The 288358-nt window shown below is 46.3% G+C and overlaps 5 protein-coding genes and 1 non-coding gene across 11 annotated transcripts; 2 read left to right on the top strand and 4 right to left on the bottom strand.

Moving 5' to 3' along the window:
* Positions 1 to 74028: 74028 nt before the first annotated feature.
* Positions 74029 to 96420, bottom strand: LOC144138437 (small ribosomal subunit protein uS2-like). 2 transcript variants are annotated; one of them, XM_077670716.1, is made up of 7 exons: positions 96304 to 96420; positions 95138 to 95304; positions 91418 to 91617; positions 84649 to 84942; positions 81735 to 81860; positions 80194 to 80432; positions 74029 to 74489 (listed from the first exon to the last, which is right to left on the bottom strand). In XM_077670716.1, the coding sequence occupies exons 2-6, from the start codon at positions 95268 to 95270 to the stop codon at positions 80223 to 80225; spliced, it is 963 nt and encodes a 320-aa protein (XP_077526842.1). In that variant the 5' UTR covers positions 95271 to 95304; positions 96304 to 96420; the 3' UTR covers positions 74029 to 74489; positions 80194 to 80222. The 2 variants fall into 2 exon arrangements, with proteins under 2 accessions (XP_077526842.1, XP_077526841.1); XM_077670715.1 differs by having other exon boundaries at positions 96298 to 96415.
* Positions 96421 to 96615: 195 nt separating this feature from the next.
* Positions 96616 to 105346, top strand: LOC144138436 (uncharacterized). 2 transcript variants are annotated; one of them, XM_077670712.1, is made up of 3 exons: positions 96616 to 96945; positions 98277 to 98422; positions 101909 to 105346. In XM_077670712.1, the coding sequence occupies exons 1-3, from the start codon at positions 96705 to 96707 to the stop codon at positions 102905 to 102907; spliced, it is 1386 nt and encodes a 461-aa protein (XP_077526838.1). In that variant the 5' UTR covers positions 96616 to 96704; the 3' UTR covers positions 102908 to 105346. The 2 variants fall into 2 exon arrangements, with proteins under 2 accessions (XP_077526838.1, XP_077526840.1); XM_077670714.1 differs by having other exon boundaries at positions 96635 to 96744.
* Positions 105347 to 111638: 6292 nt separating this feature from the next.
* Positions 111639 to 120973, bottom strand: LOC144138438 (small ribosomal subunit protein uS2-like). Its single transcript, XM_077670717.1, has 6 exons — positions 120836 to 120973; positions 120252 to 120416; positions 118198 to 118397; positions 116525 to 116818; positions 113517 to 113642; positions 111639 to 111895 (listed from the first exon to the last, which is right to left on the bottom strand). Exons 2-6 carry the CDS (start codon positions 120382 to 120384, stop codon positions 111698 to 111700), a joined length of 951 nt encoding a protein of 316 aa, XP_077526843.1. The 5' UTR covers positions 120385 to 120416; positions 120836 to 120973; the 3' UTR covers positions 111639 to 111697.
* A 91-nt stretch (positions 120974 to 121064) lies between these two features.
* Positions 121065 to 156963, top strand: Ntan1 (N-terminal amidohydrolase 1). The gene is made up of 11 exons (XM_077670718.1): positions 121065 to 121220; positions 125901 to 125985; positions 127708 to 127810; positions 128871 to 128936; positions 131835 to 131943; positions 134191 to 134264; positions 143747 to 143800; positions 145254 to 145307; positions 146369 to 146469; positions 149785 to 149898; positions 152299 to 156963. The coding sequence occupies exons 2-11, from the start codon at positions 125902 to 125904 to the stop codon at positions 152467 to 152469; spliced, it is 930 nt and encodes a 309-aa protein (XP_077526844.1). The 5' UTR covers positions 121065 to 121220; position 125901; the 3' UTR covers positions 152470 to 156963.
* Positions 156964 to 163986: 7023 nt separating this feature from the next.
* LOC144138432 (voltage-dependent T-type calcium channel subunit alpha-1G-like) lies at positions 163987 to 246416 on the bottom strand. 4 transcript variants are annotated; one of them, XM_077670707.1, is made up of 35 exons: positions 246153 to 246416; positions 244073 to 244345; positions 234528 to 234569; positions 232602 to 232887; positions 231852 to 231944; positions 228292 to 228500; positions 227166 to 227374; positions 225071 to 225307; positions 222874 to 223158; positions 221298 to 221710; positions 218359 to 218510; positions 215842 to 216027; positions 211272 to 211389; positions 204084 to 204239; positions 203273 to 203390; positions 202098 to 202213; positions 200275 to 200400; positions 198218 to 198409; positions 193738 to 193943; positions 191433 to 191797; positions 190555 to 190760; positions 187744 to 187832; positions 186103 to 186295; positions 183430 to 183614; positions 182508 to 182634; positions 181503 to 181628; positions 180756 to 180845; positions 179564 to 179908; positions 178131 to 178240; positions 175849 to 175979; positions 174694 to 174843; positions 174479 to 174600; positions 173046 to 173294; positions 172204 to 172306; positions 163987 to 170686 (listed from the first exon to the last, which is right to left on the bottom strand). In XM_077670707.1, exons 1-35 carry the CDS (start codon positions 246377 to 246379, stop codon positions 169938 to 169940), a joined length of 6984 nt encoding a protein of 2327 aa, XP_077526833.1. In that variant the 5' UTR covers positions 246380 to 246416; the 3' UTR covers positions 163987 to 169937. The 4 variants fall into 4 exon arrangements, with proteins under 4 accessions (XP_077526833.1, XP_077526832.1, XP_077526835.1 ...); XM_077670706.1 differs by lacking the exon at positions 211272 to 211389 and adding an exon at positions 206628 to 206784; XM_077670709.1 differs by lacking the exon at positions 234528 to 234569.
* Positions 246417 to 263491: 17075 nt separating this feature from the next.
* On the bottom strand, positions 263492 to 263564 carry Trnat-cgu (transfer RNA threonine (anticodon CGU)). Its single transcript has one exon. It is a non-coding gene; the product is annotated as a tRNA-Thr (tRNA).
* Between the last annotated feature and the right edge of the window lie 24794 nt (positions 263565 to 288358).

Genomic DNA, 288358 nt, shown 5'->3' with positions numbered 1-288358 from the left:
GAAACGGTGGGGAATGGGTGTCTGGTATTTAATAAAATTACATAACATAATAACCCCCTCACGATTAGATAGCTTTTGCAAACCCGCATGTTGACCTGTGTAAGCTCATATTAAAATACATAAATAAAAAATAGCGCTAAAATATCTGATTTTTGCGACATGCCCACCGACTCAATCAGAGCACTTTCCGCTGCTGGCTGTAAAAGCGAGAAGAGTAGTGTATTTCTAACGTAAGTATATACTCACTCTCCCCATGCATCCCGTTCGTTTTCTTGATCAATTCAACTGTGGCTTAATTGTGACTTGTGCGTGTTGAAAATGCGTCTGTATGTCATGCTGCGCGCACAGCCGATCCATATTAGCACGCGTAATTGTGGCGACCACACCCTTATGTTAGGGTGTTCGCAAGCACAACCTTTTTGTCATCCTTACAAACTTCTTTTTTCCAAAACACCTTTTAAACGTGTGTGTCATATGACAAAAATTTTACATCCCTTTCGGCCAATAAGAGCGTAAAAAATTTTAGTGTACACCGGGTCGGTGTTTTACTGTAAACATTGAAACATCATCCCGGAGTATATGCAATGCAGGAGGGGCATAAATCGTCGGGGCCGTCCACGCTTACGTATCAGGCAGGCTCACCCCTGTCGTTGATTCTACCGGACGATCGTGAGGTAGCAGCGTTGTCGCCAGGCAGTATTGGGATGCGAAAAGGGGTCTCTCGACCTCGAGTTCCCACTGGTCTTTCGTGAGCGCCGATTCCGTTACAGCAGCCAAGCATTCCGAGTAAGCTCCCAGGAAGGTCAGCCCGCCCGTAAGGACACCGCTCTCGGGTTTTCCTGTACTGTCAAACACTGCACGGCCAACGTCACACCACTGTATCAAACAAATCTTTGAAGAGGCGCTAACACGCTAACAGCAGTAGTAAACAGTGCCTAATTGCTTCACGAATCAAATTCGGTTAAACATTTGCAACGACGAAAACTTTGCTCTTGTGGTCGCACCCCCCCCCTCCTCCCTCTGTTAATGCTTACATATTTTGGATTGCCCTATTTTATTACTGGGCCCATTTTCGCCCACTATTTGGGAGCGAAATTCAATTTAGGGAGGCCAGTTTTGTCACGCCATCCTGCTCGCCGATTTCTTGCATCCAAAACTGGCCCAAACTGGCCAGTCCACAACGCGGCATTTAAAGAAACAATGCGAAGAAGAATTTCGTTTGTTCAAAAAATTATTTGGTACCACTAACAATTACGCTAATTTGAACGCAAACTTTCAACAACGATTTAGATTACGAGCGGAACAGGTGAAGTATTGCTTTATTGAAGCAGCTGTTCCTTGCAATGCGGAATTATTCCCCCCTCTCACGTGTAAGCTGATGCCGGTGTCTGACAACTATCCCTGTGGCACTGGAGCACGGAACGCGTCTGTATCGCGAGCGTGGTCGAACGAGACATGAAGCAGGGGTGCAATGGGAAGAAGCCCGCATGTGAAAGGGTGTGTACGCTCGCCACACTATCGTATCATAAAGGGGAGGGTGTGACACAACGAGGATGCTGCGCAAGATACGAAACAGCAACCACACGATTCACCGTGCGTGGACAAATGCTCATGTTTGTCAATTCAGCGGCTATTTTTTATGTTCTCACGGGCTTGTAATAATTAAGGCAGCCGCTGCTGTCTGGCCCACATACACAGACCTACAAGGTAAAGGTATGCAATAAACAACCCCCAGCCTGCACACAGCAAAAGGACCCTGGTACTTAATGGCAACCACTGGGCTGAATCTTTGTCTGCATTTTTGCATTCCTACCAATGGCGGGACACAGACGTACAAGTTGGTTCCAGGCCGATAAAACCACGCGTGCGCCATAACCCGACTACACTCATCTGGCCACAAGACAATTGTTGTACGCAGGGTATTACGGCAAACTCCTTCTTACTTTTTTTCTGGCTCTCTGTTTTCTGATTTTAATTTTTTTAATTTCTGATTTTAAGGACCTGGCTAACGGCTGCCAATAAAGAACCTGGTTGGTTTGCGTCATCAAGCTTTTGTGTTTGTTCCAAAAACTCTCACCAACTGTGTAGAACCAAGATTGTTTAATTTGAACCAAGACATGATTTTTTACTCCTTCGTTCAGAAAATTAGAATTTCAGGAACAGTATTGCAGCAGCCGTTTGCGAATGCCTGGTGAGTCGGTCTAGCAAACACGCCCGGATAAAAAACTCAGTTTTAAATACAAAACCTGTATTTGACCGTTGTTCGCTAAGTCAGATATGAAGGACAGACTGCACCCGATCTTTTCATAAACCTTCAGAAGTTATAGCCCGTACTGCTTCCTCCTTTTTCTTTTTTTCTTTCTTGGCACTGCTACGACACAATGAACCCGTACCGGCTTCCTGAGCTCCAGTTTTTCAGTGATACTGGAGCATGCGAAAGGGAGCCCAACTGCCATCCAGAATGAATTGCGCCAGCGCTTCAACCATCTCTTGGGTGATTACAGCAGCTATCATGAAAACTCCGCATCAACAACCATTGGCTGGTCGCGCCAAAAATTAGCACCGCTGTGACAGAAGGCTCCAAGCAATGTGGGTGAAACAATATTTTCATGAAACCCCGCAAATGAAACGGAGCTGGGAGAGCGCGATACGAACAGTGGGTCGACTCGCGTTGCCGCGAGCCCGTAAGCAGAAACATAACCATCCGAAAGGTAGCGCAGGGCCACTAAACTGCGCAACGTATCGCCGCAACAAAAAACTAGACCTATTTATTTGTGGGCCAGGCTGGCCAACACCCAAAGCTCTCACCCATACATGTAATCAGAATTACCCAGCTTCTAAATGTTTTTTTTTTTTTCAGTCAAATAGCATTAGTGGAATTACCGCGGTAGTGGTGGTGTCCTAGAAAAGGCTATCCTGCAGCTACACTACGTTATATAAAAAGGTGTGCGCCAAACTTCTGCTGCAATTGAGGTCCCTCATCCCCAAAGTTATGATACCCAAGTCGTATAATGCTGGTTAGTTCATAATGGCTGAAAATTTCAGCTTGTTTTTAAAAACGACGCAGGGAGACTTCATTGGGTCAGTGTATCCTTCGCTATCGGACTTGGTTCTTACATTGAAGCTGAAATTTCTAGTGAACGCCGAAGCCATGTGGTTGCCTCTAACTTTATGCTACAAAAAGCTACACGTCAAACTCAATTTCACAACAGGCTAACAACCATTATTGCAAATCGCATTTATGCTACTTTATTAACATTATTTGGGAGCTACTAGACCAGTGAGAGCAAACAGACTAAACATCAAATGGGGCTGGAATTTTTTTATTCATGCGAATTTCTTCGTGTTAAATTTTTAAATTAACGGCGCACCATGCGTAAGTCTCAATTAAAATTCTCTGTGGTCGACGCTGAAGCTTGTAAAGCTGTGCGCAAGTGGAATTGCCTGCCCAAGAACAGACTATAAAAAAAACTCCCTGCCTGCCATGCTGTTTCAGCGCCACGAACTTCTGACAGGCCACTTTAACGCCATTTGTTCTGTTGCGTGTCAATTTTGTCCCACTGCTGGTTCGTCCCCATTGTTTGTCGCCTGCTGTTTTGTCAGCGTGCCCTAATACTGCGGTCAGGAACGAGTACTCCGTATTTAACGGCTGCATGAAATGGGTTGCACAAAAATTAAAACAGTTCAACTCAACGTGAAAGCTGTCAAGTGCGGAGAAGTGATTCACTAAAGGGACTGTGTCGCACTCTCTTGACTATATTCAGTATCAGCCTAGCGTTCATACCCATATAAGGTAAGCGAGGGCGCCACAGCCTCTGATAATGCCTATAAAAGAACACTGGATTGAGTTTTCAAAAATGTATGGTAATTAATGCGTTAATTCATGATTTTTTCTTATTTTACATTATTGTGTACTTATTTGTGGCCTACCCATAGCAGCCTCCGTAAATACTGCGCAGCGCAAAGATCACCCCCCCCCCCCAACACTTTGCATATGAGGAACGTTAGGGTCACTAGATAAGGTTACAGAGTATCGGCACTCTTTTCTCCTATTGTTCTGTGCAGCAGCGGTGATCATTGGTCGGTTCCCATCACGTGACATTCGTTTACACTGCGACGGTTCATGGGCACCGCCGTGGTGTTGTTTATGCGTTTTCGGTCGGTCAACTGTGGTAGTCTCAGCTTCTCCTCCCTGCTCTGCGGCTGCGCGCGACTGACGTTCCGAATGCGAATCAAAGATAACGCGCTTCGCATCATTTCAGCTTCAGAAGTGTCCGAAGACACCGTGTTTCTGCGTCTTCGGCAGTGTTGTTTACAAATGACCTCGTCAAAGTTAGCGGTGAGGCCGCAGAAGCGGCAATCGGGCAACACTGATAAACACCAAAATGGCCGCTGTTCCTAACTTGCGAGCCTCAGTGATGGTACTCTGTATCTTATCTAGTGACACTAAGGAACGCTTGCCTGTTTGGTGTAATGGGATTGACATCGGCTTCACACTAAGAGGGACACAGATTCGGTACCGATTCGGGGAAGCGGGGGTCTATTCAAAGCCCCTGTTCAAGTGCCTGACGCCACGTGAGAACGGTGGCTAGATGCCGTGAACCCGGACGAGCTGCGACGATAAGCCGGCCCCCTAGAGTGCTCCGCACTTTAGTGGTCGGTTTATCAATTCACATGGCAGACGTACCCGTGTCTGCCATTGCGGGATTCAATACTATCATGTTTTTTAAGGTCGTACTCACCCGAACAGTGACGCAGGGGGAGCTTCAGGTAATAAATTTGTTGTGGTACAAATCTGTTTAGTTCAAACACACAGAAACGTGCGATCATTCCCAACGACACCTCTTTAAGCGCAGAGAACTTTAGGGGCTCGCTTTGTCGTCGTAGCTTGCTGGAACGGTCGATGTCAAACGGCTGCCGGAATCAGGCGGTGCCGCGAGATAACGAACCCAGGTACAGACCGGCGTTCCATCGTAGAGCGTCCCGCACAGGCTTCGAAAACCAAGCATTTTAAATAGTCATAACCGTTCGAAACTCGTGAAACACTGGCGCTTGTCGTACATCTCCCCGTTGTTTAGCGCAAAAAAAAAACTGCAGGTACATTTACGCAAAATATGTGTAATTAACCGGCAGCACCCGTCTTCATTTATTTCGGAACGCTCGTTGGGTTGGTTTTTGCGATAGTAAACGAAAAAAAAAAGTGGCAGTGCAACGCCGGCACGTGCGGAGGAAAAGCAAGCACAAAAAGAACAGAACTCCCGTTGGCGCTGTTCCAGGCAGGGGGCGCGCGAACACCGCGGAGGCGAGAAATTTGAATTTAACTGGGTGGCAGCAATGAGCGGACAACGGCGCTGCAGCCCATTATGGCGAATCGCGGCTCTGCACTTCCGTCAGCTTTCACGTTGAGTGGAACGGCTTTACTTTTTCATAACTGTGGCGTTCACTCAGATGTCGTTCGTTCTATTACCCAGGAGTTGCACGTAACTGCACAACAAAGTTTGCTTTTAGGTAGACCCGCCGCGGTGGCTCAGTGGCTAAGGCGTTGCGCTGCTGAGCACGAGGTCGCGGGTTCGATTCCCGGCCGCGGCGGCGGCTTTTCTGATGGAGGCGAAAAGCAAAAACGCCCGTGTGTACGAGATTTCGGCGCACGTTAAAGATCCCCAGGTGGTCAAAATTAATCCGGAGCCCTCCACTACGGCGCGCCTCATCGCCTGCGTTGCGTCGGCGCGTTAAACCCTACAATCAATCAATTGCTTTTAGGTAGTGATGGCATCTACGCTCGGTTAGCTTCTAATAAAAAAATTTCCCATATTCGCCACGCACATCCTGAGTTTATCTAGTCTCACTGATATTCTCGGTAAAGTTGGGCGTTAGCTCTTGATGAGGGGGCGCTATAACCATACGTGTGGCAAGAAAATACCGCATTAAATGGCTAGCAATAAGGGGTGAGTCATTGATTGGAAATTCAGAATTCCCATGGTTGCTCCTGCTATCTGCTGCCGTAATCAATAAAATTGTTACCTGACCGCTGGGCAAGTGAGTCAACGCATGCAAGATGCGATCGATTTATTTACATGGTTCTCCCGCAAAGCGATACGATTTATTGATCAACCCAGTCACGAGACCCTGCCATCCACTGTTTCGTCGGCGTCGGTGATGGGTCCCCTAGAGCTATTCGCCAGCGTCCACTTACGCATCCCGGTAACAATATTATAATAACAGCAATAATAGTCAAGAAAACCTTCGGCGGGTCATTTTCCTATTTGGGAATGTTTCCCATGGTCGCGCTTCTTCAAAATAAACGGGCGCAAAATGATTCCATTCCACTCACTTTTCAACGCCCATGGTACTCCTTGGCTGAAATCCTGGACGTAGCGCAGCGTGTCATGGCGACACTCGGCAGTTATCGACAACTCGCTCGATTCCACGGCTTCTTTAATTCGGCTAAGTATAGGAGGTAGCTTGGTGGTTGACGCTCCGAGTACGACGAACGCCGTAATAGAGGCAACCCCACACAATGTTCTCAGCAAACAGGGCATGGTTGTGCTGAAGAGCCCTCCTCTGCAAGTTAGCAAGAGGTAAAGAACATTTATGTGCTGTTCACGAAGGGTAGTGTCCAATGGCCTGGCCAGAGCCTGCGTGAAGTGTTATAAGTTCAAGCAGAACATCACGACTCGTTGGAGGTCTACATGTATCACGTGCTCTTTATCGCCACTTCAGCGCTAACCACGTCGACACAGCATCAAATACTGTATATAATATATTGTGTATAAGTCTTGAAACGAAAGTATAAACAAAAAATTGGCCGCGTAACTGCTCCTTTCTTTGCAAATGTCGACTAAAGACGAGAGTCTTTTTCGACATTTGCCAAGTAAATGCCTCCCTTCGCTTTCCCGCTCACCTCTTACGTTGTTCCTCTTGCGTCGCGTTCCTCGCAAGGTAAACACGCTAAAGGTTTGCTCAAGTCAATTTAAATTTACCGCGTGCCACTGCTTCAGGTCGGGTGCCTCAATGCCAGCGCTGCTGTACGGCGGAGACGCGCGTGAATCTAGGCGCCTTACTTCAACGTTTATAGAACCGCGTTGCCCCAGTCAACGTGCATTCCAAGCAGAACGTGGAACCTATCTAGTGGAACATTTCGTAACTGTTGCCGCTTGAATTCTTCAAATGCCGCCAGAAGCTGTAGTGCGCGGGCGACAGCAGGTGACAGTGTGAATTTTTTTGCGGTAGATGTAGCATTTCATTTTGAAAAAGACAAGCATCTATGAATTTTTTTATAAAGGAACACTGTATATATCCTTTGTGTATTAATTTTGTGTCTTATATTTGCGTAATGTCGTGTTCTTGTTCAACAGTGTTGACAAGTATGAACATATAAACTTGACTTTGACGTTTAGATTTCGCTGTGAGTATATAAGACTATTGCGCAGACCTCGTTTCACTTTGACCGGGTGGCTCAATCGAGTCACAGACAGAGAGACAGACAGACCAAAATTTCTGCGTTTAAGTAGCCCAAGCAAGACTATCGTCTTTAAAACGCTTGAAATCTTTCTCTACAGCAACGTTCCTCTGCGGCATGCATGCGATTCTTTATTTGACACCTTTTTTAACGTTTCTATTTGTTTGAGTTTTTTTACTCTGCTTGATTTCAGTTTTCATCGAGTGCAGCTTCAGAGTGGTTCCGAGAGAAGTTGAGAATGAGGTTCCATTAGTCACGTATCATCACTCCTTTCTTGTGAAACGAGCACGTATCTGTGTTCCCATCGGGAAAGTTTCGCAGTCCAACTCAGTAAAATCAGGACTTTTGTACCATAATCTTTTGTTGTTAGGCCAATTTAATAATTATTCTATATTTTACCGCTACACAAGCAGAAAAAAGCGAGCAGAAGGGAATAATTTCTTCATTATGGAATGTTGATCAGCGTAAAACTTTTCAAACAAAAACAAAACGAAGTAGGTTAAGAAAGCGTACACCTGGACCGATGGGTAAACTGCCTTCGGCTTCTTATGCAGCTGCCTCTATGTGCTGAAGGGAGCAGATGCATGACATTCAGGATTGAAGTCACGGGGATGAGTCACCCATCTATGCCTTTCTTATTCCACTCCCCTTGGGCTGCAAACATCCTTGCCGAATAAACTCAATTAACCAATCACTGATGCTTGGTATTTGCAGTGGCATTTCCAAGAGGAAGCTGTAGAACATACTACCGGCCTATTCCTGGCCACCCCCATCTGACCACATTAAGTGGCATGTTAATGCCTCGTAAATGAAGATTACCGCGTCTGTCACGTCTGTGGCATGTAGTACAGCTGCAGGGCATGGGGACTCTGTGTAAAACTGAGTGGAAGAAGTATATCCGTAGAAACACCATAAAACCACACGCTAGGTAAAACACCTTACAGGCTGGAATTCTTTTGAGGTATTGCATGCGTTTGCAGGTAAAACAATTTAGAAAATTGACAGCCATAGGTTACCCTATTCATTGGTTACTGGTCGAGAATTTCGGGATGTAGACAATACCTTCGCATCTGCTGGGCTGGGCACTAGTCACATTTCGGAAAAATTACTACATTTCTCAGTAACCTCTAGACGGTATCACTGCAATAATAAGTCATGGCGTAAAGCTAAACCACAAACATTTCGCTTCAGCACAAGCACGCACTGAATGCCCCTTAAGAGAATGCAATGATACTGATTTTTATATATTTGCTAAATTTTCTCGAAATATTTTGTCCCATTAAGCGCCTTTTTAAAAATTATTTGGAATATATGCTTTACAATTTTGCGTTGCTGTCCTCCTCACAAAATATGGGTCGGATCATGTAAATATAGCCGACTCAAGTATGAATGAGGTTGCTAGGACTAAAAAGACAGGAAAAAAATTACGCCCACCTCCCCTCGCGGGAACCCTGGTGTGATGCGACGCTGAGGGGGGTTCAAGCGCAACGGAGAGCAACCGTCTACAGAAAGGCCGCCGGAGAGCGGCACACCGGTTATATGCGCAGCGCGCCCGAAGGAGAGGAGACCGCGGGGGGAGAGAGTACTGCACATGCGCAGCACCGCGCGCAGCGCCGCCCACCGGTGGAGTGAGAGCGCGCTGGGCCGCACACGCTCTCACCTGGGCACGCGCCGGCGCCAGTGCGTCTGCCGCGGCTATGACGCAACACAATCCAACACAATCCACTTTAATCCAATCCAATCCAAGTCAAGCAAAGCCAAGCCAATCCAATCCAATCCAATCCAATGCCCCTCGCGAGAGAGTGTTCGCTATCGGAGAGGAGAGCGGGAGAGTGGCTGCGGACAACAACGGACGCACGCAGGAAGGACAGGGCCGCCGACAAGAGATGCTCTGAGCGTCTCCGGCAGCAAGTGATGCGTTATTCACTGAGAAATTAAGCAATTTAAGGTAAAATTTTGTTTCTCCCAAGAAATCTTGTGTTTCGTGACGTCTGCCATGACGTCACAAGGAAAGGTCTTCAAGACAAATTCAAGTGCGCCATTCGGTCTGCAGCAGAATGCGGACTCTTCTTTACTGTCAGTTCTCCTAGAAAGCGGCACACTACTGCTCCTCACCACTTTCCGCCTTTGCTATGTTTTTGAACGTATTTGCACATGGCTTGTTTTTGTTGCGGTAGATAGTTATCATTTCGTTAAACATGGGGTATGTCCGGCAAACAGGGTCACGTAAGACAATGTCGCTTACGCCAATTGGTCAGTGTCATGTGAGAAAACCTTAAAGCGCCGCACTGCTGTGCAGCTATCCTAAGCATAGTGCGCGCAGTACCAACAGCAGTACGCACTGGTACTTCTATGTTTACATGTAATTTCGTAGCTTCCATTGTTTACCCCACCATTCTTACTGCTATAAAATGAATATGCATATTACTTAGCGGAAATAGCTCGTTCTGCGAGCATATAAGCCCTGCCTAACAACTTTCGTTTGCTTTTGCCGGCCTCAGTCAATCGCACGGCTGTGCATATGACGTGATGTGTTCTAGCGTTGGAAATGGGCTTGTGCGTTGCATGGCCATTCTCCTGTTTTCCTAATAATATAGCTTGTTTCAGCAAAGTTTGCGTTCAAAGTTGTGTCAGTATGATTATAACGAGGCACTCTTTCGAATGAACCAACTTGTGTTTTGTCTGCATGACCCCTTTAAAGGGACCCTGCAACACTCTTTGAGCAGTGCAAGTAAACCTGCGCAACGTTTAGATTACACTGCCAGGAATACCTGAGCCAAATATTACACGTGCACGTGAAGCGGTGAGCGCGCAAATCGATGCGAAAGACGCGGAAAAACAAACCGCTCTCTCTTCAGTTGTCCTCATTATGCATGGCCTGAGGGACGTCACATAGGCCATGGCTGCCCGATCGGCTGTCACTGGTCAACTTCGAGGGTAGATTCTCCCATTTCCGTCGTCGTCATCCCTGTGTACGAACCTCTTCTATGCCTGAACCTGTAGGCACAGTTTTGCCGTTTCTTTTGTGTTTTGAGTGCGCGCGCAGTTTGAGTGATGAGCTCAATACTTCCCTTTCAACGGGACCACTCGACTACAAACGTTTATTGCTTCAAAAACGACCTACGAGCCCGAGCCCGCACTTGCGAGCAGGCACCCATGCCTGCTTTTTTGTGGCACCAGACCGGAAATAGGCCCCTCCGCGTTGCGGAGAAAAGGAGAAAACTACCCGGCATTTGATATATCGAAGGCCGCCGAAGAGAACGCCGCGAGCCGCCCCCCTCTCCGGGAGAGAGCGCGCAGCTTTCGTCGCGTTGCCCGCGGTCGAGTTGAGAGGGAACGATTATGCGCGATTTCTCATCGCGCGTAGTTTCGTTAATTGTGAACGGATTTTCATAATTCTTGCGGGAGGATATTTCTGGGACAATAGACTTTATCCCAAAATACATTACTCGTAGTCGATGGCAAGTGTTGCAGGGTCCCTTTAAAGGAATACTGACCCGAAGTTTCGAAGCTGGAATAACTATGTTCAAATGCTTCCTTCGTGAATGGAGATTTCTCCCAGCAAATTTCAACAGTAACTGTTCAATACAAGATATTTTAATTCAATTTTACTCTTTGCACACACGAGAAAGCTCGCAACGGATACCCTTTTGCAATCGGCATCAGCATGACACCATCTGCTCCTCCTGGCGCCAGACTGCTTACGTGAGGACTCCCGTGACGTGGCCAACGCGCTGGCTGCTGCTTGCGAGCGCTGTTCCACCGTGTGTATCACGTCACGGTTTTGGGGCTGACATCCTGCTGCCCGGCGCGGGGAGATGTTGGAAACCACGGAAGGTCTCCGCGGCCGCGAGCGCTCCCTCGAGCGCGTCGACACCCGCAGTGGTGCGACGAGCACGGCAATGTCACGACCGCCCTCCTGTCATGGCGGCCGCCGCGGTGTTCGTTTAGTCTAAACCGAAACTGGCACGAATAAACCAGGCTGTAAATAATAATTTACGCTGCTATCGACCGTCTAATGTGCCATTCTATGATTAACGGGCAGGTAGGCACCCACAGCAGCGAAAAACATTTCACACAAAAATTTCGTGTCAGTACTCCTTTAACACGAGTCTGAGAGGTAAACTCATCAGAAACATCAACAATGAACAACGTTCTACAAAAGGAAAGGCGGAACAATGCGGACAAAAGAAATTACACCATCTTCCCGTACGGGAACCCTGAGTAGTATGCGAAGCAGCCATGGGGTCGACTGAAGTTCCCATTAGTTTTCAGTTCGTCGTTTCCGTTGACGTTCAGCTGCGCGTGCCTTCGTTGTATCAGTAGCTTCTAGGCGTAGTTTGAATGATTGAAGGACATAAGACGCGTTCGTAGCACATGTTCCTGTCTCGGTTTGTAGCGCAGTGGGAAGAGCGCCACGTACCTCCCGTTGCGGCCAGGGAGTCGTGGGATCGAAACCGGGCGCCGCCTATAGTGGACTGCGCTGACGTCAGCCCAAACGCTGACGGGGCTGAAGAGACGCGCATGCGCAGTAGAGTGTGGACGGCAGACAACGACAACGAGGGAGGGAGGGACACAGCCCCTATCATGAGGTGCTTCGCATCTAAGAATAGCACCCATCACAACTACTTTATTCATTGCATGAAGCCCCACAGTTTCTAGAACTGGCACCGTGACCCTAGCGCTGAAAGTATATCATGAGGTGCTTCGCATCTAAGAATAGCACCCATCACAACTACTTTATTCATTGCATGAAGCCCCACAGTTTCTAGAACTGGCACCGTGACCCTAGCGCTGAAAGTATGCGATGAAAGAGAACAAGATAACTGTAAGTGACAGGGGCTGGGAAGAAATAAGCACACCGAAGCGTTCAGGTAGCAGAGTTCACCCCAATTCCGCAACTTTGTGCATTCTTACACCTCCCGCAGGAGTTGTCTAATGTGCGTCTTCGTGGTGGATAAGTACTCTTCTAAAAAGTCAACAAACGCGAAGAGGTGGTCCGCCTAGTCCCACGATGGGGTCAACATGTGCTGAAACAACTGCTTAATGGTCTAGCCTAGCCTAGTCAAGGGCCTAGCGAATCGGGGGATGAACAACCACGTGCTTTGAATTCGAAGACGAGTATATAGTATCATAGATACTCCTAAATCGCAGTGGAAAGCGCAGAAAAAGTAGTTGCAGTCAACTGACGTCCACGGATGAGTTATTACCAGGTATTACTTACAAATTCTTAAACGTCAATTTCTCTTCATGCATTTGTGGTGATATTTGCGATACTCGTTAAAATAATATTCTAACCTCATTTTCTAATCAAACATCACGCGCAGTCACTGTAGGCAAACACAAGTCATTAAAGAAATTTTCATGTGGAAATATATACGTGATTTACCTGTAGAATCAGCGAAGCTCAATTTGTGTGTCCAGTAAAACTTCTGCGTGTTGCAGTGCAACGTTCCAGCTTGCAGTTCAATTTTACAGCTAACTGTTCTTGGTTACAGTGACGCTCTCTTCGTGACCTCTTTTGTGGCAGACCGGAAAGTCGACAAATGACGCTGTTTTAACGCAGGACGCAACAGCCCCTGTGCTGAGGGTGAATACCTCCACACTGAAATATCTCCCATAGTGCCATCCACAGACGGTTGGCAGATGGCGGCATGAGGCACAGGGCTTTTGGGGGCAGCGTTCACGGTATAAAAAGTGCCACAGCAGGTGTTTAACTGTCTTAAAAAAAGAGCAGAAGCAGCCCGAATGTTCACTAAATGCAGGCCAGGTATGCTATGCTGCGTGCGTGAGTAGCTCTCATGTGAAAATCCCCGCTCTGGATTGGCCTACTTTCGCACAGCCGCGGTTCGCTACCCACCTGCCGTCTGTTTACACAGCGTAATGTTAGAGCAATTTCTACCGCCTACACGTGACCCCAGTACATTCTTCCCGTAGCTTATTTGCGCTGTCGTGCCGTAGTCGCAAGTTCACAGAATGTATGAAGTGTTGCCAAAGTGGTTTGGCCCACTTTTGCAGAGATGCCGCTCGTGACCTGTTCGTGCAGGTGGCCGGATTTCCTTTGTCACGGCCTAAAGTCCAATTGGAACGAAATTTCACACATGACCCGCTTACATCATTTTCATTGATTACTTCTGCTGAAATGCTGGAATCGAGTGTTGACTGAAGATACGCTCTGTTGCCAGATGAACTCTGCTGCGCTCAATTTTTAGAGTACAGTAGAACCTCGTTAGCTCGAAGTACTATCGGGGCAGTAAATTAGTTTATTACAAGGCATTCAAAGCCGAATCCCCCTTTCTGTTTTAAGATGGAATCACGTCGTATATCTTTCTTAGAATTTCAACCACACACGAGGCATATTGCCTGGATTTTTCTAATTTCCGATAAAATAAATGTAAAATAAAAAGGGCCCATCTCCCCGCGAGGGGGACTCGAGTAAATGCGTCGCATAGGGGGTGGGTGTATTGCGTTAACGTTTAGTGTTTGGGGAGTTGGTGGTAGTGAATGCGTTGTATCAGCAGCTTCTTGACGTAGTTTGAATGATTCAAGGATTTAAGGCGCGTTCGTAGCCTTCCATTCTGTGTCGGCTTTGTGGCGCAGTGGGTAGAACACCATGTACCTTGCGTTCCGCCCGCAGGGTCGTGGGATCGAAACCAGGCGCCGGTAAGTATTAGTTTTTTATATAGTGTAGGGGGAGGGGTGCGGACCTGTTGTTGAGAGCGAGGAGGGTAGCGTGATGCGGGAGAGGGGGAGTGGGGGAGAGGGCGCACCTGGAACGGCTGTTGCGGACGCCGAGGCACGCCGACAACGCCGGGTGACATCGTGAGTTAAAGAAATGCTCTGCATTTAAAAGACAGAATTCTCTTATGGAAAAATATTGTGAACACCCTTACGGTCGGCTGGCAGACCCGAAAAGCACAATAGCGGCAACAATATGCAATTGTGTTAATTTAAATTGAGTGAGTATTATTTTCTTTTTCTATTTTTCAAGGTGCCGAAAAAGGTCGCTTCAATAAAAACGCTTTGTTTAGGGCTAGACAAGCGCTGTCCGACGTAGTCATAAGTCCTAACAGTACAACGGTTCCTTAAATTGATTAAGCGTGCCGATATAAGTACGATTAATCAAAACACAGCCTTCTTGAGTCAAGGGCCTAATACTTCAGGGTTTTTTTCTTGTGGTGTCAACTGCTTCTACTCTTCCCACTTTCCACTGTCAGCCTCTGTTACCGAAAGAAGATATTACGGAAGTCGGCGATGCATTTGGTTAAAGCTCTGACACCTCGGAAGATGGCAACTTAAAGCACAAAGGTAAATGTTCGTTCTTTACTTTCCCTGAAGTGCCAGGAAGGCTCCTATAGCACATCTGTGCTTTCTGAGGTAGAATTGAGAAAATTGAAAAAATGAAAAGAAGAAATATAGACATCATGATACGTTTCACCGCATGAATTACCTGCCAACCAGGTTCGGATTACGCCAAGCACACTGAATACTTCAATACTCAGTCGCCCGTGTCTATTCTTATTCCATCTTTTTCCGAGTGTTTACATTCCTATAGGATGCAACAAAGAGAGCTCGACCGGCGTTTTCTAGTTTTTGTAAGCCATTTTTTTTAAAACGAAACTGTTTTATTCCGGGATTCACGAAGATTTCGCTTACGTCATATCCGTCACGGAAATGACGCCAGTACAACGAACAAGCAGCCTGTAAAGGGTGCACCCCTGCACACAGGATCTTCTTGCGGGGAAGCGACCTTTAGTACTAAAGAGTACGTTATACTTCGGGTTGTTCGTTTTCAGGCTTTATATTTTAACACGACAGTGTTTTATGCCGGGATACACCAAGATTTTACTGGCGTCATATCCGTTACTGAAATCTCGCCAGTACACCTTTGCTGAAGAGACCCGCCAGCAGGACATTGCTCGCCAAGCACACCCACAAGACAGCCGTCGACCCGCAAATCATGCTCAGTTGCAGATTTGGCTGCACATTTCCATTTCGTGTTGTGCGGATTCCTATGATAGAGGAATCAACCACAGTTTTTGTCTACGCCTCACTAACTGCACGGGAACGAATGGGAAGTTTCGGAATTCATGCACGCTGCGTCATCGTTTTCTATCCGAGGCCGGCGCACGTTCCGTCATCGATTCAAGACGGTGAACAACGGCTCATATATATACGGCGACCTTGTCAAGCTCATTCAATGCACAACTGAAGCGCCGACATAGAAAAGTGCTGGAAGCATCTGTCGCAAGGACATCTTCCGCTTGTACTCTCCTGTACCCATGCGGCATTCTTTTCTGGGAACAATTTTTTGTAAATTTGTATGTAAACTATCGGTATAAGTAGGTGCGCTGCAGCGTTATGATAATGATGGTTCCACCTCGTAACAAAAAATATGTACACACAAACACAAAAACTCCCAAGCATTTCCCCGAGGGTGAACATGGTTAAGTGCGAATGCACGGGGTGATGCCATGAGGGGGAGTAAAGTTAAAATCCGTTGGCATTCGCCCGTGAGCGCGCGCGAGCCGACCCACGGAGGTCTGGCAGTTTATCGCTGCATATATAGGGGGGTACGCCGCGCCGAGCGCGCCGAGCCAGGTGGCTGAGAGAGGAGGCGAGCGCAAGGGGAGTGGGACAGCGGCGCACGGCAGCTGCAGCCGAGCGAGGGGGAGAGGAGAGAGTGTGACGTCACGGTGGAGAGAGAGGCGCGCGGCAGCTGCTGGGGAGAGGAGGCGCGCTGTGACGTCATACCATGACGTCACGGTGCGAGGAGCGGTGCGGGGAGCGGCGCGCACCCGCGCAGCCACGGCGAGGAGGCGGAGCGAGCGCGGTCACGTGGTGAAGTGACGTCACCGCGCCGTTGCTACCGACGCTCCTCTCCGCTCCACGCCGTTGCTAGGGAGAGGAGGACTGCGGACGCCGCCGCCGCCGCCGGCGATGGAAGGTTTGGGGTCGCACTTAAAAAAATGGCAGCATCTCCACCCCGTGGATGATGGCGAGGGTGCTGAGAACGGGGACTCGAAATGACTAACAAGTTGCGCCCCGAGTGACATCCGATTTGCGCCCCGACCGTCATTCGATTTGACCCGTGAGCTGCACTTTGATTAATATTCCCTGAATGAAACTGCAACTCATGACTCAAATCGAATTTCACTTCATTTTCGTGATGGTGGTGTGCGCTCCGATGGACGTGGACGGACATTGGGAGGTCATAAGGTATTCCGCACCGTTACAGGCGAGGGAGTAATCCGTTTGACTCTCGGGTACTAACTCACGGTCGTAACCCAATGGGTACGACGACTGACACTAACTCTGTCTGGTCTACCAGACACAGGTTCGAGTCCTGCCGGTACCTGTGGGATTTTTTGCGATTGTAAATGCTATGCGCACGGACGCGGACGGACACTGTGCGGTCCTAAGGTGCTCCGAACTAAAAAAACTCCCAAGCATTTCCCTGAGGGTGAACATGGTTAAGTGCGAATGCACGGGGTGATGCTATGAGGGGGAGTAAAGCTAAAATCCGTTGGCATTCGCCCGTGAGCGCGCGCGAGCCGACCCACGGAGGTCTGGCAGTTTATCGCTGCATATATAGGGGGATACGCCGCGCCGAGCGCGCCGAGCCAGGTGGCTGAGAGAGGAGGCGAGCGCAAGGGGAGAGGGACAGCGGCGCACGGCAGCTGCAGCCGAGCGAGGGGGAGAGGAGAGAGTCTGACGTCACGGTGGAGAGAGAGGCGCGCGGCAGCTGCTGGGGAGAGAAGGCGCGCTGTGACGTCATACCATGACGTCACGGCGCGAGGAGCGGTGCGGGGAGCGGCGCGCACCCGCGCAGCCATGGCGAGGAGGCGGAGTGAGCGCGGTCACGTGGTGAAGTGACGTCACCGCGCCGTTGCTACCGACGCTCCTCTCCGCTCCACGCCGTTGCTTGGGAGAGGAGGACTGCGGACGCCGCCGCCGCCGCCGGCGGTGGAAAGTTTGGGGTCGCTTATAAAGTGCATTCGCACTTAAAAGAAAAGCTGCAAGTACAAAGAGGGGAACAGCGCAACACAGACGAAACGCATGCTTCACGCTCCGAACTAAAAAGAAAAGCTGCAAGTGCAGAGAGGGGAACAGCGCAACACAGACGAAACGCATGCTTCAAGCAACACAGATCATTGCAAAACACAAAGATAAAATAACCAGAGAACGTATTGAAGCTGCAGACATAGAGCGCCGAAAAGAAAACTGTGTGAGTGTGCCGTGGTTGTCCCTCTCCCAAAAAGAGATTAATTTTCTGGCCCACAGATAGTTCAGCACGTGTTTGTGGCATATGGCGTTGGTGCAGTGTGACTATTGCCTGGGTTATCACCAGCATTCATGTTATTTCTGCTTTCTCGTATTTCTTGACTGTCAGCGTATATATGTGCCATGCCGAAAAATAAATTTCAGTTGTAAGTCAGCGCTCGTGGTGTTCACTTTCTTCATGTGTTTCGTCTGTGTTGCGCTGTTCCCCTCCTTGCAATCATGCACCAACTCGTCCAAACCTTCACAATTGCTGCAAGTACAATAACACCCGCCGCGGTAGCTCAGTGGCTGAGGCGTTGCGCTGCTGAGCACGAGGTCGCGGGTTCGATTCCCGGCCGCGGCGGCCGCTTTTCTGATGGAGGCGAAAAGCAAAAACGCCCGTGTGTGCGAGATTTCGACGCACGTTAAAGACCCCTAGGCAGTCCAAATGAATCCGGAGCCCTCCACTACGGCGCGCCTCATCGCCTGCGTTGTGTCGGCGCGTTAAACCCTACAATCAATCAAATCAAATCAAGTACAATAACCCTGGTCTAAGGTTTCCGCATATATGAAGAGCAGCACCGACGTCAGCGTTCCACCGAAGTTTCTTGAGCGGTAAAGGGAAAATAAAAGCAGGAGTGTTTTAAGCTGAGTTAGTTGGTACTGTTCCATGGCGGATAACAGCGCGAAAACCGGACGAAAACACGCAAGGGGAGAGATACAAACAAGCGCTAACTTTCAACTGACTTTATTCGGGAAAAAAACACACAATTATATACATATATCGCATCCTCACGGTCGACGGCCGCATCGCTGGTCGACGGATTGTGTCAGCCAGCCTTCTGCTTCTTTGCATAAAAAAGAGTTTTCTTTTCTGGGCATAGGTTGAAATGTAGTTTTTATATTCCGCACCGCCAGTGTCAGCAGCTATGGTGTTTCTTTCTCCCTCTTTTCTTTTCGCGCATTGTCCATGAGGATGCGACATATGTATATAATTATGGAGGGGGTGAGGAGGAGGGTTTGAATAAAGTCAGTTGAAAGTCAGCGCTTGTTTGTGTCTCTCCCTTTTCGTGTTTTCGTTCTGGTTTTCGTGCTGTTATCCGTCATGGAAAATAAAAGATACATTGCTCACCCGCTGCAACTATGTGTCTTCAAGCAGTTGTTTTTCTACACACGTACAGTGCCCAACGCCCTTTTCTATAACACTGAGTTCAATTTGAACTGATTACCTCTCAAAACTGCGGTCTCAAACTTGTCACAAAAAACGGTGAGGTTAAAATATATGGTCAAGACTTCAGAACGACACAATAGTTTTCTTCAAAAGTTTTTCGGCCGAAGGAAGATAAGCCTTTGAGTACGAAACCTGTGTTATTGGCGGTGAGATGTTTGAGTGGCGCCCCCTGGCTCTGACGTCGGCTTAGGGACTCGCGCCGCTGTCGTCTGCTACACTCCGCTTGTGAGAGCAGCAGTGTCTGTGCCAGAAAACGCCCGCTTTGTTGATGTAGTGCGTTAAAAAGCGTATTTCTATTGATTCAGTTATTTTGCCAGCTTCTGACGCATCTGAATAATTTGAAGCTGTATCTTCCACAAGTTTGCGACACACGAGGAGATGGAGAACAACTTTCTTCAGGGCATCCATCGGTCAGAAGATCGTGTGTAACTCGTCTTTTCTAGCTTATTCGCGAGGATCAGTGATCAGAGCTTTTCGATAAGTATTCAAAATGCGTAGGCTTCCCTGACGTATTTTTGAGATGCTCTTATGAAGACTCAACAGTCTAATGCTACGTACCAAGCACACGCGCATCTCACAGCAGGAAAAAAAACGGCTGTCTTCTATTTATTTCGTTGTTGTTGTCTCGTATCAGATGAATGTTTCTTGCTTTTTTTTCTGCCCGACGCAGTAATTTTTCTGCACCGTCACAAACGTCTTATTAGGAGGTTTGGAGATGTTTGGGAGGCTCACAAAGGTCGTGTGAATATTTCCTTCATGCTGTATGGCATACATTCCCTTCTTCACAAATTGGCTTTCATTACGGCTGCGTGCAAGAAGGTGCATATCCGCAGCGTGCTTTGTTTATTCACATGCAAATACAATGAGAAGGTTTGTGCTACGACACCGCGATCCCGCCCTAAACAACGTTGTCCACAGTACTCGAAGGCGGCTTTTGTGCTCCGAATTTCTATTGTAACCATCGTTATCATAACGAACTGACTCTCAACCCGAACAATGATGACATGATTACGGTGTTGAAGGCAAGATATACTCGCTAACTAACGCAATAAATAGTATACCTGCATATATTACAAGAATCTAAACCGATGAATATATCCAAGCCGCTATTTATTGCTTTCCAACCCTTACAGGCGCAACGAACAAATCCTATTCTACTCGGGATGGCGTTCTGTGAACTGAAGAAAATTACTTTTACTCTCTTGTCCTGGGCTGAGGTCCCGGTCCACTTACCAGCTTGATTTGTGTTTTAAATAAAGTTTTCTCCTCCTCTCCCGCTCAGCGGACTACTAGAAGCACAGTGGACGTCCCATCTCCATCGCATCGCCCTCACTCCCTCAGGAAGACGCGTTCTCCAAAACATTGGCCGGCCCTCCCCTTCCCCTCAACCCGAACACCAACGCATCCCCCTGTCCATTCGTCAACGCCTGAAGGTTAGCCCGGTACCCAAACACATGCACTCATCTTTCAATCGAGGACGTCGCGAAGCCAGGGTGAAGATGCTTGATAAACGGTACGGCGCCGACTCTCAAACCCGATATACGGATATTGCTACAACTCCCGACCACACGCGCACCACCCTAGTTACTGTGGACTCGAACGGACATCTGGCCACAGCCGTCACCTATCGAAATCTGCCGGTCACCTCAGCCGAAGCGCTTGCCATCGCCCATGCAACTACCACACACCAGCATCAACAATACTTGACCATCATTACGGACTGCCAACAAGCCTGTCGGCTGAATCAAGCTGGCCTTGCACCACCCCAGGCCCTCCCTGTGCTCCAACACCTTCCCGAAGACATTGAAATTTCTATCGTCTGGACCCCAGGCCATGCTGGCCTTGCCGGGAATGAGGCGGCTCATGCCGCAGCCCGCGATCTCCTTACCCGGGCACTCCCAACCGCAAGGACCGACACCGCCGGGCGCCTCATCTCCGACCATGAAATCCTAACTCCGCTGGACTCTACCTACAGCTCCCTCCTCGCGCACTACACACACATCAGAAGAACATACCCTCCTCCACACCACAGTCTCTCCAACCACCAAGCTCACATATATCGGCGTCTACAAACAGAAACCTTCTACAACCACACTATCCTCTCCCACATATCTCCGTCCATTTTCCCCCACAACTGCCCACAATGTGACATCCCTCTCACAACCTACCACCTTGTGTATTCATGTCCCCACCACCCCCACCCCATTCACTCCCCCTCCCTTGAGCAGTGGGAGTCTGCGCTGACCAGCTCAGCGCCGGAGCATCAAATCGCCCTGGTGCAACGAACCCTGGATTCGGCGCAGGCTCGCGGCCTCCTGGACGTAGGAGGCTGACCACGTCCCTTTCCAGCTCCCTTGGCTGCTCAATTAAATGTTTTTTACCACCACCACCTAACTCCTCCCCCTACTCCTCCTCCTCATCTAGAGTGCAGTTTTCCAATAACGCATATCCGAATATCGGGAAGATATGGCTGTGTAAAACGTACCGAAATATCCCTCCAGGTCTGAACAAACAGTGTTACTGTATCTTTAACGTAGACGAGACTCGTTTTGCTCAATAAACTTCCATACTGGTTAGATGCCTAGAATTTGTTTTGGTCTTCCATTTTCGCTGTTGTCGGTAATCAGCAGCGGACTCCCAGGCGGCACAGAAAGTGTGTCCCAAGACCGGCCCGTCTATGGCCGCTTTCTGGCATGTCCGGCCAGCATTCAGGTTCTGGCAGCCACTGATCATACGATGACCGGCCAACATTCGGCAACCAGCGCTTCGGTATTTCTCCGGCCGCCCGTGTTCAGACTCACAACGGCAGCTTCACGGCTGCCAGATATTCAGTTGCCTTTCGGCTGCCGATGTTGAGAAAGAAATCGGCCGGAATATGGCTTTAGGGCATCCGTTTTTCCGAAGCACGGCAAGCGACTGTCCACAGGATATCTTTATTTTTGTGGCAGTTGGTGTTCGAAAGGAGACCGGCCGTAGCGCGGCTGCCGCGCATCCGCTCTTTCAACGGTGCACCGCGCGTCCGGCGGCAGAATATTCGTTTTCTTCGGGCAGCCGGTGTTATAAAGGAGACCGGCCGACTTACGGCCTCAGAATGTACGTTTTTCATTTGGTTAGCGGTGCTCGGCCGAATTACGGCAAGCGAACGGCCGCAGAATTTTCGGCAACCGGTGTTCAAGAGGAGACCGGCCTACGTAAGGTATCAGGTTATACGTCATTAAGCGAACAACGGCGCGTCTGGGCGCAGAGAATTCATGCAGAGACGCGCGCAAAAGCGCTAGTTTCCGGCTATTCTTATCACAATAATACTGTGAAAAACAATGTGCACTATATTGTTTGTGGTAAACGTAGAAGAGGCTAAGCTCGTGCACTGGTAGGCTCAACTTCGTGCCCTGCACTATGTTACTTCATGGGATTTTATTACTGCCTATTTAGAAACAAGTGTTATTTTGAATTTGACATAACAACAGAGCCTTGTGAATGACGAAGCCTGGATGTTAATTTAGTTGCGGTGTTTGAAATTTATATTAGCTACACTTGGGATATGACTCATGTGGTTAAACATAATCGCCAGCATCCTAGCAAACACGGATTTCGTCGGGTTTTTCTTGCTCAACGCAGCTTGTTGAGTTCACGCACGATTTGGCTATAGCAATAGATAAGCTTAAAGTAGCTGACTATTTTCTTGTGCGGCAAAAAAGCATTTGACGGTGTTTCATATTCCCTTCTTGTTAGTACATCGCGGGCAATATACTGAATGAATCGGTTATTGCATGGATAGCCGAGTATATCTCTCTAAGACAGCAGTTCGTCGCTCTCAATGGTTGTTCGTCCGCATATGTTCCCGCAACCTCAGGAATTCCGCAAGGCTCAGTTGCGGGCCATCTTTTGTTTGCGTGGCCTCAAATCTTTGTTAAAATGTTCGCGAATGACTGTGTAATTTACAGGACTATAGCGAATGAACGTGATTCCGAATACTTGCAGCCTAATTCAAATTAATAACATCCTGGTGTGCTGATTCAGAAAAGTCGTTGAATCATAAAAGGTGTGGTAACGTCCACTTTACAAGAAAACCTTCATTCCAATTGAATGCGTATACAGTAAATTACACTGCTTCAAGAACGTCCTGGGAATATAAATAACCAGGAGTTTATTTAACGAGTTGTTAGAGAAATAGGCGCGTTCACAACATAAAAGTTACGGCTGCACGTGTTTTTGGCTTTCCGAGATAAAATTTCAGCGAACCTCCACCTAACTTAAAAGAACAACCGTATTTCACTCATGTGCGCTAAATGTAGGAGAACGCATGTGTTTTCTGTGATCCCTACAGCAAAGAGCTGGTTGATACTCTCGAAAACATACAAAATGGGGCATTGCGATTCGTATTAGGTATTGGCACTGTCAACTTAGGATGAGGGAAAGTAAAAGTAAACTTACATGGTAAGACGGGAAAGACCATGGACGAAACCTGAGGGTGAAATCTTTTCGTAATATCTATCATTCGAAAACTGGAATAGAAGGGAGAAGTATATCCAAGCGCCATTCTACATATCCCAAAGAGGAATCGCTAGCTTGAAGCAAATTATTAACTTTCCTTTAAGGTGACGCCTTGCGCAATTCATTTTATTTTATATCAAGATGAGAGTGTAATTATCTTCCACGTATGATTTTATCCCCTGTATATAATGACGATTTTCACCGCGCTTTGTGGAATTATTTTGTTATTTGGTCTCATATTTGATGCTTAGTGTTATGTACCTCCCTGCTGTAATGCATGCAAGGGCAAGCAGGTATCAAATAAAAATAAATGAATAAATAAATAAATAAATAACTGAACAAATAAATAAATAAGTAAATAAAAATATGCAAAATAAATAAGTAAACTTGCGGAGCCGCAAGTTCGCTTCCGACGGGTTGAAAACCCTACGCATTCAAACTTGACCAATGAAATATTTATGGTTTTATTCGCTGCAGTATGCAAGGTTTGCTGTATGAAACTACAATTGCTAAGTTATTTGTTTGAAAGAAAATATGATACTCTTGTCTTACGCCTTTCCTTGCGTGAACACAGAGGGATACAACTGCAGCCATCTGAAAAAGGGTGTCATTCGCAACAGGTATAGAATGACCTCTCGACCTATGTGTGCAATGACGCAGGTATTTCCACCGTATCGAAGTGTTCGACTCTTGGTTTATGAAATCTTCTGCCTGGCATTCCGAGCAACGTTATTGAATTCACTTTTCCTTAGAGGAGCCCTATATTGTAACACGGGCGCTGCAGTGTTTCACGGACTGATGCTGCCCTGGCCCGTATACTCTTGTTGGGCTGGAATGGAGTTTATTTCATGATTAAACATTCTGCCTCACTCATCGTTAGTTTACAGAAATTACTCTTCTCTGAAGGTCTATTTTAGGTGTGTACGGCAGGTGTTTTAAAGAAGCACCAAGACAAAATACAGGTTTAGTTCATCGGAAAGACAGCTTTGTCCCTGACACAACGATACCAATTTTGTCACAAACTTCAAACAAATATTGATCATAATAAAGGGACCCTGCAAAACTCTTTTCAACTATTTTTGAAGTCTTAAATGCTTGCAGAACGTAGTCACCCAACACACCCAGTACTTAGATTAGGGGGTCGCAAAGTGCCTCAGCCAAGAATTACTGCTATATGCCCCTCAGATAACTTCGAAGCTCGCTCAAAAGATTATTCTCTCTTTCTCGGTCTTGATGCTCTTCGACGGCCAGGATTACGTCACTGAGGTCATGTAGCGGTTGTCCACCGGTTTTCCTTCAGTTGCAGCAAAGAACGCTTTTCGATAGCAACCTTTAAAAAAATCCACAAAAACAAAAGCAAAAATGGAAGGTGTATCTGGTGCGACAAGCAAATCGCGCAGTGCCGCTCCGTGCTGGCGATAACTATAGCTTTCGCAGTGGCTCCAGAGGAAAGAGTGAAACCGTTTATCTAAAGTGCTGCAAGGTTATTTAAAGCCATCGCGCTTTTGTATGAGAATAAGCTCTGCTTGGTCTTTTTTTTTTTTGTGCTGCCTTGGGTGCTCGTTCCAAGTTGTATGTAGAAGTTATTTACTCCATTTATTCCCTTTTAGGGCGTCATCTGACGGTTACAACGCAGCGTAGCACACGCGTAATATGGGCAGTAACTAAAGCTTAATGTGGGTGCGTTGATGCGTGACCCTTGATAGTACCTAAAGCAGGAACAAAAGATGGAAGAAAAACACGTACAACACAATGCCGGCACTGTGTTGCGGTATGTGTTCCTTCTATCGTCCTCGTTCTCTCCCGCCGTAGTTACCATCATACTAGACGCGACAGCGTGGCCGTTTAGAATTAAACAATGCACCCGTTCAGAATTGCAATTCTTTGTCCTGCAAATTTAATAGTAACTTCCTTGTCTTTGTTTCCGTAAAAGTATCGATTCTGAGGGGGTGTCTTGAAGGTGCGACAAAGAAGTTACTTCAACAGTTAAAGCCGTTAAGCCTGCATCAGGCAAGCAACGGACGTACTCAAGGAACTGAGGACTTGCGAAATCCACGGAACGAACACCTGAACACCAAGACGCACCGTCGTCCAGTACTCAAAAGAGTCCGTTCGAAAGGAGGACTCAAGATGAGCACATGCGAATGCATTAACTTTTCGTTACCTCTGCAATAGCTTGTTCAATTAATATTGAACGGATCGCTCTAATATCCTGCCTTTATCCGGGCGATGGCGTCACATTTCTTCTGAGTAGCGATGGCCAGCACAGCGCAGAAGGGCACAAACGTTCCGGCGGAAGTGCCGGTGCACTCAGTGGATGCCAGTCTCTTAGGAAAAGCGGGAGGGCTGACTAAGCGGGAAAAAGATCTCCTCGAAGGAAGCAGCTTGCTTGCTAAAGCAGAATGTAGAGTGTGGGAAGCAGAAAAATCGAAGGACAGAGCCAAGCTGTTGAAGCAAGAACCGGCTCTTCAGTAGCTTTAGTTTCGTGCCACCGTTGCGGGCTGAAGCAAGCCGCTCAAAGAGCAGAGGATAAAGCCTGCCTGAGAAGGATGTGTGCTTTGATTTTAAGCTGGATTGTGTCAGATTAACTCGGTTGGCGTAGAAAATCTGGGTTTTGATTTTTAGCGATCTCCTCTTTCTTGATCTGTCTCAGTTCAGGAGTTTCCGCTCTGTACGTGCCTATTGAGTGTGTTGTAACCTGGAGTATTAACGTTGTTTTGATTGTGTTTGTATTTGATCGATGTGGGTGTACTGGCGGAATGACTGTGACCTTCACTGAGTTCGGGTGGATTGATGTGTAGAATTTCTCGGGTTTTGCAGAAGTGTACATTTCACAGCATGCTTCTCTCGGTGCTGTGAGTTGAAGGTTTCATAAGAAATAAAATTCTATTCAACGAATCAGTTTCGGTGCATTTTGCCACGAAATGTACCCTTTTGTTTAAAAACCAACCCAGAAAGTGTTGAGGACACCTTTTTTGTCCTTGCACAACCTATCGAGTTCGTATAGAAACGGCACAACCTTATCTGTGCGGCATCTTTGTCATCCCAGACGCATGGCCTGGTAACAAAGCATTAGGAGAGGTTGCTGGGGGTTCAACACTGAGCTAGTAAAGGCCGATGAGTTCCAGAGAAATGGTTCATCGATATTTCAATGCTTTTTGGATAGGATAGACAAGAGAAATACTTGGGAATGCTAAATACGGGATGCTGCAAGTTCTCGTACACAACAAGCCCTAATTCCCCAGTCACAAGAAGATTACTCGCAAGAAGGATAAGGAGTTCAAAAGTATAGTCTGAAGCCACCGATATGGCAACGAACAGGCAAAAAGGCACAGAACGAACGCACTTTTACTCGCTATGCCCAGGTTGCATAGGACGAACGGGGAAATAAAGAAAAATTCGGTGACCTTTGCAATTGAGATGCGAGGACTGAGAAAACAGCGGAGCTGGTGACCTTCACTATCTTTAACTTGGTTTTTCCTAGGTCTGCCACATTCTTAACAGAAAGATGGTTAGAAAAGCTTTCTCCCCGTAAACTTAGTTAAATCAAAGTCCCCAATTTAAGCTCCTAAACTCAAAAATCCAAACTGCCAAACTTCCAAGAAAAATTCTAAAGCCAACGGCCGTGCTAGGAACCCAAAGGAAGTGCTGTGCGCCCCGAATGCGATGATAGAGCAATCGAATAGACGCCGGTTCCATAACGCAAGGGATCAAGGTTCAATTGTGATAACGGGAGGAGGAGGAGAATAAGGGGGAGGAATAACATTTATTTTTCTAAAAGAAAGGGGAGGGGTAAAGTAGAGTGGGTGGTGGCCTCAGTCCAGGCCGCCTTCAGGCTCCCCAGCAGCCCTCGCCCGGGAGATCAGGCACTCCTGATCCTCGAGCTGGGAGCTGGTCAGCCTGTGCTCCCACTGCTCCAATGTAGGTGATGGAATTGGGTTGGGATGTTTGACGCACTCCCATACAAGGTGATAGGTGGTGTTTGGTGTATTGCATGTTGTGCAGTTGTAGGGAAAATCAGTTGGCAGCATTTTTTTTTTAGGCGCGCTCTCTCGACACTTGCTCGTGGGCTGTTCGTCTACTCGCCCCTTTCCCTCACACTTCTTCGCTTAGGATTTTTTCCCTCTCTACTTCGCCGAGCGCGATTGCCTGTTAACGATCAAACGCGGATAGAAGAGAACTTATACAGCTTTGCAGTTAAAAGGGAGAAGTGTCCCAAGAGACGGCTTGGGGCCTTGCGGTGTTTGACACTAGATTGTCTGACAGGGTTTGGAGGCCTAAATAGGAGGGCAAGTAGCTCTGAAGTACTCGTCCCCATGCACTGCTTTTTGTTTCTTTTTGCAGCGGAGCTTTTAAGGGAGAACTGGCTGTTTTTCTGCCTCCGTAGGACGAAAAAAGCCCCTACCTTTTCACTTAGGCATACCCCTTGACCCGCACCTGCAACGTCCCCTTCCACTAAGCCTACCACGGTCTCACGCAACTCTTTTTCGCTGTCTCTGGCTGGGGGTGGCATTAACAAATGCTGACTGATACTTGATAGGAGTAGCAGCAAGTGAGAAGTACGAAACGTGCGGCACGCCGGAGACGATACGCCACGCTTTATGCGAGTGCCCACGCTACTCGCCTGAAAGAAAGAAGCTGTCGTCAGCACTGAGGAACCTGGACTCTCGGCGACCATTTTCGGAGGGAAAGATTCTGTGCCACTGGACTTCTCTGTCATCCGCTCAGAAGGCGACTAAGGAGCTCTTACGCCTTCTACGGGCGACGAACTTAAACACCAGACTATGGACTGAAAGACTCCAGTGACAATCACTAAACTTGAATGTTTAGTGTTTCAGCACTCAGTATGCCTGTCTGCTTCTACCTTTTCTTCGTTCTTTGCTTTCTCTTTTTTGCTGATTTTCTCTTTCCCACGTGCTGGACTGCAAACTAGGCTCTAGCCAGGTTAACTTTCCTGCCTTCCTTCTACATCCTTCCTTCCTTCCTTCCTTCCTTCCTTCCTTCCTTCCTTCCTTCCTTCCTTCCTTCCTGCCTTCCTTCCTTCCTTCCTTCCTTCGTTTCTCTTCATTCGGCCACCTGTTCTCGTATGGCGCTTAATATTGTAATACAAGGGCGTATATTTCCCTCAGAAAAACGTTTCTTTTTTTTCAGAAGAGCATTTATGTATAGTAGGGAAGCCGAATTTATACATATCGGCGTAAGCTCAGTCTTTGTAAGCTGGCTTTGCCACATTACGTGTTGCACAGTGAAGACTACACACAATGGAGCTGAACGCTTCTCCGGAGCGACGGCGCGGTTTGAGCGACAGTTTATGGACAACCAATAACCCACAAGCAGTTTCGCTGGACATACACCTTCACATACAGTGAAAGCCCCCCGGCCCCCCGTTAATTCGACCCCCGTTAATATGGAAAATCGTTAATTCGACCTGCGCTCGTGGTCTCTACAATTGTATACACGAGTATAGGCTAGGTGGCGTAAGCTGCCACCCGGTACAAAGGGTTATACCACTACCATCTATCCCTCCATCCATCCAAGATGAAAATCAGGTTGGTGGCGGCTGCAGAGGTCGAAGGCTGTGTACTTTGTTGCCTTTGTCGCCTTTGTGCAGTGATGTCGCCGATATTATCCCTATTTTCAGCAAGTTTTGTTTGGCGCGTATCGTCGTTTTTCGAGGAAGAAATAATTCAGGACGCGATAGGCACCGACAACGACGATTCGTCGGAAGGTGACGATTGTGACCAGCTGCCCCAACCACGGAAACGCGCGGTAAAAGAAGCCGCAGAAGACTTGTCCGTGCTGGAGGACTTTTGTGAGCAAACTCCTCATGGTGCTTGTGCCACAGAGCATCTGGCAACTATTAGGGCTATTGTCGCCGCTCAAATTCACCCCCCCCCCCAAAAAAAAAAAACACGAAGATTGCAAATTTATTTGGCAAAGGAAGGTACGTCATGCTGGGGAAAATTTCGCGTTTTTGTTGTTCATTTGATATTTCGACAACCGAATAATTCGACAATTTCTCGTGGTCCCACCAGTGTCGAATTAACGAACTTAATCGAATTATTCACAAAAGCTGTAGTGAAATAACAGCGAATTATTGTTCACCCTATTCTTTTCCCCAGTTCCCATTGCCAATCAGTACAAGATGGCCGGTAACGCCGCCCGGGTGCATAGCCAGATTGTCAGGGAAATACAATGCCATCTAGTTAAAGTATTCATTATTTAAACCAAGTGTGCGTCAAGCTTCATATATGTTCGCTATACCGACATGGCCGTATCTCGTCTACAAGGTCCAAGTTACCCGCCTTTTTAAAGCGCTTGAAATGAAAGAACACTCCGCTCCCGTTGTCACTGAAGCTGCGTACTACCTCGAGGTTGAAGTTATTGATGCGCGGTCTCCAAAATTTCGGCTAAAACTTTTCGAAACTGGCCTTCCAACACGAGCTTCATGCAGGCATTGACGACGACATCTGTCGGTTCTTCGATCGATAGCGGAAAACGGCGTTCCGTTCCAGCTGCCGAAGTTGGCGCTCTTCAAACATGGAAGTTGACAACTGCACATATTTAAGAAGGCAGAGAGGGAGAGAAGTCGAAGAGTTAAGGAAAGAAAAAAGGCGACGTTGCGGGGAAGCCATCCCCAATAAAAACACTTTTTTTCTTCCCCATACAGACATGTCTCGCCCATTATTTACATCAATCAATAATTTCTTGAGTCGCCCAAGCATTAATTTTATTCCCTTCGCTGGAAATAGTGACGGCCGCATCAGTTTTTGCAGGAGGGAAGCCGATATCGGGAGTTTTGGGTGCGTTCCAACATGTTTCCCCCTGACGAGATATTGACCTAATAAACAAATGAAGACAGAGTTTTAAAGACGATAGTCTTTCTTGGGCTACTTGAACGGGAAAATTTTGACCTATATATGTCTGTCTGTCTGTCTGTCTGTCTGTCTGTCTGTCTGTCTGTCTGTCTGTCTGTCTGTCTGTCTGTCTGTCTGTCTGTCTGTCTGTCTGTCTGTCTGTCTGTCTGTATGTCTGTCTGTCTGTCACTCGATTCATCCAGCCAGCCAAAGCAACACGGATGCCGCGCAATAGTCTTATTACTCACAGCCAAATCTCAACGTCTAAGTCCGGTGTAAATGCTCATACTTGTCAACATTGTTGAACAAGAACAAGACATTACGCAAATATAAGGCAGAAAATCAGTACATGAGTGTTGTTGTTTTTTTAATAGCCTCAAGGCTTAGTAGGTATGAGCGATATTTATTCTTTCATGGGTGTTTCATGAAAATCAGTGCATGAGTGTTTATTCTTTATTTGAATGACATTGTGGATATTAGTGACACTGCTACATTTGTTATTTATGCCGACGACAGCAGTATGTTTTTTTTTTCTGGCGATAATATTGATGAACTTACATGTACATGCAGTCTCGCGATGGAGGCGCTGCACAAATGGTCTGATGCCAACTACATGCGAATAAACGAAACAAAAACAACAGCAGTTATATTTCGGCCTGAAAACAAACCCGATCCCTCTCATTCTACTATTTAATTAAATTTGCGAAATTTACAGTTTGTGGATAGTTTTAAATGCCTAGGTGTCGTGGTATTTGCAAACATGTCGTGGGATAATCATGTAGACCATGTTATGAATAAGTTGGCTAGAATCACTGGTGTTATCGGTCGATTAAGGTATATTCTCCCGAAATCTGTGAAACTGCTTCGGTACAATTATCTTTTTTATTCTAACTTAAACTATTGTCAACTTGTTTGGGGTACCGCGAAGTATTCCTCTTTACATAGAGTTTATTTACTTCAAAAAAACATTTCCTCGTCACGTCTATAACAAAGGTTGCAGGGAGCCAACAGGGGACCTCTTTCTTAAAGGTGGTGTTATCAAAATCTACAACCTGTACAATTATCGTTTGAGTAGCCGATTCAAAATAGAAACCCAAAGAAGCATAAACCATATGCGTAATTTGGCCCGGTTGCGACAGAAAGAAATGAATTACCCTTTCAGGAATAAGGAGCCTTGGGCGGTCCATACAGCCCGTTTGAACACTGGGAATGAGCGCATACAGTATACCCTGCCTTCTCTTTTAAATGTATTTGAGTGCACCGATTTTTATATTCATAAATGTTCTAAGCGTCAATTACGTGACATGTGACCCAAAATGGGTTAACCTTTTTGTCTCTCATTTGCTTTCTTGTTTTCTTTTTATACCCGTTGAAGATAACGCGTATTGCGTGCAACGAAAAGAAGTGACTTATTGATAGCTTTTTATTGTTACTTTTCCGGTTGCCTTTACAACTGTGTTTTTTTTTATCGCGATGCTGCTATTGAGCAAAAAGGGGGCTGCGGCCTATGTCTTTATGGAACAGGAATAAAGTTTCATTAAAAAAAAAAAAATATATATATATATATATATATATATATATATATATATATATATATATATATATATATATAGAGAGAGAGAGAGAGAGAGAGAGAGAGAGAGATATTTCCAGTGTTCTTTTATTAAAAAATTTACGGACGCCTGATTTTCGCTATAGCAAATAACATACTACATCAACTGCAGAAACCCTCTCCTGCTGTTGCCCGCGCTACCTGGCGGAATTTTAAAAAAATCAAATTTCAACAGCAACGAAAGGTTCCTCCAAATAAGTTTCGCGTTCCGCTTGGAACGCTCGTGGAGTATGGCAACGTGGTTCTATAAACGTTGTAGTAGGGTGCCTCGATTCACGCGTGTCTCCGCCGTACGGCAGCGCTGGCATCGAGGCACCCCCCGACTTGGAGCAGTGGAACGCCGTAAATTCATATTGACTTGAGCAAACCTGCAGCGTGTTATCTTGGAAGTAACGAGACGGGAGAGGAACAGCGTCAGAGGTGAGAGGGAAAGAGAAGGGAGGCATTTACTTGCAAGAGGCGCCTGTCGACTATCGTCTTGCATCGACATTTGCAATGAAAGCAGCAGATACGTGGCCATTTTTTTACAACGCAGCTAACAATGCCTAGGGTGCGATATACTATGTCGTCCATACGCAAAACGCAATGTGGGAAAGCCAGATTACAAAGACCAGGCTACCGCCCATAATGTCCTTGGTCCACCATATTTCATATGAGGAGACCTATTTTGCTACTAAAAAACCGACTTCAGCCCACTGCACTTGCGTTTAAAAGTAAAGCCGACTTAAAGGTGATAGGTGTAGGCTTGGTCTCTGTAAGCTAGCTTTCTCACGTTGAGTGTTGCAAAGTGAAGCCTTTTCACAAAACTTTACCGTCCCTTCCGAAAGAAAGTTCAGAGAAGTTCGAAAGCTTTCTCCCGTCGAAACTGCGACAAAATTGCGTCATTATCTTCGCTAAAAGTGCGTCCAATCGATCGTCAAACCTTCAAAGAACGAACCCATGTGACGGTATCTCGGGCACCACGTAAACGCATCTACGAACGATATAAATGTATACCGATACGTGGTTTATGGGATAAAGGTATACTATTGCACTCCATCTTGATGATCGATGAGCTGATTTTCTTCTCTAGAACCGTTCCTTTTCGCGATTTTCGAGTGACCGTTGGGACACAATGGAAGCCCATTTTGACGCACGCATCGTGTGTCCAGAGATTTATCAGAGCTTGCGGTCGACCAACCGGTCTATGCAGAAATGCGCTAGTTTTTGACACGAAAGTGTTTTATTCCCGGGAACACCAAGATTTCGCTGACGTCATATCCGTCACGGAAGTGACGCCAATACAACTAAGCAAGTGGCCTGCAAAGTGTGCGCCCTCGCACACAGAGTCTTCTTGCGGGGAAGAAACCTTTAATCGACCAGATTTAGGGGAAACCCCCCGGGGGGGAGTGAGTTTCTGCGAAGGAAAGTTTGACATCCACCTGAATGCAGCCATACGGTGTGGGGATCCTGGCGCCCGAGCCATTGCGCGATCGCTGGGTCTGTGCCATTGCGCGGCGCTTTCCCCCTCTCTCCACGAAATGCCGGCTCGTCTCGGCGCCATCGTGTATAGCCGAGCCGTCTTCTCAAACGCCTGCCTGAGGTGAAGGCTGCAGCGACCGTTGCGGCGATAAAACACTGTCACACAGCGGGCGCTCCGCCCTGGTAGTTGAGTTAATTTCACCTCATTGGTCCGTTTGAACGATGCCCGAACCCCACTCTCGCCGGGACGCGAACGCGCGCCCTGCGCGGGGGTCCGTTCGGGGAGGCGCTTCCAGGACGCCGATGGCGTTGGCCGAAGGTATGTGACGCTTTCTTTACCAGCCGGCTGCAACTCTGTTGCGCCGGCGAAAGCCCACCAGCCCTTCCGGCTGTGGCCCGTGCCTAAGGCTGCTCCTGTTGCCCCTACGCTTGTATATAGTAAGGCCGTACCTACCACTGGACGATCACGCCGTGCGGTACGCGCCTGTGAGCGAATGGGTCCCGTCTCCCTCGCTGCTGCGAGCCGATCTGGCCAGCACGGCGATGCGCGCGCACAACCTGCGCGCACCCCGGAGATTGCCCTGACCGAAGAGCCTACTGGCTTTGCGCCGACGACGCGCACACTTGCGCGTGGCGCCCCATCGCCTCTTTCACCTCAAGGGAAGTGTGTACTTGTACTTTAAATTGTGTAACGGGGACGTTAATATAAAAATAAACGTCTTCCCGCCGTACCCTGGGCATATTCCTTTGTCGCCCCTTTCTCCACCTGCCCAACAGAGGCGGTGTTAAGTTGGCGCGACGGCGTTTCAGTATCGTGAGCGTGCTCAACTAGCTCGAACCCGCGGTGGTTCCTCGCAGTGGGCATGAGTGCCTGCCTTGTGCAATGCTAGGGTTATTCATATTGTGAGGAAGTTTCTGAGGAAGCTGTATAGCTTTCCTATGTAGCCGTATGGCTGCCTTTGGGTGGATGTCAAACTTTCCTTCGCAGAAGCAACCTTTAGTACTAAAGAGTACGTCATACTTGTTCGTTTTCAGGTTTTATATTTTAAAAACCTGAGGTTTTTAAAATATAACTTGTTCGTTAAAATAAAACTTGTTCGTTTTCAGGTTTTATATTTTAAAAACCTATTTTCAGGTTGGTTTTCAGGTTAGTTGTTCGTTTTCAGGTTTTATATTTTAAAACGAAAGTGTTTTATGCCGCGATACCCCAAGATTTCACCGACGGTCATATCGGTCAGGAATATGACGCCAGTACACCTTAGCCGAAGCGACCCGCCAGCAGGACGTCACTCGCCTAGCACACCCATAAGGCAGCCGCTGACCCGCAAATCATGCTCAGCTGCAGATTTCGCTGCACATTCCACTTTCATCTTTTACCGATTCCTATGCCAGAAGATTCAGCCCCAGTTTTTTGACAACGCAAATCGCCCCACTAAGAAAGCAGTTGCTTTAAAAGAATGCAATACTAACAGGGCCCGACAACAACGACGCGAAAGTCGACGGCGTGACGATAACGATGTAGCGCCCGGAGAGCGTGCTCGTGAGACGGCACGTAAGCGACAAGAAAGAACCGACGATGCATATCGTAAGTCGGAGAATGCCGTAAACCGTCCGCGGCTCCAATGTGCCAACTTGGAAGAGTTCAAGACCGCGTACGTCAGGTTCTAAAGAGCCCTTCTCAATCAGCATTTTGGCTTGAACGGCAACATGCGCGACACACTGTGGTTCGATAACGACCTGACCGCAGGCAGGAAAGTCCAGGGAGTGTGCTTCCGAACGTTTCGCGCCCAGCGCTCCCACGTGAGACGTGTAATGTCACTTCGCACTATATTCTATTGAGCGACTGCTAAGCAGAGCCTGTGGATCTTCGCCGGTAGAATTGACGTAAAATCCTTGGCACTGGCGCTGACGGCCTGTGATCGAGCTCTAGCCGGTCTTTCCATGTTTGGCGTTTTAAATTGTAAAAACGTTTTGTGAGACTGATTCTTCGCATTGTTTTTGTTAATAATGGTGGTTTGGAATCCTTTAGGTGAGTTTAGTTTCGAGGCGTCGCCAATGAACACCCTGAAGTAATGGGCTGCAATCCACGAAGGGACATTACTAATGTCACGTGGGGAGCGCTGGTCGGCGACGCGTTTGGAAATGCGCTGCCGGGGAAGCACCGCGTTTAGACGACTCCGGCCTCTTCCTAATGTACACAGCTCTATTGGACAATCCTCTTCACAGACTAGAATGACCGCCGATTTTTTTTAACACGAAAGTGTTTTATTCCTGGATACACAAAGATAACACTGACATCATATCCGTCACGGAAATGACGCCAGTACAACGAAGCACGCGGCCTGTAAAGGGTGCACCCCTGCACACAGGTGGTTCTTGCAGGGAAGCGACCCTTAGTACTAAAGAGTACGTTAAACTTAGGGTTGTTCGTTTGCGTGTTTTGTATTTTAAGACGAAAGTGTTTTATGCCGGGATACACGAAGATTTCACTGGCGTCATATCCGTCACAGAAATGACGCCAGTACGCCTTTGCCGAAGCGACCCGCCAGCAGGATGTCGCTCGCCAAGCACACCCACAAGACAGCGGACTACCCGCAAATCATGCTCAGCTTCATAGCCCGCTGCACATTTCACCTTCTGGTTTTACTGATTCCTACGACAGAGGAATCAACCACAGTTTTTTTAACTTCAATGCTTCTTTTGCGCGATGTGGAATTGTGCTGGATAAGTTCAGTATACTGTGGATAATTTTAATAACTTTCCTTGCGAGCTTCCGGTATATCCTTTATTGTTAACTATCTTGCCACTACGAGAAGAAAGTGACTCTAAGAATATTTCCGCTAGTAGCGTTGCAGAGCAAAATTCCGCAGCAACATTAAGCAGCGCCAGCAGCAACGTTAAACATATGGCATACAAAAATCTTAAGGCGGAAGAATATATAAACGGTGATCGGACAAACGATTATTCAATGAAGCGCGTTAAGAGTGACTAAGGAGGTTGTATGCGTGTTATCAGATTCATGCTTTTGTGAAACATCTCTAGTAGTACCTTCAATAACTTTTTCGACACGTGTTTAAGAAGCCGCACAAAGGTTTTATAGATATAAATATCACTAGAGCTTCATATATTCTTTTGAAGGCAAGCCGGGTGAACACATACCATAATCTCAAAAGAAAACAAAGCTTCGTGAAACTGACATTGTAAAAGACACAGTTGAACATAAGGCAGCCTTAACTTTTAGCGCACAAAAAAATGGAGCTGGAAACATTTGGTAGGCCTGCAACCATTACGATGTTTTCCGGCCGTGTGAATGGCGAAAAGGAACAAAGAACAACAAAGCTTACTCCTGCCGGTGATGCCAACACTAAACGTTACGTCCCTATTAGGTTACAGAGAAATTTCTGTCGACGTCGTTAGCGCTATCTCTCAGCTTCGTTATTTCGCGGGAACGTGCGTGACCGTCAAAAATGTTTACAATGTCGAGGATGCTCAGTGTGTGATTTCAAAACACCAGCCGCTCCTCAAACCTGCTGGTTTACGACAGGGCACCACAACACCACCTCCAGATCACGCCAAGCGTTCCAGTTTGTGCTTTTATGCATTCGCCTTGGTGTACTCGCCTCTCAACGAGGCCTCAAGCACTAAAGAGTTTGCCATCGTTGAAGGAGCGTTCAAGGGGGTGCAAAAGCCGCTTTTACGGTCCCGTTCTCTTGCGGCGCGTTTTCCCATTTTACTCGACAGCCGCTTTGCTTTATACGTGGAGGACCTGGGTAAAAGCAGATGCCCTCGCTTTTATTTTATATGCGTTGGTCTCCTACGGGCCGCTTAGGCTAAACAACCACAGATGCGCCTGAAGTAAAAATATAGCGGGACATAACCATTCACAGCGTCTGAGCTTTGACGTTGCGTTTCCTTGCTCGTTTCGCTCTCATCGAGGTGTGTACAGATGAAGGGACATAAAAATTTCCTACGGGACAATGAGCCGTACGATGTGTACGCAGGTTCCCACAAGCACAAACACGAGTGCTGGAGGAGTCAGTCCTGCTTGTCCACGCACTTGTACTGATGACTTCAAAAAAAAAAAAAAAAAAGCCAAGGACGTGAGGGTAGCAAAATGCAGTGGACAAAGTGTCAAAAACACCCACTCTTCAGCGATGCCGCCTAGTATAAAATAAATACGGAAATGTGATTTGCGCGCCGTAAACCGGCCCAGAAATTGTCACGACGACGTCATCGCGTTAACAGTGTATTGAAAACACGGGATTAATTATTTTAACAAAAATTAATAAACGTGGAAAGAGGCCACAGCGCAAATTGGGGTACACCCGGACACACCATATAGACTGTCCCTCAATGTTCTCCTCAACGGGAATAAGGAGTGGTTCAGACGGCATTGATTCTATTCCGAATCCATGCGTCTAATCCCATTTCCTTCTAAGCTACTTGAGAACGAGATTATCGGCTCGTTGCAATGTAAGTGGCAAGCAGGCCATGCCCCGGTTAATCAAGGGAACGTCATGTCGATGACGATGACTATGCGTCATGACGGACGCGATTGCGCGTAATGTTTTTACAGATAAGTTGTGCACGGCTATAATGGCAGTATTTTTTGTGTCTGTGAACAAAAGCCCGCTCCTTGCTCATTCGTACACACACTTAGGCAAGAAATCATTTTGGGGAGTTGGCCTAGAAATAATAAAGGCTACACGCATAATGGTAGGAATGCCGTCGTCCTTTAGAGTAACCCCCTAACAGCAGCGTGCGCGGAGCATTCCATTTGTCTTGTGGCGAACCTATGGCAGGCCAGGTACATTTAGGACTACCGAAGAGCAGCGCGACTACGAAGAGTGACGAAGGAACTCAGTGTAGTCGGCCGGATACTGTGTGAAAAGCGACCCGAGAATCAAGCAAAATATGTGTCACACTACGAATATGGTAGTTGGTGAATGAAATGCAGACGTCTGAAAGCCAGATAAGAAGGGGTTTATCCACTTGTAACTGCAGTATAATGATTCGCGTAAATAAACCACTGAACATAGGTCATATATAGACCGTACTTTCTTGAGACACTTCTCTGAAATTGTAATACCGCTGTCTCCAAATCAAACTACAACAGGTTCATCCAGCTTACGTAGGAAGAGTTTGGACTTCAGTACTATAAAGATTCACATCAACTGACCACTGTAAATACATGACCCATAGGCTTAATTTTTGTCCCCGAAAATGAGGAGTGTTTCTACGGTGTGGAAATGGATGTCCAGCGAAGCTGTAGCACATCACGCCAAGTTATTTGAGTATTTGATTTTTATTTCTTGGCAAAACCAAGGGGAGGCTGAGACTAAAGGCGGACGTGGCCTGACAGGGGCCTCAGCCAGCCGATTTACAGCGTACATAATAACACCTCTGTTCACAAATTTAAGCATAATAGCACAATCGTTATAGAGAAATGCAAGAATACATCGTATAATTTTTCAAGGAAAGCTTGAAATAACTGACTTGGACTGCGATGTGTGCATGTTAAATGCCAATGTAAAGCCCACCTGAGGTGGTCGTGACATTGCAAATGTCACGACCACCTCATGTAAAAATATCGGGTTTTTAAACTCTTTACAACGCAATTATTGATACTTGCACGACTTCACCCCGCCACACAAAAATTTGGTCTTCGACTGGGTGAGAATGAGGAGTCCGTCTTGCCGCTTCTCCGTGCGTAAATGACAAGAGTATAGACACTTATTTTATTACGAAGCCAGAAGGCGTATCCGCGTGGAGGTAGATAAAAATTCTCCGCTTTATTGGGGAGAGAGTCTTTTTATTACAGAGGAAGCACAGAGGTTTACCAGCATGAATTCGCCGACATGCTACTCTGCGGGGAAGGGGGGAGAAGGAAACAAAGGGAGTAGATGGAAGAACAAGAGTAAGAGACAAGAAGAAAAGAATAAAAATAAAAAATAAAAAAATAAAAATTAAAAATGAACAGAGTCCTGTTTAAGGGTGCTGAGTAAAAACTTGACTGTACACGCTATGGAGATGGCTACAATGTTGTAGCGACGCCAATGTCCTCGAGGTACTCAAATAATGCAGACCGGGTTTTGCGCTGGGAGGATGGTGAGTGGAATGGTCCAAGCATCAATAAAACCGTTTTACCAGCTCGCCAAGAGCTTTGGCCTCTATTGTCACATAGAGCGAACTTTCTATTGACATTGTATTAAACAAAAGAGTTGCTAGAAAAAAAACATCAACTGTTTTTCCCGTTATGCAGATTCAGTGACCCGTGCAGCTTAGCCGTGCCCGTCTGTATTTCTGAACGCGTTCCTTGGCGCCAGAACCAGTGCCTGCCGCAATGTGTCCGCGTTGTGTGATGCATCGAGGATTTAATTATGAATCGCTCGCTCAGCGGGAGACGAAAGCCGATGCGTCACTTCGGTAATCCCTCCCTGCGCGATTTCGTCCTCGCAGCCGTAATGCGGGTTCACAGCCGCGGAGGCACGGAAGACACCTCTATGAGGTGGGATCAGCGCGGCAGACAGCTACATAGCTTACCACAGTTCAGGGGTGTACTTGCGACATAACGGAGGCAGCGTGATGCCTGAAGCGACGTTGTCCAGCGCGTTCCTGTCTGTGGTGTCTGACGATAATAATCCACCATTGTTTTGAATCTGCCGCTTTTCCCTCCACGCCAGCTTAAAAGTTCTTTTCTGCGTGCTGTTGAAGGCCTTCGATATTCCAGCGAAGCGGCATCGAAAAGGGTGCATTCGAAAGCATATGTTAGTGTGTCTGTAGTAAGAGAACCTTGGGCCGCCGGAGTTTCATGTATTTTTAATGTCTGAGAAATAAAGTCACGGGGATTTTGAGCACGAGGCGATCTATACCACGAGGCGTTGGAAAACCAACGGCCCGGTGTGCCTGCTATCAATTAGCAGGCGGTCAACATCAAAGTTGCACGCAGTTCGGAACACTGACTCTGACCTCGAGGCTATACGTCTCATCACTTGGATATGTATTTTGGTGTTCAAGTTATCCGTAGACACCACTTTTTTAATACTGTAGTAGTAGTGTGCATTGTTGGATGAGGCGGACTTAGCCTTGCATAACTGCCGGCAATTGCTCGCCTAATCATCCCCAATATTATATCAGATACACGCAATGTCACCACACTTCACTTAGTCCTATTATAACAAAGACACACAATGTCACCACCCCTCACTTAGTCCTGTGCGGACTAAGTGAGGTGTGGTGACGCAGAAGAGATTATCTTTCCCTGGGAAAAATAATGATTTCCCTAGGAAAGTAATGTCCTCCGTTGTTTAATAGATTCTCAGGTGTATAATGAAGTGTCCCTGTATGTTCGCTGCTGTGCGACACGGGTCGGCCGCGTCTGCATTCACCCCACCCTTTCTTCGTCGGATTTTCCTCGTAACCACCAATCCCTTATCACTGGTTCCCCAATTAAAATTGAGTGCACCCTTGAACAGCATGTGAGCAGTTTGACCAGTGATATTCCCGCTTAATACCATGAAAGATGGATGGAACGACAGACAGACCGAACAACAGACAGAAATAATAAGACATAAATCATTTGTTACCTGCTTGTCACCTAATCGCTGCAACTATAGCGGTGGATAAGTGTAGACACTGCCAAGTCTGTTGCGTACAGCATCCCGCACAACTGTCCTATAAACCCCTCTATAACACCCTGAACCTTTGCAGCACACATTCACACATAATTATGCCCAAAGGGCAGTTCACGCATCCTGTGCGGGCCAGCGGGCAGAAACATCGTCGCCGCCCACGGACATCTGCAATCAGAAGTTGAAGACGACTTCCTGTGATCGCACAGATGGCGATGTCATTCCATCAATAATAAATCTGGCATACAGCCGGAATATCATTGTGTCTCCCCGTTTATTATATGCCTATTTATTCATTGTGAGTGTTCAACAAGCTCTGGGCCTTCTCGGGTGATGCTCTGGGCAGATGAGGTATAAAGGCATACAAACGGAGAACATACAAGGGAGGGTTATATAAATCAGAAATGGGTAAAAATAAAGGTAGAGTGTGAACAAAGAAGGAAAAAAAGTTTAGGCAGCTTCGCTCGAGCGGCGCGAAGACTGGAAAAATAGAGAAGCTAGCGGTCCCACCTTGCTTATTCGTGTTTCGGCAACGTTTATGCGTGGTTATACTTGGGGACTCGGCAAAGTTTAATGAGTGGTTATGCCTCTAGACTCGGTCAAGTTTTCTGCGTGGTGTCATCGTTACCGCCAAAAAGCAATGAACACTCAGATATTACAGTATGTGCGATGTACACGAGCTCGCAACTCGCTCACGCTCACGGGATTGGACCGAAGTCGTAGCATCCGTTATCGAGTAGTGGTTCTACGGCTATCACGCCGCGCTTCGTATTATTTGGGAGTGACGCTGTTCTGTCGTGCCAACCGTCCTTCGTAGGATAACCGGCTGTTGCACCTTTACACCTCCCACAGATTTCGAAATTTGCCTCTGAACCTTCTCGATGACTGGCAGGCCCGGACAGTGTTGCCCGCAGGCGTTCATATCTCTCCAAAAGTGGACCAAGTTGGCACACACTAGAACCTGCGGCCGCCGGCTTCGCGAACTCAGCGTACCTCAGACGCGAACGAGAAAAGCACGCGAGAGAACATGTCATGAGCGCTGGGCAGAGGGTTCTCGAAGGTCCAGCCACGGCCGGACTTGACGTCATATGCTACATCCACTGCAGAACACTGTCACCTGCTGTTGCCCGTGCTATCTGGCGGCACTAAAAAAACAGCAGCAGCAACGAAAGGTTGCACCAGATAGGTTCCATGTTCCGCTTGAAACGCTCGTGGAGTAGGGCAACGTGGTTCTATAAACGTTGTAGTAGGCTGCCTCGATTCACGTGCGTCTCCGCCGTACGGCAGCGCTGGCATCGAGGCACCCGTCCTGGAGCAGTAGAACACGGTAAATTTAAATGGACTTTAGCAAACATCTAGCGCGTTATCTTGGGAGGAACGAGATGGCAGAGGAAAAGCATGAGAAGTGAGTGGGAAACAGGAGGGAAGCATATACTTGCCAGGGGCTCCAGTCGACTATCATCTTTCGTCGACATTCGCAACGAAAGGAGTAGCAGAGTAGTGAGCTGGGAAAGTTTGTACGGCGACATTCTGGGCAACAGCGCGAAAATGACGTGGACGAAGGGAACGGACAGAACGAGCGCTGATCAACGAAGAGAACGGACAGGACGAGCGCTGATCAGTGCTCGTCCTGTCCGTTCTCTTCGTCCACGTCTTCTTTCGCGCTGTTGCCCAGAATGACGAAAGAAGTAGATACGCGGCCAATTTTCGTTTGTTTTTGGACAACTTTACGCTTGGATGCTACGACGACCCTAATCATTTCACACCGTGGTGGAGGTCGTGTTCCGTTTTGGTCTGGGCTACAGAGCGCGCATACCCAGATTTATTGGCTTTCAAACATCTTCCGCGTACATTTCCCTCTCACTAGCGGAATGAAGCAATTATGTTTTTACAATCTTTCTGTGCATAGATACTGAGAGTACCGAAGTTTTTAAGAATAGCACCAATGAACTTCCTATGCCGTCATGCGTGGTGAGAGGCTTGGTAGGCATCTCGCGCTGCTATCTGAAAAAGCCAAGCCGTGCGATACGGCAGGGTAGCAGTGTATTGCGTGAAATAAACGTGGTGTATTGTTAAAACATCGGCACAGGCTGTTTTAACTGAACGGTCGGTGCTGCCCTCTATTAGGACGCATGAAACAGGCATTCATTATAGAAAATGCAGACTTTACTATTCGGAAGCGCAGAAAACCCTCAACAAGCAGCAGGCCACAGCTTGGAGACGGATTCAAACCGGGACGTACGCAAACCCAGTCTTACACAGCTATTACTGCCCAGCCATACAAGACGACAAGTGCAAACACTGAAAGCAGGGAGCGGATTTAGAACACATCATCTGGTCCTGCCCCAAAATACATAAAAATGATCACAGAACACTCATCATAAGCATTCCTCAGCAATGAGAGGCAGCCTTGCTCAGCTCGGAAGCTGACATCCAGCTACAAGTAGTCCGGGTGGCCGAAGCCGCCGCCAGGGACCAAGGACTCCTGGCTGATGGCTGAAGGGGAATGGGCAGGGACTCCCACCTCTCCTACTCCCAACCCCTTACCGGGCAACAATAAAAGTTCTCTCTCTCTCTCTCTCTCTCTCTCTCTCTCTCTCTCTCTCTCTCTCTCTCTCTCTCTCTCTCTCTCTCTATCTATCTATCTATCTATCTATCTATCTATCTATCTATCTATCTATCTATCTATCGCTCTATCTATCTATCTATCTATCTATCTATCTATCTATCTATCTATCTATCTAGCGCTCTATCTCTATCTCCATCCATATGTAGTCACCTCACATTTATTTCCTAACTTTCTGCTGAATGGTCTCAATGACTGGCAGGCCCGGGTCGTTTCGTCCGCAGGCTTTCACATCTCTCCCAAAGAGGACTTGTCCTCTCTTCTTGGTCGACGAAGTGCCACCGAACGCATACCGTAATGAAAAGCGCAAAGGAGCGTCCCAGGCCAAGCCACCATATAGGCATCTTCAACGTCTCACTTTTAACGCGAAAGTGTTATAATCCCGGATACGCCAAGATTTCGATGACGTCATATCCGTCACGGAAATGACGTCAGGACAACGATGCTGCCGTCTAGGAGGGGTGAAGCTAAAGGTGCGTTCCAATTTACCGTTTAGACAGCTTCGTTGCCGTCTTCGCGGACAGTACGCCATGTTAAGCACCGTTCCAATTCGAACGAAGCAGTCAACGAAGACTGCTTCGAGGAGACAGCATCGAAGTCAGCAACGATGCAGGCTACCTTCCTGTCTAAACCGAAAAGCGACGCCAGCGCCACCTTTTTAGCGTTTTTATGTTGAACCAAAAGCACTTGTTCCTTTATATAAATATTTATTACAATTTACTAGTCATTAAGGTGACTTTGCCTAGTTTTTAAATTACGTAACGTTTGTAATAACAACGGTAATATTAGTTACGAAACTTTCGGCTTGCTCATCTCAACATGTCTGCAACGACGCTGTCGTCTGCTGGTCGTTTGCGCTGGTGTTGCGTTTGCGACCGAGGCGCCGTTCCAATTTCATTCCTTTAGACGTCTAGTTAGACTGCTTCGTAGACTGTCTACCAAGCTGTCTGCGAATTGGAACGCAGCATAAGAGTGCATCATGACGCTAACCAGCAACGACAGTTCGGTGTCGTAGCGTCGTAGCGCTAATCGGCGTCATAGCGACGCCGACGGGCGAATGGCGCGAATGCCGAGTGATTTGGTGCGAAGAGAAACGTCAGCGGGAAGCGGGACGCGTCCGCGCGTTCACGGTTCACGCTACGAATTCCACCTCTCGCGTTCCACAAGCTGAGCTCGTCGCAACGCAACCGTCTGCCGTACCAACACGCCACGTAGCAGGACCAAAGTGGTCGCACGTTTCCTGAAGTGACTCGCTAGCAGGACGTCGCTCGCCAAGCACACCGACAAGACAGCCGCCACCCCGCAAATCATGCTCCTTTCGCTGCCGATTTCGCTGCACATTTCACTTTCGTGCTTTACCGATTCCTATGACATCCACAGTTTTTCCTCCCTCATTAGTGCCGCGACACGGCATCACCGAAACAAGTTAGAAAGCAAGCAGCGGTTCTCCGGTTTTCGAGAAGAGGGCGTCTGGGATGAGGAGGTGTTGTGTCTGGGATAGCGGTGTTGTGTGCGTCAGAAGGAGTCGGCGACAGAGAAGTTTCTTGAGAAAATCAGATAGCAGAACGAAGACTGCTCTGGGTATGTGCCGGCTAGAGGGAACTGGCCAAATAGCCTAAGCATTAAAGTGACGTCGGACGAAGAGGATGACAAGATCGTGGGAGTGAGGAAGCTGAAGAAGGAAAAGAAGACAAGGATCACGGAAGCTGACGTGTCTGTCAGCGTGGTCGCTTGCTTCTAAGCTGCTTGGTTTTTCGCTTTCCTGGTTCAGGTGATCGGCCAACCTTCAGGCGGATTAGCGGTTGTTTCCCGCCATTCTTTTGGTCTTTTCTTTTCTTCCAGGTTGCTGGTTTCCGCGCCTGGATGTCTTTTGAGTCTCCTAGCCGGGGGAGTTCCCTCTGGGCGGCCTCGATTCGTCCGCAGGACATGCAATTGGAAGCCCTAAAGCGCAGTGGGGTGGGCAGCATCCCCGTGGCCTTGGTGCCAGTAAGTGGCGGATTCATCCGGCTGAAAAACCCGCGGGCTGTACAGGCGGCACTTCGAGCGGCTACTGAGAAGTTCGAGCACATTACGGAGGTTCGTCCGTTTGGCAAAGGTGGCGTCTTGTGCCCATCGTCAGACGAGGCCTGTGTCACTGACCTCTTGAAATGTACAATGTTTACCTCTGTTCAGGTGAGTGCATTTATCCCCCCTCACCTTGCTTGCGTGAAGGGCATCGTTCGAGGTGTTGATGTTCAGATGACACCTCAGGAGGTACTAGAGCAGTTTTCGGTAGCGGGAGTCACCTCAGTTTACCGTTGCAGCCGTGTTGTAGAGAAAAACAGGGTGCCAACAGAATCTGTCATTGCTACATTTGTTGGGACGCAATGTCCATCGGAGATTAAAGTATGGCCACTCATTTACCGTGTGGAACCTCTCTCTCCCCGGCCTCTTCAGTGTCACAACTGTTGGCGTTTTGGCCACACATCCAAGGCATGCAAATCGTCTCCCCGGTGTCGCGCATGCGGTGAGAGCCATTCTGTCGAGCTATGTGCTGCCCAAGATGCCAAATGTTGTTTGTGTGGAGCGGCACACCCAGCTGATTATTCTAATTGCCCTGCGAGAGCTCAAGAAGTCCAAGTTGTCGAGGTCATGGGTAAGCGTCGCTGCTCGCGCGGGGATGCTGTTACAATTGTCAAAGAAAGGACACATGGTTATGCTGGAGTTACAGCCAAACACTCTCCATCACTCGCTGATGCAGCCGTAGTGAATACCATTGTTGCAGCGGTTGAACAAACCGTTACCAAGCTCCAACAGTCTTCCTTCGCTGACCCAGCTTTTGCTTCCGTTGTAGCAGCGGCTGTTGAGAAGGGTGTCTCTTCAGTAATCACCCAGTTAACTTCCACCATAATCGAGTGCGTGTCTCGCACAGTGGTGACTCAGCTGGCGCCACATTTGCAGCCCGCTCCCCTTTTGTGTACCTCCTCTCCCCAAGTGATCCAGCAAGTTTCCACCGCCCCTGAAGGTCCGCTGCTCTCAGCAGCTAATCTTGCCTCGGATTCTGTTAAAAAATCGTCTACTCTCGCTACTTCAATGCGTGGATCGGAACATCCTACTTACGCTGAGGCTGGTACTTCGTCTGTTCGTGGTCCTACGGCCGACAACGAGTATTTGCCTTCCCTTTCGCCCTCTTCAGACTCGGACATGGAGCTTCAGGCTTGGCCTATGGAGACTGTTCTTCTGTCTAGTAAACGTTCCGGATCACCTAGTACCGAAACCCTGGAAGTGCAGCCAAAAGCAAAATCCAAGAAAGGTAAATCTGTTTCAAAGCCCAAGAATCAGATATTACAAGCTGCAGTTGCTGCAGCCGGTTTCTCTGAATCATAGGGGTTCTAAAAGTCATTCAGTGGAATTGTCGCTCCGTTCCGGCAGGCTTTGCGGATTTACTTTGTTTGTGCTCCCAATTTTCCCCAGACGTAATTTTGCTACAGGAAACCTGGCTTAGTAGCAACCAAAAATTTGGTCTTTGTAATTACCGCACCTTTCGACTAGACAGGCCAACCCGAGGTGGCGGTCTGTTAAGTTTGATATCTACAAAGTTTGCCCACACCGCGAAGGTGTCCTTCCAACTTCAACGCCCAGACTGTGAAATTTTAGTGCTGGAATTAAAGCTACCTGGTTGCCTCCCCTTCTCATTGGCCAACGTGTACTTTCCTAGTGGCGTCGTTGATTCCGAACCACTTGATTTGGCTATTGCTTCGGCTGTACCTCCCATTATCTTTGCAGGAGACTTTAATTCCCACCACGTTACTTGGGGCTTCCGGACGGATTCTTGCGGTAATCGCTTGTTGGATTGTATTACAGATAACAACTTAACATGCATAAATTCGGATTCTCCAACCTACCATAAGGAACAAACGCAATCTGTTTTGGATTTAACTATATCATCTCGATGTGTTTCAGTGCCTTCTTGGTCAACCGTTGATGGCGGGTCGAGTAGTGACCACATCCCAATAGTTTTTGACATTGGGTGTCCCATCCGCTTCGTTTACCGCCAGAGCCGTTCTTTTGTTAACTATAAAAGGTTTCAAACTTCTCTGAAGGAGTCCCTGTCCTCTCTGGACACACAAAATGAAGCTGAATGTGCGACAGGCCTTTGTTCCGCCCTTTCCTCTTCAGCTCAGTCGTCATTATTTGAAGTGATGTCGAAGAAGTCAGTATTGCCGAGTCCCTGGTGGGACGAAGAATGTTCGCGCAGCTTTAGACGTAGAAAGGCGGCCTGGAAGAAACTTTGCCATAACCTATCCCCGCTTAACTGGTGCAACTACAAATATTTTTCAGCGGTATTCAAACGCGCTGTTTCTAATGCTAAACAGACTTATGACACAGATCGATCTCTGTGTCTCTCCAAGCCTAACAATAAGCGTGCGCTTTTTCGCTTTCTTCGATCGCGGAAAGCAGTACCCTCTCCAGATAATACAGACTCTGTGGTCCTATCTTCAGGTGAACTCTCAGAGTCCCTAGAGTCCATAGCTGATGGGCTTCAAGCTCGCTTTTCGTCTTCCTTAGCGATGTAATTTACTCCGCCAGACGTGGTAGACGACTTCATAGAGGTAACGCTATCAGAGCTCGCTGGCGTAATGACTAAATTGACTGCAGCAGCTCCTGGCCCAGATGGCATTACAACTGAAATGCTGAAGTTATTATTTGACGAGGCTCCCAATCATTTACTTAACATGATCAATTATTCTATTCGACATGCATGAATCCCCCATGTCTGGCGTCTCGCCAAAATACTTCCGGTACTTAAGAATGCTTGTCAGGGCCTCTTGATTGAAAACGTCAGGCCTATTGCGTTGACATCTAATGTGGTTAAATTAATTGAGCGGATTTTGCAGCAGCGCATAATGCAATTGGTGTCCAGTTCTAGAATCTTTAGCCCAAGACAAATTGGTTTCCGCCCTGGGTGTTCGATTTGGAGTGCGCATATGGACCTTGAAAGCCGGATTAAACTAGCCCGTCGCACTAACCAGTTTTCGGCCCTAGTAACCCTAGATGTAGCAAAAGCTTTTGATAGCGTCGAATACCCTGTGTTGTTGTCCCGGTTACAAGTCTTAAACTTCCCAAGGTATATCATAGCTTGGATTTGTGAATTTCTGAGAGGCAGGCAATTCAGTTGTGTAAAATTTAATGTCACCTCCTCACAGCGGCCACAGTCCAGGGGCGTACCGCAAGGGGCGGTCCTTTCCCCTGTTCTTTTTAACATCCTTGTAAGCGCTATTCCGGTGGTTTCTGGTGTTTCTACATATGTATATGCCGACGATATTGCGTTTTTTGCATCAGTACCTGACATTCAATCTCTTTACAAATTATTGCAGTCTTATCTGAACATTATTGCGTCCTGGTTGGACAGTATTTGTCTCTCTATGAATGTGAACAAATGTTCCTTATTAGTTATTGCAATCTCAGGTCCTGTTAACATTACTCTCAGTTACCGACAGTGCATAATTCCTCAGGTTCCTTCTTTAAAGTACCTCGGGATTATTTACACCAGTGAACTTGACTGGACCGCACATATAGCCGGCATTGAGGCCAAAGGTGCACGTGCTGTTGGGATGTTGAGAAGTCTCAGTCATAGAAAGAAGGGCATGCGCAGAGAGACCCTTCTTATGATATACAGAATGTACGTTCGCCCCATTTTAGAGTTTGGGTGCGTGTTATTCTCTGGGTGCGCCGCGTATAAGCTTCATCGTCTGGTTATTCTGGAGCGCCAGGCTCTTCGCTGCTGTTTAGGGTTGCCTAAGAATGCAGCAAATGCAGTAGTTTACTTGGAAGCGCGCGTTCCTCCTCTGCTTAGTAGGTTCCGGGTTCTGACTGTTGAAACTTTTCTGAGAGCTTATAGCTCTGAGGTGAACAGGGAGCAGTATATCTTTATTGCAGAACCAAGTGAATTTATGGTGCGCCAATGGCCCAGGTCCTTATGTCCACAAAGCACTTTGATACAGAGCTTCCTTTCTCCATTGGGTGTAGCAATAAATCAGATTATTCCATATACTGACAGGAGTTCACCTCTTTCTATCAATTTCCGGAACATTTTCCCCAAAAATGCTAAACTTACCAGCCCGGCTGCTCAATCGTCTTCTCGAAGATTATTTGGCCTCTATGCAGCCAGGTGCTATAATTTATACAGATGCCTCTCAACGAGAAGAAAAATCCGGTATCGGAATATTTTCCCTTTCCCTTAACTGGACCTTTTCGGTTCGTCTGCGTGATTTTATCCCCATATTCTTTGCGGAATTCCTGGCAATTGTCCTGGCGCTACGAAAGCTGGATGTGTCAATTACATCTCCAATGATAATTTCCGATTCTTTTTCTGTATGCCTAGCACTTTCTTCCCCTAAAGAAAGCTGGATGTGTCAATTACATCTCCAATGATAATTTCCGATTCTTTTTCTGTATGCCTAGCACTTTCTTCCTGCCACCTCACTTCACTGAAATTCACCTTCTTTGGGTTCCTGGTCATGCAGGGATCACATTCAACGAGACTGCCGACTCTCTAGCAAGGGTAGCACTTTCTGGCCCTGTAGTAGACGTCGTAGAGCCGACACCTTTAATAACAGCAGCTAGGTACCGTAGGATGCTGAAACTCCAAGTACAGCAAGAATCGGTTTTATTATCATTAAGGGATTTTAATCATCTTAAATTCTCATGGAGACCTTAATGGTGCCCTTCACGCAACTTAGAGGTGGTTATTACAGCCTTACGTTGTCGAGTACCCAAGTTAAATAGGTATTTGCACAGGTCTCGTCTGGCGCCAACAGCTCTGTGCAGCTATTGCAACGAAGACGAGTCTGTCGATCACTACCTTTTGACATGCCGACGTTTTTCCCGACTGAGACGTCAGTCCCTGGAGGTGCCGCTTTACAGTTTGGGGATATCCCTAACAGCGCCGGCTATTCTATCGTTCGGGGCATCCGAAACGGGGTTCTGCCGCCGGGATGTATGCTCTGCCCTCCTGCGCTACATTGAAAATTCAAAACGATTCTCTTTATGATTGCGATTGGTCACCCTCGCTTTGATTTTTCAATATTTTTTTTTCCTTTTTTCTCAAAAATTTTTCCAACCGGTCTAAATTATCTTTCCTAAACGTCTCGTGATTAGATAAGAATTCCATTCATTTTATCCATCCTCTGTTGATTGGCCGATCCCCTGATTGGGTATGTGCCATAACTAAAGGCGCAACAACAACAACAACAACAGTGAGGAAGCAGGCGTGGATTCCGGGCAGCAAGGCTTTCCAGGGCTAACTGCAAGACGCGGTAGCCGCGGTCTCCCGAGGCCGTCGTCAGGACGCCCGGAAACCCAGCAAGGCTGCAGTGCCAGCCGTGCCTTGCCTTCGTCGGTCGACCGCGCATTGAATCGCCGGCATCGCCCGTGTGACCTGATGTTCTCCGCGCCGATCTACCGACAGCCGCCGAGAACCGAGACTGGCCAACGCCTCAGCACTGAGTGCGCCTTATCACGTGAGACTTTTTATCTATCACGGGTGGGTCTTCAAACGGAACCGAGAACGGTTGTTATTTCGTTTACGAACTTACGAACTTACGAATTTCGTTTATGAACTTGGTGTCTTTAGGGTTGATTTTAGTGCCGCAGTCTATTTGTAAGTGTGGCGTACGTCTCATTAACTTGTCTCGTCTCAACAAATGTCCGACTTCATCTTATACGCCCGTCCTAAGTGCCTGTCTGGTTTTTGTGACGTGAATCACGAGGTCTTGCCACCAATTCCATGACAGCATCGCTTCATTTGCTTGTATTTTTAAACTCAAAAGTTGAATACTGTTATTCGTGCTTTGGCCTCGACTATTGGCCCAAAAATTAGAAAGAAAAACTCCCACCTCCCCTCGCGGGAACCCCTTTGTAGATGCGACGCATAGGCGGAGCGGCGAAGGGACCGCGTTTTATAGCGCACATAACGTTGAGGGGACTGCGTAAGCCGGTCCCAGTCGATGACGACGTTGGCGTACTTGTAAAGCGGCGTGGACTCTAGGTGTTTGAGCCAAGCGTGGATGTTGCTTCGCCGGAGAACGGCACACCGGTTATATGCGCAGCGCGCCCGAAGGAGAGGAAACCGTTGAAGAGAGTACTGCACATGCGCCGGCCCCAGCGCGTCTGCCGCGGCTATGACGCAACGTGCCGCGGCTATGACGCAGCACAATCCAACACACTCCACTTTAATCCAATCCAATCCAAATCCCCTTGGCATGTCAAGTCCCCTTGACATGTCCCGAGGCCCCGGCCAAGAGTCGGAAATGGGATAAGCAGTAAGGAGTGGGGAGAACATGGAAAGAAAGGCAGCTAAAGTCACTCCTCAGTGCCAGCTTCTCTGACGAAGCCCAGCAGTATCAAGCAGGTGCTTCCTATGAGGTCGGACCCAAAGTGGGTGGACCCCAAATTCGTAGTCTGCCGGTCGTAGCGAGCCAAGTGTCTTCAGGCAGCGTTCTCTAGGAACACCCAGTGCCGAACACTCCCACAGCAGGTATCGCGCACTGCAAAGGGCCCCGGTACCACATTTCTGGCAGTTGGGAGTGTTGTACGGCTTGCCCCTCCTGAAGAAGTAATGAGCCGTACTAGGCGTAAGGGCCGTGCCCGTTCTTATACGTCGGTCGCAACAGCGTCGGCGACGGCAGACTCGTGGGCGAACATAGCCGAAAGAAACGTTCTCGGATATTCTTACGCACCCCCTTCAAAACTGTTTTCTTAACTTCTTTTGACCTCGCAGGCGCTGAAGGTAGGCTCAGCGTGATTTATCTTCTTGTGAAATTTGATTTTCTTCTGACAATTTATGCCTTTTGCAGTTCGTTTTACATTTTCAGGATGCCTAAAACATTAAAGACATGTTAAAACAACTTATTTTCCCGTCTGTCGTTTCAGCCCTTGCACCCTGAATCAGTTCCGGAAGTCACTGGCATTTATTTTATTAATTATATTTCTCGGCCGCGTTATTGCCAATAAAGGTCCATGTGTAACCAGTATAACGCTAATGGATTTCAGACCTTTATGAGTTGCTTTTCTAACATCCACATCATGTTGACACCTCGTCATACAACGAGGCGGCCCAGGCTTCTGTCCGAGCCCTCTCTCCTAAGCAATTCTCAGAAGCTAACAACCTGAGTGCTTCTCCGCCCGTACCCCCACTCTATGCTGATATATTCTATAGTTCATCTCACAAGCTAGCTGCAGCACTGTGGAGGCTACATTGTTGTGCCCCTCAGGGCGCCTAACTCACCGCGAAGGAAGCGACAAAAGGCGCCTGGGCCGTGCGGTGCCACTTGCCGAGAGGGGAGAAGGGAGTGTCCTTTCAGGACCCCCTTCACGGCGGATTAGGCGCCCTCAGTGGGCGCACTATTGATAACAATGTAGCCTCCACAGTGCTGCAGCTAGCTTGTGAGATGAACTATAGCTCATTTCCGCTGACAAAGCCAGCACTTCTCGCCACCCCATCCAAAGCTTCACCAGACAGAAGAATTCAACTTGCGGCGGCTCCAGACCAACGCCCCCACCCAGCTCCCGTCTCCCCGACCAGCTCCTTGTGGTTAAGAGAGCGATTGCAGTCAAGACAGCGAATGGATACCCGTGACGAGGCACCACTCCCGCAAGAACATCATTGATCTCAATAAAGTATCTCTCTCTCTCTCTCTCTCTCTCTCTCTCTCTCTCTCTCTCTCTCTCTCTCTCTCTCTCTCTCTCTCCGGAAACCCGTCTTCACGCTATCTACCCCTGTACTCTCCCAACCGCAAACACTGTCCATCTTTGTGTGCCCCACACCACATGGTATGGGAGTGCCACCTCTCATACCATGGGGGCGTCCCATACCATAAGGGTGTTGGGGGGAGAAGAGGGGTGCGTCGACTATCTCCACAACTGCGTGGGATCCGCCATTTTGCTTACGTCATTTAGTTTGTCAAACACGATTTCGTTACTATTCATCAGATTAGATTAACCTATTTCACTGCCCAGGCGCCCATTTAGCTATACTCGGTTACAACTCAAGAACGGCACCACCTCATGTAGTGTATCACTCCGCCAAAGCGCCGCACCCGTGATGTCAGTGCGCGCGCGTTTTGAAAGGGGTTTGCTATGAATGCGTGATATCGTCTGCCTTGTCTCACGCAGTTGTTTGTCGTCAGTGGAGTCGTTTATGAGCATATGAAGTCCAAAAAATCACGCGAACGGCTCACGCCATGTTCAAAATATTCCCAGTAACGCCCTACTTGCGCTGCGCGGAGAAACATCCGGCTACGGTGATAAGGCACAGCGGCAACTTCCGGTGCCGTTCTTAAGTTGTCACCGAGTATAGTTGTTGCGCTACTCAGCATTTAACATCACTGCTGGCGTGACTAGCAAATTTTGAATGCATTTTTAGGCAGAGAATAAAAAGCCCTTCACGTAATTTCGTTGGATAAGGTCAATTCGATTAGGCAGGCTGAGCAAAAATTGGCCGCGTATCTTCTTGCTTCACTGCAGTCTTACGCCACCCCTGCCACGTACCTCCTCCTCTGCTACCACTCCTCTCACTCACGCTCTCCGAGTCCCATCTCGGTCCTCTCGCGGTGGTTTGTCCAATGCAATTCAATTTTCCCGCCTTGCACGGATGTTGCGCCAGCTGTTGGAGACAGCGCACATTTTTTCTTTATCTTGTCTTCTTGCTCGGCCTGCACCAGCACGAGCGAGAGCTCTATTTTTATGCTTGCTTTTATCTGGCACTTGCTGGAGGCTTTCCGGGCCATTTTTAACGCGTTGTTTTCTTTTTTGACTTGCTGCCTCAAAAACCACGCGAACTAAAAGAATGCGGGAACCGTTAATTACGTACTGCCAGCAGGTTTAGTTGAAAACTAGGGGTGGACGATTGATCGATTAACCTTCCGATTAGCCTATCAATTCTCTTGGTAATTTTTCTAAGCGGTTTATCGCTTTAAGTCATGTAAGCAAACTAAAACCACTGAAGCTATGCGCTCGAACTAGCGCAAAGCTCGCAAGCGCGTCCAGGCCGGCCGTGCTGAAACAAGTCAGACACGTTGAATATGTGCGCAAGCTTGTGTCGAGGATCATATTCACGTTCGAAACACCAGCCTCACGTCATAGCAGAAAACCATGGACGCATTCTCAGATATAGTGATTAAAACCAAACGCTTATAGCCAAGACATACGGGAAAATGGCTACTCGAATATGCACGGCACAGAAAATGGCAAGCATGCACTCACAACGTTTGGCCGTTGTATAAAATACATGTAGTACCTGTAGTAAGTAACCACCTTTAATGGGAGCCCCCTGAAACTATGCCGGCTGTCGATGTTCCTGATTCTAGAAAAGAATGATGCTTATCACGCGGTGATAAGCATCTCGCCCGCTTCAGCGCCATAATGACCTGACGAGAGCATACTGATGTTATTTATGTTGTTACTGCTCTATTATGAGTATTATTCAAATAACGTTTTTAAAATTTTCTTCCTAAACATTTGCCTACGATTAATCGGTCAATTCACCTATCTAAACTATCCGGTGAAAAGTTTCAACTCACGCCCACCCTATTTAATTGAAACAGTTCGGCCCATTTCTATTCCTTTTAGGGGCGAAGCTCCTAAAGCCATGGGTCTGTCCATCCCTTGTGTCTCGTGGTACGTGACCGCCGCATGCTTTCGGAGATGTCGCAAAGTGGGCCGCGTTGCACGCGCAAGAACCGGCTGCAACCGGCAGCGCAAACTCGGCACCGGGAGCGCGAGCTTGTCTGTGTTCGCCAACGGAGGCGCGAGCGCACGTGCACTGCGAGGGGGAGATCACGCAAGAGATCACGCCACGGACGCAGGCAGTCGTTCTCGGAGATCGAACGAGACGCAAGGACCTTTGCTCGTTTCCTCTCGTCTTGATCGGGCACAAGTTCGCCCTAAATATCTCGTCTAGAAAGTCGCGCTTAAACCGCGCGTCGGCAGCTTCGGGCTGAGCTCGCTTGATGCGTTTTGCAGCCGCCTCGCGAGCTCTCACTGCATCGGGGTTTGCCTGCCGATACGAGCGCTTGCTTGCAGCCTCACACCCTACAACAACAACAACAACAAACGAACAAGAACAAAATAAAAGTTGATTTGTACAATGTACGCACACATTCTTACGTCTTTCTTAATGATGTAATGGGCGAACTTTCACGGGAGAGTTACGGTTACCGATGATCTCCCCCTCTCGAGCTTCGCCCCACTTATCATCATTCATTCCGTGGATATGGCGTGATTTTTTTAAATGCAGAGCATTTCAGTAACTCACGATGTCACCCGCGTTGGCGTCCGTAGTCCGCGTCCGCATCGCTCCCCCTACACTATATAAAAAAATAGTACTTGCCGGCGCCAGGTTTCGATCCTACGACTCTGCGGGCGGAACGCAAGGTGCACGGTACTCTACCAACTGAGCCACAAAGCCGACACAGAACGGAAGGTTACGAACGTGCCTTATATCCTTGACTCATTCAACCGTCGGCCAGAGGTGCGCCCTCTCCCCCGCGTCCTCCTCGCCTTCTCTCCGCTCGCAACGCCCTCTCCCGCCGCGTTGGGGACGTGCGCAACACCCTCTCTCGCCGCGTTAGGTTCGCGCGCAAGAACAGGTGGGGCGCTCGCATCGCGCTTTCTCGCCGCGGTCGGTTCGCGCTTAAACCACATATGTCGTTCGCGCGCGCTGCGGTCGCTAACATCTGTGGCGTGATCGTGACGTCAGCATCACGCGTTCGCGTGGTGGCGATTTCGGCGCTATAACACTCTCTCGTAGACCTGTGCGCCGGTCAGAAATCGCCGGCGGCGGCGCGCCGGTGTTCCCACCTCCGGCGGCGGCGTGAAACGGCGCGGGGGTCCCCGGATCGGCGGCGGCGCGGCGCGGAATAGCGGGTGGTAGTGGTGGTGGTGGTGGTGGTGGTGGTGGTGGTGGAGAGAGAGAGAGAGAGAGAGAGAGAGCGAGAGAGAGAGAGAGAGGGGGGGGGGGGATTTTGGGGAAAAGAAAATATGCAAAAACCGTGGGGGATCCGGACATGTGTAGGACAATTCGGTGCAGCACGTCTCGGTGCGGACATTTCGGTGCCCGGCATGTCCCAGGCATTTCTTTAAACATTTTAGCTTTAATACTTTCGTTTCGTCAGACGATAGAGAGCATTAGCGCCTAATACCCAATGTCGAAATTAAATGTTAAAAATTAACGTTGTTAATTTACTTCCCTTCTACCATTTTTATTTCAGCATTCATGTGAACAACTCTAATATTTTAATTCAAGTGTTACCGAAAGGCTTTGATTTCACTTCACCCACCACTGTAAGACGCTGCTGCTTTTAGTCGCTTCCTATCTCTCCCCCCCCCCCCCTTCCCCGTCCGCCAAACCACCGCGAAAAGAAAGAAAGAAAGGAAACGAGCTAGCTTAAGCGCGCGTGCATTTTCTCTATCGATTTATTCTTGCAGTCGGTGTTGGTTCTACTCGAAAACTAGCCATTGACCGCATGGTGGAGTGGCTAAACGGGTGGGGGTAGGGTGCCTGGATGTTCCTCCTCGCCCGCCCCTCCGTGAAGGGTGGAGACATTCTTTGCAGGGTCCCTCGCCGCCTCGACCGGTTTTCGGAGCCGCCGACCGCCATGACGATCCCCGCTACTGCGGCGGAACCGCCGAATTGTGCAGCGGCCGACGTGCTGTAACTGTCTGGCCGCGATTAGCGGCTCAAAATGCCTGGTTGCTGCGTGCCTCTGTGCACAAACCACTGCAGGAATGGTTGGCGAATGTTTCTGTGGTGGTATCTTGTGCAATATTTTTAATTGATCAAGTGAAGGAGCTGAACCAGACACGTACTTTAGGGATTTCATTGCATCATTTTGAGTATTATAACGAGATGTGGCTGTGTGTAGCAAACTGGGAGACTTTCTGTTGTAATCAGTTCCCCTTTAATTATATTTCATGACTTCTCGCTTTGTTTGGTTGTGTTTGTTTGTTTTAACTTTTTACCAAATGATCCCCAATCCTTTTACTTTTAATTGTGAATCGATTTTTCTTTTTTCTGATAGTTTTCTTGCAAGTTCCCAGGTCCACTAGAGCTGTGCACGGGCCCGGGCCGGCCCGAAAGCCCGAGCTCGGCCCGACCCGCGGGCCGGGCTCGGGCCGGGTAGCATGCAATATTCCGGGCCCGGGCCGGACTCGGGCTTGAACCAAAAATTTTGTCGCGCCGGGCCGGTCCGATCCGGCCCGGGCAGTTCCTGAGGCACGGCTATCCTGTGCAGCAAATTCTAAATTGTTGGCAAGAGAAAGTTTTTTGATATTTCCGGTAAAGTGAAAACAAAAAAAAAGGAAGTGCTGATTCACTACCGCGCCGTTAAAAGATATGATAAAAAAACGATTGCACTTAGAAAGCCTTCACATCAATAAAAGAAACGTCTGGGTCCCACCAGCTTAGTTCCTGCTGCTGAGCACGAGGTCGCGGGTTCCATTCCCGGCCGCGGCGGCCGCTTTTCTGATGGAAGCAAAAAGCAGAAACGCCCGTGTGTACGAGATTTCGGCGCGCGTTAGATCCCCAGGTGGTCAAAATTAATCCGGAGCCCTCCACTACGGCGCACCTCATCGCCTGCGTTGCGTCGGCGCGTTAAACCCTACAATCAATCAAACCATCAGATTAGTGGGAGAGAGCGGGCCAGGAAACGAGGACACTCCAGCCACCGACTACAACATGATTGTATTTGCTCTCCTTTTCAAACTAAAACAAACCCTTTTCGAACTAAAACAAACAGAACAAACGTGGCCTGGATTATGCAGTGTGTGCAGAGTTTGAAGAACCAATTTTCTAAGCAGAGCCCATAATTATTTCGCGCAAGAATTTCTTTAGAGCCATGACTAAAGGCAAGAAAGAACTGAAGCGCAGATAAAATCATGCTGCCAACGTAACTAGAGGGAAAGACAAAAATTTCAGCAAGGAATGGAAGAACGCAAGGTGCAATATCTGTTGAAGAATTACAATAATAAAAAAAAATCACCTTACTCGGAACCATTTAAGGTATCCTCGGGTGTGCCTTGATTTCGAAGGCTGGCAAATGAAGTTACACGGCTACCGAAAAAAAAAAGCTTCTAAGTGAGGATAAGTTGTACAAAGTTCGGTCCAAGTTTAAAGGAAATTTAAATCTTAGACAGTCGTATTCGCTTTGTGCTTACGCTTTTTAGGTTAACAACAAACATCTTCAAGTTCATGTTAATATCCTGTCGGACTAGGGATGATATTTAACAACACTCTGGCGGGCTCGGGCCGGGCTCGCGCTCAGATTTTAAATATTCGTCGGGCTCAGGCCGGGCTCAATTTTTATGAATTTCTCGGGCCCGGGCCGGGCCCGGGCCATGTCTCTATCGGGGCGCGTCCGGCCGGGCCTAGAAATTTCGGCCTGTTCACAGCTCTAAGGTCCACCGCCTCACCCAAAATTAACATCTGCATGCTGCGCCACTATTTCCTGTACCTATTAAATGGCTTCGCCGATTAGGCATTTTTCTTCAGTTACAAAGCGCTATACATTTGGGGCTTCTTGGCAGATTTTTTCTTTATGTGTTAACTGCGGTGCTTTAGATAAGCCTCTGCTATTTCGTTCATTCACTTTTAGCTTTTGTTTTCCCCTTGGAGAAACAACTACATACACTACTACAACAACTGAGTGCCCTCGCTTCGCTTTGCGCATTATCTTGCATATACAAGGTATGCTTTTTGCGGCTATGATTTTCGGCAAAGAAGGCTCATGATTAATATCAGTTAACTGCGAAATCAGACAGACTTAGTGGAAGAACAGGGCAATTCATGTAACATATACCTCTCCCGCGAAGTCTTTTCACAATACATTGCCGGTCGAACGCACTTATATAAGACGCAACTTTTTCGCAAATTAGATTTAACACCAAAACTAACGATCAAGAAGCGAGCCTCAGTGATGCATTATTATGCGTGTTACATTTAAAAGTGTAGAGACATTACGCTGACTTAAGTTTACAAAACAAAAAAGTAGGAGACGCACGTATAGGCGGTAGGCGCGGATGCGCCTCTGTGTGCCGTGTTTCTCCCGCTATTTCATCTTGTCGACTTAGCTAGCGCAGTGTTTTCACTGTTAAGACGTACAAACAAGCCCACAAATAAGTTCTCCTTCCCTCTGGAAGCGGTTTGTGGCCACGGAATGCGTGTGCATATAAGAATCCGATAGGACATCCCCGTGCTTGCAGCGCGCTGCCCCAGCGGCGGGGTTCAACATGGCGGCTTCCGTAGCAGACGACGCAGTTGTCTCCACCCGTCACGGAGGGGCGGCGAGGAGGAACATCCAGGCACCCTAGGTGGGGGTGGGGAGGGCTAAGTGCTTAGACCAGCCCCCTTGGTAGATAGAAGGGGGTGTCACTTGTGTTCCTTCAAAGTGTAAACTGGGCATCGAAAACGTGAATACGACTGTCGCGGCTCTCGCAAAACCAGCCTATTCAAAATTTTCCCCTCTTACAATGGAAGAAAAGTAGGAATGTCTGCGGTGTCCATGATATGCGCGACTTGAAGAGTTAATTGTAGGTGGGGCGACTGAAAGGAAAGAGCGATTCCTGGAGAGGGGCGCCTTCCGTGTGGCCGCGACGCGCGGAAGAATGCAGCCAACGAGCTTGTTCCTCGACGGGGGCGACAGGCGCCAACGATCCTGGTCATTGTGTCCTCAGCGGCTTTTCGGGTGGCTTTTTGTTGTGCACTACTACAGAGGTCGTGTGAGCTCACGCCGAATGTATCGCTTTTTCTTGCATCAATGCGGTGACTCTTTGGAGAAGGTGATGGCCGCTTTGCCTGTAAGATTTCCACGGGAAATTGAACATAATAACCATAATACTACTGAAAAAAAAATCTGGGAAGGTTAAAACTTACAGACAGACGGAGGGGGAGGGGGGGGGGGCTGGGAGAATTAAAAGGAAATGAAAGTAAGCATGTAAAGCTAAAACGGAGGTTGGTTTGACCGAACAGAATTGGTGGTATTTGTACGCACAACCTGTACACGCTTGATCAGCATTGATGAGATATAGAACCTGCAGCTGTTTTCAAAAGGCCTGTTCTTCCTCCGCGACAATATCCTAAACTTGTCCGTAAAAAAAAAAAAGCTGGCGAGAACAGTGTCTCGGATCCAAATTCATTTAAACATGACAGCGCAGCCTAAATAAACTTTTCATAAGATTGTCTGCATTTTTAGGGGCAACCGAATGTTTGTAAAGTTGTGGATTGTGAGAGTGTGCATTTTATTTAGAAAAAAATACATACAGAATGCGTTAGCCATCGAAAACATCGGCTAAATTGTCTTTGCTGATTAGCATGCCCCAAAAAAGAGCGAATATAAATAACGTCTTGTCGTAATTAAATTAAAAAAAAACATGTGCGCAGAAGAATTTAATTAGCTGGCTGCAAAACAGGTGTTCCCTGAACTAGGTATTAAAGAAAAATACAAAAATGTTCAGTTTCTAAAAACACCTGGCAAAAAATCGCGAACACAACATCGATATTAAAAGGCAATCGCTGCCCTAGATTGTTGTCCAAAACCCATGTTAAGCGAAAATAAAAATATAACGGCTGTTTCAAGCAAACAAGCACCCGATAATACGGTCGCCGAAATGTTCGCGAAAGGAAATGCCGTGCACCGAAATGTCCGTACACCGATATGTCCGTACACCGAAATGGCCTAGACCTGGGACGACGCTGTGCGCTTCTTTGGTGGAGCTCCCACGGCTTCTAGTTCAATTTTCACCGATACTGATGAAACCTCGCAGCGTAGAGCTTCTATGACACTCCAGACACTGAGAGGCGAGCTGTGTCCGACTAAGCTACTAAACCGACGGTTCCAGGCTTCCTGGCTTCGCAATTGTTGTTTGTGTGGTTTTAATCCAATTACTTGCATTAAATTTTTTATCGATGCTCAGCCCTACCATCCATCTATCCATCCGTCCATCCATCCACCCATCCATTCATCCATCCATCAAACCGTCCGTCTGTGGCGAATTTGGTTTGTTAGGTTTTAGCCTCCAGTGGCGTTAATTTCTGCCCCTATAGGAATATTAAAGCATTCCATCTTTTCCACAACCCTTTGGCTAAAACACGTCGACTGGAGTACGGGACCATTTTTTCCGTTTCCGGGGTTCACCCATCACAGCCACGGTGGCTGCTTTTCAGATTGAGTGGAAAAGCGAAAATGCCATTGTGTTGAGATGTTGACGCACGGTAAAAATCCACAGGGGATCAAAATTAATCCGGAGTCCCCCACTACAGCGCGCCTCTATAGCCCATGGGGGTTTTTTTTTTATCACAGGTGTCAAAAAACACATGGGCTATGAGGCGCTTCGGATTAATTTTGATCCAGTGCGGACGACCAGCTTCGGTTGGTGGAAATGGCCGTTGCAGCTGGCACCACGAATGGGGTCCTGAAATGAGGACACTACTCCGCAATTTTTGTGCTGACGAAATTTATTCTTTCTCTGTCTCGCTCTCTCTCTCTCTCATAGCTCATGTGTAGCTTCGGTGCGCTAAATCCCACAATCAATCACGTTCACGTCACGCAGCACGCGCTATTAATATACAACTTTTACGTTTCAAAATCATAGCTTTCTTGCGGAGCGTGGACATTGCTCGTCGAAGCTCTGTTTGGGATGGCCTAATTCGGCTGTAAAGAACTCGCAATGAAGGCAAGAGGAGCAAGAATACATTCGTAGACAACCCTCTGAATTTCTATAGATTTTCTTATGGTACCTTTCACCATTATTTCTGAATTCTTTTACTCCAAATCTTCTAGTTAACTGGCCTCCAGCGCAGAAAGAGCAGCATGACGTACGCTCCTCTGCCCTCAGGGACGCTATTTTATCGCAGCTGCTCAAATACGACATTGGTTATCTCAAGTTGTGCGGGTATTGGAATTTCCTTCTAATTTTGTGTTTCACATTCGTTTAAGTAATGCATTGCTGACGTTAATGAGTTGTGAATGCTTGTGCCAGGCTCACAGTTCCGGATATCCTAGCTGCGCTTTCATTGACCCTTCCTACGTACCTGGACAGTTCATTTATTGACCCACTTCCCGTGCACTCTTCCCGTAATGACGCTGCCCATTCAAGCTTGCGCGCTACTGCGGCGGTTTCTTGCGCACTGTTCCCGTGCTGATTATGGGGTTTCATATATTCTTCGATGTTAGCGGCTTGTATATGTCCCCTTGAGAGAATCGACGAGTGGTGGGAGGAGCTGGCGCAGTGATTTTGGAGACTTGTGTACTTCGGTCGTTCTCTTTCATCCGCATTTATTCTTGTCAGTCGCTCTGAGACCACATCTTTTGTGTTAGTGTTTTATTTTCCTTGCAGTGTATACTTTTATCCCCGTTGGATGACGATGTTATTAATACGCCAAGGGACCGGCCTTTATTAAGAAGGAATGTGGTCAAACACTTTTGGTCATGTTTGTACAGTAGAAATAATATGGCTTGAGGGGCTGAAGTTTGCGTTCGCCCCTGTCCTCCATCCTTGGAGAAGAAAGAAAGAGGGCTATTGACACAGAGAGAGTCGGGTGGGCCTATTTAACCATGGGTGCCTGGAGTAACATGGGTGCCATGGTCATTTTAGAGTTTCTGAGAAAGCGGATAAAACAAGAAAGATGTCGTGCTTGCGTGGCAGAGGGAAAAGCTGGGGTGCTTCAAAGGATTCCGAGTCAAGCGCGTCGAGACGGTAGGCAATCACGCATTTATCCTTTGTTAACAAGGTCGCGGGACGCATGCAAGAGGGCGGACGGGCCGGGAAGAAAAGGTATTCGGAGAAGGAGGAGAAGGAAGGGGACTAGAAGTCTCCCCACAAGAGCAGCAGAATGACTGATTCCAGGCTGAAAGTACAAATCATCCGTTTATGCATGGTGGATCGCGATTATTTCCCGACGAACAGCACCGCTGAGAGAGGCATTTCTTGCAGAGGGAGAAACGACAACTTCCAGCGAAGCGACGTATTTTCCTTTCATACTCCTTCGTTCTTCAGAAGAGTCGCATAATAGGCGGGGCGCGGGGCCGGCGGCGCGCCGAAAATTTTGCCCGGCGGCGGCGGCGGCGGGCTCATTCCGGTGACTTCGGCGGCGGCGCAGACGGCGCGACCAAAACAGGCGGCGGCGGCGGCGTGGCGCGGCGGCGCACAGGTCTACTCTCTCGCGAGGGGCATTGGATTGGATTCGATTGGATTGGCTTGGATTTGGATTGGATTAAAGTGGATTGTGTTGCGTCATAGCCGCTCCACGTTGCGTCATAGCCGCGGCAGGGGGTTCACGGCACGTTTCACCATCGACTTCATCGACAATAGAGAGTTATAGCAGATCGGAAAAACGGTTCCGGTACGGTAACGTCTACCGTCTGGACGCCACCGCGCATGCGCAGAACCCTACCGTATACCGGAGCGACTCGGCCGCGCGGTACCGAGACATACCGTGTCCGTCGTTTGGAAGCGGGCGGCCGCTTTGGAAGAGTTTAGGATACGTACGATTGGCTCACGCCTAGTCGAACGGATTGTAAATATGAGATCGTTTAAGAAAAATGAGGTTGCAACAAGTGAAATCCACGCGATTCTGACAGCTCAAGCAGCAAGCGAAACGTACGGTCCCGGCCCAACTGCCGTGGCTTGTGTCGTCGAACGACGCATGTCCGATAGCTTCTTTTAGGTTAAATAAAGGCGATACGGCTACTTAACTAGTATTAACAGCAACATGGGGCCCGTCTACAAATCGGCGAGTGAGGAACAGGCGGTATCAGTGCGGGGGACTCTCAAATACAACGAAAAACTAGAAACAGCCAGCCGTATGTACTGAGCTTGACCTACTGGCGCCATCTATTGAAATGGCGTAGAGTTAAAATGCCGCTCCATGTTCACGCAGTCGCAGTTCGAATCTCCGTAGGGGCGTTGGATGTTTTTTTTTTTTTTTTTTTCGAATACTGTCTTTAGCGCTTTTGAGAACTGAAAACTAATATTTCAGCACAGGAAGCGCCACAGACTCACGAAAAATTGCCAAACGAGGTACAAGACAAGTCGCTCAGAGTCACGGTAGCATGGCCGGTAGTTACGGTCTGCTATAACTCTAAAAACGAGCCTTCCCGGTACGGTCCCGTAGCGGCTACCGTGTACCGTACCGGAACCGTTTTTCCGATCTGCTATAACTGCTATAACTATAGCAGATCGGAAAAACCGTGGCTGGGAGCGACTTGTGTTGTACGTCGTTTGGCAATTTTTCGTGAGTCTGTGGCGCTTCCTGTGCTGAAATATTGCTTTTCAGTTCTCAAAAGCGCTAAAGACAGTATTAGAAAAAAAAAAAAAAAAACATCCAACGCCCCCACGGAGATTCGAACTGCGACTGCGTGAACATGGAGCGGCATTTTAGCTCTACGCCATTTCAATAAATGGCGCCAGTAGGTCAAGCTCAGTACACACGGCTGGCTGTTCATAGTTTTTCGTTGTATTTGAGAGTCCCTCGCACTGATACCGCCTGTTCCTCACTCGCCGATTTGTAGACGGGCCCCATGTTGCTGTTAATACTAGTTAAGTAGCCGTATCGCCTTTATTTAACCTAAAAGAAGCTATCGGACATGCGTCGTTCGACGACACAAGGCAGGGCAGTTGGGCCGGGACCGTGTTTCGCTTGCTGCTTGAGCTGTCAGAATCGCGTGGATTTCACTTGTTGCAACCTCATTTTCCTTAAACGATCTCATATTTACAATCCGTTCGACTAGGCGTGAGCCAATCGTGCGTATCCTAAACTCTTCCAAAGCGGCTGCCCGTTTCCGAACGACGGACACGGTATGTCTCGGTACCGCGCGGCCAAGTCGCCACAGAACAGGGAGGATTTTAGAGAAGCAAAGGTCTAGCTTTGCCTGTAGTGCCAGAAAAAGCGTAGTGGCGGCGTCGTGAACTACCCAGTACGCCCGCTTGATGGCGCTGTAAACACGGCTTTGTAAACATGGCGGATGCTTTTTGCACAGGCCGCTTGAGCTCCTTAATAACATGGCTGCCCTCGCACGGCGGCCGCCGGCTCGCTGCTCCACGGCCGGACTCGACTATCCTCCTCCCGCGCGCGAAAGGGGCGTCGAGTCCGGCCGTGGCTGCTCCTGCTGGCTCCTGGCTGGCACGCTGGTCGCGTGTTTACTTGCGCCGCGCTAGTGAAGTGATGTTACGCCAGGTGACCAGATGGCCTCGACTGGCACAGACCACAGTGAGCAGCAAGTGAGAACAAATCGTTTATTGACATCCGCAAGTTTACAGAGGCCAGGACATCATTTCATTTCGATCGCTGCAATTGTACGTCGCTTTCGTGACAACATTTTTTTTTTTTGCCATAACAACTCGTTCACTTGCGCTAAGATTTCGAACGAAGGGCACAAATGAAGTATTGACGGCGACAACGGTTTCCTTTGCACCGTCTTTCTAGCGGAGTGCATAACACTCACCTTCTGTTGGAAGAATCGAATATTCTGGCCTCGACAGCTGCCTTCCGATGCGGAATTTCCCACATTTGTCATTCCACAAGCACTCAATTCCCGTGTTTTGCCAGTCCTCTCAACAACTGATGGACGCAAAAGCACATAACAGCAATAACAGTCACGAAACCGGTGCTCCGCGCACATTGAGACGGTCGGCCGTTGCAGCGGTTTCAATTTGAATTGGCGGCTTTGTGGTTGCGAATTCAGAAACGAGGTGGTGCACCAGTCGGCTGTTCGTAAAAAGTTGCGTACATTTTTGCTCAACGGATGTTCGATGCGGAACTTGTTAATAGTATTTTTAAATAACACATTGTAAGCGAACTGTCTGGGCTCTTTGAGTCACGGAATGAATGTTTTGTATTCTATACCAAAAGTAACATTTTGCCTGCGCCGTCTGGTGGGCTTGATGGTCGAAAACAGCGCTTTAGGTTGGTCACGTAGGGCGTCGATTTTTACGCCGCCTATAGGGAAGACAGGGAACGTCCAAGCTTGAGAGGCCTGAAGTCGCTACGGTATACGGTAGGGTTCTGCGCATGCGCGGTGGCGTCCAGACGGTAGACGTTACCGTACCGGAACCGTTTTTCCGATCTGCTAAACTCTCTATTGTCTACGCTGGAAGACAACAATTACAACAACCAATACGTAATCCATACGACTTGCAGGCGCGCCCCCCCGCAGAAATGCTCTGCATTTGATCGTGCCCCTCGCGAGGGGATGTTTTTTTGACGAATTGCGGTGACTGTTGGCCGGGGAATCCGACTAATAGTATTTATGAATCATTTATATACCATAACGTATTTTACCCTATTGAATCCTTGCGGGAGCAAGTAGAACAATTGCAGTGCAAGTGATGGTCTAAAGTAGTGCGCTTTAACCGAACAAATGATTTTGGACCATCGTGAAACCTTATCAATGCAGCAATGTCGACAGCAGGTATTAATTGACCATTCAGACAACACGAAAAGCACCCAAGATGCAATTCGTACGGATTGTAATTCACAAAGAATCATCATCCACAGTCATCACAGCAGTACGGTCAATTTATAACCTTACTGAAGACACATGAAACTAGAGCAAATGCAATGTGGATCAAATGAGGACAGTGATCGGTACCGATGGGGTGCTGCAACAAAAACCTTAATTTTACAAATTTTAAAATACAACAGAGCTTTTATATTGACAGTAATGACAAAAAAGAAAAGATTCACGTATATTTTAGTTTATAATGAAACGTTTACTAAATTTTTGGTACAGATGTATAGTTTTACACCTATTTATTTTACGGCTGCTAAAAAGTGCCTGACGGCTGAGCGAAGAGATGGCGCTAGCTGTATTGAAAACAAGTCGCAGTGCTGGAGATCATCCGTTACAGAACGGTGTAATCGCTTCTCTCAGGGCATCGCTTCCTGTATTTTTTTTTCACAAATTTCCGCTGGGTTGGAAACAGTTGTAGCGCATCGGCACTTGCATAGCGGTCAGAGACAGGTGGCTCGATTGCAACCATGTGGTAACAGTTCGCACCGTGGTTTGGGTACCGCGGTACAAAAGGAGGTCATGGTGGTTCGTGCGCGACTTCCCGGCTGTTTCAAGTTCGTCGAAATTTTTGCCTTCATTCACCTTTGAGCGCTACGCTTAGTTGACGTTTTTCAGCGTGGATCATGTTGAGGCAACGAGAGACCGTGGTGCAACAAAATTGGTTCATCAACCCCACGACCGGCTTTATAAATACAGGGTGTTGCAACGATAACTGGAACACTTTAAAATTTTTTCCTGAGCGATCCGCCGCTCTGTTCACGCTCAAACTTCACACAAAGGTCGCATTTTGTGGTCTATTTTGTTTGACACCGGGAACAACAACGGTACTTACCTGTTTATTCTGAAAATAAATGAAAACGATTTTCGCCTATGGGAAAATGGCGGCGATTTGGACGTGCGAGCCCGAAAACCGGGTTTTCTGATCGTCTGTTAGCTCATTTCTAGGTGCATTTTCTGATCGTCTGCTGCACCATTTGGCTCCGTACGTGAATCCCAAACGTGCGTTTCACTCTGCAGGTGGTTCCGTCGTTCCAACATCAACTTGCGCTGGCTCGCACGTTCGAATCAGCGGCCATTTTCCCATAGGCGAAAATCGTTTTCATTTATTTTCAGAATAAACAGGTAAGTACCGTTGTTGTTCCCGGTGTCAAACAAAATAGACCACAAAATGCGACCTTTGTGTGAAGTTTGAGCGCGAACAGAGCGGCGGATCGCTCAGGAAAAATTTTTAAAGTGTTCCAGTTATCGTTGCAACACCCTGTATAAAGCCGGTCGTGATCAAACCCAAGGATGAAAAATTAACCGGTCGATTGCATCACCGTTTTCATCTAGCGGTAGGTGCACTTCTGTACAGCGCCATTTATCAGTCAACCTCAGGAAAGGATGGTGTCCTATTTCAGTCAAACAGCGCTAAAAATTTCACTTCTAGTGCAGGTGAACTTGCGGCTGTTACAACTGCTCTTCGCGTAGGGGCTGGCGCTAAATTTTTAGGAAGTTGTAATCCTTATTTGTGTATGTTGCGAAATGCGCCGTTTGCTTACTGATTCGCCCCCCACCCCCACCTCCTATTTGTAGCGCCAAAGTTGCTCGGAAGTGCCACCGAAGGGGCATATTTGGAAGCTTGAATTTTACTTGCTAGTGAAGGCCTCTAGCCCGCAACTGGTTGTTACGCTACGGCGTCTGTTTTAGCGTTGGATTCGTTCGTCACACGCAGATTATAGACGCGAGACTTCACTGCGTGTATTATTAACTCGTGAAACGCTCGAATGCCAATGCACACTACACCAGCACCCTGCCGCATCCCTTACTTTACAACCAATAAAAATGCCCAATTAACCACGTTGTTTTTCTTATTTGATTCCATCTATTACTAAAATTGGCAAATTAAAACGAGCTTTAAATGAATCTTGCACTACATGCTGGATAATACATGCACCAACTCTTTGTATTTGCCGCACCTACACTATGTATTGTTGAAGGATCTGCGATTTCCAGTGCCCCTAGAGCACTGACAATTACTCCGTAAGGTGTAGCTAGTACGTCTTGCTATACTGTGATTAGAAAGTGCACTACAAGCACAACATTTACGTCTCCACACATCGTGCTTGCACATAGCACATCTAGAAGCTTTGGCATGTCACTTAATTGAGAAATGGGATGGTACCGCCGAATAAAGTCTCATGGAAACTCCACCTCAGCCAGAAAATTTCAGTGACGAGCACCTTCGTTATCTCACAAGAACACAGTCTGGAAAATACAGAGCTACTCGCGGCGATATGCAACTAATTGCGGCTGTACCAAAACAAAGCACCATGAAAGGCAAACATTTCGCACAGGTAAATAAATGCATGTTAAACTAACGAACAGTCTTGTGTCATGTGATCATCTACGTTTGTGCCGACAGAAGACCGTGTGCCAACTAACTCAGCTTGTCACGTTGTTTTACACAGCTATGCATAGCATTTACTCAAGTGCATTGTAGGCCATTTTTGATTCTCCATCTGGTGAGCCTTCCATGCATGACTTGATAATTTCCTCTGCGCATTGGTCCAAGTTCCTCATTGAATAACCCTGTGCCATGATTGTTGTGCAAGTATATTTCCGTGTCTGTCTTTGAGCATGCCTACCCACCAAGTGCAGGTATGCAATAAAACGGAGACACCGACCAAAAGAAACTGCTAAAAACTAAAAACAACAAACAAGACCCATTTCGACTTCTTTACGGGAGCCTTGTTTACAGTGGCTACCCATTGTAAACAACATTTTTGTAGAAAAGCCAAAACGGGTCTTGTTCGTTGTTTTTGAAGTTTCTGGCAGTTTCTTTCAGTCGGTGTCTCCGTTTTATTGCAACATGTCCCCCGACCAGATGGGCTTCTGTCAAACCCTCGACTTCAAGGGCAAATATGAGCACACGAGAGCTGTATCGTGTCTGTGATGCAATAAGCTAACCTTATATTCACAGCTTGTTTAGGAATTTTTTTAAACGCACCGGACAGCGTTAGTGCCCAGTGGCGAAACAGAAAATTCCAGGCAGTCGCATGCAGTTTGCCGCTATTTCTAGCACAGCATAGGAGGCTGCTTTTGCTGATGTCAGTGTTGTCGGTGCTGATGACAAGTGTGGGAACAAACCTGTGATGGTTGGCCAATTTTGTTGCGATGTGCTTGGAGGCAGCTTTTTAGCCATGGTGAAAACAGTTGGACTATATTTGACTCTGGTTCACTGAAATGCTAAGTACACAAACTTCGTTGCAGTGGAGGGCTAATGACTCTGTGTGCAGACGGTTATAGGCATTTTGCAGCCTGAGTGGGCTTTAATGACTAGCAGAGACCGTGCGCAGTCAAGACTAGTTTGTCACAACTGCGGTTGCATTGACTTGGGCAAGGCAAATCACAGTTTTCAAGCACGAACCCCATTTGCTCTCATAAATATCTCTGCAGGCGTGTGTGTATTAAAAATGCTCGATGCCTTGGTACGTTGCACAATAAAGGCACGTTGCACTAATTGCATGCGAGTTGGCGACACACTGGGCGATGCATGCATCCCCAATGGTGCTGGTGCTGAAAACTCTCTGGCTTAACACCATACTTAGTGTAGACTGGCTGCCTTACGAGTGGTACACTCAGAAGCGCGGCAGAATTCGAACTCTCCAATTCGCAGAGACGCGTTTGGGTCCATCCACATTTCCAGTGATGTGGCATTTTACTCTACAACCTTTGCTTACAGAAGCCAGATATTATTTCGTCCAGAAGGGATGACTCACTCAAAGAAACTTGCGTTCAGAAAAAAGCTGTTTAAAATGTTCCTTTTCCAAGAATCGAACTGGAATAACCAAAGTCAGCAGATGACTTCTACCTACGTCGAGTGAAGCATTTGCCTGTTTAATTAAGCACATGGTGGGGCATACTTGTTCTAAAAATTTGAGTGCGATTAACACAACAGCACAGAAGAAGCAAGATGGGACAAGCACTCCTGTTGTGCTTTTTCTGCGTTGCATTTATTGTGCTCTAATTTTCAGAACATTTACCTGATGTCTGCAGATGAGGTAGTCTTTTCAACTTTGTTTGCTGTCATTGTTTGCCTTTGTACAGAGCTTTTGTGTCACTATTTCGTTGTTTTTGTACTGTATTACGTGCACTTGGTGTTTGCTTGTGCGATTTCTCCTTTACAATTTAGTGGCTGCAATGGCGCTGTGGGTATGATGATGAATAAATAAAAATGAACGCCTCCTTTCCACCCGTTCCTCAAAATGGTTTAGAACTGTTTGCTTCTTCTGTATTATGGAATTGTGCCTTTCATTTTAGCACTGATGAAATAAACTTGACCAAGGTGGCATTGCAATTACGCTACATTTGTGGCCTTGAGTTGGTGTCGACAGCGATGGGTGTGCAATAGGGATTGGTGGCATTAACCTGTCTCAATTTCGATTCAATGTGGCTAGCGTGGCCATCTTGGTGGTGAACTATGGATATCATGGTTTGCTCACCACTTATGGCTAGTAATTCTATTTTTATGACCGAAAATTTTTAACAGTGTTGGCTTGTGCTTGCCGAAGTCAAGCAAAACTTAAGTAACGCATCTCACCACTGTACAGGAATGCATCAAGGCACGTAAAAAACTGATTAGCAGAGGTGCTGTTTGCGACCACACAACTTGGCTAAACAAAGCTTGGCTAAACAAAGTTAATTACTGGCTGTTACTGTTTGGATTTGTTGCAAGTGTATAAATTTTACATCGCAACGAGCAATTTCATTGAATTCCTTATCATGTCATTTTTGTCGAGAGAACAATGAGTAACCAGCCGATATATATCCATGTTTACCTGGCCCTTTCTTAGCAGTGCACTTGAAAGTCACGTCGATAGTTATGGGGGGTACGTTCGCTCAGGGGATTTTAAGATTCCGTAACAAAAGTGAATCAAATGAAGTGCAATCTCTGCACACATTTTTTACTCAATCCAGACTGCACGGTTGTATATAAACAGTTACCACTTGTGCTTGCCTGGGCTAAATTCCCTGCCGCAATGAAGGTGCATACAATTATACCAAAATTTTCATTTGAAACACCCAGGGAAATTCTGGCAATTGACCTGCAGCTACCAGCGGAACATGCATGTACCATCAAGAGCAAAAGATTACAGACCACGAAAGCAGCAATTTGGGGTTATTTCTCTGCTGCACGGCAGCCCGGGATATTAGTATGTGCAGCATTTATGCAATATTTTAGTAATTATACGACATCTCACATGAGTACCATTTGTCGGCTGCTACCGAAAGAGGAATAATCCAAAATTACCATTTTCAAGGTCGGTAAACTTTTGCTCATGACTGTACCACACCTCCGCAACGGGTCTCGCATTTCATTAAGGGCATATACTGGTTGATGCACCAACTGCAAGGCTGTCCTTGCAATTGTAAAAAGTTCACAACGGCGGTATCAGTTTTAGTAATCATAGTAAAACTGTGGTCAGACGGAGGAAATTCGAACTTTTCTAGCTTTCTTGCTTCCTGAATAGAATTCAAACATGTCCACCCAAACGATATCAAACTTGTGGTGACAACTGCAGGACTTACCCTGTGAAATACCCACTCAGAGAATTGCTACCATTGATTACACGACAGCTGCTGTCACTGAAAGAGGCAGCACCCCAAATAAGTTTAATTTCGAAGAGGACGGAGTGAGGCAGAGGAGTATGTAAACGAATGTTTTCTACAAAGCAGTCACTCCTGTGTGAAAACCTAACCTGATTAACAATACCTCAAGGACACCTAAGCTCTTGCGAGTTGTGATGCAAAAGCAATAATGTCCAATTCACTGTCATCCCCTTGAGGGTGTATGTTGACATCGCAGGGGAAGGGAGTTGGCCGTTACCACCGACAGCTGCTGTCATCACTATCCAATCCACCAGAGTAACCATGTTGTTATGTCTACATTCAGCTTTAACATTTTGTTACCTTAATCTGTAGCCAACTGACGTGCCATGAAAAGTCAAATTCGTGGTACGTCGAACTCCGTGCACCAGTTGACATTTTTCAACTCGAAATTGACTATGTATGCACTAGGTTCACATTTAGCAAACCACAGGCATGAAGCCAAACTGGTGTGGTGGTATGTATACTTGACTCGCACATTTACTTCATTTTCTTTGACCCAATTTCTTTCTCTGAGCCGTCAGCCATTTCAGGAGCCGTTCCACTGCTACAGACGCCAACTGTGTTGCTAAATAGGCCATTCAATGCAGTCACATGAAAAAATTAAAGCCGTTCCACTCAATGTGAAAGCTGTTGGAAGTGCAGAGCAGTGATTCGCCATAATGGGCTGTAGCGCCGTTATCGGCTCATTGCTACCACCCAATGCAATTCAAATTTCCCGCCTTCGCAGTGCTCGCGTGCCCCCTGCCTGAAACTGCGCCAGCGGGAGTTCTGTTCTTTATGTGCTTGCTTTCCCTCTCGCACGTGCCGGTGTTGCACTGCCACTTTTTCTCACTATCGTAAAAACTGACCCAACGAGTGTTGCTAACTAAATGAACGCGGGCGCTGACTGTTAATCACGTATATTTTGCCTCAAATGTACCTGCACTTTTCTTTGCGCTAAACAACGGGTAGTTGTATGACAAGCGCCAGCAGTTCACGAGTTTTGAACGCTTATTGACTATATAAACCGCTTGGCTTTCGAAGCCTCTGGCACTTAAAAGGCACTATATACTTTACATCACTGCCGGACTTCACAGCACATGAATCAGTGCCCAATAATAGCCACACTTTCTGTACCGCACCTAGAGTGCTGGAATGGTACGCTTCTAAGACCGTATGATCACAACGAGACAAATGACAGAAACAAAACAACTCTGTAATGAAAACAATTTATTTGTACGTGAAATGGAAAGTTCGTGCCCCGCACGATACATGTACAAAGACCAGCTTCATTCTTATATCAAAAACTATACCACAGGCACAGCACTTTGGGACTAGATCACAACAGGGCAGCGGGGCCTTTATTGAAACTCTTTGAAACGATTTCAACCAAAAAAAAAATAATGTGGAGATTTCATTCAATGGTATAGAATCTGATAAACTTAAAATACAAAATGACTCGAACCGTGAGGTAGTAAGCAATGCATCGGATGGTAAATATTAATGATTTCGGTGACCTTTCACGCGTGAGGCATGCGGGACTAGAACACAGGAACTTAAACTTCCGTACAATGCAAAACCAGCGCTTTGCAGTGCGGGGGAAAAAAAAAGAAAAGAGGAGGTTGTGCAGCAATCCATTCTTTTGGCATCCACCCTGTATGCGTGATCTTGGTACAACCTGTGGAAAGGAAAAGAAACAGAAAAAGGCCATGCATCGAATCTTCTAACGGAGAAACAACACCATTATGCACAAGTTAACTCATCGTAACTATGTTAATTGTCTGCTTTGGAGCGTGGCCTATACTATCAAACACTTACGCGTAGAGCAAAAACTTCTATTTATCGCTCCACGATTACAACAGACAAACAAATGCCCAACCCCAGCCAAAGATATGTTGACGTGAAATCAGCTGCCAACTTGTGGTCAAGTAAAAAAAATTTTCCCACAACTAACGTTATTTTATTTAGATGGCTTGCAGCTTAATGCACTGGGTTGTGCAACAACAGTACAATTTGCATAGCTCCATCAAAGCTTTCTGAAGAACATACAGTCTACGCTCGTTACAGCGGATCCGCCAACAACGGACCATTTCTGTTGGTTTGTTTGATCTCCATGCATTTCAAGTGTAATGCATTCCGCTCACAACAGACCCAGCTATAGCAGACTATCTGCTACAACAGATTAAATTTTGGGCGAAAAATGTTTTTACTGAATGTTAATAGCGGGCTTCCGCGTTTTTGGCACCTGATATGTTTTTCTTTATTTTGGCAAAGAAACTACTGTCTGGCAACATTGCTAGTGTAGAAGGGGTTCGTTGACGCAGCCAAGTCAAGCCAGTCCTGGTGGGCCCTTTTTTTGTGTGTGTGCACGACCAACAGCACGGTAGCTGATTTCACTGTAAGATAAACTAAGCATAAGTAACGCTGTCGAACATAGCGAAACACAGGCCAACATAGCCAGAAGTAAGGGCCTGCCTAAGCAGAGGGGCCGCTTGACTATCAAGAACAAGGATGCTGCGAAAAATGTGAGTCTGGTGAGGTTAAAGAACAGCGCTGTCAAATACACTAAGTGGTGCACCCAGAGGTCGAGTCTGCCCTCCTCACTGTTTTTTATGCAATAAAGAACTCAGGTTCAGTGAAGTTCGTCATTTATCATTCCCATGCACGCATTGTTCCCATTATGTTGATGAAGAAGGTAAGCAAGCCTCAAAAAGGAGGATGGTTCCAATCTATTGCGTGCATTCTGCCGCTTGCAGAATGCACACGATAATATAACTTTTCAAAATAACCTAACTAATCTAACTTTTGATTTCACAGCTTTCATCAGATTATTTCGTAACAGCTATTTTAGTGAGCAGACTAAGATCGTTAAAAATGTGGAAGCTGTTTCGGGGAATGTCCGGCAGCGATCCAAATTGTTTGGTGAACGGTTTCAAGTAAACTTGCCTCGTAACGAAGGGTTTATAAAGAGCCTGTCAAATTTCACTGGCCAAGATTGTTTTTTACAGCTCGTTAGTAATTGCTTCTAGTTACACCGTCGCTTTATTTGCTCAACTTAGCGTGCGTCTCTAGGCACTTGACTGCATGTGCTAGGCCTTTTCCAAGTGCCGATGCTACGCTTCGAAAACAGCATTAGGCGATGCTTTTCCCCCCACGTGAACGCTGTGCAGAGATGCTGCAGGTGTATAATTGTCTGTAGTATTTACATGCGACACTGGTCAAAGCTCCCACTACGCTCGTATACCCGCCCCCCTTCCCCATTCGGACACTGCATACTTCAGATACAGCGAACATTTTTTTCCAGATTACGAGGGTATGTTCAAACGGGCATAGACTGTACTAAACATGATAGAGCTGCATCAATGCAACCACAACCCACGCCCAAAGATAGTTGCTGTAATAGCTACAAATAAACACGAGGAGTAGAAATGCGCAACTGTGTTCGCTGTATTAAACGTGTTTTCCATACAACCATCACCTGAAACATCCGGCCAACTTGACCAGGCACTGCAGCTAAAGACAATGTCCCTTTTGAGGCTTTTTCCTTTTTTTTTTTTGTGCACGCTGGGCGACATAAATTGTATCTATGGCTGCTTGATAGTTTATCCGTCTATGGTTTTTGACACTGTACACAGTCATGCAATACTGCCTGGGCTGGCTGTAGAGAAAACTCTGGGGAACCATTGCGCCACATTGCAGAAAGATATTTTAACTGGCTAAAAACTTCATTACTCTAAATGAAAGGTGCGCGACACACTAAACACATATTCAGATTTTGGAGTTCAAAGGTCCGAAGCTCCACCCGGGCTTACAAGGCACACAAAGTGAAGAACTCCAAATTAACTTTGGCTACTTGCACCGAAATCTCAACACACAGGTGTTTTCCGCTTTTGCCTCCACCACAAAAAGCAGCTACCGCTGCCGCGACCGAACTCGTGTTCTTGGGCTTAGCAAGCAGCACACCACTAAGCAGCACACCACTGGTCACTAAGCACAGATTGAAGTTAACGCCACACTAACATGAAACATGCCCGGACCAATAAAACTACCATTTCTTAAATACAGCTGAACAAGGATTGCACTCCAAAAACTAACATTCATCTGCCACTTTCACATACCAAAGCTGATGCCTCACATCCACATGATGTCACATAGTTCAAACTACCACAAGGCAACAAACTACCACAAGGCAACAACATTATGCTGCAGCAAATTCCTTGTACAGTAAAACCTCATTACAAGAGACACTCAAGGGAACCAAAAAACGTCTCTTGGAACCAAGGTCTCTTGTAAGCAATGTTGCTAACATGGCAAACATAGGAAAACCGACCAAACCGCTTTCATTTAAATGTCTCTTATAACCAAGTGTCTCTCGTAACAGTGTCTCTTGTAACGAGGTTTCGAGGTTTTACTGTAGGTGGTTATTTGAAGGAATCAACCTTAAAAACATGAACATGACAAGAGGGGGGAGAGAGAGAGAGAGAGAGAGAGAGAGAGAGAGAGAGAGAGAGAGAGAGAGAGAGAGAGAGAGAGAGAGAGAGAGAGAGAGGAGAGAGAGAGAGAGAGAGAGAGAGAAACACAAAGCTGCTGCTTTCCCCCTCTTGTCACCCCAGTTCTTGTGCGCTGGTTTCTTCAAATAGACATATGCCCTGACTCACCCAACCTGTCATTATGGTACCTTATACAGCAAAAGCTCGTTAGTTCGAACTCGGCTAATTCGAAATGACGCCCTGGTCCCGGCACAGCCCTTTATATTTCAGTGGGAGAAAACTCCCGACAATTCCAACTGGGATCCCCTGCTGCCCATCGCTCCTCGCAGAAGAGGTCGGCCCAGAGTGATTACACACTGTGTTGCAAATCCAAACCAAACCTAATTTACTGGAGATGCATGCAAAGCAGCGTTGAGGCTGGATGTTGCAGCATGTTATTTCTCAGCAGATGAGAATCCTGACTCTTCGGCAAGTTCCGAGCGATGCTCATGGAGTCAAGACAGAAGAAACGCAAGCAAATGCATATTGCCAATTACTTTTAATTTTGATTGCCTCGACCCTGCCTAGTAAATAAATTTGTTTCCGTGCATAGACAGCGTGATTATTTGACATTACGGCTCACTGCTCACATGAATGATTTGATTGATTGTGGGGTTTAACGCGCCGACGCAACGCAGGCGATGAGGCGCGCCGTAGTGGAGGGCTCCGGATTAATTTTGACCACCTGGGGATCTTTAACGTGCGCCGAAATCTCGTACACACGGGCGTTTTTGCTTTTCGCCTCCATCAGAAAAGCGGCCGCCGCAGCCGGGAATCGAACCCGCGACCTCGTGCTCAGCAGCGCAACGCCTTAGCCACTGAGCCACTGCGGCGGGTTCACATGAATGCAATGTCAGTGCCTGTTTCAGGTGTGTAACTGACTGATCCATTAATTTTATTAGCCGTTCGGCCTCCACGAACATTATTTAAAAACTTTCTGCCACAAACGTGTAGAAGCGCCTAATTCGTGATAACAAGACCACAGGTGGCTTTTTTGCGTTCTGTCCGTGCAGTGTGGCGCAATGTCCATTCATTCAAACGCCCTCCCGCTAATTTGAACTCGCTTAATTCGAACAATTTTATGGTCCCCTTCGAGTTCGAATTAACAAGCACTTGTGAGACGTTACCAAACCTGGCATCAACCATTTTCCAACCACAGACATTCATACTAATACTGTAAAAGCTCATATCGAACTCAAAGGGGACCATAAAATTGTTGGAATTAAGTGCAGTTCGAATTACAGGGAGCACACAAGAATGAATGGACATCGCGCCACGCAACGAAGCCACCTATGGACTCGTTATCACCAATTAGGTGCTACTACACGCTTGTTGCGCATGCCACGTAATCGCAGGCCGAGACCAGTGACCTTGGCACAAGGAAACCCTGCAATGCCATGCGCCGTTGCAGCGAAATTACGCTATTGCAGCAGCATAGCAAGCGCAGTTGAACCCCTTTATAAGAGACACGTACCGGGGAGCAGTTTCTGTCTCTTATACGAGATGTCTCTTATAAGCAGGGAACGATGTTTTCACTTACTAATCAAACCCTAGTTCAATGTGGGCACCGTAAGATTAAATGAGATCAAAGAATGCTACAGCATGTTGCACAAGGCTCATTCTAATTTATGTTTGGCCCCAAAATTTCTGAAACAGTTCTGAATCTTTGTTTGCTTCATGACTGTATTTACACTGTTTTTTACAACCGATTCTGCAAGCTTTTTTTTCTTTCACTGTTTGCGGAAGATGAATCGTAGATGTTGAGTTCACAAGCCTGATGAATAGCCAGAGCGCACAGCTTCTTCCGCTGTGTGCTCAGGCTATTCATTACGCCTGCAGGACTCAACATCTGCGATGCTTTTTGATTGGGAGCTACGCGAGTGGGAGAGCCCGCACGTGCGGTCGCGCTCCAATGGATGGCAGTAAGCTTCAACCACTTCTGTAAGTTGCATTTCCATTGGCAGGGCTTCTCATCGTCATTTCATAGCTGACTGAGCCACTGTGTATTTGCTGAAGTTATAATAGCGACTGCAGGCGTCTGTCGTCCACCTGTGTTTCCACAATGGAAGCAACTGCAATTAGTGACTGGTGGCACTGCATCTGAAGTTAAAATGTCTGCTACAAGCGAGATTAGCGATTAAAGTTCAAGAATGACTTGTCCCTTATAACCAATCTTCTACATCCGATGTCTGTTATAAAAGAGGTCAATTTAATGGGAAAGATAGGGCAGCCAACCATGTGGGTAAATAGTGTCTCTTATACCCATTTGTCTCTTACATCCATGTCTCTTATAACAAGGTTCAACTGCACTCTGTTGGTTTTGTGTTTCGCTGTTATGTACCTCTAGTAAGTTTGGTTCGTTTTGGATTTGCAACCCATTGTAACAACTCTGGGCCGACGCCTTCTGCGAGCAGCGATGGAAACCAAGGTATCCTACTTCGAATTAACTGTGCTGGATATCGCTGAGCTCGAATTATCAGGATTTTTCTCCCATTGAAATATACAGGGCTGTGGCGGGACCACGACATCAGTTCAAATTAATGAGCTTTTACTGTATATATTGGGGGAAATCTGGCGACTGTGTCTAGGCGAGATGTGTTCAGTCAGCATGCCGTCGTGTATTGCAGAAAAGCATTCCGTTCTTACTTGGCATGGCTCGTGAATAAATTGGAAACTACCGCATTTACTCGCGTAATGAACCCACTCATGAACCCCCCCCCCCCCCCCACACACACACACACACTTCATGTAGTAATGGCCACAACCTCCCATGAATACGCCAACTAAACTAAAACAAAGTCAGCACAAATAAAAACTAAAACAAAGTCAGCACAAATAAAAAAGACACAGCACCTCCCCGTCTTCAGCGTCCGCCGCCTTCTTCAGCCCCAATTGTTGTCGTTCCCGGCGCCCCACTCAGTCGCCCCTCCCTCGGTGGTGGAAGGAGCCGGTGCGGCCGACCAGTCCTCGACGGCCGTCGACCAGTCTGCCGTGGGAGCCACGGGCTCCGGAACCACCACGTCCACCGGGGCCACCGGCACTGCCACCGGAGCGGCGGGGAACGTCGAGCTCACGTCGGCCGCCGCAGACCACTGCTCCATGCGAGAGAGGATCACAAGGGGAGGGAAATACGAATTAGGCTTCATTGATTGAAGATGGCAAGTTGGGCTAGTTGGTGCACATTGAGATTCATGGTGAAAAGCAGCGCACGAAACACAGGGACAAAAAGAAGAGCGGACAACGCACAGCGCTGATGCGTCTTGCTTCAGGTGCCCCCCCCCCTTTTTTTTTGTTCTTTAGTGAGGCTATTTTAGTCGTGGTTTTTGTGCAGGAAGTTTGAGATGTTACAGGGGTGGGACACTGCACAGTGCGTTCTCTTTCAGTACTGTGCGTCGTCCCCTCTTTTTTTTGTCCCTGTGTTTCTTGCGTTGATTGATTGATTGACTGATTGATTGTAGGGTGCGCTGTAGTGGAGGGCTCGGGATTAATTTTGACCACCTGGGGATCTTTAACGTGCGCCGAAATCTCGTACACACAGGCGTCTTTGCTTTTCACCTCCATCAGAAAAGCGGCCGCGGCAGCAGGGAATCGAACCCGCATTCCCGTGCTCAGCAGCAGAACACCTTAGCCACTGAGCCACCATGGCGGGTGAATTAGGCTTGAATGTGATGGGCCAGACCGTAGAATGTGGCAAAGGCAACAAAATGAAAAGATTTGGGGCTGATTCCTCTTTAAAAAAGTGCTAAGAAACATTCGATGTGATGGCACGTGTGTGTAGTGAATCAGAATTGAGAATGAGGGGCTCATTAAATGAACTCAGCAAGGAAAGCCAGTTTGCTGGCTTTCAGGACACGCACACACCCACACACCCACCCATGCACGCATACAGACACACCCACGAGGAAAAGTACTGCTCTGGCCTCCCCCAAAAATCCCAACCACACTCATGACTTGGGGACACCATGCTAAAACATGCACGGCGCCACAGCGGGGAGCATCAGGGGAATATCCCTCCCCACAAGTTCACGTTAAAAACCTCTTTAGTGTCACTGGCACAATGGCACGTTCCCATCCAGCTGTGTTGCCGATGTACCCATACAGCGCGCATTCTCCGCTAAAAGAAGTGCACGCACAAATTCAAAGCTGCCACGCTTGAGCTTCCACCCTCTGTAGTAGCTTTTGAAAGGCGTTTCTGCTTTTCTGCCTTTTCACCTCCTTTTTTTTTCTTTCACGCAAGTCCAATAACCACCTAATCTTCGTGGGGACAAAATCAGTTCCTCTGTGGGCACAATCACTTTCTTGACATTGCCGACTCCGCCGAAGGAAGAATTGCCCTCGCTTTTTGTTCGTTTTTACCCTTGTGAAAGCGCGATGGGAGGCAGGAAGACACTCACGTCGGGGACGTCCGGCTGCACCGTGGTGATGTCCCCGCCGCCCCACTGCTCATTGCCGTAGTCGGCCGTCGTGTCCTTCAGTCCACGCTCGGGCAGAAGCTGCTGGGCCTGCTCTTCCTTCTCAGCCTGCAAAGCCCAGCAACATCCGTTTTTAAGGCAAAGAGAGCCTTCGATGTCTCACCGAGCACAGCTGCATTAACATGAACGGCAGCAAAATGGCCGCCACTGTAAAGAACACAATTTAAAGGCGATCCACTCAGTGCAGAGCACCGATTCGCCATAATGGGCTGTGGCGTCATAACCCACTCACTACTACCACACAATGCAATTCAAATTTCTCGCCTCCGCAGAGCTGGCACGACCCCTGCCTGAAACTGCGCCAGCGGGAGTTGTGTTCGTTTTGTGCTTGCTTTCTCTCCCGCACGTGCCGGCGTTGCACTGCCACTTTTCTTTGCTTACTATCGTAAAAACCAACCCAACGAGCGTTCCGAATTAAATGAATGTGGGCGCTGGCGGTTAGTTACGTATACAGTTAAACCTCGATGTAACGAACTTCAATGTAACTAAACCCTTGATGTAACGAACCACGGAATTTTTCGTAACTTCAAGTGTATGCACACCATGTATTTTCACCCTCTGTGTAACGAAGTCCCGTTTGCCGCAATTTCAACGTAACAAAGTTTCATGGAGAACTAGGCACGAAATGGGTGCTTTCGTCAGCGGCACATATGACATTTTACAGTGAAAATTTCGCCTATGTTATCCGCTTTTTTTTCTCGCGTGCCCCTCTCAATTGCCCCTTGAGTTGCGTTTCAGCGAGCAGTTAGAAGTGGTCGCTGGAGTTACCCACATCGTGCGGGTGGTCTCCGCGGCTGCGTCAGCGCGCCTGTGGCTTGCGGGGCGCGTTTTGCGTTTTTTCAGGGAGAAAACGCTCCATGCTGTTCACGCTGATGCCCGTGCAGACGATTAAGCTCCCATTTAAACAGAAACAGTGCGCCAGCCGTGCATGCGCGCCACGTTTTCTTTTGCAGGAAACGCTTCATGGGATGAACACTTCATTATAACTGTGAATTTCAATGCAGCGAAATTTCAATGTAACGAAGTAAATTTTGAATTTTACTGTCTTCGTTACATCGTTACATCGAGGTTTAACTGTATTTTGCCTGAAATGTACCTGCAGTTTTCTTTGCGCTAAACAACGGGGAGATGTATGACAAGCAGCAGCGGTTCACAAGTTTTAAATGCTTATGACTAGATAAACCGCTTGGCTTTTGACACCTCTGGGGTTACGCCGCGACGACGAAACGGCGAGCGGCTCTACTTGGGTCCAGCAAGCGAGCTACAACGACAAGGCGAGCCCCTAAAGTGCTCAGCACTTAAAATGACATACCTGGCAGTCTAGATGCACCCCACTAGCACCATCTACTGGTTCGCTTCGAACACTCTATTCTTTTGAGCAACCACTAAGCAGGCATCGCCGTTTGGCCTGGTGGCCTAGGAGTATCGTCACAGGTTTTCACCTGAAAACTTGGACTTGCCTTCAAAGGCAGAGAAATGTTTTACATGAGCTCTCTCGCCGGTCTTTAGACTTGTAAGACTATCCGTGCCACTTCTCGGCAATGTCACGCGAGACTGCCACAAAAGATTCTCTCCCTTGCAACGAAAATGCAGCAGACTGAACATGGCATTAAAATGAACGTAGGCTAGCACTTGTAGTCGTAGATCCTCGCAAAAGAAGATGGCCGACTTTCTGTTCCACAGTGCCCTTGCTTTAACTTCGTAAAATGACACCCAGAGGATACTTCCCTAAAGGTAACACAAACACAACGTACAAGTTTGCCATATTCAAATGACTGGGAAGTAACTACCTCATAACTCGTTACATATTACAAGCCCTGTACAAAGCTGTGGCTCAGGCTTGTTGACAAGCATGTTTCGGTGTTCTTCAGTGATGGCTGCCATGCCTCCCATTGCTTTGCTGCCCTTTTTGGCATTTGAATAGAGTGCTTCTTAAAACTTTCCTGCACAAGCCTATCGAAAGTATACTATCGACGCTTTCAATTTCAAATTTTGGTGTTTTCCCGTTTGAATTTGGTACTTTCAGAGTGCGCTCTTAGAGCTGGCGCCATCTGCTGTGTAGTAGAGACACTTGCATTCTCTTTCGTTTGTTTTTCTGTGCGCCGCGATTTTGTAAAGCACCGCCAGAGTCGACATCGCGCTGTACGGCACCGCAGAAATGCCACATTTTCAGTGATTTGGACGATCCTACATGCGAATTTTTGGATGACATCAGAAGCACTGACTCCGCGAACAACTTTTTGTCATCACACAATGGTGGAGGATGATTTGTGCAGAGACTAGCGCTCCCTGCGCCATGCAGTGATGTTTCAAGGAAGTGTTTAGCTCCGGCTGCAGCTTTCTCGATAAGCCGTCAGCACACTAGTCACAGAAGATTATGAGGTTTAATGCGCCAATGCTTCACGGGCGATAAGGCGCGCCATAGTGGAAGGCTCCGAATTAATTTTGACCACCTGCGGATCCCTAACGTGTGCTGAAATCTCAAACACATGAGCGTTTCCACTTTTCGCCTCCATCAGAAAAGTGGCTGCCATGGCCGGGAGTCGAACTCGCAGAGGCCACGTAGGAGACAACGAATGCTCGTGGCCGCTCGCCACGGGACAGGCTGACCCAGCATTAAACTCTTTGTCGCGTGTTGATCCCCGAGCATCATTTCGCCTCATCTACTGTACTTCTTCCGTTGAATGTTCGTGAAATCTATGCCGGATTGGCTGGTCCAGGGTAGGGATCAATATCCGAGGCGTGATGTGAGCAAGCATAGATCGAGGAACAGCAGCAGCAACAGCGTCCCCTCAAAAAGCCACTGGAGAGGCAAACAAAGCCTTAAGGCACTCGCCTCCTCGGGGTCGCGGTAGAAGAAGAGGTCGACCATGATCTCCCAGGGCAGGTCGCGCAGGATGGAGCCGCGCATGCGCAGCACCTCGCGCGTCAGCATCCACCAGAGCAGGCCGATGGAGTGCTGCGACTTGTTGTTGCACGGGATGGCGATGTCAACGTAGCGCAGGCTGGCGTCCGTGTTGCAGAAGGCGATCACGGGCAGGTTCACATACGACGCCTCCGTCACGGGCTGGTGGTCCGCCCGCGGGTCGCACACCACCAGCAGCCGGGGCTCGCGGAACGCCGCCTGGATCTGCGTGACGAGGGCAGAGGACCAGAGTCACCTTCTATTCAGCCGTGAGGGAAGAGAAAAATGAAAAAGAAAGCCGGCAATGAGTAATTCAACTGCAACTACAGTAGAGATCTGAGCTGTTGTAAAAAAAAAAAAAAAACACCCTTGGGCACTTTGTTTCCCTTGTGTGGTTCAAAAGTGAAAGCCTAGCAATTATACAAGACCTTTTCACCGCTACAGTCAAATTCAGGTATAAGTGCCACAATTAGTTCGATATATCCAATAGTTCTACATTGCCGAACACGTCTATAACGATTTTTTTTACGAGTTCACAATGGGCGGGACCCCCTCGCCCCCGCCATAAAGTATGCCATTACCTTACCCGAAACAATCCCTTTATTGTAATACAGCTACTTTCTGCCTTAACTGCCTACATTGCAAAAAAGCGGTGATTTTTGTTTTCACTTTCGTTTTGGTGGCATCAACTAGCACAGCATTCTCTACACGAGACATCGTCTGCACCAGTTCGAGCCCGTGTCCTTATACATCGAAGCAATAATGGCAAAGCACATCGACTGGCGAAAGTGCTTTATTAAGTGTTGGTTTGCTTTCCCTCACTACATCCTCAGTTTCTTCGGCGCTTTCAGCAGCACCAGGTGCCATGACATCAGCGACGGTGTCTACACCCGAGGGGTTCGCAGTGATGGCAAAGTCGTCGTAGACATTCTGGAAATCCACGAAGGACACTCCTTTCGGCAAAGCATCAGGAACGTTGGCGAGCTCTTTGCACAGTTCGCCGATGCTGACCTCTTGCCGATGCTGACTGACCACACTCCACGCCGTATCTTAGTCACAGTCAGAGCTTTCGTGCTGAACACCCATTTTAAGCACATGCCACTACATGCGCCTGTCACGGTGCACGCATCAGGCTAGTACTTGTTCCATTCTGGCAGGGTGCTGGGTCAGTGCTCTGGTTAGAGCCCATGGCTGTCACTGCTGCGACCCTGGTCCATATCCCGCACAAAGCCAATTATTTTCTCTTTGCAGAAGCGGCCATTTTTATACCATTCGTGTTGATGCAAACAATGATGATGGTCGCTTTTCACGTTTGACAAGACACGTAATGCTTTCACCTTAATAATTAAAGATCAATTAGTGGGTCCTTCAGAATGCATCAGCATCTTGTCCCTCTTTCTAACAAACTTGGCTCGATACGCACGCCTTGCCATGACTTTAGAAGTTTGAAATGCAGTGTTTCTCACACACCCCTTCCACACCAAGCCAACAGTGCTTTGCGCTCAAATCGTCTCAGTGGTGAAAAGATTGCCTCGTTAGAACCATGCTGACACCCCCTTTAACGTTAACTTTGTTCAAATAAGGTACATAATTAGGAAAAAAGGGAATGGCCGTGCAACCCACTAGCTCATTTCCCACAACAGAACCTATGATGTCATATGCACCCAGCTGTGCGATTGGTTGAGGCCGGCAAAAGCAAATGCAAATTGGGCAGGGCTTATAAGATTGCCGAACGAGCTATTTGTGCTTAAATGTAAGGCACATTGTTTTTATAGCAGTAAAATTGTAGGGTGAACAATTAAAGTTACAAGCAAACACATAAACACCTTAGCAGTTAGTGCGGCACTTTGCCTGCTGACACCGCTAACACAGCCGTCAGACGCGCTGAACTGTCTGAAACAACACTGGCCAACTGAGACAAGGGGCACGGTCGCTTACGTGACCATGTTCGTCGAGTCATAGCTTAACTTTTAGGAAGTGATTAGTATGAACCATAACAAAAATACGGCAGGTGTAGAAATCCAGCCAGAAGCAACTTCAGCAGTATTGCAATGCCATCTATAAAAGTGAGCGATAAAAAAGATAATCAAACGTGCGCCTGTGAGATGGGAGCCACCGTGGTCAGCAGGCTATATTTAGTTTTAAGGCCCTGCTCTTATTACGTCATTGTCGACGTTATGAACACACACGAATTAACAGGAGAATTTTTAATTTCTCAGTGAATAAAGCATCGTTTGCTGCCGACCAAGCGCTGGGGGCACTGTAAAGCACTAACACAGGTGAGACAGCTGAATCAGACTTGGGAGCAGTTTTTGGAGCAGAAGAACCTTGATTTAGAGCAGTTAAGGACATTTATGTCACCTTATCAGGCTAAAAAATCAAATTTTTGGCAACTCGGGGGGGGGGGGGGGGTGAACATGATATTGAAACAGCCATTCAATAAAGTTTTTTCTACCAGAGGATCACAAGGTACGAACTGCACTACCTTTTTACAAACCATTTTTAAATTTTTAGGCATTATGCATAGATAGCGTGGAGCGCTGTTGCAAATATCGAATTGAAAAACTAAGCAATCGTAAGGAATTTTTAGTATCATGTGAATGCCGAAATCATTATTTTTGTAATCCCAGACTCTACTTTACGCACAAGTGTAGAGCCGCGACAAAGGTGACAGTCATCGCACCCCACCTGCCCTCCAATTTCAATCATCAAGGTACAAGTTCACTACGATCATAATTTGAGTAACGTTGGTATGTTCAGCAACCACCCTTTTGGCATTACATTTCACTTCAGATAGATGAACCATTATTACTAGCGTGCAATAATAGCCCGTCCCGGTATAGGACACCGCTTGAACATTTTGTGGCGATGTAACCTGAGCCGCCACTTCTGCAGTGTCGGTCGTCCCATTCCCACCGCTCGCAAGCTCGCTGTCAAAGGCAGCAATAATTTGTAACACTGCAATGGGTCCGAAATTTCATTTCAAGCACGCACCGCGCCTCACAGTCAAGGCCGAAACACGGCGAATTTGTGGGCATCAGGTCGTTTTTGATGAACTCCCGTCTTTCGAGTCGCGCAACTCCCCGCAACAGATCAAACGACTCAATGTGAACCCAGCCACCCCAATAACCAAAACCACGGTAGAAGTCGGCGAAGAGCACTCTGCCTGAACCACGAGCAACTGCTTCGCGCGGCGGTCATGTTTTCCAATCTTCACCCCACCAAGATGGCGGCGCCCAGTAATGTCGTTCCGGAGATAAGGTGCTCCTAAAATTGCCGTTTTTTCATCACTTTGCACAAGTAGTTTGCCGCTTCAGTACACAAGTATTTTTTCTACAGGACTTTGCATGCAACTGTTTTCGATGGGAAAACTTTAAATACTCACACAATATAACATGTGCAACCCGACACAAGGGTAAGGTGTAGTGACCACCGTATGGTAAGATCTCGAATTAGGCTAGATTTGAGGAGGGACCGCAACAAGCTAGTACGAAAGAAGCCGATAAATGAGCTAACAGTAAGAAGTAAAGCAGAAGAGTTCAGGATCGCGCTGCAGAACCGATATTCCGCCCTTAACGAGGAAGCCGAGCTTACGACACAGGAAGCCAGCGATAACCTTACACGCATTATCACGGAGTGTGCAGTGGAAGTCCGGGGCACTATGGCTAGACAGGATACTGGTAAACTTTCACAGGAGACGAAAGATCTAATCAGGAAACGGCAAACCATGAGAATCTCCACCGCAGCTGACAGAATAGCACTAGCGGAGCTTTCGAAGTTAATCAATAAGCGTAAGACAGCTGACATACGGAAGTATAATATGGAGAGGATCGAATACGCTGTAAAGAATGGAGGTAGCCTGAAAGCAGTGAAGAGGCGTCTTGGCGTGGGGAAAAATCAGATGTATGCACTTAAGGATAAGCAAGGCAATGTCATCACAAATAGGGATAAAATAGTCACAGTGGCCGAGGAGTTCTATAGGGATCTGTACAGTAGCCGGGACATACAGGATAATGCCGAGCGAGACAGTAGTTCAGAGGAGATAGACATCCCACCAGTAACGACCGAAGAAGTAAGGAAGGCTTTGAAAGAAATGAAAGGGGGCAAAGCACCTGGTGAGGATCAGATAACAGCAGACCTCTTGAAGGATGGCGGAGAAATTGTACTTGAAAAAATGGCAAACCTGTATACGCAATGCCTAATGATCGCAATGGTACCGGAATCTTGGAAGAACGCGAACATCATCCTAATCCATAAGAAAGGCGACATGAAGGACTTGAAAAATTACAGGCCGATCAGCTTACTGTCAGTCGTCTACAAGGTATTTACCAAGGTAATCGCTAACCGAATCTCTGCAACCTTAGATTTCAGTCAACCTAAAGAACAAGCAGGGTTCCGTAAAGGTTATTCAACAATGGACCATATTCACACGATCAATCAGGTGATAGAGAAGTGCGCTGAGTATACTGAACCCCTATACATAGCCTTCATAGACTATGAGAAAGCATTTGACTCGGTCGAAACCCTAGCAGTCATTCAGGCATTACGGAACCAGGGGATAGATGAGCATTATGTAAGAATACTAGAGGATATCTACAATGGGTCCACAGCTACCATCATCCTCCATAGGGAGAGCAGTAAAATACCTATCAGGAAGGGTGTCAGACAAGGAGACACAATCTCTCCAATGTTATTCACAGCATGCTTACAAGAAGTATTCAGAACGTTGGGTTGGGAACAGGTGGGAGTAAGGGTTAATGGAGAATACCTCAGTAACCTCAGATTTGCGGATGACGTTGCCTTGCTAAGTAACTCGGGGGACGAATTGCAAAGCATGCTTTCCGCACTGGGCGAACAGAGTAGAACCGTGGGCCTGAAAATTAATATGCAGAAAACTAAAGTAATGATCAATAACCTCGGGACAGCACAGCAGTTTGAGATAGGTGGCGAGGCAGTGGAAGTGGTAAGCGAATATATCTACTTAGGCCAAGTTGTGACCCCAGATCCCAACCATGAGGCAGAGATAATTAGAAGGATCAGAATGGGGTGGGGTGCATATGGCAGACATTCTCAGATAATGAATAGCAGCCTACCATTGTCGCTGAAGAAGAAAGTGTATGACAGCTGCATCTTACCGGTACTCACCTACGGGGCAGAAACTTGGAGGCTCACTAAGAGGGTTCAACTTAAATTGAGAACGACTCAGTGGGCAATGGAGCGGAAAATGATAGGTGTAACATTAAGGGACAAGAAGAGAGCGGAGTGGGTCAGGGAGCAAACTGGTGTTAAAGACATATTAGTAGAAATTAAGAAGAAGAAATGGACGTGGACAGGGCATGTAATGCGAAGGCAGGATAACCGCTGGTCAGTAAGGGTAACAGACTGGATCCCCAGAGAAGGCAAGCGTTGCAGGGGGCGGCAGAAAGTTAGATGGGCAGATGAGATCAAGAAGTTTGCGGGGATAAATTGGTCACAGTTGGCACAGGACCGAGGTAATTGGAGAATAATGGGAGAGGCCTTTGCCCTGCAGTGGGCGTAGATAGGCTGGTGATGATGATGATGATGAACCTGACATTGCAACTTTCGAAAAAACTATCCCGTGAACAATTTTATGTGGGTTTTTTATTGACTGATCAATCAATTAAACCTTTACAAACAGCATCACCTTAAAGATGCGGGAAAAGTATGCCGCCAGTAAGCATTTTCTCCACTGAAACTGATTGGAACGTTAAAATCCTTGGCTCTCAGACCGTTTTGGAGCAGTTTGGCGCAATTTTAGAAAATTTCAAGCTTTTGGAGCAGCCTGGCACAGGAAAACACGTTTGTATCAAAACTGCGCAATTTGCGCAGCTGTCTCACCCCTGAGAGAATAACAAGCCGGCACCTTTTTAGTGAATAGAAATCATAAACATCAGTTTTGCACGCGCAAAAAGCGGGAAGCGCCCGGGGGACGATACCGAAACCAGCCGCTGCGCCTGCGGCGGCCGGATGCGCGAGCGATAGACAGCGCACCACTCCTAAAAAATACAAAAAAAAGGGGAGAAAAGAACCTCATCAGTTTCGCAGGCACCCTTGGTCTGTGGTAGGCGCAAGAAGCGAGGGGCGCCCGGTAGGCGTAAGGGGCCTCGGGTGGGCGATACCCAGCGTGCCTCCTCGTTACTGGATGTGCAAGTGATAGCCGGCGCGCCACTGAAGTAAATCATAAAAAAAATAAAAAGAAGAGCCATCAGCACAAGAAAATAATTTGACGTATTTCCGCAGTGTGGCAGCACATGCCAAGCAAGAGAAGTTGGCGAAAAAGGCGCGCTTTTTAAAGGTACAAGCGATGACGTGCACGACATTATTCACCATTTTGAAGTTGTTTGCAGAGGACGCACATATACGTCCGTGACCCTGAAAGGGTTAACCAAGTCTTCCATGCTCCAGAAAACTTCCCACTCCTCCTTCACTGCTTTCTTCAATGGGAACCCGAACGTCACAGTGCGTATGCGTCGCAAAAGCGGCTGCATCACCCCTACAGGCCGGCCTCCCCTCAGTTGAAACAACAGTTAGCGCTAGCCCCATTAAACTGCAGCCCAGCAAAAGTAAAGCACAGAGCTCTACGCTTTGCTGGCGGTAGATATAGTGTTCACAGAGTGCCTCCTGGCAGAAACGATGCACTAAAAGAAGCCCCCCCCCCCCCGAGCTTTTATCAGCTTGCCTGGTTGGTGAAAGTTCCAGGTGTGAAGCGGCCGGCAATAGGGGTGGCGCCGGTGAAGCTGGCAAACTTGAGCACCGCGCGCTGTCCGTACGGGCGCGAGGAGATGGCGCACACCTCGGCCGGGTTCTCAATGGCCACGATGGCGCGTGCGGCCAGCAGCAGCTTCTCCCACGTCTTCTTCAGGTTGATCAGGTGGATGCCTGCAGGAGACAGAAGACCGAATGACACCTCTGAAACTATTATACTCGGGGACAACTTTCTGTGGCAATGGGGTGAAAGCTAGGGGGGGAGTAGGAGGGGGAGCTAACTGCTCTGTGTTGCTGCACCGAGGTAGTTCCCAATAAACTGGTTTCAGTTTCAGTTTTGGCATGACAGATGCGCATTTGATGCAGTTCGTTTCTTGGCATGAGTTGCGTGCAGACCGTGAATGCTTTTGCATTCAAAGCCCGCAAGGAGATTTCACTGCCCGAATGAATTTTCTTTTAACTTGTTACAGCATGATAGCAGAGTGTGTTTTGCCACCTTTCTCAACCTTGCCGGCAGGAAACTTGTTCGAGAAACGCCTGGAATTCATGAAAGTTCATGAGAGTTCATGAAAATTCTATGTCCCTACAATCACACTGGAGTCTAGTTTAAAACAGACTCTTTCGATAGGAGCCACGAAGACAAAAAACAACTTTGTTTTACTTCAAAGAACCAGCATACGGCGATTCCCTCAACTCTACTAAAACCACAACGGACATTGTGTTCATCAAAAAAAAAGATGAGAAATATTAAAAGCATGCAAATTTTGCGCTACAAAATGTCAGCAAAGACATATCAGGGCAAGTACTAGAGTTACCAGTGCGTTAACTTCATCTGAGCACGGCAGTGGTCAAACAAAACCACTGCAACAACTGCCCAATTACTTGGTGCTGGCTTTAATCGATGACTGCCAATCACCAAAACAAGCCCCTGCGACTTCACAAGGACTGGGCACGAAAACGGGCGGTTGAGTCACCACTACTTCACCTTTACCCCTTATTATCTAGATGAACTGTTAGTAGTCTGCATTAAAATGAGCATTATGACACTTTTCAATAACCGAAGCTTGCATCTTGTCTGCACGGTCCGCTTAAATGGCCTTGACTTGATTCTTGTATGCAAGAATCATCTCAACATCGTTTGTTGTTACTTTTGTCTCTTAAAATAATGATCGATTTGATTTCAAGTAGGGCGCATTAGGCAAAACACACTGCTTATAAAAGGAAGTTACGGTGAACATTAGCCTCCCTGAACATAGTCAAACACAATGCAGCACACCTGCAATCTTGAGGAAATTTTTATATGTTCATGCCTCGATGAACTGCCAACAGAAGACAAAGGCAAAGAGAAAATTTGACATCCACCCAAAATGACACCGATTCCCCTGGAGAATTCCCTATACTAGCTGTCTAGCAAGAAAAAGGCACAACGGGCAACATCTGCAGCTTTCCCAGTACCTTAGCATCATGTCTGTATTGACATCTATCTACTCGTTCATAGACAGTCCAACCATAACGTTTTAACGTTCATTTCCCATGCATTTTTTGTTTCATAGAGGTTGCAGCTATTCTGAGACTCAACTGATACTGTCACACTGAAAAGTGCGCTTGTTCTTGTTCTGTACGTGAAATTTTCGGGGTCATACCTCAACCGGTTATCTCTGACGCCACTTGAATTTGCACGCCCATTTTATTCCCACATCACACACACAATGGGAAAGCATCAAAGCACACCACCCCTGTGATTTAAAAAACAAGACAGAAAAACAGGCACAGCTCGAGTTGCTAGCCACCAGTTCAAACCGGCGACGCTTGGCTTGGCGAGGAGCCATCTAAATCAATGAACTGACAAAATGGTCTGTGCCCCCTCAGAATAAATATAGCCCCCACTCCAGTCCTTCTCACTACATTCCTAAACGCTCACCCAACTCTATGACAAACGCCCGGTGCCAAACCTACAAAAGTTCATTATCCCCTTTCACCATTGCGGCAGGTGGTCCACCTCTAAAAAGTTCAAGCACTACTACTTCAAGCACTACTACTCAGGCACAACTGAAGAATGACAACGGAAGTTGCCCTTGCACTTCATCACCGCAGCCGGTTGTTCCTCCGTGTCGTACAAAAAATTACACCATCTTCCCGAGGGGAACCGTGAGGTGATGCGAAGCATTGCAGAGTTCCAATCCAATCCAATCCCCCTCGCGAGAGAGTGTTCGCCATCGGAGAGGAGAGGGGGTGAGCGGCGGAGAGCGCAGCTGGCGCGGCGAGGAGAATGGGGGAGGGGTGGACGCCGACGACGCCGGATGCAGGGACAAGGCGAGTGAATGAGATGCGTCGCATCTAAAAAGCGCATTAGTGCGAGTCATTTCTGCGATTTTTCAGACTCATACCCCTGTCACACGGCAAATCTAATGTCATCAACTGTCAAAGACATTCGGTTTGGCCGTGCGGGTCTCTACAGCGAAACAAGTATAATTTGACAGTGACAGCGGTGAAGATTTGCAAGCTCGTAAAATTATCATCGTTCAAGTGCATGGTCTAGAATGTTTTCATACGAAATAAATTTTAAAACAAAACAGATAATTCTTTTTTTTTAATCAAAAAGAAGAACAACATCACCATTTTAGGTGACATAAGCAGACATCAGAAACTGAGACAAGACTGCAAGAAATATGTACCAGGTAGCAGTGAAAATGGTGGAGCTTCGGTGTGTGAAAAATAATACGAAGGAGAGAATACAAGTTTACTGACAGTTTTTAGGCAGCAGTCTTCTTTGGTTTATTACTGAACTTTCTTGTCTAGTGACGCGTCACTGCTGTCGAGGCTACTCACTCAGCCGCTGAATGAGCTGCCCAACCTCATTTAGCCGCTGAATGCCATTTGCCTCAAATGTCATTTGGTACTCTCGTGTAGTGCCCAATTATAGACATTTCAGAATGAAGTTTTGCTCTAAATGTGTACTGATCTGCTTAGTGACAGGGGCATTAATCTGCTTATAGATTACTGCAGTGGCGACACAAACTACGAGATAAAGCAGACAATGTCACGCAATAAGTGCAATTTCATTTCAAAACGCGCATGTTCACATCTGGGTCCGTCATTTCGGTGGCATTTGCGACACGCCGCGGTGGCTCAGTGGCTAAGGCGTTGTGCTGCTGAGCATAAGGACGCGGGTTCGATTCCCGGCCGCAGCGGCCGTTTTTCTGATGGAGGCAAAAAGCGAAAACGCCCGTGAGTACAAGATTTCGGTGCTCGTTAAAGATCCCCAAGTGGTCAAAATTAATCCGGAGCCTTCCACTACGGCGCGCCTCATCACCTGCGTTGCATCGGCACGTTAAACCCCACAATCAATCAATCATTTCGGCGGAGCTATTGCCATTCTTAATGTGTATCCAAGTCTAGCCCAGTTTGATCGTATCACTCGAATGCTAACCTGCACTTAACACACTTAAAAATACATTTTTCATGCTGGCCCCTATTACGTCACTCCTGCACATAACACGTCCCTGTAGTGCAGAATCTGACATTTCTTTAACATTTATTCCATTTTTTCAAACGCCCTTCGTGGCTGGAATGATGTTCAGTACCAAAGGCTAGCCCTTTAAGATTAAACAAACCTGTACTTTGTCTTAATGATCAAGATCACTTCGAAGTAGCAGGGCATGCAGGTGGTAGTTACGACACAAGCGCCCCTCACCATCAGAGCGCCGCTTGAAGCAATATTCTTTCATCTGGAAGTCCAAGTTGGCCGCGCCGAGGTGCGTTTTGGCCGCGAGGAATCGCCGCACATCGTCCTCCTTCAGAGACAAAACGCTGGTACCTCCAGACATCGTGCTAAATAGTATCAAAAGTAGCGGTGATAAGCTGAAAAGAAAAAAAAAAAAGAACGGTATTTCAAGCGCGGCAAAATTCAAACGATGCCGTTTTTTTCATAGATAATTATATCACTCCTGATAGGCACTGCCCTAAAACATCCCTAAGATGGGATTACCCTTCGCTTTTGAAGGGAATCAAGTGTATCGCGTTTGAACTTTGAGCTCAAACTTTCGGAGATAGTGCCGTAGCTTTCTATCATAAAAACGCATCAGATGCACGGAAGTGATTAGTTAAGGCACCATCACCACAAGCACCAATACAATGGCAAGCACAGACGCGCACTGTCAAAGGAACGCTAGGCTACAAGACGCAACACGTGGTGTCAACGATCGCGCATAAAACAGACAAAACTGTTGCTCGGTGAGGCATTTATTAGCCACACAAAAAAACGTGGGGAGTAAATTTTGTGGGAAAAAATAAACAGTGAGCCTCGGCGGTACAAAATGTTGAGCGTCATTGAAGACGCAAGGAACGCAAACACCGCGTTCTATCACGCACGCCGGCGCTTACATGCCAAACAATGCTTTCTGCACGTGTTCACCAAGACATGCAATGGTAGTATAAAATCAGTTCTATCCGTGCACCACCACAATCCTCTAACCACTACGAGACAAATTTTGCAACAAAATAAAGAACACCCAATGCATGCTTCGGACTCGCGCGTTGCACGCGTTCACACAAAACAGCTCTGAAGTCGTAGGAAAAATTGAATCCCCCCGTCAAATTGCTTTTGCGCACAACATGTCGTTATAGTGAAGGAACTGATTATAAAAAACAGCGCCATTTAAGTAACAATAAGACTATATTAGCATGTGCGTCGCAGCCGCCGGGTCGGCCGGCCGCGTTCCATTTGTAGTTCCATCGCGCAGATACCGTTATCCAAGTGCACCAAGAACACGTAATATTCTGGGACTATTTTGTACCATTATGAATAACAGTCAACATCAAACGAACAGCAGTATTAATGGAAAAATATCATACACTCACGACGGAGACTCGCCGACGGCGGAACGCGAAAAGTCACGTTGCGAAAGACACCACAGAACAGGGAGGATTAAGACACGGGTGAAAGCGGCGATTGAAACGAAAGATGCCAAACGGTGTCTCTCTCTCTCTTCAGTTTCGCATTCGGAAAATATCACTGGCGATTGTAATAACCTTGTCTTAGCTCTAAAAAAACAGTGTTAAAAACTAATACAAAAAGCATCATTGTTGTAGTGCTTTTGTTTTGCTTTTGTTTTTTGAGCGTTGTTCAGTGTAACTACGCGAACCCGTGTTTGTGCTGGCCACCTAGCGGCAGTCGCGAGAATCGTCCTAATCAGGTCCGGTTGCATGCTTCTCCGTTGCTCAGAGCTCTGTGTTACCGTCGCATCTCCGTAGTAGTGGTGATGCCGCCGAAAGAAGAGCCAAAGACGAAAAAACGGACGTGTAAGGAGTTCTGCTGCGTCCCCTTTTGCGTGTCGGCGCGCTGGAAGGACAGAAGTTTGTCCTTTCACCGCTTCCCGCGAGAAGCAGATGACGCACCGCGCAGGGCGTTGTGGATCCGTAACTTACGGATTGGAAAAGAGGTTACGCCAACTATGCAAGTTTGCTCAAAGCACTTCGCTAAAGAGGACTACTTCCTTTCAGGTCAGCAGCCACTAGCTTTTTTTTATTATTATAATGAATTGGAACATGGCATACCCGCGGCGTACCCCTTTCGGCGCTAAATATGTCAATTGGCGCACGCCGTATCGCCTTCCATGTTTACGTTTAAGCGCAGGTGCGCTTCTTGTTAAGTCATTTCCCGAAAGTATACTGTATGTAAGTACAAACACCTGCAGTGATCCGTGCGCCTTTTAGGTTGTTGGTGGTGAAACAATTTCTTTTTATTTCTAAAAATGCTAGCTGTGTAACAGTTAGATCAGTCTTGCTGCTTTTTCCACTGATTTCAAACACGTCATTTTTTTAATCCAGTCAATTAGTTCCCAAGATAATTAGAGATAATTAGCTATTTTTTTAGGAACCAGTTTTAGTTCCAGTCAATGCGCAGGAGTAAACGCTTCCTATAATGCATTCACCACTGTTCATAAGTACTAGCAAATATGAAGATCACAGTTTCATGACTACCACCGTTTGGTTTATTTCTCCTAAAAAAATGGCTAATCTCTATCTTGGAAAACAAATTGAATGACTAAAAAATAATGACGTATTTGAAATCAGTGGACAAAAGCAGCAAGACTGATAATTGCTTCACAGAGTTTATAAATGAAAAAAAAAATATTTAAAGACTCACATCCTCAAGTGCAACATTGCGTTTGTTTTAATCAGAGATCTTCGTGAACACGTACGTGCGAACCAAATAAACTTGGATCTCAAAGTGGAGAATTATGAATTCGCGAAAAAAAAACAACTTACTGGTAATTTCAGGGGTGCTCTGAGTGTCAAGCCATTAAAAATATAGCCCGGTTGCACGCAGCTTTACTTTGCCCGCAGCTTCCCAAAGCCCTAGGCATTGCGCCATGGCATAAGATGTTTGCTTTACTCTCAGTGACTAAGGCATTGTGCTGCTGAGCACGAGGACGCTGGTTCTATTCCCGGCTGCGGCGGCCACTTTTCTGATGGAGGCGAAAAGCAAAAACGCCTGTGTGTTCGAGATTTCGGCGCACAATAAAGGTCCCCAGGTGGTGAAAATTAATCGCCTTCATTACATCGGCACATTAAACCCTACAATCAGTCAAGATGTTCGCTTTATAAGTTCATTCAGCACCTGCAAACTACATGCTCTCATCATTCTGACAGGAAAAGCCAAACATTTTCTGCGAAAAGTCCAGAGCAATTCCATGTAAACTAATTTGTTTCAAACAGACCTTGTTTTTTCAGTAGTGAGCCGATATGTGCTATGGTTTGGGCTTAAATTTTCTTGTCGCAGCATGATTAAATAGTGGCCTGACTAATGATAGCCTGGACTGATTTTTCAGGTTTCGTGGCGAAGAGGAAGGTGCTAAAGAAGACAGCAGTTCCAAGCCAGAACCTGCCAAAATCTTCGACCCATGACGTGAAAGCTGCTCGTCTTCAACAGCTGAGTGCAGAAGGGCAGCAAAGAAGAATGCAGCGGTCGACCTCCGTAAGCATTAGCTGAAAATATTTCTGAATCAGCTGGCAGCTGTAATACCCATGCCACACATACATGAAAAATAACATGAAGTGCTTAATGTCTTAAGTTTAAAGGGCCCCTGAAGACGGAATACAAGTTCGTTTTATTCGAAAGATTTCGTGTTCTATAGTGCCCCCCGCAAGTAAGCGAAGCTCTATTCACTGCAACGTTAATAAATTTAAGCTAAAATTTTTATTCTCCCGCCAAAACGTGTGTTTGAATAACATTTGCAATGACATCATAAGAACAGGTCTCTCAGCTAAACTTGGTGTGGAGCGGAGACTTGCTTACTGTTAGTCAACCTAGATGCCGCCACCACATCGCGGCAAGCCGTTTTCTACCTTTGGTTTGTTTGTGACCATATTTAAACCTGGCTTGTTTTTTTTTTTTTGTCGTGGAGAAAATCGTTCCATGAAACATGGTGCTCACTCAACAAATGTGGTCACTTAAGACATTGTCGCTTGTGTCTATCGGCCAGTGTTGTCTGAGACAACCCCAAAGCCCCGCAGTACTGTGCATCAAAACCAAGCATAGTGCGCGCAGTACCGACAGCAGTGCGCATCAGCACTTCTATGTTTACGTGTGCTTTCGTAACTTTCAACGTTTGTCCCACCATTCTTATTGATGTAAAAAGAATGTGCCCTAAATTTAAGCGCATACAGCTTGTTCGGCAAGCTTATAAGCTCTGCCTACGTAATTTGCGTTTGCTTTTGCCGGCCTCTGCCAATCGCAGAGCTGGCTGGTGTGACATCATAGGTTCTGTTGCGGGAAATGAGCAAGTGGATCGCTCGGCCATTCCGTTTTTTCCGAATTATGTAACTTATTTGAGCGAAGTTTACGTTAAAAGTGGTGTCAGTATAATTCTAACGAGGCAATCTTTTGAATGAACCAAACTTGCATTTTGTCTTGAACTGCATTGAACTGCAGATTGGTCAGTTAGTGAAAACGTGGTTCCCTGCTTATAAGAGACATCTCGTATAAGAGACAGAAACTGCTCCCCTGTACGTGTCTCTTATAGAGGGGTTCAAATGTATTTGCCTTTAGCCATTAGCCATCAGAAAAACAGGTGCAGCTCGCATACATTAAAGCTGCAACTTTTGCTGTGAAATTCCTTAGCCGCGTGTCGGCATTATGGGCATGGATTGACTGTTAAACATGTTTTACATTTACACGGACTGTGTAGGCAACCTACAATTTTGCTCCATGGGAGGTTATTAGAGTAACACTCATGCCAATTTTCAGTGTAAACGTCATTTAAATAAGCTGAGAAAGTGTGAACATAGAATTATGCTCAGAAGTTACTTCCTTGTACTTGTAGTGCTGTAACTAGAATGACTGGCACTAATTCTCTGGGCTCGCAGCTTGAACTTGCTGCTTCAGATTAAAAGCTGTTATTTCGAAGCATGCAGCGAAAGCTTATAGTTAAAAGACATTGATGGAATCAACATCTCAGGTGACCATGCGGTTAAAGGAGCCATGCAGACAAAACACAAGTTTGGTTCATTCGAAAGATTGCCTCTTGAGAATCATACTGACACCACTTTTAACGCATACTTCGCTCAAATAAGCTATTTAATTATGAGGAAAAAAAATGGCCATGTGATCCACTAGCTCATTTCCCACAACAGTGATGTCATATGCCCAGCTGTGCGGCTGGCTGAGGCCGGCAAAAGCAAACGCAAATTAGGCATGGCTTATAAGCTTGCCGAACGAGCTATTTGCGCTTAAATGTAATACATATTCATTTTGCAGAATTAAAAATAGTGGGGCAGACAATGAAAGTTACGAAAGTGCACGTAAACATAGAAGTGCCGATGCGCACTGCTGTTGGTACTGGGTGCACTATGCTTGTTTTAGCTGAACATCAGTCCGTTGCTTTGGAGTTGTCTTGCACGACACTGGCCGGTCGTTATAAGCGACGTTGTCTTACGGGAGCATGTTTGTCGGGCATACCCAGTGTTTCACGAAATGATTATTTTCTACCGTAACAAAAACAAACCAGGTGCAAGTACGGTCAAAAAGAAAGTAACGGCGGTCAACGGTGCACGGCTCAGTATGGTAGCGCCATCAGGGAGGACTGACGGTAAGCAAGGGGGCAGAGCCTAATGACGCACTGGAAGTTTGTTTAAATACCTGCCCTCATGACATCAGAGCACACATGTCACGAAAACACACGATTTGGCGGGAGAATGAAAGTTTCAACTGAAATTGATTCATTTCTCAGTGAACACGGCATCGTTTGCTGCCGGACAAGTGCTGTTGGCAGTATATAAAACACGAAATGTTTCGAATAAAACAAACTTGTATTAGATACGACTGCATCTCATTCACTCGCCTTGTCCCTCCATACGGCGTTGTTGTCCACTGCATTCCTATTCCTAACTGCACTGCATTCCTATTGACCTGCCCTCCGACTAGAACACTCTACATGCTTTCGATCCTTTCTGTCCATGATCTGCATAACCCCCTCTTTTTTTTCTTCCCTTTCATTTTCTTTGTACATTCCCTTTTGTATGCTGCGCAGAAAAATCCTGAAGAAAAAAAAAATCAAGCCAGAGGCAAATGTCGCGAGCGGTGAGGATGCTGCGTAATTTCAGACTTGCACATTATTCATTAGGTGGCGCTACAACTTTTTTTAAGTGCAGAGCACTTCAGGGGCTCGCCTTGTTGTCGCAGCTTGCTCGCTGGACCCAAGTACAGCCACACGGTGTTCTGTCGTCGCGGTGTAACCCAGAGGCTTCACCCGCCGCGGTGGCTCAGTGGCTAAGGCGTTGCGCTGCTGAGCACGAGGTCGCGGGTTCGATTCCCGGCAGCGGCGGTCACTTTTCTGATGGAGGCGAAAAGCAAAAACGCCCGTGTGTACGAGATTTCGGCGCACGATAAAGATCCCCAGGTGGTCAAAATTAATCCGGAGCCCTCCACTACGGCGCGCCTCATCGCCTGCGCTGCATCAGCGCGTTAAACCCTACAATCAATCAATCAATCAACCCAGAGGCTTCGAAAGCCAAGTGGTTTATATAGTCATAAGCGTTCGAAACTCATGAACCGCTGGCACTTGCAATACGTCTCCTTGTTGTTTAGCACAAAGAAAACTGCAGGTAGATTATAGGCAAAATATACGTAATTAACCGGCAGCGTCCGCGTTCACTTAGTAGTTAAGGAACGCTCGTTGGGTTGGTTTTTACATAAGCGAAAAAAAAAAAGTGGCATTGCAACGCCGGCACATGCGGGAGGAAAAGCGAGCACAAAAAGAACACAGCTCCCGCTGGCGCAGTTTCAGGCAGGGGGCGCGCGAGTACTGCGGAGGCGGGAAATTTGAATTGCATTGGGTGGTAGCAGTGAGCGGATAACGGCGCTACAGCCCATTATGGCGAATCACTGGTCTTCAGTTCCGACAGCTTTCACATTGAGTGGGTTGGCTTTAACTTTTTCGTGTTTTTTTTTTCTTTTTCGCAGGAAGTGCATGAGGGCCCCAGTTTCACCCCTGAAGAAGAAGATGCTGCGAGGGCCCTTGCAGAACTGTTGTCAGAAGCCCACGCAAAAGTTGATAAGGCTGTTCAAGCAAAATCAGGAGCACTTGTGCACAGATTTGTCGACACCCTGGACGATTCAAATGTGAATTCCTTTACCGGATTACCTTCAATGGAGTTCCTGAAACGTTTGGTTACTGCCTACAAAAAAGTACAGCTGGTGCGCGCACACAGCCGTATTACTGCCGAGGACCGGGTTGTGCTAACATTGATAAAGTTAAAGCACAATGTATGCAACACATTTTTGAAGGACCTGTTCTGTTGTTCACTGACGAGCTGCTCAGAAACCATAGAACAGACAACACTAGTCCTTTCAGCTATTCTGTCGTCAGTGATTTCACTGCCCTTGAAGGAGGAGGTTCTTGAGAACACGCCACAACACTTTCGTCACTTCCCAAACGTGGTGGTCGGCTGCATCGAGATACCGGTGTCACAACCTAACCGCCTAACCTGTGCATTGCGCTGTTACTCCACGTATAAGAAAGAATTCACCTGCAAATACATGGTCAGTGTGACACCCGAAGGGGTAATTGCACAAGTCAGTCAAGGTTACGGTGGTCGGTCATCCGACATAGCCATGTTCGAACAGAGTGGGCTTCTTGAACTGCTAGATCCGGTGTCAGATGCTGTGATGGCTGATCGTGGATTCCTCATTGACGACTGCTGCGCAGAGCGCCTTGTCGGGTTGGTGCGGCCACCTTTTGAGAAAAGCCGGCAACTTTCCGGATGTGACGCTGTCCGAACTCAAGAGATTGCGTCGGCAAGTGTGCACTTTGGCCGCGTAATACAGCGAATGAAAGCTTTCAAAATTTTGACAACGAGGGTTCCCTGGAAGCTGGCCAGCCGACTTGACCAAATAGTGACCATAATTGCTGGGATCACTAACCTGTCGGCACCGGTACTTGCATCCCACGAGTTCACGTAAAGAAGCACCATAGCGATGACGTTTACATTTTTTTTTACATGACTGGACAAGACTTGAATGCAAGGAATACTCCACTTGAGGCCTAAGATCAGATTCTTGGGTTTAATGCGCCGGATCAGTGCCTGGGATATCAGTTGAACTGTACTGGAGGGCTGCAGATTAAATTTGACCGCCTGGGGATCTTTAACAAGTGCTTAAATCTTGACACACCTTTTCGCTTCTTGCCTTCATCTGAAAAGCAGTCGCCAATGACTGTGAAATTGAAGCCCGCGTCCTTGGGCTTAGCAGCACAACAACACAGCCACCGGGGTGGGTTACTTAATCTTTAAGGCTTAAAGTACCTAAGTAACTAAAATTTGTGTACCTGAGTTTCAGTTGAAGGGACAGTTTCTCTGAAGTGCTCTAAAATTGAAATCGTGCGAAGTGAAGTGCCGTCACATAGTGAAAGCTGTTTTAGAGGAATTGCCGTGTCTCTCCTTACAACCTGCAAAATCATGTCTAAGGAATGTAGCCTCTGTTCAAGCTGCAAGGTAAATAAAAAATATATCCACGTTGAACGCATCTGCGGAAGGGCTGGGCAGTATGGCCGTTGTAATAGTATCTTCGAGATACTTTGCAACATTTGTATTTATGTATTAAGATACATTTCATAAATGTATTCGCATCTCAGTCATGAAATAATTTTGTGGTGTTTTCAATGTATCACGATACTCGAGCAAGTATAGAGGCATTTTATCGCATTTATTTGTCATGAAACAAAAGACCCACTTTGTCTTTATTTTTTTATTTTTTTTAAGTAGGAGCCATACCTTCTGCTTTATTAAGCGCTTTCCTTTTGACAGCGCGTGGCTTTCTTTTTTGTGGTCAACAGGGTTAGATTAAGCAGGCACCGAGAAGACTTCCTAGGTTGTGTGCTGGGTTTGTCTTGTCACACGACAGTAAGGCAATGCAGACAGGATGCACATGCCTGAAGACTAAGCCGTAATGAATGTTATGTGTGAGCATTCTTGGGCTGAATTGGGTTTCCTTGAACTGCATGGCTTACAGGAATCAGTGAGTTTTATGTACATACAAAGTGCTTCGTAGCCACTTATTGTGGATTGCCGAGTCTGGTGGCTTGGGAAACGGCTCCATTTAAGGGTCAAATCAAGTCGGATAAAATAAGGCTCTCCCAAGTGTGCTTGTCAGTCCCAAAAATGAACGATGATGCACAAACAGCGATGTTTTAACAAAAGCTTGATGTGGACAAGTTGGTACATTATACGCTTAAAAATTACTCGGCGCTAAAACAGGGATGAAGAAGAAACACGTACACACAACTCAGTGTCGTAACTTCCAACTAGATTTTATTGAAAAAAGATGCGCATATGCACAAAACCTAAAATGCTAAGAACATTTTGATGTCAAAGTGCATCACGTTTCTAAAAAGGCTACTCCTTTATCTGGCAGCGATATGGACGGACACAGGCAGGGGATAACTGTGTTAGTACTCCGTCCATATCACTGTCAGATAAAGGAGTAGCCTTTTTAGAAACGCGGTGCACTTTGACATCAAAATGTTGTTAGTATTTTAGTTTTTGCGTATTTATCCCCTCCCTGTCTCCATCCATATCTGTATCACATAAAGCAGTAGCCTTTTTAGAAACGTGATGCACTTTGACGTCACAATAGTCTTAGTATTTTAGTTTTGTGTATATAAGCAGCGTCTTTTTTCAATAAAAGATCTTGTTGGATGTTCGGCCCTGTGTTGTGTGTACATGTTTCTTCTTGGTCCCTGTTTTAGCACCGAGTAATGTTTAAGCGATGTTTTGTTGCCAGGCATCTCTCCCGTCCTCCCAACTTAGTGTTTCATTCTGGTCAATGCTGCGGTGGATCCTCCAATCTGGTGCCTTAGTATCTGGAAACCGATTTCCTGTGTCTCTGGCCAGCCTGCGTGATGACATTTTGTGTGAGCAATGTGCTGAGCCCAAGGATTTCGCTTGCCCCATCGTCTGACCGGGCCATCGAAGTAGATTGGTGTCACGTTGATGGGAAAAAAAGTGGGCGTTCAGCCCAAGGGTAGGAGCTAAATATTCCAAAGTGTACTTAAAAGTACATTTACTTCAATACTAGTCACTAAGTAACACAAGATGTGTGGAGTTTCTTTACGTCAAGGACATTGTTGGAGTAAATTAGTGCTGCAAAATAAATTGTCAGAAGAGCAGATGTCAAGGAAGCAGTACACTGACGTGCACAGTCTTTGATACTTTTGAAAATGTGTTTTTGTTCAAGTGCAATAATATTGCTTCCTTGTTTGTGAAATGCAGTTGTGTGTTTTGTGTTGATGGTTCACTGTATCAGTGATTCAGTTTCGTGTCGTGTGTATGGTTTGGTATGCACAACTCTGTTTAAACGAATTTTTACAACATGAAGTGTCTCAAATAAAAATGTTTTTTTGTGTGTCTGTTTTTCAAACTGTGTTCCGAAATCCGAAATAGTACTCTTCTTGTGTTACCAGAAGTGTCTCTGAAATATCACATACATCTTACGTCAACATTAAATGTACCTCAGTATTTGCTTTAGCTACCCAACAGATCTATCGTGATATTTGCATCCCAAAATACTTTTTGAGGCATCTACACCAAGATCTGCTTTGTGGTCACCACAATTTTTCTGCAAGTGACGTGTGTTGGGTCTCGCCGCTGACTCTGGGTGCAGCATGTGGTATGTGGTTTATATGACTGAATTTTTTTACAAAAGTGAAATGCAACTTCAACCATTATTCTACTGGGACTAAAACTGAAAGCACTGTATACCAAACAATACACTTACGATTATAATGAAGTCCATGCTAAGTAAGAAGCACAATGTTTACTTTGCGTGGTGGGTTCCTCACCCGCTTGCAAGAAAGTGACGCACCGCACGCACAAATTTATATTCAAGGGAACCTAATAGTTCAGTCGGAACAACATAACACACAATTGCTTGCTTACCACGTCACAATTCCCAGTTTTCCTAGGTCACTTCAAAACTGTGCACTAACATTTGTGTGCTGAATTTTTTCCCCCTTTTTCTAAACAACAGAACGAATACAAAATAAGCATTTTTGTTTTACCTTTTCATTGGAATGTTCAATAAAGGAGATGTTATTACATCATGAACAAAATTGATGAAACAAAAAAATACAATGCAAATGTCACGATAAAAGACTGTTTTTATCGAAGCGAGATAGATAAGGAGAAAACAATGAAAACAATCCTTATTTAATCATTCGTAAATGTTTGCAGTCTCAGCAGAGAGCTGCCCTCAGTCTAGGGATCTCTGTAGCCTTTGGTATGTTTTGGGCCTACAGTACGAGCTGTCAGTCACTGGTCTTGTAGGCTTGAGCTGGCCTATGGCCCCCCACAGCTCAGATTTACAATTGGGGACTTTGGGGTTGCTTGTACATTAGGGCAAGCCCATGCGATGCTGTACAGATAGGCAAAGTTCTAGCTCAGCGGCAATGTTGGAGTAGAAGGGGTCAATGGCATGTAGTATGTCTGTGTAAGAGTCGTATTTGACCGCAATCGTCTCCCTGCCGCTGCTGCCCTTTCACACAAGAGTCCGAAACGAACAAAAATTTTCTAATCAATCGAAGGATGTGGCCACACTAGATAAAATTGATGGTATCACTATGCTGTATAACCCTGTTATGTCACTCGCAGTTACCTTGAAATTTTGCTAAACTTGGAGGTCTTTGAAATCCCATACTGGTCCCCTATGCTGTTAATGTACATAATTTTGTCTGAGACACCCTCATTTATAATAATATTGCAACTCGATAATAATCCGAGACCTTCATTAGTAGTCAAACTGTCTTCTTTTGAGGTTACATTAGCAAATCAACTCTTGTCTAAGATAACAAAAAATTTATTGCAGCCAAAAAAGCGTGCCGGCCCTCACCTCTTCCAGTGTCTTAATTAGCACATTTTATTTCATATTTCATAGTTTGCCTTAGTAGTGCTAAACTCTGCAATGCAAGCTCAGTAGTGCAAGGTGCTTTGCTAAACAAAACTTGACCACAAAACGAAGCAGCTGTCTGGACCTTTTAGGGCCAACTTATTTACATATATAGGTACAATAAAGTACTCACAAAAAAGTATTTTCCCAGTGACGCCACTGCTGACATTAATTCAGAAAGTCTGAAACGTTGTCAGTATTAATAATTTTATGGGTGAAAATAACGATATTTTGGGTGAGAATAGAGTTTAGTGAGTTACAAAAGCAAGTTATTTAATATGAAATAAGGATGTGTGTTGCCTTCATGGTGCCTACCTTTATTTGTGTCAAAAAGCAGGTAGACCAAAATATACTGGAAACCGATGGATATCGCCTTTTATTGCACTCTCAATGTATTAACCATATAATATTGATGTACGTGTACTTGCATACCCTGCACAGGTATCTAATCCTAAAAAAAGCGGAACTAAGCACACTGTAGCACTCATTTTTTCGCACAGTTGCCATATAAATATATAGAGTAGATGTAAACGCGTGAGCTTTTAACACATCAACTTGAAATAGCATCCACAAAGCGCAAAGACATCTGCAGTCATAACATCGCTACTTTTTTTGTTACATTGCTGCACACACTAACACAGCTTTCCTTTATTCTGGCAACAAATTAAGGTGACCTACTCGTATAATCGCAATGCTAAACACTGAAAGCAAATGCATAAAACAAGAACAGCTTATGTTGACTTTCAAGAAGATAGCTTTTAATGATATAACCAAACTACAAAAGCTATCGCCAAACCGATAAGGTCTTGCTGATGAAGTTTAATAACCTATACTTATGTGTGATAGCACTGAACTACAGTGTAGACCATTTATAACGTAACCGCTTATAGTGCGGGACCGGATATAACGCGGGTTTTTGTGACCACCGGTTTGCCTCCCATAGAACTCAATGCATAAGCATACCGCTTAAGATGCGGTCGGCCGAAGCACAATACCGTTTATAGTGCGGTTTTTCGGCGGGTCTGCTCATCCACCGGCGCAGCTGGGGCATCGTTTTAGGGTAGCAAGAGAAAAAAAATAAATGATGAAATCGGCCATCTGACGCAGCGCGCACCCCATGCTCTCCTCTAACTTCGACACAGAAGCAAAAAATAGGCACCCTTTAGTTCGCGCGTACGTGATAACCACAGCTGACCTTGCTTGATGCACCTCGGAAGATAGCGACCGGTTCCCCGTCCGCGCGTTGTTTCTATTAATCGTGAACCGCATGGGCCGTTTTCGCACACGAATTGTGCACATCGGCGTTGCGCGTGCGTTTTTTTCATGCTCGCGTCTACGATTCCGCGCTCGCGGTAGCTTCTTCGCGTGGCAGTGGGAGGAGCCTGACGACTTGCACCAATGGAAACGCACCTAGTGGCGGGAGATTCAAAGCGCTCCGAGCCGGCTAGCCGCGCCAGAGGTGTTTAGGCTTAAGTCCCTCGATCAGACGAAGGGACTTTAGTTTAGGCTTACCGCCGCGGTATTTTTTGATGGGCGCTTTCACAAGCAGCGTGGATGGCAGTTTATATTCCACTTTGCGGTCACATTATCAGCTCTTTTCTTGCATGAGCATCTTCGCTTGCGCCTCGTGCGGCATTTCAGCGAGCGGTTAGAAGTGGTCGCTGGAGCTGCCTGCACCGCTTCACGGCCAGTGCCGACGCCATGTTGCCGCCTCTTATCGCGCCGCACACATTACGTAAGTTGTATCCGCGCCGGCGTCGCCGCGCCTGCAGCGTGCGCTGCACGTTTTCGCGAGAAATCGCTCCATGCGGTTCACGCTTTAGAACGTTGTGCAGATAAGCCACCGCTTTTCCCGATCAAGCGAGCCGCGCGAAGATTTCCACCACCAGTACGTTGCGCTGATAAGCAGCCGCCGTCGGCATCGTGAACGCAAGGTGGGGTAAAAAAAAAATCCCGCTGGCCTTTCTTATCATGTCCTGCGACGCAAAATACGCAGCCATGGTCTTTCAAAACACAAATACAACGGAAGTTAAAGCCGCACTCGCCGTTTGTAAGACCGCGCTTTTGTAATGTGTGAGACCCGGCAGCAGCGGCTGATGTTAAAAATAATACGAAATGAAGACCCTTCCTTCGTTTTCAGGCGCTGTGCGTTTGGGTGATAAAAAATTTAGGATGACTTGAGAGGTAGGTGGTGATATGGTTGAATTCGTGCACGTTTTGGTTATAGTGCGGTACCGCTTATAGTGCGGATTTTTGCGGCTCCCGCGACATACGTTATAAGCGGTCTACACTGTACTGAGATCAAACTGTTCCTTTGACGAGAAAAGTGTAAATGAGTGCTGAACTATTGAGTCTACAGGTGTAGTGGACAGTAGCAAGACATGGGAAAACAGTGATTTTAAGGTGGGACACTGGTCCTAAAACAGCTTCTTTTAATTTTCAAGTAAACTTTGTGAAACTGGTCAGTATTGCCGCTTTTTCTCTACTAATTTCACATATGCCATTATATTTTCAGATGTTCAATTAGTTCCCAAGATAATTAGCCATTTTTGGTCAAACAATTGACAAAACAGTGTTGGTCATAAAACTGTAATCTTCATATTTTCCAATGCTATGAACCCTGGTGAATGCAATAATCGAAGCAGTTTTTTGATGCATCGCTTGGAACTAATTTTACAGCTTATTAAACTTTGGTGTTTGAAGTGGGCACTCAAAATGGTTCCCATTGCCACTGGTTCCACCAAGCTTCTTTTTGCGAAACGTTGCTGGCAATTAAAAAAAGTAGGTTTGCTGCGTGACTTGTACATTCCATTTCTCTGCTTTACACAACTCTTAAAGTTGGCTTTTTGCACAACATGTGTGCTCTGCAAAAAAAGCCAAACACACAAAAGGCAGTATGCAGATGTTTGGGTAAGTTTAAGCTTGCAAGAGCAAACTGTTTCATAATATGACACACCTCAGCATACAAGTTAGACACGAAAGGCGGGCACTGAATAGGTAGGTATATGGGCGACTTCAGCTGCAAGGCACATTGTTTGACATTATGACACTGATCAACCTCAATGTTTTTGTTCTTTTGCCCAACCTGTGCACTTGCTCAAATTTTGTACTTTGGTGAAAAATTAAAAAGGACACAGTACTATGTTCCTGCTAAAAGGCAATAATGCTATGCAGTAGTTCCACTTGATAGCCTTGCGAAATCATATTGAATTGCTAGTTGTGGAACTTGCATTTTTTTCACGATTTATTTGGAATTAAAAATTCCATTTCCACTGCATATACATACTCTACCTCAGCAATCAACTACTCAAAGACCAGTTTCAGCCTTCTGGCTTTGGGACCCTCAACTGTAGCAATTTCTTTGAACTCAATAAACCTTTTAAATCGTGGGGTTTTTCCCTTACTTACGCAAACCCAAAAGGGGGTCGCTGGCACGCTCACATTTGAGAACCACTGCCTTAGATGACAGCAACCTCACATAAAAGGATGGTACTGTGAATGTTAAAAACGCTAAAAGCTAAATAAACGTTATAAGATAGAAGAATGGAAATCAGTGATGAGGCTTTGTATTTTACTTGTTGCCCTCGAAATAAGCTCACTCAGTACATGCCAACAACAGTATCCTTGAAACTTTCAAAGATACGATGTTGAAATCCACTGCTGCACAAAAGGAAGACGTGTCACCGTGAACAAAAAATTGGCTCCAATCCATGCCGTGAAGGTGACTGGAACAAAGCTTTAAACGACACCTATGCGACATCACTTGAATTCACACAGTTGGCTCTACAAACAGTGAAACCAGAGGTTCTGCCAGTAGTTGCCTTGGATTGGGGCGGCGTTCATAACACAGCAGCGTCAGCCACGGCCGGGCTAGGCCGCCACTGTAGCCCGGCCGTGTATCAGCCGAAAGAAAACGGAGGAGCGTCTTTCAAAGGGCGAGGCAGCGGAACCTAGCCATCCTGATGTGCTAGATTGGGGCTACACTACCGTGCGACACAAGTGCAGAAACCGAAACAATTTGGCATGCTAGTTTGGAGATTCCCATTTGTGGTGATTAAAACTAGTTTATTTAGTTTGAGAATTGCAAGCTGAGGGAACTTTTATAATTCCTATTTATCAGAACCAGTTGCTTCTTTCACCTTTTGCAATACCTCTTAAAACACAACTGAATTGGTATTCACCAATTTATAAAACGGAGTCCCATTCGTGGCAAGCAGTGCACAAAAAGGTAGCGTTTCTCTAGCAGCCAGATGTCTATGTGGTCTCTACATTGCTTTCCCGCCCTGCAACCCAATCCGTAACATATCATTGCCGTACAACCACTTAGTTCCATTGGGTCCGGGTTACCCAGGGGGTGCTGTTAAACAAGTTAATCAAGCTGTGCGAAGGAAGCGCGCAATGGAAGTGAAGCTGCGCCGAAAAAGGCCCAAAACAACCGTCAGCAGATGACAAAGCCATACCGCTGTTGCACCCACCGGCGAGCAGGCACCTCCATGCGGGGAACGCTGGGTAAATTCGCCGCGCCATCTACAGTGTGCTCCATGAGTGACCCCTCCCCGCCACGTTGGGAGTTTGTTGTCCCGCACGCCGCGAAAGAGCCGTTGGCTGGTAGCGGTAGAAAGCTTCTGCATGCGATTGTTGCAACAGATGATAAAACTACACTCAACACGCCCTTCAAAACAACAGCTACACAAAGCTGACCGGTCCCCCATAAGTGCTCATCGCATCCAATAAACACACTCATACGCAAAGGTTGATCCACATGGGGACACTTTATTGGCATGGCGGCAACAGGCCTAGTTGGTGCACTGCTCAGCCCCAGTTGGTGTCGTTGCCGGCTCCCCACTCGGTGGTTGTAGCAGCGGGCGCTGCCGGAGTGGCGGACCAGTCCTCGACCACAGGAGTGGCGGACCAGTCTTCCGTAGCCGCCACCGGAGCAGCCACTGCGGCCGCCGGAGCGCCCGCAGCTGGAGCAGCAGGGAAGGCGCTCACTTCGGCAGCCGCGGCCCACTGCGGGAACAAGGGACAGATCCGTTTTCGTTCAGACGGCTCGGTGACCCATTCATTCAGGATTCTCTTTAACTGTGCAACCAATTAAAGTAATCATGGGGCCCACACTGCCAGTTACAGTACACCCTCGTGTGAGACAGCTGAATCACATTTGGGAGAAGTTTTTGGAGCAGAGGAAGCTTGATTTGGAGCAGAAGAACGACATTTATTATGTCACCTTAAAGCCTAAAAAAATCAATTAAAAAATTTTTAAAATGTGCTCCTAAATCTCCATATGGGTGGTTTTGCCTTTTTAGCGGCCGCCGCAGCAGGAAATTGAAGCCACATGCTTGTGCTCAGCAGCAGAATGTTGTAGCCACTGGGCCAATGACCATAAAAATACTCCTTGGTCCATGGCCAACTCCACCAGCTCAACGCAAAGCACTGGAGGCGTTGTTTGACTATCTGGACGAGATTGGCGTGATTTCAGTGCTTCAGAGTTTAGAAGACAGACTTTTCATTCCCACTACTCCCAAACTCAGGGTTCGTACAGGCTTCAAAAGCAAAAATTCAAGGGTTTTCAAGGACTTTCAAGGACCAGAAAACACATTTTCAAGGTTCCCATCTAACGTTTTATCTGGGATATTATTTATAACCTTTCCAACACAATGCAAAAGTTTTTTATTGCACAATACCTAAGCACATTAGTGCACATTTAGATAGGTGCTAATGGGTTCGTAAATGCTTCCCCAGCTTTATTTTTTTTTATTTCACAATTTGTATTTAGAGGTTTTTTTTTTCGTGGTGTTTTGCTGAGGCTGTTTGATTTCAAAACTTAGTTCATGTTGCCTGCATCTCCTGTTTTGTCAGCAAGAGCATCAGCTGGAGCAAGTGTTGCTTCAAGGCAGGATGAACTATGTGCACGTCCACCATTTGCACGTAAAAGCAAACGTAGATGGAGCGGATGAGGCACAGACTAGATGGAAGATGCAAGATAGAGAGAACAGAAGCTGGCTTTCACTGGATTGTATCATGATATGGACTGGATGACAAGTGCCTGCTCCCAATGTTGCCTTGTAATAATGAAAATCCACCAAACTTGTAATTTCACGCAATACACTGAAACTTTGATTGTTACAATGTTTCTTTACATTTGCTAACACCTAAAATCCACGACAAACACTTTAAATTCTTGTGAAAAGGCAGGGCCATTGATTCTCTCCGGAAAAATCAAGGGTATTCAGGGACCATTTCAAAATTCCAGGACTTTCCAGGCCTTGAAATTGACACTACTAAATTCAAGGGTTTTCAAGAACCTGTGCGAACCCTGCAAACTGAATGTCATTTTTTATTTTTCTGTCTTATCACATTTCTTGTCTTCTTCTTTCATCTGCCCTGTAATCTATGGGCCCTTTTCTTTCCCCCTCTCCTTCACCTGCCAAGCAGCATGTCGGTGTCGCAATTCCGGCAAACACCTCGGCTTTCTCTTCTAATAAAGAGCCTTCTCTCTCTCTCTCTGGGTCACCGTGGCGAGACCAACGCAGAAAGCAATCTCGCAACTTCATGAGCCCAAAAGATATTCCGGGATTGCAAAACACACATTTAGATCTCACGTTTACAAGAGAAAATTGATGTCACTCACGTCGGTGACTTCAGCCGTGGCGGGTGCCACGTCGCCTCCGCCCCACTGCTCCGACGAGTACTCGGGTGCGTCCTTGACGGCGGCGCGCTCGGGCGCGACCTGTTGGGCCTGCTCCTCCTTCTCCGTCTGCGTGAAAAGGGCCCCAAGTCAAGCCCAGACAAGACAATCTGTACCACGCTTTTCACCGAAGGTTGCCCCTAACGTGCATCATCTCATTCTGAACACCTACAGTCTATCCCTAAAAGCAGGGAGATTACGCGGGCAACAAAATAGACATGGAGTATCCAAAACAAGCAGAGCTGCGTAAAAACAGCTTTGCCACACAAAAGCAGTCAAAAGTCGTGAGCACAGCTCTTCAATACACACCGGTTGGAAACTGCTTCAGAATCTGGGCTCGCTGCTTTATTGAAGCTGAGGGACACGTGTATTAGCAAGGCACGTAGGGGACTCAAGCTGGATTTTTTCTAGTCACTAAAACAAAGCTTGCTGTTACAACTAAGAAACGTAAAATTACATTCTGCTTACTAATTCTTCCATGATTTTTTAAAAATAACTTGCGGCAGTAGCCGCAAGTGCTTGAGTAGTACTTCAAGTTTCTGCTGACAGATGGCAAGGCTAGTCAACGTGCCCCACGCCTGCCCCCATTTTGCAGGGGGACCCACTGTGGACCAGTTTTCGATACACGGGGCCCACGGAGTTTTTGCAACTGGTGTATACGGCACACCTCTGGTCATGGGGGAGGAGATGGTGAAAACAGAAACCTGGCAACGTGAAAAGCCCAGCCCCCCTCAACTCCTCGGCGTGAAGAAGAGGTCGACCATGACCTCCCAGTGGATGTCACGCAGGATGGAGCTATATCAGGGTTCACACGGGCTTCAAAAGCACAAATTCAAGGGTTTTCAAGGACCAGAAAACACATTTTCAAGGCCCCCATCTAATGTTGCCTGCATCTTCTGTTTTGTCAGCAAAAGTATCAGCTGAAATTAACTGAGCAAGTTTCGCTGCAAGGCAGGATGAACTACGTACACGAAAAAGCAAATGCAGATAGACTTCATACGTATGAGGCACAGCAAACATGCAATGAGTGGCCATCCACAGACTAAATGGAACATGCAAGATAGAGAAGAGAAGCCGGCTTTCACTGGATTGTATTGTGACATAGATTCTATTGAGGAGTACTGCTCCCAATGTTATCTCGTAATAATGGCAATCCACCAAACTCGTAATTTCACGCAATACACTGAAACTTGATTGTTACAATGTTTCTTTACATTGTTAACACCCAAAATCCACGACAAACACTTTAAATTCTTGTGAAAAGACAGGGCCATTGGTTCTCTCAGAAAAATCAAGGGTATTCAAGAACCATTTAAAAATTCCAGGACTTTCCAGGCCTTGAAATTGACACTTCTAAATTCAAGGGTTTTCAAGGGCCTGTGCGAACCCTGTATATACAGTTGAGCCCACTCATAACGACCGCATTACAATGAACACTCGGTTGTAACGAACAAACATGGCATGGCCGTTACAGCTTGCAATGAGACAATAGCATTTGTGTCGAATATAACGTATAACGAACTGGCACGAGGATGCAACTTGGGTACAGCAAATGATTGAGCATCGCCCGACCACGCCTGGTGTTCGCAGCCGCCACTTCGATTGGTTTGCCACCCCACCCTCAGCTTCGTCTGCAGGCAGACTACGGGAGCGCAGGACCCAAGAGGGGCGAAGCAAGATAGGGGAGGACATAAAAAAAAGACGTGCGGCGAACTTGCAGAAAGTTGGCGTTGGCACTGTGCCAACACCAGTGAGGCACATGCATTTCTCCCATCCAGCTTGCCTGCGGACGGACAAATCGGCGGAACGGATTTGCAGGAGCACAAAATTAGCTATGCATGAATTTCGGCAGTCCCCGTTCCCGCTCACTCGAGCTTTCCTCTCGAGTTCTGCCGAGAGAGAGATAGAGAAAAAACAAGAAGGAACCCGAAAAGCCAGGGGCGTAGCAAACGGTGCCCCAGTTAGGAGCGTCGCCCAAGTGGGGTGGCCCAACAGGGTGGCTAAGTGTCCAGACTATAATGGTGGTTAGTTTGGATAACGTTTTACCACCCCGGCTGAATGTTGACGGCCTCTTTCAGTAATGACCGCAATGACAATTCATAGGACACATATGCATACGTTACAAGCTATTTGTCAGCTTGTCTAACTTCGCTTCACGGCTGCTGCCGGCGCTGTTATCGCTGTGCGCCATTCAGGCGATGTCAGCAGCTGCGTCGGTGCTCCCACTGTACGCTTGCTGTGTTCTGAAGCAGTGAAAACTCTTATTACAACTATATCGAATGTTGGATACAACGAACAATTTTAGCGGGACGGTCTAGCTTGTTATAAGTGGGATTGACTGCAAACCGATTCCTCAACGGCCCACCGTACTGCATAGATTGTGGAATCTACCTCCGACTGCAGCAATGTTTGAACGTCCAATACCCCTGTCACACGGGCACTTTCAATCTGGATTGAAGCAAAGCGCAATCGACTTTTCGAGCACACTCGACGCACCGCAGCTGCTACACAGCATGTTTAAATCCCGATCGAGAAGTTGCAGCGGTCGCACACTCACGTACGCCAGACGGTGCCAAAAATGTACTTCGCGGCCGGCGCCTGCAACTTTACGCGGTCGTAGGTATACGAGTGTTACCACACGCTTATTTGGGTCAAGTTATTTGATACAATTTCTGGCGTTAATTGAAGTTGTCAACTTCTGTGCCATCAGTCAGCGGGGACGAGTATCATCACTTTTGTCTGATTGCGCTTGGAAAACCAGGATTGAGTTCGAGCAGCATCGGGCTCGATCGATTGAAACTGCCGTGTAGCAGCGCCCGATCTGGACCGACTCAATCCCTGTTGAAAGTAGCCGTGTAACAGAGGTGTAACCATGCTGCTACCCAAGTTGTCTGCCACTCTGGCCATGTGATAAACGCAGACACGAGAAACCAGTCCCCCCCGGCACTCGCCTCCTCGGGGTCGCGGTAGAAGAAGAGGTCGACCATGATCTCCCAGGGCAAGTCGCGCAGGATGGAGCCGCGCATGCGCAGCACCTCACGCGTCAGCATCCACCAGAGCAGGCCAATGGAGTGTTGCGACTTGTTGTTGCACGGGATGGCGATGTCCACGTAGCGCAGGCTGGCGTCCGTGTTGCAGAAGGCGATTACGGGCAGGTTCACGTATGACGCCTCCGTCACGGGCTGGTGGTCCGCCCGCGGGTCGCACACCACCAGCAGCCGGGGCTCCCGGAACGCCGCCTGGATCTGCTCGGAAGAGGGTCCGGCGACCTCGGTCAAACCTGTGCCCCATGCTGTTCTACATCCATTCACTCCCACACAATGCTAGTCGACAGCTTAGCGACTCTATATTTCCCAGTCCACAACTATTTTTAGCCCTTGGCTAGTGACTGTCCAAGTGATGATGCACGAAGGCAATTCTCTACACTTCATTTCTTCAGTTTTCCCGAGGTGAGAAAACGCATGCCGTATTTGTACGATTCTAACACGCACCGTTTTTTTGCTAACACTAGCCTTTAAGTTCGCGTGCACAAAGCCAATGTGGCCAGCAGCACTGCCATTGACATGGACTCCCCCCAGAATCCAATGGTAAAATTGCTGGAAAGAATGAGCGTGAAGTAATTTGTTTCAAAATTGCCCTAGCAAACTTACCTGCGCGTTAGAATCATGCAAATATGGTACTTATGTACAGTCTGTGTCAAAACTTGTTAAGGAAAACAATGTTTTTGGGTCACAAAGGATTCAAAGAAAAAGCTTACAGAAAAGTGTAGCCGAACAACGTTTTGACAGCGAGAAAAGAAAAACGCTTTCCCCAGCTTTCTAGACTAAAACAGTTCCGCCTCGCTCAAGAGATAAGCTTGTACTTTAAATTCTTTGCGATCCGTTAACGTCTGGCAAGGCGCAGACACTTCAGTGCATACATAAGTACAAACCGCAAGTGTACAAGTTCTGATTACATGCCAGTCAGCTGATGCTCACTCATCGTTACACTCACGAGTACAAACGAGTGAACACATGTACTAATGAGAGTATGCATGCCATTGTATGGTCAAAACAGTCTACCAAATAGCGCGTTTCAAACCTGCGTGGAACATATAGTGGGGCTCCTCAATTTAGACTCGGACTCGCCATGGTAGTCTGAAGATACTCCACAGCACAAAAATATAAAAAAAGGATGTCGGACTGCTTCCCGGTGGGTTCACAGAGAGTACTGGACCGATAATCATAGAGCCCCATAGACCTTTTTCCAGTGGCGTGGCCCTCTTGCGGCGGCCGCCCGAGCCGCACTTCGGGAACTATAGTAGAACACGCCACCCTTTTTTCCACCTGAATGCGCAGTTGAGAAAGCCTTCCCAGGCGCCACGCATTATTTTGGTGGCAGAGAAATTTTGCGATGGCACTCGTAGAGCCTGCCGGTCAGCCGCTTTCAGAGCTCAGAAAACGGAGCAGCACCTAGCTGTCTCGGCATTCGCAACTGGCTAATCCAATATGGCGGATCGGTCGCTGGGAGCGAGAGTAGGGCATGTGCAGAGCGCTACTGGAAGAAGGTCCATTGTGTTCACATGGTCACACCTGAGCAGTATTGTTTGTCTGCAGCGTGCGCCAACCCCGCCCGCCCAACTTGCCTGGTTGGTGAAGGTTCCAGGCGTGAAGCGGCCGGCAATGGGGGTGGCGCCGGTGAAGCTGGCGAACTTGAGCACCGCACGCTGTCCGTACGGGCGCGAGGAGATGGCACACACCTCGGCCGGGTTCTCAATGGCCACGATGGCGCGCGCAGCCAGCAGGAGCTTCTCCCACGTCTTCTTCAGGTTGATCAGGTGGATGCCTGAGGGAGAGGTCGGGGAGCAATAAAAAATTAAAGCCCTTCCACTCAATGTGAAGGCTGTTGGAAGAGCAGTGATTTGCCACAATGGGCTGTAGCGCCGTTATCCGCTCACTGCTACCACCAAATGCATTTCAAATTTCCCACCTTCGCAGCGCTCGCCCCCTGCCAGAAACTGTGCCAGCGGGAGTTGTCCTTTTTGTGCTTGCTTTTCCTCCCGAACGTGCCGGCGTTGCACTGCCAACTTTTTTCGCTTACTACCGTGAAACCCAACCAAACGAGCATTCCTAACTAAATGAACGCCGGCGCTGCCGGTAAATTATGTATATTTTGCCTCAAATGTACCTGCAGTTTTCTTTGCGCTAAAGAACGGGGAGATGTATGACAAGCGCCAGCGTTTCACGAGTATCGAACGGTTATGACTATGTAAACCACTTTGTTTTCAAAGCCTCTGCGGGACACCCTATGACGGTACGCCGAGCTCTACTTGGGTCCGTTATCTTGATGCACCACCTGATTCTTGCAGTCACTTGACATCAAGCATTACAGCGACATTGAGCTATGACGACACGGCGAGCCCTTAAAGTGCCCTGCACTTAAAAATGTCTGACATGTTGTTACGTGAGGAACGAATAACAGATGGCGCCACACAGTCAAGCCAGGAGCGTAGACTGCGGGACCCAACCCACGGTGTATGAAAGCCGCCGGCGGGAACAGCCAACACGAGGCCCTGCGAGTTTGATTCCTCTCTACCTCACAGCGGCGGTGTGCGGTGAACCTTGAGCAGACGACGGCAACAAGTTACGCCCGCGCCCTGTCCGCCACTTCACTTTCTCTTCTGTGCTGCAACCATGCAGTCGCTTGTATACACTTCTTCTCCTACTTTATAATACACCCAGTTAACCCCATATAACCGAAGTCCAGCGTTCTGTACCGGAACCCACAACGAAACACATGTCAAAGCAGATGCGTCGCCAGTAAAAAAGCAGCCACCTCGGCCGGTAGAGAACCCACGTCCCTGAGCTCAGCAGCGCAACGCCTTAGCCACGGAGCAACAGCGGCAGGTTTACCTTCAACCTATGCAGCGCGATAGGACCCTCGAACATTTGGCAGCTCACATTGCATCCTCTTGCAGTCTTCTTCATAACTCGCAAAAACTTCCTATATTCCCCTATATCAATTTTTGTTTTGAATGGGTTCATAACTAGTCAACAGCGAAGGACCCAGACGATGTTTGTATGCTGTTCATGTGAAAATTGCACAATAAAAATGTCAATTTCAATCATGTAAGCTATGGCCCGCTTTGTTTTTTAGAAATAATAATAAAAAGAGGTAATATAAAGCTGTGTTGCAATTCTCACCGATGCCCGGGCAAATTTTTCCGACACTGGCAAAACACCCGACACCGCCGCTTTATGTAGCTACACTCCCCCTGTGATTGTCCATGAATTTGTGATAATTTTACACAGTTACGTTCAACATCCACATACTACCAATACCATGGCAACGGTCTAATTAGTGTCGCATGATGGCGGCGATGGCAGCAGTAACAGTTAATTTTAACCAACCGGACGATACCATTTACTGTGGCTACACACGAAGTTTAAGCTTCCTCAATAAACCGAATAAATGAGCCCATTCCCCCGAAGCCATTTCAAAATACGCGCCTCCACCACCACCCCTCCCCGCCATCACACAACGCAGCAACACGCGCCAAGTCCGTAGCTCGGGGCACGTGCCATGCGGCAAGATCCTCTGCGCGCGACACGCGACGCACGTGAGGCGAGGGAGATTTTACGGCCACCCGTTCACTTATTCGAATACAGCGCCGCGTGCGCTGCACAAATCCTTGCTTACCATCAGGGCGCCGCTTGAAGCAGTACTCCTTCATCTGGAAGTCCAAGTTGTTGGTCCCCAGGTGGGTTTTTGCGGTCAGGAATCGCCTGACATCGTCCTCCTTGAGTGCCAAAACGCTGCTACCTCCCGACATCGTGATAGGAACCGATAAGCAACGGCGGTCTCCTACGATGAAAAGAGCACATAGTCACACAGGAGACGTTAGGCTTAGGAAGACTCCGCAACACGTGGACGCGGAGTACAGGCTGAGTACGGAATTTCTCAGACATGTAAACACCGAGACCTTGGTAAGAAATTGCGGCAGTAGCGGGCACCTTGTCTAGGCATGATTACAAAGTTGAGAAAGTTTTGATCGCAATTTAGATGGCGAAATACGACTCCCGGAACATGTTGATGCGGAATGTTTGACCGGTATCCGGAGGTGCCGCATGAGAAAATGTAGATACATTAATTTCAGCAGAAATTAGCTTCACAAACGTGTTTATCCTAAGCATAAAAACGCTTTTTACGTTTGCAGCAAGCATTTAAAAGGAAATATTAGCCGAAATTTTAAGAAAAATCGGTAAAACAGGAGGACTTCTTACTGAACAGATGCCACTTGGGACGCGGTCACGTTGGAAAGGACTCAGCGGAAGCTGAAAAGAGGGCTTCTCCTTTTTCCGGTTGTCCGCAAACTTCCATTTTTTCTAGTTTATATTCTAGATTAAAATTATTTTTATGGTTAACGATTTATTATGGAGACATTTTTTCTTTAATGCAAGCGCTAATATTTTGTAATTACAGACGCACGCACAAGACACACAGCACACACATAACAGGTTGAGCGTGGGGAGGAAACCGGAAGCCGAGGCCAGACAGCTTGTGTCAATCTGGCTGGAAGTGAACATTCGTGGGAATTTGTTTACATCGAGTAGCTTCGTCCGAGTCCAAACGTTCCACGTGATGACGACCGTGTAAAACAAACGTCAGGTGAGTACTTCGCCTGCAATAGACCTGTTTTTTTACGAGTGATAATCAGTGGAGAGCGCGGGCAAGCTAACTGCATCTTTCGGCAGCGACGCGTTCAACGTCTGTGGAGGCGTGACCGTGTTAGCTACGGCTTCATAGTAACTTCTCATCTCTGGCTTGTCACTCGCAGCTTGCCGCGTCATTCGATCAGCTGTTCAACGACGGCTAGTCCCCGTCGTTCGTTGAATGAACAGGGACTCGTTATAGCCCTACACGTCACGTTAAACAAGATCTGGTTGAGGGGCCGCCGTCATAATTAGCGTATTTCGGCGTATTTTAATCTTCGGCTTCGACGTCGTAGCGCAGAATCCGTTGTTTTAACGGTATTTGAACGAAACGTTCCGGCTGCAAAGCCTGTCGTGAAGCGATGTTTCAAGTTCTGTCTGCGTCGTGTTTGAGACGGACGCTCCCTAGTTAACCCCCTTTCCCAGCGGTCGGTCAAAACAAAGGCCGCGCTCCTAAGCCTAATTAAGGCGTTTAATTGGGAAGATACGCTTTTTTAAGAACGATTACAACTTTCCACGCAACTAACGCTAACTGCAACGACAAAGACTGGCCGTAAAGCAGTTCGCGTTAGCGTTTTTGTGTTTATTCGCCGTGCCACCGATCGCAGCAAACGGCGTCCCTTGCGTCCTGTGGTTTGAATGAAGCGCTTAGCTGCTGTTACCTGGCGTAACGTTGAATAAAGTTTTCGCAATTAAATGCGAACATTATGGTGACAAATGCCGCAAATTTTGCGGGCCACCACGGCGAGTTTATTTTTGCAGCATGTAACCGGAGGTTAAAAATCCAGCCGCTGGTTCGCTGAACTCGAAATTGTTCGTTCCGTTTTAAATCGTTGTCAAGGCGGCGTGTATGTATTGGCTGTGAGAAAAACAGATCAGCTATCTAGCTTTTTTAATTCCAATATTTAAACGCGTGCGGTTCGGCGAAGAGCGTTCGCTGTTGATTGGTTTCTTCCTGGTGCGACTACAGCTGATCGTCGCGACCTGATTCCATCGGAGCACCTGTTGACCCCCGAATAATGAGACCCGCCGCGTCGTGCGCGTAGGGCCGCATCATATTTTCCGCGTCATCTTTGTTTTGCAGCGTTGTCCGACTTGTTCCTGCCGCTCTTTTATTTTGATCGTCGTCTCTAGTAGCGGAGGGTGTATTCATCGTGGCCCGAATCCGGGTCGCGGCTTGGAAGAGGGTGATGCGCTCGCGTTATACGGACATCGCCGTATTGTCTTGAGCCCATTTGGCTAGACTGGTTTTCTGGTAGAGCGCACTGCGGACACTCTGTGTCTCCTCTGGTAGTGTTCGGAGCGCGCCCTGGGATCATTTTTTTTTTTTTTTGTTCTCTGCACGGCCGGCGGCAAGGGAAACGCGAAAATATGCGAACGCACAGAACTTTGTTGTTTTGTTCGGTGAGGGCCGCGGTACTGGTAGAACTGAGTGAATAATTTATTGTAGGGTGTAATGCACCGATGCAATGCAGGTGATGATGCGCGCCGTAGTGGAGGGCTCCGGATTAATTTTGGCCACCTGGGGATTTTTAATGTGCGTTGAAATCTTGTACGGTACAAATCACTGTCATCACTCTACTGGGCTCATACATTTACGTCCAGAAACCGAAATCTTTTCTTTTGTGCAATCAGGCTCGTACATACCTGTTCGCATTCCATTTGTCACTGAAAGTCGGCAGTTAAGACATTTAGACACAAAAAATGCCTTTTTATTGGTTAAGTGCAAATAACTCTAATCGCAGCTGCGGAAGGAATGCAAACTGCCACTGATTGCTTTGTAGCAGCGGAAAAGTTATTCAAACTCCTTTCTGTAGCTGCATTGTGTAGTCGATAATGTGCAACCCACTATGGCTGTACTTCTCTGTGGAAAGTCTTGTATTTCAATTCCTGTGTGAAAGCTGAGAAGCGAAAACATGTCTATCATGGCCATTTAATAAACATTCACACTGATGTCACACTGGTTTTCAAAGTGGTTCTGGGTGCTGTCTACTGGCATTCACCTGTTCCATAGTTTGTGTCGACCATTTGTTGGTTCCTGGACAGTTCATTCTGGTGAAACATGCTTCTTGTAATCCGTTAAGCGCAGTCATGTGGACCTGATGCCGTACTCTCGCATCTGACGTTTCGAAGTGGTTTGGGTGCTGTCTACTGGCGCTCACCAGTTTTATAGTTCCTATCAACTGTTTATTGGTTCTTTAGTTCCTGGACAGTTCGTTCAGGTGAAACGTGCTTCTTGTAATTCGTTAAGTGCAGTCATATGGGCTTGACGCCGCACTCTCGCATCCAGTGTTGCCATATCAGCAACGAGGGTGGGGCAAAGAGAAACGCCACTCCTAAATGTAATTTTTTTTATGAGGGAGTACATGTAAGTCATCTGAACAAGCTAGAAACACAAACCACATATTCTTAAAAAAAGGCATCAGCTTAGTACTGTAATTCATCTGCAGTTGCGAATCTATTCCGCCTCTCTTAGAGGAAGGAAGATGTTGATACTTGGGTACAAGTTAAGAAAGTTGATAGCTCATGTGGTGTATCATTCCACCGAAGCAATGGACTCTGACGTCAATGCGCACGGCCTTTTTGAAAAGAGATTGTGCCTATTTAAGACACCCCTAGAAAGATGATGTCCCTAATGTGGGACATCCTCCTCTCTTTGTCATGTAGTTTGTTTGTTTGGCTAACAGCTGGCATCACCGGTACCCCTCCATTCTCCCACTAAGATAGGAAATGCTACAGCCATATTGGTACCATGTAAAATAATATGAAATATGTGTACATATAAATATTGCAACTTACCGTATAATCCCTTAAAGATCATTCTACCGCCTCATGTTTTTTAACGAGAATATGTCGTCAGCTTTCGTTGAGGAAAACTTTCACCATTTCGCTACTTTGACAAAGGGTGCCGACATTTCAAACGCGAAAATTCTTGTTGACACAGTAGTAGTGCACACAAAACCATCTATCTTGAAGGGACGCTAGAGAGATTTGTAATCTGTAGTCATTTATAGGTAGATTACCCCCCCCCCAAAAAAAAAAATCATAAAAACGGCTTGTGTCATGTTTAAAGTATTTGCAGTTATGCACTCTTTGTGCCATGCGGAGGAACAGCCAGCTGAAAGGATGAGGCAGCTTTCGTTGTTGTTCTTCAGTTGTACCTGGCTATGGTGTGATGTGCTCATGGTTGTTCATGATGTAGCCGTTCCTTTCGTGATAGCCGTTGTGCCCGTGCTTTTGACAAAGTGAAAGTACTACAATCAAGCCTTGTTATACCGAAGTAGTATCGCGACAGCAAATTAGTTCGTTATATCCGATATTCGTTGTGACAGTAGAGGTAAAAATCGGCTCTAGCAAATCAGAAATCTGGCTCGCACAAAAATACTTCGTACAAAAGAGCATTTTTAGGCTTTGAATCCACTATGAACAAGGTAACCCTTACCTCTGTAAGGGGACAGAACGTGAGCACGTGAAATTACAACAGAACAAAGTCGCTTGACAAAACAGGCCTGCGTCCTTATTTATTTGTTAACCCGTTGAGGGTCGAATTTTTTCGCCAAATACGACCCCCCAGGGTCGATTTTTTTTTATTGCTGATTTAAATTCTTCGGATGAATCAATTTCGAGAAAAAAATTGTAATTTTTTTAGGGTGACCATAAAGTGACAAAAAAATCATTTATGTTGTTACATATATGTGGTTTATTCATGAGTAACACAAGAAAAATTCTAAATAAAAACGAGAGTAACAAGCCGCACCTTTTGAGTGAGTCGAAATCAGATAGACATCAGTTTCGCGGGCGCAAAAAGCGGGAAGCGACCGGAGGACTATACCAAAACCAGCCGCTGCGGGCGTGCGCGGTGGGATGCGGGAGTGATAGACGGCGCACCGCTCATGAAATACAAAAAAAAAAAAGGAGAAAAGACCCTCATCAGTTTCGCAGGCGACTTTGGTCTGTGGCAGGCGCAAGAAGCGAGAGGCGCCCGGGCGCTAGGGGGCGACACCCAGTGTGCCCCCTCGTTAGCGGGTGCGCAAATGATAGCCGGCACGCTGCTGACGTAAATCATAAAAAATAAAAAGAAGAGGCATCAGCGCAAGAAAAAAATTTGTTGTATTTCCGAAGTGTGGCTGCACAGGCCAAGCAAGAGAAGTTGGTGAAAAAGGCGCGCTTTTTAAAGATACAAGCGATGCCGTACATGTACGTCATTGACCATTTTGAAAGTGTTTGCCGATGCCTTATATCTACGGCCGTGACCCTCAAAGGGTTAAAGGATGGGACCTTCGTCTGGTGGCTACTCACAGCACTAAGCAGGGTGAAGTTTTCAACCGTGTCTACGAACGAAAGGGCCTTTGTACTTCTACAGTTTCAGACTATAGGGGGATTTTCCACGCAACATCTCGGCCTCCTGGTCAAATACTTCATTATATCCGACATCGTGCGCGGCTCTTATGGTTTGAGTTTCGTTATAAAAGAATAAGTGTCATTTAAATGAGGCGTGACCAACCAAAGTTTGTATTTAGTTCGCTATAGCTGATCATTTGCTATATCAGTGTTCGTTATAACGAGGTTCAACTGTACCGTGGGGATTTTGCGGAAGCTCATGTCTTACTGCCTTTCTGCAAATGTGTATTCCCAGGATGCCTCTTGTCATAAATGGGGCTGTGGTGGACCAACTTCCTCCCGACACGCGAACGCTGTTCGAGACCTACCCACATTTCAAGGTGAGTTTCATCTCGGATTGGGAGAGGGGTTACTTGACCAGAAAATTTCGCTGTCGTGCTGTTCATGTGGCGCTGCTGACCAACAGTCTGTTGCTCTTGCTCCGTTTATGTAGCCTCGGCTTAACTGCGTAACTTGACTTCACAAAAGCAGTCGTAAACTGTTCCTGCAACCAATCATACGTGTGTCGTTGCCTCTGCTTAGTTTCTTGATGTTCCCGGCAACGGCTTTCGTGCTCTTGTTTACTCACTATAATGCTGTGAAACGTGGCCTGCTTTATAAATTTAAGCTCGTTGATTATTGAATGCTGCGGTGTCCCGGTAAAGCATTGTGTTTGTGGCATCCAGTGTGCATCCAGCGTCCAGTGTATGAATGCTTGTTGAAAAAAAAAAAACTTAAAATGGCCATGAAGAAAAAATACAAGTTCGTTTTATTCGAAAGATTTGGTGTTTTATAGTGCCTCCAGCACTTGTCCGGCAGCAAACGCTTTATTCACCGAGAAATTCAACCTTTTAAGCCAAAATTTCAATTTTCTCGCTAAATTGTTTGTTTCGTGACTTCGACAATGACGTATCCAGGGCGGGACATTAAAATTAAATATAGTATGCCGACCGGGGCTGCTACCGTCTCACAAACAGCCGTTTAATTATCTTGTGTACCGCCCACTGTCATAGGTGGCACTGCTGCTAGCGTTGAAGTACCAGTGTTTGCACTTTGCTTCTGACTGGACTTCTATACCTGCCGCATTTTTATTTAATAGTACTCATTTCCTAAAACGTGAGCTTTGACTTGACAAACATGGTCATGCAAATGGCTGTGCCACTTATGTCCGTTGGTCAGTGTTGTGTCAGACAAGCCCGTGTCCGACGGCTGTGTTAAGCAGCGTCAGCCGGCAAAGTGCCACACTAACTTCTTCAATGTTTACGTCTTCACTCGTAAGTTTCATTGTTTGCTGTTCACCGCACCATTCTTGCTGCTGTAAAAAAAATGTGTCCTAAATTTAAGTGCAAATAGCCTGTTCTGCGAGCTGTTGAATCTGCGTTTGAATCTTTGTTGAAGCTGTTGAATCCCTGTTGAATTTGCGTTTGCTTTTGCCGGCCTCAGCCAATCACACAGTTGCCCATAATACGAAGTCATGGGTTCTGGTGCTGGAAATGAGCTAGTGGGTCGCATGGCCGTCCCTTTTTTTTCTAATTATATAGCTTGTTTGAGTCAAGTTTGTGTTAAATGTGGTGTCAGTGTTATTCTAACGAGGCAATCTTTTGAATGGAACAAACTTGCGTTTTGTCTTTATGGCTCTTTTAAATAAACCACCGGGTTTACTGAACAGAATACTTTTCAGAAAAGAATGTCGGAAAAGAATACTGTAGGTACATTTGAGGCAAAGTATACGTAATTAACCGGCAGTGCCCGCGTTCATTTAGTTAAGAACGCTCGTTAAGTTGTTTTTACGATAGTAAGCGAAAAGAAGTGGCGGTGCAACGTCGGCACGTGCGGGAGGAAAAGCAAGCACTGAAAGAACAGAACTCCCACTGGCGCAGTTTCAGGCAGGGGCGCGCGGGCACTGCAAAGGCGGGAAATTTGAATTGCATTGAATGGTAGCAGTGAGCGGATAACGGCGGTACAGCCCGTTATGGCGAATCACTGCTCTGCACTTCCGACAGCTTTCACATTGAGTGTAACGGCTTTAATTTTTTACCTCTGTTTTGTGTTTTCTTCTCTAGGAAATCGCAGCGGCTCTGATTTCTCAAGTGCCGAAGGTTATTGGCCCCCTGGGACTCCTGTATGTGCACCAGCGCGAGTTCGCGGTCACTGTGGCCCAGGACAGTGAGTGTGCACCTTTGGAAGGCTCTCTTCATAACCGAGCGAATGGGAAAAAAAAAGATTGACGAATTGGCATTTCACACGTTTAGGCATTGCGAAAGCAGTGTGCTCAGCATCCGAGTTTTTTTGCGTATTTCAAAACACGATGAGAACTGCAGATGGAAACTACGCACAAGTTTTCTGGCTGCGCCCTGATTTCAGTAAAGCGCAACAAGGTGACACCTTTATAGCATTCTGTTTACCCTAATGCGAAAGACAGGATGGCTGCACTGGCTTTTTTGCGTTGTGAATGTTATTTTGTGTGTTTTTATTCCATTGGCATCATTAACCTTATGTTGTGCGAGTGCTGAACAGAAAACGGTGAAATATCATTTGAGTTACGGTAGATCGTCATGTTGAGTTACAATAGATCAGCCATTTTGAGTTACGATAGGTCATCAGGTTGAGTTATGATAGACCATCCATTCTGAGTTATGATAGATCAACCATTCTGATTTACGATAGATCATGCTGAGTTACGATAGATCATCATGTGGGGAATGCGTGCAATAGGCGATGCGATCGGCACATGCATAATGCCGCTGACATGACGTCGCGCTGAAAGGAATGCCACGAAGGCGTCGTCCTGCAGCACTTTACTGACAGTCGGAGCAAAGCTGCCAAAAGCGAGCAAATTTGCATGCTTGCGAATATCCAAGGATGCGTTTGTGCCTTGGAGCAGCCTTGACAGCAGGTGCTGTATGTCCAGAGTGTGTAGCCATGGCATTTGACACTCGTTCACATGGTCCGGAAAATTTTGTCCCTACCTGTACATCTGTATGTGTGTGTTTCTCCAGACAAAATAGCATTATGATCTTGTGCTTGCACATCTATTCAGAGTCGAGTGAGGCAGCTTAGTTCTACAGTCCTGCAAGCTGGATTGGTTTGGTACATTGCCTCATTAGTATGCCTTGTTTGCCTATCTTTGCTTAAAATCTTGGCATTTTATGTGAATGCAGACAGTGTCTGACACTGCCCACCGATCATGCCTTTTTTTTTTTAAATCATGTTTACTTCCTTGCAGAAAATGTCAGTGTCCTTGGAACAGATGAAGCCACTACCTGCATTATGGCCATTGTCCGGCACACAGGTAACTTGTTGCAAGAAAGTTTGGGCTTCCTTTTTAGGCCTACCACAGACCATCTGTGGTAGGAGGCTCTCATCATTCAATGTGCTTTGACTGGTGTCAGAACTATTTACACCTTTTGTGAGTAAAAAACACCTGGTGTTTGAAATGTTTGAAAATGAGAGGGCGACGCAGCGTTTCAGTGGGAACAACTTACCGTATTTTCGCACATATACCCCGCACCAAAAATGTGAAAATTTCAGTAGCAAGGTAATGGTGCGGGTAATATGCGGGGTTTTTCCTTTAGTGCAGCTTCTCGGCAATGCACGTTGTGCCATGAAGCACTTACGCAGTAACACTGACTGAACCTTCCATGGAAAAACGTAAAAGGACAAGGAAGAAAAAAACAAGGGCAAGCGCACTCTAACAGCTGAATTTTACGCTTTTTCTGTCACAATAGTATGTGATGTGTTGCTTGAGCAGTAGCTTTCGTTCAGCCTTTCCTGTACCAAATGCGCGCGGAATTTTTTTCTTTTCCGGCGAACTGAAAGTGGGGGTGCGGATTATATGCAGGGGCGGGTTATGCGCGCAAAAATACTGTACTGCGTGCGTGGGGGGAGGGCAAGTTAAAGGAGGGGCGGGGGGGCGCCTTGCTATCTTCTGAGGTGCGTCAAGCAAGGGCAGTTGTGGTTATCACGTGAGTGCAAACAGAACCCGGGAACGAAAGTGTGCGTAATTCCTTTTTTTTTTTTCTATGTTGAAGTTAGAGGAAAGCAGGTAGTGCGCAGTGAGTTGGATGGCTGATTCTGTTTTTTTTTTTCCTCGCGACCCTAAAACAGTGCTCAAGCTGCATCCATCAGCAGACCCACCAAAGAAACCACACTATAAACGGTATTGTGCTTCGGGTAACCGCTTAAACGTTATGCTTGTGCATTGAGTTCTATGGGAGGCAAACCAGTGGTCACAAAAATCCGTGTTATGTACGGTCCCGCACTATAAGCGGTTACGTTATAAAGGGTCGACACTGTATTAATTTGAATGTACAATTAATAGCTTGCCACAAGCTGTTCCCAAAACAGTACAATATATCTGTGACATGTTGACATAAGCTTCATTGTGGCTGTCAGGCGCAACATGGTGGCTGACCGTGCACAGCAGTTCCTTGATTTCGTTCCTGTAGACGTTTATTTTCAGCACTGTTAGGTTCAGTGACAGTCGCTCTTGATCTTGCGTAATGCGGGATTATTTGTAATTTGAAATTAATTAATTATTGGAATGATGATCAAACGTGGACAATTAATTTTAATGTGCACTCAGTATTGCTGTTGTGGTGCAATGTGAATGGCGCTGCTCCACGAATTTTGTGCCTACAACCACGAAGGACACGTATACCTTATTTAGGCACTTTGGGGTGAACTCCTGACATGTAGGAAGGCTCTTTACGGCTTCAAACACCACTGATAAGACCTGCTTGGTGAATCGGGCAGCACAATTGGCTGCAGGAAGAGTGAACGAAAATGAAAGCGGGAGAACCTGCAGCAAGCTGCTGGTTGGCACTTGCCGTTAAATGAATGACCGGAGTAGGAATATCGGAAAGCTCCTTTCCTGCCTAGAATTGAACTTGATATTGCGAGCAATGGCAGGGTTCGCACAGGTCCTTGTACACATTGAAAACCCTTGAATTTAGAAGTGTACATTTTAAGGCCTGGAAAGTCCTGGAATGTTTAAAGGGTCCTTGAAAACCCTTTATTTTTCCAAAGAGAACCAATGGCCCTGTCTTTTCACAAGAATTTAAAGTGTTTATTGTTGATTTTAGGTGTTAAAAAATGTAAAGAAACATTGTAACAATCAAGCTTCAGTGTGTTGCGTGAAATTACAAGTTTGGTGGATTTTCATTATTACAAGGCAACATTAGGAGCAAGCACTTGTAAATCCAATTCATGTCACGATAAAATCCAGTGAAAACCAGCTTCTGTTCTCTATCTTGCATCTTCCATCTAGTCTGTGGACGCTCGCCCATTGCATGTTTGCTGTGCCTCATACGCTCCATCTGCGTTTGCTTTTACGTGCAAATAGTGGACGTGTTACATTGTTCATCCTGACTTGCAGCAACACTTGCGGATTTAATTTCAGCTGATGCTCTTGCTGCCAAAGCAGGAGATGCAGGCAACATTAACTAAGTTTTGAAATCAAACAGCCTGAGCAAAACAACATGAAAAAAGAAAAACCTCTGAATACCAGCCATAAAATAAAAAATAAAGCTGGGGAAGCATTTTCGAACCCGTTAGCACCTATCTAAATGTGCACTAATGTGCTTAGGCATTGTGCAATAAAAAACGTTTGCATTTTGTTGGAAAGGTTATAAATAATCCCAGATAAAACATTGGATGGGGACCTTAAAATGTGTTTTCTGGTCCTTGAAAGTCCTTCAACCCTTCAATTTTTGCTTTTGAAGCCTGTACGAACCCTGAATGGAAGCCAAGAAAAGATGAAGTAAATAAAGAATAAATGAAAGTTAGGTGGCTACACATGGTGAATGCAGTAGTTGTTTCAGAACAAAGAAAAGTTAGGCTGGGGAGTTGAGTAAAGGCAGTATTTCTAAGGTGTGGCACCGCTAAATAAAAGAAAGTCTCCAGGACTTCGCACGTAGCATTTTGTAATTTCTTCTTTTATTGTATGAGACATTGCATCTTGCAGTTTTTTACCCGTGATTATGAGAGAGACTGCCGCAGTGATTTAGATTTTTTTTTTTTTTTTTTTTCATTGTTGATTGCAAGTGAGAAAGCAATTTGCACGATTTGAGGAGAGAAAAAAAAAACTTTTACAGAAGCAGCGCAAGACTTAGAAGTAAAAGTGCTTACGTATATGCACGCGCAGGGGTTGCGTTGTTAGTAACAGCTGTTGCCCACGACTCCGTTTCAGGTTCCGGGGCCGTGTCGCTAGCCCACTTTGATGGCTCCGGCCTGGAGCAGGGTACGGCTGCAATGGTCCGACGCGTCCAAGAGCTCTCACTGCCAATGCCAGATGGAAGGTGAGAAAACGTTTTCGGGGAGGACTTTGCACGATGTGTGGTACAGGGGGGAAAAAACAATGCTGCGGCAGTTCTAAAAAGCTGCATTCACTTGTAGAGGGCTGTAGTGTTAGCTACCTGCCAGACCGAAAACAGGCCCGTAGAGCTGTGTACTAACATATACCACAGGTAAATTTAGTGCTAGTGTTTAAGTGAGTTTTGCCTCAACTAGCGTTCCGTCATGTACAATAGGAATGTTCCGCTACTGCTTGACATTGCTCGCCAACACGATCAAAAGTTGCTGTGGCTGCGAGAAAAACAGTAATAGTATTGAAAAAAGATTATTTAAGGTTGTTTTATTTCATGGGATAGTGGAACTCCAAGATATTTATTTTTCGGGGAAATTTAGAAGTTTCGTGCGATACAGACAAGAAGAAAATGTCACCCTTTTTTGTAGATTTTGGCTTCAGGAGCGGAAAGAAGCCGTGTGGCTTCTTTCCGCTCAATGTCACGCGTTTGCTGTCTTTCTCCTTAACGTGCAGCTACTGTTTCCAATATTGATCGATAGAACTCAACGTCGCAAAGGGCGATTTTATCTGTTGTAGATAGCCGTAAGGAAAGCCCTGCCCCCTCCTTTGATGACGAGTGAACTTTTGTTTTGAACAGAAGTAGCATTTTTCTTTGTTTGTCCTACATTAGAAGAATATTATTATTATTTTTTTTTTCCAGGTATTGACGAGAGGTTGGCCTTTGTGCGTTTGAAATTGTGTGAAGTAAATGCGGGAACTCTTCTCCAGAACATTCTTGTGGATTAGTTCCATGGCTGACTTAGCATCGAAATGGTGGCTACTTGATTGGAAACACACCTTGAAAAACAGTTTGAATGATGTTGTTATTATTTTTCTTGAATTTCAGTGCTTAATGAGAAACTGCGCTGATAGAGCATGTCTCATTTAAATTAACAGAGGTAATCACTTTCATTTTGAAAGTCGTAATTGCAAGCCCCCTCCCCTTCCCCCCCCCCCTTTAAAAGAATCGAACCAGTAAGGTGTTTAAGTTGTGACTTCCTATATCAGCAGAGCTGGTGACTTTGCAGTACTATGACCAAAACAACAGAAATGTACTTGGGTGTTGGTGAGTTTCGAAAGACTAAGCAGCACAAAAAAATGGGTCGCCATCCCGCCTTGCGAATTAGATGTCCATCAAAGCTGTTGTAAGCCACTACGAATGGTGATGGAGGAGGACATGAAATGTGTCTCATCGTCTCGGCAGGCCTGTTGCTTGCGCTCAGCTAGTGTCACTAGATAAGGGTACAGAGCATTGGCACTTTTTTCTCCTATTGTTCCGTGTCGCAGCCGTGATCAGTGGTCAGTTCGCATTACGGGACATTTGTTTACACTGCGACAGTTCATGGGCGCCGCCATTTTGTTGTTTATGCGTTTTGGTGAGTCCACTCTGCTAGGCTTAGCTTGTACTCCTTGCTCTGTGGCTGCGCGCGACTGACATTGTTTTGAATGCGAAACAAAGATGAAACGTGTAACACTGTTTCAGCAGCAGAAGTAGCGGAGGTACCATTTTTCTGCATTTTTGGCGGTGTTAACAACTCACCCGGTCGAAGTTAACGGCGAGGCCGTAGATGCGGCAGTCTCATAACACTGATAAATGACAAAATGGCCACCGTTGCTGACTTGCGTGACTCAGTGGTGGTACCGTAATGCCTTATCTACTGGCACTACGCTTGGCTTCTCTGGTGGCAAAAGATGGGTCCTGCCTACTAGCCTGACATGTGTGCTTGGCGTCTTGGGCAAGAACTGCCCTAGTTAGTGGCACCAGCCCTGCCTAGCCTTCAAAGATAATTTGCAAACATAGGCTTTAGCAGGAACAGATGGTGGGGAGGTCCCTTTGTTCGAGGCGCCTTATCATCCATAATGCAGTTTCGATACTTGTTTTGTGGTTTTTTCAAACGAATTCTGAGCTCTGTGCTCTATGCCTGATTGGCCTGAAGCATGCGCTCGGCGTCTTAGGCCTTGGTGCCTTGGAATTTTTGCTCACGGCGATGAAACTGTTGCGGGGTAGAGGTATACAGCTAACATAACGCGAGGAAGGAGACACAGACAGACACAGCACTGAAATAACTGTGCTGTGCGTGTTTGTGAACACTGAAATATGGTATTGTGTAGTAAGCTCAGCTCGAGTTTCTGAGGTGTTTTAGCTGCCAATGTTTGTGCTCTGTTGGTGTTTCATTTGCGTGGACGTGTTTTGTTGCAGGTTCGAGGTGATCCTTGTGGGCGGCTTTCTGGACCGCCGCGGCTACTCGGAAAGCTTGGCTAGCCAGCTCCTCTGTGAGTATGGCCTCACTGGCGTGGGTTGCTTTGGCTGTCACTTGCCATCATGTATTACCTGAAATACATTGTTGTGTGCCTTGTACACGTTGCTTATAAGGTCTTTACTACGGTGGTGCTCTGCTAGTTCTAGAAAATTTAGTTGCAGTTGTGGACGGTTAAAAGGATTAAGGGGGGACGCGGGGATCAGATGGCGAAAAGTGACCAAAAAATCGTTTTTTCGGAAGTCACATTTTCGGATTGCACATTTTATATTCTATGCGTCTGCAAAGTTTCCCCGTCGAAAACGATCGCGAAGTGCCAAAGAAAAATATTTACGTCAGCTGAGGTGACAAATTATTTCCGCAAAATGACGAAAAAAACGGCAATTTTCGCAGCGCTGTATCTCCGGAACGACGGCACCGGGCGCCGCCATCTTGGTCGCGTTAGATTGGCAGAGTCTTCAACTTCCGATTTCCTGTCGCTGCTTTCATTGTCGCTCATTCACAAACGCACAAACGGCGGAAAATGAGAGACGGTGAAACGAAGCAACCGATAGAATCTAACACGCGATTGGCTCTCCGGCCGCGTTAGCTAAGACGGCTCTCCGGATTGGGTGCCGCCATGGCCACAACAAGATGGCCGCCGGGTGATTCGGCTGACGCGCAGTTCGCACGCACTCCGTGTCGCTAATGTTTTCCTCGGTTTCGCGGTCGGCTCGGTTCCCGTTCAGTGGTTTCATGCATTGCGATTCCGTACAGTGACGCTATCGTTATCGCGGCGATAATGCTTGAGATCGTGCGCCAGATAGGGAAGTGCGCGGCTCGAAAGACGCATCGAAAACGTGCCCGCGACATCGTCGTGGTGCGTCCTTGAGTGGGAAACTCGGTGCGTCCGTGTACAATTGGTGTTCGTGAAGTGAACTTTTGGACGCATTGCCGTGTTATAAAACGCTTAGTTATTGCTGTGTTTCACAGCGAGCTCGCGAACTTCAGGAATGGAATGACCGGCTCGCCAGAAGTTGCGGCGCGCGCTGCATTGGCGCGACGTGTTCGGGCAGCGGCCGATAGCGGGATCGGTTGCTATTGCGCGCGAGTAGTAATAATTGATGTACGCAAAGTGTAATTTAATGGCAAAAGTAAAGTTGCTAAACATAGTAAGGTTACTTAAATTACGATTGTGGTGAACGTGCGCGTCGGGGATTGTAGGGAGGGGGGGGGGGGGGGGGGGTGCAATGAACACGTTACCCAGCTTATTTGAGAAACTTTTTCCGTGGCTCTGAACTAGTTCGTACAACGAAGTCTGGGATTACACAATTATATTTTCAGTATTAAATTAATTAGAGAAGATGCCGTAATGTTACAGCGTTTAAAAAAAATTTAATGTCACTATTTTTGCAATGTTTGCAATTATAATGTCCATTTTGCAATGCTTTTTTCGCCTGAAGAAGAGCATGGTATTCTTATAATATTAATGTTGTAATTATGTAAAACAAATGTATATTCTGCCTTCAAATAGCTCATCTTATGCGTGTGATGCCCTGATATAATTTTTGACACTGAACAGCCTCATGTACTAAGCTGTAGCTTCATCAAGGTTATGACACCCAGAAATAAGCTGAAAGTCTGCTGGCACATTAATAAAAAAAAAACCATGCCTTACTCTTCATTTTGGAGACAGCTATGCATTAGGCATACATGAAGTAAAATATAGGTACCCTAGTAGCCCATAGTAAACTTTTTGGTACACTCTGCGTAAAACTGGTGCTTCTGCCATCTAAAGGCCTACACATAGAAACCTCCAATGAGCCAGGAAGGCATCCCAGATGCACCAAATCAAAGGCCAAAGGTATGCGAGGTTGTCCCCAAGCAACGACAGCAAGGACTATGCTGCTGGTGCAGTTTGAAAATTGTGACATCATCGTAAACTTTAAGAGCCGTTTTCTCAAAAGTGCATTTTACGAGTTCTTCGTTGCTCGTGGAAAGGATAGCATGGCAATCACTGGGCAGATTTTGACCCTGTCTGTTTTATTTCTATCCTTGAAGAGTTCTGCAGGGCGAGACAGTCTTGGATTTTCATTTTAGGGCCTCGTTATTTTTTAATGTGGAATTTATGGCTAGGTCAATTATGTCCTGTAGGTTACAAGTGAAATTATTCTTTTCTGTAAAAAAAATGAAGGGTGTCAAAAAAATTTGAAGACTGTCTTGCCCTGTAGTGTTCTTTTGACTATAATTGAGAAGTATTCAGAACTTCCTAGCATGTGTCAATACCTTGCTAGGCTTTTCACGAGCGGGCAACATGTAAACCTCTGTAACACAAGAACTACTGAAGGTATCATCATGAAATTTTAAATTTCACCATTTGGAGTGCTTTCCAATGTGCTTGCCGAATTTCATCACTCTACGCCAAAAAACAAAAAAGTTCACTCCGATCCCCACGTCCCCCCTTAAAGGGACACTGAAGTGATTTGTAAACAATGCGGGATTACGGGCGCAAATTGTAGTCCGGAGTCCCTAGGCCCTGTATCGACCACTCTGAGCACATTCACACGAATTTATTTAGTAGAAAAATCAGTTCGAAAATGCTGTCCTCCTCTCTGCACTCTCGCCCATTTTCTGTGGCGTTTTCGTGTGACGTCAGCAGGAGAGGAGCTGGCAATTGGTTGCGCTACTGCACGGCTCACCGACCTTCCGCGACCGAGTCAGTCGGCCCAACGTTTAGTCCGCCGGCCGCCGACGGGTCGTCGCAATTCGCTCGATCAGTTGAAACTAAGCCACAACACGTTTGGGAATGGAAGAATGTGCCTTTCTTTACTTCGTTAGTTTGTACACTGTATCTAGCTCCAAGTCAAGGTCGCTTCACACAAGCGCTGCACAAGCGCACATGCAATGCTTCGCTGACTGGTACGCCAGTAGGAGAATATAAGGCCTCTTGAAGGGGGAGAAGAGTCAGCGAAGTCAATATAGATACTAAGTAAATAAAATCAACTGATATTTTCACCGTACAGCGTAAACCTAGGGTGCGGGAAGCACTTTTTTGCGCTGGGCGAACAAGCACAGCGGTCAGCAGCACGACTATAACGCATCTGCGAACGCTTTTCCGTCTACGAAATGCAATTCCTAGATGTGAGCTATTGTGGAAACTCGGGGGACGCTTACTGCACGAGCGCAATACAACAAATAGTCACCTAAGGTGCTTGAAATACTAAAACTAAATAAAAGTGTAAACTGGTTATACATTATATACTTTATATTTCGCTCGTCGGGCAGCCCCCGCTTGTGGCTTAGTGGTCTGGAGCGCTTGGTATGTCATCGCAAGGGTTTTGTCAGTCGCAAGTTCGAATCCTCGTGGGTACGTGCTTTTTTTTATTTTATATAAGTAAATTTTTTCGTTTTTCGACGATGTTTTCTATACTGAGTTCATCTTTTCTGGGGCCGCAATGTTCATTGCTCCATGAACTAGTCCACAGAACGCGCGCAGGCTGGCACTGGCACGCTAGCGAGTTCTCGTTGGCGTGCTGTTACCGTAAGCACCGACTGCTTGCGGGCAGCGGGCACAGGCCTGAATCAACAGACCCTTGGCCTGGTGCGAACACGCTTTTTACGATACAGGCATAAGTGATGAAAGCTCCAAATATGGGGGAAAAGCGCAGGTATTTGAGCGTCTGCGGGGACGCGGAGGGCGTTCATGCACTGCGTAGGACTCAGCTAGTAAATGCTACGATTCCAAGCCGTCCTGGGAGGCTTATCTTATGCATTTTACAGCCGGCAACATGGCAGAAGCGCGGTACTACGATTACTGGGATATTGAGAATGCCCATCCAACGGCGCCATCGGATGTCAAACATGTTGTTTTACAGAACCGAAACCGAAACCGAAACTTGTTTGATTGCTAACCTTGGGCATCGTCCAATCACGGCGCCCCTCCTCTCAACGTCACAGCCTTAGTTGGTGCGGCCGCCGCAAACCGCGCATGGCAGTTTTTCTTCTTTCGCGCTTTGTAAAATAATTACCGATTTGTCAACCGGATAAACGATGAAAAGTGTGCTAATTTGAGCCAGTCTACGCAGTGCAAGCAAAAACAGGAGCTTGACAAATTCACTTCAGTGTCCCTTTAAGGAGCGCTGTTTCAAGAACAAGGAATGGGAGGATGAAAGAATGGGTGCTTCCTGTTGTCTTAAAGGGGCCATGACGATAAAATAAAATACAACATTGTTCAATTTGGAGGAACTACCGTATACGCTCGACTAAGGGCTGCGCTCGTGTAAGGGCCGCTCCCCCCAACTTGGCAGGCCAAATTTTGAAAAAAAAAAAAAAAAAAATCTCGCCAGTAATCGGCAGCGTCGTCGCGTCTCGCGTACGGCGCGCGGCGAATTTCGCGGGCGCCACCAGATGGCAATAGCTGTCCTGCGGCTTAGTCACGCGGCGCTCTCTCTGAGCTTCGGGCGCGCAACACTATCTGGGAGATCTTGTCGCTTTTCTCGCCGGCGCCATTGATCCTTTGTGCCACCGTTGATTTTGACGATTGCCTAGCACAACCGCTTGCGATGGAAAAAAAAAAAACGCTTAACCGCGTACGATGCTGCGTTCAAACTTCAAGTTGTCGCATACGCCGAACAAAATGGAAAACGTGCAGCCGGCCGGAAGTTCAACGTCGACGACAAGTGCGTGCGCCTGTGGTGTGACCAAAAGGAAGAGCTGGCCGCAACAAACAAGACTAGGAAAGCATTCCGCGGCAAGCCTTGCAAATTTCCAGCACTCGAGAAGGAGCTGATGAAATATGTCACGGACATCAGGAAAGACGGCTACGCGTTGTCAACCAAGATGCTCCGCGTCAAGGCCCTTGCAATCGCACGCCACATGAACATTTCACCTACGGATTTCAAGGCAAGCGAGGGATGGCTTCGGAGATTTATGAAGCGACAACAACTCAGCATCCGCCGCCGGACAACACTCTGCCAAAGACTTCCACGCGAGTACGATGACAAAGTGATCAAGTTTCACCGCTTTGTTAGCGCGCTGCGAGCGGAGCACGAGTACCACCTATCCCAGATAGGAAACGCGGACCAAACGCCTGTTTGGTTCGATTCTCCTGAGAACACGACGGTCAACCAAACTGGTGCGAAGAGTGTCCTTGTGCGCACGACCGGTGCCGAGCGTCAGCGTTGCACCGTTATGCTGTCTGTCACAGCGGACGGAAGGAAGCTCGCCCCGTACGTAGTGTTTAAGCGAAAGACGCTACCCAAGGAGAGCTTCCCAAATGGAATCATCGTCAGAGTGCAGGAAAACGGCTGGATGTCCGATGAACTAATGGTGGACTGGGTGAAAACGGTGTGGGCTAACCGGCCGGGAGGCCTGCTGCGACGCAAGGCACTGCTCATATTGGACAGCTTTCGTGGCCACCTTACAGAGCGCGTGAAGGCTCGTCTTGCAGAAGGTCATACGCATCTGGCGGTCATCCCCGGTGGTTTAACAAGCATGCTGCAACCACTGGATGTGTCTATTAATAGGCCGTTTAAAGCAGAATTCAGACGCCTGTACTCTGAATGGATGGCAGCGGGCCACCACGAGAAAATGCCGACCGAACGACTGAGACGGGCGTCGCTTCAGCTGGTCTGCTCTTGGATTTTAAGCGCGTGGCGTGCGGTGTCCGCAGACATTATTGTAAAGAGTTTTAAGGTGACCGGTGTTTCCAATGCCATGGACGGCACTGAGGATGATTTGATCCATGAACTTGCGGATGACGCGAGCAGCGGCGACGAGACGAGCCCGAGCAGCGACACCGATGAAGACATCTAGCGAGGATGTCCGCAGCTAGACGCCAGATATTCCATGGTTATGTACCGTATTTACTCGCGTAATCCTCGCACTCGCGTAATCCTCGCACCCCTAATGTGAGCCACCAAAAATTTGATTTTTTGGTTCCTCGCATAATCCTCGCACCCCCAACTTTGCAGCGGCGAAAGTTGCCTGCTCGCGAAACCCACATGGTGCACGCACTCTCCAACGCGCGTCCTCCCTTGCCGCCTCTCCGTTCGGCGGAGAGCGCTGTGTATTCAAGTGTAGCCATCCAGGCGCCCTAATAACCTGCATTGCTACTCCCTAACAGGCGCCCAACACGCTACTCACACTGTCTTTGAGCCGGTCTCGCGTGTGCGCAACTAGACGGCGTTCGCGCAGCCCGCTGTCGTGTCGCCGTCGTGGTCTGCAGCAGTCAGTGAGTCACTCGCGTCAGTGGTGGATAGCTCGCTGCCATTTTAAGAACTTTTTGATCTCTTTGTTTTGTGCTTGGTGCCGCTTCGCCATGGGGAAGAACGCCAGCTACACTGCCGCTTTCAAATTGAAAGCGATATAGTACGCGATCGAACACGCCGCGCAGCCGCGCCGCAGGCAGGCACTTTGGCGTCACCGACTTCAACGTGCGTTACTGGAGTAGGGCACGCACATGACGACGACGAGATAGGGCGCGCGCCAGAAAGCAAAGGCGGCAATTTCATGATCGCTGATCGACGGGAGACTGTTTACGTTGTAAATAATAAAATAAAAAAATAGCTGCTGTTGGCAACACTGAGCTTACATATACAAAAAACGACCACTACATTTAGCGGGACTGGCAGAAAGCAAATTGGCAACACTGTGCACCAGATTTTTTTTTCCCCGCATAATTCTCGCACCCCTGTCTTCGCAGTGACTTTTCCGAAAAAAAAAGTGCGAGGATTATGCGAGTAAATACGGTATATATGGCATGATTAAATAGGTTTTTGCATGCGTGGATCGAAAATTGAACAAAATTTCACACTTCCGTGTAAGGGCCGCACCCCATCAAAATCGCGGAAAAAAAGTGCGGCCCTTACACGAGTGTATACGGTAGTAACTCACTCAGCTCCATCCTAGCCACGGAAGGTGTTTTTTCTTACCGGAAAAATGCAAGAAATATAGAAGTGCTTTCAAATTTTGTGCTATACAGTCGAATCCCGCTACAACGAAATTGACGGGACGTGCGAAAAATTTCGTTGAAGCGAAAATTCGTTGAGGCGAAATCTGCCGCAACACACCACGGAAAGGCCAGAAAAATAGCCCCGTATGCTTCCGCATCATTGGCAGCATAATACAATGTTTAGAAAAAGAAGTGACGCGCAATAACGTCATGTTTATTCGGATAACAAACATACCAATGGTTATCTGTTCTTTCACAGCACGCGAAGAACGCGTTGCGGAGTGGGGTGAAGAAATGCAGGCGCAAAACGTATTGCTGTACAACAAGGCGTGTCCACCAAGCTGATTACTTGCAGATAGCTGCTAGGCCGTCGGAAGCCCCCCTCTCACTTGTAGCAGGAGCAGTGCCGTTATCTTATCCTCTGACACGGCGCGGCAGCTACTGACCTTGGCAGGTTAGACGCGCGCGCTTGCATTTAACACAACTGCGCGCTCATGACTAAGATAGGATGACTTGGCTTCAAGACCAAACACGCAAACATGATTTTTGCTCTTGGCTATTAAGAATGGTAGAAGGAAAACGGCAAGGACAGCTGCTCACAACGCATACATGACGGCGCCGCGCCAGCAGCGGAGCACATTTGTGCGATTTCAACTGGATACGGATTGGCTGTAGCTCCGGCTTGGCGAACCGGGCCTGCGCCTCATGTAAAGACGGCCAGCCACATCGTTATCACCATCAAACAATAGCGTCCGCCTATGATTTTTTTTTTTTTTTTTTTTTTTGCAGTGTGGCCGCACCGCGCATGTTTTCAATGAAACTAAGCGTCCTGAATGTGTAAAAAGTTACAGATAGCTGGCGCTATGCTTATTTTATTGTAAAATAATTGTTCAAACCCAGCCCAAATCATCGAAAATTTCGTTGAAGCGAAAGCAAGCCTGACAAATGGTTCGTTGTGGCGAGGACTTTGTTGCATGGACTTCTATGGCTGGCTGACGGGGAATTGGAAATATTTCGTTGAAGCGGAAATTTCGTTGAAGCGGCGTTCGTTGTAGCGGGGTTCGACTGTAGTAACGTGATGTAAGCCACCATTAAAAACGTCGCTGGTGCCAGTGTTGACTACACATTGGCATTCAAGTGATGCTGTCAAATGGAACTAGAGGCCCCACTACAATTGCCCACTGATTTTTCTTGTTGGTGGCTTTGACGATGGTGGCTGATTGCCCAAAAATGGCTGGAGTGTTGCCACAGCTTCATATGTTTTAATTACAGTCGAACCCCACAAATAATGAAACCGCCGGGGAAAACCGAAAAATTTGCATTTTCGGGAATTTCGTTGCTGCGAGAATGAAACATAAACAACAGGAAAATCACCCAGAAACCAAAAATTCATTTCCAAACGTCGGTTATAATACTTTGCGAGCCTTACCTTCCAGCAACATCACAGCTCAGTTCTCACACTACAAGAAATGGTCCATTGCTAGTCATCGTGCATGCCTAACGACCAAATCGTGTCGAATGCATCCAAAACATCCCGGTCAAACGCATCCAAAACATCCTGGGGGTTCACCTTCTTTGCACGTTTTTTTCCTTGGTCTTGTTTACCGAGTATGTCCTGCTTCTGTTGATTAACTTTTCCAGAAAGTGGCACCTCGTTGTTCCAATGCTGGTCCCGAAACTAAGTGTGCACCGCCCTGTTGATATCCAGAAAGTCTACAGCCGTCACTGTTTTATTTTGTGCACATGCGTCATTAAAGAGAGGCGTCCCTGCTTTTCAAAATGGTAGAGCGAGCTGCAGGCGGTTCCAAACTCGTTGGTGCCATCCTCCCTCCCTCCCTTCCTCCAAGCCACTGGCTTGGGCCATGATGGCTTCCTTATCTTCTAGCGATAGAAACACGGATGAAAACTTCCGCTTTTAGGGTGGCTGAGGCAGTGTGCCGATCGACGCACAGATGACACGCAACGAACGCACACGTGCTGTTCAGCGGTAGCCGGCTAGCGTAGCCCAAGCCAAAGCCCCGAGTCGCCATGTGTCGCCCCCTGGTGGTGTCATTGCGAGGCTGCCTCCACGGTCACCTGCTGTACGGCCGTTTTTGTAAACAAATATGGTGGCGACCATGCAAGCGCGCTGTGGCAGATGTTTACGCACTTTGAGTACGAAAAAAAAAAAATGCATTTAAGCACTTTATGGACACTGTTAGCCGCAAAAGCGTGGATAAAATGCCGATTAGATTGCAGTGAATTTCGTTAACATGGGATCGCTTTCCAAAAACATTTCGGTGCCGCGAGAGGTGAAATACATGGGTTTCTATGGGCGTTCACCGGGGATCCGAAAATTTTTCGTTGCCGTGGGAATTTCACACTCGTGGGACTTCGTTATCGCAGGGTTTGACTTCATTTGTTTGAGATGGGCGACAAACATAGGTATTGTTGTTATCGGGACAAGGCCGTCTCTTAAATGAACCCAACTGGTCTCCTGCCTTTATGGCCCCTTTAAGTATGAAACTGTCACCAGCTTGCCAAAAATTCAAGCTCTGTTTTGAGTGAGTCACTTTTTGTTTTTGCAGATGCCCTGCACAAGCAGCCGGTCAACCTACACCTTGTGACTGCTTGCATGTGTGGTAAGTCACGTTCTGAGACAGTGTGTTTTCACAAAACATAACCCGTTTGATTGTGTGTCACTTAGGGCTTGTGCTTGCTAACTTGTCCAACTTGAGTTTCTGTTATAGTACTTTAACATGAAACTAGCAGTCAACCACGGTTAAGCAGCTAAACCCCGTCATAACGAGACAGCCTACATTGAAATAATGGATATAATGAGCAGATCGTAATTCTCCTTGAAAGCACCCATAGAAACCGATGTACTTGGTGCTTCGCTTTAACTAAGTGGAATCACCTATTACCGTATTTATTCGAATCTAGGCCGGCCCCGATTCTAAGCCGACCCCCTAAAGTCCGAAGGCGCGAAAAAAAAAAAAAAAACTTACCTCGAATGTAGGCCGAACAAAAAGGTGAGGTCAGCGTTCACAAAAAGAAAACACGTTTATTGAACATGAAGATGCGGTGCTGGAACTCAATCAGTTTCTCTTCAAAATCACCGGGCAACTTCTGGACGATTGAAGTTCGACGACGGAGGCTAAAGCCGAAGTGCTTCATGAATTTCTGTAGCCAGCCCCGACTGGCTTTGAAGTGTGCGTTCCCTTAAAAGCTGCCTTGCTTTTGCCTGGAGCACTTCCGTCGTTACTGGAAGGGCAGCTGCTCGCTGCGTCTGAACGAAGTCAGCCAATGCCATCTCCATTTCATGGTGACGGCATTCTCGTGGTCCGGTGATTGCCAACCTCGTTGCGGCGCACGCAAATATCCTCTCCCGTTGCGTCCTCCTATGACGGACATTTTTTTTCATCCACGCCTAAGTCCCGCCCGGCTTGAACGTTCGACGACAACTCCGCTGCTAAAACAACTTTTCTTTTAAAAGCGTTGCGCTGTCAAAACCAAACGCCACACCGCATGCAGGCCACTGTCCGCACAATTCAAAATGGCGGCCTATGGCTCTTAAGTGGCTACTGGCTCGTCTAGTAATGGCTACAATACTTCCTTTTCTGGGTGGCGCTAGCTGCGCGCCACTTCCCTTGGCGCTAGCTGCGCGCCACTTCACTTGGAAATTGGCGCGTATTTCAAAATCCTCGAATCCAAGCCGACCCTGGAGTTTGATATATCAGTATTTCAAAAAAACTATCGGCCTATCGGCTTAGATTCGAATAAATACGGTATAAGCATTTCAGAATTAATGAACCATTTTCATGACCATGTGCAATGCCAATATAAGACAGCGTAGAACGCAGTAACTGCATTGAGGAGGTAAAAACTCAGCAATGTTGTCACTCTTCACACGCTTTGAGTTGCAGCTATGGCACGGAAGTCGCATTTTTTTTTCGCTGTTGTCGGTGTTTTGCCTTTGGAGTGCCCCTCTTTTATTTTCCACCGTCTGCGCGCACGTGACATCTGCGTGGCAGGATGAAATGCCATTTTTTTTATCCCCCGACACCGTTCTGATGTTTCCCGTCTGCCTTGCAGAGCTCAACAATGTCCTGCGTGGGAATCTCAACTGGCCAACAATTTACGGCATTGGTGAGGAGGCCGCCTTTTTTCTTTTGAGATGCGCACCCTTTGTCAAAATTTTACGGACCAATCCTAAGCCTTCTCGACCACAAAGAATTCAAAGAATTGGCTTTACCTTTAAATGTGTCAAAAACATTTTAAGGCAGTAGGAAAGAAAGGTGTTTGTTCTCTCTAGCTTTCCTGCATAAAATGTTTCAGCCTCGCTCGGGACGTAAGCTTGTACATTCAATTCTTTGCAGCCTGCGCGTTTCTGGCTTGGCCTACAAAATTTTTACAAAGACTGTGCACACTTTGGAGCGTCTTGATTGAGAGGTCGTCTAGGTCGTGTTTGCTGCTTGCCGCGAAACGGGTTGGGAGCTTCTCTTCGGGCAGGCTTCGGAAGTGTAAACTGAGAGGCTAGCGTGACACCTGCCTTAGGTGAACTGATGCGATTGATTGATTATGAGGTTTAACTCACCAAAGCTAACACCTGGGCTATAGGGCCCGCTATGGTGGAGGGCTCCGAATTAATTTCAACCACCTGGGGATCTTTAATGTGAAATCTCTACACACAGACGTTTTCACTTTTCACCTCCATCAGAAAAGCAGCCACCACGACCGGGATCAAACTGGCGTCCTTGGGCTTAGCAGCACAACGCTTTAGTCACTGAGCCACTGTGGCGGATGACGCAAGTTGCAAGTTTGTTTATTCCATAACTCTGAGCAACGAGTGCTTGAGGTTTGCAATATCAGCCACATTGGTGGTAAATTGGAAGTGCTGTGTGTCGCGGCGACTGAATAAAAACTCTGCAACAATTGTAGCCAGGGGATAGGAGGGTGTTGATGCAGCGTCCGAATTTAGCCCACTACAAATGAACAAAATACATTGTCAGGTGGGCGGGAACAACCCCCTCGTTGATGGCAGTTGAGGGGAGTGGAAACGAACTAAAGAGACTTCTTGTCTGAAATCTTGTTTGCCCAAGCAGCCCAGCTAGCGAAATTACGTCATGTGGAGACTGCCTGACTGCCCGGCAATTTCTTGCTTTCGTTTTGCTTTGAGATGTGGAGAGGTGGCCGTGTGTGCCTCGCAGGCGTGAACATCAAGAGCGGTGAGATCTTTCCCGCTACATTCCCCGACAAGGGTCCAGAACTTCCGCTGCGCACGGCGAGACACTTCACTGGCTGCCATGAGGCGAGTACCTGACCTGACCCATTGCGTGCATGCAAAGCCAACGTCATTTTCAATTTGGTGGTTTAAGTTTTATCCAATCGGTAGTTGGTGGTGTTCTGCCTTGCTGGTGTGTATTTTCTCATAAAATTAGAGCATTATTTTTGTACTACTACAGCGCCTTTAGAACATTCTTAATTACGACTCCAAGAAATCGGAGTTGGATATTTGTCTTCAGCCTAAAGTGTTGCGAAAAAGTACTGGGAGGGAAATGAGAACAAACAACAGTTAGACAATGTTTTGGTGGTGAGGAAAATTTATTGTGCCGAAGCAACTTACTTTTATGTAAATTGGTAGTGGTAACGTGAGCATATTTTTCAAATGTGCAAGAAACGTTCGGTGGCGCATGTCTTGCATTTGAGGATGGGGAACGGGGAAAATGTCTTCTTAGCCGTTGATGAGGAGAATTTTGACGGTGCAGTGAACGTTGTAAAGTGACTGGCCAGCCTTGAGCACTTGCAGGAGGGTTGCAAGCTGGGCTAGTTGGAAAGACATTCTTGGATAAAACCAGCGCTAACTCAGACGAAGACTAAAAAAGTGTACCACAAGGACAGCCGCTGGCTGTCCAGGGGCTTTCCTTGTGGTACACTTTCTTCGTCTTCGTCTAAGTTAGCGCTGGTTTTATCCAAGATTGAGCACTTGTCTGCAATAGCAGGGATTTGTGATTTTCCTAACAGTCTAATGTTAACAGCACAAAAAACACTGTTGCTGGCTGAGTAGTACAATGGTGCTCTTGTGTGAACGAAATAAACATGTAAGTGCCGAATGGTTGGCAGAATTCTGCCACATTTGGGAACCAGAGGCGGAAAAAAAAATGGATGTCCCCTATCTGCACCTTGTCACAAGTTTGGTGCATCACAATGAATGCTACAATGTTCTCAACAATTCACCCACATCAGTGCATCTAAAGCCTTTGAATTTCCCGTACGAATTCTCAGCTGCGGCGCCGCTTGGGCGGCAAAACAATCTATTGTCATCGCTGCGACAAATTGCCGAATGCGGAACTGTCAAACTTCTCCTGTGAACGTCGCTTGGCATTTGGCGATTTGTCGCAGCAATTAAAATGGAGAAATATATCGTTTTTCTGGGCGAGCAGCTCCACGGCTGCGAATTGGCACCCTGTAGAATGGGCTTAATAACTCGCTGTGTGCGGTGACCAAATGAAAAAACGTGAGGATAGGCATTGGGGCCTTGTACGAACTTCTCCATCTTCCCTCTTTGCAAGTGGAAGCAAAAGGACCCAACACTTCTCGTCATCTTTGTTAAGCTGGCCACCGCAAGATTGCGCGGCGAATTAGATGCGCTGATGTGGGTGCCCTGTTGAGTACAATGTAGTACAGTCGAACCTCACTATAACAAGGTAGTATCGGGACAGCAAATTATCTCGTTATACAGTCTAATCCCGCTACAACGAAGTCCGCTTCAACGAAATTTCCGCTTAAACGAAATATTTACAAGTCCCCGTCAGCTCGCCATAGAAATCAATGCAACAAAGTCCTCGCCACAACGAACCATTTGTCTGGCTTGCTTTCGCTTCAACGAAATTTTTGATGATTTGGGCTGGGTTTGAACAATTATTTTACAATAAAATAAGCACAGCGCCAGCTATCTGCAACTTTTTATACATTCAGGACGCTTAGTTTAACCGAAAACATGCGCGGTGCGCCCACACTGCCACCCAAAACAAAAAAAAACTCGTAGGTGGGCGCCATTGTGTGATGGTCATAACGATGCGGCGGGCAGGCTTTACATGAGGCGCAAGCCAGGTTCGCCAAGCCGGAGCTATAGCCAATCCATATCCAGTTGAAATCGCGTGAATGTGCTCTGCTGCTGGCATGGCTGCTGGCGCAGCGCCGTCATGTATGTGTTGTAAGCAGCTGCCCTTGCAGTTTTCCTGCTACAATTCTTCAAAGTCAAGAGCAAAAATAATGTTGTCGTGTTTAGTCTTGAACCCGCGTCATCCTATCTTAGTCGCAAGCAGGCGGTCGCAATAAATGCAAGCGCGCACGGCTTGCCTGCCAAGGTCAGTTGCTGCTGTGCCTAGTCAGAGGATAATTAAGATAATGGCGCCGTTCCTGCCACAAGCGAGAGGGGGGCATCCAACCACCTAGCAGCTATCTGCAAGTAATCAGCTCGGTGGAAACGCCTTGTTGTACACCAATACGCTTTGCGCCTGCATTTCTTCACCTCTCCCTTTCTCCTCAGTATTGCGCTCTTTGCGTACTGGTAAAAAAACAGATAACCATTGGTATGTTTGTTATCTGACTAAACACGACGTTACGGTGCTTCACTCTTTTTTCTAAACATTGTATTATGCTGCCAATGACGCGGTAATACTATACCGTGCTATTTTTCTTGCCCTTCCGTGGCGTGTTGGGGCAGATTTCGCCTCAACGAATTTTCGCTTCAACAAACTTTTTTGCACGTCCCATCAATTTCGTTGTAGCGGGATTCGACTGTATCCAATATTCGTTGTAACAGTAGAGGTGAAAATTGGCTCTAACAAATAGACAATCTGGCTCGCACAAAAATACTTGACACAAAAATGCATTTTATAGGCTTCGAACCCCTACCTTTCTCCTTGTTGCATTTCCAGCTGAATGAACCAGCAGATGAAGTACGACAGAACAAGGTTCACTTGACAAAACCGGCCTGCATCTTTATTTATTTGATGAAGGATGCGATCTTCATCTAATGGCTACTCACAGCACTGAGTAGGATGGAGTTTTCCACAAAGTCCACAAACAAGAGGGCCTTCATACTTCTGCAGTTTCGGATGCTGGAGGGTTTTTCCAAGTAGCTTCTCAGCCTCCTGGGCCAAACATATCTTCGTTATATCCGATATGGTGCGCGGCGCTCACGGTTTCAGTTTCGTTATAAAGAATAAATGTCATTGAAATAAAGTCTGACCAACCAAAGTTCGTATTTAGTTCACTATAGCCGGTAATTTGCTATATCAATGTTCGTTATAACGAAGTTCAGCTGTATTCACTGTGATGTGTGCAGCTTGCAAAGTGGACTATAGATCTTTGTCCCGTTCCAATGTTCCCATGCGAAGGAGTTGTTTGTTTACAAATGTTTCCATTTAGGGGCTCTTGGGTTAACCTGAATAAAAAATTATTTTTACTTCGGAGTTTTTATTTGTTTGGGGAAAAATAGGGGGAAAAAACAGCATATCTGTGAACGAGAGAGGGACTCTAACAATAGGGGGCACGTTTGTCTCAGTGGGCATGCCCCCGCCATTAGTTAGTGTGTAACGTGTGCATGTTGCCCTCGCAGATGTGCGACATCTACGACTGCTCTCTCGGAATGATGCGCATTGGCCCGTTCAACTACGAGCCAATGAGAGGGGTCGACCTGTGGCTGTCGCAGAACGACGACTTCATCCTGCAGGTACGATGGCTTGCCAACAACTAGTTGACTAACACTAACTAGTAATACTAGTTAATAGAGTTGTTCGGTTAAAGCCCCATCTAACGAAGTCACCGGGAACCGCAAATTATTTCGTTAAATCGAGAACTTCGTAAAACCGGGACTGTCATTTTACAAGCAGTTCATTCCGTAAATTGCGTGTCTAAAGGGTAGGCGCCCCTTAGCAGGCACCATGAGATCGTAGTTGCAGCGGCTGCGGCGCTTGCCTGTCGATAATTTAGCAGTGCGCTAAAAGTCGATTGGGAAAATAAGAACAACAATAAAATGCTTGGGGCTGGGGGGAGACAAATTTATTTCCTGGCAGAAAAGCCTGTGATTTTGACCTGTGTGTATTTCACTAGCATTGGGTGTGCAGACTTTTCGTAGTATGCCTTCGGTTCATTTGTAACGTTTCAGAACTAAGATCCCAGTAAATTAATAGGCGCTAGGAGAATCCGCGAGTAATACTAGCCGAAAAACTTTATCTTAGAAAATACAGGGGTTAGGAAGATTAGAGGACTCCGTAAAAACGAAACTAGATGCCTTGTAGATTTTCTTGTGATGGAGCAATAAACTTCGTGGTATTTTGGTGCAATGTAATCCGGATTCTTCGTTTTTTAAATGTGTCTGTTCTCGAAATACTTTGTTAAGTTGGGAATGCTGCTGAAGCTATTTCGTTAGTCCGAGTGCATAAAGGCATTGAGCCGTATAGGCATTTGCGAGTGAATAAGACTTTGTTAGATCCCTAAATTCGTAAAATCGAGTTTCGTTAGATTGAGTGTTAACTACAGTAGTAGTAGCAACGGATGGCATAATTAACATAACCTTCACTGAGACACCAGAAGCAATGGGAGGCTGAAGGCTGAGAGGTTAGACAGAGTTTGAAAAATTAAGAAAACGATTTAGGGTGCCACTGTGTGTTGAGTAATAGGATGTCACAGTGAAAGGGTCCTGCCCTTTCCTAATGATAATCAGTTGCTGATGTGTCTACCAGTGTAGGAAGCAGCCCACTTGGTTTTAAGATTGGCTGTCAGTGGATATGGTGTTGTGCTGCTGGCCACAAGGACGCAGGTTTGATTCCTGGCCGCAGTGGCCACTTTTCTGATGGAGGCGAAAAGCAAAAACGCCCGTGTGTTCGAAATCTGGGCGCACTTTAAAGATCCCCAGGTGACCAAAATTAATCCGGAGCCCTCCACTACGGCACGCCTCATTGACTGCGTATTGTCGGCACGTTAAATCTCATAACCAATCAATGGTTGTAAGATTGGCTGCCGAGATGCATAAAAATGTAAAATGGTGGCATCAATGAAAGCAACCCATTAGTGTGCAACTAAGTAAATAGATATCCTCAATTCTTGTGGTAACTCGTGAGGTCACTTGCATTTAGCAGTTTGCAAACAATGTCGAACAAGGCAAGTTTCCCCAAAATCCAGGAATAACAATGCAGCACTTTTTAAGAATGCTCTTACAAGCAAAGGGGGTCGTCATCAGATTTCAAGTTGAACGGCAAAGTAGCTCCGCATCGATGCAGTCATTTGGTGTTGTGTCCTCGTGTATTCTTCACTGATTGTATACTTTTATACTGTTACAAGGCAGTAAAGGCGAAAAGGTGTTCTGGCAGTACTTGCAGAAGGGAACCCACCACGGTAGCTGGTGTGGGCGTAGCTCAAGTGTCAAGCTCACAGCCAACCACTTCGTCGTCTTTTCCTCTTGCCTTGCGTGCACTTATCACCATCGGTGATTGTGTTCTCACCCATTTAATCATTCAGCACAACTCAAGAAAGCTTGTTGCAGGTGTTGCCTTGTACTTGGGTGATTGGAGATGGACAGGCAACAGCTCTTGAATGAATGAAAAGTCTTTATTTATTGTGGAATGGCTCTTTGGTCTAATAGGGGGGAAGAAGGGTGTAGAAGAAAAGACAGAGAAGACTGATGGTGGCACAATGATGATTGTAGTGATCACTCGGATAAAAAAAATGGCCACGTATCTGCTCCTTTTATTGCAAAGGTCGATGAAAGATGATAGTCGACTGGTGCCCCTGGCAAGTAAACGCCTCCCTTCTCTTTCCCGCTCAGCTCTCATGCTGTTCCTCTCCTGTCTCGTTCCTCCCAAGATAACGTGCTAGAGGTTTGCTCAAGTCAATTTAAATTTACCGCGTTCCTCTGCTCCAAGTCTGGTGCCTCGATGCTACCGCTGCGCTACGGCAGAGACGGGCGTGAATTGAGGCACCCTACTACAACGTTTATAGAACCACGTTGCCCTACTCCATGAACGTTTCAAGCGGAACATGGAACCTATCTAGTGGAACCTTTCGTTGCTGTGGCCGTTTGATTGCTGCTGTTGCAGTCTTTGAAATGCCGGTGCCCTTTCACTGCGTGCAGCACTTGTCGACCTCGCCCGAGGTGGAGTCACCCATGTTCGTGATGCAAGTGCGGGCGGCGCTCAAGTACATTCAGCAGCACCCGTTTCCCGGCGTGACGGTATTTCCCGACAACCGGCCGCACTACTTCCGCAAGGACGAAGGGGGCGCCTGGATCCCCTTCTGCTACTGAGGTGGCGACTGACAAAGGGAGCTCTGACAACCGGGCGGCGGTGTCTTTTTTTGTTATTTTAGATGTGACGGTATCAGCCGTGACGGTACCAGTGCTCATAATTCTGTGGAGCGTCATCACAAGGGTGCAGTTACCGTGTGTCCGTTCTGAAAACATCGATCCCCTGCTGCTGCTGGTACCAGAACCAACTCCAGCTCTAATTGGTTGTTTCCATTTTACGGTCGTGATGGATTTATTTTGTTCTTTTAGATTAGACGCTACCACATCACAGTACCAGCTCTAATGGTACCAGTGTTCATGATGCTGTGGAGCGCTGTCACCAGGGTGCAATTACTGGGCATCCATTATGAAAACTGGCGGTCTTGCTCTGCTACAGATACCAGAAGGGCAGAGTGCTGCTCCGACCATTTGGGGATGCTTTATGGTCGTGACTGTACAAGTGCTGTTGTTGCTATGAAGCATCGTCACAAAGAAACTGTTACAGCAAAAAACCTTGTCAATTTTGATCTTGTACTGATACCAGAAGAGCTGTGCATACCGTTTTACAGTCGTGACGGTATGAGTGTTATCGTTGCGGTGAAGGTGTCGTCACGCGGGCGGGTGTAATTGTGCAGTTGTTGAAGAAACATCACTCCCCTTCTGCTACTGATACTGGGAGAGCTGAGTGTAGCTTCAACTGGCTGGTACCGTTTTACGGTTGTGATGGTGCTAGTGGGAAAAATTGTCACAAGCGAGCTCTAAGTATGCGAATATTGTTGCAACTGCAACCGGTTGGCACCGTTTTTTATGCTCGTGATGGTGACCAGTGCACGCCATTTTACGGTCGTGACAGTATGAGTGCTCTTGCTGTGACGCACCGTCACAAGGGAGTTGTTAGTACGGTCCTGTTGTTGCAGAAAAGCATCAACCGCCTTCCGGTACTGATGCTCGAAAGCGACTGCAACTGGTTGGCAGCTTTTTATGCTCGTGGTAGTTACCAGTGCGTGCCGTTTTACAGTCGTGCAAGGTGCAAGTGCTCTTCTTCCTGTGTCGCATCGTCACAAGGGAGTTGTTAGTATGGGCCTGTTGCAAAAAAGCATCAACGACGTTCTGGTACTGATACCAGAAAGCTAAATTTAGCTTTAACCAATTGGCACCATTTCATGGTCGTGACGGTACGAGTGCTCTTTTGCTGTGACGCATCGTCACAAGGGAACTGTTGCCCGTGTCTGTTGTTGCAACAAAGTGTCAATCCTCCTCTGCTTATTAGACTGGTAGAGTGAAGGCTCTATCTGGTTGGCACCTCTTTTTTAATCGTGACGGTGAGAGTGGTATTAATGTGCAGGTGTGCTATTACTTGCCCTGTTATTCTGAAAAAGCATAATCCCTGTGAAATAAATACGATGGGGCCTGTTGAAAGTCTGTCTCAGTATTGTCGTGACGGTACCAGTGCTTGCGTTCGTGTGACCGATCGTTGTGATGGCGCTGTTACCACCCTGTCATTCCAGGAACATATTGCCTCTGTAAGATGTCCTGCTTCGCCGCTCTGATGGTGGAATGGTCTCGTTTGGATATCATTGAACCGGTGCAGATGAAGCTCAATTTTAAAATTGCTGAATTTGCAAGCATTAAGAACATTCGTTTTTATTGTGGCGTTACTTACGATATTCCACGAATACCGTCGTTAATCAAAAACAAGCTCTTAGTTTACATCTGACTCCACGTTCAGTGCTTGCGGCTTTTATATTATAAAACGTGCTTGCCTGAATTGCTCTTACACAAGGCCTGGTTATGGTAACCATTTTGTACACTCTCAATTCAATGGCAGCTGAGTTAGCGGTGATCTGGAAATTATGGAATAAGTTTGCTGAATCGTTTCTTTCTAGTGTTTTATATTTAGAATTTCGGTGTGTTCATTTATGTCTGTGTGAAAGAGTGAAAAAAATATGGGGTGATCACTATGCGAATACTGAATTTTAGTCAAACAACGAGTTTTCTTAAAGTTGAAAGACATGAGCATTTTTTTAGCAGGTTGGGAGTCAAGTACAGCTAAACCTGCGAAAAATGGTTTCCAGGTTCATTCATACTCTCACGGCAGACATTGCAGCTGTCTGGAAATTAAACATGACTGGTATCCACTGCCTGCACTTTTATCTGTTAAGCATAGAGTTGGGTGTCTCAAAATACTTCATAGTTCATCTCCTAAGTGTAGTAGACCGTCATGTTATCTTTTATCGTGGTTCAAAGCTTTCGTCCAAACAAAGGCTGGCCGTGAGTGGTGGAGGGAAAATGGGTTCTAGCAAACATGCTCACGTAACTGAATCTCAGTTTTTGTTCTTTCTTGCTTAAAGGGACATTGAATGTGTTTTTTTTTTTATATAAAAGAGTAGAGCATAATAAAGGGTTTTAAATGATTTTTTTACATGCGTAGCCTGCTTCTATGCCACTGTCTAAGGTGTGGTACATTTTCAAATCGGACTGCTGTGGCCACCAATATTGTGATCTTAATTCAAAAGCGCTTTGCTCAAACACAGCTACCCATCATTAAAGAAGCCATGGAGACAAAATAGAAGTTGGGCTTATTAGAAAGACGGCTTAGTCCCGATAACAATGATACCAATATCATCGCAATCTTCGAACAAATAACGGAGATATGAAAAAAAACGTGTGAAGCAGTCGCGACCCCCTAGCCAATTTCCCGCAACTTTTCCATGACGTCACGGAACCTTGTTTGTGCGATTGGCAACCGCCTAACTGACCTGTCGCGACGACACATGACTGGACGTCTGTAATGGGGCCTCTAGTTCCAGTTGACCGCATCACTTGAATGCTAACGTGCAGTTCACGCACTGAAAATTATGCTTTATTGTTGGCCCCTATGACGTCATTCTTGCTCATAACACGTCACTGTGGCGCGAAATTTGAAAGTTTTTAAATACTTCTTGCTTTTTTTTCGTTAAAAAAACATCTTTTGTGGCTGTAATGGAGCTGAGTGAGATACTGAATCCTAGTTCTTTCAAATTAAACGAAGTTGTATTTTCTCTTCATGGCTCCTTTAAGGCTCTTTTTACGGAATAAGTGAAATGCCCGCTCTAAAATTCTGTAATTGAGTGGCAATATTGTTCCAGTCGCACCGTTATTCATTTTGGATTGTGCTAGCTGTTAAGATACACTATAAAAAAACATTCAGCTGTGTATTGGAAGTGCATCGTTAGTAACATGTAGCATACACGCATGTAGAGTGGGGCAATAGCTGCATTGTTCTGATAGGCTGGTGCGAATTCATCGCCACGTATGTTTACAACTCGTGTCAGTGTCTTCAATGTGTGCAATCTTTTCTCTTTTCCAGTTAAAATGCGTCAGCATTTTCTTTCTTGACCAATGCTGCTTTTATTTCTCTGAGACTGTTCCTATACACGAATTTGACGCTGAAGAGCTGTTTTTTGTTTCTTTACAAGTTTTCTCGTTAACCCCTTTTTGGTGATGTGAACCGGTCTGTACAAAAGCACATTCATTTTCAAATGTAGTGCGGTGTGGTGCTTCGATTTCCTGGTGCGTTTTTGTGTTTTGCGGGTGTGCAAAAGGGTTTCAAGAGTGTATGTACGTCCTTTTCCCGTTGATTTTTAGCTCGTTTTTGTTTCCCCTGTGTCGTCGCCATATTTACCTGGTTGATTCTCCTCTGTGCCGACATCTTTTTTATAGCTCCGGCAAGGTGTTCGTGTTCTGCCAAGGTCTGGTGGTGTTGCCGTGCTGTTTCGAAGCAGTATTTTTGCTACTTGTGGTTTTTAGCTTGCATATTATTGTGAAAGTGTTAGTGCTGTGGGTTTGTACGGAGGGGAGGTGTTCAGACAGTTTTTCAAGCAAAATCGCTTTTGTTGTATTTACTGTTGAGAGGTTAAATTTAAGCGCTTGATGTGAGCAGTTTTGGTTGCTGTGAAATATGCTTACTCAAAGAGATTCACATTTTGCGTTTTGTTCTTGCCTGTGTTTATTTACGTACGACAGAGTGAATATTTTTAATACTACATCATGTATTTTTTATTGCATTGTGTAGAGTAAACCGGTTTCATTGCGTATAAGCATGTGAAGTGAAATCAAAAGCCGTGAGGGCCGAGCAACTAGAAGCTATCTGTTGTCTAGAACTTATGGATGTAGCTGTACCAAAAGTTAGTAGAAGTGAGCCAAAAAGTTGATTATTATTATCTATACAGCATCATAATATGGTGTAGCTTGTTGGTCTTTTCAAGCGTACCTCTCAGATGTGCCTTAACTTCATTGCATCGACTTACCCATGTTAACTGCACAACACATCGCGAGGGAAACGGCCTTTACATTCTTGTTCATTCGTGTAAGTCTTGTAGAGCTGCGATTGAAGCTAGAGGGTTCATTATTGCCTACTGTTTCTCGGCTACTTTTCCTCATAAGCTGGTGCTATAATTGGTGCAATGGTCCGATCGCATTTTGAAATGTAACAACATTACCTTTTTTACACAATAAAGTACGTTTACACACGTATCTGAGTCATTCACTCTGGAAATGCAGCATCGGCGAGGCTAGGACTGATGAACAATTCATAATTTTGTTTGGCTGTCCTTCAGACATTGAACTCTGTCTTTTGGACGGTTTACGTCACACTTTGCTGTGGTAAATTCTTACTAAATCATCGGCAATTGTTCTAAAACTATTCGTTCGTAAGCATTAACTGTCTTGCCTCAAATGATCCTTCATTGGTGGCGTATTTTGCATTTGCAATACAGCCTTACAAGTGGAATGCATATTCCCTGAATTTAACACCTTGTAGCTTAGTCGGTGTTCAAGAACCACAAAGACAAAGTACAACATTTTTAAGTTTCCGGGGTGGCCGCATTTCTGACGAAGGTGAAAAGCGAAAACGCCAGTGTGTACAGTCGAACCTTGTTATAATGAAGTAGTACCGGGACAATAATTTAGTTTGTTATATTCAATATTCGTTGTAACAGTAGAGCTAAGAATCGGTTCAAACCAATCGGTAATTCTCGCAAGAATCCTTAATACAAAAATGCATTATTTTAATCTTCGAACCTACTATAAACAAGGTGACCCTTATCTTCCTCCTTGTGGCCTTTCAAGCTCAATGAACCAGAAAATGAAACGGAAAATTACAACAGAACAAAGTTCATTTGACAAAGCAGGCCTGCGTACCTATTTTTTCGAGGAAGGATGGGCTGTTTTTCTGGTGGCTATTCACAGCACTCAGCAGGATGAAGTTTTCCGCAGTGTCCACAAACGCAGGATTTTTTTTTTTTACACTTGTGTGCAGTTTTGGATGCCGGTAGTTACTGGTCAAATATTTCTTCGTTATATCCCTCACAGTTTCACTTTCATTTTATAAGTGTCATCGAAATGAAGTGTTACCAACCAAAGTTCGTATTTAGTTCGCAGCCGGAAGATCCCCAGGTGGCCAAATTAGTCTGTAGTCCTCCACTACGGTGCGTATCATCTCGTGTGTAGCGTCGGCACGTTAACCCCCCAATAAGCCAATCGATCGACATTTTTCAGTTTGAAAAAAAATGGCCTTTGTAAAATCACTCAGCTCTTATCTAGCCACGAAGGACGTTTTTTTTTTACTGGAAAAAGCATGAAATGTTGAAAACCTTCAAATTTTATGCTGCCGTGACGTATTATGGGCGAAGGTGACGTAATGTGGGTCAGCACTAAGAACGGTCATCAGTGTGCCAATCGCACGTTAGCATTTATGTGATATGAAGAAATAGGACTGGAGGCAATTGCTCATGCGCGTTTCCTGGCAGTAGCTTATAGGTCAGCAGCTGCCAATTGCACAAACGAGATTTTGTAATGGCATAAAGAAATCGCCGGTAAGTGTTCGGAAAGTCACGATTGTTTCTTTAATGTTTGTGATAAAATAGGTATCATTTTTGTGGATGCAAAGCAGTCTTAATGAATCAAACTGCGGCGGAGCCAGTGGAGGTCGTAATACGGACATCCGTGAGATGGTCCGCTGCAAACGAATCCCACGATTCTCCGACAGACGTCCGGTTGTCATGGCAGCAGGTCATGACACCAGCGAGCATGATTACGGGCACGGAGGAAAAAAAAGTTAGGAGACGGCATGACGTCACGCAGCTAGCCTTCGCAAGCCCAGGTCCGTTGAAGCCGCTCCCTCCGCCGTTTCCCTTTCTCAAGCCGCCGCAGTCGGCCCTCCAAGGTCGGGTGGGCCGGCGGCGGCGGCGGTCTCCGACTCCGGGGCATCTCTCGTGTTTCGTTGGCGGTAGCTGTTCCCAAGACAAAAGCCGTGGGAAAAAAAACCAACATATAGCAGGCTTCGCGACAACGGGCCGCAGGGCAGTTTCGAGCAGACGAAATAGAAGAGCGCGGCGGCCCATACAGAGGCGATGCGGTGGGGTCACGTGGTGCAGTGACGCCTGGGCCGACTTCGATTTTACTTTTTATGTATAGGCTTCACGTTTCTCCGGCGGCGCCGTCTCCTAACTTTTTCTTCCTCCATGATTACGGGACTATTTTTATTCTGGGACCACAGACATGAATGCAAGACACTTGCGCATGCATTGCTCTGCTCGCATTTTTTTTCGACGAAGAGGCGTTTTTTCTATGGATCTTGAAGTGTTAGTCTAGTAGTGACTCGTTGCATAATCTTTGGTGCAATTATTTGGTGTAATTTAAGTTTGCGCAGAGAAAGCTTCGCTTTTAACCGCTTTTCTTTTACGAAAGACGGTTAAAAGTGCGAACGTGGCCGAATTTTTTTAAAGTGCAGAGCACTTTCGGCCCTCGCCTCGTCGTCGCAGCTCGCTCGCTGGACCCAAGTAGAGCAACAGGGCGTCCCGTGGTAACGCTGTCGTTCGCGGCGTACCCCAGAGGCTTCGAAACAAAGCGGTGTAATAGCAATAAGCGTTCGAAACAGTGAGTAGTATTAACTCTATTTTTGAAACTCAATTGCTGGCGTTTGTCCTACATCTCCCCGTTGTTTAGCGCAAAGAAAACTGCAGGTATACATTTGAGGCAAAATATACGCAATTCACCGGCAGTTCCCGCGTTCATTTAGTTAGGAACGCTCGTCGGGGTGGTTTTTACGATAGTAAGCGAAAAAAGCGGCCGCGCAAAAAAAAAAAAAAAAAAAAGGCGCGTTCGAAAGACGCAGAAAGGCTCTACTATAGTGCCTAGAAATCTAGGCACTATAGCTCTACGCGCGAGAAGAAAATGGCGCGTTCGAAATGACGCAGAAAGGCTCCAGCCTATGGCTCCAGCCGCGCAAGAAAAAAATGGGCGCGTTCGAATTGATGCAAAACAGCTCCAGCATACGAAATTAAAGCAAGCACAAAAACAACTTAACTCCGGCTGGGGCAGTTTCAGACAGGAGGCGCGCGACCACTGCGAAGGCGGGAAATTTGAATTGAATGGGGTGATAGCAGTGAGCGGATAACGGCGGTACAGCGCGTTACAGCGAATCACTGCTCTGCACTTCCGACAACTTTCGCATTGAGTGGAACGGCCTTAATTTTTTCTTTTATTCTCATCGTTCTTTAATATCAAGCGTCCTTATTCTGCGTGCGTCCGGCTTTAACGTCGCCCATGAAGCTGGCCTTTTAATTAGCATGGGATATACACGCTGATCGGATAAAGTATTTAGTGGGCTTGTTCTGACCATTCGCACGCTCTAGCATGTGTAGATTTGCTTATTAAAGGGACCCTGCAACACTTCTTTAATTTTTTTTTCGAAATCTTAAATGCTTGCAGAGCGTAGTCAACCAACACATCCAGTACCTCGATTGGAGGGTCGCAAAGCCAAAAACGACTACTCTATGCCCATCACAAAATTTAGAAACTTGCTCAAAAAATGATCTTCTTTCCCGGTTTGGCATTCTTCGACCGCTGGAATTACGTAATTACAGTGGTGTAACGGCTATTGGCCGGCTCCCTTAGAGTTGCAGCGATGAACGCATTCGATAGCCACTTCAAAAATAAAGCCAAAAAAGCAAAACAGAAACGCAAGGCTTATCTTCTGCGACAACCAAATCACCCAGCGCCGCTCCGTGCTGGTAATAAATGTAGCTTTCGCAAAGCCTCATACGCTAAGGAAACAGCGAAAGCATTTATCTGAAGTGTTCCAGAGCCCCTTCAAGATAAAGCTGTATTTTTAGGGATAATCTTGTGTAATATAGATGGACCCGCCAGGTTCGTATCAGGAAGCTTGGGTATTCTACTAATGAAGAATGCCTTAGTGAAACAAAATGCAGCATGTATCACATTTGTTTATTTGGTTCAGCGGACTTTGTTAGAAATAGACCTCTTAATTGAATAAAGGGAGCGGCCAAAGGTGCAGCACGTGCGACTCATGGTGGAAAAATTTAGGGAGGAGGAGGATAAACTTTATTGGGAGCATCGTAATGTGGTGTGGGGCCCTCATTCCAGGACTCCATTGGAGACCCCTGCCGCTACGGCCCTTTCCACCAGCCTAAGCTGGGAATCGAGACCGGAGCTGGACAGCTCCTTCTCCCACTGCTCACGGGAAGGGTGCGCGATTCTTGGAATTTTGGGGAAGATTCTTTATGGGCCTATATGCAAAGAGCGAGGATGCAGCAGGACAGCCTGGCACAGAAGGCAATGTGGCGCGTATGACTGCACGCCACATGCACTGGCCGAACAACTTCGCAACTCCGGAAAAATAGGCGTAGAGTTTTCATCCCTTGTACCCTCTGCCATCAGCAAAGAAAAAAAAAAAGGACACAACCCCGCATTTCTTTTATTTTTGTTGAATTATCCAAAGGAATTGAGGGAACCATGGCAGCGCAATTTCAAGACGAAGCTGCTAACACCAGCGAACAAATACTGTCCGTTGAATAACTTCTACTGTGAAGCTAAACTTTGCCAAAACGAACTTCAATGGATACGCGATGGATCTGGTATTCGCGGAGGGTATCTATCCGGCTATCAGTCGCGCTCTCCGAAGGGCACGGTGTAAGAGTTATTTGTGCCGAAGGGCCATCATATTCCCCGCGACGACCCGGCGTTTCTTTATCGCGATTTGGCGAGTAACATTTGGCTCCGTTTGTAGACTCTGACAACCGTCTGTGTGGGCGCAGTATTCTTTCATTGCAGTGTGAAAGAATTAGAAAGAAAGGGCGAATGGCCTTCACAGGGACAATTACTTGGCAATGCGTGCGCTTGTACAGCGCATGGTGCTTTTACGGATGAGTGACTGCTCGAATGGATCGGCTTAAAACATATAGTATTTTTTCATAACCTTCCTTAGTAACATCACTTAACTTACAATGCTATTTCGTCCGCGCAAGACAATTGTTTCAGAAACCTGGGCCTTCGATTGTTCTGTTTAATAAAATGTTACCGTTACGCAATGGAGTTGCTTGTTGTTACCAGCGATGGATGAGCGTTAATAAACACTGAAATTTATAACCGTTAAAAGCAGAAAAAAAGTGCTTTCTCCCTTTTTCTAAATAGCGCCCATGGATGCTGTAAAATTTCATTTATATAATTTAGCTCCTTCCCCCCTCCCCCCCTCCCTTCCGCGCGCTCTTTCCGCGGCGCCGCGGAAGGAGGGAAGGAGCGGGAAGGGGGGGGGATAATTCTGCCGACGCCCATGATCTCCATTCGTCATCACTTTAAAGGCTTGCATCAGTCTCTCAGAGATCGAAATACCTGAAGAGTTCCAATCTTCTAGTTTCTTTTCAATCTTTCGCTTCCTAATGGTCCACTAGTGAAATAACGCCTCTTCAAAGTCGTCTTCGGCAAGAAACTTCAAAGCGCTCTTCAGTAAGAACAGACGTAAATTTTACTCTCTCTTTGTAAATATTTTAAAGTACTTAAGGTCATATCTGTAATATATACCGCACTTTTTTTATCAATTTGCTTGGCGCCAATTTTGAAACTATGCAGTCACGCTAAAACAGGACATATTTGTTTATTAGGAGAAAGGCGGGACGGAAGAAGCAGACCCCAACAACGAGACTATCCCGACAGTCTAAGTTACCTGCCGCGCTCCCTGCTCTTTGCTCGACTTCTGGGCAACGCCGTTCAGCTTCTGTTACGGTGCCTTCGGCGGCCCATGCGCCACGACGGGCGACTACCTCTCTATACTATATTGATAGTTTGACCCTCTAAGCACGCCCTTCACGAAGTGAATGGCCCGAGTGACCTACAAGATGCCCTGCGGCACGTCCGATACTGGGTGGGGGAACACACGGACTCCTTTGCTATGGTCCACAGCATGCACCCGTCTCGTGCACTGGCTGGTGCTGTCCCGTTTTCGATGACGGATCGAGCCTCCTTGAACAAGCGTTATTGATAGCCACGAGAACGGGAAGCCTAGCAGGACTATACGGCACACAGAAGTGGAGAACAGTGCGTAATCCTGCTGCGAATGATCTGCCAAAGAGGACAAGAAGAGAGAAGCTGTTTAGAACCGTAGTCGTTTCCTCTTCATCTCAACCGTTGCTTTAAATTTTCCGCTTTGTATGGTACGACTCGGTCCCATCTGTGGAATAAACAACCAGCTTGCAGTCTTTTAAATGCAGAGCATTTAACTCACAATGTCACCCGGCGTTGTCGGCGTGCCTCGGCGTCCGCAGCAGCCGTTCCAGGTGCGCCCTCTCCCCCACTCCTCCTCTCCCGCATCACGCTACCCTCCTCGCTCTCAACAACAGGTCCGCACCCCTCCCCCTACACTATATAAAAAAATAATACTTACCGGCGCCTGGTTTCGATCCCACGACCCTGCGGGCGGAACTCAAGGTACATGGTGCTCTACCCACTGCGCCACAAAGCCGACACAGAATGGAAGGCTAGGAACGCGCCTTATATCCTTGACTCATTCAAACTATGTCAAGAAGCTGCTGATACAACGCATTCACTACCTGTGGGCGGAACGCGAGGTACATGGTGCTCTTCCCACTGTGCCACAAAACCGACACAGAATGAAAGGCTACGAACGCGCCTTATATCCTTGACTCATTCAAACTACGTCAAGAAGCTGCTGAAACAACGCATTCACTACCACCAACTCCCCAAACACTAAACGTTAACGCAATACACCCACCCCCTATGCGGCGCATTTACTCGAGTCCCCCTCGCGGGGAGATGGGCCCTTTTTACTTCAATCCGTTTGCGTCCTGTATTGTTCACCGTTGCGATATGAACCAACCAGCCTTCCTTTTTCAGCTCAGCATAAATCGCCGTGAAGATCGCCACGGAGTGTATTCTTCTGCAGTAGGCTTGCTGGGTACCTGATTCACACCCGAACCGTTCTGGTTCTTGTTAGGTTCAAGTTGGCGGTGTTGTTTCAAGATGATACTTGCTCGAATTAGTGAAGGAGAAGGCCTTCTTGTTGGTGCAGGATGCTTCACCCGTAGCTCGGGGGGTGCTACATGTCAAGTGTCATGCTTTAGCGGGAGGCAGAAGCATGACATTTGACTTGACTTGACTTGAGTTGAGGTTTTGTTACCATCGATTCAGTTCCGAGGTGGTGACGCGAGGCTTGCCACCACAGAATAAAAGTAAGACGCCACGTCGGTAATGAGCTTGTGGAATTTGTTATTTTAATATTCACGTAACAAAAGAGAAAAACAAAGGCTTGTTCCCCAGTGACACATTTCTCGTTTGAATTAACAGGATCACAGCTCACTCGCTTTGGCCACAGAGCGAGTCACACAACGTTCAGCCACATGATTCGACAGTTGACGGCTAACAACATAACCAGCAACAGTTAGCTCTACAGCTTCAACCTCTCAGCGCATTCTTTACGATACGCACGAAACGAGCATCATGAAGACAGTTTTATGCAGCTGAACATCATCTTGTTAAGAACGAACAGCTGCATTGAACTCTTTCTTATCAGTGTCGAGTGGTAGCATTTATGCATGATTTTTCATTCAAGAAGCAGGTAAGTGCAGGACAAACTCCACTGCCTTTTTAAAGCAGTGCTTTCGAATACAAACGAAAAACTCAAGTTGCCAAGAGCACTAACGTATTACAAAGATGGGCTTGCACGCAACGAACTCAAGTAAAATTTAGAGGTTTGCAAGAGGTAAAATACAGTTAGAAAAAAGTAGCCACTCGGAGCGGAACTTGTGTGGAAAACTACGCACTAAGTTACACCTTGTTTTGCTGACTTGTTTCGGCTATAGCACACTGATGAAAAGTTACAGGCACATGTTACGTCTGTAGCAATTCCGTGCAGTTTCCCTTCACGATTTCGTTTGCAAAAATCACTACCACATCAATGCAAGCAAAACACAAGAACTCTTCTGCGGGCACATCAATTTTGCAACTTACGATTACTGAGGATAGTACAGGGTTATGTAACGCTCGCATTCTGGACAAAACAGTGTGCCAAATCAGTGCAGAAGTTGCTTTTGAGTGTTTTTGCAACGGACATTTTTGGCAGATGTCTTCGATAATGGGAAGCTGCTTAGTGAAACATTTACGTAGTAACTACTTTTGATACACGTGGAGTCGAGATTCACGGACAGATTGAACACGTTAAAGAGAATCTTTACCCTGCGCAACATTAAAAGCTGCCAGCATCATCCTAGCAACAAATTTCACGGATGTAATAAATTCGCTGCAGTGATAATTGGTAGTACTCTACGTAATAAAATGTAGACCCTGAACAGTTCATATAACACGCTATGCTTTATGTACACCATCCAACATCAAAGGTTAAGCGAAATTTGTAATGCAAACATTTTCATGCGTCACTAGGCAACCCATTTATGAGCCGCCATGAAAAAAAAAAAACAAGTTCTCTTTTTCTAAAACGACCAATATTGAAAATTTCAACTAGTTCATGTTGCAAGACCTGCTGCTGCTCTGGTCATCACAGTTGAGAGGAGGCAGTGAATCTACAGACGACACGATCCCGCGACAGGACAATTCTAATGCTTTTCTGCTTGACCCCACATTCTGAGGTGGTCACGTTGCGATCGCGTGCAACTGTGGAACCGGATATAACTCATATGGTCGCATTCTACAGAACTTGAATGCACAAGACAACTTGAAACAATGCCTCACGTCAGTGTCGCATTGCAGTGAGCCAGTACAGTACCAACCAGGCAAACGTAGCCCGTTCCGTCCCTCTTAACGTATTTTCGCAACAAACTTTGCAACGAAACTTGCTTCCGTTGGGGAAACGTTGCCTCTGCACAGAATTCGCCGGAAGGCTTTACTACTAATAACAAAACTTTGGCCCTTATGTCGAGAACCAGCATAAAAAGTCTGATTTGTTGTTCATATAATTGGTGTTTATAGATTTTCGACTGAAGTAAACCAGAATGTGGCTGCAAAGCGGTTTGAACAGGAACAACAGGTTTGGAAATCACTGCATGCAACACTGCTGTGACTAGACACCTAGCGTCGAAAGGCTATAGCTGGTAACAACAAAGTGCAAGCCATGAAAGTTGTATGAGGCACATGGGAATCCTAACATCACATAGCAAAGCCCGGAAATTCTACGTAGTTCACAGTGTGGCTACACGAAGACATGAACTAAAGCGAAGAGAAAGAATAAAGTGGTCCCAAGGAGAAGTGTTGTGGGTCTCAACGAAAAAAGGAGCCATATTTGTCCTGAAGCACTTCTGCGGTCTTCATACTGAAGAGGCAAAACCTCTGGATCAAAATGTTCCTGGGATTCCATAATTGGAGCTTTTGTTTCGACAAAAATCTTCAAGAGATCCCGGTTTAGACATCGCTCTGACGCGCAAAAATGTGCATATCAGAAAGACAAATCGCTGTTTTCTAAAGGCTGACCCGGTTAACAATCTGATTTAAGTTTAGCCTTTCTGAATATTGCTCCGTAAATGTTTTGTCTAATATTAGGATGTGCTGTTTTAGACACGCAGAAAAAAGGGTCCTCGGCACTCCCGGGTCAACTTGCTTCTTGAAAATTTCGAAAAAACAGTACCCAGTAAAGAGAAGAAAGAGCAGGTGTTTTCGGCATTGCTGAGTTACATGTCTGTCATGTGCTTCACGGGTGGCCACAGTGCATAATGTAGCGGCATATCAACAGCATAAAATGAAAGTTCTCTGGAGCGCCTGTACAGCCTAACGAACAAGTTGCGCGAGAGCTAGATCAACGCAAACTGCCATAGCATCGGTACACCTAGGAACATTGCACTGCTGCTTACAGAGAGAGGCACACGTTTCGGAAAAAAATCAAGCACTGTGAAAGACACATCTTTAATAGGCGAAATAAAATAAAAAAATCTCGAAGGTTTAGGCAGTCGGTCCGCGCTCCGTTTGCGTCGGAAATTCAGGAACCGCTTTCCTTCGCAATGCTTTGCAGGGGTCAAGCCTGGTTGATAACCCCGAACGCACACATGTCTGCGATATAAAGATTTGCGGTGAGAAGCGTAGCGCCGTGCCGGTGCAGGCAGCGACAACCAAGGAAGGCAACAACACGCAAGCGACGACAGCGCGGCACAAACACGGACAAAACACGCGGCTCTGAACTGAGCTCGCAAACCAAGATGGCGACAAAAAAAAAGGCGTCCATTCTCTCCCCCTGTAGAGCGACTCCGCTCTGTGGCCTTGGCTTGCATATCGTCTGCGTTTCGACTCACGCAACACAGCATTGCGGTGAACGTACGCCAACAGCAACAAAACGAAACTATAGAGACGTTTCCGTTCCCACTTGCGTAGCGACACCTACAACTCCTGCTGAGAGGGGTTTCACAATGTCTACTACTGGTGGCGGTGGACGCTGCTTCCTGCGCTTTTACAGTACTCGTTTTATATCAAACTTCTAGAACTTCTATGCACCTTCATTCAGATGAGGCTGGGGATAGCTCCACTCTTGTCTGAGAATGTACACGATGAGAAGCTAGCGTACAACTCGTTGGGTAGGCGGCCGGAGGTGGTCACTTCCACTGTAACTGCTCGGTTATATTGCGGAGAGAAGTGACGGTTAAGAAAGTTCCGGTGGCTGTCAGGCGGCGTGCATGTGGGTGCGCTTAATGTGGCATTATACAAGTGGTGCAGCGTACTTCCTTCCTTTTACAACGTGATTGATTTGGGCGGGGGTTGGCAGAATGCTGCTATAGCTATAAACAGAGGGACCCGGGTAATTTGACTTTACACAGAGACAACAGTAATCGCTTTCTAAACTAACCTTGGTTGAAATTCATTCGCATAATTGCCGACCTTTCGCTAAAAAGAGTTCGGTACTCCAACTTTTTGCGCGTTATTAGGAAAGGAAACCATACTTTTTGAGCATCAAGAGTTAAAAATATTCACAGAAGCAAAACAATAAAACACATCACACCTCAGTAATTCCGATGGTTCGAAGCAAGGAATAAATACAAGCGATAATAGTTTGCACCGGAATATCACAATCACAAACAAGGCAAGCACTGACCATTTTCATTGTGTGCAGAGGAAATCAGGCAAGCGCACTGAAAGCAAGCGGAATTCACAATAGTTGTTACAAGGTTATGTGAATGCTTTCGGTAAGGTCGTTCAAAAATTTGTAATTAAAACATGCGTATTCAATCATTTCTAAAATAGTGACTAGTGGGACATAATCGCTTGGTTTTTACAGGCGATGCTATCAATTGTGCTGCGCAGTTAAAAATGTGACAAAAGAAGCCTCCAGAAAACTTGGAATCGTTGAAGCGAAAAGCTGCTTAACTCATAAGCGGCACCTTTTCGCAGTAGAATGCAGGATTTAAATCGCGATTTTGATGCTTTTGCAATAAACCTTTCCGTCTTGGGCTGTATGTACCACTGTTCAACAAAGTAGAATAATATTAACGATTGTGTACTGCTACAACGTTAAACAGAAAAAACAAGAACTAGTGGAACATATAATTCCGTGGCTAGTCGACTTGCCATCAGGCTACGTACGCATTGTGCCTTACCGAGCAGCCACCACCAAACGAAGTCGTGTGGCAATTTATGACAGATTTTACACCTGGTGGCACAAGCGTAATACTCAAGTACAGCTGCTTGGCATTCGAAATATTTTTTTCTCACCTACTGTACACGGGACATACTAGCGTTGCACAACGCGCATTCACACATGTGAACGCATTGTTTGCTACTGGGGCAAACCAAGCGCAACGATTATAAAACTACCACTTTTGTACCCTTGATTAACGTACAACGCCGCTTGTGTCGGGAATATTGAAGTGTTTGTCAGCTAAGCACTACAAGAAAACAGAACAAAGGACGATCAAAAACACGAAGGTGATTGGCGGGGAAGTGCAACTTGGGAGGCAATGGCAGCACCATTCTGGGGACAAGCCACTCTTCAGCTCGACAGAAACGGTTCAACATTCTATCTGGTGAGTCGTCTGGCTAGTATGGCACATGTGGGCAGCTTCAACAACTTGGGTTGTGAAAAAATATGAGTGGCTCCAACACGCAGGGTATATTTGAAGTAATTCTACACTTCTGCACGTCGTTTTCCCCTCCTACCTATTCACACGATCGGTGTCATTTCTTCATAAAGTCTCCGATTCGCGCAGTCATCGCTTCAGTACAGAGTCCGTTAAAAGTTGGTGTTTACCAAGAAGCCCAGTCACTTTTGTAAGCTTCGATTTTAGGACCTGAAAATTTGTCATTACCCCGAAAAACGTCATATGTAGTAGGAAAACTTACGTGAATATCCGTGGGAGTAAATTTGTATAAACCGGCAAGAGAAGGGTGTGGGTGAAGGTTAATTAGAGTTTTAGTTCAGATAATATTGTGCGTAATTTTCGCATGCAATTGGGCTTTTAACTGCAACCAAACCAGAACAACAAAACAGTCTTACGAAAAACCGGGGCGCAGGGTAGGCTGGGCATGAAGCTGTAATTTTACAAATGTAGGAAGTTACGAACTGGAGCCACATTTCACAAAATTGCTGCATTTCGCTCCGTTCGCAGCAGTTGGGCATTAATGCTCATGGCTTTCGCTAGGGCTGCGTTACCTTGCCTTCAGCTCTTAAGACTGAGGAATAAGCAGAGCAACAGATAGCTGTGGAAACACGAACAAAAAACAACAAAAGAGCAGACCACCTAATCAGTTGGACAGTGGTTTTGGGGTCATCACAGCTCACATTGGAAAAAGGGTCCGAAGAAAAACGTGACGTCAAGATGGCAGGCACCTTACATGGCTCTTTCATTCGCATCCATCTGCGTTTTGTCACCAGCAGTTGCACGTGGACACCATACGACAGCAGGCATGTTGATAGTACGACACGAGTTCGACTTGGGTGTTTCCCCGAAGAGGGTTCGTAGAGCAAGCTTAACAGAGGACGTGCCACAACGATGCATCTGCCCACTCGTCGACAGCGCAGCGGAGCCATGTAGCAGTTGCCGGATAAACTGTGTTGAACGCGCTGTGCTGGGGACAGTGTGCTCTAAAAAGTGTCCTCCCCCAGACATCCCGTTGCAGCCCTGAGCAGACGATGCAGAGACCACCCCACACAGCACAGAAAATTACAACTGGTTCTAAGAGGGTTCAGTGCAACTATGCCGCGGTCACGACACCGAGTCACTCTCGGAGCCTGGCTGGATTCCGACTAGGTCACCATTGTTCTCGTCGGCGACCACAACGACGGGTGCGACAGCGTCGCTGGCGGCTGCCGCTGTGGTTGTCGGCGTTCGAGCGTTGTCGTCGTCCTCGTCGTCCGTCGCGTCGCCCCCCACTGCCGTTCGGAGGGACGATGGGAATTCGGCTGAAAACGTCCAGGAGGTCGACTCACTGGAGTCGGGATCGACAGCCCTGCTGAGTTCGGGGTAGTTCGGGAGCAAATAGCGAAGCTTGGATGTTGATGTGCTCGTCGTTTCCGACTCTTCATCGGAGCCCGGAGGCGACGCGCTGCCACTCTCCAACGCAGACTTCGACACTGGCAGTGGAGCTTCGACGGAACGTTCTGAGCCGGCAGAATCACTAGAGCTTGCTTCTGCGACCTCCTCGACGGGTTGACTTTCTTCATCAGTGGGGAGTGAGGCTAGTTGAAAATCTTGTGCCACCGTGGCGCGTGATCTCAGATCGGCGACGGCCACTTTGTCGGTCGAACCGCTCTCCGGTGATGCGCGCCGGAGGTTGACGTCAGGTAGAGAAACTGTTGACTCGACACAGGCAAGGTCAACGTCGGTGACATCAATATCTTCGGGTCCAGCTCCAGAGGATGGTGATGATGAGCTCTTTTCGTTGGACAAGCTGTCAGCTTGATCTGGAATGCAGATGTTGATTACTGGTAGCGTCGATGATGTGGACTCGCCACCTGAAACAGGGGGAAAGATGTTTTTTGTGATGTAATTTACAAGTGAAACAATATAAAGTGACACGTAAGCGATTGTTTGAGGTACTGACCTAAGCAAGCATGAGGCGCTCACTTCAGACTTGCATTCATGTGGTATATTATGCACGTAAGAAGCATATTTATTCCACCCTGCCCATAGAAGATTATGCCCTGAGGCAATAAAAAGCTTGAATGTAACAAACTTATGCCGAAAATTTTGCCTGATTGAGTGGTTTCTAAACAGTTATAAAAACCGTACAGTACGGGGCTACCTCTGTGCGAGTAGGTTGCACCAGCATTAAATCTCTTTGTGATTTTTTTTCATGGTTAGTGTCTGGATTACTAAGGGGGTGTGCAGTTCAGTTGCCATAAAGGTAGCTTTGTGCAGAAAATAGAAACCTTTTTTTTTCGGTAAAATAATTGCCTAAATTTACAATACTAGAGGCAAAGATAGTGAAAATCAAAGACGCAAACAGGTTGACAATTTGTGCGAGGAAGGGCGCGAGAAGCTTTGACGAGAGACGCAACGCGGAATAAATAAAGGTAAGTGGTTTTACGCAGCTTTAATTACAGGGAATTTTGTCCTCGCATAATCGCTTGTAAATGTCGCGAATTTTGCTTTGAACCAGCGTGCATAGTGCTTCATCTCGAAAATATTTGTTGTTTTTTCTAGTTTTAACACCTGCAACATTATATTTAATTTCAGTAGTATTTGCCTTTTAATCAGAGTTATACAGACATTTTAAATAATTTAAGAATGGGCAAATTTTGCATTTCGCAAGCGCTTTTCTCCATTGATGGATGCTTAAACCTGGACAGGGACAGTTCTCGCGTGTTATGCAAAATACGTTGAAGCTCAAAGGGCACCCGAAATCTTTTAAGACAGTCTTGCTAAGAAAGTATTCGTAAACTATTTACTGAAAGACTGGAACCCGGAAGAGGAATGATGGTTTCATTTGGCTTGACATATCTATCACGCGCCTTGCCCACTACGAAACAGAACGGTTTTGCACAACCAAAAGTGCAAAGCAATAACTTCCCGTCAAAGATAATGCACTGGATCTTCCCTTGCATTGGAAGTTCAAAAACAAAATTTGCTTATCATCATCCAAAACATTTGACTATGTCTGCTGATGTACTGACAGTTTTCTGCACAACGTATATTCAGGGCAATCTGGACATTCGCACTTTTCAACATTAAGCTTACCAGCCGACGCTTTCAATTATCTAGTTATTTTAAATACACGTTTTATTGCGCAACAGATACCATGACGCCGAGTGCTATGTTTACACTCTCTGGCAGCCTGCATGTGATAACGGGAAAATAATCTCGTATACCAAGTTGCTTAGTTCACAAGCTGAGATCAGCGCAGTATGGGTGAAATGTTTCACGTGATTATAGACAGAGGAATACCCTTACTTCTCGCACATGTGCTTCACATGGCAGGGCAACCAGACACAGAAATGACTTCACTTATTCCGAATACATGTTCACTCACCGGCATCGTCACATTGGAAGTAAAAGGTAAAATTGGCTGGCAACGACGACATCTTCACGATGGGCCTGTGGAACTCTAGCTTTGCTTCCATAGCCAGCTTGTTCTGCAAAGCAGTACTGCGTATCACTGGGGCGCCATGCACAGACTTTATATTTCGAGGCAATCAAATGTGAAGCAAAATAGGCTGGGAGTCAAGTCGAAAATCTCTTAGGTTTGAGTCAAAATGTCGGCGCCTGAGAATTAGTGTAAGTGAATATTGCAGCTCTAAACAGAATTTACAAACTCTTGTACCGAAGACGTGATTGGATTGGGTAGGTGATGAGGCATTGAGAACGATTTTAAGCAGAGGTCGACTTGTTTCAGTATATTTTTGATTGAAGAATACACCTGCCTGTTTTAGTTCGTCACAAGTCTTTTTGCTGTTTCAGTAAGTTCATTTGCCCGTTTAACACTGCTCCACACCATATTTTACACGGTGTATTTTTTTCTTATTATAAGGTTTAAAGACATTCAAATAACTCTGGGGCCGTGTTCCAGGACTCACCAGAGCAGTTAGCGGTACTTTGTGTTGGCAGGTTGGTCTCGACTTTAAGGCATTGTTTAATGTGAAAATACGCCAAAAAAAGAGAAGTATCAAAGTACAATGTATGTGCATCCATGTTTGATCTCTTGTGATTGTCCATAACGCGCTAAAGAGTGACCTTAAAATGGAACCACGTCCCGGCTTCTAAGCAAACCGTGGTTCCTCCGTATCACGGTGTGACTGGCAAACCAATGAATGTATCAGAGAAGCTGTAATTCACTCAGTGTTCAACGGGAATCGCTTGAGAAGGGTCACGTGCCTTCGCCTCGAGAAGTTCCCTCTCTTCCTGTTCCATTTCCTCCTGGAGCTCGGCTTCCATGTCCAGTTCGTCGTCGGCCTGCTTGTGTGACTCCTCCAGGTGCTTCATAAGCACCGCCACCACTACGTTCACGAGCACAAACTGTGCCATCAGCACAAACACTACGAAGTACAGCGGCGCTATCACCGCCGACACGCAGCAGTTCCGCACGCAGTCGCTCCTGGAGTCGCACTCGTCGCGCAGAGTGTCCTGCGTAAAGAAAAGCGGCAGCAGAAGTAGATAAGTAGGACTCTGGTGCGAGATCATGATCTTGAAACAATTTCCAACTGCGCGAAAAAAATATCAGTTAGAAGTCAGCGCCCCTCTGTGCACCTGCATGTCTAGTCATTCAACCCCCTTTTTTCACGCTGCTTGAAGTTGTTTCAAGAGCAGGAGTAGCGTTATTCTTGGTATGTACTGCAACGTATTTCCCAGGGGATGTTAAAGCAGCGTAGAAAGAAAAACAACTTGTTCCCCGTTAAAGGCCAACTGCACTCAAATTTCACCTCGACCAAATTTATTTTTAATGTGTAGTAAGTACCACCAAATCAGCTGGGATACGAGTGGTTGCCCGGTGAAACACCTCGTTAATCAGTCAGAAGCGTTTAAAAAAACTCCGCCACATACCACTTTGCACCTGCCAGCGGTTCGCGTAAACAGCCACGACGGGTATGTGACGCTCCAGCCGACGGGGGCTTCTTCCTCTGGCAAGCCACGCAGCTGGAGAACCGGTCGAGTTCTGCTGCGAACGCTTCACCCATTTGCAGCCCCACGCGAGCGTAGAGCTTGCTCGCAGGCTTGCTCCCGAGCTGCTGACTGTCCGGCCGCTCGCTTGCCGGCTGCAACGTCACTTCAATGGCCGCGCTCTCCCCGATTTTGGTTTCAAAATCACCGATTTTTGCTGACCGCTTGCGGCGTCCACGCGCGTATTTTAGCGGTTGTATTTTGCATCTCGCTTTCTTTTTAGGCCGGCTATACGGATGTAGTGTTTTCGAGATGTCAAAATTTTGAGTGCAGTTGGCCTTTAACCAGGCTATGTAAGGTGGCAAGTTGTATTTTTGTATGCTAAAGCCGCTAAAGAAGCGGTGAAATCATACTAAGCGATGCCTGTGCTTATATTCTCTTCTGAAACTGTTAGAGAGCAGTAGCCGTTAAGCATAGTGTGCTGCAGGACAGCGGGCATTGGCGTGTTAACAGCGACGTCGTTGTTTCTTATCTTTAATGTTCCTTTAAAAAGCCGGAATATTGTTGCCCACATCCTGTCAACTTTTTCCATCATCATCGTTTTCTTGTTGTCTCCCCGGTGTGTACAAGTGTGTACAAGGAGGCAGGTATTCTCCTGTGTGTATTCCGCTCATGTGTCTCCCTTTGTGTACAGGCAGGCACGCGCTCACCTTCATGATGCCATTCCAGTTATCTCCTGTAGCGACTCTGAACAAGGTGAGGAAGGCCATTCCAAAGTTGTGGAAATGGGCATGCTCTCCAAGGCCCTGGCATGGGTGGCTTTCGTCGCACTCTGCAGGAGATGCGAAAAGAGCGAACCTGATCAGTCTCGTATTTCGTATCATTGCCGTCGGTTTACTTTACAGGCCAGGAAAAAAGCACTTACCCAGCCTGCCGAAGAGCTCGACGCCAAGTGCAGCGAAGATGAAGAAGAGGAGGAAGAAGAGAAGGCCGAGGTTTCCGACCTGCGGAAGCGCTTGCATCACGGTGTCCAGCAGAGCACGGATTCCCTTGGCCATCTTCAGTAGTTTCAGCACTGGGTACGCAAAAGTATGGCGCTATCTATTTAATAGTGCACAACAGTCCGACGTAAAATGGACCCACGATAAGTAGAATTGAAAGTGAAAGTGAAAGTTTATTTCATAAAAAACAAAACAAACATATTGATATAAATATAGGTTTATATATTGGATTATTAGTGACACAAAACACACAATACACTAAAAAAGGTTGAATAAATTTTTAGACGTGCATATAAAAACATTTTGAAGTGCTGAAGTTTGGTATGGGCAAGGTTGACATAACCTTGCCTCTCACTCTGGTATAATGGTTTAAAGCAGGTTAGGTCATTTTTTGAATAAACCACAAATACACAAGAATGTCTTGCACAGGTTGTCACAGTCACAGTCCTGCAATACCATATTCGCTTACAACACTTTTTTAGTCGGTTTTCCAGAGAAATAAACAAAGCAGAAAAACAAATCAGCAATTAGGATAGTGATGCAGCGCGCCAAGAAAGTAATGCAGCTTTTTGTTCTTTCGAAAATGTAGCATCTGGGTAATGTCACTTCCTTGAGATCTTTTAAGGTTGCCACTATGCTGCAGGTTAGGGTGAGGTGTTTTATTTGCTTCTTATTTGAGCCGGTCTTCTTATTTGAGCTAACAATATTTGAGTCTGCTCGGGACAAACCGCGCAATAGTTCTTACCAATAAATGGTATTCATAATCACTGCTGTGTGACCAATAACAATGGTATAAAATTATAAGAAGAATATCACATTCAGAAGCTATTTTTAGCCTACATAAGCAGACGCTGCTATGTTGCAGATTTTTTTAGTTCTGTCGTGAGAAGAGGTAAGAGCCAATCACACTTTTAGATGTACCTTTACGCTCTTATGCACTTACACCTTTATACACTTCCATACTTACTCTAACATTTTACTGGTGTACGTAAAAAGTTTTCGCCTAAACATTTATGGTCTCAAGCACGCTATTAAGCTTAGTAGCAAGGTTTTTAAATCAGCAAAGAAAATTAGCTTGCCTCTGGCGATCCGCAGCACACGCATAACGCGTATGATGGTTGGGTTGATGGGAATCAGGTCCGACTTCATCTCCTCCAGAACGATTCCCATGATGGACAGGATGACAATCAGGATGTCCAGTTGGTTCCACCTGTGTCGGACCACGCGCTTCATTTCCAAGCATAAAGCTAAACCGCCATTAGCAGGGAAAACGTCCCAATAAAATATTGTATCGTATAAAAAATTAAGGGTCAGAGCAGACAAATACAAAAAATGCACGAAGTGAATGTGAACGAGTGACACTCTATATACACAGCCCTTCCACACCGATAGGCCAAGCATTTAGTATGAATGCTTCACTGTCAGTGATCCGCAGAAAAAAATATACTGCAGTTTCTACCGTTAGGTTACAACATTAAAATTTGATAAATGTGCAGAATTGGCGAATGCGTTATAAGTTCCACCACACAAAGAAGAGCTTGGATTTATGTATTGTGAGGACGTTTGAGTTTTCCAGCTTCAGACATAAGCTGGTCGGTAGGCAGCCATGACAACGTGGGCTTGAATTATGGTTTTCTCGCAGACAGAGATCAGATGCTTCCAATCCACAAAAAATCTAAAGAACTAGAACAACGTGGTTTTCGTCTGTTCATTCTCACTGACAGCTGTCGCGCCACACCTTACTATTTTAACTTTGTTGATGCTTCGGCGGGAGCCGCTGTGAGCCTACATAAACATAACGGGTATATGAACAGCCATGCTGCTAGGTGTGCACACTGCTGAGGCATGCCCGAGCAGGCATGATTGAGCGAGCACGGCAGAAAGCAGTCACGGAAAAAGGTAAATGACGTCGCTGTAAATGACGTCGAAAGACGAAGGTATGTCGCCCCTGCCACAAAACACCCCTTCCTCTCGCCGCCTGCCTCCGGGCACGCTATCTCCTCCTTTCTCGCTGATTCGATGATGAATACAATAAAAATTTGTTCAATTTAATTTTTACGCGTTCGCGCTGCTGGTGCCTAGCTGGCGCTCAGTCTGTTTGGGACCTTCTCTTTCTGTTGTGCTTGGAACAGCTCTTGGCGACATCTGTTGTTGTTGCATTTGCTTTAATCTCGCCGCTATTTGACGCCATTATTAATGCGCTGTCGTCTTGTTTCCAATAAAAAATCAATACCCCATATATTCTTAATTAAGGAACGCTGGTATACTCGGGTATGTGCTTATATTTTATCTCAAATGTGCGTGAGGTTTCCTTTTCCGTGGTTGAGTGGACGTGTATGGGCTATTGCAGCAGGTTTAGTAGTTTGGGGCGGTCTTGCCTTTATATACATGGTGTTCAATGATTATTTTAATTTATTTTGGCCCGGAGGTTGAATTCAGTGACAGACAGACAGAAAGACTCACCAAGATTTTTCTGTTTAAGAAGCCTAGACTGTCGTCTTTAAAAACACACTGTTTTAAGATGGCACGTTCTTGGGAGTACGCTCGTGAAAATGCCTCGTACATACGAATGTGCACGTAGAATGCTTTATGAAATGTGTTTCGCTGTTATCCTCGCAAAAAAAAAGCCGATCGCTGACTAAGCGTCACCCAGAAAATAAGGCGTCACAAGAACTTGTCGGCTTTACCAAGGTTGTGTACTACTATAAGGTGGAATAACGTGAAAATATCATCCTATACTTACGGCGACAAAGCAATGCATTAAAGGAAGCCTGTAGCAAAAATGAACGAGTAATATTTCCGGTTAGTATCATCTACGTGCCGTCATTATGAAATTTTTTAGATAAGACTGAAAAGAACACAATATTTTGCCTTAATGTTTGTGAGAAGCACCGGTGTACCAGACTCTTTATTCTAGCTTTATCTGTTTGAGGCTTCCGGAGTATCGGGCTTTTAAGAAAAGAAGTCCGTAGAAATTATCTTTGAGGAGCCATCGGATAGTCAAAGGATTGACGCCGTCCTGACTCTTGCGGGGAGAGTCACCAGACTCTTTCAAAAAGAGTCTCGGGACTTCGCCAGACCAAGTATGCTGCATTCTTTAGTATGTAGTCACTGCAACTATTAACCTGAGACAGAAGAGATCCCTGCAAAAGGTGTCAGAAAGGGTCGCAAAAACCGCGACTGTGTTGTGTGGCTACCTTTCCCGTCTTTTATGAGCCAACGACCGTAAAAAAAGTAAGTGTTGCCGTGACTCTTTTCGGACACTGTTTTTCTTGATGCATGCACATAACTTCCGATAATAGTACTTAACGTAGGTGCAAACTACGTTCCGTTCAATCGGGTTGCTACGAGAGCCACTCACTTGTCGGTGAGGTATCGAGGAATACCGAGCGCCACCACTTTCATTGACAGCTCTAGCAGGAATACAGCGGTGAAAAAATAGTTGAATATCTTGAGGGCATACTCCAATTCCTGTGGGGAGGGAAAAAGGCAAAAAGTAAGCAGTTGCCGGCTCTGGATAAAAAGTTCAAAGACGTACATTTGTTTATTTGGATGACATCAGCATACTTGCGTACACTTGATTTACATCACGGCCAACTGCAGGGGCCGTGGTGCCTTTTTTTATGAACGGTGTGAAGGAATTTATGAACATAGAATTGGTGTTCTCCCAAGTTACCTTGTGGTATAATCGAGCTTATATATGCATGTTGGGCAATTAATGCAGCTGATCTCTAAAGGTTAGTACACGGAACAAATATCTGGTTGCAGAATTATTTACACCAGATTTGTGCCTCATGCTTGTGAGAAAAACATTCTTCCATCTGCTTACTTGCACTATTACCAGAATTGCTCCAATCTCTGTAAACACCACCACCATTCTAATAATATTTGTCATTGAATAGATGCCGCTGAGAGATAATGCTAGGTACCGATTTTTTGTGTTCCGGAATGTCGTTTATTACAGATCAAACCTTCCAATACCCAGTTTTTTAATAAGGGGATGAAGGCCTATTGGGTCATTAAATTGTTTAAAGTTTTTACAAGCTGTTTTCATATATTGCAGTATTTAAGACTACTATGATAATAATGTTTATACAGTAGGCGGTATAGATATCGATATAATATTTGTCGCTGTATGATGTATTTTGTTGTTGATTTAGGTTGTGTTGAGATTTTTCCGTCTACTGCTACGTTTATTCATCTGAGGAATATTGCGATAATCTTCCAGGCTTTGTGGTAGTGGCCCGAAAGAAAGACTCATCGATGAACTTAGCTGAAAGAAACGCTTTTTCACTGTCAGCTAACCGGAATATTCTAAGGGACCTACTAAAACCTTCAATACAGAGTGCCGTTTATAGGCCATTTGAATGCATCGTGTCAGACGTTACGGACGGACAATTTCTGGGGCGAATTGATCAAGAACATGTGCTCATTAAAACGAACTCCTTACTGTGGAAGACAGCGGGGAAGACTTATAATCACTAAGGCCTTAAGGAATACACAACCTTCTACCTGGCTGCAGAGCCCTTCGATGGTGGCGGCCCTGAAACCCTTCACAGGAACTCGGAAAGAATTGACCAGGTGCCCGGTAAAAAAGTGTTTCAAATTTCCTTGATAGTTTGCACCCTAAAATACTTGATCGAGACACCGAAAAGTTTACCGGGCAATGGATCATTTCTAGAACAGGAAAAGTTTATTTAAGGGCCTTTTGGAGGGTGAGCGCTTTTAAACAGCTTACCGGGTCCTGAACATGCAGTTCTCGGAAACCCTAAAAGATGGATGAGTGGGACTCACAAGGGGCATGCGGTAGAATTCCATCGCCATCGTGACCACGTTGAGTCCAATGACGGCGGCAATGGCCAGGTCGAAGTACTTGCTGGTAACAATGTTGTGGGTGAAGAGGCGCGGCCGCGAGTAGCCCGCGTAGTACGGGGTTTCCCGCATTCGGCGTCGCTTCTTCTCCAGCTTGCGGGCCCTCTTTGCGGCGCGTAGGGCCCGTTCCTCCCGTTCTTGCTCTTCACGGCATCGGTGGAAGTTCTCCACCACCACGCCCACGAACATGTTTAGCACAAAGAAGGCCACCAGCAGAAGGAACGAGATGAAGTACAGCAGACGCCACTCGTTGTAGTTCTCGATTGGCTGCGCACGCAGAACAGAGGGCGCCACATGGCGTCACCGCGGTGTCAGATCCGTTTCTCACTTGAAGCTAGTAGTTTGCGCACGATTATTCTACGAGGGTGGCAGTCTAATTATATTCACTACAAAAAATAAGGTGCTAAATTCGGGAAGAAATAACAAACTCATGAAAGAGTGACTGGAAAATAGCGCGAAAAGACGAAAATACAGGAGGAAGGAGGACGCAAACACAGTGTGTTCTTCTTCCTCTTCCGCTTTCGTTTTTTCGCGCTCTTTTCTACTCGTGGCATACCAACTGGCGCATACCAACTACCCATCCTTGGAAGCTCACGAAAGAACACACGAGCAGTGATCGTGCTTCCTAACGTGTTCGTCTAAACTTGGCTACACGGTTAGCTTATAAACATTTGAAAACTAGCCAAATAGCATATGTTCTTGACGTTGTACATCTGAAACAGTTTAATCGTGATGCTGCTCGCGTAGTGATCGCTGTTCGAGCCGTGATAGTTGAAACGCCAAACTTCGCTTGAATTCGGGCTTCGAATTTCTGACAATGTAATAACAATGAAAGTAAATCACTTTGACTGTCGAGATTTTTTGGTAAAGGTATCCCATTTTGTATAAACATGAATAATTGTCTGTATTAAAGGTATATTCTTTTTCGGTTATCCCACTCGGTAATAAAAACTGAGCGGCAATAGACTTTTATACATAATGATTGGGTACAACAATTTGAACATTGGTATAGTAATGTATTTAAGTCTTGAATAGCTTCGAGTAATCGATCCGATTTGTGGGGATATGTTAAGAAGTCAAAGTATACAGGTTGCATTAAAGTTTGTGTACTCACCTGAATGCCTTCTCCGACAGCGTCCAGTCCTGAGTACATGATGTTTACCCAGCCATCTTTCGAAGACAGGACAAACAGCGCCATCAGGGCCTGTGAAGAAGCAGGGTCGGCTGATTACAACTGTGACGTTCTGGAATTGGTAAATCACTCTGGACAGTGTGATTAATTACAACGGCGCATCGCAACCACCTTGAAAAATTTAAAACTATGCCTAAATGTCCAAGTCGTGTGACCATGACACGTTGGTTTGCAATATAAGGTTTATTTTGAACAAGAAAATTCAGGCATGCGCAGTGGCTTTCGTGTAATTTTGTTACCTTGTGTCAACGCTTTACATGTTACAGATGTATTTGACAAAGGGTCGGCATTTTTAGAATGATAGCATTATTATTGGGCTGTCTTGACGTTTTGCCGGAGCTGTAGCCGACGCAGGTTATGAATGCAGATTAAACGTGAAACCTAGCTCTATATTTGTGGCTAGTTTTTGGGTTATATTAATAGCCCTGTACCAGACCTTTCAATATGTAAAACGAGCTGTTAGTTTAGTGCCCTTCTTCTAGACCTAGAAGAGTGTTCTTGGTCTAGAGGAAGGGGACTCGAGAAGCGCAGGACGGGAGCGGTTGGAGATGAATGGGGGAGGCCTTCGTTTTGCAGTGGACCTGAGTAGGTTGCTGATGATGACGCGATTATGATTACCAACCGGATGTGGAGTGAAATAGGTAACGTAACATTCATTGCAGCACGGACCTGACCGAGGTGGTCGAAGTTATATTTTCGGTTTGTCCACACCATGCCCCTCTCCAGGCAGTCTCCTTTTGTGCGCACGCCTTTAACATCCGGGCCTTCGCAGAAGTAAAAAGAGCCTTTGAAAAGCTGCAAAAGATGAAGGAATAAAAGAGCCCGAATGAGCTGCAAGGTAGCAAAAGATTATGTCCTAAAAGATTATGCCCAGCCATTCTCACTCAGAAAGGAGCAACACATGACAAAGAGCAATAAGATCTGTGCAAACCCCGAAAACAGGAAATTTGTGCAGCCTTACGACGTGTCGTTCCGCATGAATAGCACATAGCAATATGCCTCTCGTGTCAGTTCCACATATGTAGCAGGTCGTGGGTAATCCAGTGCACGGCATCCAAAACTTCCTTTTTATTCTGTATACGCGATTGAGGTTTCCCGTATTGAAGAATAGATACGCAGCCTAAGGATGGTGACTGCACGGCTTAATGTTTTCTTAGTAAGCAGTAAGTAACATTGTAATATGCGACGTATACGGGAACTCCTACTTGTTTCCATCTACTCGTGTATTTGTTAAGCTGCCCTGTTTCGCCACCATGTTATATCACCAACTCGCCCGGCTTTCTATACCTCTGCAACTCAATATGTTATAATTTTATCAAATCCCGATCTTGACACCTTATTCTGATATCGTATTACGACGCAAATTTGACGTCTTGTGGATCTACAAATTCCGATTCGACACAAATACTTATGTCATGTGGCACAGTGCTGGCTGGCTGAAAGAACTGACTTTGAAGAACAATACGAACTATTTGCCATTGCGGCTAGAGTGTATGACGTATAATATATTCAAGAAGTATTTCTATACAAGTGGTGAATAATTAATTTCAAGATTCTGAGACAGGGATTACTCATTCAACCAAAACAGAGAGATCGCAGTGTCTTCGGAGTGTGTCACACGCAAAGCGAGACCCATAAAAAACAAGCCCGACAGAAAATACAAGTCCGCGTTACCTGGACACCGAGGATTCCAAAGATGATGAAAAAGGTGCAGCAGATGAGCACAATGTTTCCGATGGGCCTCAGGGAGGACATGAGGGTTTGGACCACGAGCTTAAGTCCTGGTGCACGGTTGATGACCCTGGACAAGCACACAACATATTTCTCAGTTGCAAATTTAACAGACAAATGGTAAAAAAGTACAAAACTGAACAGATAGGTTTGTCCCGGGACGGCACAGGACTGCCAGGTGGTTGTACTGCTAGAACAAAAATCAGATTGGGTATGACTTCCTTTAGTAGCAGAAAGCTGCGACTTAGGCTATTTTTTTTGTATTTACTAGAGACTGGAATCAGCATAGAAATTATTTTTGGCACCCGCCGCGGTGGCTCAGTGGTTAAGGCGTTGTGCTCTTGAGCCCCAAAACACGGGTTAAGTCCCCGGCCGCGGTAGTAGCTTTTCCGGTGGACGCGACAAGCGAAAACACCCTTGTGTCGAGATTTCGGCGACGTTAAAGGTCCACAGGTGGTCAAAATTAATCCGGAGTTCTCTACTACGGCGCGCCTCATAGCGCAACTGTAGTGCAGGCGTGTTAAATGCCCCAAAATATAAAATTTTAAAACTATTATAGGCAACCAAACTGCCATACCCACTGACAATATCGTAAGCTTAGAAGTACTGGCTACCGTGTCAAGACTGCCACGTTCAAAAATTATATTTGTGCAACGTCTATTACATTGTAACCAACAACGTGCGAAAGACAGCTGTGCGCTGTCTCATTGAATGACTGCTATTTTGTTTCGCTTGTAACCCTTCTGTTACAGCGCCCCTGGGTAAGGTGGGGCGATTACAAAATAAATGACTTTTTTGCAGCGATAGCCATGGACAACCCCCGTTGTGGTAGGGGATATACAGGTATTTCAATTTGTTTACCCACCTGAGGGGTCTGAGTGAGCGGAGAAGCCTGAAGACGCGAAGGATGCCAAATATGCGGGGGCTTCCGTCGGCAACGAAGGTGAGGAGGAAGTCGACGAGGGAGATGGTGACCAGCACTCCGTCCATCTTGTTCCAGCCGCTCTTGAAGTAAGCCTTGTCCCCGTACCAGAGGCCCTTGGCAATTACCTGCGATCGGATCATCATCATCATCATCATCATCATCATCATCATCATCATCATCATCATCATCATCATCATCATCATCATCATCATCATCATCATCATCATCATCATCACCATAGTCGTCGTCTCATCATCGTAATCATCACCATCACCACAACAAACACTGCTAATCATCATTGCCATCATCATCGCCATAATCATCAGCTTTTCAATAATCGTAAACATCATCATCATCATCATATTTACGCCCACTGCAGGGCAAAGGCTCCAATGGATCTCCAACTATCCCGGTCCTGTGCTAACTGCGACTAATTTATCCCCTCAAACTTCTTGATCTCATCTGCGCATCTTACCTTCTGCCGCCTCCTGCAACGCTTGCCTTCGCGAGGGTTCCACTCTGTCACCCTTAATGACCAACAATTATCTTGCCTTCGCATTACATGCCCTGCTCACACCCATTTCTTCTCAACTATATGAAACTCAACTACAGGACGCAGGTTGTGGTATTCCTGCTCACTAGTCAATCATACGTAAAAAAACACCCCGCCGTCTAACGACGGCGATGGTTGAAAGGCGAGGCTTTCTTGTGTGCGATTCAAATGGCGAAGTGCCAAAGTCACAGCAAGAATGAATGTAGTGGATCGAGTTATCTCTGAGGGTAGTACCTAATCTCATTAGGTTGAATAAACACACGTATTAAAGACATTACCTTTTTTTGAATCGGGAAGTTTTCATCATTTACACGTTTCCATTTGTATCGGCGACTCTGCACTTGCACAATATGGTTTAGTGATCGCTGTGGCAGATGGTTGGAGGTTCTGCCATCGGGAAGCGACACAGCTTGTTTGAAAACGTAAGATCTATGCAGGAACGGTTCTGCACAGTTGGTTTCGTTGGCGTCTGCATCTTGAGCGTGTAGTTTTCGTGCGTGAAGCTCTCGATCTACTTTCTGCTCCGTGTCGACCGTGTCGGAATGGAGCGATCAGATAGACGTTGGCTAGATAACAAGAGGGACCCAGGCTCTATTCCAACCATGGGAAGTGTAGTACGTTTTGTTGTGCACCGGACGCCATCGGTGAGGAATAGAAAGCTTCACTTTAAAACTCCAAATTGGATAAACTAGGTGATGCTAAGCATAAGTATTTAGTCAGGCCTTGGGGTACACCTATTTATCGTATTTATTTATCGTATTATCGTACACCTATCGTATTTGCGAATGCCAAATACGAATAACACCACAATCTATGTATCTGCAGTATTACTCCAGCTGCTCTGGTAGTAAGCCTTGACCCCGTATAAGAGGGACTTGGTGTGTCATGAGATCAGGTTTGATTGTGAACGAAGACACAGGTTCTGGTCTTCATGTTCAGCCATCAAATATACTCCCCACAAGTGTTTAGCTCAATGGCCGTGATGTTTCTTATAAGCATTTGTCCAGTGTGGTGCACTGTTAATTTAAGTGCGAACGCTGAACACGAATTCAGATCTTAATGTGTATCTCTGTCCGACGTATTCCAGCCGCGCTTGAACTAAATTGTTTTATTCTTGCAGTAAGCCTTGGCCAAGTACAGGGTGGATTAAAAGAAATGCGAACAACGGAGCGCATAGCCTTCGACGCATGCTGCACCGTCTGGCTGCAAAGTCAGTAAACTGCGCGCATGCGCTCTTCTTCGAGAACGTTTGAGGCTGTGGCTTACATTTATGGGAAATGCTTGGTCAAGAAGCAACGCCGGTAGTTTATTTTGAGGCACCTTTCCACGGTGCGTCGCCACTGAGCAGGATGATCGTTGAAGGGCATCATGCTAGCTGCAATCAGCCTGCTGCGCGCTTGGCTCCCGAATGTAGTAGATAACAGGATGTTCAGTGGCGACATAGCATAAAAAGGCGCCTCAAAACAAATGACCTGCGTCGCTCCTTTATCAAGCATTTCCCGTAACAGTAGGCGACGCTCTCAAACGCTCTGAAAAAACTACGCATGCGCCCAGTTTATTGACAATACAGCCAGACTGTGCGGCCTACGTCGGAGGCTGTTTACTCCGTCGTTCATATTTCTTTTAATCCCCCCTGCACCAGAATCACTAGAAATACATAAAATAATCAATTAAACTGAAACGGTGTGTAAAAACCCCCAAGACACCTACGCATTTCTTATGAGTTCCGAGTGCGAAAGCATTGAAGTTGAATTAAACGTTGCAGGGTGTTGTGGTTCGCGTAAAGCTGTGTGCGCCGCGTTACCAACTCAAACAGTTTTGACCAGACGTATACGCCGTTCACGTATACATGGCTTTGCGTATGCTTGCGCATCCTTTTTATTTTTTTATGTTATATAGAACGCGCCTCAGCACTGTGTTTGCTTCTGACGCATGCGCTACAAAATGAGTGGACAATAGTGGGCAATAGCAGTCAATGATAGTTTCACAGGCAAAGTTTCTGCTGAATGGCCCATTTAGGACTCTATACTGTTTGGGTGACCCTATAGCGAGACACTGACCTTGACAAGCATCTCAAAGGCAAAGACGACTGTGAAGGTGTAGTTTGCGGCAATAAGAAGCTCTCGCTCGAGGCTGCGTGGAGGGATGTTTGGTCGCTCCATAGCCAGCGTGATGCAGTTGAGAGCTATAAACACCAACACCGTGTAGTCGAACCACCGGCCGTCCGTCAGCCGGTTGCAGTAAATGCGAACCCTGCAAACACCAGCACGCAGCGCCAGCTAAAAAAAACACTCTCAAAACAAACACTCACCTTTTTCAAAATTATAGCAAGGCGAAAAAAAAAGAGAAAAGATAGTACCCGACGCTCACCCAGTCTAAACTCACAACAGGAATACTGCAAAAACCTAACAAGAATTCCTTTCGTACGACAAAAAAACTTTATTGAGATGACAGAAGTCCTGTTGTCACGACAAAACCATCTTTTATTACGACACACATTTCTGTCGTAACGACAAAGTCAATTTTCTCAACGACAAACATTCCTGTAGTCACAACAGAACTACCATTTACACTACTCTTCCCAACGGGCAATAAGATTCAAACCATGTGCAACTACTGATGGAACATCAGGATCACGACAAGACATGGATTCGACACGACGGAACATCAAACTCAGGACAGGAATACGACACACGACAGAACATCAGAATCCCGACACGACAAGGATACGACAGGACGACAGTACGAAACGCGAAAATACGACAAAACTACCGAAAATTTTTTTGTCGTCAATGCCAAAAATTTACGCAACTAAAAAAACTTTAATTTACTCTTAAGAATAGCTAATATTGTGAGCTGTGACAGCGATCAAGGCGTTTTAAATTCCGCTTGTGATTTCTCGAAGCGTCCGATTACACCTTTACAAATACGTAACCCATTCTTATCTAACGCCTTTATGCACTGTACATCACCTGGTGATTGGTAAACTAAAATTGAACATGAGAGTTTGGAGCAGTTGAAGCGGTCAGGATAGGTACTGCTCTGTAAATGAGGTGTGTACGCAGATATTCCAACTCACGGAACTATTAAATGCTTGTGCATATGCGCCTGCGCCATACCTCCGGATACAATGCCATCCGCTTTAAATGAAGACAACATCGATAAGCTGTCTACCCGAAATGTTTACAGCTTTTAAAATTTGGAACTGATGGCCCGCTAAGGGCAGGCGCTCGGAGGGTGTGTGTTGGGGAGAGAGGGAATCGAAACAAATGTGCCCAAAGAGTGCATTGGAATTTCGCGCTATATAGACCATGACACTGCATCTCACGGGTAGTCCAGAAAGAGATAAGAATGTGTTTTCCCCCATGGCGCTCATTCTGCTTATTTTTTAAATGTTGTATACGACGTACATGGATACGTAGCATCATTGTATGAAAATTCTGCTCGTACGTTATTAGCTCGCGGCAAATTTGCGCAGAATTGTAGAGTGTCTCATATAAATTCTATAACATTTGTGGCTTCTCCATAGCTACTGTAGTAAGAGGACAACAGTATATAGCTATAGAAAGGTTTGTGAAGTATTTATGCTAACGTTGACTTTTTTTTTTCGTACGACACACCTTTTAAGGCCCGAAATGAGCTTTTGCACAATAAAATTCTGCTTTGTAATCCCACGCAGTCAGAGATAAACCTTCACTTACTTGCTGTCTGGTGCAAATAGGAACAATGCGTAGTCTTGACGATTTTCAAAGCACCACCTCCACCACTTCGGTTCAAAGAACCAGCAGAGCTGCGTGTGAAAGATAAAATGGGTAAATTTTTAACTTACTTTCTATTTTAAAGGAAGCGCTGTGGTGAATAAGGGAAACTCGTAATTTCTTGTACCCCAAGGCACGGCGCGAGGCAAGGGAAGATTTCGCAACCAGTCTCTCCCCTTACGCCGTTACACAGTGGCAGTGTTGCCGCTTCTCCCTCAAAGGAGCACTGATACCAAATTTCAAAGCTGGGTAAACTATACTAAAGGCTCCCTTTCCATATAGAGATATCTCCCAGCAAGTTTCAACAGTAACCATTTGGTATAAGAGATTTCAGATCCATTTTAGTCTTCGCGCGCATGAGAAAGCTCAGAACGAATACCCTTTTGCAATCGGCATTAGCATGGCGCCTTGTGCTCCTCCTGGCCCCAGACTGGCGACGTGAGGGCTCCCGCGACCAACGCGCTGGCTGCGGTTGGCGCGCGCTGTTCCGCCGTGTGTACACGTCACGGTTTTGAGACTGACGTCATGCTGCCCGGTGCATGGAGATGGTGGGGACCACGGCCGCTCTGGGCGCGCGCGCGTCCACACCGGCAGTGACGGCACGGGCGCCCTCCTGCCATGGCGGCCGCCTCGGTGTGAGTTTAATCGAAACCGAAACTGACACGAATAAACGAGGCTGTAAATAATTATTTACGCTGCTATCGACCGTCTAATGTGCCGTTATATGATTAGTTGGCTGATAGGTACCCATAGCAACAAAAAAAAACACGAAAATTTTGTGTCAGCACTCTTTTAACTCGTGGTGGGTTTGGCGAGAATTCTCTTTGCCAATCTGGGCGACCGCGCTTGAGGGGAGGGCTTTGCTCCTTGGTAATCCCTTTTCCCTCCCATCTTTGTTATTTAACCCCGTTCGCAGCTTCGCTAGACGGCTTTAATTGGTCAGGCCTTGACGCCCCAGCTTTCCCCACTGGAAATTCAACGAAGCGCCTGACCATTGTCATATGCACACCGTTCCTTGTATACCTTGCCCAACGGTGCCGCGATGGTTTCCACATGGTGAAAATATCGACGGCCAAATTATCGAGGCACCGTAAGAATTTTTTCACACTTTGGCGATGAGAGCAAGGTGTACAACTGATACGTTAATACAGCGACTTAAGGCCTTAGTTGTTGCTCTAATGACCCGTCCCGCTTCCTGTACCAGCAGTCTTGACAGCGCTGTAAGACTCAATCAGGCAACGCGGAGGACTCCGAAAGAGCCCGTATCGGCGTTAATTGGTCCCCTATCCCAAATAACGACGGCAGGGGATTAGAGGGCTTGTCAATTAGGGCCTCTGGTCTTGACTGCAGTAGGAGACAGATTAGATTGGTCGTGGCAACCCGTGTCCAGGCCGACCCAGAGAGTGTCAACGTGGGTCGAAAAATTGGTTTAGGTTTGCAAATTACAAACCACATGGCTAAAACAGTGCAGAGCTATAACGGCTTGAGTGTGGTCTCAAGACCAGTGAAGGGAAGATGGGGATTGCAAAGGTTCGTCTCGTCACCCCAAATGACCTTATGGTCTTGCTGGGCAATTTTGCTCCAGCAGTACGATTGCAATTTCGATTCCAATACGATCCAGCAGTTTCGATTGAATGGATCATTTTGGTAAGGCGTGATGTTGGTATCGGTACATATTCGAAGGGAGAGCTCTTCTGACAGGAGATGAACACAGAAAAGATTTAACGTACAGAACGAGTGAAGTGAGTATGTATCAGTTCCTACAGAATTCCTAGAATTACGAGATAATAAATACAACAAATCTGAACTTTCAACTGCATGATATGCTGCAGGATGACCAGGCGACAAATCTGTGAAGAAACAACAAATTCTGCGAGAAAATTGAGAAAAAAACATACCCTATTACGAACTATAGACAAAATGCGTTAATTAAGCGAAAAAAAGATTTGCACAATGGTCCTGGTGGTGTCATGTTTCTAAAGCCTCCCAGAACCATATAAAACTCTGTCTGGACGCTAGAAACATGTGTTACAGTAAAGTGTATGTATTGGAAATGATCGAGAAGCTTGTTGGGGGCTAGTGCAGTATAGAAGCATTTGTGACAGGTCGGCACGTTGCAACCAGCCGTTACAGCTTTTAAGGGGATTCATTACGTCGCAAGTGACCTCATCAGTTGCCGACGCGAAATCAGCGCCTTTCTTTCTTATCGCTTCGCGCGCTTGAAGCCTCGCCGCTGCGCGACCACGTGCCCAGACGAGGGTGAAGCGGCTGCTTCGCCTGCGCTTGATGGCTCAGTGCCGGCTGGGCCGTCCGTGCGTGCGTTTCACCGCAAGCGAACCACGTGACTAGGCCGCGATTCAACGACTGCTTCGTCGGTGTTTGGTTCCTTAGTTTCCCCATCGATGCTCCGCCATGCTGCTGCTATGCAAGTAGGACTTTGTTTCAGACTTCTCTCAGCCTGTAATATCTACTTCGCTTGCCGAAAATAGTAAAAAAAATTCTGACTAGAAGGTAATTTGTTTTGTTTTGAAGGTATAAAAGGGTATAAAGATCACGGGTAAATTTACACTGTTATCTTGCAATTCCACGCATTTGCTAATCGCGACTGTTATCATTATCAAATGATAGTTATTTTGTCGTGTAGGCCCACATGGCCAAACAGAATATCACTAACAGCCAATGTCATTAGTTTTGAATGACGTTGTGAAAGGGGCATAAGTCGGCTTCACACAAATGGCCCGGTGGTGCACTGACCTTGGGCACATGAACGGCGTGCTCGCCGTAGACGAGAGTGGCAGCGGCCGCCGCGTTGTCCACCTTGAGGTGCATAACGCCCGACTCGGTGTTGATCTTCTTGGTGCCGCCGGGCTTGACGATGAGCGAGTTGTGCCTGGTCTCGACGTAGCCAATGCCCGAGCTGCTCAGCGAGTTGTGGCGACTGGCCAAGACACTGGCACCCCCTGACGGGAAAAAAGAAAGTTCTTGATGAAAGACGTCCGTCTCTCCTACTCGGCAATTTTGTACATGGGGTACTTTATTCAGGAGCCGTCTACAAGCTTATCATTAAGGCGATAATGCACGTACAGCAAGTTCGAACATTTTACTATGTGGGAGATAAATTTGTTGCGCTGGGTACAACTTTTGTGTCCTTAGCGGTCAAAAGTCGCGCCCCACTTTGACTTAGAGTGGACGGTTTCAGTACTCCTGTAGGCTAGTAGAGTGACCTCACAAGCGTGATGTTGACTGCATGTGCATATGGGAATACATTTATATTAGTAAATGACAGTAAAAATTGGCGAAATACAATAATTCCTAATTATTGAATGACAAATATTATTATTATATTGCATTTATTATGAATTTTTATTGGCATTTTGATAAACGTACGGCCGTGCTGTGTCAGTTGCCTAAAAATACTTCTCTCTAGAAGATAGCCCGAAAAACAAGTTCTAAAGTTTCAACCACCGGTGCCGTACCAGTGCTGTGAATAAGTATGTATTATCGAAAACGGCTTCTGCCTTGCGCGGTGATTGTGTAGTCCCCTGAACGAACCTCAATCGTGAATGTCCTCATAACTGGCGTGTAATTACTCGCGGAATTTTGTTTCAAAGCCGCTTAAAACTCGCGCGTACCTCCATGTTGGCTATGAAGCGAGTTCTGCCGACTGAGCGGCATGGGACGTCCAGCGGCGTCGGTGGCGACCACATTCGGCGATTGGGCCAGGTACGCCGCGGCTTCAGCCGCCCTCTCGTCTGCGTCGTTGTTCCACGGCGACGAACCCGTGCAGCCAGCCGCCATGTTGTTCTGCTTGATGAGGATGTTTGGACGCTTGTGGTGGTGATGGTGATGATGGTGGTGGTGGTGGTGGCTGTTTCTGCGGTCGCTGTTGTTGTTGTGGCTGTTGTTGAATGAAGCCCCATTGGCGCCGTTGTTGAGGCCGGGTAGCACCCCTCCGTTGCAGTGACTGTGGTCAGAGGCCGATGCGCTGCTGCCACCGCTGCAGTGTGTAAAGGTTCCGAATTACACCTCAGAAGCGCTTGTTGCGTCATATCAAAAATTATACCTTGTTGCACCTAATGTGAAATAGCTGAAACAGTGGAGCTATGGTTTGTGTCGGCTCGAGCGTCAAAAAGAGGTCGCTGAAGAACGGCAGCACCGTCGCTGAGCAAATTCTACGGTTCTCGCAAAGGAATCGGCAGCTAAGCGCCAGCGGCGGGAGGTCCCGTTCTCTCTCCTTCCTATAGTGGAAGAGAGGGGAACCTGCCCCCGCGAAACCAGTGCGCCCTCTGTCGGTGGATCTGGAAGCCGGTTTCTGCAAAACCGCCGGCGGGTTTTCGAACCGGCACCTACACCTGCGTGACCGATGGCCTTCAGAAGGCTTACTTAAATGCTCTACCTAAGCAGCTCCGCTGTTAAGAGGACGGATAAAGAATACATTCTGATGCCTAAAAAATATCACCACATATTTGAGCCAAACGAGTACATCCTAAAGACCACTGTACACCCGCATAGTGCATCCCTTTGAGGCAACTACGAGCACAATGATAAAGCAACCTTGCTGAACAAAAAGGTTTTATATATTTCGTGATGCGATAAATTACTTGCTAGAGTAACCGACTGAAACAAAATCCCGGAAAGGAGTATATATTGCTTTGGCTCAGCAAGTTTATCGGCCGTTCACTCTGCACCGAGTTTAAGAATTTAAGGTGAGGAGACATCCTCAGTCACCGTTCTCCACTCCCACTTAACCGTGAGTAGAATCTGAGACTTAGGATGTATTGTTATCACATTTTATGCCATTTTACACAAATTGTTGTTACTTTTAGCGGACTAAATTCAAGTGGTTCAAAGATTAACTGAATATCTATGACATTACATGAAGTGTCTCGCTCTTGGCCTGCGCGAACATTATTTTATTATTATATGAACAACTCCAGTCAGTAATTTTCAGTAATTTTCAGTAATTTCAGCAATTTTACCGACCTTTGAAATACCAATTCACATACGAGGCTTTGGTATCCCTTAAACACCCAAAATAATTACGTTTGCTGTTATTTAGTACAGTTATTGTAGAGTTTTCACATATTTAAGGCTTGGAGACGTTAGGCCTTGGGATGTAGGGATATTGAAAACTTTTGTTCATAATTTATTATAAACCTCGCAATGAAGTGTCAAGTGAATATACTGAGTGCATAATAGCAATTTTCTAACTCTGCAGAGCTTTAAAATTACCACTCTGGAGAACATGTGTTAACGCATAGTTTTTATTCGCCCGCTCGTCCACATGCCACCCCAATTCAACTACAAAACACGACCAGTTTTAAGACAGTAGTCGTTTTGAAGTCTAACACTTGTGTGTCGACATTTAGGTGCACGTGAAAGATTCTCAGAAGGTGCAAATAAGGCCGTAACCCTACACTATGGCGCTCCTCATAGCCTATAGGTATACGTATCTTCAGCACGTAAAGCCCTGACTTTATTTTTTCGCTCTATTTTGGTTTCACCGATGGTTTATTTAGCTATACAAGTGGGATGACTTACTGTTAAAACCATGGTAACACTAATCGCAGTAGTGGCCTAACACATATTATTCCCCAACCTTGACAGTGGGCACTTTTTTAGGGACTCAGCCAATTCACGTCATAACATATATCTCGCATAGAGATCCTCTTTGGTTTTAATCCTAATTTGGCAGAAGAACCTTGGCAGAAGAACGCAGTCCCCTGCTTTTGGGATCTGCATTTTTTTCTTTCTTGCCTCTTCTAGGACCCTTTCGTTAAATATTTTTACTATTGTGACTTTCGAGCACAATATTTCTGTCATAATTATCTTTATATGCACAGCTTATCTTCTTGCTATCGTACACTTGATGCAGTTCATTGTTCTGGTGTCTTTGAAGAGCGTGAAATGCAATCTCAAAAAGGTGGCCCAACTCACTTCTGACCGACGGTCACATTGTTGAGCGGCGACGAGGCTACCAGCAAAGATGGCGTCTCCTGATATCCGGGAAGTTCAGCCTCCAGCAGGGAGTCTGTGTCGGAGTCGGCCAGCGACCGACGCCGACCGCTGCCATTCGTAGGCCCGCTTCCCTGGCGGTGGAGTTTGATTAGGGGGCTGCCAGGAGGCGATGGCGGGAGGGAACCCTACGGGGGGAGGAGGGACGCACGCACACAACGCCAGTGGCGCCTCTCAGTTGTCCGCGCTCTTTTCCAGCGTGTTGCTTCTCCAAGGAGAATCATCAGCTTGATTACTAAGGACGCATGCTTCCAATTTACGTTCAGCCAACAATGTTGATCTGATGGAAGATGAAGGATGATAGAATTCCAGAAACGAATAACCCTTGCTACTCGGTTAGCAGTAACTAAAGGTACGATTTCTTCAGCCACCAGCTACAGAGCTTGGAGACGAGTGCTGATCATCATCTTGCCGCACACTTTGGTCTTTTTGGACGAAACTATTTCAGCCACCGGCATTTTTAGAGTGGTGACGGCAAGTGATCATCAACAGCCCCCAACGAGCTTTTTGCCTCGAAAAGCACGCTTAGCCTTTAGCAACTAAAGCTAAACAGCACTAAATGAGTGACAGAAGATGCAATGTAAACTAGCTCGCTAAGCCACCAAGTCACATTTTTGCTGTCTTTTTTAAACAGTAATTCGCGTTGTACAGACTTGAAATAAGACCGAAAGCGGTATAGCCAGTACACAGCTCACGGGCGTGTCTTTGTAATAGATTTTATATTTGTGTAGTTCAGGTTTTGATGTTTTGCGAATTTGTATGAAGTTTATTTCACTAGTGCTCGAAAGTTTTGTTCTTTGCGTCACGCTCTCCGCTGACCTATCGACTGCTCTGACGCCCTGGGATGTTCGTGGGGTCAAATTTAGCGCATTGCTCGAAAGTTTTGTTCTTTGCGTCACGCTCTCCGCTGACCTATCGACTGCTCTGACGCCCTGGGATGTTCGTGGGGTCAAATTTAGCGCATTGCGAGCGACTATGTAAACTGCGTGACAATGACAAAAGAACGGATATTACACATGCACTGGGCGAAAAGCAAAAATTTAAACACTGTGATAACAACGGACAAAACCAGTGTGATATCACTGTGACAGATCGTGAGGCGGCTGAACGTGACGCTTAGCGTTTTTTTGTCCTGAGGCTTCCAATAGATAATTAATAGATGTTCAATAGATGTTTAATAGACCTGGGATAAATAGTCAATAAAATTGCTCAAGTTTAACTATGAAATGCAGCCACAAAAAACAATTTGACGAATTCAATTACACTGTCGCTTCAACGTTACCTTTTGCAAAAGTTTTGTTCACGCGAAAAGAATTAAACATATCAAGAGCGAGGAAATGTACATCGGGCAATACGAAACTCTAGATTTCGCAAATCACGTATTGTATTAAGCAATGCTGGTGATTATGTGGGAAATTATAAAGTGCCTTTTCTCAGAACACTAGTTTTGCCAGCCATAGTGTTTGTTTTCAGGGTTTGATGACATTGACACCAGCTTGACGACATGTAACACGCTGTTTGAGTGGGATTAGCTACTTCCCTTGCGTTCATATTTTTACAAAATGTAGTTTTCCCAATGCATACAGAGGGTGTCTGGCAACTAACGGCCAAGATATTCGCACAGCAGAGAACACTTTAAGGAGCCGCAGTACCCAGATTGTTTTCTGCAATGTTTAATTTCGTCTGTGCGCTCTATCACGTAGCAGACAATCTGGCGAACTGACAGTGTGGAAAACGTTGAGGGATGGTGGAGTGCCTCAAGTGGACAATTAATTTTTAAAACAGAAACTGCCAAACAACGAGTTCCTTGTACGTGCTTGTGTTACATACATTCTTTTTGCACTTCGGCAGATGTGGCTTGGTAGCTAGTGCCTGCACTACAGGTGCCTTTTGTAGACACTTTTTCTTTTTAACGACAGGCTAGAACTTTATTTTTCACATGATCATGCGTATTTCTGGGAGAAACATTTTCACTCGGCTTGAAAACTGCACGGCTATGTCGAATAAGGCCAGAAATAGATGAACCTGTGAGCTGCCTATGCTCAGTGCATTTATTTGGCACTAAACTGGCCACAGTTCAAAAATTCTAATGCTACAATTTTTGTGTTGCTAAACATTTTCTGGTAGCTTTGCGTCGGTAGCGCCCGAAGATTTCTCCTAGAACGTGTAAATCAGAACACAGTAATATTCACACTATATACCACTGCATTATACTACAGTGGCTGGCGGGCGCACCAAAAAGCAAAATGTGCCGGTGTACTGGAATGCGAAGCCCTGCCAGCGTTCATGACGCTGTTATTGAGGCAGATTGACTGACGAAAAATACAGAAGTTGATCCAAAGCAAAAACGCGGCGATGGACAGAGCCATGCACATGACAGCGTGAGCTGTACGCTCAGTGCACTCACGATTTCACAACGCTTGAAGCTGAAAGATGACTCCAAGCGCATGACATCCAAAAAGAGAACGGGAGAAGTGTACAGATGAAAACGATACTTAAAATGCACGCAGCCAAAAAGGCAAGCAGAAAAATTAAGGCAGACCAAACGCAAAATAGAGAAAGCGTTCATAGCATCTGCAAAATTTGCCATGTTCAGACCTATGTCACTAATTTGTGTAAGCAACAACACGTTTCCTAACTGAGGCGGCAGTGAAAAAGGTAAAAAGCGATAACGATTGTGTACTGGTTGCCGTGGAAAGATGCTGCAGTGAACACTACTGTGCATATTCAAATAATGACTTGCATTGCTGAACTGTAGGAGAAGGCTGGGAAAGCTTTTTGTCAAGAAGGGGTGTGTTGAAAGCACGATATTGTGCCAAGAAAAGAACTATGTCACTGGAAAATTGTTTGAGCCACAAAATGGAGCTCTTTTTCAATAAATGCACTCTCTAGATGATACGGAATATGTTAATTGCCTGCTAAACATAGAGATCATGCATCCTATGCTGCCGCATGTGTCAGCTCGTAGGTGGTGATGAGATGAAAAGCTGCGAGTACATTTAAGCACTGGGTTTACCAGTGAAATATTGTTTTTTTTTAAATACTCCTGCTCCTCAAACTTTAGTAAAATTAGGACGTTTAGTTTTTTGGGGATGAGGGGAAGGATACAATGCTCAGAAAAGTTTAGCCAACCTTTCTCTCCCAAAGTTGGTGGCCTGCAAAGCGGTATCACACGTACACGAACGGTTTCGAAAGAACTGTCTCTGTGCAGAAATCGTGGCGCCGCTAGCGTTGTGCTTGTGTCCCAAACTAAAGTAGAGCTCGAAAGGAAACAGGCAGTTGTATAGAACAGTTCACAAGACATGCATGCAATGCATATGCAGAAAATTTCCAAAACTTGAAAGTTGAAAGGAGCGTGGGCTTTGCATTGCTAAGTTGATGCTTGGAGTTTCAGAAGCAAATTTTACTTTGCTTTTCCGTCGGCCCTGCCAAGGGCGCACAATTTTAGACCAATCAGCATAATTGGTTTCAAGGTGCAGATATCACATGACACCACCAGCACACGTTTCTTTGAACACATCAGCAGTGCAGCAGCCCTTGAAATCAACAGAACTGCGCAGGCATTAAGAAGCACACACCTACATGCAAGTTCCTTTACAGCTGCGAAACTTGAAACCAGAAGCTGTACGGCCAGCTTATCTTATATAAACACACAGCAAAGTAGAAGACATTTCATGAGCCGCTTAAAACATGCAGCAGAAGTAGACACACACCAATGAAGGCAAGGCCTGCAGCCAAGTAAGAATATATTTGCTAGCAAGCGATGCAGACGGAACGTTAAGCGTTTTCCGGGTTGAATTTTTGGAAGTTTACTCTGTCGCTAATATTATTTGTGTTCATCTGTAGAGCGGTATAATAATGTATCAAAAAAATTAAAAACACAGGTGAACTCTTCTATAGCCTGGCTCAATTTTTGCGTTTGTGATTTTTTGCCCCCGGTTAGGCTTAGCTGTACCGTCGGTGAGTACACAATACTTCATGGAAAATCTTTCACAGTTCAGCCATTGCTGAGTGCTCTAAAAATGCCTTGACACGGAAAATGTATCACGAGATGCACGTACTAAGCCATTTCGAACCAAGGCGACTTTATTAAGACGATAGAAGCATTTTTGCAATGATATACTGCGTGGAACTAGTATTTACCATTAACACTAACCTTTCGAGTGAACTTTGTAGATCAACTAACACTACAAAATCCTTGGCCGGGGACTTCGTAGATGTTCGTAATTACGCCGGACGGCTTTCATTTTAAACATCTCACGAATAGGATAACGCACAAGAAGCCTTCTACTGCGTTCAATACTAACAACGCCTATAAAACATTACAGGTACCAGAGCTTTCAAGAAATTAGTCGTGAAGGTAGTTTCGCGTCCAAAAATCTTGAATATGACCGCGGCTTACCTTGCGGGCGTAAGGGGGCGCCGGGCTGACGCAACTACGTCTTCGGCGATGCGCGTTGCTCGGACTTGGCGCCTCGTTTCTCACGAAGCCACCCGGCCGAGGGACGGGCAAGAGGGACTCCCCAGCACCGCCCGCTGCCCTGCTGGACGAGCTACGGTTGCTCGGGGAGCGGGGCAGCCGCGCTGGCAAAGGCTGTAACAAAATGAGCACAACATGCGCGGAGATAAAGAAAACCAACATAAAAACAGACTGTTTTCAAAGACGATTGCCTTTCTTGGGCTACTGAAAAAAGAAAATTTTTTTAAATGCGAATGCATTTCTTAGTCGGGGGTTGTCGTGCTCCGTCGGCGTGCGCCCGCAGGTGTTATCTCTCCGCGCTCCTCCTCGCCCCTAGCAACAGCTGTGGCGCGCCTAGCAACCGGAGCAGGTGGTAGCTCGGGCGGGAGTAGCGGAGGGCAAGGGGATAGGAGGAGCGCGCTCGGGCGTGTGAGAGCGCTCGCATCGCGGAGCTCGGGCGGAGTAGCGGAGAGTGAGTGGAGAGGAGGAGCGCGCTCGGGCGTGTGAGGGCGTTCGCATCGCGGAGCTCGGCGGGCTCTCTCTCCTCTCTGCGTACCCTCTCTCCGCTCGCTGCGCTCGGAATCTATATAATGCAGTGGAGCGCGCGCCTGGCGCCTTGATAGCGATGGAAGTCGGTGAAGTCGAATCCCTCGCGGCAACGATACCGCAAGCACGAAGTGTAACACAATGCAACCTGAGCATTACACCATCGGTGCACCCAATGCATTCGCATTTCCGCACGATCCCCTTCGGGGAGGTGGGGGGATTTTTTTGTTCTGACTGTGTGATTGTCTGTCCCTCGAATCGCCCACCGGCCAAAAGTGAAGAAGAATTCTTGAACGTTTTATAGGCAAATCTTTCCGAAACAACTAAATCTAGAAAGACACTTCATACTCGTCAGCATTGTTCAGTAAAACTAAAACATTACGCATATTCGAGCCAATACATCAATACACAGGTGGTATTTGGCAGTGTTCTTTTGATTAAAAATATATGACTGATATTTACGGCAATAAAAACTACGCACTGAAATAAAATCGGCTCAGCTTGCACTCATGGTGCAAGGCTCTAGTAACAGCGGAGCTCGGGGTGAAACTAGGTTCTTCCGATATTGCTAAGTGTTGCTAGGTTTCGTTAGGCTTTGCTAAGTTTTGTAAGGTTTTGCGATGTTCATGCTAGGCTATGTTAAGTGTTGAGGGGTGAGGCTAAGTTTAACCGGAGTTTAGAAGGCCGTTCCCGTTGGTCCCCCACACTGACAGATGATCCCAGGAGGAAGAAGCAGTCGATCTGCTTTTATGCCGAGCGTTCCTCGAGCAGAGTTGAGCCTGGCTGCGAGGCTAGCTCTCGACGCTGCTGGAAGCTTGGCCCGACTAGAGCTAAGCCCTGTTGGGAGGCTAGACCGGGAGGCTAGCGCGTGCCTTCCACACTTTGCTGACGCGCGCTGCTTTCGCGCTCTCTCTCCTCGCCAGGAGCCACCACGTTCGTATTTTGTCTGAATTGGTATATTTTACTGACGCCAACGGACCAAGCTCAATTAAACAGCTACGCTGGTAAAAATTTCTCGACCCAAAAATACGAAAAGCGCTCAAAGCGCCGGTGGCTTCCAAAGAGACCAAAAATAACAAAATGTTGCAGTAGTTGGCGCTCGAGCAGCGGAACGCGGCAAAATTGAATTCACCTCAGCAAATATCTACTGAGTTTATTGTGGGAGGAGATCGACAGGAGGGGAAGAGCGCGAAAGAGAAGACAGGCATTTATTTACGTGGCAGGGGTGGTGGACGACTATCGTCTTTCGACGACATTTGCAGCTAAGTGAGCAGATACGGGGCCATTTTTTTTGGTGCGATTATGAATTTAAAACATGGCATCCACTCTCAAGGACTGACTAGCATGACACTCGTGTTGGAAAAACAGCAAAGCAATCCAGAAATGAAAGCTCCGTTTTCGAAAGGTGAGATGTCATTCAGACACTTTACAAAGAATACTAGTCTGTAAATTACCGTGACTCGTCCAGATGTTTCCGACGAATGTGATGACGATGATGGTAGCATATGCAACGCAGTGAGTGGAGAAAGGCGGTTGCCGAATTCCCTCGAGGGCAGCTCCAGGGTTGCACTTGGGGAGCCCTAGAAAAGAGGAAGATAAAACATGCAAGACGTTTCTTTCCTGCAGTGGGACATAAGCTGAGATGTAGGAGCATTTTATGCAGTAGAATAATTTGTCACTGCTGAAAAAAGAGTTGGTCATTAAGGAAGAAGGAAGAACGTGCTGACATAATTTTTATCCTTAAGAGCCCAGCCAAAATATCATTGTAGAACTTGAAATATCACGCCACAAGTTTGCTGGGTGCATCCAGTAAGTTATTTGTTTCTGGGGAAACTGAAGGCCTGCGCAATTTTTAAACACAAAATATTTTTAAAATGTGTTTCTTTAAAAAACCCCGAAAAATCAGATCGCCACGTTAGAGAGCGTTGGATGATTAAACTTGATACACATTTAAAAATTGGCCATCTGTGTACTTACTTCCCTGAAAATGAGGTTTAACGATGATATAGTCTGTGCCCGTGCGGCAACTTAATGAACGATTACCTGCGGTAATCTTTCATTAAGTTGCCGATTTTATAAACAGGAGTCTATTGAAACAAACGATCTTTTCCAACTTGCCTTGTTGCACTAGTGATTAGCAGTGCGGAAGCCGTGCAACACCGGGCGGATTGGTGTCACCAGTAGCACGAAAAAGTCTTGAAACGACAACATTTGTATGTCATATAGGCAGCTTTTTCTTGGGTGACTATGTTACCAATGTTGCCGCTGCGGATTTTATGGTACGGAGTAATAGCAGCAGTCTCTTGTAATGTCGGCGTAACGGCACGATGACGTTAAACACAAGCTTCTAAAGGAGGGGTATGTTCGATATGGGTTTGATAAGCGCATTTATTTCAAGTATATATTCGAAACTATCACAGCCGTGATAACGGTGCCAAATTTCCCCACTGCAAGCCCCTAGTGGAAAGGTGTCGATGTGGCTCAAGGAACTTACATGATTGAGATTGTGCACTAACATCAACAAGTATATTTTGCACGAAAAGTTGCCGCGAACATTTTTCAATTCGCACTGAGTCTAACGTTTTTACAGCGAAGCTGTATATGACTGGGATCTAGAACATTGTCGCCGGCTACAGACCGAGCGTAGAGCAACAATTTACCGGGTAGGAAAAAAAATCATACAAATAAAAAGGGTCCTGAAACCTCCATATTTTGATATAAGACGGCGTATAATGCTCCTGAAAAATTGTCTTCCCAGCAGTAACTTTGTGTTTAGGGGTGAAACCGACTTTAAGGGGGTGGGCGTAGTCTTTTGTAGGTTGGCTTTCCCCCATTCTGTGTAGTACAGTGAAGCATCGCCATCTGTGGGAGAGTATGGTTACAGCCGTACCTTATACTTCTCTCCACCACCGCCTCACCTTCCTTGAGTGGCGTATACTCCTCGCCACGCGCGACATCACACTGCTTGGCACTCTTGGGCGGCCACCTGTTGGCTGCACGAGAGCCAGCGCCCTGACTGTCGTTGCCGCGCTATAATTAAACGTCATTTTCTCTAACCACCAATGGTGTGTCCTTAGTCTGTGACGCAGAGATCGCGCCATTGTACTTATAATTTAGCTTTGCAAATCTCCAATATAGCTAAGCCCCAACATAGCAAATGCCACTAAAGCGCCATCGTCACTGGACTTAACTCTCCACTGAGTGGGAGGGCTGTGATATTTTCGGATACTTCACACCTGATGCTGCTTACATGGAGTGATTTCCAATCTGTACGTACCTGAGGGGTTGCGGCGGTCCTTGTTATAATGGGCGGCAGATAGGGCAGGGGTCCCGGCTCATCGCCGCCTTCCGGTTTGCATGCACATGCTGCAGGCTGGGACAGCATCCGCGTCTCTGGAATGCACATTAAGAGAGCGTGAGCTTTGTTTAGGTAGTTTGATAACAGTGATGGCCGTAACTTTGTGTTAATTATGATACATTATTTATTTATTCAAAAGACCCTTAAAGGCCAGCCCTTGGAGGATATTACACAGGTGGGAGACATTGAAAAAAAAACATTGCAGACAGAGACAGCAACTTGTTATAGCCACAAGGATTGAATACAGGTTGGCAAAAGGCTTTTGAAAAATAAACGTACGAAAAAACAACAAAAAGCTGAAAAAGACACCCATACACACACACCTAAGAAGACACTTTTTAGTGAAGTCAAAACAGTATATTAGTGTGTATTAGGTCTTGAAATGTTATTGCATTTGTGACTGTTGCAATATGAGATGGCAGGGCATTCCAATCAACAATTGTGCGAGGTATACATGATTGCGAACAGCTATAAGTGTGGCATTTTTCACGCGCCTTCTTTAAAGCATGGTGACGTCGAAAAATAAATAATTAGGGAATCCTGGCTGACGGATGAGGGAGGGAGATCGTCCAAGTCGTCTACCCTTCAGAACCCATCTCGGGCATCAAATAAAGTCACCTCTCTCTCTCTCTCTCTTAGGAGTCTTGGCACTTTTAACTGCACATCAAGCTGTTTGTCAATTCGTAATGATGGATTTGAGCGGTATTTACCTATATATTCCGGTGTAATAAAGGGAAGAAGAAAGCAAACCTTTACGTTATTGGTTAACTGCCTCTCCTCGCGGTTTTTGTCAGCGGAGAATATCAGATTTTACAAAAATAAACAACGTCTAATGCTCTTCTAGAAGGATCGCATCGTAGTTTATCTAAACTTATTGTGGCAGGGATCATTTAGAAATTCTCAACATGACGAACGTTTGTTGTGCTGTCAGACATATGCGAAACTATATTTACACACTAATATATTTGCGTGGCAGTGGCGTATTCCGAGCCCACTTGAAGGGCATTGTAAGAAACTTTTATAAACTCTCGCAGCTTTCAGTGACTAGCCTTCACCAAATTCAAACATTTTTAGTGAATTTATCTTAGCTCTACCTTTCATGATGTTGTCCTTTGGGTCATCTTCAGCGTCCTGTGAGGCGCACTTTTGATTGCCGTCTGCATCTGTGTCAGCAGTGTCCTTCAAAGCCTCCATGCTCTTCTTTCGGTCACCCTGTTCCAAGGACATAACAAGGATTGCCGTCAATGATTGTTTCCATCACAGGTGAATGCTGCAGACTTAGCATTTGTTAGTGGAATAAATATGGCAGAGTGGCAAAGTAAGACATGCCACTGGTGCAATGATGGTAAGGTGACGTTATTTCGTGAAATCCGTACGCATAGACATGACATTTACTTTCTGTCATAAGTAAATGATTATAATTTATGGGAAAATTGACAGGGATTATTTGGAGAATAAAAATTAATAAAGCGTTGTATGCTTCGAACACCCAAGGTATAAAGGAGTAACGTTTTTTCTCTCGCTCTGTTAGTATATCAATGGTCTACAATTTTCTGTTATACGTTAAAATAAAACAAAATAAATGCTTCTATTTCTCACACACGGATGATTGGTCCTCCGACCACACCACTGGAAATACGCAACAGATACAAAAATGAAACAATCGAAAGCAGGTGACAATAACGCAGAAAAACGTATATCAGCACAATATACATGTATCTCGTGTAACATTCGTGGCCGTGGAAAGACACATCCCATAACGAAGAACTCATTAGCTATAAACCCTTCAAAATGCTCCTCATTCCCCGGCTTAAACCATTTTAACGTGGCGTAGTTAGGGCAATGAAGAATGGGAGAACAACTGATTGCGTCAGTGAGAAATCAATTTTCAAGCAGAAAAGGCACCTCAGCCGAGAATCCTTCGACGAGGATGGCCACGAGAAGGTTGAACAGGACATAGTTTCCAAACGTCATGAGCGCCACAAAGTAGAGGGCAGCCCATGGAGAGGTCTTCTCCATGCCGTTGAACAGCACAACGTTCCAGTCTTCCTGGGTCAGGATCTGGTGCACGCCCACGGTGATGTGGTGTATGAAGAAAAGCGGCATTAAGTTAGAGGTTGGTCGCGATATGTGAGAGAGCGTCAACGGCCTGAACGTTTACATGCAAGTATGGGAAGGTTTTCCGCGTAATGAATCGTACGCACTTGGTCTATTAGGAGCGAATGTATTGGATCCCATCATAAAAGGCCAATTATACGAATACCGTGAAATAAAATCTAGCCCTGTCTACTACAGAAGTAGGCCACAAAGCATACATGCTGCTGAAAGCATAACATGAACGCAATGAAGCGTTTTGAGTCAGCCTAATGCAAATTACTGATAACATTTTTTGTCTCAGGAAGTGAACCAGCAAGAAGGTAAAAACAAAATTTTAGGCCTGGTTTTTATTGATATATAAACCACATTAGAATTATTTCTCATTTAAGTTATTCTCAGGAATTCAGTGTACATGCAGTCTGCTTTCAAGCTATCCTGTCTAAGCTTTCAGTATGGCGTCTTTGCAAGCTCTATGGCGACCACATTCCCTGCATAGCTGGCAAATGATTTCATTTCAATAGCAACTCTAATATACAGGATACTAAAAAATGCTCTTTCTACATTGAACAAATACTTGCTCGTCAGCTGTGCAATGCCCATAGAACGAATATTTACTATCAGAACCTCTTTCCACATTGCGTTTTCATGCGTCTCATTTTTGTTACATGCTACAAAGTCACTAGACAAGTGTACCAGCTGAGTGTAATGCACCATTTTCATTTAGTGAACGTGCGAAGAGGAGACAAATCAGTGCTTTTTACAGACCATAAATGTTGGAAATAATGAGCACAATGATCCCTAATTACCAATTTAGATGCACTTCTATCATCTCAAATAGAAACTTTTTATACTGAGTAGCTTTACTGCTCTGATTAGGGTACGAAAGGTTCAATTTTACGTCACCAGAGAAAGTGTTTTGAAAAGCACAGGTTCACGTAGGGGATAATCAAACAGTAGCTGCATCTGTCAGCAGTTTCAATTGTAGCCCAGAACCGAATGGTTTTTATAGGAGAAAAAAAAGTGCGCTCTCTCTGTTCGTGGCAATGGCAAAATGAGTTTATTCGCTAGTTTTTTAGTAACTATATAACGACAAAAAGAATCAGGAGTCGTTAGTCGCGCTTTCACTCGTGAAGCCTAAATGCGTTTGCAAAAGTAATAGCCATCTTACGTTAGTCTGCTGCAATATAAACTAAAATTTTACACCAAAAAAGCATGTTTTTTGACCATATTAGGATACTGGGTTACATTCTTAATGAGAAATTTAAGAATTTATTATAAATACAGCAAAAATGAAAGTAAGGTCCGAACTGAACATGTATTTTGTTATTAGAAATGCAGGATACCAGCAAGTGGAATAGTAAATATAAGTGGGGCCGTTTAAAGGTTTTTAAAAGGTTACTTTCACTGGTTACTACCTCCAGTTTCTTGCATTTCAGGTCTATGTAACCGTAGTAAGCATCGGCGAAGTTTTCAGCGAATCGAATAGGTAACCTCTAGCCGGCGACAAAAATTGAAACGTTTCATACGGTTCAATATTTTGGCTGATCACATGAGCACCACTTAGGGTATGCTTGTCGTTGTCTAGGCGCTTAGCAAGCGTTGCAAGGGGACGAATATTCTACACGCACAAGAAAGAAAGATGGATAAAAAAAACATGATCTCATGTGTACAATGAAACAATCATGTATGAAAAACTTCAGTGCCTGTGCTTTCCTTATAGCTATCGTAAAAACAGGCTAGCAACCAGGATCACTACTAGAAAACAGCAATATATAGGGCTATTCCTCACATATAATGAACTTTCCCCATAGAAAAATTGCTTCAAACTATGAATTTGCGTTTAGGAACCGTAAAACGGTTTACCGGCAAACTGATGAGTCCTTTAGGGGCAATGTAACTGGTGCCTGGATGTTGTAACTAAACCCTGTGGGTACGATACAGAAACGGGCCCACAAAGGCATGTTTTTATCTTTGCAATCCTGGAGTCTAAAATAATGACATTTAACTTTTCTGACAACGCTGCGCGCTACTATTCATGCAGGTTCTCTGATACTTGAACTGTTATGAGACATTTAGAGGCCTTCAATCACAGTGAAAAGTTGACGGAGCAACTTCCTACATGCCTTGGTGTATTGTCCTGTTTGTAGCCTAGACAATGCACTTATACCATTGATCCAAAGTGCAAATTAATTTCTTAATACGTGAAGAACATAGTCTCGTGGAGCGAGGTAAGCACCCACATTTGTCAAGCAAATATGCAAAGAGCACAGGGACGGCGAACAAGGACTCGCCCCGCCTCCTATGTTACCCCCTCTGTCTACACAGAGGCGCTCTGGCCACACGAGGCCTCACCTGGAACACGGTGACCGTGGCCCAGAGGAAAGTGTTGAAGTGCTTCCGGTCACAGAAGCACTTGACGGCCGGGTTGTACAGGTCGGAGCACGTGCAAAGCGTTGCCTGGTCCATCCGCACGCAAAACTTACCGCCGAACAAATGCATCCCCAAGCAGCTGCGTGTACACACGGGCCACTCAGACCTAGAGTGCGGTCGCAATGCACAGCGGTGCCCTCACTATAGCTTCCATGTGCCTAACCACGTTATAGCTACGTCGATGTCTTATTGTATAGATGGACAGTCGCTGCGTGTGGTCGAGTAAGCTATGTGCTAATACTCGTGGTATGTCTTGAACCGTTTGTAGAATTTACTACCATCCTGAAGGGACCAAGATACACATTTCTACTCTGGCGCATTGAGTTCCTCCCGAGTTAGTGGTCACTTTCTAGGGTTAAGCAAGGTATGTTAGTCTTGGTAATCGTAATGCATCACCAAGTAAATTTGTCAGTACTGAGGTATTTAGGCTTGGTAAAGGTTATGTATCACTATGCTAATTTGTGAGTAATAAGGGCTATGGAAAGTTCGGCACTATAAAACTGCTACTTCTCCAGGGCTTGGCAGAGCACTGCCCTGCCCATTGTTAGTGTTTCTAATCATCGCACTACAAAGCTGTCATGGCTTTCTAATCAGCTTTCTCTTGATGTGGGCCCAAGTACAGCGTAAAAGTTGCATGAAAAAAAACCTTAGAGTATCCGCGTCAACCTGGGCCAACCTTAAGCTTTAAACAAGCAGTGTGAACATGTGAGAAAATGGTGCCCCAGAAATCAAACTGCTATTGTTGGAATTTCCACTTGTGACTTGCGTAGTAATCACCGTAGAAGTGAAATAGAAAGCCATGACGAGTCATTGTAAGCCACTCTTGCTAGTCTAAAGAATGTGTTTGCACAGAAAACACAGAGTAAAAAAAAGTTCCGGCTGGCGCCTCCACAAGAGACCACAAGCGGACACACGTCACGAGACTCACCACAGACACGAATCACGAAACGATGCCTTGGCCTTTCACGAGAAGGCGTTATAAAACATAAAAGTGATTGACCACGGCTGCAACGTGCACACTTCTCCATCAAGTCTGCCGGTGTTGGGAAGAGAATTTTTTCGAGATTTATAAAGCGCTGACCTCAGGTGGGCGCCGTGCGGGTAAGCTGTTCACAATTTTACCGTTAATGGCTTAGGTTGGTCCGGAATAGTTATTACTGCTGGCTCGTAAAAGTTTTTAAAATTGTGATTTGCATCGCCGCCAGCCAGCACGGCCTTTTAATCAAGCAACATCATAACCTGCTGTCAAAACCGCTGTACGTTACACTAAATGGAGTGTTACCACTGTCTCGAAAATTTTATATGTGCTGAGCACACTACTAACGGTTCTCGCAGATGCGCATTTCTACCACTTATCAAAACTTACAGCTTGTCTGAACAAAGCGTAAAATCCTTCATGCAGGTTAAAAGTACTTGCTTGAATACTACCCTTAACAATGCAGTTTTCAATTGCATCAAGTGGCTTGTTCATCAAAACTTTATATTTTACGAGAGTTCAAATAAAAGGCAGAGTTGATGGAGAACTATTTTCTTTTTTTTACTTTTTATAGCACAGTACATCACCATGTCAATGGACAACCACTGTTTGCACCTTTCACAACAAGAAGCTCTTGTTTCCAAATTTGAGCGTAATAAAATGAAGCTGAACGCAAAGTAACTATGCCAATAACTGCGTGAAAATACCAGAAATGAAACGGAAAGAGAAATAAAAAGGAGAAAAAAGGCTGAAGACCAAATAAAAATACAGAAGCATGTAGCACACCAAGCCAAAGCCAATTCGGCAGCAAGGACACGAGGCAGACAACGACAAACAGGCACATCTTTGAAGCAGCGGGTAGCTTGCAGGCACAATGCCAAGGAAAGCAGCCCAATGAAAAACAGGCAACACGGACGAAAGCCAAGGCACACATTCACACACATAGACGCACGCACACATAAGCTCCTCTTTGTGGAGTGCATTTATTTCTGGTGACGACACTACAAACAACTCCACGGACGCCTTTCGAGGTGTCGTGAAAGGTCACGACGAACGCCAGCTGTTTTCTTCCGAGCATTACGAAAAGGCCTTACTTGTTAATTTATGCGGCGTTGCTGGACATTTAATCTATTTTAAAACGTAAACTACTTTCAGTTTTCTTTTGCCAGCTTTGGACATAAGATAATGTATATTTAAGCGGCACCTACAACTGTTTTATTGCTGAGGTGTTATAAACTGATAATGCAGTCTGAGCAACAAGATTTTAAAGTGTGATCAACTGGCTTTGCCTCCTCACCCTAACTAAATGTACCAAGTGTATGTATAATGAAAGTGTCCAAACCATTATACAATAAGATTTTAAGCATTTTTATAAAGCCTATATTGCCTGAATTAATGAAAATAAGGTGTGGAAATGATGTCACTTTCTAAGTACTCATGTGAGTTTCATCCCAATTATCACAGGAAGGATTATGTTGCTTGTTTGTTGTGAAAGTACTCTTCCTTGTGAACCATGAAGAGATTCGCAACAAGCTTATCTGTTGATGGATACTTTACCAAATTGTAGACTTTATATTGAAACAGTATTGCCCACGCTACTCATAGGAATTTTCTGCAGAGAAACTGAATGGATAGTAGTAATAACAGCATGTGAGTCATGACGTAAAGCATTGCATATACGCATGAGTTTTTGGTTGTGAGCAGATTCAGCAAACGGTGACAGCCACAATTAGTATCATCTGCGCATGCTGGGCATATGTGCTGTGTTGCCCAAAATACGAGCTTGTAATAGCTAGCACGGGCAGTATTCTTAAAATAGTGTAATTGAAGTCTGGCTGAGAAAAATTATTGGCTTTTCCGAATAAACTAATCCAGAGCGGTATGCCGGATTGAAGCGTTGATATGACGCACCTGCAGTTTGGCTGACGTAGCTGCAAAAATATTTTTACTTTATATTATCTCACATTTTTTGAAGTTCATACATTGGTCATACATTGGTCACACATACAAATGCTTAAATGCATTTGTAAGACCTAGTTCATTAGTATAATGATACGAGAGGAAGAGGAAATCACTTTTGGACCGCCTCATAATAATTCAGCAGTGTCCGAAAATGTCCACTGCAAGGATGATGTCGTGCCTACAAATATAGGCAAAACTTAAGTATGCATGGTTATTCATTTATTCGTTTGCACCTGCTTGAAAGAAGAGTAAAAGTTTGTGCCCTCGATATTCGCCTACCAAGGGCCGTATATTGGACATGTAGAGCATAAGTCTAATGCGAATCGGTGTAAAAAATTGCATATGTGAAGACAAAATTAGAAAATACAAGCGCCCATCACAGGAATGCAAGAAGAAATCAATAAAGGTTAACGGCATTCTGAAAAAGGTTTCTCCCAAAAGTAATTTTAATAAATAATTTCTGGGAAGCACTCTGAGCAACCCTTCCCACTTACTTGACACCAATATATGCTGCGCTACCCTGAGAATTAATTGTCCTGATGTGCCTTAGATAAGTACAAACGACGTAGACATTAAAATGCATTCATACGCACAGACACTCACATAGAGACACACAGACAGAAGCAGCCAGAGACAGCCAACACGGAGAAAGAATGTGATCACAGGCCTGGAGATGCACTCGTAGCTGCGAGGGGTTTGCATTTGGTCTGGCGTTGAACGGGGGTGGTATCACCGCTTTCCTCTACGGGGTATGGGTTGACCAACAGGTCAGAGAGCTGGGGTGGTCGCACGCCTACACTGTGCACTTTGACACAACATCAATGCGGGTATGCCACACAGGGAACATCGTGACCCGTTACCACGTGACCATGAAGCCTGTGCGCGGAAATCTGTTTCAATATGAGCTCAACCAAAATTTGAAAGTTTTGACGTTTTCGTTCATTTTTAACTCCGTTTTCATGAAAGATTTCGAAGAGTTATAGTTTCTAGCGGCAAAAGAGCTTCGTGCTAGAGAACGTATATGTTTTGAGCGTTCACGTCTGAGTTGTTACAAGAAAGGACGCGTATTTTTTGTAGCTTTGTTTCTGCAGCAAAGGAAGTACTGCATTAAAATCTTCCGCAATCAAACCCAAAGGTAGAAGAAAAGTTGAATTCTCAAGCCAATTCTCGGCAGATAAAATAAGACAATGTTTCAAGCTACGTTGTAGGTGTAAGCCAAACAAATAAATAATCCAATGCAAAAAGCACTGCTCAGAAAAAATAAAAAGTATTGAGGGAATTCTGCACATTTTCCCCCCAAAATGGAAACCTGTGTATAAGTTGGTAAAAGCAGATTTAGCGCAGAGGCACAATGGTACGCTTCTACTGACAGCCAAATGATTGCTTACGAGGTATGGGAAGCGCCCCGCCCATTGAATGTGCTGCCTACCTGGGCAACCGCTTCTCCCATCCCCAACTGCACCTTGGACGTCACCTATTTGTCTCCTCTTGGCGACGTGTTGACCTTCTCTCGAGATCTCAAGAGGCATGGTAATTTCGTTTTATACAGAAGAAAAGAAAAAAATAATAAAGACGCAAAAAATAAGTCGCAAAAAATAAGGGGAAGAGCGATGATGATACCGATGTACCTGGAATACGGTAACTAGTGCCCAGAGGAGGGAGTCAAAGTTCTTGCGATCGCACTGCACGGTCCCGTCTGGTTCCTTGACACAGAATTTGCAGCCGAAAAGGTTCATGCCCAGAACGCTGCAAGAAGGTGGGCGTCGTGGAGAGACACAACGCATGGTCACACTTGTGAGCTGTCCTGTCTCCTTGGCGCTAATCTCAAAGCAAAAAACGTCCATGACTAAGGTTACAAAAATAATGCAGTATGGCCACGCCATTTACGACGCAACGTGCATCTAATATGGCTACCAGGGGTGCTAAGCCTTACTGAAGTAAGTGTGGGGGCAAACAATAAATATTGCATATAAGACGAAATGAACTAGTGTTGGCTATGAACATGCACAAATGGTAATAAAGCAAAACGATCACTTTGAAAAATGGACAAATAATGCGTGTGGTCCAGACTGTTAGGTAGTGGTTCGTCTGTCACTAACTTTTCTATACGCTCTCTTTTCACGCCTACGACATTGTAAGTTGCTATTTCTGGAGTGTGTCTCCGCATGTTTGCCGTTTTTTGTGTTCATGTAAGAAGTGTTCGCACTAAAAAAGATAATGCTCGACAATGAACATAAAGACCTTTTCCAATAAAAAACAAAAATTGCGATTTTATTGCATTAGTGCTGCAAGTGGCAACTCAAAACAAGACTTTGCTGTTGCGTTGGATAACTTTTGGCAGAGTGGGATCAAATAGATGGTGAAAATTTACAACAGTTGGGAATTTAAGATCTAGATCATATTTCGAAATGGTTTCATCAGATACAATTTTTGCCAAATTGTGATTCAGATTTCTTTCGTATGCAGAAGAAAAGTTCATTTGAATGAAGGCTTATTTTGGGAATGCCAACACAAAACAAACCAAAAATTTTTAATTAGCAAATTTGAACTGAAACAAATATAAAAGTGAACCAGTAAAAGGTATTTACCAGAATTTTTTCTTGGAGCCTTTGTCACTTACGGTCAATTTTGAATGACTAAAAGAAATGTCACGTGGCTTCGTTCGTATTGTATGGAAAGGACCGACAAAATATGCGTTCTTTCTTACAGGATTTTTGCCTCGAATTTACAGCTGTTATATGCTGTCGTAAAGCCTGAGCTATTGAGCCAGTTTTCAAATTTAGTAATTAAACGTCTTAGCCATGTGCCAATAAACCTTAGAATAATAGTTTTTTTTACTGAATTCATAGCCTTCATTTGCATTGAGGTTTTAACAGAGAAAAAGGTAATGCCTTTCTGCTAAACTTCCAGAGATTACCATGGTTTCTTACATCTACCGACTGACTGCTTCCATGTAGACCGCTGTCGCGCAACGAGCTGCAGTTTTTTGTCAAAGAAAAAGGTTTTCTGCTCATGCGTAGCGTTTGGTGACGCAGATGAATAGAAGCTGTTTTTGACCACTATCTCGTGTCTAGTTTTTCAGGAAAAACCGAGGACTGATAAATGAAATGTTCTGCTACAGTTTTGCATTACAGTATGCATGAGTACTGTAGAAAAGTTTTATGTTCGGTTCAAATGTCACGGAAGCGGTTATTTTTTGCACGAGTGGTGCGCGAAGCAAGCCTATCGGTAGGCCAACAAAAACTGGATAAAGTTAGTGCAAGCATTCTGTCAGCTGGCTAAAGCTGCAGGCAAGTAGCAGCACTAGACCGTCGCTCTAAACACGTAGCTTGCCAACATAAACAGGACTTCTCAAAGCAAGCACTTAGTTTATGTTTGAAGCGTTTTCTGTATGCAGTTTGGGGCAGAGCAGCTAAAACTGCATTGCCTAAGTAGCAACGCATCAAAAGTAAATGGCGATGCGAGATGGGCACAAGGCATGGCGAAACTAGGCACGCCCCGAGGTGTGAAGCACAGTGGGCGGGAAGGTCTGTACGGGCGGGTTCGACACCAACGTGCATGGGATAGGTGTGGTGACTGCCGACTGAAAGGTTTTTGAGGAAGAAGCTCTCACACATGCGCGGGCGCTCTTCCCTGATTTTCACTGATTTTATTTGGATTAGTAAAAATTGTGCCTGCTAACAAGGCAATACTCTATGTCAGGTAAAAACTATTAGAGTATATAAGGATGCCTGTTGTGGCGTCACGAGTTTTGTCTAGCACTTGTCCTTACTGTCCTTACAAAGTAGGTGGCCTCGGACACAGAAGGTGTTGGCAAATTTGCAATTCGGATAACTAGGGTTGACAAAGCATTACCTTTCTAAATGTGTACGGATATCTTTAGGCACGTTTTGTAACTGGCGACGGAGTTACTGTCTAAGACACGTATCGTGAAAGTGCTTCCCATCGAAACAAAAAATTAAATTGTCCTCAGCAAAGCGATGCGTGAGAGCTTCTGTGGAGCTACACTCTGAAAATTCCGTATGTGTTTCATGAGGCAAGGAGCAAGGATTTGTACACTCTGGTGAGAATGTGACAGGTGAAGAAGAGAAAACGAAAAAGACAAAGAACAAAGAGCAGTGTAAAGGTAAGTCATCCATGTCGTATATCTGGGTGAGCCCCACAAAAGCGACCGCTGCTTTTTGTCGAGCATTGAATCATGCTAGGAGTCTGTGACGCAGTGATTGATTGGCTGTGGTCTGTTGTTGTTGCGTCAACTGGGTTGCAGAATCTTTCGATACCTTTCGTGCGTGTCACAATATTGCTTGCTTGCGCTTTGACAAGGCAAAATTTTACAACAAGCTACATATGGCCAAAAACATAGGCTTTACAAATAACTAGTATGAATAATACAAATAACCAGCCTGTATGAAAAACGCATCCCATGTACACATGTAAGAATGCAAAGTATTTCTGTAACACGTGTTCTGAAAATATCAGGAATATTACTGCGTCAGCCCATTATCTGAAACATGACGTCTCACGCACATACAGTATGTTTAATAACGCTTTACATAAAAAGTTTGCTGAAAATATCCTGTGCCCTCCAAACGCGCGTTTTGTCTTTTCAGAGGACGAAGAAATGTTGGGGTTCTTTGAAGTGAGAATGTAAGCTAAGAATGCAATATTGGGTCTAACATAGAAACATAAATAGAGAAAAGCCGTCTTTTCAGACTTAATAACCCAAGCTCATTGTGCAGGCTGGTGCGTCAGCTGCTCTTAAATAAACATTTTCATTGTAAGCGTTGCACTTTGTTCGTGAAATTTATCGGGCATTTTGTTCTGCTTTACGGCCTTTTTACATATAATCTCAGTTGATGAAAATCAACAAGCTACTGGTACTGAGCTCAGTATTGTATAAACCGATGAATTCCCACTAGGCTTGAAAGTTTTCCCCGCGTTACACATTGTGCGTGCCCATGTTATTTAACCATTCTGTTTTAAACAGATGCCAAGCGTCTTAGGAAATGCCGAGGGAAAATATCTAGCTTGTACTACAAATGTCTGAACAAAATGTTTTCCATTCCGCAGTACCTCTTAAGGCAACCTTAAAAACCAAAGAGCAACACAACACTTGAAAGACATCAAACGTTTCAAAAATATTACTGCCTTATTGCTTTAACTGCTCGCTATGTTGACAACGCGAAGGACACAAATTTTAAAAACTTACACTCTAGATGATACAACATACTTTTAAACGCTTTCCGCATATTATTGCTGTTGTTCTATCTTCTTTCAAGTGTGCGACTAGTGACTTCCGCTTTTTGCACTGTATCATATTGTTTACATTGCCCAAGACAAGTTTAGATTTCACGAGAAGAGACATAACTTAATACCCAACGATACATCTTAAGCACACGTTTCAAGCGTTGTTGTAAGAAAAGCACTAAAGATGTCCACCTGGCATTTGTGCGACCGCTAAGTGTCTGGTTTCTGATATCTTTAATCAGCTGTCAGGTACCAGCTGAAGCGAAGGCAAGAACGTTGCTTATTTGTAAATTGTTCACAATTTAAAATCCCGATAATTTTTTGCTAAACTTCTAGCATAAATAGCTAATTCTGGTTACGCACGCACCTAGAAGGCTTAGGAGTGTCCACGACTGCATGTCGAGATTATACCTTATTTAGTAGTGCCCTGATTTGCTGTTATTATTAATGTTTCCTGACCTTGTGACAAGGATAATTTTCAATGATTTGTACCAGGAATTATTTTGCAGCTGAGCCAGTCATTCTTTGCTGGGCCGGGGTAAAAATTAATGCGAATACACATAAGAGATTTCGACTTTTCTAGAGCACGTACAATTTACAAGCGGTTTACAAACTGAGTGAAGGTGCTGCGACCAACGTTGTCTGCATTGTGCGTGGCAACACTTTGTTACTTCCTGTTTACAGGCAGGCAATGATAAATGGAAGCGACTCTCTGTCATGTTCATTAAAATGAAGTCACTACTTTATTGCTTTGCCGCCGCTCACACTTTTTGTTTAACTATGACACTTCAACACTGAACACGGCGAATCACTTCAGCAAATTTGTGCGCCCCCCCCTGCTTCAGAATTGAGAAAAAAGTGTCTCCGCTGTTCAGTACGCCGACTTGCTTAATTACGGCAAGATCAAATGCAGTGAAGAGCAGTCATTAAAAGGAACGAGGAAGGCCTTACCTAAAGATGAAAATAAACAATATCAGAAGAGCGAAGAACACGGCTACGTTGTCCATCGTCCGCAGCATGATGAAGAGTTGTCGTCGCAGGGCCGGCATAAACCGGACGAGTTTGAGAATCCGCAAAAGTCGAAACGTCCGCAGCACCGAGAGACCGCTTCCACTGCTCTGGCAGAGCTCCACTATGCTGCCGGATGACAAGGACAGGGAGAGAGAACGAGAGAGCAAAGGTCACGTGGTTTCTTGGAGAAACAAGCATTTAAAACACCATTTCGTCCGTTTTATGAAGAAAAGGTTCATATGTGGATGCTGTAATTACAGGTAGTATCATAAACGCAACAATTTTCGGCTGACGCCTAAAGTTTGTCTTCAGCATATACATATTTTTGCTGCTTATGTGTCCTTAAGAGGGGTCCAAGCTGATGGGCGCTGAAGAATAGTCTCGCTAGGAGTAGTTTTAAGTTGAAACAAATAGGGGGATTTTGGCTTGTATGTGGAGGTCTACTCACGTAAACGTTCTATATCCTTTTCTGCCGCTGTAATATATAACGGACATAAAAAATCCCATAGTTGTACTTAAACGAATATAAGTTGTTGAAGCTACTGCCAGTCACAAATTTATTTCTTCGTTGCAACAGAGTGCAAAAACCACCTTAAGAAGTTTGCGTTAAAAGGTAGGCTGTCAGGACAGGTGTCCCTAGGCCCACACAGCTCCAACAGAATTGTTAACCCGTGATTGTTGGTGACACATGTGGCTTAGTGGGTCAACGGTATTATCATGTAAATGCTGCGCAACGGTTACAAGCACGTAGAAATAACGGCGGTACAGACAATATTTTTCCTCAGTGCTCGCGCTCTTTGTGCTTTGTGTGTTTGTAGCTTTTGTTCAAGACACTTAAAGATATAGCATTGTGCCATATGTTTTATATAATTAACTGTGGTGGCTGTAAAGGGACACCAAAGACAAAAGACAAGTTGGCCAACGTCTTTACATTAGCTCGCCGAGAAAACCATACCTCTGGCGTGCAGAACTTTTAAAGGCAGTAGAAAAAGTTGAGAATGTAAAGAAAACAATCGCACTACAGGCCTTCCTCGCGCGTTGCAACGCAACCAGGTACACCTCAGCAAGTTTTTAAAAGTCCAGGTGTAAGTTTTTGCAATGTTCTGTTTGAGCGTCGACAAACATGAAAATCACATAAACAATAATATGGAAGACGAAGAGATAGGTTATGAAGCGATACCAAAACTTATCAGTTTACCTTCAACAACTTATTTATTAATTTATTCGATTACCTTCAGTTATCGCAGAGATCATTATAGTAGGAGACTGATCGATGAGATAGTTTTATGACCCCTGTACGGCGCTGCCTATATAACAACTTTTACTGTGACCTTGCGGCGTGCAGTGAAGCGCGAAAGGAGCAGACTGGTGCGAGTTCTGCACGTTACTGTGGGAGAATGGTTTCCCGGACTTTTTGTTACGCGGCTAAATCGGTTATTTCGAACATCGCATGGGGTAACAACCGCGATTACGCTATCGAGAGTATCATTCGAGCAACTAGTTCGTTTTGAAGGCCAGAAAAAAATGTTTGCGTGAATCTGGGACAAACTCTGGGAGTCGGATGACTCGATCGTGTGTTGAAGCGCGCCTATCAAACGTGTGTAGTACTTCCTTCCTCCCTGTAACAAATGCCTCTGTTGTTACATCGTAGGAAACATTAGCGCTACACACTTACAATTGTGCGGAGGGGGGCATTTACTTTTTTATGCGCTAGCTGCTTGAGAGCGCAGCAATTGACCGGTGTGATGTACGTGGCTGCAAACACTGAGGGAAGCTAAAAATTATGCTTGTCTTCAACAAAGCGTCCGGCCTCATTCCAGACTTTGCTGAGAAAGGTTTTGCTTTGTTGTCCGGAAAGAAAATAAATCAAGGAAGCGGTTGTAAAGGAGAGTATGACTTGTTTGACGCGAACTAACCAAAACAACTAAGCCGCTTGATACGTGATTGCCGCACGACCCTTACACGACGCCGATATCGCTTCTGGTTTTTTGGGACGCAAACACCAGCCAGTTGTTTACGTTGCGTGAGCAAAATAATGAAAAAAATTCTGCAATTTGCCATTTCTCAACTACGAAGGCGTCTTTCAGTGCCGACTAAATGTCTAGAGGTATACCTTTAATGAAGTTCCGTAATTCTTGATGTCGGGCTAGTTGGTGTAACATGCTTTTGAAGGTCAGTTGCGCTTGTTGTGAACACAGAGACGTGCCGTCTTCTCGTGAAAGTATACGTTTTTTCTCGTGTCCGTCTCTGTGTTCACAAGCGCAACTTACCTTTAAAATCAGATAACTTTAAATGGGCTTTTGCTTTTAAAAACTTGCTAGATGTATTTAATGTTCTTTCTAGGTACTTCGTATCTATTACCTCAAAGGCGGACGAAGTAATAGTCGCTAGCATAAACAAGACTAATAGACATCCGTATGCACGGAAGTAAAGTAAAAAAAGGCAGAAAGCACTCACCTAAGGATGACAATGACACCATCAAAAAGGTTGAATCCACTGCTGATGTAAGAGAGGAATCCCTCAGCGAGAATTTTGAGCAACATTTCCAGGCCAAAGATGCCCGTGAAGATGAGGTTGCTGATTTCCACAGCCAGGGTCAGTTCTTGTGGCTGCATGGAGCACCAAATTAAATAAGCACAATAACAGCCCTCACAACTTCAAGGAGTACTGACACAACATTTCAAAGCTGGCGCAACTGCGTAAAAGGCTTCTTTTGTATATAGAGATATCCCCCAGAAAGTGTCATCAGTAAGCGTTCAGTACAACATATCTGAAATTCATTTTAATCTTTGCGCGCACGAGAGAGCTCAGAACGGATACCCTTTCGTAATCGGCATCAGCATGACGCCATCTACTCCTCCCGGCCCCAAACTGCCGACGTGAGGGCTCCCGTGACATGGCCGACGCGCTGGCTGTGGTTGGCACGTGCTGTTCAACCGTGTGTACGCGTCACAGTTCTGCGACTGACGACATGCTGCCCGGCGCGAGGAGATTGTGGAGACAAGGGCCGATCTGGGCGCGCCAGCGAGCGCGAGCGCGCGCGTCCAGACCAGTAGCGGTGCGATGAGAACGATGATGTCACGCGCGCCCTCCTGTCATGGCGGCCGCCTCGGTGTTCGTTTAGTCGGAACTGACAGAAACAAAGGAGGCTGTAAATACTTATTTACGCTGCTATCGATCGTCTAATGTGCCTTTCTATGATTAGTGGGCCGGTGAGCACCCACAGCAGCGAAAAAAACTTAACACGAAAATTTCGTGTCAGTACTCTTTTAAGTTTCTGTCACTGTGTAAATAAGGTGCGTGCACATTATTTTCACCCCTGTTAGGCATTGAAGCTGAAAGTTCATAAACAAATGAACGACATCGGTGAGCAAGTGTACGGGGGTGAAACGCTAGCAAATGAATTATATCCGATCCTTAGCGAACCTTGAGCACAACTAAAGGAGCGTTTTGCTCTGAAATGCAACTTTGAGGGAGTCACCATGCCAATTCCTCCCTACAAAATCGGTCACCATCATGATTATATTGCAGGCATTGCAGCAGCCTACTAAAGTTGTGTATATTAAAACGCAAAATCATTTCGTATTTGGAGTGTTTATACGCGATGAACACTGTGAGCACTTCTTGTTTTGTGTACATGTTGGTTTCATAACTTTAAATAGCTGTATCCCGCGGTTACCCTCACGATCAACAGTGGCATCGTCGGTGATAGGGGAAAGCTTCTTTTCAGGCAAGCTGAAGTTGTGTCCCCATCAAGAACACAGTAGCACTCACATTGTGCGGTGTTCTACAGCTATTTCGGCTCAGGGTTAGATGTTCTATAGCTATTTAGGTGTTATAGATGGTTAGATAGTCCTCAGGTGTTCTATAGCTATTTCGGAATTGATGGTTAGATAGTGCTAGTGTGTTGAATCATCTGAGCACAAAAATTTTTTGGAGAATCAAGTTGATATCGACGCATTTCGGGTTAGTTCAATGAGTAGTTTTTGCTAGTTGATCAGCTCGCATGATAGAGACAACCAGGCACACTTCATCACGTCATCCCGGAGTGCCAGAACAATCCAGATGTGTTATTTGCCCTCGTCCACTAGGACGGGGAATCATTCCGCCTATATCACGTCTTCCCAAATGGGCCCTTCTGTTTTAGGGCCTACGTAATCCAGAAAAATTAGGGTTACAAAGACTCCTTTTATCGTAACTACATCGTTGCCTCATAGTAAAGGGGCCTAAGGAATGATTGCAATGCCGTGGCATTTTTCACCATCCCTTTATTCAGCGTTTTTATTATCATCATCACCTTGAAAACTTGTTCGTAACCGCAAGTATTTCTCACGAATAAGTTCAAGCCGATGGTCATTGTAATGGTGGTACTGAGTCAGTACTATTACACGGTCGTCTTGAAGCACAAAGCTGAAAACAATACTTCAGGTGGTCCTGAAAGACTTTTTTAACAAACTAAATGAACAAGCGCAGTAGTTAGTTTGGGTGGTCAACGTAATATCTACCAAGTATAACTTTTTTACGAGCAGCGGAAAGATCCCACTCTCGTTACACAGTTTGACGCAACTTTCCGGCGCCTTTTGTTGCGAAGTTTGTCGCTGGGTTCAAATCCCGGCAGTGCCTTGTTACTTTTTTGTTCTGAGCGGGTTGAAGTGGCATGGTTATCGTATCACATTCACGAATTGATGTCTTGGTGTGATTTTGAGAGGCGACTACCTTCGCTAGGAAAAATTTTCTTCGAGACAGCTAGAAGCTTCTTTCCTCCATTGCAACCACAGCGACCAACTTTCCCTTTTTCACAACGTGTTTCTGGAAGATGCGATACCATGGTAGCACTGTAAAACCTTCTTCGTTACAGGAGGCTAAATTTGCGCTAACGGACACACTAATTTATATGCATATTCTACGTGCTACAGAGGCCTTTTTGCCGGTGGTTAATCCGGAACATCCAATATTATTAATGCCGTGGTAGCAGCGTACGCAGCTCTTTTCTCTTCCCAGTATGGGATCGAACGTGAATAGGCAAAGCACAGAGAGTACACACGCGAGTACGCACGGACGGCTTCAGTGCCGTTCGTGCGTACGGACATCCGGCCGAGAGGCCAGGCGGAGGGGGGCGGGGGGCGGGGTCTCAGTGTTGTTGGCTTGGGGTTACAAGCCGGTCGGCCGACGGCACTCGCACACCGACGTCCCGCCGCTCGGACGTCGGACACACAGACCTCCAACCACTCCTGTCCTCCCCATGTCCGAGTTGATTCTTTATGCGAATCCTCTAATATTCGTATTTAATCATTTCACAGAGTAATTTCCTTCCCCTATTCAAGTCCCACCTCGCGTTAGCCGCTCCATTGTATATAAAGAGGTGTTGGCCCCCAAAGGTAAAGCCACATGCCCACCTGGTCATGGTACTCGATTCCCATGCTCAGCGTGTTGACCAAGATGGCGGTAAGGATTCCCCTCTGGAAGTATTGGTGGCCCACCAGGCGCCTGAGCTGGGCCTGGCGCGCCCTCCAGAAGCGGCAGCACGGGCCCCGGTTCCGCAGCCGGGCCGTGCCGCTACCCGAGAGCTCGTCCTCGTACTCGGAGTACCACGAGTCTTCCTCCTCGTCCTCCGTTCCGCTGGAGGACGAGTACGACACCTCCTCATCCTCACGATGGTGGTGGTGTCGGTGACGGTGGTGGTGCCGGGAGCACGAGGACGAACCCGATGAGGAGCCCGAAGATGGGGATGGAGAGGCGTTGCCACGTCGATGCCGCGATGCCCCGTGGGAATGGAAGGTCAGCTGTGGTGCTGAGTAATGCTTCGTACCTGCGGCGGAGAATCGTCGCAACGGGATTACTTGTAAGCACGCTCTCGGAATTGTCGTGTCGCGGGAGCCTGCGGGTAGCGTCGTTCCGTTTCGTATACGACACAGAAGTGAAAGAAATTAGCGCCATCTACTGGTTCGCTTTATGTACCAGGGACATTCTTTTAAGCGACTGCTAAAGATGGCCTGCCGTTCGATTTCTTCGTCGCTTTCACGTAGAGTCGTTGGTTCATATGAAACAGCCTGGGTTCGAACTCCTAAATCGCTCATTTTATTTCTTCTGGTTGAGCAAATTTTGTGAAAAAATATTCTAAATCATGGTCTGCAGCCATTTTTGTGTAAGTAACCGTGACGAGGTATGTTTTAGATTGCGTTAGGCAGTGTGCATCACTCAGTCGCCTTTAACTCATGCTTTGCGCCGTGGAGGAAGGGCCGCTTCTGTACAGTAAACGAAATATAAAGTCGCCGACCGGCACTCCATGATAATTCGCTAATTGGCCTTAATGTGTGCAGGACAAGAAGCAAATTTGAACTTAAAGCGCAGGAACTTATGACAAAGGCCGATAGTTTGGCTGCGGTTCGTTATTCGATAATTAAGAAATTAGGTTAGAGCTGAAAGACGGGGACACAAAACAGCGATACACTGGACGAACTAGCTCGTCCCGTGTTAAGGTTTGTACCACGTATTTTGATCTAATGTACCCTCTTTTACCTCTATAATGTAACTTGGGGCTAAAACGTTATGTAAACTCTTCGATATTTTAACAATTTTTAATTAATTAGAGAGGTCCATTGGTCCCATTTTCGAGCGGGGCCTGTCATCTTCGCTGTAACTATACTCGGGGACAACTTAAGAACGACAACGGAAGTTGCAGCTTCGCCTTATCACCGCAGCCGGCTGTTACTCCGCGCGGGACAAAATGTACCTTACTGCTGGTATTTTGAACGTGACTACAGCCGTTTCTGTAATTTCTCGCACTTAATCTGCTTGTGAATTCGGCAGCGATGACAAAAAGAAGTACGCGTAAAAAAGAACGTGATGGTACGCATTATGCGCAATCTCGTTCCAAAAACGCGCGCGCGCGTTTCAATCCGGGACTTTCACTTCCGTGGAGTGATACACTCCATGAGATATTGCCGTTCTTAAAGTGTCCCAAGATAATACCTTTGCTCAGAGTTGAGTAGAACCGATGCATGGCAAAGTTGCTGGCAAAGCTAGCAGCCAGCGCAGCACTTTGGGCCCCGCTGAAGGCGAGCAGCTCGGCGCAGGTGAGCGTGGCCGCAGTGGACGTCGGCAGATGGTGGGACGACGACGAGCCACTGGCGGCGGAGCCCAGCGGCCGCAGCTCTGTTCCTTCCGGCGTCGGTGGGGCTTGGAGGCAGACGGTTTTCACCGTACTCGCTCTCGTGCTGCTTGGCTGCTCGGCCAGCACCTGTGGCGTGCCCGGTCCTGCGCGTTGCGAACAGAGCGGAATAAGATTAGGTTCGAATGGGCCATGTTAAAGGGGCCCTGCAACTCCTTCTTTTAACTTTTTTTCTAAATCAACAAACCCACCCATGCCTAAAATAGGGGCCGCAAAGTACCTCAGCCAAAAATTACTGCTCTACGTCCATCAGATGGCCTGAAAACTTGCCCAAAAGAATTTTCTCTCGTTCCCGGTCTTGGTGTCCATCAAGCGCTGAAATTACGCCATTAAACAGTGCAGGAGCTATTGGCCCGCCTCTTTTCAGTTGCAGAAATAAACGCTTCCGATAGGCACTTTATAAAAAACAAACGCAAAGCAGGAACAGAAGACAGGTCTCCTGCGACGAGTAAATGACCCAGTGCCGCTCCGTTCTTGCAATAACTATAGCTTTCGCAGGGCTTCCAGATGCGACGGAAAGAGCGAACTCGTTTACCGGAAGTGTTGCGGGATCTCTTTAATAGCAAAAGCATCGTACAAACGCGTACTTTCACCGGGCTACAGCGGCAGTATTCTCCTTAACAGGGGATCTATGACACTAGCCAAGGCCAGTGGCACGTGAGGCACCTAGACACTCAGCCCCCACGCAACTTTTTAAGCAAAACTTTTATGGCTAGCTTTTCATATGTATCTTTTAAGTCTGCAAACGCAAAATTCCTCGGGAACTTATGCCTGCTCACGTGCTTTGGAGGCAGAAGCCCACGATTATCAACTACCTCTTTACTGCTACAATGTGCTTGCTTCTCTTCGCTTTCGTTTCTTCGTCTGTTGGCGATGGGCAAACTTGGTAGTTGCTCAGTAGACCCATGCTCAGCAGACCTGACATAAGCCTCTGTGGATTTATTTATTTATTTTTAAAGCGAAAGCTCTCTGCTACTGATGGCGTCCCGTAAAATTTCCCCATAGACCGGTTGGTAGACCGGAAAGCTTTGATAAGATCTTTCGACACACGGCGCGTGAGTGAAACCGGGCGTCCATCCCGTCAAAGCGGTCACTTGAAAATCGCGAAAAAGAAACGGTTCTTGACAAAACAGCTCACGCATGGCTCATGAAGAAGGAGAGAGAGAGAGATAGCGATCTTTAATGAAGTCTGGCGATGTTAGCTGGGCTAAAATGCCTAACTTGCTACGCCAGTTGATGACGTGATGAAGATGATGGCGATGATGTTGAAGAAGTTGATGCGTACATAAACGGCGAGTTATTAACGGCGACTGGTCTAGACCTGTGTGTTGCAGGTACTCTATCAGAGCTTTGGTAGCCCGTAAAGCACGTTTGGGACAAGCCCATGGTCCTAAAACGTCCTTTAGCTGCATGTCCACGGAAAGCGGCAAGGAGTATGATAGTATAACTTTACCTCATAAACCACGTATCGGTATACATTTAGATCCTTCGTAGATGCGTTTACTTAGTGAACCAAAACTGGTCGCGTGGGTTCGTTCTTCGTTTTCGCTTTGGGTCTTTGAAGGTTTGATGATGGAATGGACGCACTTTGAGCGAAGGTTCGGACGCACTTTCGACGTGAAAAAGCTTTCGCGCTTCTCTAAAATTTCCTTAGAAAGGAATGGTAAAGTTTTTACATGTTGCTCTACATGTTACTTGTATTTTTGATTACTCAAACATTGAAGTTTCCAGCTTGTTTGATTTTGCTTCTTCATTGTACTGTACCAAAGGGGGCTGGGGCCTCTGTCAGGCTTTGTAGCCTCTAGTCCCAGCCTGCCTCCTCGTACTTCCGAGGAAATAAAACCTGTGAAATCTTTGAATTTATTCTTTACAGAGGTTGTCATTTGGTAACATTTGTGTTGACGCCGACGCCGACGACAGCGACGGTCACTTTTTGTGTTTGATAAGACAGATAAGCATTTAGTGGTGATAGTGATAAGAAGAAGGCAAAGGGGGAACCTTGTTGGCCGGATAGGCACGTGCCCGATGTGGCGACCCTGAGGCACGTGGGCCGCCTGGGTGAGGCAGCCAGGTCGACATCCGACGTCTCGGGGCTGGCGTGTGGTGGCACGACCAGCATGTGGCACCGCTCCGTCACCGTCGTTGGCGCCACCGCTTCTTCGTACGCTTCAGACATCGCCGGCAGAGAGGCCGCCGACGATGACGAAGACGGCGTGACCGACGATGATCGTGATTCTGCGGAAGTAGGAGGATGAGAATGAGTACATTAGGAGGATTAGTACGTTACGTGAATGGACTGAACTTGAGTTATCAGTTTTGAAACAAACTTATAAATATTCTTGTAGAATTGCTTTGTCTATGCAATAACATACTCGGTCCCATTTGTTACTGCCAATGGCAACTTCGAAGTGTGCAAATTGTATTATTGCCTTATATATGTATAATTTCTAATTATTGTTTTCTCTCTATACTGATCTTAATATATACTTATGGCTCCTCAATAAAAATAAATAGCGTTTCCTACCGAACTCACTAAGGACCAAGAGTACCAACTGAGGCTTTTGCAAACGAACGCGGTCCCTCACTTGTCGAAATGTCTGCCCAGGTGTCAGCCACACCTTGGCAAACGGCAATGAGATCTCCACCCTCCATCCCATGGTGTGTCCCTTCGATCAGAATACAAAAGCTGACCCAATCCCCAACCTCTCCATGAGAAGTGGGAGAAAGAACTGACAAGCTTCAGCTACAAACTCAAAATCAGCTGGTGGAACGATTGGAGAAGGCAGCAAGCTCAAACGCTATCTTGAAATGAGGAATCCAACCTGTGGGCTTTTTTTTTGCCCAGTAAAGTTTCTCTCTGACTCTTTCTCTCTCTCTATCTCCATCTCTGCTGATGTCGGAGCCGACGTCGCCACGTTTCTTTTCTACTGCGCTGCTAAAACACAATACCCACCGCCACCTAATCTTCTTTCAATTGTTAGAGATAGTTATTAAAAACGAAATCTGATAAAGTCGCAAATGAATTTTCCTGTCAATCCCCCAAATTTGTATTCTGTCTTTGCCATACTTCGCTGCAGATAAATTGCGGCGCCACAACCATTGCCGTGAGGGGATGTGAGCATGTTGAACGTCGTCACAATACCATAAATAAAGATGATGACATTATGATCAAACTTCTTTTCTGCTACATCGTGTTCGCGCCTATATATCTTCGCTTTCGTATATCCGTCTTTTGACGCGCATTATTTTTACAGGCCACAATTCACACGTCATTCCCGCAAAGTTGGATGCCTCAGGGGAAGTTCTATCGTTCTACTCATGTTCTGTTCACACACATGTTCTCATCCCATGTTATCACGTTCACCTGTCAGGCAGCCCGCACCAGGCTGATTTTTTCAACCCTACCCCTGGTTTTTGAGTTAGCACCATGCTCAGGCACTTGGCTCCTAGTCTGAAGACCCGGGTTCAATTCATGTGTGATTTTTTTAATCAAATCTTTACTAACCTAGCCAAGCCGAGTTTCGCCATCGCCAGCAATTTGACCTTCATTTGACCGCAGCTGCGCTGTAGCCTTGGCAACGCATCAGGTGACTCGCTGTCCCGAGCTCCGCCGCCGCCACGTGCGCTAACCGCTGCCGCCGGCTTGGCGCATGCGCTCTCCGCAGCTGGGTCGCCACCTGATCATGTGACTCACCGCGAGCCTGGTTAAGAGGATTGTCGCACTCGCCTAGTCAGTGCGAGCTTCGCCATAGATGATAGCGAGGCCGGGACGTCTTCTCTGAGCGTTGCGCGGGAGCGGGAGGCTTTGAGCCGTCGGCAAGCGGCGTCTAACCACCCCGCGGATGTCACCCGGCGAGCTGCCTCACCTAAGTTTAGTAATTGCAGCGAAATCAAAGGTTAAACAAATGAAACCAAGACTCAACCAGGCTAAACGAAGCTTTTTCTTTGCATATCCTGGGTTAGCTGAGCCAAGCCGCAGCCATTTTTTAACCCTACAGTGTCAGCCGTTCTTTGTACCGAAGAACGAACAAGAAGGCGGGTTTTTCGCATAATGGGACAAATAGAGCTTTAGCCTTAAGAAATGCTGAAGCACCGGTCGAGCAGCGGCTGTGATCGTCTTCGTCGTCCAGGGGGCAGTCGTTGGCCATGAGGCGTGGCGGGCCCGACGACTGGGTGGGGGGCAGAGCGCCCACGGAGATCGGCGAGCCAACGGCTTCCGGTCTCTCCGCGAGCTGCGCTTCCGGGCGACTGCGGGGCAGCGGCAGTCGGCGACGTTTCCGCCGCCTGTACCACCTTAGAAACCTGCGCAGTTTTTAACGAAGGCTAAGTTTTACGAGCCTTCCCACACGGTGCCGTCTAGATGCCGTTATTGCTATGAAAAAGCTCCGTTTCGGTTCCGGCTGCTGAAAAAATTGTTTACCGGAACTGTCAAGCACAGACCTTTGGAACATTCTTTGGTGCACATTCACGGTACCGGGGGATAACAAGTGATATTTCCGCGGGGTTATTTACTTGAAAGACATTTACCACAACCAAGACAAGGTTCTAGCCTTAAATCAATATTTATCTGTCCCTGTATCTTTAGTTAACGCTATCATTACTTTACCTCCAGCTTTACTATTTTGCATATTAATGAGATTGTGCTTCGATTTATTTAGTGTTAGCACTGAGGTAACAGCGTTCTCTAAATACAGCTCTTAGAAAATGGTTTCACTAGGTTCTGGACCCGCGTTTTGTGCGGTATGGGTATTTGAGTACTCTTGTGAAGTGGGTTACCGTTCGAAATAGGTATTCGTTCGAAATCGGTATTCTTGAGAAGTAGGTATTCATTAAAAATGGGTATCAGTTTAAAATTGGCGTTCGTTTCAAATGGGTGATCGTTTGAAATGAGTATTCGCGCGAAATGAACATTCTTTAGAAATGGGTATTCATTCAAAACACGTATTCTTGACAAATGGGTTACCGTTCGTAACGGGCATTCATTCAAAAAAAGTATTCCTGAGAAATGGGGATTCCTTTAAAAGGGGTATTTGTTTAAAATGAGTGCTCGTTTAGAATGGGTATTCCTGCGGATGGGCATTCATTCAAAATACGTATTCTTGATAAATGGGTACTCATTTGAAATGGGTATTTGTTTGAAATGGGTAATCGTTCGATTTCGTTCGAAATGGACATTTAGTTGAAATGGCCGCAAAAGGGGGCTCCTAAATTCTTCTCACCTCCGCTTGGCCCTCCTGCCCAGGTGGGTGAGGTATTTGATGATCTGCGTGTAGCAGCCGGAGTCTGACACGGACGTGGAGGCCAGCGTGGAGCTGGAGTGGTAGCGGGCGCGCTCCAGTCGCATGCGCTCCATTTCACGTTTCTTGGTCTCCGAGAACTGCGTCGCAATCACTACCAGGCACAGGTTGATCATGAAGAACGACCCGATCTGCGAAGCGGGGAATAGCAGGCGATGGGTGTGCTTTCATGCTCTCCTTTACAGCAGCGCGAGGAGCAGATGACATTGCGTCATCATCTCTCCTGTGAGGTAGTGGGGGCAAGCGATCATGATCTGCCATTCCAGTGAGGGGAACGAGTCATGGTCTACTTCTATGATAATTTTTCTCCCGTGAATGATTATGATCTATCCATCTCCCACTGCCATATGCATAGACCATGCTCATGGCCATGGAAATGCAAGATAATGGGGAGGATAAGGCTTAATAGTGCAGATATTACCGTTAAAATAGACTAGCGTCTTTAAAACCTTCTGAGCAAACCACTTATTCGTCCGCGTTAGGATAACATAGTAATAGGGTAACATGTTTGCTAGTTGAAACACGAAGGTCACATTTTGTGGTATCTTCTTTAAAGGGGCCATGCAGACACAACACAAGTTCGCTTCAGTAGAGAGATTGCCTTGTTAGAATCATTGTGACACCATTTTTAACATCAACTTCGCTGAAATAAGCTACATAATTAGAAATAAAGGAAATGGCCATGTGACTCACTGGCTCATTTACCGCACTAGAACATGATGTAATATGTACAGCCGTGCGATTGGCTGAGGCCGGCAAAAGCAAACGCAAGTTAGGCACGGCTTATAAGCTTGCAGAGCGAGCTATTTTCGCTTAAATGTAACACATAATCATTTTATAGCAGTAAGAATGGTGGAGCAAACATTGGAAGTTACGAAAGTACAGGTAAACATTGAAGGACCAGTGCGTACTGCTGCTGGTACGGCGCGTACTATGCTTGTTATAGTTGCACATTAGTCTGGCTCTTTGGAGTTGTCTCACACGACACTGGGCGATTGGCGTAAGCGACATTGTCTTACCTGACCCTGTTTGTCCAGCATACCCCACGTTTCACCAAACGATTACTACCTACCGCAAAAAAAACAAGGCAGGTGCAAATACGGTTAAAATGAAGAAAAGGCAGGCAGCTGTCCGGCGACATATGGTGGTGCCATCTAGGAGGGCTGATGGTAAACAAAGCTCTGCAGTCCGCTGCAGGCTAGACAGCGCATCAGCGTTGGCTTGAAGACCTGTCCTTGTTTCGTCATCGCAGACGTAACGAAAACAGCGATTTGGCGGGACAATCAAAATTTTAACTTAAATTGATTAATTTCTCAGATCGTTTGCTGCCGTACAAGCGCTGGGGGCGTTATAAGACCAAATCTTCCAAACAAAACAAACTTTGATTTTGTTTGCATGACCCCTTTAACACCAAGAACGTTGACGGCACCTGCCTGCCTATTTAAAAATCAAATTTCAATAAACTAGCGATAATTGAAACACAGATAAATCGAACTTTTGGTTAATTCAAACAAATTGCAAAATTTTGGTTCGCTCGCTATGTTATCAATGTATTTTAAAGCCACTTAATTCAAAACGCGTCATTGCATGAATTCGATTAATTCTTACTTGTTGCTTGTCCTTGGCAGAAAATATCTGCCGCGTTTGCCGCTTCTGTCTGCACATTTGAATATTTTCAGCATATTTATGAGAACCGCAAGTGCTAGAGCAGTACAGAAAACTTTCGCAGTGGACTGGCTGGCCTTGATGGCATCTACAACTTTGTTTTGAGGTCTCTTTCAGAGACAAAGCAGTCATACATTGTTTTTTGATCAAATGGTGAATGGCATTTCCCTACTGTGTGCAAATGTTGTGTTAATAAATAAATATGAATGTTTCTTTTTTACAGCAGGAGTTGGTATGTTCCTCAGAGTATTATTTAGACAACGTCTGATTATTTACACTACTGATAATTCGAATAAAATCCTGGGGTCTCTTCGAGTCTGAATTATCGCGACTATTCTGTAATACTATTTTAGCTCGTCGAAGAGCAAACCGCAATGATGAAAAAATTACTGTTCTAGAACACTGGCGCCACCTGGCGTACCCAAAACTAAATGCGCGATGAGGTTCGCGGGAGGGTGGTTATTTTATTACAAACAGTATCTCATGTGAAGAGATCCTTCGTGATAATTCTAAACAGGGGACGAAAAAGATTTCTGGGCCCGTTCGCCCGAACGCGATAAGTGTGGGAATAAGTTCTCAACTACGACTTTGGCGCTCTCTTGGTAATAAGTCGTTTGCCCGAAACCGATATGAACGCTCGGTTAACGTAGCGTTCCCGTCGGGTTTTCTGGCAGCTGGCTTATTTTCCGTGGCCGACTTCGACTTATTCTCGTCTTATTCGTAAGCGGGAACTTATTCGGGAACTTATACGTACGGGCAAACGGGCCCTGGTCTTCCGCCGCGTGTGGTTGCGCCCGCCTGCGAACCGGCATCGCTCGTTCCAATCTGAATACGCCAGATGGCGCCGCCGTTCTAAGGTGCTCGTTTTTCTATCATGGCCGCCAGCTCTCCCATAGGCGAATATTGTTCTTACTCAATTTATGAATAACCAGCTAAGTTCCGTCGCCGTTTTTAATTAGATAAAATAGACCACAAACGCACTCTCATGTAAAGATTGCTGACGAACAAGGGGAGGTACGCTAAAAAAAGTTTCAAACGCGGTTATTTGCTGTTACAACTCTTTCATGCTGAACGGTCAAATTCGCATGCCACCAAAATTTATTCACGCACGTTGCTTAACAGTGTTTAATGTTTTGAGATGTTGAGTCGCTATGTATGGAACATGCATGTTTAATAAAATTGTTCTGTTTTTACCTTCGAGGGGGGGAGGGGGGGAGTGTACACCAGAAGGAACTATACACCATGTTCTGGTTGTGTTTAACGTATAACGTTTCTAGGGACTTTGACCCTTCGCATTACCATCGTAACGCTCTACCATAGCCATTGGAATTTTTCTAGAATGCGTCATGGAACCTCTTTTTGCAATAAACGTTGGGCCTTTTGAAATCGTTACATTTTACATTTACAGTAAACAACGCTGTGAAGAAAAAGAGCGCTTTTTAATGTTAGAGCGGGTTCGGACAAAACATTCCCGTTTGCGTTAGTTCATCTTGACTGCTGACACGAGCAGGAAAAATGCAAACTGTCAAGTTTTTGTTGAGCATGCTCTAGCTGGCTGTTATAGCAAGTCTGGTTTGATAAATTTGTCCGCTGTGAACTAAGTTAGTGGCAAGTTACCACCTGCGTGTTGCCTGTTCTTTTCGTGTCGTCATCGTTTCTGTTCTATATTCCTCATATTTGACTCGATGGCATCATTAACGGCGCCATCAAGCACGCCATCCTACATCATGCGGCCATGAACGCCAATACAATACTTCACTACGATGATGGAGGATGGCTTTTATCATGTGCACATTTCTAATCGTCCAGACCCTCACCACAATGAGCAGCACGAAATAGATCCAGTCCCAAAAGGAATGTGCGTCCTGTACATAGTACATGATGTCGGACCAGCCCTCCAGGCTAATCACCTGCGAAGAGAGGAAAAAACACAAATAATGAGAGAGATGCAATGACTAGCCCACATTATAACCACTTTGTGCATATTTACAGTCTCTCATGTTTTCTCAGTTTTATAACAAGGTCATAAGATACATTACGCCACCCACTCGAACTCGTATAATTTGGTGTGGCTGCTTTGTTTCCATACACCTGAACCTGGATTTTAGTTACATAATTAGATTTTGGGAAATTACCCAATTATTGAGCGTATTTGGACCCCCCCCCCCCCCCAGGAGCCCGTGGGCCTAATACTGCCTGGATTTTGCGAAGTCGCTTATTTACCAAAATCTTCAATTAATTCGCGAGTCCCGGTGACTTCAATAAATCATAGTTCAGCTTTATATTAAACGTAGAATTTACATTTCTTTATAATGTTAGGTGTTTTTGTAAAAGTGAAGCCTTAGCCACATTGAGTTTTGTTAATAGAGTAGGCACTATGTTTACAAATGGTACCTACGCCCTTTGCCTTAGAACGCAATCTTCATGTCACGGTGCCAGAATTGCTTTGCACTGAACCTTTTGTTTCTGCTCTTCACGGTCACGGTCGACGAATATGTTGTCGAATTTGCTCACTAGTCACTTCATGCGTTAACTCCCGGGGCGAAGCGCTAGGGCGTGGGGCTTACCAAGAAGATGGCGACCCAGGCTAGGCCGATATTGTCGAAGGAGATGGACCCCTGGAAAGGGTTCTTGTCTCCCGCGGTGCAGTTGGTGTAGTACTGGTTCCAGTTGACGCAGGACACGTTGGTGGGAGCGTTCGCGCTGTGCGGCTGAGCCGACATGTTGCACACGAGGCCCGTGGGCAACACCAGTGGAGGCAGGCCGTTGCACCGGTGCATGCCGTTGTCCTTGTCCGTGCTGCAGATGAAGTCCTTCTCGGCGTCCAAGCCCTGGTAGTACGACGAAATGGGACTGTCGGCAGCGATGAGGGGGAGCAGCGGGAGCAGGAAGAGGCAGGAAAAAGATGAGGAAGATGATGATGGCGGTGATAGGGGGAAGGAAAAGGAGGAGAAACGGGAGCAGAGAAGCACCGTCAGTAGAGGAAGAAAGATATCCTTGGGCCCCGATGCACGCAAAGTCAGACAAATGAAAAGCGAGCACGAAAAATGAACCAGAACACGCATAATTGAAAAATAATGTCCCTTGAGGTCAAATAATGGCGCGTTATTATTAGATTTGAACAGCCGCTTTTAACAAGTTTGTTACTGCAATTAAGCCACGCGTCAATTTGACTTTCATGGGAAGAAATCACGACATTTGTGTGTTTTGGTTCATATTTGCGTGATCGCATTTCATTTGTTAATTACTGCACGGGATAAGCAGAGCCACCTCATTTTCGGTGTGTTCTCAACTGCAAAGCTGCAGTTTTAACTCGCATGGTAGTGAATATTGTGCGCGTCGAAATTTTGAAGGTGGTAAGCACAGCCTTCATCAACACAGCGGTATCACTGGAGCGAAATCACTGCCGCGATATATCTATAAAGATATCGCTGGGGCGATTTCGCTGCAGGGATATCGCTACAGTGATGAAGTTTGGACAGCTGTGATTTCAGCCCTGGTGCCGTAAAAACTTCGAATAGTTGTCGAAAAAAAAACATTTTTTTTTCTAGGCTCATGTTAACCGTTGCCTACCACCAGTAAAATTAAATCGTAATTGAGCACACACAGATAAGAGATTTCCTTCCCGTGTTCCAGAAACTATAAGAACGTTTATGGTGCAACGTACAAATTGATTAGTAGCAATAAGCGATGTTATTCAGCTCATCAAGTAAGGAGATCAGAACACTGACCGAGAGTTTAAGAAGCGAGTGATACCAAAATTGCACAAATATTTAATGCCTAATTTAGCCTTTCTTATCACATTCTGCTCCACGTGATCGTTGACTGACTCTACAATACGCATATATTCATTCTCGGTAGCATGAACCACCCAAGTTTTTGTTATGAAAAGGCAAAACCAAGCACATATGGTCTAATAGGTTCCGCCTTTGCCAAAAGTTTTTAGGCCACGCCAAAGGTGCATAGGCTACTAAAAAAATTCAGAGTACAAGCTCACCTCTCAAGCGAGGCTGAACGTTTTATACCAGGAAGCTGGACCAAACAGCTTCATTTTCTACTGTCATAAAATAATTTGGTCACACCTAAACTTAGCGCTTTTCTTTTAAAGTTTTGTGGACCATAAACCTTTGGCGTGGCCTGAAAATTCGACAAAGCGGTAACATAAACATACTCGGGAACCACTTGCAAACGCCAACTGTTCAACAGCCATGCGCCTACCACATCGATATGTAAATGCATGCAATGTCAGTCATACAGCGCAGCCTCTAAAATGCCATCTCCTTGCCAGTCATGGAGGAAAGAATTTGCCAGTCCATTAGTTGGAGCAAATGGATGCGATGAGGCACTTCATGCAGCCGCTGCCTGTGAAGTGCGGGGCGGTAAGCAGCGCCACAGGCGGCGAGAGGCCACAGCCGCAGCGCAAAGCATCCACACGCGCGTACGGGCGGGTTAGATGGCCGACAGCGAGTGAGAGAAAGAGGAACGCTGCTTACTTAAAAACTCTGACCCTGTCTGCGTAATACGGGCTCAGATTCCTGCAAAGAGGGAGAGTGAGACGTACTGCGAGCCAATCTGAAAACAGAGGGGAGGCCGACCGGCGAAGCGCTCAGTCGCCGCTCGAGACGCTGCGCGATATCGGATCACAACCCGCAAATACTGTCCTTCTTTTACTCAGAGGGTGGGGGGAAAGGGGGACGTTGAGCTTCGGGCATTTGAGAAAGAAACGCTCCTTGCCCGGCACAGTTCGAACTGGTCAACTAATTCTGCCTTCCCGCCTAACCTCACGCCACCTTCTCTAGTGAGAGGAGTGGCTGGCCGAAGCAATCCCTAAACGCCGCGACAGCTGACTGAACGGGAAGAGGGGTCCCTCAGCTCCACAGCCGAAGCCCCGCACTAGGGGCACCTTCTTTTATTGAACTTCTCTCTCTCTCTCAGGATCAGGTTTGCGTCGTCTTTCTTTGAGTGGTTAGGCCAAGCCTTACCTAGTTCAGTGTTCAGTCGCCCATGGTCTTGCCATATTTGCATAAAATGGCGCTGCCTGGATTCTCCCGTCTCACCCAAACTGTTTCTTTTGTCTGACCTTGCGTTGTCTAGCTCAGCCTAGCATAGACACTAGGTGGCCCGCATTTTCTACGGCCTTGACTTTGCCCCGTATAGCCATTCACTGACCTGCCTTAGAGATGCATGGCTTGGCCAGGCAAGACAGCACACCGTTGCTTTGAATGGCAAGTGCTGCTTGTTTTTTCCGTAACTTTACCTCGTTGACCAGGTCTTGCTGAGGTAAAGTTTATAATCTTCAACAACACTCAAAACTATGCTCACAGCATTCACCAAATTTCAACTTTCTCACAGAGCGATGTATTTTGTACAAAACACTTATTCTGATGAACTGATGCACTTCACAGCAAATTCCGTTGTGGCTTTAAGCACCACACTGCGGTGCCGAGAAAGCCTCGTCTATCCAGCGGAAGTGGCATTTGACTAGAGCCTGCCACCCGGTCAGAAGCCTAGTAGAACTCACCAGCTCCAGTTCCACGCGTATTTAGGAAGAGGCGAGTGAGATGATAAAATGGTGTGCGCTAGCTAAAAGGGCCTGAAACATCTTAACGCGGCTAAAATTCTTGCCTTACTTGGCCTCTTACGGGGAGTTGTCTGTGTGAGAAATTTCGGCTAAAATGGGCTGGAGGGCAGTGTGCCGACAAGGGCGAATGGTGAATTGAATTCAAATCGTCAGCGCAAATCTGTCACACAACCGGAATTGCACTGCTGGCGAAAACCCCGCACGATCATGGGAATGGGCGCTCGAATATTACCGTGCACGTCGTCTCGAGACCAAAAGGCGCCCGCGCAGCTTGGTAGTCTCAAAAGCGCCATCAAAACGCACTCCAGAAACTCCTGGCTCTGGAGCGGCTCATTTGCAACAAGACCGGACACCTTCTTTCTCCTGATATCACGTGTGCCAGTTGTGTTGCGTACTCATTGCATGCCTACCACAATTACAGTACAATATTAATAACGTTTACGTCGGTAATCAGATCGCAAGAATTTTTTGTTCTTCCGAATTCGTTTTGAACGTGTTTGGAGTGCTTCTAGAACACGAAAAATAGGCAAGCCTGTTTGCTAAAGTACTCTATCACTAAACAATTCATCGTCTTCATCACAACCATCATCATCATCCTCTTCTTCCTTACCACCACCTAAAAATGGACATTGCTTTTCGTTCAAATTTGTTTGGAACCCTTTAGAGCGTCTGCGGCGTAAAGTTGATTTCTCAGAAAATCGGCGCCGAGGTTAGTTTTTCCGGTTTTATCTTTCTCGGAGAAAAGCGGACTTAGTCGAGAACGACGTAACGAAAACCTCTCTTGCTGTGCCTCAAGCTTGATTTTTGCCCAACCTTTCACACTAGGCGGCACGCACTCGTCACATCTGCGTTCCTTAACTTCGTGTACCGCGTAAAACGGAGGAGCACAGGATGATGTAACGGGCAAGATGCAAAAGTGTTTCTGGGCTCATCCATTTCTTGCGCTACACGAAGCTATGGATCAGCGACACCAACTAGCCCAAACCAAAACTCTGCGTCACAACTGCGACCATTAAAAATTACCGCGTATCTGCTTGCTTTGCTGAGATGTCGTCCAAAGACGATACTCTTTTGCCGCCCCCACAACGTCACACGCTCTCCGCTCTCCACCAATCAGGCTCTTTCCCGCCCCTTTTGCTCCTCCCATAGCACAAGCAATTCTGATTTCCTCAATTTTATTCATTTTGTATGTTTTTGACACTGCTAGTGCCCCATCTGGTGGAGGATCGCTTAACTACCCTCAATGTTTTAACGGTTCCTTTTTGAAAAGCAAAGCTTTACTACTTTCATCCAGTGGTTTGTTTGTCCAGGGGATGTGCCGCAGACACACCTTCTGCGACACACCTCTTGAAGAGCATCGCGTGATTCGCCGGGCCCGCTTTCGGCGCTGCGCACAAGGTCCCGTTTTCAGTCGTTCTGCTCAGCTAGCGGCGGCGGCGGCCGCCGTGTTTGCGGGCGCTCAGCTGACCGGCAGCCGACCAACCCCGCCGCCTCCCACGCATGCGCCGCTGGGTCGTCTCAGGCTACGTGACTCAACTTGCGCACGGCGATGAGGAACAGCGCGTTCGCCGCGAATGAAAGCGAGGCGGGTCTCCTCCTGTGAGCGTTGCACATGACCGAACAACGTTGAGCCGTGGTAGGCAATACAGCTACATCAAAGGTTAACCAAGCGAAACCAAAGCTCAACCAGACTAAGCCAAGCTTTTGCTTTGCATATCCAAGGTTAGCTGAGCTTTGCTGCACCCATTTTTTCTCCTGTGCTATCATAAAAACCATGTAACGTACGTTCCTAATTACTAGAAAGTTGCTTCTGTCGGCTATGTACTGATATCATGCCTCGACCACGCCGGTGCATGTATTGTTGGCGCTGCAAAAGTGAACATGTATAACCAATTTTGGAGCGATTTTGCTCATATATACTTCTTGTCAACTAATTTTTTTTACCGGGTGGCTGAATCCAGTCACAGTCGGACACGAACAGACAGACCAAAATATTGGCGTTTAGGTAGCCCAAGAAAGACTAGTGCGTTTACAAAGAAAGAGTCGGACATAACTGAATAATTTCCGGCGCGTCTTTCGGCGCCCGCGTGTCTCGCGTCTCCACTTCCAGGAAGCAGCCGCGGGTTCCTTCACAACGCGCGTGGTCTGCTCTACGACGCTGGCCAGGACCGCGCAAACGGCTCTGCCCAGAGCGCGGACGAGAGCTCGTTAGCAGATCGCCGCGTAGTTCGCGGAGATGGCCCGTCGTTCCCACACAGGCAAACACACACATGGCCCGGCCGGCGATACGGGCTCTCCGTGACAAGACTCCACCACCGAGGCACCAGCAGGCCTTGTTGTTTCTCTCTACTACGTTCCTTTCTTTTTCGTACGATAATAACCTCGGTGTAACAACCACTGCACAGTCCACCCTCAATTAGCCACTTTCAGGGGAAGGTAAACCGGCGCTTTGATTTCTGTTGATAATGGCGCGTGCGAAGCACAAATACTGAAACCTCGCTGCTGCTGGCTTGCAGTTAACGGGAGCAGAAGCATCGCAGCAACGACTGGGCTGTGGTAACACCTTCTAGGTACCAGAAAGCCGTTGAATCCCTGCTATCTTTTTCAGTGACAAAAAGATAAAGTCCGGACTTCCTTCGGTAGCTTGCCTTCCTTCTTAGCTGCCAGGTACGTCGGAACGACTGCAAGTGTGGCGACAATGCTGCGAAGACTACACGGATGCTTTCTTGCCTAGGGGGTGTTTGCTCCCTACCTACGCCCGATCCCCACGAGCAATGTCGGTGGCCGTGCGCTGGTGCAATCCGCCGGCCAGATTACTATAGCAACCGCCCTGGAAGCCCGCCGATGTAATGAGCGCACCTCACGCCAGATACATACTTCACGCCCCGGGGAATTATAACAGCGGCTGGCGGCCACCGCAGCAGCAGCTTCCACACGGCGGGAGACGAAGGGAGGGACGGGAAGAGATGCAGCCCGTGTGGCCGAACGTCAACCCCAAGGTAATAAAGCCTCGTGAACACACGCTGTCTCGCACCTCGCGCCGATCAAGTCCTTCCGTTTAACCACACCTACTCCTAACAACGGAACAACGTACCAGTAGTACTAGTTTGATAAAAAAAGAATCGTGAAGGGATTGATGATGAAGCGACGGAGGCTTTCGAATTTTTCTTGGAGGTGATGCCGGTTAAAAGCCTTCCTGCGCAACTACTCCGCAAAAGCGGCGAACATTTCGCCACCGGCCACTGGGCAGATGGAACGCCTTCCAGATAAAAAGGAAAGCCTGCGCATTCTCACGCGAGCCCACTTTTTCTTCGCAACCGTTTTCGTTCTTTTGACGGGTCAGTGGCTACGTCAGTCGCACGTTACCGACTTCTCTGTCCCGGCAGTTGGAAGTAGCTGAAAGCCAGCTACTGCTCGTTTGAAAGGAGCAACTTCAAAGATGGCTTCTCACTGTCTCTAAGGTGCCGGCAGATTACATAGTGCCTGTTGATGTCCTCGCCTCGGACACGGGAGCGCGGGCGCTTGCTTTCTTCCAAGGCGGCTGTTTCTTATCCCCACCTCAACCCAAAAGCCTGCCGGTTACGACTCGCTGTTGCACCTGGCCCACGGGCACAAAGCCTCGTTGAAGAGAGCAAGAGCCCGAAAAGAATGCACGACGATAACAGCCGCTCGGATGCTCCAAGAAGACCACACATGCAGCCCTGCCGCTGAACGCCTCGGGCGGTAAACTTGCGGTGGAGCACAATTTTCTCCAGCACTCGGCGTAAATCACTTGCTCAAATGAGGTTCGCCTGATGTTACTGTTCGTTTCTTTCTTTTTCGGTTTGAAAACGGGAAAAAAGCGTCAGTTTCTTGCTGCATCGCCCGTGAGCAATTTATTTAAAATAACGCGGCTATTTATGGAACGCCAAGGAAGCAAGCATAAGCTCCATTTCGCCTGAGAAAAGGGAGGAATGGCAGGTGTGAGCAATTTGGCAGCGCGAGGCTGAAAACATTGTTTCCGGGTAATTTGGGGGAAAAGAAATGCAACAGAAATGTTGCTTTTTAACCTTGACGAAGCCCGCCGAAGGATCTGAAATTCCGAGTTAGGTTTTTCGATAAACTGCAAGACTGTTTACATTTGTTGTCTTGTTTGCTCAAAGACGCGGAGAAAGACGACCGCAAACAAGAGTGGGAAATGCAGGAGCGAAATTAGATTCCTGTAACTTTGTGAGAAGGAATAGCAAAATATTACGGGCCATATTTTGTCTTAAGGCCAGCGCGAATACAGCGCTGAAGATCTGTGACGTCAGGGACTGGAGAGGAAAAAGTGTTTATGCTTGCGCTAGGAAGGCATTCAGTACTAAAAATAAAAGGTAATAGGGTCAGAAACAATTGAAATGTATCGGTGCAAATACGTGCCATCAGTGTTACACATTTCTTAAAAAGCTCAGAATTAACAACTGTATACCAAGCAAGTTAAGCACATTTCATGTAGCGCTGTCGTAGGTTGCAAAGGCTATGGCAGCATAGATAGGAATTACCGGCATGTTTTAAGCCTAATTACTTCCAAAAAGTTTACTTTTCCTCCAAGGAAAACTCAAGGAATGGAAATCCGCCTCAATCGGCCTGTTCCCGCTCATCTCTCAAAACTTGTTGAAGAGCTAGTCGGCTCTTGTTTCAATTTACAGAACACCTTAGCGCACGTTCCGCTGTATTGCTCTGTGCCCTCCTGTTTTTGCACAAACTATTTTAGAGCGAAATCTCTAATGCGCTACATCTATCAAGGTCATTAATCGCGTCGCAGTGATCTCCAGCCGCCGGCGCCTCTGTGGTACCACGTGACTAAGTGAAGGTGAAACGGCCGCTTCGCCTGTACCTTATCGCCCAGCGGCGGATTGGCTGCCTGCGGGTGCGTTTCAGCGCAATCGGACCACGTGACTAGGAGAGGGTTGAACGACTGATATCCAGAAAACACTGCGGTGGCTGAGTTTACAGAAACGATTTCTGGAGAACCACTCGATGTACGCGCACGAAAGCGTTGCTTTGCCGGCGCTTGGTTCCTCAGCCTCGCCATCGGTGGCGCGCCGGTTTGGCTGTCTGTGAGTGCTCTTCACGCCCGCGGAAGGATGAATCCAATCATCCAGTAGACATATCTAGACGGCAGGCGGCAAAATCTGAAGTCAAACTTTCACGAAACACTGTATGCATAGTCTTTGCTTTCGCGTGTGATAACTAGGTTTGGCAGTGTTAAATCTGGTCCATTTTCGGTACTGTGGTTGGGAAAATGGACTATTTTCTGTACCATAGTACAGAAAATGGTAGAGAATAGTACATAAATAGTACATAACTGGTACAGAAATACTACATAAATGTCTGAGAAATAGTACAGAAAAGCGGTGTTATAACACCGCTTTTATCGCTCAGGATTAAATGAGTGTTTAAGAAATGAGTGCCCTATTGCTGTGACCATTCTGTTCGCTATTTATCTATACTCTGCCTATAAAACATCGGCACACCCTACTGCATAGTTGAACAAGATGACACGGACACATTTTTCAAGATGCTATATAATATTCGACGTAATTTATTTAATAAAATTCTGGCTACTTATAATTTATTTATAGGGTTGGGGCGTATCGCAGCTTTATTTAGAGTTAGTGCTTTAGAGCAAGAGATATAGTTACTTTCCGGTAACATGCGCGCGATTACCTTTCATTGCTATGGTGGCCAGACGAAGGACAATTTCAAGCTGAATATGTTCACTATTGGCGGCTTTATGAAATTCTACGCGCTTCTCCGGTTTGCACAGGCGCGAGTTATTATGAGCAGTTGCATCGACTGAGATGCATCGATTGATGTTGCTATTCACTGAAACAACCATTGCAACGTCAATTTGCAACGATAGCGCCGCTTTAAAATCCATTACGTGAGTAACCTGAAATCCGAATATGAGAAAAGTTGCGAAAATTGCTGGCTTCACTCAACGCAACTCGGGAGGTATAAGTTTTTAGTTCAATTTGTCCGCAAAAGGCAACGCAAAACATAGTGAATGTCCGGCTTGTAAAGATGTGTTTTGAGTGCAGAACCTTTCTTGTAATAGGTTCAGGACACATGACACTGTCACAAGAGGATATTGCAACAGCCACTACCGAGGAAATGCCCTGTGAACTACTGCGGCAAGCCTAATTGTAAAGGTCAGTAATGTCTGGACCGTAAGTGTTACATATCGCGAGCGAGCAAGCGTTTCAACCTCAGAGCATTTATGGCGGATTGTGTCTTTTTTCAGGATGCGTTGGCCGTATACTCTACAGGAGACAGCACTAAAACTGCGAAATTATGGCCGTTGAAGTAAAGACGCCGGTTTTTCTGGGTTAATTTAGGGTTTTGGTTCTAGGCGAAAAATTTCCTCCCTTGTTTAGTGCCCACTGAGCACTGACTACAGAAGTTGAAGGTAAATTATGCAATGAATTCGACGGGCGATTGGACTATTTCACAGGAAATTCGAAACTATTGTTGGGGAAAGCAATAAAGGGGGATACAGGTCTAGCAGGCAAAAGGTATCTTTTTTTAGCTAGCATTTGACCAAAGAAAAAAAAAAAAGCACCAACCTAGTGGCGGTGAACCCGCAGTAAAACACACTATCAGGGCATGTAAAGAAAGGTAGGCACGCGAAGCGGACTGAAAATAGTATGAAAAGCACATGATGTGTTCCTAAGCGTCCACGAAAAGTTTATTAACGCTACCTACTCTGTCGCCTCCAGAAACCTAATAACTGGCTTCCAGCCATGGTAAAAGGAGCGTTAATGCGTCAGCTCTCTATGCGCGGTCTTGCATTTACTGAACTAGCTTGTCTCCCGATTTTCTCAGCACCCTTCAACGTCATTTATGTCACGACGCTACGCTGTCAACTGCACGCCAGGGCGAAGCTTTGTACCAGTCTACGCGCACAGTGACATGACGGGCTCTGCCCGACGTCTATGAAGTTCCGGATTAGTTTGAGAATAACCTAATCTTTTATTTTTTTCTGACGCCAGCACTGGTGGCCTGCCTCTTCCAGACTGAGCGAAGATTATTAGCATTTTGTTTTTTTCTGGTGCCATCATTGGTTGCCTGCATCTTTGAGGCACAGCGAAGCTTTTTTAGCAGGTGCATTTAAATGTTAGTGCCTCCCTTTTAAACATTTGTAATTTGGCGAAACTATTGGCATGGAGGGCGTATGTCCTAAGATCTGGTACAAAATACTTCAACGATGACCAGTAATCAGGTTAGCTCGAGGTGTTATATGGTTTTCGCCAGCGACGACGCCTACAGCAGCGCTTGAAGTACTCTCGTCGTTTGCGTAATCTAGCGTTAAGCGCAGCTGTAAACATGTGCCCGAGGGAAACATCAGAGCAATTTTCTCCTCAACTTAGCACTAATAGTAGACAGCACGAACTACCTGGATTTACCGTCTTTCTTACACAGCTATTCGATATTCTTGCAAGTAAGGTGCCACTGTTAGCTACTAAAGGATCCGAAATTGTGGCTGTGCTTAGCCAGGCTTTATTACGATGGGAGCTGTACACCTTAACAAAACAGAGGCGCATTGCCTAACAATGGTTCTTCGTGAGTTAGAGGAATTTTCCTTGTCGCCAGATATGTGAGCTAGGAGGGAGGAGGCCGGAGTATGTAATAAAGTAATTTATAAACGCAATATTTCGAATGTGCCGGTCATTGAATAAGGAAAAAATACACAGCATGAGCGCTTGGTTCAACTAAAAATCTAGCCAAAAAAACGTATCAAGATTATATTGCCTCTGTCGGGCGTCCAACACGAGTGCGGAGTTCCACTTCGTCGCAAAGATGTACAAACCAACCCTGAACCCAGAATAAACACTCCAGTACCACTATTCCTAATGCGTTTCAATTTAGAGTAGTTTGTGAATGATATGTGCACGTACAGTCGTCGGATGAATTAACAACAACGCAGAAAGAGGTGCCAGCCTATGCACAGAGCAGCAGCTTACGATAATGCCGATCATAATCAGCGCCCTGGCGAATCACTGGAGGGATCGAATGCACAAAGTCAGCCTCGTGAGCTTCGGTCATCATCCGCCGAACATGAGCTGGCGAATACACCGGAAGCTACCGTTATGTGCATAGGCTGGCACGCACGCACGTTTTTTAACAATTTTTCTGATTGTACATGAAGTCAATCCCTCGAAGAGCGAGTTTAGTGCATTTGCGCGCGCGCGCGCGCGCGTGTGTGTGGGGGGTGGGTGGGTGCATGTGTGTGTGTGTGTGTGTGGGTGTGTGGGTGGGTGGGTGCGTGTATGTGTCTGTTCTGCGAACCTGTTTGAATGCCACGAATCGAAATATACTAGTCATGCGCATCGTGTCGCAGTGTGGCAATCCAAAAGTCAAGCACCTCTTTCATTTATTGGACAAGTATGCGGATTGAGAGAGAGAGAGATGTGGCGTGCAGAGCGTACGCACCTTGGAATGGAGATGTTGTCGTCGGGCAGCACGAGGTAGCATCGCTGCCGGAGCAGCCCCGCCCACAGCTGGACGCCCACAATGCCGAAGATGAAGAAGACGAAGAAGCACAGCAGGAGGACGTTGCCGAGCATGGGGAGGGTGTCCAGCAGGAGCATGACCAGGATGCGCATGCTCGGTATGCGGTTGATGGCACGCAGGGGGCGCAGCACTCGGATCGTCCGGATCGCCGACAGGTTGATGTTGCCCACGTCGAGAACGTACTCCAGGGCCCTGGGGCATTCGATAGGACGTCGGATGTTCAGCGAGCTTGCAAAGTTGCGATATTGTGCCGAAAAATACTGGCGTAGCTTACACTAGTGCTGCAAGGCTGGAGAAACAGCAGAGCTAGGGGTCGACCTAGCTTCTTCCGGTTTTGCTAAGGTTTTGCTAGGCTTCGCTAAGTTATACTATGTTTTGTGATGTTCGTGCTTGGCTAGGCTAAGTGTTTAGGTGTGAGGCCAAGTTTAGCCGGTAGCCAACACTGACAGCGGATGCCAGGGGTAAAGAAGCTTGGTGCAACCCGAGCTCCGCTGTTTCTTCGCCCTTAAGTTGCACCACTAGTAATGCAAATGGCGTTACTTTTTTGCGCTTTAGAAACACATTGACGTTTAAAATGGCGTAGTAAGGGGCGCGGATGCGGATACGCACACGCCGCTTGTGCCCACACTGGAGCAGACGCAAAGCCGGCTTCACTGTTATAGTTTCCTATCTGCGGTGGTGCACCCTTTACAGAGGGTGTAGTTTTCTTTCTCTGCATTTTTTGCTAACGCCACCGGACCAAGCTCTAACTTAAACAGCTTCGTTGTTAAAACTCCACCTGCACACACACAGAGGAAACAAGAGACCCCAAAGCATACAAAACTGCGTTGTGAAATTGATGCTTGCAGCACTCTGTGACTTCGCCAAATTCTATGTGATGTTGCCGCGCCATTGTGGGTTCTCACACATGCGTTTGGGTTGCTCTTGGCTCAGGTGTAACCTTTAAGGTAAGAACTGACCCGTGGGGCCCACTTTCGAGGACTAAAATAAGGCGTTTTTGTATCAAGGATTTTAGCGGAAGCCAGATTGCCGATTGGTTTGAACCAATTTTTAGCTCTGCTGTTACAACGAATATCGAATATAACGAACTAAATTACTCCCCGATACTACTTCATTATAACGAGGTTTGAATGTAGTAGTGGTGGCAGTGAAAAACTTGTTCAGCATGGGAAGTGGATGTTTAAACAGAAGATTGGGCGAGTTCGTACGTTCTAAAAAGACACAGAGTAAGAACCACCAAACACAAGAACGAGAGTACGGACACACACACAGCACTGCGCGTGTCCGTACTCTCCTTCTTGTATTTCGTTGTTTTTGCACTGTCTATACTTTTTAAGAAATGGGTGTGGTTCTGTAGTCCGGGAGGCCCAGTGACACCTCGCTGGTCTCGGTCCTAGAGACCAGTACTTGCTGTGCATCCAGGACAGCTTGAACCCACCGGCAAAAGGTCTGCCTTTCGGCCGAATGCCCCAGCTCCACCACTAGACAGTTTTAGTTGAGCGCACGCAGCAGCTCTGCGCGTGCAAAGAACTTGCGGAGGCGCGAGGGCTCATGCGCATTACGTAAGCGGCGGCCGCGCGCTCTGCGTGCGCCCGCAAGTTTTGGATTCTTGCGTTGCGGGTTTTGCGGGCTTTGCGGTCCGTGTGCGAGGCCCCTCCCTTCCTCTTTCCGGTCTCTCTCGCCCGTGAACGAAAGGAACAAAGGAACGGCGTCTCCCCCCAAACTGGTTTACGGCTTCTTCTGGCTAAGTTTACGTCTGGCGCTGGCCGGCAACCACATGTTTCGTTCGCCAATCTGGCGTTCAGTGGTGCTGCATGACACACAAAGCGCGCATGTCCGCGCTACTGGTTTATCCACGCACCAACTTCTGCGTGCGGTCAACTAAAACTGGTTCTTCGCGAGAACTTCGCTGCGGGCGATGTGCTGCCCCTACGTGCGCGCGCAACTCTCTGCGTACGCTCAACTAAAACTGTCTACTACCGCAGCCCGCCTCACTCACCCGGCGATGACGATGAAGAAGTCGAGGCGGTTCCAGGCCTCCGCGAGGTAGGCGTTCCGCCCCAGCATGCCCATGGCGATCACCTTGATGCACATCTCGATGGCGAAGAAGGCGAAGATGAGGTCGTCGAAGACCTGGAGCAGTCGGCAGCGGGTCGACACACAACCGTCGTCCGCGCAAGGCTGGTACATGCCCAGCGTCACGCAGTTGAGCAGGATCACCAGCATGCTCACACGCTCGAACCACGTGCTCCACGAAGGCAGGAAGATTCGTGGTCAAGGAGCATCGCACACATCGCAATGTAAGGGTTTGGCAATAGAGCGATCGCAAGACAAATTGGGGACGAAATGACGACCACAGCGTTGATGAAGGCGTACAAGGTCTATTTAATATCACGCTCACTATTACCTACACTGCTCATTATTATTCACACGATTATATCGTCAAAAGAATGGCTATGGTTATATACGTTAGTATAAGGCTTGATTCATTAGGACGTTGTGGTCCTAATGCGCACTTGGTCTTTAACCCCGGGTACCAAACAAAGGTTGTAAAAAGCGCTGAATACTGATCAGCGGTGCAGCTCATAGTGAGCGCGATAGTACCAAGATGACACTGAAAATCAGGTGATAGTGAAAGACGGTAGTAGTAATGGCAATGATAGGCATCTAGAATAGGCACAGGCATCCATCCTTGAAGACATCCGACCTCCAGCGTTACGTCTGGGGACCCCTCACTGCTCCTTCTTGCGTTCCTCAGCGAGATGGAAGTCAACCTGCACCTGTATAAATGCGTTATTTAGGCCATCGGGCATATTATTGCACTTAAATAACGCTACGTTCCCAACGCGACCCCTTCGGGCTGTTCCAGAGGAATAGTAAATGTTGAGCTATTTTCGTAAGTGTAAGATTTAGACGAGGCTACGCGTCCTGGGAAGCACAGTTGGTAGGCACAATATCCGACCCGGAATTCATGGAACTGCCAACTCTTTCCTTTGGGAAATGTTGAGTATTTAACCGAGATTCGTGGCATCAATATGCTCATAATAAATGTACGTATTATTGCTAGCTGTCTTCGAAATCATATTGACCTACTTCCCGACATTTCACCTGCGATTATTCACCATAGGTCATGCGGACTTCCCACACTTAAAGCGTATTCTTAGAACACATTGATGTAGTGCACACGCGCTACCATTCGGCCGGCTCTGACCCGACATCTGCTGGCAAAGTTTAGCTCAACAGCAGCTGGGATTCTAAGGTACAGTGCTTAACCGTGCTACGAACCATCAGAGGCGTCGTCCCGTTCTCGTATGTCATTTCCTTCGCTTATGTTGGAAACTGACACTTTGGACGAAGCCAGCAAATATCTATCGTACATTTAGCGTACAGCTAACGTACATCTACAATACATCTAGAAAATATCTAGTGTAAATCTAACACCTGGCGTACATCTAGATGTACTATCGGCGTCAAATGAAACGCGAACACGAAAATATAAACCAGACCGTGCAAAATTGAAAAATAATGTTCGTAGAGTTCATATAATGGCACGCTATTGGTATATTTGGAAATCCACTTTTCTCATATTTGTTTTTATAACTAAGCCACGCGTCATTTTGGCTTGCATAGAAAGAAATCGCGCTATTTGTGCGTCCAGGTTCATATTTTTGTGTTCGCGTTTCATTTGACGCCGATAGTACGTCTACTGTACATCTAGCGTGCAGCAAACATCTAGCATACGCATCGCTGTAGGCGAAATTTCTAACTAATGCCCCAAAATAAGAATTGATAATTGTCGTCCCGTTACACGTATTATTATTTTCTCCCACCCTTCACCTAATATCATTCAGGCATTTTGTTCAGCATGTAACGCCGGATTCTAGTATCTTCTAGTACTAGTAAATTTTCTAGTACTAGTACTAGTTTCTAGTACTAGTAAAGTTTCTAGTACTAGATCTTCTCGGTGGCACTAAAACCCAGCTGGTATTTCAACCTTGAAAGCTAGCTCTGCGTTCTGCAAGTGAGTTTCGGCGCAATTGCGCCACCGCTCGTAATGGAAGCACCGCCAAAGCCCGGTCATGGGTGCAGACGCGTGGGGGATTCGCCGAAAGGTCCCGTGACAGCCAGGTTAGCGGCCACCGTCTGAGGTCGCTCGGGTGTCAATTACGGGATCTGACAGCTTGTCCGGGTGCCCCTTCGACCTGACAGGACGGGTCAGTCATCCGGGTAAATGAAAGAAGGGAAGAAGTACGAAGGTAAATGGGTAAGGGCCCCTGACAGAAAAAAAAGGTAGGCGTAGACGCTTCACCATCGCCGAAGCAGTGATCGCCATATGTAGGCCATCTCATTCGCGTATATTAAAAAACGTCAGCGCTAACTGTTCCCTCGAGCTAATCGTTCTTTTCAAAAGATAGAAAAGTGCGGCGAATTTCCTGGCATTTAATCATGATTGCTTACACCTATAGGGTACTAATCATTCTCGGTGCCTCCTCCACTGAAACGACGCTTTTTCTTCTGTATTCATTTGCTGGTACGCGAGTATAACGTCAAGTAGATGTTCGCCAAACAACAATCCATTAAAGGTGATAATAATAAAGGAGGAAATATCAACCTTCTTCTAGCCATGAAAAGTTGGTATCCAGCAGGACACCAAGGACCTAACGCCAGCTTGTGTGTGCTCGGTCGCGCAGTGGGTTACTGGCGTGGAATAAGTATCTCTCCAGAAGCTAAGCTGGCTTCTGCACCTCCCGTCACATAAGAGCTTGGAGACTCACACGTGGGAAATTACGAACCTGTCCCCCTCTGGTAGCTGCGGCGGCTGCTCGCAATAGGTTTTGGGCCTCGGAATGAGGGCTGGTTTTGTACCAAGTTGCTTCACGAAGACAAGCTGCACAGCTGTTTCCGACGAATGAACAGCAACAATTATTACGAGACCACGTGAGAAGGTCTTCTCGAAGTGTGACGTAGTACTACTTCTTTCCTGATAACTGTTTTTAGCAGCGAACACACACACACAAAAAAAACGTCTATAGTTCATATAGAACGGGGAATGAAGACAAAATATGTGTTTGGTTCATTAAAATGACTACATTGCCCCGATAGCAATAATACCAATTGTATCGCAAACTTCGAACAAATAATCGAGATATGAAAGAAAACGTACCGAGCAGTGGCGACCCCCCAGACGCTTTCCGGCGTGTCCTCTATGACGTCACATATTCCTGTCTGTGCGATTGGCGGTCGCCGACCTCAGCCGCTGCCAAGAAGTATGAATGGGTGATTGTGGTGGGGCCTCTAGTTCTGTTTGAGACCATCACTCGAATGCTAACGTGCGGTCTTGTTTCCTGGTAAGTCATAGGAAACAAACAAAACCAAAACGTTGTTTTCTAATTTGTACTGAGCTTGCAGGGGTGTGTCGGCTTTTCGTCGTTTTTTGAACACATGTAAAAACGAGTACTTCCTGTAGTACACTGACAATAAAGCTTGGCATGGACCGACTGTGAATGATGAAGAAAAATGAAATCTGGAGTTCCACCCTGTGTGAAATCTGCTCAAACGAGGTATCTGCCGGTTCGAACGTCAACGGGCGCTCGCTCGAGAATGGCCTGTCCCTCCCTCCCCTAGCGGTAGGGGGAGAAATTGTTGTTTTATCCGGGGACAAGTTTTCAAATGCCTCTTTTTACCTCACGTGCAGTTAAAAGTGTGTTGCCGCATGGCTCACTGCCATGGAGGCCAGAATTCCTTTTGTCGGACCACGTACGGCTGGTACACTCGGTGACAACTTAAGAACGGCACCGGAAGTTGCCGCTGTGCCTTATCACCGTAGCCGGATGTTTCTCCGCGCGCCGCAAGTAGGGCGTTACTAGGAATATTTTGAACATGGCGTGAGCCGTTCCAATGATTTTTTGGACTTAATATGCTTATAAACGACTCCAGTAATGACAAACAAACTGCGTGAGACAAAGCAGACGATATCACGCATTCATGGCAAACCCCTTACAAAACGCGCGCGCAACTAACGTCACGGGTCCCGCGCTTTGGCGGAGTGATACACTACATGAGGTGATGCCGTTCTTGAGTTGTAACCGAGTATAGATCTAAAAATTCAGATTTCAAAGTTCTATAGCGCTATCAGCAAAACCGTTTCTGGATAAGGTGTTTTAAGTGATGCCCTTTCATTTGGGACAGAGAAAATATACTCGACAAAAACCACTTGTATGTCTTTTGAAAGCTCCTCGAAAACCCAGGGCTCTGAGACAGGGCGCTACAGACGTATCTCGCGTGGCTACCTAGTGCAAATCTAGACTCGAGGCTCCTTGCACGCAAAGCTCGCATATGGTGAACGCGTCCTGAAGGTAAAATAATTGTAACTAATACGATACATAGCTACGTAATCATTACATCGCTTAAACAAGCATAGTTCTTTTCCTTAAGAACGGCCCGACGCGCAGGCTGGGCACGTCTGTTGGTACATCCATCGGCCGAAGTTGACGAATAATCTTTCAGTATGTTATTTGGGCTTCTTTCAGAAAGAGGGAGAGGGAGAAAGGAGTGCAGCCCGTGGTGCTTGTTTTCCGCCGGGTCCAACCTGCAAATACAAGAAAGAAGGAGAGAGACATTATTATAAGCCGGTCCACCGCGGGTAACTCGATAGTTATATAAAACAATTAGCGGTTAAAACCATCGAAATTATTGATGAACAGCAGAACCCCATTTATTCGTCGCGGAATACTACTTTTAGATGCGACTGCATCTCATTCACTCGCCTTGTCCCTCCATACGGCGTTGTCCACACCCGTCCCCCTACACTATAAAAAAAATAATAGTTAGCGGCGCCCGGTTTCGATCCCACGACCCTGTGGGCGGAACGCGAGGTACACGGTGCTCTTCCCACTGCGCCACAAAACCGAGACAGAATCAAATGCTACGAACGCGCCTTATATCCTTGACTCATTCAAACTACGTCAAGATGCTACTGATACAACGCATGATGGGGCAATGATTAACACTTGCAATAAAAGAAAAGAAGCTCCCACTTACAGCAACAATGATGAAGTAAAGGTCGTTGCGACAGCGAAGCCCCAAGCATACCACTTAGAGAGATTGACCAAGATTGGCCAATAAAACATAATAATCATACGCGTTCCCGACACGTCTCACGCGATTTCAGAATCAATCCAACGGAAACACCAAGTGAACCCCACGATGCGTCGCATCTACACAGGGTTCCCCTCGCGGGGAGGTGGGCGCAATTTTTTAATTAAAGAAGTAGAAAACACGGGCAAACAGCGTCTGATGTATGCCCTGCAGCTCCTGACTGAATTCAAAACAAACCTAGTAGTCAGTTTGAACCTTCTAGTAGGTCATATTCATCTGCAAAACAATTCAGTGCCATTCCACTGTGTAAAGGCGGACGACCAGTAGAGCTGTTGTGGATTGAACACAAACTCCAGCTCCAACCATGCCGTTGCGGCGGGTATTCTGGGGGATTCTGAGTAGGTTTCACTGCGCATCACACATTGTTGAAAAACCAGCTTCCAAATACCAATCTTACACAGCGACCTTCATAAAGTCGGCTTCATTTCTAAATACAAATACATTGCCGGGAAGGCATTTTTTCAGAGGCAATATATGTCATCTTATATGCCGGAGGTGAACAGGTGGCTGAAGGTGGAAGGTGGGCGGAAGTGAGGCGGGAGCGGATTTTTTCGTCCCACGCACGCATGCACGCAAACAAACAAACAAACAAACAAACAAACAAACAAACAAACAAACAAACAAACAAACAAACAAACAAACAAACAAACAAACAAACAAACAAACAAACAAACAAACAAACAAACAAACAAACAAACAAACAAACAAACAAACAAACAAACAAACAAACAAACAAAGCGGGGGAGTTAGCCTATAACAACACCGCTGTAAAAAAAACTGGCCACTTGTACACGCTGGTTTCGTTAGAATTCACGTCGAAAGATGATTACGCGTTTACTATCCCTGTCATATAATGCCCTTTTTTCATAGTTTCGTTGTCGATCTGCTATTTCGCAGGCCATCCGAGAATACCGATTGAAATTAAACTTGCCCCCGTGAAAAGAAAGAGGAACAGTACTGGAACGCCCGCAGTAAACTGGGCAAGGGATAGCCGCCTTAGGTTCGGTTGCAGATGCCTGTACTTGTGTACAGCATTCACCAGTGGCTCTGCTGGCAATACACTAGTGATTCGATTGCGGTCGGAGAATCACTCACGGTCATTTCTGGTGGCCACTAAGTTACAGTGTACTAGACTAGAGTGGTGTGTCGTTCGGGGCTGATTAGGGGGGGAGGGGAAGGGGGGGGGTCCCTTTTGCGATGAAAATTTCTGCTGAGTAACTCCTATTGTAAGCAGCACCCCTGGCTGCCGCTGTTTGCCAGTTGGCTTCAGATGTTTTGTTTGATTAATTAATCCTTATTTATTGCCCTAAATAGTCTTTTTTCTTCATTTTATGGCATAGAGGTTTACAAAACACTTCAAATAACTTTTGAGTTTGATTTAAAAATTCTCAGGCGGCGCTGTCTGCAACAGGAGCTCTCCGGGGAACGCCTGCGCTCCGTACAACTTTTTCACCGCGAAAAAAACCCGCGCTCTCCGTTGGTTCGTTGCCCGCACGGCCCACTTCCACCTTTCAGTGTATACTGTATCCAAGTGAGGATCTATGGTTGACGGAAGAGTGCGTAACTAATGGATGTCTCACCAGCGATGACCCGCCGATGACCAGCGGGCATGTCACTAGTGAGGAAAGGGCGGTTCGCTCGCAACTTTCGTGTCAGGAATCACTAAGATGCCACGAAGGGTTACCTTAAAGAAAAAAAAGAGCTATTTCACACTGTGAAGCTCGATGACCAGCGAAGCATTTTGCACGCTAAATATAGGTGACGAAGAAATTTGAGCGAATGGTTCCAGCGAATTTTATTCTGGTGGTACCCACCCTTACTTTTCCCCCATTCCCAGCTCGGAATCCCTACCCTTGAAAAGAAGGAGCGAATAGATGCTTTCACATCGCAAGCGCAGAAGGCGCTGCCCCAACCTTGGCTGAACTTGCCCATAATACTTCTGCTATCCCCCCCTTCACACTCATCCCACTGGAACGAACGAGCGCTTGGAAGTTTTCACTGAGGAAGCACGCGAGGTTATGGTTTGACCTTGGCTAAGCTTGAAGGTCAGAGTCACGAAACCAGGCGTTTTCAGGATTCCATCGGGAGTAATAAGCCTTGCTTAAAAGGCTACCGCCTTTAAAAGGTCGCTCTTATAGGTCCCTCTTATATAGCGTTTTAAAAGATCGCTCTTACAAAGCGTTTTCCCTTTATTTGTGACAACAGCCTTTTCACTTCTTTTTTCATTACCTGAGAAAGCGAAAGCTGACGGCTTTCGAATGTACGAACATGAACTACGTGATATGATCTGCGTTACGCGTATGAACAGCGTAGACTGCGTGCGAACTACAAAAATAAACAGTACGTGCATGGCGTTCATTCGACTATTATCGATCACAATGATGACGCTGCTCACCGCTATCGCCTCACAAAATCTCGCCAAGCATCTCGAACACAGACTTTCTCGAGTGCATGCATGCCAAAACGTCAATTATTCCCGCTGGTGATTAATGGACTTTCGTGTGTTACGCTGTGGGGTGACGCTTTAGTTCTGAGACGAAAAAGCGTACCATGCGCACTCCAATAGAGATCGACCACAAAATATCAATTGTCAATCAAGATTAGGAAGCGGCCCAAAGTAGTGAAACAAAATCGGTTCACGTGCTGGTTGGTACAAGTCGGCGTGCTTCAGTCCAGATATTCCGACAGTAACGTAATGGATCGATCTAGTTTATGTTTCTTATTTGCCGATGCTGTTTTGATTTTATCTGTTTTGTGGTGCTTATACAGGATCTTGTTTGAATGATCAGTTTCGGTAGTAGTAGATCCTTGTGGCTCGTGGTTTTGTGGGCTCTGTGTACTTTTGTGCTCAACATTACCGAGTACTTCGGCAAATCGACGTTATCAATCACATCTACAGCGCCATCTGTGGACAACAGATAGAAACAAAGTTGACGGACACGTGAGCAAATACGGTAACGAAATTCGGTGCGTGCTTTCTCATTTATCTCGAACAGAGGTCGGCGTTTGTATGCTGCTAGGTCAAGGAAATGAGACATAGTATTTCTTTCTTGTAGGACATTCAAGTACGAATATAAGCGACCTTTTGGTGCCCCAAATCAACATCGCTTAGATAACAAAGTCAACTGATCCGTGATACTTCAATAAGTTTTTTTCAGATTCAAGAGTTTGACAACATTGCTAAGACGCTAGCAGTGTTTTTCTTTCTACAGAAATTAATAGAAAACTCTCGAGTAATCAGTCATACGAAAACGACACGGAACCGAGGCCTTGCTTTACGTAGGGGGCGTTGCCGCACGAGCGAGTGCGCCGCGCGAGGGCGCAAAACGAAACGGCAAACAAGACGGGGCTTGTACGCGGTCTACAAACAGAGAGACTCTGCGCCACGTTTACTGGGCAAACTCGGCACACTGGGGAGAAAAAGGCCACCCCACACTGGGAATACTGGGTCGGGGGCGAAATTGGCGCCGTAATAGCGATGCGAGTGGCCGATGGGAATTAAACGTCAGAGGGCTGAGTCCGAACCAACCAATAGATTCACAAAAGACAGCAGGAATGTGTACCTGCGCGCGTGTGGAGGTCGCCGGGTGGAGAGGAAGCAGTGACAGAATAAAACCGCGCTCTTTTTCAAACAAGCCTGCGCGCACCACGAAGAAAGGAAGCTGGAACAACGGGGATTCCAGTCGGTCTGACAACACTGCGAAACGCGGGGCAGGGACACAGGTCGTGTTTGGCGAGCGGCAACAACGAAGAAACAAGCCGGGGAACGTAATTACAGCGAAAAGGGAGGGAGATTAAGCGAAACTGCCGGGGACTAGAACCAAGAAATGGCGCGAAAAGGAGAAATTACGAATGAAAAAGAGACGGGAACAGCGAGGGAGCCAATAAAGCTCCCTGTCTCGAGAGTGTCTCTCTCTTCTCAGCAGCCTCGGGAGTCTTTTTTTCTCGCTTTCGTGTTTGCGCTGCTCCAGCTTCATTTCTCCAGTACGAAGACGGGCCGAGTTTCTTGACTTTGGGCGCCCGTTTCGTCACCCTTTTTTTAGTTCTTCATTTACTTCGAGCGCTGTCCGTGTCTCCCGGTGCTGTTTGTGTAGGGAAAAGAAGCCTTAAATTGGCTGAGAACAAGGCATCGTGCGCTCCTTATTAACATGCACACTGATACGAATAACCGATGCCGGTGACGAATAATCAAGAACACTACAAACTAAGGGTACAAGCTGTCCTTGCTGCTTGTCCTCCCGTTTGTCGTGTAAATGAACGGCACGACTTCCGTAGGCTCATGTTGGCTAAAGTGAAGTAAACTATCTTCATAACAAAATCGCTTTACTCGAAGTGTTTCACGGTTCACACACAGTACATTGGTAGTAAAACATTACTGCCCCTTCTTGGCTGTCCTTTCGCCGGGGTGAAACGCAACAAAAGCGAGGAGAAGACACCAAAACTGGCAAAATTACTAGTTCGCAGTATGGCTCAACAACGTTGCCCGTCCGAGTTCATACAGCGTCTTCCCTACGCCCAAGTTGGAGGGTTTATGCTACGTCGCCTTTACACCTGAAGTGGCGGCTCATGATACGCCACAACGACTTTACTGAAAAAAACGTCGCTGCAGATAACCCGGGCCCGAATCGCTCATGACTTGCATATATGGTGAAGAAAACTGGCGGCAGGGAATAATTACTTGCCTGTACAGTTCGGACGTGCAGTCGTCCACTGTCTTAGCTGACGCAACGCATTACCCACTTATCGTTTCCTGCTGCTTTAGTGTAGGGTAATTTAGTCACAATTTGTGCACTTCTTTCAAGTCTAAGGGACACTTAGGCCCTCTAAATCCGTTTGAACAATTTTTCTTTAGAGGGTTTGAGATATTCCGCGCTAAAGTCGAATCTGATGTTCCAGCTAAGCCTGCGCACGACTGCAAACTGTCAAACATAAGCCGCGCGATAACGGCGTATTCTACGCAGAGAGCATTGGTTACAGAGTCCCTCTGCATCGCGGCCTTATCGCAATGCCCTGCCCACATTCCCTACAGCTTGAATTCTTCCTCTTCTGGATGCCACTCACGTCTGTCCGCTGGCGCGGTGCAAGCAAACGCAAAGAAGACACGTACGCGGATGGTTCGTATTACTGGCATCGGCATGCTCGCCGACCTCCACGAGCTCCTCCCCTCCGCTCTTCCCACTACACGAAGCCTCTTCCCTGAGGGAATTTGCGCGGTGTCCTCGGAGCGTTGTAAGCATTTCCATATCCGCGTCCCGGCTGTCTGGTCGCTCTTTTGTCCAGTGGCGCCATTCCCGAGTCTTTGGCGATCCGTGCTCGCTCGGTGGCGCTGGGACAGGCAGTAATGCGTGACTCTCCGGCGCCGTGAAGACGTCAGCAGCGTACCCTGACGCGACTGTGCGTCTTGAGGGCCGTGCACATATACGCCGACGATGGCTTAGTACCAGCGAGCAACGGAACGGAAGATGAAGGTGTAGCATTAAGGGACAAGAAGAGAGCGGAGTGGGTCCGGGAACAAACGCGTGTTCAGGACATATCAGTAGAAATTAAGAAGGAGAAATGGGCGTGGGCAGGGCATGCGATGCGAAGGCAAGATGACCGTTGGTCATGAAGGGTAACAGAGTGGATCCCTAGAGAAGGCAAGCGTGGCAGGGGGCAGCAGAAAGTTGGGTGGCCAGATGAGATCAAGAAGTTCGCGGGGATAAATTGGTCGCAGTTAGCGCAGGTCCGGAATAATTGGAGATCTATGGGAGAGGACTTTGCCATACAGTGGTCGTAGATAGGATGCTGTTGCTGCTGATGAGCTTAGTATCTGGTTCGAGCCAGATAGAGTGAAGACAGAGAAAAAGAGGGGTGCCCCGGAAATTGAGCGCAGGACATTTGAAGCTCTAGTACCTTTGGTTGTCCGAGAAGCAGCCAGGTTGGTGTCTGAGCACAATTAATGTCGGCTTTTTTAAATGATTATAGGAAGTAGCCCGCAAGACAGAACGATGAGTTTACAGCCGTTTCCACATATTCAGCGCTCTTGCAAATCCTGTCAATACTACCATAGATCCGTAATGGCGAGCCTAATAGCCATGGGTATGACTGTACATGACCGTGGCTATTAGGTTTTCAGGTTATTAGGCTCAAACACACACAAAAAAAGCTTTGGTGGGAGCGGCGGCTGGGCTTGGGCCCGAATCACGAATTCTAGGAAGCACGCCCGCTGCCGATCACGTTAGCGCAATGTTAAAAGTGTAACAAATGTCTTTTGAGTTGTTGTAGCGAAAGCTACACTACGCTACCTCGGGCAGTCGTCGCGGGGTGACCAGTTTTGCCCTTGAGGGCTAGAGGTCAAACCCCACCTTCTTCCGCAAGCGCTCGGCATGGAGCAGCGGCGCTATAACGGCAAGAGATAGGCAGCAGGGGAGAGATAGGCGAGCAGGGAAAGGAGACGTGCGCGGGACCCGTGCGCGGGACGTGGCGCAGGAAGGCGAGGAGGCCACCGCCTCAGCGATAAGCGCGCACCACGAAGAAAGGCCACGAGGCCACGTGCGGCGCAGAACCACGTGCGATAGAGGAAGGCGAACATTCAGCTGTGGTCCCTCGTACAGCGGCCAAGCTTGAACAACACCGTCAGGAGGAAAAGAAGAAAAACGCTACTTTTCCGTACAACTCGGCTACATTCAAGTCTTACGCATTGGTATGAGCTTCCTTCATTTTTTTTTTGTCTTCGCTTCACATCTTGCCCAGCCATTCACCGCATGCCCTTATTGGGTGTAACCTGTCTTAAGTTTGACTCGCTGAAAAGCTACCAGTTGGTTCAAAACCACGCAATCAGAAGGCTCCATTTAAAGAGACCCTGCAATATTTTTTGAAAACTTTTTTTGAATTTTTAAACGCTAGCACACTGTAGTCAGCCCACACGTCCAGTACTAGAATAGAGGGTCAACAAGTACCTCAGCCAAAAACTAATGCTATGCCCATCAGGTAGCTTTGAAACTTGCTCAAAAGATTTGGCTCTTTCCCGGTCTTGCGTTCTTCGACAGTTGGAATTACGTCATTAAGGTGGTGTAGCGTCTATTGGACGGCTTTTATTCAGTTGCAGGAATGGGTGTATTCGATCGCCACTTCAAAAACAAAGCCACAAAAGCAAAGCAGAGTCGGAAGGCGTATCTGCCTTCTACGAGCAAATCACGCAGTATCGCTCCGAGCTGGCGGTAACTTTCTCGGTGCTTCCAAACGCGAAGAAAAGAGTGAAAGCGTTTATTGGAAGCGTTGCAGAGTCCCTGCAAGGGCGACATGCCATCGTGTCGCACGAAAGAATCTCGGCCATCCTCGTACAACCCCGCACCTCAACGCGACTGTATTCCGAATCACTGCTGGATTGCTGATGACCACTCATAATACTTTCTGCGTGTGTAAAGTTCTATTTTTACACGATGAAAGGCTGCACATACGGTGAATGACTGCGACCTGAACTTTCAGAACTTACTCTAAACGCAGTAGGTTAATCCTTATCACTTATAAATCTCGTTTGGAATTAATAACGACACGAACATCAAGGCAAAATAAAAATCCGAAAGACGCAAATACAGTGGACGCTCGGTGTAACAACTCCTCGGGGCAGAAAGCCGGCTTCGTGTTTGTCAATGCTTCGTTTAAAGCGGGGATGATTTGCTTTAAATGCATCCCAATGAAAGCCATGAAAATACTTCGAAGGAGGGGATATTTCGAATAAAGCGATTTCGTTATAATGAACCTTTACTTGCGAAGTACTTCACCCTCCACCAGAAGAGCGGCCAAGCATCCTAACTCTAACAGAAGGAGTCCCACAGGGAACAGTTTTAGGTGTGAGGCTTTTTTTATCTGTACTAGGATGGGAATGGGCTCTCATCAATGTTGCTGAACGAGATAAGAAAAGCTTTCCACTCGATTGCAGTCACAAAGCGAAAATGGCTACAAGCAAGCCGCGACGATCGAAACCCAGCAGGACCACCCATTTACTGCCGATCCATGGGGTATTTCCTTCTTTCCTGGCCGAGTCGCGTGCAGCTAACACCGTCTAGGTAGCAGGAGGCCTGTAGATATCCTACCACTAATGCTTCTGTGATCAATTCACTGTAAAGCGCAACTTCAAACCTTTTATTCATCACAGCCCGTAAAGAAGAACGCAATGCTCTTTCACCGTCTAAACCAACGACTATTCCATGAGTAGGCTTTCTTATCTCGGGGGTGTGAGCACGGTCCCCCGTCGTTCTCAGTCCCTTTTGTTTGAGGCAAGGACGCGGCGACGAGGCACAGTGCACGAAGCGGAAACACAATGCGGAGTGCAGAGTACGGCACTCAGCCATGCGCCGTTGTTGGCTCCTGATTCTTATTTGACGTGTTAGCCTATTCTCTCTGGGACGGACCTACTTTCTTGGGCGGAGCGATTATCGAACGCTGGACGCAACGGAGTCAGTAAGCGATAGACTGAAGTAGACGCTATCTAAACTTCACTTTATCGAAGCCTTAAGTTTTGGTAATTTTAAAACACTTTGATGCCCCAGTGTTGCTCAGGAGCAACTCAAACAATATTTTTTTTTCTCTCGCAACATTTAACATCATCTGTCGACAGACAAAGGATCCCGGAACTTCAAAAAATAAAAAAGACAGGGCAGCACGTACTTCCATGTGCTAAAAAAAATGTTGTTTACGCTTGTCAACTCGTATCGAGCCCGGATGGCTTAACGTACTAGTGACAGGCAACCGAAATTGTGCAATTTCGTTGTTATTACAAATGATAGCAATACAAACTTTACGTTCCTGTCTTCACTTGAACCATAAATCATGGTGTTTAAAGTAGCTCACTTGTTCAAGTGATATATGGACAGCCAGTGCCCAGTGTTTCGCAGCAGTGCCCAGTGGGTCCTAGTGTCCATCCTAATGAACAAAATTTTTTTATGAATTCATATTTGTGATGTCGAAAGTCCTTCTAGACCAAAAAAAAACACTTCTTACACGCTAAAGCAAAATGATACAATTTTGTGCATCAAAGGGTTAAATGGGGGAGCCTAGAAAGTGAACCGTACGGCAAACAGGCAGACAACTGCCGTTTGTTGAGTTCATGTCCTCTGGCTCATATGAAAGCCAGCGTTTTATAAAGTGGGGTAACATGAGGAATTTCCAAATAAATTGGTGGAAATAATTTTAATTTTCCACGAAACTCTGTAAACTCTGAGAGGTGGTGCTACGCGGTGCCTAAACATGACACCATAGTACGTATACAAATATCTCCGTCGCTTTCAATGCGGCGTTCAAAAATCGCACAGAAAAATAGGAAATATTGCATTTTATTATCGTTCAGCTGGCGACAAGTTTTTAAACACCCCTTTTCATCTCAAGTACAGTTTAAAGTATGCTGCCGCGCGGCTGACTGTCATGGCTACCAGCATTCGTTTTGGCTGCATACGCAAGACTGTTAGATTTAAAAATAGAAATATTGAATGGCTTAGTGAAAGAAAAATATAATACCAGCAATTGTGGCAGGTGCGTTGCTGGGGAAAAAGAAAAATAGGAACAAAAATTCGGGCCATCTTCACTAATGTGAAACTTGGGAAGATGAAACCTGCGGAGATGAAACCAAGGGGAAGGGGGGGGGGGGGGGACCATGAAAGTGAAACCGTTGGGGCTAGAGGTATACAGTTTTGCTGTAAAAGTCTCGTGTCTTTGAAGCACGAAGCGTTCTTTCGCGAGGCGTTGGAGAACGAGTGTCCCCGGTGTTTTAGTAGCGTGGCTACACGAAACGACGACGACGACAGGAGGGGCCGACAGCTTGAGCCCCTAAGGGGCTTAGCCCCTGAACTTTCGCTTTGAAGTTCCAGGGACCAATTAGGAAAACCGTTTGGGTTCAAGGCGTTTCAAGTGATGACTTTTCATTTGAGACAGACAGCGTATACCACAAAAATGGGTTGTCTCTCCCTGTAATTCCGTGGAAAAAGAGCTGTAGCTTCTTGCTTTGGGGCCTTCTCCGGTAAAATGTTGTTCAACCTTTAATTTCGATTTCGATTCTGACTAGTTATACAATAGTGTGTGACCTGTTTCCATTTTACCTTTTTTATGCCGTGCTTAAAAATAGGCGTTCATCAAAGAAAATACTTCAAATCGGACGACACCCTTAAAAATGTCTAGTTTCTAAAAGTGACTTCGCGGCACATAGAATCTCATAAAACAAAACAGGAGTTGTAATGAACGTGTCACACTTCGGTTCCCCAAATAACCACAGGATTGAACAAGACTTTAGATTTAAGGGCTGTTTTCAGCTTTTTGTTTCAAGACGAGCTTGTACGGCAGTGACTAAACAAGAATGCATCCCACGCTTGTTATCCTCGACCAGCTGAAACCTTTTCATCTGTTAATCTTTAATAAGATCAAAACACGTTCTGGGCTGTGTTAAGCATGCGCAGTTTCATCTTCCTGCCGACTGCGCCAATTGTAGGGCCGCTAGCACAGCCCACTAATAAAATGGCAGCTGCCAGGAGGAAGAAAATAAAAAGGTCTGACAATCACTTGATACATGAAATGTTTCAGGTCGTCATACCTCCTTCTTTTATAGCAAGATTCCAAAACAACAAGAAAGCAATGTCTTTATAAGCATCGCAGTTCTGTCTAGATGGCTGAGCACATCATAAACTCAAACTCACAGCACAGAAGGACAGCTAGCAAAAAAGATGTTGCGGACAGAGCACATCCAAGCTTGAAATTACTCGTCATAAGCAAAACTTCTCCTTGTTCTTGGCCGCTTCAGTAAACAGCACAGCTTATCCACATGTTGGCTCATGCACAAAACGTCGCGCTCAAGACCCTGCTTCAACTTCGGGGAAAATGGCCTCTTCACAAAAGATTACATCAGGGCAACCACGGCGCAGATCTCGAGCGAACGCGCAAGCAACGAAATATATGTGCAGCGCACGTTTTCAAAGAAACCGACCCGCGCGAAGATCTTGCGCAGAACGCCGAAGAAAACAAAGCAAGAATTCCCACGGCACGCGGACTGTCCCCTTCGAGTTCTTTGTCGGGGCTCAACCTAGAGAAAATCGCCTTCGCCGAGAGTCTTGTGGTCATGGTACGAAAATACGAACAACGAGAGCAACAACACCAGCGACGAAAAGACAAAAAGGGAGAAAGTGTCGGCAGTGCACGCTCGTGGAGGAAGAGCACGTCTTGTTGCCATGGCAACCGAATGTAGTAAGCTCGTGAGCGTGCTTCCACGGCTTGTGGTTCCTCCGTGCCTCCGCGGGAGCTCGGCCGACCGCGGTGCCGACATAGTTTTCGAATCAGGCGCCGCCATTTCCTGACTGACGTGCGCGCTGGGCATGGAAGAATGGCTGTGAATAGCATAGCCGTGAATGTGCACAACGGCAGAAGAACGGCTTCAGATCTCGCGCCGTTCGCGAGACTTGTTCGGCAAGCCTAATGAAAGTGACAGCCGTCGTCGGGATCTTTGTCTGAACTGTCTGCAAAATTTGACAGACAACGGCGTGGTTTCGCTGGAAATCGATTGGTGCATTTGCGAGATCACGTTGAGAACTGCGTCGTAGTTCCGTGCGAGCTCCGGTACTCCATATCATTGAAGGGATAGTTTGGTGAGAGTTGCGCAATTAAGAGTACGGAAGAAAGTGAAATAAACATGATAGGCCTTTTCTTCATGAGTTGATAATAGAAAAAAAAATTTTTGACCGCCCACGGGCCAGTTATATGTCCGTCTAGAACATAACTGAAATCATGGACAAAAAGAACAAACTCCCGAGCAGTTACAAGTTTATCAATCGCACAAACTGTTGTTTCATCGCAATGTTGTCGAATAATTCGTGCTATGAAGTTATGTATAATGTGGTGAAATTTGAAAAGCTGCTTATTTCCAGCGAGCCATTCGGCGGGACTCGTGACATCACCCGTGAAGGCGCATGCTCCTACGCCTAGAGAAGCAATATATATATATATATATATATATATATATATATATTATATATATATATATATATATATATATATATATATATATATATATATATATTTATATATATATAGAGAGAGAGAGAGAGAGAGAGAGAGGGGATTGGCAGTCAAGAATGCCAAGGAAAGCAAAGGGGAGGATGCGGTGGTTGGCCATTGAAACAGATAAAGAATTTTTGGAAGAAAGAAAGTGGACAAAAAATGCCCGCCGGGTGGGGTCCGAACCCACGACCTCCAGAATACGCGTCTGGTGCGATGACCACTACGCTACCGGCGGGTTGTTTTTCCCCTCCACTTTCTCGGGTATTTACGTTAAGGAATTTTTTGTCTGCACTTTAGGGTGGTAGCCAGCGCCACTCGGACTACTCGGGGTGAAGGGGACCTTCTTTTTTTACCCCCGGACCGTGACTCGAGTGTCTACGACATGTCAAGAGTGGTCGACCAGCGTTGAACCCCTTTAAGCTACCTATGGCACCAAGACTGCCCGAACAGAGACCCTGTAAAACCACACGGGTGCGGTGCCTGCACGCAGAGTTAATTTTACTCCTTTAACATTTCACGCGTGCCTCATCATTCACGCAAGTGGACCAAGTAAACAGAAATAAGCGCAAAAAGTGAGTTCATTTGACAGCTTTCGATGAGCGAACTTATGGAACGGAAGAAAAAGGTATTCTGTGCGCCTGGCGGACTCGTCCTTTGCGAAAACGTCGTTAAAATGGCATGCGAGTTACTGCCTACTCGGCGCTCTTCGCGATGTGTTGAAATGGGTTTTAATCCTTGAGCGCTTTACAAATAGGAAAGCGGGATGTTTCGGTGAGTATTGCGTGCACCGCACGCATTAAGGTGTCCGAAACGGTGGCCGGCGAATTATTTACGTTCATGCAGCCGAGAAAAATCTTTCCACTGCTTCTCCCGGGAACGAGAAGGAGGGGGAGGAGGGGAGAAGGAGGAGGAAAAACTTTATTCGACTGAAGAGCTGGTAGGTGGGCGGAGACACTAGTTCAGGATTCCGTTGGTCCTACCCGCCGTCTTCGCCCTTTCGAGACAGTTGGTCAATGTTTGTTGGGGCGGAAGCGAAGTGGAAAATCGGACTCATTGTTAGGCCTAGTTATCGTTAGAATGTTGTTTTACTGGTTGAAAATGGCTTCCGTCCTTCATCATATTACTTGACGCAAAGCACGAAATCTCTGCACTGCAGAATGAACATAATAGGTCTTCTAACTGCTACTAGGCTGCTGCTCAGACTGTTTTGTAAGTACACTGTTGTTTTTATTATTCATATTTTATTTTAACATCCCTTTTGCCTTGTTTATTCCGACAGGATATGACCTTTCATTTTAAATGCGAAGTGATGGGGTAACGTGGAATAAGCAGCACGAGGACGCGGGTTCGATTCCCGGCTGCGGCGGCCGCTTTTCTGATGGAGGCGAAAAGCAAAAACGCCGGTGTGTACGAGGTTTCGGCGCACGTTAAAGATGCCCAGGTGGTCAAAATTAATGCGGAGCTCTCCCCTCCGGCGCGCCCCATCGCCTGCGTTGCGTCGGCGTGTTAAACCCTACCATCAATCAACACGGAATAAGCAAAGGGCAGGTTAAATGCCACCGCGTAACTTTTGGTAGAAGGGTAGGAACAAAGACCAGCGCAACCAGCTTCTAAAACAGAAAAGAAAATATTGCGAATGGAAAGGGGCTGTCGCAGCTGAGCAGGGAGTGAAGATTAGCTCTTTTTAGCTGCTCTTAGTGAAGGAGGACGAGTAGAATTTCGTTTAGAAAGGAGATCTTCTATTGTTCTTTTAATGAAATAAATTTTCACCTTCACTTTGAGATCGCTAGGCCCGATGGGAAGGGGAGTTTTACGGGGTGGGCATGAGGTGTGGGGGTGGCTTGGAACGACTAGAGCTTGATAAGTGTCCTAAAGGGACAGACAACCGTTTTTTGTCGAGTATAAGTTCTGTATCTCAAATGAAAGGGCATCAAATAAACACCTTAACCCGAACGGTTTTGCTGATAGCGCAATCTAGAACTTTTTAAATCGAAATCTTTATATCTACCAGCAATACGTGTCCCTCCAAAAGGAATGCTGGCCACCATTACAGTGAACCGTGAGGCAACATACTTTTAACTGCACGGGAGATAGCAAAAGAGGTAACTAAAAAACTTGTCACCAGCTAAAACAACAATAATGTGCAAACTTTCATATTCCTTCATGGAGTTTTTGAAACACGCGTTCGAATCGACGGAATTGTTTGGACGCGTAAGGTCGTGTCAAGTTTCAGCACCACCTTTCAGACTTCAGAAATTTTAGTGCAAATTAAAATTATTTCCGCCGGTTTTTATATAAAATTCCTCGCAGTCACCCCAGCATATAAAACGCTGGTTTTCATGTGAGCCAGACGACATGCACTCCACAAAAACCGGTTGTCTGTCCTTTTAAGAAGCGTCATTGGGAGAAGCCATGGATACGAGAAAACTGAGAACGTTTGTATGGCGTGCTATTGTTCAACGAGTCCGGTACAAACCTACAAAGAACGCCATAGTCACCCTACTATGAAAACCCCGTCATTGGGTTATGGATGCCCTGAAGAGAAAATACAACTTCGCTCAGTTTGAAAGAACTGGCCTTTGTTAACATACCCGGTTCCCTTCCAGCCACGAGAGACGCTTTTTTGTTACCGAAAGAAACACGCAAGAAATATTTTAAAACGTTCAAATTTCGCGCCACAGCGACGCAATATGGGCAGGAGCAATACGGGAAGGATTGACGTAGTACGGGCCAGCACTGTTGTGCTGGCTGCACGTTAGAGCTGGAGGCATACGAATAAATGGAGCTAGAGGACCCACTACAATCACCCAGTGATTTTTCTTGGCCGTAGCTTCGGCGGGGGACCGTGAATTGCAGAAACAAGATTCTGTGACGTCATAGAAAAATCGTTGGAAAGTGGCGAGGGAATCGCCAGTGCTTTGTATGGTTTCTTTATTACATCGATTATTTCTCCCAATTTGGCGATAAAATTGGTATCATTGTCATCTTGACAAAGCAGCTTGTTTAATGAACTGAACCTCTACTTCGTTCTCATGGTAACTTTAAAGAGGATTGATTGATTGATTGATTGATTGATTGATTGATTGATTGATTGATTGATTGATTGATTGATTGATTGATTGATTGATTGATTGATTGCAGCGTTTTAACGCACCGACGCAACGCAGGCGATGAGGCGCACCGCAGTGGAGGGCTCCGGATTAATTTCGACCGCCTGAGGATCTTTAATGTGCGCCTAAATCTCGAACAGACGGGCGTTTTTGCTTTTCGCCTCCATCAGAAAAGTGGTCGCCACGGCCGGGATTTCAACCCGCGTCCTCATGCTCAGCAGCACGACGCCTTAGCCACTGAGCCACCATGGCGGGTGGCCGTGAATTGCGTAAACAAGGTTCTCTGGGGACTAGAAAAGGGCGGTGGAGTCGCTAGTGCTTTGTATGTTTTCTGTATCATATTGATTATTTATGCAAATTCGGCGATAAAATTTGTATCGTTGTTATCTTGACAAAGCAGTGTTATTAATAAACCGAACCTGTACTTCCTTCTCACGGTCACGTTATTTGTATGTCTATATAGCATTGCGTTGATTTCTTCTTGCTCCTCTTTAAGAGGAGCAAGAAGAAATCAACGTAATGCTATATAGACATACAAATAACGTCTTCTTCATCCTAGACACAATGAGAAGGGGACGACTATAACAAATGTGCAGCGGTGATCTCAACCACGAGAAAGCAATTCGCCGTAGAAACAGTGCCGGCTGGGTTGCCTTCGCCAATCACTCTCAAATACGTAACATTAGTCTACCTGTGTCATTGACAACAAGGATATACATTCAAGTAACCCGTAGTGCCAATGATGACTTACTGGGCACTAGCACTACGCCTTACGGGTATTCTCACGCATTATGAGCCGGCAATATACCATGTGTGAGCTACAAAATGTGTCCCGCGTGTCTACAATAATTCGCGCGCGAAATATGCTAATCCAAAGCTCGAAAGCAAGTAAAAACGATCATCGCATGGCTAAAGGGTGAAAAGAGATGTAACACCTAAGGGTGGTCATTACGGGCGTCATTTGCGATGCCAGCTAGGCGCCGGCACGTGCTTTCTTGACTCCACCTAGGTCACGAGGCCGAGCAATAAATTTTCACAGCGTCGTGCGGAGCGTCGCACCCTGTCAAATGTTTCCAGCTTAAAGGTCAATCGAGCTACCGCATCTTTCGGTGTATATGTTGCAGCAGTGCATAGGTGCCCCCTGCCACATAGCAGTCGTCTTTACGAAAAGAATTGCAGCTGAGTCACTCCTTCGTGCTAGTTGGACTCCCTGGTAAAGAATGTTTTCTTCTAAAATTTTGTATATCAGTGACATTTTATCAATGATATGAAAAAAGTGCGACTTACATGCGGGAAAGTGCGGTAAATGTGCTTCGTTTATGACCGCAATACTACAACTCATTAGAAGGCAGGAATAACTCTGAAGAAAGACCTGATATAAGACGGGTAGTTCGAGCATCGACTCTGCCACGACAGCTTCGTATTTCGTTCCAACGTTCTGTTTTCAGCTAATTTGACCAACATTTGGTAAGTGATTGTCCGAGGATGTGTGGTATGAGTTACAGGTCAGCGGTAGCGACTTTTGCTGAGGCCGATGAAAGAATGGCTCTAGGTAAATGCGGCTAGAGCCCTTCAAAAATGCACTCTAAAAAGTCCCCGTAAGTCATCTTCACCTCGATGCTCCAGAATGACCAATTGAAGTGACCAAGTTTGCAAGTTCGGCGTATGACGAAGCCCAACATAAGGGTTGACTGAAAAAGGTGCATGTGCGCGGGGACAACACGCAAGGCGTGAATGGCGTTCTGCATTGCGCAATGTATGCCTGCGCAGATCCCCTTTTTCATTTAAAATTGAATGTTCGGCCACGTAATTCTTCGAATTTGCAAACTTGGTCACTTCGACTGGTCATTCGGGAGCATTGTGGTGGAGACGCCCTACGGGGACTTAGAGCGTGATCGGCCCATCTTCCTGCCTCGTGTCGTTATTAACGTCTGATAGTTGTTGATTCTTATGCAGTGTATGCGAACTTCTTCTCAAGACGGGTGGAAGACGTGTGCCGAACAAAGACGTTTAGAGGGGGTGACATTGAAGGGAATTTGTTAAAGTCTTGCTAACAGCGACGATGTTTAGCAATTCGTTGATTCCGACGTTTAACGACGCTCAGTATAACAGTATTAAGAAAACAAACCACCGGCAACGGCAGGATTCCAACCTGCGTCTGGTAGATCAACGGAGTTATAAAGTCAGTCGTTTTACCCACTCGGCTACGATCGCGAATTAGTACCGAGAGTCAAACGGCCTACTCACTCAGCTGTGAATGTAGGGAAAAGAATTACGCCACCTGCTCGACACAGAACACGTAACAAGGTACACGTGCACCTGCGGGCGCCTAGTTTACGCGTGCGCGTTCCGTTCGTTCGCTGTGATTCTTCGATCTGCTAGCGTACAGCTTCGTTTCCTCCAAGTCCTACGCGTTAGTGTGAGCGTCCTTCATTTTTTAAATGCAGAGCATTTCTTTAACTCACATGTAGCGTCCGCTGTCCGTCCGCAACAGCCGCTACCCTCCTCGCTCTCAACAAGAGGTCCGCACCCCTCCCCCTACACTATATAAAAAAATAATGCTTACCGGCACCTGGTTTCGATCCCACGACCCTGCAGGCGGAACGCAAGGTACATGGTGCTCTACCCACTGGGCCACAAAGCCGACACAGAATGGAAGGCTACGTACGCGCCTTATATCCTTGACTCATTCAAACTACGTCAAGAAGCTGCTGATACAACGCATTCACTACCTGTGGGCGGAACGCGAGGTACATGGTGCTCTTCCCACTGCGCCACAAAACCGACACAGAATGAAAGGCTACGAACGCGCCTTATATCCTTGACTCATTCAAACTACGTTAAGAAGCTGCTGATACAACGCATTCACTACCACCAACTCCCCAAACACTAAACGTTAACGCAATACACCCACCCCCTATGCGACGCATTTACTCGAGTCCCCCTCGCGGGGAGATGCGCCCACTTTTTTTGTTCACGCGTTGTGCAGTTTAGGCCATGTAATTACGTATTTGACTATTTAGAGGGAGTCTCAGCCCTTAGTTTACCATGGGCCGTCAGCGGCGGACTTATCAACTACCGCAAGAACGCAGCATTGCTTTGGAATGTGTTTTTATGTTATTTCAGCCATTTAAGGTTTAGTTTTCATTCATTACCTAGTGCGTATTGAATTTCCATTCGACCATGCCCAGTTGTAAGTTGCGTTTGGCCGTAGTCCGCTAAACTTCGTCTACGCCAGGAACCCTGTCGGGGTTCTACAACATGAACTTCGCAAATAACAAGCACCGCAAAACTGGCGACGATGCCATTACGCTGTCCTGTGCCGCAAAACAACATTTTTAACAAAAAAGTCAGCCCAGGTAGTCACTCTTGAAGCTGGTATACGTTCGCTTGTTACAGCACGACAGCTTTGGGATTCGAATCAAGGTAAGCTCTGCGCTGGCCTCGACCGGTGTGACCCGCAAGTACTCCCCTCGGAATAACCCACGGTACCTATAGTACAGACAAATAAAGAAATCAAAAGGGAAAAAAAAAAGTGGTAATGTCGTTCGCGACCGTTTCTCCAAATTAACCCGGGGAGCAGTGGCACTCCTGCGCTATAGTGTGGTCTCCTACCCAGCCCCGCTCGGGGAGCCTTTAAATAATAAAGGGAAGTCCACAGCGCGGTGCCCGGTGAGATGTTCGATTCTCGATTCAGCGCTGGTCGGTCCAGCCCCGCTCCCTTCTTCTCGGGCCGTTGTCGCGTCCGCCCTTTTTTCTCCTTGTTCTTTTGTTTCCCCACACGGCGTCGTCACCGCGGTGGGGGCCCCGCCTCGGGTCGAGACCCGAGATTCCATTTTCGAGTCGGTCTGCATCGCTTTGAGGTGGAATGGCCCATTTTCTCACTCGCAAGCTCCGTTTCAAATCTCCCGCCGCGGAATAAACGCGCTACAGACTGGGGGACAGGATCGTTGTGTTCGGTTCTTATTGAAGTTGTCGCTACTCTCTTGTCGTTCCCGCTTACTTCTTTCGATAGAAGGGAGCTTTGTGAAATATAAACCGATTTCTCGAGGAAATCTGCCTATGGGGAGGAATTCCCCCTTTTGGTTGTGCGCTGAAGATGAAGGCGCTATTTGTAGCGATGTTGTGTAGGTAGTGGAATAGATAGCTCGTCTCCCGAAGTACTCGTTTCAATTCTGTTGCTTTTGCCAAAAAAAGAGTTTATAGCCCCGGTGGTATCCTCAGAGTAAGCGGCCAAGAATTGGAGGTAAGTGGTGCGCTCCAAGGTTGTTCCTCGAGATTTGTATGGCGATAGCTACCGTGCGTAGGTTTTCCACGCGCAGGCATGCTTCCGTGAAGTTGGGTAGTACCGGAAATATCTTTACCCAGAGAATATATATATACATATATATATAGCGAATCAGAATAGGAAATGAGTAACACAGAAATAAGGGTTGGTAGTCAAGAAAACCTCGGAAAGCAAAGGGGAGGTTGTGGTAGGTCATTGAAACAGATAAAGAATTTGGAAAGACAGAACGAAAGTGGAGAAAAAATGCCCGCCGGGTGGGATTCCAACCCACGACCTTTAGAATGCGCGTCTGGTGCGATGAACACTATGCTACCGGCGGAGCTATTTTCCCCTCAACTTTCTGTGGTATTTATGTTGAGGTATTTTTGTTTCCTACGCTTGGGAGTGTGAGCCAGCGCCACCTGGACTACTCGGGGTGAAGGGGACCTTCTTTTTAACCCCGGGGCCTTAACTCGAGTGTCTACGATATATTAATATATATATATATATATATATATATATATATATATATATATATATATATATATATATATATATATATATATATATATATATATATATATATATATATATATATATATATATATAACCATACATATTGTCGCCGGACAAAGAAGTAGCTCGCAATCATCAGTAGTATTTCTGGCAACAGTGATAACCGCAGAAGTCGAACGCACGGGCTGCGAATGCTACTAATGCAAAACGCGAAAGGCGGAGTAACATTATCAAAGTTTATTAGTTATCTTGCAATAGATATACCACTTCAAGTAATTCTGGGTGTACTAGGGCGAATGAAGAATTATTAGAAAGCTGTTGCTTTATCGATTCAATGGGATCAATGGGAGAGGCCTTTGCCCTGCATTGGGCGTAGATGAGGTGGTGATGATTATGCTTTATCGATGCCTCTTACATATAGTTTAACCCCTGCGAATGTGTGCGAAGTCGTAAGCGTGTCGTGTATGATGTTTTAAGCAGTAACGATGGGGAGAAGACGCAAAGTCTTTTGTATGCATTTTTGATATTGTCTGGTTTAGACAGCAAAAGTCGCTTTGAATGCGGGGGTGACTAATGCTGCACGCGACGGCAATATTTCATGATGTGTAAAAGAGTCATCCATGTTAACTTGCTCTGAGAGCATGTGCATAGGAAAAAAATGTCTGACAATAAGCGCCGCCGACCAGCGGAACTTTAAGGCGCAGGAAAGATCTTTTCGCATAGAATACACAAACAAAGCGTATTCCAAACGTATCCTTAACGAAGGCTCAGAGGGAAACACCCCCAGTTTATGTAATTTAACTGGAGTTCTCCCCTTCCAACGGGACGTCAGGAGCGATAAAACGGTTCGTTGATTATGCCTGAAACGAGGCACAAATGATGTTAAGGCTCAACGTCTGGCCATATGGACGAAGAAACAACAACTGTGACACGGTGCGTCTGGGAGTCCCGCGGACGACGATGCACTAGTGAGATTAGGAAATTGTGACGGTGTAAACAAACTCCCCAGTTGACTCTCTTTTTTTGTGGACTGTTATTTTTTTGTGCAAGTAATGTGGTGCGTTCTCACAGAAATACTCTTAACGTCGAAGCTGGTAGTAATCGGGAACACCGCTTTTTTCTGCGCTGTCGTTTTGTCGAGGCAGTTAAGGAATAATACATTTGAATATAATACCTTTGCGTTTAGCACCCGAGAGGTAAAAAAAATAATTATCGCAAGTATTGAGAAGCGCACAAAATTAAATTATAGGTCTCAGCTCTGGGGCATGCCCGAGCAATAGCCTAGACTGCAGATTCAAGTATGTTAAGTCATACACCTATTAGGTTAGGCCCCAAGATGGACACAGGATGTTCACTGACGTGATTGCACAACGTATCGTTAACTGCGATTGTAGCTGCTTCGTCTTCATAATTTTTTTCCGCATTTACCGTTGAAGATTGAACCTCGCCGTTTGCGAAATGTTCCATTTAATAAATGGCTTCACTAGAGCTCCGAGTGAAGCGCCTTGGGCCGAATACACGTGTATATTTTTCGGAATCGTTAACGCTATCAGCGCTCTCCTTACCTTTGTCGCTGCCCGAAAACGGTTTTACTTATTCGAATCCTGTGTAAATGGCCGAATAAAGTTTCCTGCCCTATTTAATGTGTTCCATGGTTTCGACTTGTTCTTGTATATTTGGTTTTTCAGCAAATGGGACCACTGGCGGCAGTTGAAAGTCGAGCCAGCTGCCTGATAGGCAAGCCATCTTTACGACGTTGGATGGTTCCTCTGTTCTTGCTGCACATGAACTTAAGAGCTATACGAAACTAGTTTTTCTTATTGCATTAGCGCATAACACTTACGCTTGTTTTATAGCTGCATTTTTTCGACTGCACGTTTCCTCTATTATAGGTTTCAGTGGAAAAAAAAATGATTAACTGGGCAACTGTTTTGTGACCGAGGCAAGCGACATTTAAATAATTAGGAAGGCGTCCCAAAGGCATCCTATCACGCGTTCCTCGTTCCCTTATTTTATTCTTGTGTTTTTGTGAGTTCCCACTGGCTCACTCATATAGCTTTACTCATTTGCCCATTTCAGCATTGTCTTAGTTGCGTTAAATTGGCTGTGTAGCGTTATTTTATTTTGTTTCATGATGTTCATAACTAAGCCTGCCGAGCTTTCTTCATGCTGATGATGAATATGCTCTAGCCGTTTTCCTCTAGGGTAACTGAAAAAAAATGGTGTCGCCACTAAATCTCGAATTGCTGTGTTTTTCCCTGTTAACTTGAACCCATCACACTTCTCAATTTTCCTATACGGTTCCTTGAAGAGCAAGTCGTAAATACGTTCGAAGACGTTGTGCTTCCGTTTGTATAAGAACTATAATTTTAACTCGGTATTCCTTCGACGTGTAATGATTCGCGTTAGGATACTGACACATTCTCCTGCAGCCACACTAAGTCTCCTTAATGCCAAGCTTCCATAATGCTCCGTAAACTTCAGTCGTTTGAAGTAAGCGAAACAATTTTTTTATCCTTTTATATAGTATAAAATCTTCTTACCAGCAGAACTGTTAACCCCCGTGCCACACCCGTTATCTACAGCCTTTTAGCATGCGCTGTTATGACCTTAGGTAGAACTGGTCGGCGTAACACTGCAAGAGATTGCTACACTACTTCACGTTTCACGTAACCAATAAGGTTATTGGAGCGAATCAGAACCAGACACAGACGTCGCAGCCAATTTTCGTCTTCAAATTTCTGCAAGCTCTCAAGCCTAGCAACAACTACCAGAAATTTTACTGACGCCGTTTGTTGCATCTCTTTTGGTTGATTGATTATAAGGCTTAACACGCCGACGCAACGCAGGCGATGAGGCGCGCCGTAGTGGAGGGCTGAGGATTAATTTTGACCACCTGGGGATCTCTAACGTGCGCCACTTTTTGCATCTCTTTTAGAATATAGTGTTAACATAGTTCATAGTAATAATAGGCGCACTGTAGGAACGTTCATATCATTGGAAAACGTCGCTGAGAAAGATGTTGCGCTTGTCTATGTGTCCTTCTTTCGTCTCTTGTGTACTTTTTACGCTTTACTCGTTACGTATGGAATACCAACTTGCCCAGGAGCCCGTGGACGTTAATCAGATGTGGCATGCAACTTTTACAAATAGAAAGCGCAATAACAAATTCAAAGAACAGGCCGAGTGGGATGTTGTTCTGGCTCAATTTTCAGGAAGAAAAGTGGAGCCGCATTGGGCATATTACAAGAAGAAAGCGCAGAAGGTAAATGGTTGGAGTGATGCTCTGGCTACGAGTGATTATGAAAGAAAAGTCGAGCTGAATACACAGTGGAGTAATAAGATTAGAAAAAAAAGCACTATAGAGACGGTTTTTCTTTCCCTAACACAAAATATTGCGTGACAGCAGCGTAGATCACTCCTTATAATGCATTGTTCAATTCTCCACTGCGTTCACGTTGAACTCTAAAGATGTAGCCCTTTGGTCGGCTTAACAGGTTAGCGTAAAGGTTGTAGGGACTCAGCCTCTACGTGCGCCCGCGAATGGTGATTACAGTGCAGCGAGCGCGCGTCGGACAGAGGTAGTGACGTCAGGGCGTCATGTGCCTGTGCGTGCGTGTGCGATAAACAGTTAGCGGACAATGGAACACGTGTGGTGCGTACCAAGCCCGGAACATGCGCACAACGGCCACGTCCGGCATAAAGACTGCGTTCACGGGTGCGCCAGGGAGGAGTTGGACGGAACAGCTCGGCGGCAGCAGAACCACGATGGGAGCAGTAAGGGGCAGACAACCGGACCGACGACCCTTGGCCAGCTCGGACTAACCAGCATTTGTGGTGGGCGCACACGGAGTGGCTTGGTACCAGGACTCGGACGTTGTCGTAAGTGTAGAGCGAAGCGTTGTATTATGTTTCTGCACAGTCGGTGCAGTGGGTTTTTACAGTGTCGCGTTGTTTACATGACTGTATGTGTTGCGAGCTGCTGTTTCTGCTCATGTCATTTTTCGTTTGCCGTTCCGGAATAAACCGGTGATTTCTGTTTCTTTCGTGTCGGCGTCACTTCGTCGGGCGGGGTCAGGGTCGCGAACCCTTCGGACATGAATCCTTCAAGGTTAATGGGAATACCTCAGTAACCTCAGATTTGCTGATGACGTTGCCTTGCTAAGTAACTCGGGGGCCGAATTGCTAAGCATGATTACCGCACTGGACAAGTAGAGTAGAATCGTGGGCTTGCAAATTATGGTGAAAACTACATTAATGCTCAATAGCCTCGGGAGAGCACAGCGGTTTGAGATAGGTGGCGAGGCAGTGAAAGTTGTAAGCGAATATATCTACTTAGGACAAATTGTGACCCCGGATACCAACCATGAGGCAGAGATAATTAGAATGATAAGAATGGGGTGGAGGGCATTTGGCAGGCATTCTAAGATAATGAATGGGAGCCTACCATTGCCACTGAAGAAGAAAGTGTATAACAGCTGCATCTTACCGGTACTCACCTACGGGGCAGAAACTTGGAGGCTCACTAAGAGGGTTCAACTTAAATTGAGAACGACTCAGAGGGCAATCGAGCGGAAAATGATAGGTGTAACATTAAGGGACAAGAAGAGAGCGGAGTGGGTCAGGGAACAAACGCTTGTTAAGGACATACTAGTAGAAATTAAGAAGAAATGGACGTGGGAAGGGCATGTAATGCGCAGGCAAGATAACCGTTGCTCACTAAGGGTAACAGAGTGGATCCCTAGAGAAGGCAAGCATGGCGGGGGGCAGCAGAAGGTTAGATGGGCGGATGAGATCAAGAAGTTTGCGGAGATAGATTGGTCGCCGTTAGCACAGGACCGGCATAACTGGAACTCTAACGGAGAGGCCTTTGCACTGCAGTAGGCGTAGACAGGTGGCCCGCTGGCCCGCTTATTGTTGGTAGGTTGGGTGAGGATTGGGGGTACGGGGTGGTATACGCTCAAAGTAATTTATTGATTGATTCGTTGATCGTCAGGTGCGTGCCTCAGCATGCGCCAATCTGCATTTGTCACCGTTACAAAGAAAACCATTCGAAAAAAACCTTGATTATTAGCCAAAGTATAAGAGAAAACCGTTCGACTGCATTCCCATTCATCTGCATTAGTTCTCAGCAAAAATGTTCTCTACAAAACCCTTCGTTGTTGGGGCAAGGACTAAATACCCCAAACGTATTTTCAGCAGTCCCGCACAACCAAAGACATTGACACAACTATCGTTCTTCGGCGCACTTGTGTTCTTTGGCCTACTTCTTCAAGCAGCCCTTGCGCCAAATAAACAGCTCAGAACATGGTACCCGAGAACTCGCGTCTCCTCAAGCACTACCCAACGGCAAACGAAGCCACAGCAATTTCTACCAAGAAGGGAACGCACGGAACACTTCGTTGCACGGACGGGGAGAGGCGAACGTCGAGGCGGCCGTTAAGGAAGACGCGCTGAAACGTCCGGCCCGTAATTAATAATGACGCCGTGCTAAGCCCCCAGGATGAATTAGGGCGGCCGTTCCGTAAGGCGCAGGTGTTCCCGACGATTAGGTGCCGCCGTGCGGGCCTCGACGGCGTCCCCGGCAGGGCAGTGCCGTCGGAAGAACAAGCCTATTTGCGGAGCCTTCCTTTCCTACCGCTGGTCGAAGAAGCCGCGGTTGGCGGACACACCTTCTAGGCTCGAAAGGCCTGCGAGTGATCTTTTCGGCGCAGTTTTTGAAACACCGAATGTGAAAGTTGCTTACCAAGTTCACCATAAAATCAATGTGTACAGTGCCCGCAAAAGTAATTTGAACGCGTTATAGCCAATATAGAAGGATTTCTCCTTCTGGAGGGGGTCTGGATTCATTCCTGGCCGTTTGAGGGAACACTCAAAATTAAAATTAACTTCACGTAAACCGGCAATGTCTGCAGTCAAAACACTTGGGTAAAGATTTTGTTATATTGTTCCAGTTACTTCTGGCGTCACCTGTACGTACATACGTCTACGTATACGTACCTCCGGGAAGCTAAGAGAGAGACTAAAGGACGAGGAGCAAGGAAAAATCTGGCCTGCATTAGAGTGCGGAAGTTTCACAATGTAAGTTTCAATTCACATCGGGGATTTATTTTAAGTGGCCCCCTATCGGAGGAGAGGTTTGTCCTTTGGTGTATTTTCATTATTGGGGTGTGAGTGGGAGAAAGGGGGAGACTTCATCATGTCCTGAGGTGCCGATGACGATGTCCTCCTGGACAATAATGTACCGAAGGGGATGTCCTTTTGGTGCGTGAAGGAGATTTCCCTAAATTGTACACACGTAGGACATAGGCATAACCAATGAGAGGAAGAAGAGGCGGTGGCGACAAGGCATTAGAAAAGCAGCTACAGACAACTCTATACTGCAATCGAATGCCAGGTCCTTATATCCCATTTCTTTATGAAAAAAAGGAAAAATTGACACTGCACTTATTCTTCTTCGGTTGTCCGACAACCTCTTCCTCGTCGTAGGGCGGCTCTTTTATAACAGTGAAGCTGTTTAGCAAAGCGTAACTTTTCGTGTCCGCAGGTAAAAATACCAAAAAAATTTCCGAGCCAACGCTCGTGACCACGGGACTGGCGGCGACCGCCCGGCAGTTACGAAAGCCAAGAAAATGCCTAGCGCTCACGTGGGCGTGCCTCACGACGACCACCCAGCGCCCCCAGGGCATGTTTGTCAAGCTAAGAATACCCAGTTAGACAGATTGGCCAAGACTGACAAAAAAAAAAAAAAAACGAAAAACGCCAGCGTTCGCCGTAATCGTGAAAGCACTTGCTCGGAACGACAAAGACACGTCATAGCGTAAGCCTCTCCAAGGTGACGTCCAATGATTATCACTTCTAAAACAACGCAAGACGCTCACAGTTATAGGAACAATGATGGAGTAAAGGTCGTTGCGGCAGCGAAGAAGAAGCAAATCGGCTGCAATCGTGGACTTAAACCTTCGTGATGGTCGTGAAGATTGCGCACAGCCTCGCTACCTTCAAGATTTACTCGTTAGTGTGAGCGTCCTTCATTTTTCGTCTTGTTGTCGTCGCGGAAAGCGAAAGTAATTACACTCAAATTGAGACAAATGTTCAGGCTTCCGCTGCCTAGAGACAGAAGTTTAGGCTTCCGTCCTCAAGAGTAGACGTGCTAACACCCGCTGTGCAGCGAGAGACAGAGATGATGTACTTATAACGTCTGTAGTCCGAGTGTCTTGCGTAAACGGAGGGAGGGGGTGAAGGGCGAGGTCTGCAGCCACCATGCCGTCTGGAAAGCGTGAAGAGTCCGGTGTTAAAAAAAATTACACCATCTTCCCGTAGATGAACCCTGAATAGTATGCGAAGCAGCCATGGGGTCGGCTGAAGTTCCCATTAGTTTTGAGTTCGTCGTTTCCGTTGACGTTCGGCTTCACGTGCCTTCGTTGTATTAGTAGCTTCTTGACGTAGTTTGGATGAGTGAAGGACACAAGGCGCGTTCGTAGCACATGCTTCTGTCTCGGTTTGTAGCGCAGTGGGAAGAGCGCCACGTACCTCCCGTTGCGGCCAGAGAGTCGTGGGATCGAAACCGGGAGCCGCCTAACTATTTTTTTTTTATAGTGGACTGCGCTGACGTCCGCCCAAACACTGACGGGGCTGAAGAGACGGGCATGCGCAGGAGCGTGCGGACGGCGGACAACGACAACGAGGGAGTGAGGGACACAGCCCCGAGCATGAGATGCTTCGCATCTAAAAGTCCCTGAATTCGCTGCCCGAGAAGTGGCAGCGCTATACGCTGGGCGTCTCTCTTAATGCAGCAATGACGCTGCCCTAGATGTGCGGGATATTTGAAGGCAGAGGGAGTGGGGGAGGGAGTGCGGGAAGCATAGACGCCAAATGGAATCCACGATATGTGTGCACTTTATTTGAGTAGCTACCACAGTCTTGGCAGGGCCCTCTACCTCTGGAGTTTCGGACGTGGAGCTCTAATAAAAATAATAATTCGGCCTTCTGTTGCCATTTGTATGTGCTTCGCTCCGTGACGTCTCCTGTCCTCTGCTTCGTTACTGTTCAGATGTTCAGCACTGTTCAGCACTGGCCCTTCCCTTCGTTGCATGGTCATGCCCTCGGCTTGTTTTGGGTTGTAATTCTTCCAAAACGTGGCCACTACGTAGTGAATCTAGCCTTGTGACAGTTACGAGAAGCAACAAATAAAATTTAGCGTTGTATGTGCACACAAAGGCCGCACACTGTCACCTAAATACCTAATCCAGAGTTTACAATGCCCCCAGAATAACAGCGCCCATTTCTTCAGCTAAAATGTCCAACGTATCTCTCTGGACTCATAATCCATCATGTAATCGAGGATGACAGCTCTTACACAGCTTCAACCCATCTTCACGACTGGAAAACAAGCGTATAAAGGCCGCAAAGCGCACTTGCCTAATCTCTGTTAAACTATAATTTTAATGCTTGGTTGAGTTGGGGTTCCATATTCTTGATTTCACAGCGCACACAACAAACAAGGAGGATAGGGGAGCGGGAGAGCGAAAGAGCAGTATTACTTTGATGAAACCACTGCTAACAATTTTTAATGATTGCTTGAAGCCCCTAGCAGTAACCCACGAACTACCCAACGCAGGATGTATCGGGTTTCTCGATCTTAACCTTTCTTTTAATCGCAAGCACATTTTTTGGAAGTACGAACCTCGAGGCAAGAAGTCGCTCCTTGCGTATGACTCCGCATTCCAAACTACTTGAAAGAGGAATTGCTAATCTGTGCCTTAAAGGATCCATGAAGACAAAACACAAGTTTGGTTCATTCGAAAGGTTCCCTCGTTAGAATCATACTGACACCACTTTTAACGTACTCTTCGCTCAAATAAGCTATATAATTAGCGAAAATGGGAATGGCCTGCGATCCACTAGCTCATTTCCCGCCACAGAACCTATGATGCCCAGCTCTGCGATTGGCTGAAGCCGGCAAAAACAAACACAATTTAGGCAGAGCTTATAAGCTTGCCGAACGAGCTATTTCCGCCTAAATGCACTGCATATCCATTTTACAGCAGTAAGAATGGTGCGGTAAACAAGAGAAGTTACGAAAATACACGTAAACATAAAAGCACCAATGCGCACTACTGTTGGTACTGGGCGCCCTATGCTTGTTTTAGCTGCTCAGCAGTCCGACGCTTTGGAGTTGTCGTATACGACGCTGGCCGATTGGCGTAAGCGACGTTGCCTTACGTGACCCTGTTTGCCAAGCAAAGCCCATGTTTCACGAAGTGATTACTTTCTACCGTAACAAAAACAAGCCATGTGTAAACACGGTCAAAAACAAACCAACGGTGGAGTGGTGAGTATGCTAGCGCCACCTGGGAGGATTGATGGCAAGCAAGGCTGAAGAGCCGAACGGCGCAGTGGAAGTTTGTTTGTTTACGCGCCGTTATGACTTCATTGTAGACGTCAACAAAACACACGATTTGGCGGGAGAATGAAAATTTTAACCTAAATTGATTAATTTCTTAGGGAATACGGCATCATTTGCTGCTGCACAAGCGCTGGGGACGCTATAAAACACGAAATATTTTGAATAAAACCAACTTGTATTTTGTCTTCATGGCTCCTTTGTTAAGTCATGCATATGATGATGCGCCTTAGTTTCATGGATTAGGTTGGTCGCTTAATTAATGCAGGTTACCCCAGACATCTGTTAACGTCCATTGCCGAAGGTTTACTGAAGAAAATGAAGGCTACGCAAAAAAAAAAATGGTAGGGATAACAAAACAAAAGGGAAGATTGCAGGATTGCCATACGTACATAAGGTTTAACATAATATAAAAAGAACTGCCCATCCTGCCCACTTCAGTGCTGTTTTTTCTGCTCCTAAATAAGCTTTTGAGACTTTGTAGGCGCGTTAATAGTGATAACCCTAGTCCTCCGGTTTGTTTGAAGAAGCATCAACGACAGTTCATTCCATGGGCGACAAATGTAGTCTTCAGTATCCCTTTATTGTGTGGTAGAGAATATATCGGGCAGACGGGGAGATCTAACAACGATAGGTTAAAGGAACTGCGCTCCTTTAACCTATCGTCAAGGTTAAAGGAACGCAGTTACAACGTGAAAAAGTGCAAAAGTGGTCATCTAAGAATACATTGTAGAGACTGTGCTGGGTGCGAGCCCATCTTTAATAGTACCACAATATTGTATGAAAATAAGCATAAACTGGCAAGGGAAATTATTGAGGCTCACTAAATTTTAAATAACAAAGAAAAGTGTGTAAGCGCACAGCGGTAGTGATGTCGTGGCGATTTGTTATTTCGTTTTCCCGTGTTATTAGTTGCCTGGATTTCTGCTGTATTTATATGCCAGATATCACAGCAATAAACTTCAGTTGTAAGTCCGCGCCTGTGTGTCTCGCTCTCCCAGTCGTCCTTGTTTGTTGTGTGCGCTGTGAAATCAAGGGAAATATAATTACTGTTGTTGAAATTACATGCTGAAAGCAGTTGTTTTGATGCTAAAGAAATGGTTTAGTGCTCAAAGAATGTTCTCAAAGCTTTACCGATGTGCGTGGGCAGAGTGGCAATAGAAGCAATTGATTATGTGTGTGTGCGTATGTGTGTGTGTGTGTGTGTGTGTGTGAGTGTGTGCGTGCGTGTGTGTGTGTGTGTGTGTGTGTGTGTGTGTGTGTGTGTGTGTGTGTGTGTGTGTGTGTGTGTGTGTGTGTGTGCGTGAGTGCGTGCGTGCGTGCATGCGTGCGTGCATGCGTGTGTGTGTGTGTGTGTGTGACAACTACACTGACACCGCTGTTACTATGGGCATGCAGCGAGCTCTCGGGCTCTAAGCGGAACAGCGGTGCCAGTGTAGTTGCCAGGGAAGCAGACATAGGAGGCAACGTACAGCAACCGCGTGAAAACCCCACCTCAAAAATGTTTTTGAAAGGCGGAAATATCGCACATTGCGATATTTCCGCCTGAATCTACGGCAAAAGTGCGTTTTTGAAAATATTGGAATTTATTGTACAAAAATAGTTAACTTTACTGCTCTCAAAATAGTTCTATAATAGAGTAAATTAAATAGCCTCACTTCAAAAATTTGTTTGCTACGCTCCATTACGTGGAAAATATTTTTAAAATACTTGAAATCATACCATTTAGATGCATTCTTTTAGTAAAAAGAAGGATATACAATAATTTTTAATGGCTGTTAATTTGAATTGCCCGAAGAGACCACAAAACACTTGGGCCACGACCTTTGCATCTTGTCTAGAATGTTTAAAATAAATTTACAAAGTTCACGTAGTTTTCACAAGCACCGTACCTCTAAAGGGTTGTCGCATGCAGTAAATTTTTTTCTCGCGCAATATTACAGCTAGGGTGTTTAGGGAACGCGGAAACGAACAACTAGTTTTTTCAGAAAGATTGGACAGGGTCGAACGCCAGGCCTGGTACGTTTCTCGTGGAATGACTCGTGTGAGACACTCTTATTCAAATCCTTTTGAAGAAAAAAGTGCATAATTTCTTAAAGTAGCCACGTGGCACCCAAAACTCCTTGGAAGTGTTATTGACATTATTCGGGAAGACATAGGAAGGGACCAGCTAGCTTCTACCCCGAGTAAAGTGAGTGAGTTTATGTTCATATTAACTAATAAAAGCTAAGGTCAGTAGTTACGAAGCAATAACAAAAACAAGTCCTTGACCCGCACAAAATGCCTCAGCTTCAGACGTCAGTTTGGCGTTCGGCAAACTAAGAAATGACGGAAAAAAAGACCTCGTGTAAGACAAAAAAGAAGAAAAAGAAAACTTCAAAGCGGGCGGAACGTCTTCCGGGCCCTCTGCGATTACTCCTCACCCCGTTATTGGTTTTTTTTCCTCCCGCTCTTCCCTCCTCTCCATCCTCCCCAGCCTCTTCCATACCTGCGGGCGAACAAGCGTCGGTGTCTTCACCGACCATAATTTAGTTAATGGAGGGCGGAGAAGACCGCTCGCCGAGGGGTGGGGGGGGGGGCGAAACTAATATCAAGCGAGGGGAGAGAGAAAAAAATGAGTAGAAATAAAATAACGCCACGAGAAAAAGAAGTAGAAAGGGCAAGCGAACGCAAGAGAGATGACCGGGGGTATCTATCTTTATATTCCTTCCCGATCCGCCCCTTATCGGCACACCTGCAGTCCCCGTCGTACTCGGCCTCTGCGGCCATTTTTGTCATTTAGCCGTCACGGGGTTTTCTCTGTTCATCCTTTCCTCTTTCTTGTTTTTCTTTTTACGCGATTCTTATTTGCACTCCGCAGCAGTGACCTGCAGAGGAGTACTGGCTGCACCTGAGACAGGAATTGGAGCAAGGGCGTTCGGAGAGATGGAGGAAGAGAGAAGGAGATAAAATGAGGCCCCAGAGACCCGGGTGTTGGAAACGAACCCGTAAATGGCGTAGCAGACGAAAGAAAAAGTTCCATTGCTTCTTCCACAAATACTCGGACGAATATTTCTGCCGTCTGGAGGGGAAAGAGGGGACGGGTGATGTTCTGGACAGCTCGAAATAATCTGGCCCCTTACTCTTCTTCAATTGAATCGCGGGAGAAGGTGGAGGGATTACATCTTTTCGTTTCCCATTCGTCTGCAACCTCCGCGACTTTTCCTGTGTTATTCTTTTCGTCATTTTGTTTTACGACTCACATTTTCAGTCAACTTTTCGTTGGAAGACGACAGGATGGAGGTAATATACTGAGCTCGTAAACACCTGTTTCCTTTAAGTTCCAAGGAGGAAATCACAGTTGTATTGACGAAGCGATGAACGAAAAAAAAACTCTCTCCCTCTTTTTCTTTTTTGCACGGTGAGCTGAGAAAATTTGAGGCGTGTCCACAAAAGGTGAAATGAGAAAGACGAACGGGAAAGGCCTAGCGGGGACGGAAAGTGCCCTGTTGGTCGTGCGAAAACTAACGGCCCGGAGGTATCGCCTCTTGAACAAGACTCAGCTAATGGTCGGTAAAGGGATTGGGCCGAGAAGGACGCGACAAGATGAATAGGTGGCGGACGCTACAAAACCAACAGAAACGGCAAAGAAAGAAATAGAAAGGCCGAACCGAGGACACAAGCCGGGAGAAAAAAAGAGGAGACACGGTTGAGACCCCGCGTGGCCGAACAGACGTGGTGTCCCTCCGCAGCATCCTCTCCATCTGTAGCCCAAGAGGCTGACAAAAGGCGCGCGATGAAAAGTGGAAGCAAAAAAGGGAACAGAAATGAGATAGAGAAACCGGGTTCTCCAGCGACCATTGGAGCTCAATCTGTCGTGGCTGGATTCAGTGCAGACGGACGAGGAACATTTTCGGAAGCGTTTGTTTCGTTGCCCCGGTGAGACCGGGATGAGCAAGAGCGCTGCCCGGGGTATGGCGTACTCGCAATCTTTTGTTTCCATTGGCCGAAAGGGAGGCATGTCAGGCTGTGTGGCGATACATACGGCGCGCGCGTGAAGGTGCCGCAGCAACACCTGTTTACAGTTGCCTGGGGATCTTCTGCCGGAAGACGAGCGAAGTCTTGTTCTTGTTCCCTTTTGCAAATAAAGCGGACGCATTTTTTTTTTGTTGATGTTGGGTAGCTCCTCGGAGAGCTTTAACGCTGCCAACGTGTGTTGACATCATGACAGCTGCCGCTGATGCTGCTGAGTAGCTGGAACAGCGACAGGAACTTGATTGATTGACTGCAGCGTTTTAACGCGCCGACGCAACACAGGTGATGAGGCGCGCGCCGTAGTGGAGGGCTCCGGATTAATTTCGACCACCTGGGGATCTTTAACGTGCGCAGAAAGCTCGAACACACGGGCGTTTTTGCTTTTGGCCTCCATCAGAAAAGCGGCCGCCGTGGCCGGGAATCGAACCCGCGACCTTGTGCTCAGCAGCATAACGCCTTAGCCACTGAGCCACCGCGGCGGATAGCGTCAGGAACTTCATTTATGTCTCTCTAAGGGGTAATTGGTGTGAATTTCTAGTGCACTGGTAGCGCCGTAAACGGAAGTGCCGGAGAGAAATATGGAACGCGAAACCGGAACAACTGCCTCACGTTCGTTCTCATTTTTGTAAACATTTTGTAGCATATTCAAGCAATAATTCGCTCCAGCCAGGGCAGCTTTCAACTTTAGCCAAGTTAGTTCGTCGCTTTACAGCGTGTAATATCACTCGATTAGGAGATGGTTCTAGCAACACGTGTTCTTATTCTCGTTGTAATCTTTTTTCAAGCGAGAGCCTTAAGCGAGAGCCTTAAGAGCCTTAAGCCGTAAGCCTTAAGTTGTGCAAGAAGCTCGAGTTGTTGCCCGGCACAGAAAACGGCTGCCACCGGAAAGAGTCAACAAAGAGTAAATTTGAGCTCGAGCGAGAACTGACCTTGGGTCTACCGCGCTGCCACAGCATGTTGTCAGTGGCGGAAAGTGTTAACCTAAAGTATGCGGCGCTGACGTCATATCCCGTGACAGGAACGTGATGGCATGTGAGTAGAACAGGTTCTCAGCAGCCACGGAGAACTCTGATTCTGGCGAACCTGTGGCGTGATGTGTCGCCACTCCACCTGCCGAAGTAATTCTACCCAAAAGACGAGGAAACGAGAGCGAAGAAAGAAGGCAAACAAGTTATAGTAGCAGTAAACAAGTCTGCGCTGATTAGCGCCCGCGGAAGCCATATTGCTTTCACCTTTAAAGCACGCAAGCACACTTAAAGGCCAAGAAAGGTGCCCTCCTTCGCAATCAATGAGCACCTACTCTGAGCGAAGGGTGCATTGAATCAAAAACTCTGCCATAAAACTTGACTTGCAGGTGCTGGGAGGGCGAAATTATTGATGAAAAAGCATTGAAATTTTTATTGGGCGAAATTGTAGCGTCCGGCGTTGACGTGGCCTTAACATGGTCCTAAAATGGCGAAAAGCGCGCCTGCAACACAATAAGTAAAGGAAATAAAATTTAGTGGGCCGGGGATGCGATCCCGCGTGGTACTGTATGAGTGCCCAGCACGTATTCCCGGCATCACGGCCGAGCATCGATTTTAGCAAACCAAAGGTAAAACATAGCGAATGCGTTGTGGTCTTCACCTTCGAAACGTGTGACAGAGACATGCATTGAGGCCTGCAGGAGTAGTCCGCGTGAGCTAATTAGAGAAGCAGCAAAAGCACGTTTACGCAAATAGTGAATATGTAGGCTTTACAAGGGCGAGGGAGAAGGAAACAAAATGAAGAAGAAAGCAATCTCCCTCCCAGGGGTACGCGTTAATAGAAGAAGAAGAAGAAGAAGAAGAAGAAGAAGAAGAAGAAGGAGCAGAAGGAGGAGGAGGAGGAGGAGGAGGAGGAGGAGGAGGAGGAGGAGGAGGAGGAGGAACTAAAAAACACGAACGACCCAAAGCGAAAAGGACCATCAGGATAGTAAAGATACGACACAAGCGCACTTCTGCAGGCCTACAGGAGTATTTTGAACTTGCTAATTACGAAAGTGCCAAGACGTGCTTGGGCTAAGAGCATATATGTAGGGCTAACCAATGGGATCGGCAAAGCCTTTCGGTGATACTAACAGAGCGAAATATGAAATAACGCAAAAGAAAAGGGATCATAAAGGATAATAATGAGTGGACACAGTCCTACCCCCGTAGGACTACCTGAGTAATTTGACCATGCTAAATACAAAAATAGCAAAGCATGTGTTCCTAATTGCGTATATGTGTTGCTGAAAAAGCGATTGGCCAGGCCTCTCAGGTATAGTACACAGGCAATAAAACAACGCTAGCGGAAGAAGATAATGGCAATGATAACTGAAGGTCAATTGCACCACTGGACACGTTTCTGTATGTCTGTGCTGTCTCTACTGCAATGACCTCTAAAGTGTCTACGTGAGCTGCAACTGTGAAACGCGGTCGGCCACTGAAGTACGCCTCAGCAGAAGATGCGAGGGAAATAGAAAATGCCGCACTGAAACCAAAGAGGCAGGTGCTCGCCGCGGCTGAAACAATTACCATCTGACACCGCCGATGCGATTACACACCAGACATACCGTACTTGCACGATTATAATGTGCAGCCTTTTTTTGCCAAAAGTAGCCTTCAAATTTTTGTGCGCGTTACAATAGAACGCTACATCGAAATGTGCTTCAAAGCGGCCAGCAGCATTGCCACGAACACGAATTCCTCCAAAAATACAACTCAGTGTAAAAAAACAATATCTCAACATTACGTAAATTTTGCGCATCCATTCATCAACGGGCATAAATTATTCAGCTGTTGCACATTTTTGTGGTGCTGCAATTAGCATGTCATGTCTAAAATTGCAAGGGCCCAGGAATATAAAATCGCAAACAATTTTGATGCTCCCAGCTACAGTTTTGTTTCCACCAGGAACTGGATGAGCGAGTTTATGAATCAGAAGTTGCATGACTCAAATAATATGTCTTTCATATCGGCGCGTGGACTCGGCGTCAAACATATATAATTTTAAATTTGTCTGCGCAGACTTGCCTGCGCGTTACGATAGAAGGCATGTTAAAAGAGTGCAAATACGGTATATCCTTCTAGTCGCGAAGATATTGTCGCAATAGGAGAGGGCACAATTACCACAGATCTACCATTAGAATACAATATCGCAGAGGTTGAAAAAAAAATGTAATGATTTTGAAATAGTACCCCTAAAGAATCCTGAATGTCTTAAAAAATTGATGTTAGTCCTTTCTGTGTCAATTTTTCTTTCTAAAGGGAGACGACTCAACGAGCTGCTCACCAAGTTTAGCGTGTGTGCGGACCTTCATGGCTGTAGGTCGGAGCAAGAACGGAAAGTTCAGTGCAGGACTCACATCTCTCGGATGTGGAGAGCGCACGTATGACTTCGTCAGAGCATTCTTAACGGACCGTACTGCGACACGTGGTCTTGAATATCTTCGATCGTCCGCTTTCACGATTCCCGCGAAAGGTACCCCGCAAGGCTCGGTCATCTCGCCACTGTTATTCGACATCACCATGAAGGACCTCCCACCGAAATTGCAGTCAATTTCCCACATTAAACACGTGTTATACGCTGATGACCATACCATCTGGACGCCTACTCGCTCCATTGGAGCGCAGCAAGACGCCTTGCAGCAAGCGGTTACCGTTACCCTTCACTACCTCCAGACACGAGGCCTCCAGTGAGAAACCGAAAAATCG

Source organism: Haemaphysalis longicornis, unplaced genomic scaffold, assembly GCF_048455015.1.
Source record: "Haemaphysalis longicornis isolate Haplotype H1 unplaced genomic scaffold, Haemaphysalis longicornis Haplotype H1 scaffold_5, whole genome shotgun sequence".
Taxonomy (NCBI): domain Eukaryota; kingdom Metazoa; phylum Arthropoda; class Arachnida; order Ixodida; family Ixodidae; genus Haemaphysalis; species Haemaphysalis longicornis.
This window is presented reverse-complemented; position numbering and strand designations above follow the sequence as displayed.

Bases quoted from the DNA above. Each gene is read 5' to 3' on its own strand.
- LOC144138437 (XM_077670716.1), bottom strand. From the start codon at position 95,270: ATGTCTGGAGGTACCAGCGTTTTGTCTCTGAAGGAGGACGATGTGCGG. The intron at 91,618-95,137 runs GTGAGGGGCGCT...TGTCTCCTGCAG, and splicing joins CTTCAAGCGGCGCTCTGATG to GCATCCACCTGATCAACCTG. The intron at 80,433-81,734 runs GTGAGTGTCTTC...CGCATGGAGCAG, and splicing joins TGCAGCCGGACGTCCCCGAC to TGGTCTGCGGCGGCCGACGT.
- LOC144138436 (XM_077670712.1), top strand. From the start codon at position 96,705: ATGCCGCCGAAAGAAGAGCCAAAGACGAAAAAACGGACGTGTAAGGAG. The intron at 96,946-98,276 runs GTCAGCAGCCAC...CTGATTTTTCAG, and splicing joins AGAGGACTACTTCCTTTCAG to GTTTCGTGGCGAAGAGGAAG. The intron at 98,423-101,908 runs GTAAGCATTAGC...TCTTTTTCGCAG, and splicing joins GAATGCAGCGGTCGACCTCC to GAAGTGCATGAGGGCCCCAG.
- LOC144138438 (XM_077670717.1), bottom strand. From the start codon at position 120,384: ATGTCGGGAGGTAGCAGCGTTTTGGCACTCAAGGAGGACGATGTCAGG. The intron at 116,819-118,197 runs GCAAGTTGGGCG...TCTTCCGAGCAG, and splicing joins CTGGAACCTTCACCAACCAG to ATCCAGGCGGCGTTCCGGGA. The intron at 111,896-113,516 runs GTGAGTGACATC...TTGTTCCCGCAG, and splicing joins CCACGGCTGAAGTCACCGAC to TGGGCCGCGGCTGCCGAAGT.
- Ntan1 (XM_077670718.1), top strand. From the start codon at position 125,902: ATGCCTCTTGTCATAAATGGGGCTGTGGTGGACCAACTTCCTCCCGAC. The intron at 143,801-145,253 runs GTAAGTCACGTT...TCTGCCTTGCAG, and splicing joins TGTGACTGCTTGCATGTGTG to AGCTCAACAATGTCCTGCGT. The intron at 149,899-152,298 runs GTACGATGGCTT...CACTGCGTGCAG, and splicing joins ACGACGACTTCATCCTGCAG to CACTTGTCGACCTCGCCCGA.
- LOC144138432 (XM_077670706.1), bottom strand. From the start codon at position 246,379: ATGCTGGTGATCCTGCTCAACTGCGTGACGCTGGGCATGTACCAGCCT. The intron at 190,761-191,432 runs GTACGCGCGAGT...TTTTCCCGTCAG, and splicing joins GCTTCATAGCCAACATGGAG to GGGGTGCCAGTGTCTTGGCC. The intron at 174,601-174,693 runs GTAAGTGCTTTT...CATCTCCTGCAG, and splicing joins CGAGCTCTTCGGCAGGCTGG to AGTGCGACGAAAGCCACCCA.